This window comes from Ranitomeya imitator, chromosome 2 (genome assembly GCF_032444005.1).
Source record: "Ranitomeya imitator isolate aRanImi1 chromosome 2, aRanImi1.pri, whole genome shotgun sequence".
Classification (NCBI taxonomy): Eukaryota; Metazoa; Chordata; class Amphibia; order Anura; family Dendrobatidae; genus Ranitomeya; species Ranitomeya imitator.
The window spans coordinates 486,557,565-486,845,922 of NC_091283.1; the positions used below are offsets into that span (position 1 = coordinate 486,557,565).

Sequence of the window (288,358 nt, forward strand, 5' to 3'; positions counted from 1 at the left end):
TTATTTTCACAAGGGTAACAGGAGAAATTGGACTGCAATAGTTGTTGTCCAATTTATCCCGAGTACGCTGATGCGCTATATGTGGTGGTAAACCACTGTTTGGGCGCACGGCAGAGCTCGGAAGGGAAGGAGCGCCTTTTTGGAATGCAGACTTTGATAGAATGGTCTGTGGGCATTATGTTGCGATTGCAGAGCCCCTGATGTACCTAAACTGTAGTAACCCCCCACAAGTGACCCCATTTTGGAAACTAGACCCCCCAAGGAACTTATCTAGATGTGTGGTGAGAACTTTGAATGCCCAAGTGCTTCACAGAAGTTTAGAATGCAGCGTCGTGAAAATAAAAAATATTTTTTTTTTCACAAAAAAGATTTTGTAGCCCCCAAGTTTTTATTTTCACAAGGGTAACAAGAGAAATTGGACCCCAGAAGTTGTTGTCCAATTTATCCCGAGTACGCTGATGCCCCATATGTGGGGGTAACCCACTGTTTGGGCGCACGGCAGAGCTCAGAAGGGAGGGAGCACCATTTGACTTTTTGAGCGCAAAATTGGCTGTCGTGTTTGGAGACCCCCTGATGTACCTAAACAGTGGAAACCCCCCAATTCTAGCTCCAACCCTAACCCCAACACACCCCTAACCCTAATCCCAACCTCATCCATAATCCTAATCACTAACCCTAACCATAATCACAACCCTTACCCCAAAACAACCCTAACGTCAACCCTAACCATAACCCTAATCAAAACCCTAAATCCAACACACCCCTAATCCTAATCTCAACCCTAACCTCAAACCTAACCCTAATCCCAATACACCCCTAATCACAACCCTAACCTTAACCCTAATCCCAAACCTAACCCTAATCCCAAGCGTAACCCTAATGCCAACCCTAACCCTAATACGAACCCTAATCCAAACCCTAACCCTAATCCCAGCTCTAACCCTAACTTTAGCCCCAACCCTAGCCCTAACTTTAGCCCCAACCCTAACCCTAGCCCTAGGGCTACTTTCACACTTGCGTCGTTTGGCATTCCGTCGCAATCCGTCGTTTTGGACAAGAAACGGATCCTGCAAATGTGCCCGCAGGATGCGTTTTTTGCCCATAGACTTGTATTGCCGACGGATCGTGACGGATGGCCACACGTCGCGTCCGTCGTGCACTGGATCAGTTGTGTTTTGGCGGAGCGTCGGCACAAAAAAACGTTCAATGAAACGTTTTTTTGTACGTCGCATCCGCCATTTCTGACCGCGCATGCGTGGCCGTAACTCCGCCCCCTCCTCCCCAGGACATAGATTGGGCAGCGGATGTGTTGAAAAACTACAGCTGCTGCCCACGTTGTGCACAATTTTCACAACGTGCGTCGGTATGTCGGGCCGACGCATTGCGACGGCCCTGTACCGACGTAAGTGTGAAAGAAGCCTAACCCTAAGTTTAGCCCCAACCCTAACCCTAAATTTAGCCCCTACCCTAACCCTAAATTTAGCCCCAACCCTAGCCCTACCCCTAACCTAACCCTACCCCTAACCTAACCCTACCCCTAACCCTACCCCTAACCCTACCCCTAACCTAACCCTAACCTAACCCTAACCTAACCCTACCCCTAACCTAACCCTACCCCTAACCTAACCCTAACCTAACCCTAACCCTACCCCTAACCCTAACCCTACCCCTAATTTTAGCCCCAACTGCTGTTCTCCTGCCGGCCGGCAGATGGAGACAGATGGCGGGCGCACTGGACATGCGTCCGCCATGTTCTGCTGCCGGCGGCCAGGAGGAGCAGCAAGAGGATCCAGGGACCTAGGTGAGTATGCTAGGGTCCCCGAATCCCCCTATTTCTCTGTCCTCTGATGTGCGATCACATCAGAGGACAGAGAATTACACTTTACTTTTTTTTTTTTTTTTTTTTTTGCGGTCGCCGGTAAACAGTTAATTACCGGCGATCGCAAAACAGGGGTCGGTAATACCGACCCCGATCGTGCTCTTTGGGGTCTCGGCTACCCCCGGCAGCCGAGACCCCAAAGATTCTCCCGAGGAGCATCGGGGGAGCTAGGTGAGTATTGGGGGGTCACCTGGGACCCCTTTTCTCTGTCCTCCGATGTGCGATCACATCGGAGGACAGAGAAATTAAAAAGAGATCGCTTTTTTTTTTTTTTTTTTTTTTTGCGATCGCCGGTAAACGGTTAATTACCGGCGATCGCAAATGCGGGGTGGGTTAAAAACCCCCCGAATCATGTTCTCTGGGGTCTCGGCTACCCTCGGCAGCCGAGACACCGGAGAAAATCGGCCTCTGGGGGGCGCTATGGACTTTTTCCACAGCGCCGTTAATTAACGGCGCTGTGGTTTAAGTACCCTTAGCGGCCGCCGTTAAAAGGCGTATCGGCGGTCGCTAAGGGGTTAAGGGGCATTGATGCTACACCCTTGGCTAAAAATAAGCCCCAGTTTTGGACACAGATGACCATGCGCATGGCGCCAGCCCATCAGGAAGATTGTCGATTTCTGGTGTTGCATAATTTGCATGATGCTATCGTGCTGGGTTTTCCATGGTTGCAAGTACATAATCAGTGGCGTAGGAAGGGGGGTGCGGGGGGGGCGGTCCGCCCCGGGCGGCACAATGCGGGGGGCGGCCGGCGCTGCAGGAGGAGAAAGAAGAAGAAAAAAAAAAAAGACGCCCCTTTAAATCTTCGGGCGGTGCCGTCCGCCGCCACGACCAGGCTCCCTCCACCCCCGGGCCCCCGCCCCCCGCTCTAATACTCACCTCTCCTGGTTCCTGCGGCAGCTACAGCGTCCTCTGACTCTGCGACGTCTCAGAGCAGAGGGCGCGATGACGTCATCACTGTGCGCGCCGCTCAGCCTCTCTGTCCTGAGCGTCGCAGAGCCGGAGAGACGCTGACTGCACCGGACCTGCGCTAGGAACGGGAGAGGTGAGGATTTTACTTTTTTTTTTTTTTCTTTATGTCTGACTCTGGGGGCAATGCTGGACACACTGGGGCAATACTGGAGACCATGGGGCAGATTGCTGGACACACCGGGGCAATACTGGAGACCATGGGGCAGATTGCTGGACACACCGGGGCAATACTGGAGACCATGGGGCAGATTGCTGGACACACTGGGGCAATACTGGAGACCATGGGGCAGATTGCTGGACACACTGGGGCAATACTGGAGACCATGGGGCAGAATGCTGGACACACTGGGGCAATACTGGAGACCATGGGGCAGAATGCTGGACACACCGGGGCAATACTGGAGATCATGGGGCAGATTGCTGGACACACTGGGGCAATACTGGAGACCCTGGGGCAGATTTCTGGACACATTGAGGCAATGCTGGAGACCCTGGGGCAGACTTCTGGACGCACTAGGGCAATGCTGGAGACCATGGGGCAGATTGCTGGACGCACTGGGGCAATACTGGAGACCATGGGGCAGAATGCTGGACACACTGGGGCAATACTGGAGACCATGGGGCAGAATGCTGGACACACCGGGGCGTTACTGGAGACCATGGGGCAGATTGCTGGACACACTGGGGCAATACTGGAGACCATGGGGCAGATTGCTGGACGCACTGGGGCAATACTGGAGACCATGGGGCAGATTGCTGGACGCACTGGGGCAATACTGGAGACCATGGGGCAGATTGCTGGACGCACTGGGGCAATACTGGAGACCATGGGGCAGATTGCTGGACACACTGGGGCAATACTGGAGACCATGGGGCAGATTGCTGGACGCACTGGGGCAATACTGGAGACCATGGGGCAGAATGCTGGACACACTGGGGCAATACTGGAGACCATGGGGCAGAATGCTGGACACACCGGGGCGTTACTTGAGACCATGGGGCAGATTGCTGGACACACTGGGGCAATACTGGAGACCATGGGGCAGATTGCTGGACACACTGGGGCAATACTGAAGACCATGGGGCAGAATGCTGGACACACTGGGGCAATACTGGAGACCATGGGGCAGATTGCTGGACACACTGGGGCAATACTGGAGACCCTGGGGCAGATTTCTGGACACATTGAGGCAATGCTGGAGACCCTGGGGCAGACTTCTGGACACACTGGGGCAGATTTCTGGACATACTGGGGCAATGCTGGAGACCCTGGGGCAGATTTCTGGACACACTGGGGTAATATGCTGGACACTGGGGTAATATGCTGGACACACTGGGGGTAATATGCTGGACACACTGGGGGTAATATGCTGGACACACTGGGGCAATGCTGGACACTGGGGGTAATATGCTGGACACACTGGGGCAGACTGCTGGACACACTGGGGCAATTCTGGACACTGGGGCAGATTGCTGGACACACTGGGGGTAATATGCTGGACACACTGGGGCAGACTGCTGGACACACTGGGGCAATGCTGGACACTGGGGCAGATTTCTGGACACACTGGGGGCAGTGCTGGACATACTGGGGCAGATTTCTGGACACACTGGGGGTAATATGCTGGACACACTGGGGCAGATTGCTGGACAACATGGGGGTAATATGCTGGACACACTGGGGCAGATTGCTGGACACACTGGGGACAGGACTTGAGGCATGGGCAGAATGTAGATACGGGGCATGATTGGAGACACGGGGCAGGATTGGATCATGGGGCAGGACTAATACGATGGAGGCTGGTGGGTCAGGATGGGGTAGAATGGATACTCATGAGGGCAGGATGTGAGAACATATGGCTGGAGCCAGGAATGAGATAAACGGGGCCAGGGTGGGGAATAGTGTTACCATAGGGGCTAATTAAGGGATATTATTACTGCAGTGATGTATTTATTTTATTTTTTGAGTATACTGTTTTAAATGGGGAGGCGGTCCTGTTACTGTGCAGAGTGACACTATATCACCTTTTTTTCTTCATGTGATGTAATGTAGAAGTTGTGAAAAATTAAGTAATGTGTTCTGCAAGCGGAGCTCGAGATAACTGTGTTATTTCCTGCAGAAACGAGTCCTGGCTGGAAGGAATGATGGCGGTCTGTGTTGGATGAAAGATGAAGGACTTCACCTAGAGACGTCACTGGTGAGTCAGTGTTACCTATACACTGACACTATACACTGTATACTATATACAGCGGTCCTGTGTACAATGTCACCAATGATCACTGTATTATCTATACATTATATACAGAGTTCCTGTGTATAATACCACCAGTGATCTCTGTATTACCTGTACACAGACACTGCATACTAAGTACAGATCTCCTGTGAATACTGGCACTTATGGTGATAGTATTGTGTTTTTGTTTTTTTTATTACTGATCAGTATTGTAGTATTCAGTCACTATGTGGTGGTAATATGTGGTCTGGAAATGGTGTTGTGGTATTTGTCCCTTGTATGTAGTATTATTCGGTCACTATGTGGTCTGGTCATGGTGTGGTGGTATTAAGTCACAGGTTTGGCATGTGGGGGTGACACCATTAGGCCCAGTTTAAGTTCTACAAAACAGGAAAACCATTTTTGGTAACCTTTGTGTGTATTGAGCCGGGGGAGGGGGGGGCGCCAAACTCGGGAACAGCCCCGGGCGGCAAAAGGTCTAGCTACGCCTCTGTACATAATCCTGTTTTGGATTGGAAGTCCATGTCTGTGACCAGTTGGGGTTCTCAGGGGGTTCATAATGATGTTCCTCTGATGTCTATCGCCCCTTCTCCCTCTTCTGAAATTCCAGAGTTTTTGTCTGATTTTCAGGATGTATTCGATGAGCCCAAGTCCAGTTTCCTTCCACCACACAGGGACTGCGATTGTGCTATTGACTTGATTCCAGGCTGTAAGTTTCCTACGGGCCGACTTTTCAACCTGTCTATACCTGAAAATACCGCCATGCGGAGCTATATTAAGGAATCTTTGGAGAAAGGGCATATTCTGCCATCTTCTTCACCGTTGGGAGCGGGGTTCTTTTTTGTTGCTAAAAAAGATGGTTCTTTAAGACCCTGTATTGATTATCGCCTCTTGAATAAGATCACGATCAAGTTTCAATATCCTTTACCTTTGCTTTCCGATTTGTTTGCTAGGATTAAGGGAGCTAGTTGGTTTACTAAGATTGACCTTCGGGGGCTTATAATCTTGTTCGTATTAAGCAGGGTGATGAATGGAAAACTGCGTTTAACACGCCCGAGGGCCATTTTGAATACCTTGTGATGCCATTCGGACTCTCTAATGCTCCATCTGTTTTTCAGTCTTTCATGCATGATATCTTCCGGGATTATCTTGATAAATTCCTGATTGTATATTTGGACGATATTTTGATTTTTTCCGAGGATTGGGAGTCTCATGTGCAGCAGGTCAGGATGGTATTTCAGATCCTTCGTGACAATGCCTTGTTTGTGAAAGGGTCTAAGTGCCTTTTTGGGGTGCAGAAGGTTTCCTTTTTGGGCTTTATTTTTTCTCCCTCGTCTATAGAGATGGATCCGGTTAAGATTCAGGCCATTCATGATTGGATTCAGCCCACATCCGTGAAGAGCCTTCAGAAATTTTTGGGTTTTGCTAATTTTTATCGCTGTTTCATTGCTAATTTTTCCAGCGTGGTTAAACCCTTGACTGATTTGACGAAGAAGGGCGCTGATGTGGCGAATTGGTCCCCTGCGGCTGTCTCTGCCTTTCAGGAACTTAAGCATCGTTTTACTTCTGCTCCTGTGTTGCGTCAACCGGATGTTTCTCTTCCATTTCAGGTTGAGGTTGACGCTTCTGAGATTGGGGCAGGGGCTGTTTTGCCTCAGAGGGATCCTGTTGGTTCCTTAATGAAACCGTGTGCCTTCTTTTCCCGTAAGTTTTCGCCTGCTGAACGCAATTATGATGTCGGCAATCGGGAGTTGTTGGCTATGAAGTGGGCGTTTGAGGAGTGGCGACATTGGCTTGAGGGAGCTAAGCACCGTATTGTGGTCTTGACCGATCATAAGAATCTGATTTACCTCGAGTCTGCCAAACGGTTGAATCCTAGACAGGCTCGATGGTCCTTGTTTTTTTCTCATTTTGATTTTGTGGTCTCGTACTTTCCGGGTTCTAAGAATATTAAGGCTGATGCCCTCTCTAGGAGTTTTTTGCCTGATTCTCCTGAGGTCTTGGAACCAGTCGGTATTTTGAAGGAAGGGGTGGTCCTTTCTGCTGTTTCTCCTGATTTACGACGGGTTCTTCAGAAATTTCAGGCTGACAAACCTGATCGTTGTCCTGTGGGGAAGCTGTTTGTTCCTGACAGATGGACTAGTAGAGTGATTTCTGAGGTTCACTGTTCTGTGTTGGCTGGTCATCCTGGCATTTTTGGTACCAGAGACTTGGTTGGTAGGTCATTTTGGTGGCCTTCTTTATCGCGTGATGTGCGGTCTTTTGTGCAGTCCTGTGGGACTTGTGCGCGGACCAAGCCTTGTTGCTCCCGTGCTATTGGGTTGCTTTTGCCATTGCCGGTCCCTGAGAGGCCCTGGACGCATATTTCTATGGATTTTATTTCTGATCTTCCTGTTTCCCAGAGGATGTCGGTTATCTGGGTTGTTTGTGACCGATTCTCTAAGATGGTTCATTTGGTGCCTTTGCCTAAATTGCCTTCTTCTTCTGATTTGGTTCTGTTGTTTTTTCAGCATGTGGTCCGTTTGCATGGTATTCCTGAGAATATTGTGTCTGACAGAGGTTCCCAGTTTGTTTCTAGGTTTTGGCGGGCCTTTTGTGCTAGGCTGGGCATTGATTTGTCTTTTTCTTCTGCATTTCATCCTCAGACAAATGGCCAGACCGAGCATACTAATCAGACTTTGGAGACTTATTTGAGATGCTTTGTGTCTGCTGATCAGGATGATTGGGTGGCTTTTTTGCCATTGGCCGAGTTTGCCCTTAATAATCGGGCTAGTTCGGCTACTTTGGTTTCGCCTTTTTTTTTGTAATTTTGGTTTTCATCCTCGTTTTTCTTCTGGGCAGGTTGAGTCTTCTGACTTTCCTGGTGTGGATTCTGTGGTTGACAGGTTGCAGCAGATTTGGGCTCAGGTGGTGGACAATTTGGTGTTGTCTCAGGAGGAGGCTCAACGTTTTGCTAACCAACGTCGCTGTGTTGGTTCCTGGCTTTGGGATGGGGATCTGGTTTGATTATCTTCCCATCATGTTCCTATGAAGGTTTCTTCTCCTAAGTTTAAGCCTCGGTTTATTGGTCCTTATAGGATTTCTGAGATTATTAATCCGGTGTCTTTTCGTCTGGCGCTTCTGGCCTCTTTTCACATGTTGAGTGTCGCATGCTGCATGTTGCATGTCATCGCATGTTGAATGTCATATTTTGCATGTCGTCGCATGATGCATGTCGCATGTCGTCGCATGGTGCATGTCGCAGCATGGTGCATGCCGCCGCATGGTGCATGTCGCATGTCGTCGCATGGTGCATGTCGCAGCATGGTGCATGTCGCCGCATGGTGCATGTCGTCACAGGGTGCATGTCGCATGACGTCGCATGGTGCATGTTGTCGCATGGTGCATGTAGCATGTCGTCGCATGGTGCATGTTGTCGCATGGTGCATGTCGTTCCATGTTGCATGTAGTTGCATGGTGCATGTCATCGCATGGTGCATGTCATCGCATGGTGCATGTCGTTGCATGTTGTTGCATGTCATCGCACGTTGTCGCATGTTGCATGTCGCTACTGTCCCATCATTGGCTAATGTGTCACTCACTGTCAGTGTAGCAGGCAGAGCCCGATGGGACTTGTAGTCCCATCGGACGATGCCTGCACACACACACACACACACACATGACCACCCCACCCCCCCCCAGCAGACCCCAGCGCCGGCACGCACATACCGGGCCCGCACATACCGGCGCCGGCCTGCACATACCAGTGCCGGGCCACACATACCGGTGCCGGCCCACACATACCGGCGCTGGCCCACACATGCCGGCACGCAGACCCTCGGCGCCGGCCCGCACATACCGGCGCCGGCACACAGACCCCCGGCGTCTGCACTCCGCACAATCATCCCTGCCTAGCCCCACCCGCCCCCAGCACAGCCCCGCAGGCAGCCCCGCCCACAGCCCAGTCACTCTTGATGAGTGACTGCTGACTGTGAGGCTGGGTCACGCCTGCTTCTGACGTCATGTCAATTTCCAGAGTCTGGAAATTGATGTGACGTCGGTGGAAATAAGCGGCGGCTGCAGCCTGGGGGTCACGTGGCCCAGACTCAGCCGCCGGAATAGCGCCGCTCAAAGGTGAAAACGGCAACAAAAGGTATTTGCACAATTCATTAGGGGTACCCGGGGGGATACATTGGGGGGTTAATTGAAAGTAGTGGACAACCCCTTTAATGTCACCTTGCTATTGTAAGGTGACATTAAGCCAGGTTAATAATGGAGAGGCGTCTTATTAATCCAATAGCACGAAATGGTTAATAAAACACACACGTTATTAAAAAGTATTTTAATGAAATAAAGACACATGGTGTTTTAATATTTTATTATGCTCTAATTCACCTGAAGACCCTTGTCACCTGAAACAAAGTAAAAAAAAAACAAACAACAATATTCCATACTTTCAGTCGTTACAGTCTTGTCCCACGCTGTAAATCCATCTGAAGGGATTAGATCATTTTACACCCAGGAGCTCTGCTAATGCAGCTGTGCTCCTGACTGTAAAACTTGGTGAATGAATGGAATGCAGGGGAATGTAGTTACCTCGAGTCACGGTGATGCGCCCTCTGCTGGATGAACTCATGAACTCGAGCCTGGGAACTTTTCAGAATATTTTCCCACGCTCGAGTTCATATGAGTTCATCCAGCAGAGGGCGCATCACCGTGACTCGAGGTAACTACAGTACATTCCCCTGCATTCCATTCATTCACCAAGTTTTACAGTCAGGAGCACCGCTGCATTAGCAGAGCTCCTGGGTGTAAAATGATTTAACCCCTTCAGATGGATTTACAGCGTGGGACCACACTGTAACGACAGAAGGTATGGAATATTGTTGTTTGGTTTTTTTAACTTTGCTTCAGGTGACAAGGGTCTTCAGGTGGATTAAGAGTATAATAAAATATTAAAACACCATGTGTCTTTATTTCATTAAAATACTTTTTAATAATGTGTGTGTGTTTTATTAACCATTTCGTACTATTGGATTAATAATGGATAGGTGTCATAATTGACGCCTCTCCATTATTAACCTGGCTTAATGTCACCTTACAATAGCAAGGTGACATTAACCCTTTATTACCCCATATCCCACCGCTACACGGGAATGGGAAGAGAGAGGCTAAGTGCCAGAATAGGCGCATCTTCCATATGTGCCTTTTCTGGGGTGGCTAGGGGCAGATGTTTTTAGCCAGGGGGGGGCAATAACCATGGTCCCTCTCTAGGCTATTAATATCTGCCTTCAGTCACTGGCTTTCCCACTCTGGCGGAAAAAATTGCGCGGGAGCCCACGCCAATTTTTTCTGGGATTTAACCCTTTAATTTAATTGCTAGATACCCCAAATTTGACACAAAGACACTTCTTACATTACTAAAGAGGAATATGTAATAAAAGAAGGGATATGAGAGGGTTTACTGTATGTAAACCATGTCTCATATCCTGTCGGGTTTGTGAAGGAGATAGCAAAAGCCGGCAATTGAATTACCGGCTTTTCTGCTATCTAGCGCTGTATGAAATATAAATATGTGTCTCACTGACATATATCTAATATATAATTGCCTAGAATACTACTTCCTGCAATTTGTGCCAACTTCCGTGGCTTTGTCCGGAGCTAATGTCCTGAGCTAATGTCCGGAGCTAATGTCCGGAGATAAGTGACGTCAACAGTGTCCAGTGTCTGATTGGTTGCCGCCTGCTGCGAGCGACCAATCAGAAACGTGCCGTACTGTGACACACTCCGCCCGCCATTTTGGTGTGATTTTTGAATTTTTACCTCACAGCAAGTTTCTACTGCGTGGAGGCGGGCCCAGTGACGTTGCTCTTCAAGCTCCTGCCGAATTTCGTCAAAAAAATGATAATACCATTTACCAAAACTATATATATTTAGTTGTGAAGTGGTTCAGTGACATTTTCACACCAATTTTGAACTTTTGTTTGCTGTTTTCTCCATATACTGCCTATTATTTTTGTTCTTTCTTACTATTATTTATTAATTGTATTATTCTTACATTTGAATAAATAAAGTATATATGGATTCTAGACTCCCGATTCTTTAGAATCGGGCTGCCATCTAGTATATATATATTTAGACTGTATATGTGTTTTTAATAATTTTTGAGGCCATGGATCCATTCTATGTCCGTTTTGCAAGCCGGCGAGAAAATCTCGCCGTACGGATGCCATACGGATGCGAGGAAATCGCATCCTCGCACTGCACATGGATCACTGTTTTGTAAACATTTGTGCTATTCTCGTCCGTGTAAAACGGACCGTATTTTTATACGTTGTGTGTGTCCCCGGCCTTACGCGCTTGAGTCTGCTGCCTAGGTTCGAAGTCCTCCCAGTTGTCCACAACGATGAAGCATACTTGCTCCCAGAGCCGACGGGTGATAAATTAATCAGCATGGCTGCAGTCAGCCATGTTCCACAGCGGGTCCCGCTTGCGTATCTCTTCGATGAGGCGGTCCACATCAAGGCCCCCTTCCTCACCATCCGAGTCGGAAGCACGCTGTGAAGACTTAAAAAATAATCAAAACAAAAAAATTAAACTGATATCCACATCTAATATTAAAAAAAAAATTGTGCTTAAAATGCTCAATTTCTGCTGTCCACATTTTCATACACCTTTTATTTAAACAAATATACCCTCAACCAACTCTGTATTGCATGTTGTGTGTTCCAGTTTTACATAAACCACACTGTAAAATTTACCTTTGTGAAATGATACTACGTACAGTTTTAGGATAAATTTTTATTTGCTTTTTTTTGTTTTTTTATTTTTTTTTACATCACAAGTAGGAGCTACACTGCTCTTTATTTTAAATACAAGTACATTAAATGCAAATTTTGTTCCCCCCCAAAAAAAGGAACACAATTTCACACACACATGCCACACACACAAACACACCGCCATCACACACACACACGCAACACACCACACAGACACTCCGCAGAACTTTGTTTAAAATACATGTAAAGTTGTAAAAAAAAAAGCCTGGACACACAGACACGCAGCACACACCCACACCGCCATTATACACATGCCGCACACACACACACACCGCATTTTACATACACACGCCGCACACATGCCATACTGCTTTGTTGGAAATACATGACAGTAATTAAAAAACTAAACTCCCACGGCTGGACACACACACACACAAAAATATAAAAACACTGGCAGGAGTCACGCTGGCTGGCAGGATGCTGGCTGGCAGGCTTCTAGCTGGCTGGTAGTCCTCTGGCTGGCAGGCCTCTTGCTGGCTGGTATTCGGCTGGATGGCAGTCATCTTGCTGGCTTTTTTTTTTTTTTTTTTTTACACGTGAATATTTTTTTTTTTTTACTTTATAACATTGCCACGGGGGGGCATCATGTTATAGGGTCAGATCGCTGATCTGACACTTTGCAGAGCACTGTGTCAGATCAGCGATCTGACATGCAGGGCTGCAGGCTTACCAGCGCTTGCTCTGAGCAGGCGCTGGTAAGCCATCTCACTGCAGGACTCGGATGTAGCCCCGCGGCCGTTTTGGATCCGGTGCCTGCAGGGAGGAGATGCTTGGTACAAGGTGAGCACATCGCCTTGTACCGAGGGTCTCAGGAAAGCCCGCAGGGAGCCCCCTCCCTGCGCGATGCTTCCCTGTACCGCCGGAACGCTGCGATCATGTTTGATCGCAGTGTTCCGGGGGTTAATGTGCCAGGGGAAGTCTGACAGCTCCTGGCACATAGTGCTGGATGTCAGCTGACACTCGGCCGTGCTCCCCCCGTGAGCGCGGCCAATCGCATATGACGTACTATCCCGTCACTGGGAATTAAGGTCACCTTGACGGGATAGTACGTCATATGGGATTAATGGGTTAAACACAATTTAGCCAGTTCTACACTGTACACTTTAGTAGAAGTTAGGCTACTTTCACACTGGCGTTTTTTGCAATACGTCGCAGTGCGTCGTTTATGGCAAAAAACGCATCCTGCAAAGTTGTTTGCAGGATGCGTTTTTGCCCCATAGATTAACATTAGCGACGCATTGCCACACGTAGCAACCGTCGTGCGACGATTGCGCCGTGTTGTGGCGGACCGCCGGGAGCAAAAAACGTTAAATGTAATGTTTTTTTGCTGCCGACGGACCGCTTTTTCCGACCACGCATGCGCGTCCGGAACTCCGCCCCCACCTCCCCGCCCTTCACAATGGGGCAGCGGATGCGCCGGAGAAATGCATCCGCTGCACCCGTTGTGCGGCGCATCAAACGCTAGCGTCGGAATCTCGGCCTGACGCATTGCGACGGGCAGATTCCGACGCTAGTGTGAAGTAGCGTTATTCTAAGTTCCACAGTATAAAGGATGCCTATTGTAGATTTTATATTAAGCAGTTGTGTGATACACTGAATTTTTGTGCCCTCCATGGCCACACATAAATGTGGGCGAATGAGGAGGGCATCACATACAGTATATGTATCCTATATGGTGCACAGACAGAGGCAAATGTGGAAATGCATGGTATGCTTCTGCCTGGGAGTAAATCAACTTGTTATCTACATGTGACAGTTTTATTTATTTTCATCCTGAGCAGCAAATGTTCTTTCTATTAACCCTCATGTGGATGCTCATGTAAGCTTTACCTATGTAGCCACTTAGATTTCTCAGCAATAGGAGCACAGTACTTATGAATGCTCTACTCTAGACCTGGGTAAATATCAACCCAAGGGCCACATCAGGCCCTCTGGCTGTTCCAGTCCGGCCTGTGGACTGAGACAGCCAAAGGACTGAAACAGTGGTCCACGGGCCGCACCATGCCCTCACTCGCCCATCCGCAGCCGCCCGCTGGCACCACTATCTGCATTCTCTGAAGGCAGGCAGCGGTGAATAGTGTACATTGGTGAGGACAGGGTCACCAGTTTCATCTTTCACCAATCAGTATGTGAGACAGCAGGCATGAAAATGTAATTTCATCACGCTGCTGAGACTCGGTGCACAGGAGCAGTGAGCCAGGGGAACAGGAGGGACGTGAGTATGTGTTCGTTTTGTTTCATGTGTATGAGATATTTGAATGTATGTAGGAGTCTATGTGGGGCTCACACTGTATGTATGGAGGCTAAGTGTGGGACTCAAACTGAATATTGGAGGGGGCTCACATTGTATATAGTGAGGTTATGTGGGGCACATGCTGTATATCAGAGCGTATATGGGGAACATGCTGTATATCAGAGGCTATGTGGGGCTCATGCTGTATATATGGAGGCTATGTGGGTTTCATTGATTATATAGGAGATTTTATAGGGCTTATGCTGAGTAGCGGGAGGCTATGTGGGGGCTTGCACAGTATATAGGGAAGCTATGTGGGGGCTCATGCTGTACATAGGGAGACTGAGGGCTTGCGCTGTATACCGAGAGGCTATAGGGGGCTTGCTCAGTATATATGGAGGCTATGTGGGGGCTTTCACAGTTGTGAGGCAGTGACCGGTGTCATATGCGAGGGTCGCTATGTATCCCCCAAGATGTGCTTAGAAGCATATTAGATCCGCTGGAGTGCCCTGTGCTCACAGCAGGTTGCCTGTGAGACACAGGGAAGAATAAAAGTGAGTGTGAACTGGGTCAAGTTATTTGTCCCAGAAAATATTCAGGAAAACCCGGTATGGGCTTTTATTTTGAAACGGACTGCAGGAAGGTAGTGGGGCCCATGGCCCATGGCCATAGAATCTGGAGGAAAGAAAAAAAAAACCCTGCAAGAGAGTTTGGGTGTGTCAGTCTGGTCTGGGAGTCAGACCTAGCAGGAGGCTTATGAGGAGCTCCTTCCGTGTGGAGCAACACGGGCCAGGCAGAGCCTGAAAAGCCTGACACCCCAGTGTACACAGTGGTGTAGTACGTTCACGGCAACGGTTGTGAACTGTTGTTTTCTTCCCGGCTGCATACCGAAGGACTTGTTTGCTTTCTTTTCCGGTTTGTGAGTATGCTGTGAAATAAACAAGACTTTATTTGAACTTTATATGGGTCACTGCCTATTCACTGCACAGCAAGGACATCGCTACATCACACAGTATATATGGGAGCTATAGTGGGGCTTGCACTGTATACAGCGAGGCTATGTGAGGGCTTGCACAGTATATAGGGAGGTTATGTGTGGCTCGCACAGTATACAGGGAGGCTATGTGGGGGTTCGCGCTGAACATAGAGAGGTTACTTGGGGGCTCGCGCTATGTATAGCGAGGCTATGTGAGGGTTCGCGCTGTATAAAGCGAGGCTATATGGGGGCTCTGTATATAGGAGTCTGTGCAGGTTCACACTGTATATAGGAGTCAATATATTGGAGGCTATGTGGCTGCTCATACTGTATATTGGAGGCTCCTACTGTATATTGGATGCGATGGGTATAGCCTGCGCAGTAGCATTTATCGGAACACCGATAGACGCTATTGCACAGGTGCAGCTGGCACCATCTTTCAAAACAATTTTTTTTCCTCTAGCAAAATGGCTCTCGCGGTGCCTATGCAGTAGTTTCTGTCATGTTCTATATTACGCTACTGTGCAGGTGCGACCGGCGCCATTTTGAGGAAAATTTTTTTTTTTTCTCAGCAAATTTGTCATTAAATAAAATGGATATATGGATATTACAGATCCAGTCATACTACAGCGCACGTGCTGGCGCTGATGCCTGCATTATGAATGGAATTTTTTCCAAACAATAAGATATACAATATATAAAATAGGGAGCAGGTCACTGAGGGAACATTGAGGGATCAGTGACCTGTCATAAGCCATACATATGCATATGTAAGGAGAGCGCCACATAAAGACCCCCAGAGCACTAGAATCTCGTTAACTGAGAACAAAAAAGGATTAAACAGCCACAGGATGAATTTCATCAACCAAGGTATCATTTTAATCAGTATAACACCAACCTGACAGTTTCTGTAGGTTACTCAGCACAATCCTACTGACATGGATATCTAGTGTTGCTGATCATACTGACTGCAGCCTATAAGATGCACGTAAATTTTAGGCCGGGGTCACACTTGCCTGTGCAGTGCGAGAAACTCCCAGGAGTCTCTCGCATCAATACCCGGCACTCAGCTGCATAGAAATACATCCCAGCCTTAGAAAGATGTTATCTTGTTAACCCATTAATGCCCGGGTCATTTTCGTTTTTTGCGTTTTCGTTTTTTTCTACCCTATTTCCCTGAGCCATAACTTTTTTATGTTTGTCAATATGGCCATGTGAGGGCTTGTTTTTTTTTGTGGGACAAGTTGTACTTCTGAACAACACCATTGGTTTTAACATGTCGTATACTGGAAAACTCTGTGCTGTCAAATTGCAAAAAAGTGCAATTCCACAGTTGTTTTTTTCACTACATGCTAAAAGGGACCTAACATGATGATTCTGCAGGTCATTATGAGTTCACACCAAACATGTATAGGTTCTTTTTTTTAAATGGTGAAAAAAAAATTTAAAACTTGTTACAAAAAAAAAATCGCCATTTTCCAAGACCTACAGTGTTTCCATTTTTCGTGATTTTGGGGCTGGGTGAGGACTTATTTTTTGCGTGCCAAGTTGACGTTTTTATTGATACAATTTTGGTGTACATACGTGGCGACCCTGGGGTCCAGGCGCCACAGAGTTAATGCACCTCACCCAGAAGTGTGGTATCCCACTCTCAGGTAAGGAGGGAGCACTACCCCGGACTCTAACACATCCAACACACACCAGTTCAGTCAGGGCATCTGGGTGTACACTTAGAGAGGATGGCCTCATCCCAGTCTGGAGAGGGTAACTAGGTAGAGGGTGTTGGTGGAGTGAGTAGTTAGTGGAAGAACTAATTAGGAGGGAAAGTTAGGCAGATTGTGAGAGGAGCTGAATGGAGTAAGACGTGCAGAAAGAGGCTCCCTGTCAGAGGGAGTCTGAGAAGAGATTGTGAGAGAAGTGGAGCTGAGCAGACGCACAGGTCTGCAGCTCCTGACAGCCTGAAGAGAGAAATGAGAGGGAGAGATTGAAGGAAGCTCCCAGAAGGAGTCCTAGGGGCACGGGAAATGCAGAAGACATCCATGAGGCCCGTATCCAGACGTGGAGGGACTAGGTCAGAGCTAGGGGACCAGCCCCAACTTAGTGGAATACTTCAAGTTCAGCTAAGAAACCAGAGGCTGTGGCTTTTGCAAGAAGCACAACCACATCCACCCATACTTCGCCGAAAAGGCAGCTGTATAGAATCCAGGGAACTCAGAGAATGTCGCACGACCAGGTTCTTGGCTGCTGTCTTAGGACACTGTGGGTAAGGCACTGGGCAGGAGAAGAGGAAAGCCAGTTTAGTGAGACGGCCAGAGAAAGGCATACGAAAGGTGTCCTGGAAAGGTGCATCCCAATTTGCCTGGTGAAACGAATAGAAGCGGAGGCACAGGTAGTGAAGTTTACATTCGTTGGAACCTCGGGACCTCGGTCCGGGGGGCTCCAAAGCGGGCGTGACTACTGAGCCCCAGGCACCCTTGGCAAAACCATTTGTACAGCGTCAGAATGGAATGCCGGGGGGCAGGGGTGCTACCTTCAGTTAGACCCCAGATATGTGGCAGCTGTCCCAGCAGGACAGACTGACAACCAGGGTTAACAGATGTCGTGGAGCTGACAAAGTTGGTACTGGCATTATCCAGAGGTACGGATGGCTGAATGGCGGGACGTGACGGAACTGGCGTACACAGAACGGTCGTCGTCCAGGATAGCTGGGTGAAAGGTAGCTGATAGTCTGCGGAGACAAACAGTGTAAGCGGAGCAGTGGCAGAACACTTCAGAAGCTAAAGCACACGTTAGCCGAAACCGGAAGCTAGCAACAGAGGACACTTGTTGCTCTGCCACCCTGCCTATGGCGGAGGGGCTAGAAATAGTACTTACTAACACGCCATTGGTCAGAAGTACTTTTTGAAAAATGCGCGCTGTGTCTTTAAGAGTCCGGGAGAGCGCGCACAACCTAAACACTCTATCTGAGGACCTGCTGGCCGTGCGGCAGGAAGCAGGGGGAAGAAAGGAAGCGGGCTGCAGCAGGATGGCGCAGGGCCAGCACAGAGGGAGTCCTGCCATTACCCCGCAAAGGTCCGGGACCGGGTGTAAGAGTATCCCCCTCTTTACGCCCCATCTTTTTCAGGCCTGCATAGAATATTTCCAGTAGGAGAGGGGCCTGAATATTATTTTTAGGCTCCCATGACCTCTCCTCGAGACCAAAGCACGTCCAATCCATCAAATAATAGGTCTTACTCCTTACTTTCTTAGTGGCCAAGATACTTTCTACCTCAAAGACATCTTCCTCACTGACGGGATCAGATGTGGAACCTGGGTCCTTAATGAAGGACCTCAAAACTACTGGTTTGAGGAGGGACCAGGGCCGGCTCCAGGTTTTCATGGACCCTGGGCGAAAGAGTCCCGTGGGCCCCTTTAACACATACCACAATTCATAATGCATGGATACGGCAGAGAAATATAGGTATAGTACAATGCCAAAGATTTCACTTACTACTTACATTACATGAGTGATATCTATTGTGCATTCTACATTAGCTCAGAAACCGGACAGTATAGTCCTCTATACAGAATAATAAGCCCCATATATTGCATACAGTATAATGGCCCCATACAGTGCTCCATACAGTATAATTGGCACCGCATAGTCCTCTATACAGAATAATGAGCCCCATATATTGCTCCAAACAGAATAATGAGCCCAATATTATGCTCCATACAGAATAATGAGCCTCATATAATGCTTCATACAGTATAATGGGCACCACAGAGTGCTCCATACAGAATGAGCTTCATATATTGCTCCATACGGAATTGACCCCATATAATGCTCCATACAGTATAGTGAGCCACATATAATTCTCCATACAGTATATGATGGGCCCCATCTATTGCTCCATATACAATGGGCCTCATATAATGCTCCATACAGTATATGATCGGCCCCGTACAGTATACTGAGTCCCATATATTGCTCCATACAGAATGGGCCCCATATGATGCTCCATACAGAATGGACCCCATATAATACTCCTTACAGAATGGGTCCCATATAATGCTCCAAAAATAATTGGCCCCATAAGATGCTCCATGTATAATGGGCCCCATATAATGCTCCATATATAATTGGCCATATAAAATGCTCCATATATAATTAGTCCCATAAGATGCTTCATATATTATTGGCCCCATATACTGCTCCATATTGAATTGGCCCCATAAGATGCCCCATATTCAATTGGCCCCATATAATGCTCCCTATAGAATTGGCTTCATAAGATGCTCCCTATATTATTGGCCCCATAAGACACTCCATATAGAATTAGCCCCATATATTGTTCCAAATATTTAAAAAAAAAAAAAAAGAAATACTCACCTCTCGTTGTTTGACGCTGCTCGGCTCTGGACTCCTCAGCAGCGGCGTCTTCCTGCTCTCTGTGCTGCGACTGCTCAGTCAGAGGGCGCGCACTGGTGACGTCATCGCGCCCTCTGACCTGAACGTCACAGTCAGAGGATGGAAGACGCTGCAGCGCTGGAACCGGGAGAGGTAAGTATCGCAAGTGTCCGGGCCGGGAGCATGTGGGCTCAGGGCCCCGGCACTTGCCTGGGGGCGTCGGGTGCTGACGCCGGCCCTGGGAGGGACACATGGAAAGAGTTATATGAAGAAGAAAGAGCAGCATCCATACCAGGTGATGTCAATCCAAAAAAGTTCTTTATTCCGCCATGATAAAAGTACTTTTATCATGGCGGAATAAAGAACTTTTTTGGATTGACATCACCTGGTATGGATGCTGCTCTTTCTTCTTCATATACGTTTTTGTCCGATTGGATCCTTGGATTTTGGAGCGTGCATCCTTTGTCTGAGTGCTGATGGTTGACCTCGTTGTACATGGAAAGAGTTAGGCACATGTAAAGAAGCAGGCAATTTCAATTTGTACGAGACTGCGTTGATCTGTTTCAAGACTTCAAAAGGACCAATGAAGCGGGGACCCAGTTTGTAGGAGGGCGCCTTCAGATGGATGTACTTGGAGGAGAGCCACACCTTATCTCCGGGCCGAAAGATTGGAGCATCCAGGCGTCTCTTGTCGGCATGCCTCTTCATACGTTATGAGGCCTTCTCCAAAGCGACCTTAGTGTCGCTCAACACTTTCGAGAATTCCACTGTAAATGTGTCAGCTGCAGGAATGCCTGAAGACCCAAAGATGGGAAGAGGGATCCTGGGTTGGAGTCCAAACACAATCTGAAAGGGAGATCTTCCTGGGGATTCACTTACTTGATTGTTATACGAGAATTCCGCTCAAGGCAGAAACTTGACCCAGTCATCATGATGCGCATTGACGAAGTGACGCAGGAATCCGGTCAAGATTTGATTGATCCTCTCTACTTGTCCAGTGAATTGACGGTGGTATGCAAAAGAAAAGAAAATTCCATTTCCGCTTTCACTAATTTACAAACCGCTCTCCAAAACTTAGAGGTGAACTGGACGCCCTTGTCGGACACAATTTGGAGAGGAAACCCATGAAGACGGAAGACGTGCTGTATGAAATGGTCAGTGAACTCAGGAGCAGACGGAAGACCGGGTAATGGAATGAAGTGGGCCATCTTCGAGAAGCGATCCACCACTACCCAGAAAATGGAAGAGATGGAAAGATCCGTAATGAAGTCCATTGCGATGTGCTGCCAGGGAGCTGAAGGAATAGAAAGAGGTAATAGCTGCCCGGAGGGCAGAAGTTTAGCAGTCTTGTTGCGGGCACACGAAGGACAGGCTGCGACATATTCCAGGATATCTTTGCCCATGGTGGGCCACCAGTGGTAATGGGAGATGAGTTGCACAGTCTTTTTCTGACCAGTGTGGCCTGCCAATTTGGAAGAGTGGCCCACCGGAGGACACGACTCCTGTCCGAAGTGGGCACGAGAGTTTTTCCCGGGGGAAGCCGAGCAAGATTAACTGAGGCTATGGGCACCAACCTGGATGGCTCGATGATGTGCTGCGGTTCTTCCTCAGAATCAGGATGCAGGAACGCTCTAGAGAGTGTATCAACTTTATCATTCTTGTCAGCTGGACGAAAATGGAGGACAAAATTAAATCGGGCAAAAATCAAGGCCCAGCGGGCCTGACAGGGATTCAGCCTCTGAGTGGTTTGGAGATAAGCAAGGTTTTTATGATCAGTGAAGATGACAACCTGATGGACTGCTCCCTCGAGGAGATGTTGAGCAGAGCCAACTTGATTGCCAATAATTCTCGATCTCCCTCGGAATAGTTCCTTTCAGAAGTGGAAAAAACCTTTGAGAAAAAAACACAGGTGACCACACGCCCGGTAGATGACTTCTGGGTGAGAACCCCTCCAGCACCTATGGAGGAAGTGTCAACCTCAAGCTATATTTGCTTATCTGAGTCCGGTCGATGGAGAACAGGTGCGTAAGAGGAAGCCTGTTTTAGGCTACTTTCACACTAGCGTTTTCTGCAATCCGTCACAATGCATCGTTTTGCAGAAAAAATGCGTCCTGCAAAAGTGCTTGCAGGATGCGTTTTTTCCCCATAGACTTGTATTGACGGCGCATTTGCGACGGATTGCCACACGTCGCATCCGTCGAGCGGATGCGTCGTGCTTCTGCGGACCGTCGGGATCAAAAAACGCTACATGTAACGTTTTTTGCTCCTGACGGACCGCTTTTTCCGACCGCGCATGCGCGGCCGGAACTCCGCCCCCACCTCCCCGCACCTTACAATGGGGCAGCGGATGCGCCGGAGAAATGCATCCGCTGCCTCCATTGTGCAATGCGCTAAACGCTAGCGTCGGAATCTCTCCCCGACGCATTGCGACGGGGAGATTCCGACGCTAGTGTGAAAGAAGCCTTAGAGAAACAAAGGTTTCCTCTGACTTGGGATTCCAATCCTTGGCGTTTGCGCCTTTCCGAGTCAAAGCCAAGATGGGTGCCACTTGGGTAGAGAAGTGTGGAGTGAATAGACGTTAGTAGTTGGCGAATCCCCAGAACCGTTTTATGGCTTTCAGCCCAGATGGACAAGGCCACTTAAGGACGCTAACACCTTCTCCGGATCCATCTTCAACCCTGTGGACTAAACTTTATAACCGAGGAAAGGCAAAGAGGATTGTTCAGAGAGGCACTTTTCAAATTTGGCATAAAGTCTGTTCTCCCTAAGTCTTTGTAAAACTTGACATACTTGCCTCCGGTGTGAGTCTAAGGCTATGTGCACACGTTCAGGATTTCTTGCAGAAAATTCCTGAGAAAAAAACGGACATTTTCTGCAAGAAATCCGCAAGAAATCTGCATGCGGTTTTTGCCGCGGTTTTACCGCAGTTTTTTTTCCAGACATTTCCCAATGCATTTTGTAGTGGGAAATCCGCAAAAACCCGCAAAATTAATGAACATGCTGCGGTTTTTACCGCGATGCGTTTTTTTTTCGCGGAAAAAAACGCATCATGTGCACAAAACATGCGGAATTCATTCTAAATGATGGGATGCTTATTGTATGCATTTTTTTTGCGGTTTTATAGCGTTTTTATCGGGAAAAACGTGAAAAAAATGCAACGTGTGCACACAGCCTAAGTCTGCAGAGAAGATCATGATATCGTCCAAGTAAACAACACAAGAAGAGTGCAGATCTCTGAAAATGTCATTTACGAATTCCTGGAAAACTATGGGTGCATTACGTAGGCAAAACGGCATTACCAGGTATTCGTAGTGTCCATCCCGGATGTTAAAAGTTGTTTTCCACTTGTCTCCTTTACGTATACGAATCAGGTTGTATGCCCCTCTGAGATCCAGTTTAGTGAAAATCTTGGCCCCTCTGAGACGATCAAACAGCTCTGAAAACAGCGGTAACGGGTACCTGTTCTTTTCCGTGATCTGGTTCAGCCCCCTGTAATCAATACAGGGCCGTAGAGATCCATATTTTTTCTTCACGAAGAAGATTCCTGCCCCTGCCGACAAAGATTACTTTCTGATAAATCCTCTGGCCAGGTTCTCCTGGATGTAATCAGACATGGAATGGGTCTCTGCTTGAGAAAGAAGATAGAGTCTCCCTCGAGGAGGAGACGTTCCAGGGAGCAGATCAATCGGACAGTTATACGACCTGTGCAGAGGTAGTCTCTCTGCTTCCTTTTTCCCAAAGATATCAGCAAAAGCCTAGTAAGAGGAAGGTAGATCCGGCAGGGCAGTAGGGTGGACTGGAGGTGGAACAGGCTGAACAGGGATGATACACCGGTCTGAGCAGGAGTCTCCCCAGCGCAGAACCTCTCCTGTCTTCCTATTTAAGACTGGTTCATGCATCCGGAGCCAGGGTAGACCTAAGAGCAAGGGGTGAGACAAACCAGGCAACACATCAAGGAAGAGGGACGTTCCCCTCGAAACGCGTCGGGATTGGCCCCTACACATGTCCATTACATTCGGACAGGTGACGTCACCATCTAACCACGCCTCCCGCTCACCTCGCCACACTGACAGCACCACCATCGGCCGAGCTTACCGCTGAGGTACGGCGGCGAGTTCTCACGGGGGATTGCTACCTAAGGGGGGATGCTCCCATCGCCGAACACTGCAGGACAGTGGGCAATATTGCTATGTGTGAAGAAACCAGATTGTATCTTAATTACCCAGACAGCTACGTTTTTTGCAAACCAATAAGAACCGACTTTTCATTTGTATATTGGCTTGTGCATTTAAGTGTTTATGTCTGGTGGTTCAAGAAGACAGACTTGCAAACTGATACCATTTAACATACAGTAACTAGCTTGGTGACTTCTAAAGCATAGAAGTAAAGACTGTGCAAATAGATTGAGTGGTCAAGTAGTACTAGGTAATCTCATCACCATTGTTTGCCATATCTTGATGTTGAACTAAAGGTACCGTCACACTAAGCGACGCTGCAGCGATACCGACAACGATCCGGATCGCTGCAGCGTCGCTGTTTGGTCGCTGGAGAGCTGTCACACAGACAGCTCTCCAGCGACCAACGATCCCGAGGTCCCCGGTAACCAGGGTAAACATCGGGTAACTAAGCGCAGGGCCGCACTTAGTAACCCGATGTTTACCCTGGTTACCATCGTTAAAGTAAAAAAAACAAACGCTACATACTTACCTACCGCTGTCTGTCCCCGGCGCTTTGCTTCTCTGCTCTGGCTGTGAGCGCCGGGCAGCCGGAAAGCAGAGCGGTGACGTCACCGCTCTGCTTTCCGGCCGCTGTGCTCACAGCCAGAGCAGAGAAGCACAGCGCAGGGGACAGACAGCGGTAGGTAAGTATGTAGCGTTTGTTTTTTTTACTTTAACGATGGTAACCAGGGTAAACATCGGGTTACTAAGCGTGGCCCTGCGCTTAGTTACCCGATGTTTACCCTGGTTACCAGCAAAGACATCGCTGAATCGGTGTCACACACACCGATTCAGCGATGTCTGCGGGGAGTCCAGCGACGAAACAAAGTTCTGGACTTTCTTCCCCGACCAGCGACAGCACAGCAGGGGCCTGATCGTTGCTGCCTGTCACACTGGACGATATCGCTAGCCAGGACGCTGCAACGTCACGGATCGCTATCGATATCGTCTAGTGTGACGGTACCTTAAGGGTACCGTCACACAGTGGCATTTTGATCGCTACGACGGCACGATCCGTGACGCTCCAGCATCGTAACAATATCGCTCCAGCGTCGTAGACTGCTGTCACACTTTGCAATGTACGACGCTGGAGCGATAATTTCATGACGTATGTGCGATGTAGAAGCCGTTGGTTACTATGCGCACATCGTATACAATATCGTGCACACCTTTGTTACACCATGCGATCATGCCGCCACAGCGGGACACTAGACGACAAAAGAAAGTTTCAAACGATCTGCTACGACGTACGATTCTCAGCGGGGTCCCTGATCGCAGGAGCGTGTCCGACACAGCGAGATCGCTGGAACGTCACAAATCGTGCCGTCGTAGCGATCAAAATGCCACTGTGTGACGGTACCCTAAAGGACACTGGGTAATTCTAAAAATAGCTTACATGCCTTGGGTATAAAAAGACTGGGAGATCACATCCTGGGGGGTCTGAAGTAATACAGAGCTACCAGCCTGACATTCTGCAAACCTCACTACAGACAGAAGAACGGACTGCAGCCAATTCATCATGTCACCATCACGAGGGACACTGGTCTAGGATTCTATATGATACAACCTAGGGGTTTTCGGCTCCGGTTGGAAGGACACAGATCTGATCCAGTGACCATCTCTGCACCATGGATATGTTTGGAGAAAGACCGGGTTGGGACCCGCTGGTCGCCTGGTTCCATGGAGATGGTCCGATAAGACAGGTGGTGACTCGTGTCAACTGGCTTTGGATCTTGTATGGACTCTATGGACAGTTCTTGGTCATCTCCCTATGCTTGTCGTTACCCCTTCTCTGTGCGTTCTGTTATGATAAGATAATTCAGTACCACAATGGACATAGAGGTCAGAGCACATACAGTGACCTGACAATAACCCAAAAACATAGAACAAGCTCTGAGACGTGGGAACTCTGCTGACCGCAATCCCTAATCCTCTCCAACAACACTAGAGGCAGCCGTGGATTGCGCCTAACGCTCCCTATGCAACTCGGCACAGCCTGAGAAACTAGCTAGCCTGAAGATAGAAAATAAGCCTACGTTGCCTCAGAGAAATACCCCAAAGGAAAAGGCAGCCCCCACATATAATGACTGTGAGTTAAGATGAAAAGACAAACGTAGAGATGAAAAAGATTTAGCAAAGTGAGGCCCGACTTTCTGAACAGAGCGAGGATAGGAAAGGTAACTTTGCGGTCAACACAAAACCCTACAAAAACCACGCAAAGGGGGCAAAAAGACCCTCCGTACCGAACTAACGGCACGGAGGTACACCCTCTGCGTCCCAGAGCTTCCAGCAAGCAGGAAAAAACAAATAGACAAGCTGGACAGAAAAAACAGCAAACAAAATAGCAAAGCAGAACTTAGCTATGCAGAGCAGCAGGCCACAGGAACGATCCAGGAGGAAACAGGTCCAATACTAGAACATTGACTGGAGGCCAGGATCAAAGCACCAGGTGGAGTTAAATAGAGCAGCACCTAACGACTTCACCACATCATCTGAGGAAGGAAACTCAGAAGCCGCAGTACCACTTTCCTCCACCAACGGAAGCTCACAGAGAGAATCAGCCGAAGTACCACTTGTGACCACAGGAGGGAGCTCTGCCACAGAATTCACAACAGCGTTCATCCACAGATGGAGTAGCGACCCTGGGAGCTCTGACATCATGTCAACTGGCTCTGAACCTTGTATGGACTCTATGGACAGTTCTTGGTCATCTCCCTATGCTTGTCGCTGCCCCTTCTCTGTGCGTTCATCCACAGATGGAGTAGCGACCCTGGGAGCTCTGATATCATGTCAACTGGCTTTGGACCTTGTATGGACTCTATGGGCAGTTCTTGGTCATCTCCCTATGCTTGTCGTTACCCCTTCTCTGTGCGTTCATCCACAGATGGAGTAGCGACCCTGGGAGCTCTGACATCGTGTCATACTAGAAATACGTGGAGACGCAGTGATATTTTATATGCGCCCATGTACCCATACAATTCCAGGCATGTTGGGAATGCTCTGCTTGCTATTGTGTGCTGTGGTTCAATAAAGTATTGCCGCACTGTTTTACCTTAACCCTGTGTTGTCTGTGTAGTGTATTGCCCACTGGGAGATAGAGCGGGCGTTCAGTGGTATGAGCCGTGGTCCATGCAGTCTTGCTAAAGACAACCGAGCCAGCGGACAAGAGCACACACTGACCCCGCTTCTCCGTAATACTGGTGGCAGCAGTGGGACACTACTCAGCCCGGTGGAACTGGGGGAGCTGCAGGGGACTGGTGTTCTCACACACCATCCAGGGCTCCACAACAAGGGAGGTATACAGAAAGACCCAGCAGACCATTGATGAGGCATGCACAGCAGATTTCGGATGCCACTACATCCAACCCCACCAAATCAGCCTTGGGAAGAGGACCAGAGTGGCTATATGATCTCAACAAGAAATGGAAACTACAAGAGATGTTCCAGCTTCAACGGATTGAAAAGAATTTAATGCAGGAGCTACGAAATGTGGAGGAAGCCATGCGTGGACCCAATGGATACCAGTTGTTACTCTTCAATTACGTATGGAGTTTGTTTTTTCGTAAGGAGCATATGGAATATGCTCTAAGGAAACTGGATGATCGGAAGCCTATCATGTCTGGTTAATTAAGATGGGGAGGAATGTGAAGAAACCAGATTGTATCTTAATTACCCAGACAGCTACGTTTTTGCAAACCAATAAGGATACCGTCACACATAACGATATCGTTAACGATATCGTTGCTTTTTGTAATGTAGCAACGATATCGTTAACTAAATCGTTATGTGTGACAGCGACCAACGATCAGGCCCCTGCTGGGAGATCGTTGGTCGCTGGGGAAAGTCCAGCACTTTATTTCGTCGCTGGATCTCCCGCTGACATCGCTGAATCGGCGTGTGTGACGCCGATTCAGCGATGTCATCACTGGTAACCAGGGTAAACATCAGGTTACTAAGCGCAGGGCCGCGCTTAGTAGCCCGATGTTTACCCTGGTTACCGTTGTAAATGTAAAAAAACAAACACTACATACTTACATTCCCGGTGTCTGGTCATGTCCCTCGCCTTCAGCTTCTCGCACTGACTGGTGAGCGCCGGCTGTTATGACCTGGTGGTTAGGAGCACCCGACCTGATAGTTAAACTCATACAGGACGAGCTCTGGGATGTGGGAGCTCTGCTGACCGCAAGCCCTAATCCTATCGCACACACTAAAAATAGCCGTGGAGCGCTCCTGACGCTCCCTAGGCGCCTCGTCACAGCCTCAGAGCTAGCTAGCCCTAGAGATAGAAACTAAAACCTACCTTGCCTCAGAGAAATTCCCCAAAGGAATAGGCAGCCCCCCACATATAATGACTGTGAGTAAAGATGAAAGTCACAAACGCAGAAATGAAATAGGTTTCAGCAAAGGGAGGCCAGACTTACTAAATAGACAGAGGATAGGAAAGGAATCTTTGCGGTCAGCACAAAAACCTACAAAAGACCACGCAGAGTGTGCAAAAGGGTCCTCCGCACCGACTCACGGTGCGGGGTGCCACTCTGCATTCCAGAGCTTCCAGCTAGCAAGACAAAATCAGGATAACCAGCTGGACAAAGAAACAATGAGCAAAAATAACAATAAGGAACTTAGCTTCTGCAGGAGAAGACAGGTCACAGGCAGATCCAGGAGCGAACTGAACCAATGCTAAAACATTGACAGCTGGCATGGAGTAACGATCTGAGTAAAGTTAAATAGAGAAGCCAACCAAAGGATAAACCACGTCACCTGTGTAAGGAACCTCAGAAGCAGCAGCTTCACTCATAGCCACCAGAGGGAGCCCATAGACAGAACTCGCCGAAGTACCATTCACGACCACAGGAGGGAGTTTGACAACAGAATTCACAACAGCCGGCCAGCCGTAAAGTACAGCACAGCGGTGACCCCGCTGTGACCCCCCCCCCCCATATAGGTATACTGTCTATTCAGTGCAAGTACCCTCTAAGGGTATACTAACGGAGAACCTCAAAGTGCAAATCAACATTTTGTTACTGTTATTCTTCACATGCAGGACTGTCTATTAACCCCCACGGGCTCACTGTATTTTCTTTCCTTCAATTTATTCAAAAGTGCATCATATTAAACATTTTCCTTCATCTAACTCAATCTCAACTTTATTATTATTATTATTCTCTATTTTGGCAAAGTGCAACAATTCACATCCCCTTTAAGGATTTAATTAACTCAGCGAGGTAGTGCAAAGTACCAATATTCAAGTCAATTATCAACTCTAAATTAGCTAGAATTTTCACGATGTCATCAGGAACAGTCTCTTCAAAAACCTCTTCTTGTAAAACCAGTAGGGAGCACCCTTAAGAAGATACAAACTATTTACAAGCAGTTCAGGAATCATTCACCGTCCATGATTCTACAGTTCTTTAAGGCAACAGGAAACGTTGAAATTGTGCAAAAACAAAACACAGGATCCCTTTAACAGGGGACCCATTTTAGCAATAACCTTGGTCGGGTTCAGAACTTGGAATCCTCCTTGAACTGAGGACCCCTTTATCCTTTTTACCCCCACATTATGCACATTATGGACCAGGCCAATTTTTACAATTGTGACCACTGTCCCTTTATGAGGTTACAACTCTGGAACGCTTCAACGGATCCCGGTGATTCTAAGACTGTTTTCTTGTAACATATTGTACTTCATGATAGTGGTAAAATTTCTTCGATATAACTTGCGTTTATTTGGGAAAAAAAACGGAAATTTGGCGAAAATTTTGAAAATTTCGCAATTTTCCAACTTTGAATTTTTATTCTGTTAAACCAGAGAGATATGTGACACAATATAGTTAGTAAATAACATTTCCCACATGTCTACTTTACATCAGCACAATTTTGGAAACAAAATTTTTTTTTTCTACAAAGTTATAAGGGTTAAAATTTGACCAGCAATTTCTCATTTTTACAACACAATTTAGAAAACCATTTTTTTAGGGACCACCTCACATTTGAAGTCATTTTGAGGGGTCTATATGGCAGAAAATACCCAAAAGTGACACCATTCTTAAAACTGCACCCCTCAAGGTGCGCAAAACCATATTCAAGAAGTTGATTAACCCTTCAGGTGTTTCACAGCAGCAGAAGCAACATGGAAGGAAAAAATTAACATTTTACTTTTTAGTCACAAAAATGATCTTTCAGCAATAATTTTTTTAATTTCCCAAGGGTAAAAAGATGAAATGGACCTCAAAAGTTGTTGTCCAATTTGTGCGGAGTACGCTGATACCCCACATGTGAGGGGGAACCACTTTTTGGGCGCACGGCAGGGCTCAGAAGGAAAGGAGCGCCGTTTGACATTTTCAATCTAAAATCGGCTGGAATTGAGATCGGACACCATGTCGCGTTTGGCGAGCCCCTGATATGCCTAAACAGTGGAAAACCCCCACAAGTGACCCCATTTTGGAAACTAGACCCCCTAAGGAACTTATCTAGATGTGTCGTGAGCACTTTTATCCCCCAAGTGCTTCACGAAAGTTTATAATGCCCGGGCGTGAAAATAAAAAATCCTATTTTTTCCACAAACATGATCATTTAGTCCCCAATTGTTTATTTTCTCAAGGGTAAAAGGAGAAATTGGACCCCAAAAGTTGTTGTCCAATTTGTCCTGAGTACGCCGATACCCCATATGTGGGGGGGGGACCATTATTTGGGCGCATGGCAGGGCTCAGAAGGAAAGGAGCGCCGTTTGACGTTTTCAAGCTAAAATCGGCTGGAATTGAGATCGGACGCCATGTCGCGTTTGGCGAGCCCCTGATGTGCCTAAACAGTGGAAACCCCCCACAAATGACCCCATTTTGGAAACTAGACCCCCTAAGGAACTTATCTAGATGTGTCGTGGGCACTTTTATCCCCCAAGTGCTTCACGAAAGTTTATAATGCCCGGGCGTGAAAAAAAAAACCCTATTTTTTCCCACAAAAATGATCATTTAGTCCCCAATTGTTTATTTTCCCAAGTGTAACAGGAGAAATTGGACCCCAAAAGTTGTTGTCCAATTTGTCCTGAGTACGCTGATACCCCACATGTAGGAGAAAACTACTGTTTGGTTACACTTTGGGGCTCGGAAGGGAATTGGTGACGTTTTGAAAAGCAGACTTTGATGGAATGGTACGCGGACATCATGTTCCGTTTGCAGAGCCCCTGATGTGCCTGAACAGTAGAAATCCCCCACAAGTGACCCCATTTTGGAAACTAGACCTAATTGGGAACTTATCTAGGTGTGTGGTGAGAATTTTGAACCCCCAAGTGTTTCACTTAAATTTATAACGCCCGGGCATGAAAATAAAATATCCTATTTTTTCCTACAAAAATGATCATTTAGTCCCCAATTTTTAATTTTCCCAAGTGTAACGGAAGAAATTGGACCCCAAAAGTTGTTGTCCAATTTGTCCTGAATACGCCGATACCCCACATGTGGGAAAAAATACTGTTTGGGCACACGTCGGGGCTCGGAAGGGATGTGGTGACGTTTTGGAAAGCAGACTTTGATGGAATGGTCTGCAGGCGTCATGTTCCGTTTGCAGAGCCCCTGATGTGCCCAAACAGTAAAAAAAAAAACCCACAAGTGACATTTTGTAAACTAGACCCCCAATGAACTTACATAGATGTGCCCCCTTTTTGGAACTAATCTACTGTAAAGTAAATTAGTAGTGCATGGAGGTGTGGTACAATCTGAAACAATCCTTCATACACAGGTCAGGTTTTTCGGGGCAGGTGTCGCATTGATAAATGGTGTCCTTGCGTATTCCCCTTTTGTAACACACTCGGCACCTTTTTTGCGACTGACCTCTTTTTCCAGTTTGCGGGACCACCCCCGGGAAATGCTGACCTGGTACGATACGATCACCTTCAGTTCCGGAAGTACTGGGGCCAGCTCCTTCCCTCGTGCCAAATAACAGGGCCTTAACCACTACCTCCTGGAACTGAAGGTACGACGTATCGCTGTGGAGTGCACATCGTGACAGCAGGAAAGCGTTGAGCATTGCCATTTGTACGATGTGCACGGACAGCTTTTTGTACCACACCTTGGCCTTCCTCAAAGCACTGTACGGTTGGAGGAGTTGATCGGAGAGATCAACGCCCCCCATGTTTTTGTTGTACCCCAGTACACAGTCCGGTTTGCAGACCTGTGTAGAGGTACCTCGTACAGTGCTGAGGGCACTGCCATCACCGTGTATGGTGGTCAAGAGAAGGACATCCCTCTTGTCCTTGTACTTGACCACCAGCAGGTGGTCGCTACATTGGGCTCTGCTCTCACCTTTTCTGAGCATCTGCCCAAGTAGCGTCTTTGGGAGGCCTCTCTGATTTTTGCGGACAGTACCGCAGGCTGCGGTACCTCGCGCAGAGAGGGATTTGTAGAGTGGGATGCTGGAATAAAAGTTATCGGTGTAGAGGTGATAACCTTTATCCAGCAGTGGGTGCACCAAATCCCACACGATCTTCCCACTCACTCCCAGGACAGGAGGACACTCAGGGGGTTCAATCCTGGTGTCCTTCCCTTCGTAAACTCTAAAGCTGTGGGTGTACCCTGAGCTACTCTCACACAGCTTGTAGAGTTTGATTCCGTACCTGGCCCTCTTGCTGGGCAGGTATTGACAGAATCCAAGCCGCCCCTTAAAATGAACCAAGGACTCATCCACGCAGATGTCCCTTTTGGGCACGTACACTTCACCGAACTTTTTGTTGTAGTGTTCGATGACAGGCCGAACTTTGAACAGACGGTCAAAGTTGGGGTCATCTCGTGCGAGACACTGCATTATCGTTATAATGCAGGAATTTGTGGATGGCCTCAAAACGCGTTCGGACCATGACCATTCGGAACACTGGAGTGTTGAATAAAATATCAACACTCCAATATTGCCGAACTTCTGGCTTCTTCAGGAGCCCCATATGAAGCATCAGTGTTGTGAATTCTGTGATCAAGCTCCCTCCTGTGGTCACGAGTGGTACTGCGGCTTCTGAGTTTCCTTCCTCAGGTGATGAGGTTAAGTCGTTAGGTGCTGCTCTATTTAACTCCACCTAGTGCTTTGATCCTGGCCTCCAGTCAATGTTCTAGTATTGGTCTTGCTTCCTCCTGGATCGTTCCTGTGGCCTGTCTGCTCAGCATAAGCTAAGTTCTGCTTGTGTTACTTTTTGTTGCTATATTTTCTGTCCAGCTTGTTATTTTGGTTTTTCTTGCTTGCTGGAAGCTCTGAGACGCAGAGGGAGCACCTCCGTACCGTTAGTCAGTGCCGAGGGTCTTTTTGCCCCTCTGCGTGGTTGTTTGTAGGTTTTTGTGTTGACCGCAAAGCTATCTTTCCTATCCTCGGTCTATTCAGTAAGTCGGGCCTCACTTTGCTAAATCTATTTCATCTCTGTGTTTGTGTTTTCATCTTACTCACAGTCATTATATGTGGGGGGCTGCCTTTTCCTTTGGGGAATTTCTCTGAGGCAAGGTAGGCTTATTTTTCTGTCTTCAGGCCTAGCTGGTTTCTCAGGCTGTGCCGAGTTGCATAGGGAGCATTAGGCGCAATCCACGGCTACCTCTAGTGTGGTGTGATAGGATTAGGGATTGCGGTCAGCAGAGTTCCCACGTCTCAGAGCTCGTCCTATGTTTTTTGGTTATTGTCAGGTCACTTTGTGTGCTCTGAACTTCAAGGTCCATTGTGGTTCTGAATTCCTATTCATAACACATCAGGCCCCAAAACTGCATCATTTCAACTGCGTGTACAGGAGACCAGTTAGAATATGATGAACCGGTGTTTTGCTCCAAAAATTGACGAGCGTACAAATTAGTTTGCTCCACCATGAGGTTAACAAAATCCTCAGAGAAAAAGACTTTGAAAAAGTCTATTTCTGTGAGGCCGGTGGTGTCAAACCTGATTCCTGATTCTGCCACAAAATCAGGAATCAGTGGCTCGTAATTTTCGGGGGGCGAGGTCCATACGGGGTCCAAAGAGGGGCGCGCTGGTTCATCTTCAGGAGTGGGCCCTGCCTCATCTTCATGAATGATGGGCACTTCTTCTGTCCTGCGGCGTCTGCATGGCGGTTCCGCAGGGCCGGAGGAGGAAGATGAGGAGGGGGAAGAGGATGAGGAAGAGGATGTGGAAGAATCAGAAAAATAAAGAAAAGTGGGATCCTCTCCCTCGCTATCAGTGTCGGAGGCAAGGAAAGCATATGCCTCCTCCGCTGAATAGCGCTGTTGGGACGAACGGGACATTTTTTTTGTGAGTATGGTGCTTTTGTGTACTTTATTGGGAACTATGTGTACGTGTGGGGGGATAGTGTTTGGTGAAAACTATTCTAAAAAGAAAAAGCTAAAGGAAAAAAAAAGCAAAGGGGAGAAAAAAATACATGTGAAAGAAAAGTCTAAAACAGCAGGCCCTAGCTCTGATAAGTGAACCGCGTCACTTATCAAATTTCGGCGCCTGCTGGGTTTACGAACGGGGATGTGAAAAGGGAAGGCACAGATTAGACGCAGCGGCTGGGGGAGCGCAAGGGGATGGGGGGAAAAAAAGAAAAGGCACGGATTAGACGCAGCGGCTGGGGGAGCGCACGGGGATGGGGGAAGAAAAAAAAAGAAAAGGGAAGGCACAGATTACACGCGGCGGCTGGGGGAGCGCAAGGGGATGGGGGAAAAAAAAAAAGAAAAGGCACGGATTAGACGCAGCGGCTGGGGGAGCGCACGGGGATGGGGAAAAAAAAAGAAAAGGGAAGGCGCAGATTACACGCGGCGGCTGGGGGAGCGCAAGGGGATGGGGGGAAAAAAAAAGAAAAGGCAAGGATTAGACGCAGCGGCTGGGGGAGCGCACGGGGATGGGGAAAAAAGAAAAGGGAAGGCACAGATTACACGCGGCGGCTGGGGGAGCGCAAGGGGATGGGGGAAAAGAAAAGGGAAGGCACAGATTACTCGCGGCGGCTGGGGGAGTGCAAGGGGATGGGGGAAAAAAAAAAAGAAAAGGCACGGATTAGACGCAGCGGCTGGGGGAGCGCAAGGGGATGGGGGAAAAAAAAGAAGAAAAGGCACGGATTAGACGCAGCGGCTGGGGGAGCGCAAGGGGATGGGGGGAAAAGAAAAAAGAAAAGGCACGGATTAGACGCAGCGGCTGGGGGAGCGCACGGGGATGGGGAAAAAAAAAAGAAAAGGGAAGGCACAGATTACACGCGGTGGCTGGGGGAGCGCAAGGGGATGGGGGAAAAAAAAAAGAAAAGGCACGGATTAGACGCAGCGGCTGGGGGAGCGCACGGGGATGGGGGGAAAAAAAGAAGAAAAGGCACGGATTAGACGCAGCGGCTGGGGGAGCGCACGGGGATGGGGAAAAAAAGAAAAGGGAAGGCACAGATTACACGCGGCGGCTGGGGGAGCGCAAGGGGATGGGGAAAAAAAAAAAGAAAAGGCACGGATTAGACGCAGCGGCTGGGGGAGCGCACGGGGATGGGGAAAAAAAAAGTGAGCACGAGTGTTGATAGGTGAACTGCGTCACCAATCAACGCTCGGCGGCGCTAAGGGGGTGAAAAAAAAGCGAGCACGAGTGTTGATAGGTGAACTGCGTCACCAATCAACGCTCGGCGGCTGCTAAATTTGGGCACGGATATGGCGCAAGGAGGGGGGATGGGAGAAGGGGGGATGGGAGAAGGAGGGGATGGGAGAAGGGGGGGATGGGAGAAGGGGGGATGGGAGAAGGGGGGATGAATAGAGATCGGGCCGGGATCGGGGTATCAACACTTACGGTTTGTAGTCTCTCTTCTTTCTTTTTTCTTTAGCTAGAATTGTGGTGTCACAGGCTACTGTGGCACCACAAGTCTCAGCACAGGAGGGGATCTCGCAGCGTGACCGCTCTGAAGGAATCCTCACCAAGTGTGAGGATTCCTTCAGAGCAGTTACACAGGTCAGGGGCAGGTGAGACAGGTCACAGAGCGGTCACACCGCTGCTGTGACCTGTGATTGGTGGGATCGATGATCACATCGATCCCACCAATCAAAGAAGGCCCTGGTGACGCTGGTGTTGCTATGCACCAGCCTATGATCGGAGCTCACAGCTCCGATCATAGGCAGGTCACCAGCAGGTGACCGGCAGGTCACCGGCAGGTCACCATCAGGGCACAGCGCGGTCACACCGCTGCTGTGCCCTGTGATTGGCGCAATCGACGATCACATCGATCGCGCCAATCAGACTGGAAGGATCAGGAGCCATGGCTGGGAACACGGGGCTGCAGAGCGCGCAGGTAGGCAGGACACAGCGCCGCTGTGTCCTGCGATTGGCGCGATCGATGTGATCGTCGATCGCGCCAATCAGACTTGAATGCTCCGGAGCCATGGCAGGGGATCCGGAGCCATGGCCCGGGGCTGCAGAGCGCGCAGGTACAGGCAGGGCACAGTGCGGTAACACCGCCGCTGTGCCCTGCGATTGGCGCAATCTCGATCGCGCCAATCCTGGGGGGGTTTGGGCCCATGCCTGGCATTGCCAGGCACTGGCCTAGGATCAAGTACATCCTAGGCTGGGACCTCACTGTTTCAGCCAAATTGATTGGCTGAAACAATGAGAAAGGCTGCGATTGGCTGCTCAGAATTGAGCAGCCAATCACAGCGATCGGGAGGCCGGGGGGGAAGCGACAGGCCCTAGGATGCCGACACCATCTTCCTGCAGGTAAGATGGCGTCGGAATTTTAATGCGATCACTGCGACTTAAGTCGCAGTGTCGCATTAAAGGCCATGACGTACTATTCCGTTCTTGGGAAGTAAGGCCCACCCCACATGGACGGAAAAGTACGTCTAATGGCAGAAAGGGGTTAAAACATAACCCTAGTCGGGTTTAAAGCAGCAAAAGAATGAACAACTATTTACAGTATTTTTTCGGATTTGTATGGTTCTCTTAAAGCAGATTGCAGGGCATCAGTCCATAACGAACACTTCCTGGCCTGGGAAGGTTTGTATCCGAGTTCTCATCTGATGCTATATCAACGTCATTGGTTTGGCTCTCAGGTGGGGTCAATTCATTAGCTGCCTGAGTACGGATGTCAGCTTTAGCATTAGCCACAGCAGCAGGTTCAATGGTTGTGATTATACACACAGTAGTAGTAGTGTTGGTTTGAGGATCTGCTGGTTCAGAGACCAGAGGGGTAGTGCTGTTAGTCTTAGTTGTGGCAGCAGGTGGCGCTACTGCATGTGCACATCGTTTAACGTTCTTGGCGTACCAAGCTTGCTCACATCAGTGGCGGGTATAGGTCACATTATCCCCTGGGCGCGGTTTATGACGTTTGGTCTTGTAGGTCGGCGTTTTATGTTGGGCATTCTGCTCCTTTTCCTTCCGGTCTTTCCAGTGTAAGAGCAGGCATAGCTTATACTCCTCCCAGGTGAGGAGTCCGATATAGGCCCCTTCCACCCCATCTCTCGGAGCATGCCATCGGAAAATCACTCCTTCAGGGCTCACGTCCAACGGTATGCCCTCGGTCGCTAGGAGCGGGAATGGTGTCCCGTCAGTGGTGTGGGGAGTCGCCGGAGCTGGGACGACGGCTGGTGTTCGGTCACAGTCTGGGTGAGGAGCGGTCACTGAAGCGGGATCAGTAACTGGGGGGAGAGCGGTCGCTAGAGCAGGATCGGTCGGTGGGGCAGGGGAGTTTTCTGTACCTGCGTCTGATGTGGTTCCACCGATGCCGGTCCGCTCCGCTGATGAGGACACTGGAGTTGGCTGCTTTCCTAACCGCGATTCTTCCAGTGCGATCTTCCTGCACAGGTCCGACTTCCATTTCTTCACTGCTGTCGACTCTGCATCCGGGAGTTGGTGGCTCGGCTCCTCCGCTGGCGACTCCAGGAAGCCTACATCCTCCAGCGGCGGCATGCCCGGGTACTCCTCTGGTGGTTCGAGACAGTTCTGGGTCACTTCGTTGTTGTTCGGGTACCCGCTGGTCGCCATCCCTGATTCTGGGTCTGCAGCCGCACATGCACGCTGCTCCTCCATTTTCAGGGGGCGGACCTCCTCCTTGTTCCTGCCAATAAGAGGGCAGACCTCCTTGGCTGCTGGGCACATCTTCGTCTCGTAGCAGCAGTCAGAGGGGGCGGTCGTCACTTTTGGCGCCGCTTTGGTAGTCTCCTCCCATGTTGGCACGCCCTTCTCCTGCGCTCCTCGTGGCGTGGTAATGGCGGCGGTTTTGGCGGGAATTTTGGCGGTCTTTGGCAATACACATTTCTTTAGTAAATCACAGTTTAAGCACGATTCTGGCACAGTCTCTAGGCACACATTACCCGATTTTCAGGCTTAAGTAGATCCTGTTCATGATGCCAAAAGATTGGAGCGCCCCCGCGGGGAGTGGGGTACTCAGTATCGGGTCCTTCCGTTCTCAGGGGGATGTCACGGCGGCTGACCCGGTCCGTGGCCCATGGGACGTCCTTGTTCAAATGGGAAAGGTCTTTAAAGAGATATGTTCATGACGCCACCTGTGGTATTCGGTCAGGGTGACCAACGCTGCTTTAAGGAGTCCGCTGGGGTGATGTTATGGCAGCTAGATGGTATACATTCCCACAGGTGAAGCATGTCCCCAGGGCTTCCTAGTGTGTAGATGGTGGATGGTGTGAGGCGCAGTGAAGAACGAGGACACAAGGTTGCAGTCTCTTTACCTTTTACTGAAGGCTTCAGCATCCACAGTCCAGAGCACAGACCACAGGACAGGCAGAGTCCAGCTGGTTTGGAGGCAAATCCAGAGTCCCCTTATCCAGGTAGAAATCAGTAGCCTTCCTCTAGCGCCTTGGTGTTGTAGTACCTTACTGCTAAGCCTCTCATAAGGTCTTCACAGATGTCGTAGATGTTATGTGTGTCTCTCTCTCCCCCAGATGGATAGGACAAACCCGTATGACCAGTGGCTTGAGGCTTTTTACAGGGACTCTATCACGCCCCAGCCTCTCGTGGGTGCCACCTTGCCTCCTGGGTATGGGGTGGATCAGTAACTTGCAATTAGCTGTCCTGCCGGTCTCTGGAGCAAGGCATAAAGGACTGTTGCTCCCTCAGTGTTCCGGCTACCGGGATCCTGCGCCTCAGGAGGCAGCCTGTGTAGGGCAGAACTCCTTCTGGTATCCACTCCTTTGCTATAATAATAATAATTATAATAATAATAATAATTTTTATTTATATAGCGCCAACATATTCCGCAGCGCTTTACAAATTATAGACGGGAATTGTACAGACAATAGACATTACAGCATAACAGAAATATAGTTCAATACAGATACCAGGAGGAGTGAGGGCCCTGCTCGCAAGCTTACAAACTATGAGGAAAAGGGGAGACACGAGAGGTGGATGATAACAATTGCTTTAGTTATTTAGTTATTGCTATGACTTCTTCACCCTCTCTACAATACAGTTCTCTTGTCGTGTCCTTTCTTAGGAACTGCCGCACTCAGAGCAGGCGCAGCTCCGTGTCCCTCTGTCTCAGCCTCTGACAGGCTCCTACCCCTGCCCGGGACCAACTACCTGAGCAAAGCTCAGCCAGCAACTGCCTAACTTCCTCACCAGGCAATCAGTTTTACCTAAGTGTGAAGAGTGCCCTAATAAATAGGAGCGTAGCTCCCCCTGGTGGCCTGGAGTACGAAATGTGTTGCAAGTTTGTGATACCTGGATTCGGTTGTCTTTCCTTTGCCTCCAAACGTAACATCACTCCCCCTAGAGGAGAATGATATCACTGCAACGACCAGGACCCTGGGGCACTGCACATAACACTTTGCTAAATGTATGGTAACCACAACCTAGGAAAAGGTGTATAATACCAGGATAAGAAGAAGATCATGCAAAAATTCTTAATTTTAAAAATTATAATTTTATTGAAAAGGTACATAAAAAATTTATAAAATGACAGGAAATGTCTCATAATAGGGATACATAAATGCATAATTAGCCTATAGAAACCCAAGACTTAAAGGGAACCTGTCAGCAGGATTGTGCTGTGAGTAACCTACAAACAGTGTCAGGTTGGCACCGTTATACTGATTAAAATGATACCTTGGTTGATGAAATCCGTCTTGTGGTTGTTTGCAGTTTTCAGTTACAAAGATTTTCATACTTCTGGGTGGTCCCATGGTAGGGGGTCTTTATGTGATGCTCTGCTTGCATATTCATCTGTATGGCTTATGACAAGTCATTGATCCCTCAGTGACTTGGCCCCTATTTTACATACTGAATATAATATGGTTTGGAAAAAATTTTAAAAATTCACATTCAGCAGGCAGGCGGCGGCGCCTGCACTGTAGCATGATCACATCTATAATATCCATTTATGGTTAATATTTTATCTAGTCATATAAATTCAGAAAACAAAATTCTCAAAATGGCACCGCCTGCACAGTATCGTCTATCGGTGATCCGATAAATGCTACTTCTTTTTTTCTCCACCAAGATGGCACTGGCAACACCTGCACAGTAGCATCGGCGAACCGAGGGAAAAAAATGTTTGCCTCTACCAAAATGGCGCCAGCGGCATCTTGGTGGGGATTAAAAAAAAATTCCTCTAGTAAAATGGCGCTGATGGTAGCGCCTGCGCAGTAGCATCTATCGCGTTCTGAATTATGCAACTGTGCCAGCGCCATTTTGTGAAATAATTTTTTTTCTTCTGTAGAAAATTATATCATTTATTATAAAAATAACTAAATGCAGTGCCAGTAAGTGCATGGGTGAGTGCACTGGTGATATTCATGGACATGTGCTGGTACAAGCCGGGGACGCCAAACCGTTTGACAGGATAACTAGGGGTGGCTGCCGCCAAGAGTCAGCGGAAATCCTCCATGTTTACCAGCCTTAGGCTATGTGCACACATTGCAGATTATTTGCGGTTTTTTAGCGTTTTTGCGCTATAAAAACGCTAAACCGCAAATAATCTGCATACATCAAGCATCCCATCATTTATAATGGAATCTGCAATTTCTGTGCACATGATGTGCGTTTTTCCGCATGAAAAACGCATTGTGGAAAAATAATGAACCTGTTCATTAATTTTGCAGTTTTTTTCGCGGATTTCCCACTGTCTAATGCATTGGGAAATGTCCCGGAAAAACCGTGTCAAAACTGCGCAAAAAACGCGCAAAAAAACGCATGCAGATTTCGGAAATGTCCGGATTTCCACAGGAATTTTCTGCATGAATTCCTGAACGTGTGCACATAGCCTTAAATGTCAACATTTCCACAGCAAGCAGCCTGGAAATGTGTCCATTTAGCATTTGGGCATGTGGCTGGGAACTTTCTTAGCCTGGGGTAGGGGCAGCTGAATCCTTGGCTGGAACAAAGATGTGGAAGTCCCTGATGATGGTAAGTCAGAATGTGCAAGGATAGGTGCAGGACAGTAGGCATCTGTGCCAGTGTTTTGGACAGGGGTTTGGAAAACACCTAGCAAAATTTGCTAGCCAGCCCCTCATCATACCAATATATGATGCTGTGTATTTTTTTTTATTTGCTACGTGTGCCATTACAGGCACTGATCCATTGTAACATACCAAGGTGCAGTCTGCTCTATGGACACTTAAGTTCCAGTCATTTAAGTTGTGATCTGATCTGTGTGTGGTACTGTGTATGGCTAGGTCTGCACGTTGAGTACTCATTCAATGCATGAATGAAATAATATCTCTGAAATTTAGAGACAGACGTTTGTTAAGCAAGTTGCCAGTAGAGGGAGTAAGGGCGCCGCTGTAAGCCATTGAAATAATGTATCTTGAATATCTTGTTACAAGAAAGATTTTTCTTTGTAATATTTTGTAAGTATGCTGTAAAATCCAGCAAAAGTAATTTAATATGTCAGAATCAAGCTATAAACAGAAATAGAGGTACATCATCATAAAACTGGTTCTAATGCAATGACAACTTCGTATCAGTTAAATAGTCACACAATTAAACAACTAATATGTACAGGAAAGATATATATCTTGTTGGTTTTTTTTTGTTTTTTTTTGTCTGTGCTATGTTGTGCATAAATATGTGATTCTTCAGAATTTGTTTTAGTCTTTGCCTGATGAAGAGAACTGTGTAGTCTCGAAAGCTTGCAATTTGTTACCATCTTTTCAGTTAGCCATTAAAAGGTATCAACTACTGAGGACTCTCAATTCTAAATATTTTTCTTCACAACTAATATGTAATATTTTTATTATCCTAAGGCTACGTTCACATGTTGTGAACTAGGCGCAGCAATAATGCTGAAAACACGGTCAGAATGATGATCAGCCCAGTTTTCAAATGACTACAACTGAAAGTGCAGAGAGATTTACTGGACAAGCAGGGGGTAAGTAAAGCTCATTTTGTTATTCGTTAGATAGAGTAAGCGAATGCAATAAAAAAATAAACATGGAAAACCCCTTGAAGGTCACTGTGTGATTGCAGATTGCCAAATCTGCACACTATCATGATTCCCTAGTATTACTCATGCCTGGCAGGATGTGACTGCATGTATTCGATTTGCATACTTGCAGTCATGTGCCAACTAGACTTCTGTTCTCCTCAAAATTTTCAATGTTCAGTTCTATTGAGAGAAGCCAGCTGAGTCTAGGTATGTGTGACTGTAGACATTGATGAGAACGATCAAATCCTTTAACAAGTACCTTTTTTGTGCTGTCCTGATGTTATGAAAAATGCAGCAGATCCTGCTCTTCTATACATTCGAGAACTATTCAGCATGCTGCTGTCTGGAGAGATGCAGTGCATGTCCGTCTCCACGGGTGAGCCGCGGACGTCTATGTACGTATAATGGGCATGGGATTTCTTGAAATCCCATCCACTATGCTATAACAACTGGACGCTGCACAAGTATGCATCATCCAACCCGCAGCGTTTACTATGCACATACCCTAAGGGATAACTTCTCTGCTTTTGGAGACTGACATGCCAGTGTAAGGAAACTTATAGGCAATGCAATGCTCCTCTGGAAATTTAAATATTGCAAATTGAGATTCTGGTTTTGCTTTTATCCTACGTTATATGGCAAGTCTCGTTAAAGAGTCAATATTGACTTTTAGGCTTGCTACTTCAAATAGGTGGGACTAACGTTCAAGTCCTCTCTGAAGAGACAATTTGAATATTTAATTTTCCAGAGGAGCATTGCATGACTTATAAGTCTCCTTACAATGGCATGTCAGGCATGTCACTCTCCACAAGGAGAGATGTTACCCCATCAACCTGCCAGATGTAAGTCAAATGGATACACTTTTGGCCTAATTTTATCCTTTGTAAGTTATTATTATTATTTATTTATTTAGCACCGTTGATTCCATGGTGCTGTACATGAGAAGGGGTTACATACAAATGACAGATATCACTTACAGTAAACAAACTAACAATGACAGACTGGTACAGAGGGAAGAGCACCCTGGCCTTGCGGACTTACATACGATACAAGTCTTTGGAATCTATGCTGTACAGCCCTAATTTCACCAGTAATCTGGCGTAAAACACTTTGATAAGTTGCTACATTTTTGCACAACTTGAGGTTGTGCAAAAAGTTTGTAACTTTGGCGTTTTCATGCCAGTTTTGCCCAGTTTAGCAAAAATGTGCAGAACACCTCAGCTTATCCACTCTAATTCATGGCTAGTTGTGGCGTACATTACAGAATAAGATTTATCTCGAAGTGTAAGCCATTTTTCAGACGCACTTGAGTCATTAAGAGGCACCTGACTCCAACACATCCCCTCATTAAGACCTGTGTTGATCACTCTGGTCTTGATGAATTGGGGCCTATAAGTCCACATCCTTTTTGGTTTAGACAGACATCTAGTATAAAGGTGAAAATATCTATGTTATAATTTCTATAAGTGAGAGTGACAAACCTGTCATCTCAACCACAGAGATCTCTAGTGATGGGGCATGTATTTACTTGCTCTGTCATAGTTCTGGATGTCTGAGTAATGCATGTTAGCACAAGTTATACCATAAAGACACGATACATTTTCCATGTTCATGTTACTATTACCTACAGCAAAAGGAAGTGTCAAGAAAGTATTTGTTTTCTTCTTGGAATATTCCATTTTATTTGGCAATTTTCCCTACAAATATACAGTTATATGAAAAAGTTTGGGCACCCCTATTAATCTTAAGCTTAATGTTTTATAAAAATTGTTTTTTTTGCAACAGCTATTTCAGTTTCATATATCTACTAACTGTTGGACACAGTAATGTTTCTGCCTTGAAATGAGGTTTATTGTACTAACAGAAAATTTTTTTTGAATGCAGATTGCACATTTTCTGTTAGTACAATAAACCTCAATTCAAGGCAGAAACATTACTGTGTCCAACAGTTATTAGATATATGAAACTGAAATACCTGTTGCAAAAAAAAAAAACAATTTTTATAAAGCATTAAGCTTAAGATTAATAGGGGTGCCCAAACTTTTTCATATAACTGTATAAATGTGAAGTTTAACATCACACGTTTTTCATGTGTTAGCCTAGGTGCACTTTGAGTCTGTGCAGTTAGTCTACAGCAGTGTTTAACAAACTTCCTCATAGCCCCCAACAGATCATGTTTTCAGGATTTCCAGTATTGTGCGGGTGAGAGAACTAGTGGCATTTACTGATGCCTTGATAGTAATTCCATCACCTGTGCAATATTAAGGGAATCCTGAAAGCATGATGTCTTGGGGGTCCTGAGGACTGGAGTTTTGGGAACACTGACCTACTGCATACATTGGAGCTTTAGCCAACATATAGTGTAACGTTGCCATTCAGTAGATAAAGGCCAAATGTGTGTTCTTTCGGCCTCCCCTTTCAGGTATTCAGCTGTGTACTTTTTGTTTAACCATATAAGAAAGCGCAGCAGACTATGCTTTTTTATATGGAGGGATGCTGCAAAGATACCTATATCATGCAGTATATGTTTTTTTTTGTTTTTTATTTACAGAGGGGCCTAATGGTGGACAGAAGCCATGATATATCCTGATTATGGTCACAACTGATTGCATACCACCTGAGTATATGCGCATGACAGTGAGCACAAACGTAATTTGTACCTAGCCTTACACATGATCACAAGAAAAAGTGGTGCTGGCGATAATAAAACTTTGAGTCTCTTTGGCTTCTGTTGACTCCATCTCTGAAAAAATCTGTGCAGTACTATTATAAACTAAAGTGATGCAAACCTTTTCTGATACCATTTTTCCATTTCCTAATAATGTGCCACTTGTAGTGACACTAGTTTAAAGGGAACCTGTCACCCCCAAAATATACTACGTGAGCTGGGCAATATACTATGTGGACTGGGCAATATACTACGTGGCTGGGCAATATACTACATGACTGGGCAATATACTACGTGACTGGGCAATATACTACGTGGCTGGGCAGTATACTACGTAACTGGGCAATATACTACGTGACTGGGCAATATACTACGTGGCTGGGCAATATACTACGTGACTGGGCAATATACTACGTGGCTGGGCAATATACTATGTGACTGGGCAATATACTACGTGGCTGGGCAATATACTACGTGGCTGGGCAATATACTACGTGGCTGGGCAATATACTACGTGGCTGGGCAATATACTACGTGGCTGGGCAATATACTACGTGGCTGGGCAATATGGTGGGGGATAGATGGAAGTAGTGAATGGGCTACACACACACAAACCTAAAATGACTTTGATTAGGGAACATGATAGGCCGCTCTGAACAAATGTGTTTTGAGGGAGCGCCTAACACTGTGCAAATTGTGGATGGTCCTAATATCTTGGGGTAGACTGGCAAAGAGCAGACACGCCTGAATGCCGATTAGCTAGATGGACAACCCTGGCTGCTGCATTAAGGATAGACTGGAGAGGGGAAAGTCACGTGAGGGGGAGGCCAATTAAAGGGAACCTGTCACCCCCAAAATCAAAGGTGAGCTAAACCCACCAGCATCAGGGGCTTATCTACAGCATTTTGGAATGCAGTAGATAAGCCCCCGATGTAACCTGAAAGATGAGAAAAATAGGTTAGATTATACTCACCCAGAGGCGGTCCCGGTCCGGTTCTGGTCCGATGGGTGTCGCGGTCCAGTTCGAGGTCTCCCATCTGCGCTATGCACTCTCCCATGCTATTAGCACCGCCAGCTTTCCTTCAGCATTGGAGAAGCATTGAGACCACCCAGCTCCAGAGCAGCGCTTGCAAGCAATATAGCAAATAGCTTGCAAGTGCAGAGATGGCTGGTAACCTAGGCACCGAGCAATAAATGATAGAATAACAAAATGCCTCCAATATTGAGAACAGTGAGAATTTTTTATAAGAGGTGAATTACAAAGTTGTTTGTTTTTGCAAGCAATTAGCAGTTTTAGCTATATACCAAGATGAGAATCCTTTTTACAATGCTCTATATATCTCTGCTTCAGAACCATACACTGACTAAACCTTCTATTATTCGCCTATTTTTTAGGGTGCACTATTGTATTGTGACCTGTGATCAGTCTTGGCAGGTCTATGCTCAGGAGCTAAGGCACATGGTGGACTGAAGGTTGGAGGCACACACCTTGCTCTGTTTTAGTACTAAATGTGACAGACCTGGTGCAGCATGATAGGAAATAGTCCAAAAGTGAGTAGGCTCTATTAAAGAATAATATTGTGAATAAAACAACTGTGCAGGGCAGGTAATAAATATCTAATCCTGTGGGACCTGCTGCCTACTCCCCCATGAGATTTGAAAGCCCCAAGTGCCACTTTCAACTTTATCCGCATCTTCGGGGTGAATATGAAGTTAGAAGCTGCAGCAGAGCTCAGCAGCTATCAACACTGTGCCCTGCACTTTATCATTGTAGCCTACCACATACTACTTTAGGCCTGCAGAATGTGAAAATGCTTCTCTAGTACTGTAAGTGAAGTTACAGCAATGCACCTGTCTGCATTGTCCTGTGGATGAGTCGGGCCACAGCAGGGGCAGGCACTGACAGCTTGGGGCTCCAGTGCAAGAAATGTGTCTGGGCCCCCTCCTTTTATGGTGGCAAAGATATATATATATATATATATATATATATATATATATATATATGTATATATATGTGTATATATATATATATGTATATATATATGTATATAGATATATATCTAGATATATATATATATATATATATATATATATAGATATATATATAGATATATATATATAGTATATGAGATAAAGCTACCTGAGTGTGTTGGGGGACACTAGCTTGGCAGTGGGATTGAAGCACCCAGGTACGTTTGCTCACAAAAACAGTCTATCCGGTTTATTAAACCTCATAAACTGTGTAATGACCAGAGGTCCGAATAAGATCCAGTGAGTCACAAACCAAGACCAAGGCAGAAATCTTCAACAGTAGTTTACTCAAAGGCAAAATAAGTAAGGTAATAAGAGGAATACTCAGGCAGATGCACCCCAAAGATACACTAATTCAGCAGCAGCTGAAATCACTGTGCCACTCCAAGGTCTCCTGAGAACTGTATACTCCAACAGGCTAGTAATCAATTTACCTCACAGAACAACTCAATACAAGAACAAACGTAAATTGAATGTAGTGTTATCAAGAGGAGCCCCTGGAATGACACACTGAGTATAACTTACACACATCTACTATGCGATACACCTCTAAAGTAACGATTAAACACTCTGCAAAGGGATACCCGGGTATCTATGACTATGGTACCGTAACCTAAGATGAGGCCTCTCTCAGGCAGGATTCCACACAGGCTGCAGCCAGTCCAAGTCTTCAGCGCCAATAAATTACAGCACGCTTCTCCGTCTTGTCGGCCGATGCCGAGCCCAAACGCCGGGGACTTAGTTTAGTGGACTAAAGAAGTTGTCTCTTCTCCTGTAGTTCCTAGAAATGTTCTTACAACAATCCGTCCGTCTTTATATATCAGCAGTCTGTCCAAACTTGTTTCTCAACTCAATGCACAGGGACTCCACAGACTCTCAAGTACGTACTGGGCTTTCAGTAAAGTCTCAGTCTTCCAAAATAAAAGGTTAAGTGTTTCCAGAAAAACGTTAGCAACAAAAACAAGTCTCTCACATAGTTGATTCTTCTCGAAGCTTGTCTCCAACACACTGGCAGCAAATTCACACAGTCTCTTTCTATAACACTGCTGCTTCCTTCTCCTTCCCGCCTTTTCTTCTCTGCTCTCTCTTCCTTATCTCACAGTTTACACAACCGACACCAGACCCCACCCACCAGCACACATAGTCTCCGGGGGCCTGGCAGTGTCTGTCCTTTGCTGCAGCAGGCAAAAACCACAGGGTCCTAGTGCCCTCTCAGTGGGACTACAGTTCACCCTCTTACATGCCACCCCACTAGAGGTTGGCGTCCTCGACATACCTTCCCACTCAAATTCATCCTGAGCATATCGCTGAGGCGGTATTCCAGCCGTAGATCGTGTAGTTCTCCTGAGTCCTACATCAACAGGTGCAACCCTAGAGGGAGCTAAAGTCACATCCGAGGTCGTGTTAGCGGGCGCAAGTGGAGTTGTCTCCTTCTGCGGTTCGATGTCCCGTGATACAGCGTCAGGACCAAGCAGTCGATCTGATGCGCTCTCCTCAACATTCTTATCACACAAGACCAGATTGGTCAGAGGGGGCAAATAAGCAGGCGCAGGAACAAGCACACCATCAAACTCAAGATCATTCAGAGTTCCCGCCCCTTGGGACACGGCCTCTGGCTCTGGGGGAATAGGCGCCGAATCTTCAAACCAGCACCGTTGTAGCATGTTACGGTACAAATTATGGGTTGGCCCCCCTGTCCCCACCGGCTCGACCTCGTACACTGGAATCTCAGGATTCACCTGTTTTTTTTATCAGATACGGTATCGCCTCCCATCGGTCACTCAGCTTTCCTGACCATCGTTTTGTCCTCACCAACACTCTGTCTCCAGGGGAGAACAACTCTGTTTGTACGGGTCGCGTGTCCCTATGGACCACCTGGCGAAGGCGGTCGCCCACCACCTGATGCACCACCCTCAACCGCCGCCGATGCTCTCGTACCCACTCGGATGCAGTCCAAAGGGGGGCGGAGGAGGGATCCGGCATGTTCAAATCCTCAATGTCCCGGCCAGGTCTACCAAACATCAACATGTGGGGTGAGTAACCAGTAGTACTGTGCATCCTGTTATTGTAAGCCCACATCAATTCGGGGAGATACTCAGGCCAGCGTGTCTGTTGCTGACCCTCTAGGGACCTCAACATTTGCAACAAGGTCCGATTAAAGCGCTCACACGCCCCGTTACCCTGAGGGTGGTAAGGCGTTGTTCTCGACTGCTCGATACCATAGAGCTGGTGCAACTCCCTCATCAGCGTCCCCTGAAAGCAGGCCCCTTGATCTGAATGTACTCTCTGCGGACACCCGAACACTTGGAAGAAATGTCGACACACGGCCTCAGCCGCTGACTTGGCCGTCTGATCTCTTGTCGGCACCGCTACAGCATACTTGGTAAAGTGATCTGTCATCACCAGGCAATAGGAGTACCCTGACGTAGAGTACCCTATCAAAACGTAGTCAATCATGAGTAGCTCCAGTGGAGCTGAAGTCTTAATAAACTGTGTGGGAGCCCGCTGTTCAGGGCTTTTGTTGAGCCCACAAATTCGGCATTGCCGACACGCGTCGGCCACCATCCCTCCCAACTCAGGGCAATAGAGGACTCGCTGCAACCACTGAAGTGTCTTTTCACTTCCAAAATGGGCCCCCTTCTCATGCGCCTCACGAGCGACCACGGGACCCATCCCCACATGAATTATCAGTTGGTACCGATGCTGCAGCTCAGATGGCAGGTACACCTTACGATACAAAAGACCTTGTTCCACACACAATTTATCCCATTGTTGAAGGAGTTTCATTCCTTCCATGGACAACTGAGCCTTGTCCTCTGCACTGGGCCAGACCTTGTTTTGTACCCAACGACGCACAAGTGCAATGTCCGGACACTCATCCTGGACTTTTGTCCAATCTGAGGGTGTTTTACCCAGGACACAGGGCATTCCGGTGGCCACCCCACTTGAGTGTACCACACTTTGGAAGATAGGTATCTGCCCTAAAGCTGGAGTTTCAGTGTCCTCAAGTTGTTCGTCAACATCTTCCCCTGATGACCCAAGGGGCACTCTTGACAATGCATCTGCATTGCCGTTTTCTCGACCAGAGCGAAATTTAATGCGGTAATTGAACTTGGCCAGTCTGGCGACCCACCGCTGCTCCAACGCTCCCAGTTTTGCATTCTCTAAGTGAGCTAGGGGGTTGTTATCTGTCATGACTAGCACCTCAGCCCCTGTTAGATACCGGCGAAACGTTCTGTCATTGCCCACACCAGGGCCAGTAATTCCAGTCGGAATGAGCTGTAATTGGCCGGATTTCGCTCGGAGTCTCTTAAAGACCTGCTGCCATAAGAAATCACTCGCTCTTGGCCGTCCTGCACCTGTGCTAGTACTGCCCCCAACCCATGAAGACTACCATCGGTATACGACAAAAAAGGGGTGTCAAACCGGGCGTATGCCAGCAATGGGGCACTCGTGAGGGCGGTTTTCACTTCATCAAATGCCTTTTCCTGTAGGGGCCCCCATGGAATGGGGCGGTTTCGAGGACCCAGCGCGGTCCCTCTCAAAAGTTCGTTCAAGGGACCCACCACTTGTGAGAATTTAGGCACAAACCGCCGATAGTATCCTGCTAGGCCCAGGAAGGCCCGCACTTCTCGCAGGTCACAGGGAGGTGGCCACTCTTGTACCGCCTTAATCTTACTGGCTATAGGTAGTACCCCGTCCGGGGTCACCAGGTGTCCCAAATACTCAATCTGGTTCCGTAACAATTGACATTTTTTTGGCTTTATTTTCAGGCCGTAGCTCCTGAGCCGCCGGAGAACTTGAAGCAGCTTCTCCAGATGATCTTCAAATGAGGTTCCGAACACCACAATGTCGTCTAGATATATCAGGACTGATTCAAAATTTAGATCGCCTAAGCAATGTTCCATCAGGCGTTGGAAGGTTCCCGGGGCGGTAGCGAGGCCAAAGGGCATCCGGTTGAACTCAAAGAGCCCCATTGGTAAGACAAACGCCGTCTTGGCCCGATCTTTTTCAGCCATTGGGACCTGCCAGTACCCACTTGCCAAATCCAACGTTGAGAAATACTTGGCCCGACCCAGGGCCGACAGGGATTCTTCAATACGGGGTAAAGGATATGTGTCCCGTATGGTGTGGGCATTCAATTTTCGATAGTCCACACAAAATCGGAGTGTTCCATCCTTCTTGCGGACCAAGACTACAGGGGCCGCCCAGGGACTCCGGCTCTCTCGGATCACTTGGTTGTCCAGCATACTGGCCACCATGCTCTTCACCTCTTGATAGAGTGCCGGAGGGATTTGACGATATCTTTCTCTAATGGGTGGAGTATCCCCCGTGGGAATCTGATGCTCAATCGTCTGGGTACACCCGAAGTCCTCTCCATGTCGGGAAAAGGTCTCTTGATGCTCCCACAAAACTCTCTCCAACTGCTCCAATTGCACTGGGGTCAGCTTCTCCCGTTCCACCCCCATCTGCTCCATGATCACACGACCATTCCATTCCTCAGTAGGAGGTTCAGTCCAGCCTACCTCGACCGCAAATGTCCAGGATGACTGTTGATCTGGTCGCAGTTCGAATCCTGCATTTTCCGGCACCTTCTCTGCACAAACAGTTCAGCCAGTATGGTCCCAGCGGGAATTGTAACAGCCTCATCTAAAACATTGATGCATCGGACCGGCACCCGTCCATTCTTCACAATCGCCAAAGACCGGGCCACATGTACTTTGGCAAATGAGGAACTCTCTTGGGCGGGCTCAAGTAGCACTTCAAGCCCATTTAATCTCTCTGCAGCTCCCAGCGGCAGCATTAAGAGTTCCTCTTGTCTGGGTCCCAGCAGGATCGGGGCCCGCGATGGCACTCGGACCCGGCCCACCCGGCCACCTGGGACCACACTTTTCAGCAAGTCGCAACTCAGCACTAGACGGTGTAAAATTCTCTGTGTGGGTCGGTGTCTTGTCGCCCGGGCCCAGTATCGGGGTCCTTCACTGGCATACATCTGGTGATTCAAGTCTCGCAGCACGTTCATTCCGAGCGTCACCTCCATTCCTCTTCTAGGGGGGTGATCCACCAGTACTACCCCTTTCTGCCCCAGCTCTTGACCAAACATTTTTAACTGCATCCACACGATCCCTTTGACTAACAGTTGACCATCATTTGCGGCGGTAAGTCGTATTACTCGGCCATCCTCTGGCATCACTAGTCGACTGAAGTATCTCTCATATACTTCTAGAGGCATTATAGTACATTCGGATCCCGTGTCAACCAAGCACCTCATCTTCCGCCCTTCAAACTCCGCTTCCATCACTGGACTACATGCAAACAAATATTGCTCATCCCGTCGAGGGCTTTGTGCGGGTGGGGCCGCTGCTGCTTGCCCTCTCATGGCAGCGGCCGGAAGTTTAAAGCCGGCGACGGGGTTTCTGGGGCTGCAAGCGTCCGGCAGTAACGAGAGATGTGTCCCTGGTGCCCACACTTCCAGCAGGTAATTGTTCCTCGTGGACGAGGGTTTGACTCATTCTGATAGGGCGACCTGGCCATCTGTGGGGTCACCGTTCCAGGGGGTGGGGCAGAAGGCCCCCGTGAGGGGGTATAGGCGGGACCAACTGTCAGTTGAGACAATTTCAGCTTCAACTCCTTTACCTCAGCACGCAAAGCTTGTACCACGCTTACCAGCCCCTCTCCCCCTGACCCCGATGACCCACCTTCCTCCAGCTGGGCACTGTTCACTGATCCCTCGGGCACATGGGCAGATTTCTCTTCCCTTTCCACTGCAGCTCGGTAAATCTGCCAGAAAGATAATTCTGGTGCAGCCCGGGCCATTTCCAACAGTTTGTCCCGGAGAAGTCTATTGACTAACCCGGTGACGAATTGATCCCGGAGCAAGCGATCTACCTCCCGGAACGCCCCCATGGCCCCCGGGTCTAGTCGCTGCATCTCATTCAACGTCTCTTGCAAGATATTAGAGTACTGCATCAGGGACTCACACTCTCTTTGGGGACGATTAAAGAATAGGGACCGAAGCTGGGCCACACGCGCTCGGCCCCCCAAACTCCCCTCTAACAGTTCCAAAATCTTTTCTAACGTATCCCTCTCTGATTCTGGGCGCACCATCACCATACGCCTAATATCACCCTCCAGTGCATTTAATGCCAGCTCAGCGCATAACGCGGGGGTCAAATTACACATGCGCAGAATACTCCGGACCCTCTCAGCCCAATCTTGCAACGCCATATTGCGCCCATCGTATTTCGGCATGTGCTGAAGTAAAGCTCCTACAGGCACATATCCTCCCGGAGTCGCCGTGGCTGCCCGGGGAACCTCAACCCCCGAGGAGGATGCGGATACAGCGGGGTCGTTTCTACCCTCGCCTTCGTCCATGACAAACACTGGATCCTGCCGACTACGCCAAAAATGTAATGACCAGAGGTCCGAATAAGATCCAGTGAGTCACAAACCAAGACCAGGGCAGAAATCTCCAACAGTAGTTTACTCAAAGGCAAAATAAGTAAGGTAATAAGAGGAATACTCAGGCAGATGCACCCCAAAGATACACTAATTCAGCAGCAGCTGAAATCACTGTGCCACTCCAAGGTCTCCTGAGAACTGTATACTCCAACAGGCTAGTAATCAATTTACCTCACAGAACAACTCAATACAAGAACAAGCGTAAATTGAATGTAGTGTTATCAAGAGGAGCCCCTGGAATGACACACTGAGTATAACTTACACACATCTACTATGCGATACACCTCTAAAGTAACGATTAAACACTCTGCAAAGGGATACCCGGGTATCTATGACTATGGTACCGTAACCTAACCACACAGGCTGCAGCCAGTCCAAGTCTTCAGCGCCAATAAATTACAGCACGCTTCTCCATCTTGTCGGCCGATGCCGAGCCCAAACGCCGGGGACTTAGTTTAGTGGACTAAAGAAGTTGTCTCTTCTCCTGTAGTTCCTAGAAATGTTCTTACAACAATCCGTCCGTCTTTATATATCAGCAGTCTGTCCAAACTTGTTTCTCAACTCAATGCACAGGGACTCCACAGACTCTCAAGTACGTAGTGGGCTTTCAGTAAAGTCTCAGTCTTCCAAAATAAAAGGTTAACTGTTTCCAGAAAAATGTTAGCAACAAAAACAAGTCTCTCACATAGTTGATTCTTCTCGAAGCTTGTCTCCAACACACTGGCAGCAAATTCACACAGTCTCTTTCTATAACACTGCTGCTTCCTTCTCCTTCCCGACTTTTCTTCTCTGCTCTCTGTTCCTTATCTCACAGTTTACACAACCGACACCAGACCCCACCCACCAGCACACATAGTCTCCGGGGGCCTGGCAGTGTCTGTCCTTTGCTGCAGCAGGCAAAAACCACAGGGTCCTAGTGCCCTCTCAGTGGGACTACAGTTCACCCTCTTACAACTGCACCACGAACAGTTCATTATTTACATCAACGGAACATCATAAGCACAGACAGTCTGTTCCAATGGCAGATACTTCTCTGCCCGTAACCCCCTTTATCTGGAGTTACCTTACTGGAGCTCCTGCTCCACACACTGACTCCTGTCAGTCCTGGTTCCCAGGGAAGCTGCCGAACTGGGATCACCATCCTTGTGACAGGGCACTTCAGAAAGTCCAGACCCGCAGACGGAACTGTAGCTTCTCCAACACAGTAGCCATCACAGGCTCTGCCTATACGGCCTTTCCGTGCGGTATTCAGGAAGTCCAGTCCCAGGCACTTCCAACACACAGGCCTTCAGTCCATAGCCTCACCATGTGCTTCCAGGAATCCAGTCCACTCCAGGACATTCCAACACACAGGCCATTCACAGGACTTCACACTCTGACCATTCAGGTCCATACACTCAACATGTGACCCAAACCCTGGTCACATTATGTACCTGTAACCACCCCCATAGGTGTGTGTGTGGTTAGCCAGTCGCACCCAGCTCTCCGACTAACCCTGCAAGCCTCCCTTTTAACTATACAAATACTTGTGGGACTACAGGTCCCAGAACAACAACACTACAGGCTTAAAGCGCAGACTTCCTCTGCGAGACATACAGTACCTGCCATTTACAATCATGCCGGACACTGTTTCATTATCACCATTACCAATACACACATACATACAGTGGGTATGGAAAGCATTCAGACCCATTTAAATTTTTCACTCTTTGTTTCATTGCAGCCAGTTGGTAAATTCAAAAAAGTTATGAGACGACAATAGACTTTTTGGTGATAATTCTAAACGGTATGTGTGGAGAAAACCAGGCACTGCTCATCACCTGTAAAAATACAATTCAAATAGTGCAACATGGTGGTGGCAGCATCATGCCAAGGGGGTGTTTTTCAACTGCAGGGACAGGACAACTGGTCGTCATTGAAGGAAACATGAATGCGGCCAAACACAGAGTTATCCTAGATGAAACACTCTTCCAGAGTGCTCTGGACCTCAGACTTGGCTGAAGGTTCACCTTCCAACAAGACAATGACCCTAAGCACACAGCTAAAATAACAGGGTAATATACTACGTAACTGGGCAATATACTACGTGGCTCTGTGCTGTATACTATGTCACTGGGCAATATACTACGTGGCTGCGCAATATACTACGTCACTAGGCAATATGCTACGTAACTGGGCAATATACTACGTAACTGGGCAATATACTACGTGACTGGGCAATATACTACGTAGCTGGGCAATATACTTCGTGTTTGGGCAATATACTACGTCACTGGGCAGTATACTAAGTGGCTGTGCAATATACTACGTGGACATGCATATTCTAGAATACCGATGCATTAGAATCGGGCCACTATCTAGTCTTACATAATCTCCTTTATCGTGTAAATTGCCGTCACTCATTACACAATGCCCTTGTTAAGCAAAATAACAAGAACACGCCATGTAAGAGACAACACAATACATAACAGCGGAGGAAGCGATATAATAAGGGACAGCACAATATATAACTAGACAGGATGGTACGTAGTAAGGGACAATGTTATATATAATAAAAGAGAAAACTGTAACTAAGGACGGCATTATACTTAATAAGTGAGTACACTATATACTAAGGGACTGTGCTATACATAATAAATGAGCACAATCAGGGTAGGACTGGGGTGTCTGGGACCCACAAGGGTAATGGACTCTAGGGGCCACCCTACAGCTATATGCAAATATCTGTAAGCCGTTATCCCTGTTAAAGTGGAGCATCGACTATCAAACGCAGGAGGCACCTGCACATCCACTGTGCACCACCATAACTAGGATGTACAATTTTGATAATTTACATTAAAGGGTTCTTTGGTTAAAACAAGTTGTCTCAGATCCATGGGCTCTACAGGATAGGTGATTGCTTAGGTCCGACCATTACAAACTGCACCGATCGGAAGAATGGGGAAGTTTTATCCCTGATGGGATACTTATCCCCATTTTAAAATTAAGCGGCAGGTGGGATGTCTGACCACAGCTCCATCCATTCTCTTTGGGGCTTCCAGAAAAAAACAAGTGCAGTTCTTGCAGCCACAGAGTGAATGAATGGATCAAGTCGAGCATGCCGCTCCAGTCTAATGGGGATACTCCACATTCTGCCGATTTGGTCCAAGCAATCAGACCCCCACCAATCAATACATTATCACTTATCCTGTGGAGAGGTGATTCCTTTTTTTCACAGGAGAACTCCTGTAAGTACATCTGTTCCACTGTGTTCCAAATATTTAATCTCTAATAGAAATAAAGAATCTTCTCATAATTAATTTTAGAGAGAACAAATGACCTCCATACTCAATACAAGCCACTAAACCAATAATACCACATACAAGGAAGAAATACCACCACATCATGACCAGACCACATGGTGACTGAATAATAATAAATACAAGGAACAAACACGTACACCATGAACAGACCACATAGTGTGATCAAATACCACATATTACCAGCATATAGTGACCAAATAATACCACATACAAGGAGAAATGCTACCACACCATAACTAGGCTACATATTCCACCTCATAGTGAACAAATAATACCATTTACAAGGGAGAAATACCGCCACACTGTTACCAGACCATAAAGTACCACCACATAGTCACCAAATACTACAATACTGATCATGAATAAAAACCACAATACTAACAACACTGTTATTACCACCAGTGAAATAATACACAAGAACTCTTTATATAGTGTCAGTGTACAGTTAATACAGTGATCATCGGTGACATTATACACAGGAGCTCTGTATGTAGTGTCAGTGTACAGGTAATACAGTGAACACCAGTGACATTATACATAGGAGCTCTGTGTATAGTGTACAGGCAATACAGTGATTACCAGGGACATTTTACACAGGGCTCTGTACATACTGTCAGTGTATAGTTAACCCTTTCATGACCCAGCCTATTTTGACCTTAAAGACCTGGCCGTTTTTTGTAATTCTGACCAGTGTCCCTTTATGAGGTAATAACTCAGGAACGCTTCAACGAATCCTAGCGGTTCTGACATTGTTTTTTCGTGATATATTGGGCTTCATGTTAGTGGTAAATTTAGGTTGATAATTTTTGTGTTTATTTGTGAAAAAAAATGGAAATTTGGCTAAAATTTTGAAAATGTTGCCATTTTCAAATTTTGAATTTTTATTCTGTTAAACGAGAGAGTTATGTGACACAAAATAGTTAATAAATAACATTACCCACATGTCTACTTTACATCAGCACAATTTTGGAACCAAAATTCTTTTTTCCTAGGAAGTTATAAGGGTTAAAATTTGACCAGCGATTTCTCATTTTTACAGCATAATTTCCAAAACCATTTTTTTTAGGGACCACCTCACATTTGAAGTCAGTTTGAAGGGTCTATATGGCTGAAAATACCCAAAAGTGACACCATTCTAAAAACTGCACCCCTCAAGGTGCACAAAACCACATTCAAGAAGTTTATTAACCCTTCAGGTGCTTCACAGCAGCAGAAGCAACATGGAAGGAAAAAATGAACATTTAACTTTTTAGTCACAAAAATGATGTTTTAGCAACAATTTTTTTATTTTCCCAAGGGTAAAAAGAGAAACTGGACACCAAAAGTTATTGTACAATTTGTCCTGAGTACACCGATACCCCATATGTGGAGGGGACCACTATTTGGGCGCACGACAGGGCTTGGAAGGGAAGGAGCGACATTTGACTTTTTCAATGAAAAATTGGCTCCAATCTTTAGCGGACACCATGTCGCGTTTGGAGAGCCCCTGTGTGCCTAAACATTGGAGCTCCCCCACAAGTGACCCCATTTTGGAAACTAGACCCCCCCCAAGGAGCTTATCTAGATGCACAGTGAGCACGTTGAACCCCCAGGTGCTTCACAAATTGATCCGTAAAAATGAAAAAGTACTTTTTTTTCACAAAAAATTTTTTAGCCTCAATTTTTTCATTTTCACATGGGTAACAGGATAAAATCGATCCTAAAATGTGTTGGGCAATTTCTCCTGAGTACACCGATACCTCATATGTGGTCACAAACCACTGTTTGTGCACACGGTAGGGCTCAGAAGGGAAGGAGCGCCATTTGACTTTTTGAATGAAAAATTAGCTCCAGTCGTTAGCTGACACCATGTCGCGTTTGGAGAGCCCCTGTGTGCCTAAACATTGGAACTTCCCCACATGTGACCCCATTTTGGAAACTAGACCTCCCAAGGAACTAAACTAGATGTGTGGTGACCACTTTAAACCCTCAAGTGCTTCACAGAAGTTTATAACGCAGAGCCGTGAAAATAAATATTTTCACAAGAGTAACAGGAGAAATTGGACCCGAAAAGTTGTTGTCCATTTTGTCCTGAGTACGCTGATACCCCATATGTGGGGGGGAACCACTGTTTGGGCAAACATCGGGGCTCGGAAGGGAATTAGTGACTTTTGAAATGCAGACTTTGATGGAATGGTCTGAGGGCGTCACATTGCGTTTGCAGAGCCCCTGATGTGTCTAAACAGTAGAAACCCCCACAAGCGACCCCTCTTTGGAAACTAGACCCCCAAGGAACTTATCTAGATATGTGGTGAGCACTTTGAACCCCCAAGTGCTTCACAGAAGTTTACAACGCAGAGCCGTGAAAATAAAAAATCATTTTTCTTTCCTCAAAAATTATGTTTTAGCAAGCAATTTTTTATTTTCACAAGGGTAACTGTTATGATCAGGTGACCTTGGAGCAGCATGAAAACTTTCACTGGAGTAGGTGGTAACTATACTGACAGCAAACCCTGATCTTATCACCGCAACTAGAAGTAGCCGTGGGGTGTGCCTAACAAAACCTAGACACCTCGACACAGCCGGAGGACTAAATACCCCTATAGATGGAAATAGGAATTTCTACCTTGCCTCAGAGCAGAACCCCAAAGGATAGGCAGCCCCCCACAAATATTGACTGTGAGTAGTAGAGGAAAAGACACACGTAGGCAGAAAACAGGATTTAGCAAATGAGGCACACACTAGCTAAATAGGAAAGGATAGGACTGGATACTAAGCGGTCAGTATTAAAAATCCTTCCAAAATTATCCACAGCAGAAAATACAAAAACTCCACCATCTAACTAAAGATGTGGAGCGTATATCTGCATCTCCAGAGAATCCAACAAGACCGAGAAAACACTGACACAGTCTAAGCTGGACAAGAGAAAAACAAATGAATAGCACAGAATATAAGCACACTGCATGTGTGCCACAGAAACAAAAACCAGACACTTATCTTTGCTGAATTGACAGCTGAGCAGGAGAAGCCAGAAAGTGATCCAACACTTTAGAAGAAACATTGACAACTGGCAAGGACTAATGAATCCTGCACACCTAAATATCCCAGTCAGAACTGCAATCAGCAGATACACCTGGCCAGGACTGTGACTCTGAGACAACTGCATTCCCACCTACAACCACTGGAGCGAACCCAAGAGCAGAATTCACAACAGGTAACAGGAGAAATTGGACCCCAATAATTGTTGCCTAGCTTGTCCTGAGTATGCTGGTACCCCATATGTGGGGGTAAACCACTGTTTGGGCGCATGTCGGGGCTCGGAAGGGAGGGAGCACCATTTTACTTTTTGAATGCAAGATTGACTGGAATCAATGGTGGCGCCATGTTGCATTTGGAGACCCCTGATGTGCTGTAACAGTGGAAACCCCTCAATTCTAACTCCAACAACAACCCCAACACACCCCCAAGCCTAATCCCAACTCTAGCCATAACCCTAATCATAACCCTAATCCCAACACACCCCTAACCACAACCCTAACCCCAACACACCCCTAACCCTAATCCCATCCCTAATTTTAACCCTAATCCCAACCCTAACCCCAACACACCCCTAACCATAACCCTAACCACAGCCTAATCTTAACCCTATTTCCAGCCCTAGCCCTAATTCCAACTCTAACCCCAAGGCTATGTGCCCACGTTGCGGATTCGTGTGAGATTTTTCCGCACCATTTTTGAAAAATCCGCAGGTAAAAGGCACTGCATTTTACCTGCGCATTTACCGCGGATTTCCAGTGTTTTTTTGTGCGGATTTCACCTGTGGATTCCTATTGAGTAACAGGTGTAAAATGCTGCGGAATCCGCACAAAGAATTGACATGCTGTGGAAAATACAACACAGTGTTTCCGCGCGGTATTTTCCACACCATGGGCACAGCGGATTTGGTTTTCCATAGGTTTACATGGTACTGTAAACCTGATGGAAAACTGCTACGAATCCGCAGCGGCTAATCCGCGTCTCCGGGTCCATCACTCAATGACGGCACATCCCTAGCGTACACCCATTGTGGGCGTGTGCTATTGATGCGTCCGACATTGCTGTCAATGGCGGCCGTAACGGACTATGTTACACCGCGTTTATGCCGTGGTGTAACATAGTCCGTCTAACGGACTGCTTAGACGCAGTGTGAACTATCCCTAACCCTAGTGGGGCAAAGAAAAAAAAATTTTCTTTATTTTATTTTTGTCCCTACCTATGGGGGTGATAAAGGGGGTTTATTTATTATTTTTTTTATTTTGATCACTGTGATAGAACCTATCACAGCGATCAAAATGTACTTGTAACGAATCTGCCAGCCGGCAGATTCCTCGGGCGCACTGCGCATGCGCCCGCCATTTTCCAAGATGGCAGCGCCCATGCAGCAGCTGGATGGACTTCGGGAGGGACACGGGAGGTTGGTAAGTATGATGTGGGGGGAGCGGACAGGAGGACGGAGGGGAGCGGAGGACAGGAAATGACAGGACAGAGGACGGAGGGAAGCAGATCGGTGGGGGGGGTCAAATCACGATCTCCAGCCATGGCTGATGCTATTGCAGCATCGGCCATGGCTGGATTGTAATATTTCACCAATTTTCATTGGTGAAATATTACTATCGCTCTGATTGAAAGTGAAAGTGAAACATCACTTTCAACAGCCAATCATAGTGATCGTAGCCACGGGGGGACTAAAGTACAACTCCTCCTGTCCCTGCAGGCCGGGTGAAATTACAGTTAACCCTTTCACCCGGCCTGCAGGAGCCCAATCCGGCCATGACGCATATGCTGTGTCACAGGTCGGATTGGCACAGGTTTTCATGACGCATACGGTGCGTCAAAGGTCGTGAAGGGGTTAATACAGTGATCACCAGTGACATTATACACAGTGTATATAGTGTATAGTGTACAGGTAATACAGTGATTACCAGTGACATTATACACAAGAGCTCTATACATAGTGTCACTGTACAGGTAGTACAGTGATCACCAGTGACATACACAGGAGCTCTGTATATAGTGTACAGGTAAAGTGACCACCAGTGACATTATACACAGGAACTTCATGTACAGTATATAGTGTCTAGTGTGTGTGTACATGTAATACACTGACTCACCAGTTACGTCTGTAGTTGAAGTCCTTCATCTTCACTTTTCTTCTCCATCCAGCACAGACCGCCATCACTTCTTCCAACCAGGACTTGTCTCTGCAAAAAATAACACACAGTCATCAATAGCTTACCACGTCTAGAGCTCATTCCCCTCTTTTTCCCTGACTTCTACACTACATCAAATGAAGGAAAAAAGCGACGTAGTGACACCCCCGGAATAGTATCAGGACCCCCCTTTTGTTCCCTCATGGAAAACCGTTTCCTAAGAAGTAAATTATATTACAGTTGTAATAATGTCTCTAGTTGGACTCTAAAGAAATGATGAAAAACTGCAGACACGTGAAAAATATATTTTGTCAAGAAGAGATTCCCAACATTTAAGTAAATATTCTACATTTTTAATGAAACACAATTTTAAAATAATTTAAAACAGGGGGAAGGAAAAGGGGAATGTGACCTCCAAGAAATGGAGAAAAACTGCCATCAGCCAATTGCAAACCTGAAAATGAATGGATGTAAGGACTAAAAAGTCAGAGAAAAAGTGGTGGGGGGGGAGCTGGATTGAGAGGCGAGCCTATATATTAGCTAGTAGGTAATCTATTATGCTGGTTGTATACCAAGTAGGCCTTTGAAAGGCTCTGCTGGATGTACCACAACTAAATATTTGTAGTCACAAAAAAATCCTATATATCTGCCGTGTATCTCATACCTTCCCTTACAGATAAATGGTGGCACAAATGTATAGGCGTGAAGTTGGTACATTTTTACTTCCACAGAGATGGTAGTACTAGTCAGGATGGCGTGTGTGTTTCCCTTTTAAAATGGCCGTCAACCTAGCAGAGGCCAGCGGCTGAATGTGTACGCTCGTCGCATGCGGCGCATGACGCTGATGTCAAACGCCGGTGACGACAGGCACACACTCATGAGTGTTGATCGGGAGGTGCGCCGCGGCGGTTCAGGTAATGAACGTTGCGGGCGCGTGACCCTGCCCCTGCAAAAACTCTGTCTGAGATTTTAAAGGGCCCATTCCCCTAAAAACCGCAATTTTTTTCTTCTCCTTCCCACCACCATCTCCCTGGACCACTACAATGGCCCACTGGAGATTTCCCTGATACCCCAGTATGCCAGTCCGGCCCTGAGTACACGATATACTAAGAGACTATGCAATAAATAAGTTAGTGCACTATGTACTAAGGAACTGTGCTATCCATAATAAGTGAATACACTATGTACTAAGAGACTGTGCTATACATACTGTACATTCCTGTATCTGTTTGCAATATCGGTGTGCTGCGAGCTTTAACAGACACAGTGAGCACGTCCTATTCTGATCCTCAAAATTGCATCAGAACAGGACATTCTCTGACCCTCACGGATCTTATGCTCAAAGCCGTGATTTTCACGGATGTGTGAATGGACCTATAAAACTCTACAACTCCGTGTGCTGTCTGATAACAAAAAAAAATCTGGCAGCACCTTGACATTTCACACAAATGTGAGAATGTGGCCTAAGGGCTTTTACAGGTAACATTATCACTCCTCGTCACACAGATAAAGAATAATTTTTACCGTATTTTCCAGCGCATAAGACGACTTTTTGACCCCTAAAAATTGTCCCAAAAGTCGGGGGTCGTCTTATACGCCGGGTACGGCGTGTGCAGGGCGCGATCCTGGATGTCGGCGTGTGGTTCCCAGGGTCTGGAGGAGAGGAGACTCTCCTTCAGGCCCTGGGATCCATATTCATGTAAAAAATAAAGAATAAAAATAAAAAACATGGATATACTCACCCTTGGACGGCCCCTGGCTCACAGCGCTGCTAGCGTCTGCCTCCGTTCCTAAGAATGCAGAGAGTGAAGGACCTTTGATGACGTCGCGGTCAGGTGACCGGTCACATGACCGCTCATGTGACCGCGACGTCATCGAAGGTCCTTCACTCTCTGCATTCTTAGGAACGGAGGCAGACGCTAGCAGCGCTGTGAGCCAGGGGCCGTCCGAGGGTGAGTATATCCATGTTTTTTATTTTTATTCTTTATTTTTTACATGAATATGGATCCCAGGGCCTGAAGGAGAGTCTCCTCTCCTCCAGACCCTGGGAACCACACGCCGTATAAGATGACTGGGCGCATAAGATGACTCCCCTCTTATACGGCGGTCATATCCCAAATTCCATATTTTATATGGAAAAGTTGGGGGTCGTCTCATACGCCCAGTCGTCTTATACACCAGAAAATACGGTATATCTATTGACTGCTGACATCTCATCTGATTAGACTAGTTTTCTTCTGTTTCTTCTCCATCTGATCAAATGCTCATTTCAACATCTCCCAACCACGACTCGTTTTGTTACGATGATTGTCGCAGCCCTAAAAATAGCAAGGTCACATACATTGTATACATACAGTGGGTAGGGAAAGTATTCAGACCCCTTTAAATTTTTGACTCTTTGTTTCATTGCAGCCATTTGGTAAATTCAAAAAGTTCTTTTTTTCTCTCATTAATGTATACTCTGCACCCATTCTTGACTGAAAAAAAAAACAGAAATGCAGAAACTTTTGCATATATATTAACCCCTTAGTGACGGAGCCAAATTTTTGAAATCTGACCAGTGTCACTTTATGTTGTAATAACTCTACAACGCTTCAACAAATCCCAGTGATTTTGAGATTGTTTTTTCGTGACACATTATACTTTCTGATAATGGTAAATTTAGGTCAATATGTTTTGTGTTTATTTATAAAAAATATAAAAAATTTGAGAAAAATGTTAAAAAATTTGCAATTTTCAAACTTTGAATGATTATCCCTTTAATCCAGATAGTCATACCACAGCAAACCATTAATAAATAACATTTCCCACATGTCTGCTTTACATCAGCACCATTTGTAAAATGTTATTTTATTTTGTTAGCATTTTAGGAGGATTAAAAATGTAGCAGCAATTTTTCATTTTTTCAAGGAAATTTACTAAATTTATTTTTTTAGGGACCTATCCATGTTTGAAGTGACTTTAAGGGTCTCATATATTGGGAAACCCCCAAACGTGATACAATTTTAAAAACAGCACCTCCTGACATATTGAAAACTGCAGTCAGGTAGTTTATTAACTCTTCAGGTGCTTTACAGGAATTAATGCAAAGTGGCATAACTGAAATGAAAATGTGCATCTTTACCACCTAAATGCCTCTAACTTCTGAACAGATTACTACAGCCATCAGACTCTAAAGGCCCCTTCACACTTAGCGACGCTGCAGCGATACCGACAACGATCCGGATCGCTGCAGCGTCGCTGTTTGGTCGCTGGAGAGCTGTCACACAGACCGTTCTCCAGCGACCAACGATGCCGGTAAGCAGGGTAAACATCGGGTAACTAAGCGCAGGGCCGCGCTTAGTAACCCGATGTTTACCCTGGTTACCATCCTAAAAGTAAAAAAAACAAACAGTACATACTTACCTACCGCCGTCTGTCCTCCAGCGCTGTGCTCTGCACTCCTCCTGTACTGGCTGTAAGCGGCCCTGCGCTTAGTTACCCGATGTTTACCCTGGTTACCAGTGAAGACATCGCTGGATCGGTGTCACACACGCCGATCCAGCGATGTCAGCAGGGAGTCCAGCGACAAAATAAAGTTCTGGACTTTCTTCAGCGACCAACGATCTCCCAGCAGGGGCCTGATCGTTGGTCGCTGTCACACATAGCGATTTTATTAACGATATCGTTGCTACGTCACAAAAAGCAACGATATCGTTAACAATATCGTTATGTGTGAAGGTACCTTAAGGCTGTGACTTGGTCGTGAATTGCCATGGCAAACATCAGGACGACAAAATCAAGATCTGAGGGCACCAATTTGGTTAAATAGGAAGCCCCCACACTCTGTTAACCATTTATAATGATGTAGTCACTATTGACAGCAGCATCTAAGGTCTTAAACAGAGTTGGATGGTGCAAACACTGATCGTGGCTGATGCAGCAAGTTGTCAGCTATAGTGGACAGCCGACAGCTGCGGGATTGTCACCTGTATGGGGAGGCTATTCTCTTATATCTCAGGTCAGTTAAAAGAAGTATTGGCTGTCATTAAGGGGTTAAAAAAAACTGAAATATCAGATGGTCATAAGTATTCAGACCCTTTGCTCAGACACTCATATTTAAGGCATATGCTGTCCATTTCCTTGTGATCCTCTGTAACGAATGGAAGCGGAAACACAGGTGGTGAAGTTCACATTCGTTTTTATTGATATTTTTGTGGAAGTTCGGGACCACGGTCCAGGGGGCTCCGAAGGGGGAGTGACTGCGTGAGCCCCAGGCACCCGTGGTAAGTCTCCTCAAACAGGGTTGGAATGGAATGCCTGGGGGACACGTGTGCTACCTCCATTTTGACCCCAGACACGTGGCAGCTGTCCCAGCGGGACAGATGGACAAGCAGGGTTAACGGATGTCATGGAGCTGACACAGGTTGTACTGGCGTTGTCCAGAGGTATGGATAGCTGAATGGCGGGACATGACAAAACTGGCGTAGACAGAACGGTCGTCATCCAGGATAGCTAGGTAACAGGTAGCTGATAGTCTGCGGAGACAAACAGTAAGCAGAGCACTGGCAGAACACTTCAGAAATGGGAAGCTAGCAACAGAGGACACTTGTTGCTCTGGCTCCCTCCCTATGGGGGAGAGGCTAGAAATAATAATTGCAAAGAAGCCCATGGTCAGAAGTACTTTTTGAAAAATGCATGCTGTCTCTTTAAGAGATCGGGAGCACAGGCACGCGCGACCTAAGCACTCTACCCGAGGACCTGCTGGCCGTGTGCCAGGAAGCAGGAGGAAGAGAGGAAGCAGAGGCTGCAGCAGGACGGCGTGGGGCCCGGCACAGAGTGGGAGTACCCAGGAAGGTACAGGACCAAAACCGGGTGTAACATCCTCCTTGAAATGGTTCTACTCCTTCATTGGAGTCCAGCTGTGTTTAATTAAACTGATAGGACTTGATTTGGAAAGGCACACAGCTGTCTGTATAAGACCTCACAGCTCACAGTGCATGTCAGACCAAATGAGAATCATGAGGTTAAAGGAACTGACCCAGGAGTTCACAGATAAAATTGTGGCACGGCACAGATCTGGCCAAGGTTACAAAAGAATTTTTGCAGTATTCAAGGTAAGAACACAGTGGCCTCCATAATCCTTAACCCCTGCCAATTTTTACAATTCTGACCACTGTCCCTTTATGAGGTTATAACTCTGGAACGCTTGCATGCATCCCGGTGATTCTGACATTGTTTTCTCGCGACATATTGTATTTCATGTTAGTGGTAAAATTTACTTGACATTACTTGCGTTTATTTGTGAAAAAAAATGGAAATTTGGTGCAAATTTAGAAAATTTCCCAATTTTCCAACTTTGAATTTTCATGCCCTTAAATCACAGAGATATGTCACACAAAATACTTAATAAGTAACATTTCCCACATGTCTACTTTCCATCAGCACAATTATGGAGCCAAAATTTTTTTTTGTTAGGCAATTATAAGGGTTAAAAGTTGACCAGCAATTTCTCATTTTACAACACCAGTTTTTTTAGAGACCACATCACATTTGAAGTCACTTTAAGGGGTCTATATGATAGAAAATACCCAAGTGTGACACCATTCTAAAAATTACACCCCTCAAGGTGCTTAAAACCACTTTCAAGAAGTTTATTAACCCTTCAGGTGTTTCACAGGAATTTTTGGAATGTTTAAAAAAAAAAAAAACAACATTTAACGTTTTTTCAGAAAAAGTTTATTTCAGATCCAATTTGTTTTATTTTACCAAGGGTAACATGAGAAATTGGACCACAAAAGTTGTTGTACAATTTGTTCTGAGTACGCCGATACTCCATATGTGGGGGTAAACCACTGTTTGGGCGCATGGCAGAGCTCGGAAGGAAAAGAGCGCCATTTGACTTTTCAATGCATAATTAGCTGGAATTGAGATAGGACGCTATGTCGCGTTTGGAGAGTCCCTGATGTGCCTAAACAGTGGAAACCCCCCCAAAAGTGACACCATTTTGGAAAGTAGACCCCCTAAAAAACTTATCTAGATGTGTGGTGAGCACTTTGAACCCCCAAGTGTTTCACTAAAGTTTATAACGTAGAGCCGAGAAAAGAAAAAATCCTTTTTTTCCCCACAAAAATGATTTTTTAGCCCCCAGTATTGTATTTTTCCAAGGGTAACAGGAGAAATTGAACCCCAAAAGTTGTTGTCCAATTTGTCTTGAGTATGCTAATACCCCATAATTGGGAGAAAACTACTGTTTAGGGGCATGGCAGAGCTCGGAAGGGAAGAAGTGGCGTTTTGGAATGCAGATCGAATGGTCTGCAAGCATCACGTTGCATTTGCAGAGCCCCTAATATACCTAAACAGTAGAAACCCCACACAAGTGACCCCATATTGGAAACTAGACCCCCAAGGAACTTATCTAGATGTGTTGTGATAACGTTGAACCCCCAAGTGTTTCACTACAGTTTATAACGCAGAGCCATGAAAATAAAAAATCTTTTTTTCCACAAAAATGAATTTTTAGCCCCCAGTTTTGTATTTTCCCAAGGGTAACAGGAGACATTGGACATTAAAAGTTTTTGTCCAATTTGTCCTGAGTATGCTGATACCCCATATGTGGGGGTGAACCACTGTTTGGGCGCACGGCAGAGCTCGGAAGGGAAGGAGCACGTTTTACTTTTTCAACGCAGAATTGTGTGGATTGAGATTGGATGTCATGTTGCGTTTACAGAGCCCCTGGTTTGCCTAAACAGTGGAAACCTCCAAATTCTAACTCCAACACTAACCCCAACACACCCCTAACCCTAATCCCAACCCTAACTACACCCCTAACGTAATCCAACTCTAGCCCCAACCCTAATTTACCCCCAATCCTAACCCTAACTTTAGCCCCAACTCTAACGGGAAGATAGGGAAAAATAATAAAATAAAAAAAGTATTTATTTCTAACTAAGGCTGTGATAAAGGGGGGTTGGATTTACTATTTATATCGGGTTTTTATGTTTGGCAGCTGTCACACACTAAAAAACGCTTTTTATTGCAAAAAATATTTTTTGTGTTAACATATTCTGAGAGCTATAATTTTTCCATATTTTGGTCTACAGAGTCATGTGAGGTCTTGTTTTTTGTGGGATGAGTTGACGTTTTTAATGGTACCATTTTCAGGCACATGACATTTTTTGATCGCTTTTTATTCCGATTTTTGTTAGGCAGAATGAACAAAAACCAGCAATTCGTGAATTTCTTTTGGGACGGGCGTTTATACCGTTCTGCGTTTGGTAAAATTGATAAAGCAGTTTTATTCTTCGGGTCAGTACGATTACAACGATACCTCATTTATATAATTTTTTTATGTTTTGGTGCTTTTATACAATAAAAACTTTTATAGAAAAAATAATTATTTTTGCATCGCTTTATTCTGAGGGCTACTATAACATTTTTATTTTTTTGTTGATGACACTGTATGGCAGCTCATTTTTTGCGGGACAAGATGTACCATGTTTATTTATATCCGTCTTTTTTTTTATCCCGTGTTATTCCACTTTTTATTCAGCTCTATGATGATAAAGCATTGTTTTTTGCCTCTTATTTTTTTTTCTTACAGTGTTCACTGAAAGGGTTAACTAGTGGGACACTTTTATAGTTCGGGTCGTTATGGACGCAGCGATACTAAATATGTGTACTTTTATTTTTTTTATTTACATAAAGAAATGTATTTATTGGAACAATATTTTTTTTTCTTTATACATGTAAATATTATATCGCTGATCTGACACTTTGCACAGCAAAAATCACCCTGTTGCAGTACTATGCATACAGGCTTGCCATTCGTGATGAGTTCAATCCCCTTGTAAATGCTGGGAAGTTGACGCAACAATTTATCGTTGACAGGTACATCAAAATTGAATCCGACAGGATCGAATATATAAAACAAAATCAAAAGGCATTACGCGTCGACAGTTATGCCTGTGTTATGGATCACATCCGTAATGCTGCATTACACCAAGGGCTAAAAGCTGGGACACCAGTAATTTTACCGTCCACTTTTATTGGAAGCCCAAGAGCTATGCAGCAAAATTACCAAGACGCCATGACAATTGTCTGAAAATTCGGAAAGCCAGATCTTTTTGTTACGATAACCTGTAACCCAAACTGGAAAGAAATTACTGAAAACTTAGAACCATGGCAAATGCCAGAGTTAAGACCAGATTTGGTTGCACGAGTATTTAAAATCAAACTCCAAGCCGTGCTTAACGAGATTTTGAAAAAACACATTTTTGGCCATGTAGTTGCCTATGTGCATGTAATAGAATTTCAAAAGCGTGGACTACCACACGCTCACATGCTTTTAATCCTCGGAGAGGAAGATAAACCGAGGGACAAAGAAATATTTGATGAATTGGTCTCTGCTGAAATCCCAAATGAGACCTGTGATGAGGGAACAGCCGCCATCTTGGAACAGGCATGCTATCAGATTGGCGTGACTCCATTTTGTCTCCTGGACACAGGAGTGCTCCTGGCCCCCACCTTTGCTAATGAATAGAGTTCCTATTAGTATGCTAACGGTCTGAGCTCAGTGTAAACTGTAGACGGTAGTTCAAAGCCCCATGAGGAAACCACGCCACCAGGGGGCTTGGAAATGCTTGGGGGCTTAATTAAAACACGCATGCCAAGTGGCCACTGGATACACATCTATTATGGCAGCCCAGCCAAACCGTCTCCAACATGGAATTGTGAATTATGGACGCATCGTCCGAGGTACAGGCTCATAAAAAATATTCTCCTTACCCTAAAGAAATTGTGCATCCAACAGTGTGACTCCCGTGACGGTGGAAGGTCTGAAACCCGAGATATAGGGATCAGCCTCCCACAGGGACCGAATGGGTCCAGGTTTGATCCCAGTACGACCGGCAGAACAAACCACAGGCGCTGGTACTGCCCGTGTGCTGATCCGATCATCCTGAGAGAAGTTATCCCATTTATTAGATATTGGAATAAATCTTGCAGGGAGACAGAGGGGGTGGAGATTGCTAAGCCCACCCAGCTGCAGGCAGGGGGGCTCAGCCAGGTATAAGAAGAAGCTGAGGTCACTGGGAGGCTCTCACTCCACAGAAGAAGATGATGATGATGACATCTTAAGGAACAGGGTATGCCAGCCAGAGGGGAGCAAGCACATGCTTTCTGGGGGCTGCCCGGCAACTAAGATTTGGACCTGCGGAATGCTGCGCGCCCCCAGCTTCCCCAAGCGACCTTCGACCTGGTAAATTGACCTCCAGCTTTATACCTTTAAGCCTTGTATTATTGTTGTTATATTGTACTCTGACTAATTCTTGATATATTTTTTGACTGTATATTTCTTGTAATTATCTAGTGCGCCCTTAAGGCAATTAAATCATAAATTAATTTTGGGCTGATCCTTTTACTCTGATTGCGAATCTTAGAATACCCAGGGTGGGTAACAGGGCAGTCTCCCCGGCGGCCATTTGCTCTAGGTGCAGTTCCTTTACTGACCTGAGAGACAAAGGGGGCGCCGGAGAGCTGGACCTGTGTAGTGACGTCACGGATTGGTGACGTGGGAGGAAGGGGTAATCCTTCACAGTGGTGGCAGCGTACGTGGGATCAGAGTAATAGTGTGCGTGGGACCCCTACTCCCAGACACTAAAGACTACCAGTGGTAACTTTCACTGCTGGGGTCTTAAGGTCAGCCCAGCACTAGACGGTCAGAGTGTAGATATAATAAGTTGTGTGCAAGGTCAGGGGTACAGCTGTGTCAGTAACCAGAGGTTCCAAAGATGGCGGAGGGCACCAGGAGTGCAGTGAGGGCGCAGGCCAGTGCTATGGCTTATGAGGAGGTGGTGGTGGACGGTACTGTTCCAGGCGAGGGGGAGCTCAGCCCAGACTCCCCAAGGAGCCAGCCACCCGTGCTTAGTCCGGCAAGGGACTACCCACCACCTACCCGCCCCAGCCTGTCCACATCAGCGGCCCTTGTTGCAGCGGCAGTGGCACGTCTCGAGGCGGGTAATGAAGACGCCTATGTGAGACTCATGGCAGCTGCAGAGAAAGCAGCGGAGGCCGAGCGTGCAGAACGCCGTGAAGCAGAGGAGCGGGAGAGGGCAGAACGCCGTGAGGCAGAGGAGCGAGAGCGGGCAGAACGCCGTGAGGCGGCAGAGCGAGCAGAGAGAGCGGCAGAGCGAGAGCGCGCAGAACGCCGAGAGGCGGCAGAGCGGGCAGCGGAGCAAGCAGCGGCAGAGAGAGCAGCGGAGCGCCAGCACCGTCTGGAGATGGCTCAACACGGGCTCCCGCTGGACGCCCCAGCACCACCAGAGTCCAGGGCTTCCAAAGTCCGGGCCGAGGACTTCCCTCTGCTTGAGAAGGATGGAGACCTGGATTCCTTCTTGCTGGCCTTTGAAAGGACCTGCCTTCAACACCATCTGGCCCCGGATCAGTGGGCAAGATACCTGACCCCCCGTTTGAGGGGTAAGTCCCTGGAAGTTTTGGGGGACTTACCTGCCGGGGCGGAGCAGGACTACAGCAGCATCAAGCGGGCCCTGATCCAGCACTACAACCTCACCCCAGAGTCTTACCGCAAGATGTTCCGGAGCCTGCAGCGGGGCCCAAAGGACACCTGGACCGACCACATGCGGGCATTGCTGAGAGCTGCAGAGCACTGGACCTCGGGTCTAGCGCTCACCACCCGCCAGGAGGTCCAGGAACTGTTCGTCATGGAGCAGTTCTTGTGGAACTGCCCAGAGGACCTCCAGCAGTTCCTCCGTGACCGGAAACCGAAGGGGGCTTCTGCTACAGCCGCCCTGGCAGATGAGTATGCCAATAACAGGGCGCCTGAGCCGAAGAAGCCTGCCAGCAGCACCTGGAGAGGGGGTAAGCCCAATCCTGCCCCTGTTTCCCCAGCCCCCAGAGTGCAAGGGGTGTACCCCTCTGCTGCCCTCCCCAGGCCAGGCGCAGAACCCAGACGTTGTCATCACTGCAACCAGCTGGGACACTTCAAGACCGCATGTCCCCAGCGTCTTAAGGCCCCATCCCTGTCCCCGAAACCGTCCACTGTTTTATGTGTGGGAGGGGGTGGTGGGAGGTCCCTGGACAATTACCAACCCGTCACTATCGGCCGCTCCGCGGTCATGGGACTGCGGGACACAGGCACTGAACGAACCCTGGTACGTCCTGAGGTGGTGTCCCCTCAAGACTTGGTACCGGGGAAAACCCTTTCCGTCTCCGGAATTGGAGGCGTGGAGCCGGCGCTGCCTGTCGCCAAGGTGTTTTTGGACTGGGGTGCCGGGAGGGGAATGCGGGAGGTGGGAGTAACGTCAAATATTCCTGCTAATGTATTACTTGGGACCGATTTGGGGCGGCTAGTGTCTCAGTATGTGGCCACTGAACCCCCAAGTTCGGCTCCCCAAGAATGTCATGACTCTACTGTGAATGTTGATGTGTTGAATGTGCCTCCAACAGTGGGGGAGGGAGTGAAACCTGAGGGTACTCCATACACTGACACCACACACACGGGGCTCACGGGGAGGACAGGTGAGGAGACTGTAGGGGAGAGCTCAGAGGTGGAGGGAGGGGCTGCTATGGGCAGTGTAGGGCCCCTAAGTGAATCCAGCCTGCTGAGTCTAGGACCCCTGCAGGAAGAGGAACAGACCATGGGGGGAGGAGGCGTCCCGGGAGAGGAGCCACCAGGTAAGACCCCAGGGCAGGAGTTCCCCACCCCCGGGATGTCAGGAGGGCAGGAAAGTCTGCCTGACCCGGCGACTTGGTCAGGGGCCGGGGGGAAGCAGGTGCTACCCATGGGCACAGCGGTCGTGGCCGCTGTCACCCGGAGTGGGAGCGCCGGAGCCCAAGGAGCCTTGCAGAGGTCCGACGGCTTCCCCCTCTCTGACCAAGTGGCTGAAGAGTCAGACAGCGGCCAGGAGACAGATCCCGGGGAGCTGACAGCGGATGTGGCGGTGTCGTCCATTCTCGCCACATCGAGTCAGGGATTTCAGGCAGTGTTGGAAGCCGACGCTAGCCTGAAAGCTCTCAGGGAGCAGGCGGCACAGCCTCCTGGGGAGTCAGACCGCGAGCGGGTGGTCTGGAACCAGGGACGGCTGTACCGGGTATCGGTCCAGCAGGGTTCACCGGAGGCGTGGCCCAGGGACCGACAGTTAGTGGTACCCTATCCGTTCAGGGCGGAATTGTTGCGGATAGCCCACGAGATTCCCATGGCCGGACACCTAGGGATCGCTAAGACCAGGGCCAGGCTAGCGCAGCATTTCTACTGGCCTGGAATGAGGACCGAGGTAATTGCCTACTGCCGTTCGTGTGACACCTGCCAGAGGGTGGGGAAGGCGGGGCGGCGCCCCAAAGCCCCACTGGTGACTCTGCCCATCATTGAAGAGCCTTTCTCGAGGGTGGCTGTGGATCTCATTGGACCTCTGTCCACTCCCAGTCGCTCCGGGAAATGCTTCATATTAACGGTAGTGGACTATGCCACTCGGTACCCGGAGGCGGTCGCTTTGTCATCCATTCGGGCTGACAAAGTGGCCACTGCCTTACTGGAGATCTTCTCCAGAGTGGGGTTTCCCCAGGAAATGCTCACCGACCGAGGGACCCAGTTCATGTCCCAGCTGATGGAGTCTCTCTGTAAGCAGATCCAGGTGCAACATCTGGTAGCCAGCCCGTATCACCCACAGACCAATGGCCTGTGTGAGCGGTTCAACGGCACCTTAAAGCAGATGCTTAAGATGTTGGTCGACTCCCACGGGAGAGATTGGGAGCGGTATCTCCCACACCTTCTATTTGCCTACCGGGAGGTTCCTCAGGCCTCAACGGGGTTCTCCCCCTTTGAGCTCCTGTATGGGCGACGTGTACGGGGGCCCCTTGCTCTAGTGAAGGAAGCGTGGGAAGGAGATTTGGCCACCCCTGGAGTGTCGGCCATTGAGTATGTTGTGCGCTTCCGGGACAGAATGACGGCCTTGACGCGGCCGGTGCATGACAATATGGCCCAGGCCCAAGCTGACCAGAAGCGGTGGTACGACCAGAATGCTTGTGAGAGGACCTACCAGGTGGGTCAAAAGGTGTGGGTACTGGTCCCCGTCCCACAAAACAAGCTTCAGGCAGCCTGGGAGGGTCCATACCTCGTGCACCAGCAGCTCAACGCCGTCACCTATCTGGTCACCCTGGACCACGCCCGTGGAAGGAGGAAGGCCTTCCACGTGAACATGATGAAAGCACATCATGAGCGGGAGGCTTGTGCCCACCCAGTGTGCAACCTCCCGGAGGAAGGGGAGGTAGAAACCCTCCTGGATCTGCTTACCCAAGTCAAGGCGGGTGGATCCATCGAGGATGTGGAGGTTGGCCACCAGCTTTCGGAGGACCAACGTTCCCAGCTGGGGGTCACCCTACACCCCTTTCGGGAGCTGTTTAGCAGCCTGCCCGGAAGGACTGAGGCAGCCGTCCACGATGTGGACACCGGCAATCACCCCCCGATCCGGTGTTCAGCATATCGGGTCTCTCTCGAGGTGCAGCAGCACATGCGCCAAGAGATAGACGAGATGCTGAAGCTGGGGGTGATCCAAGCATCCAACAGCGCGTGGGCTTCGCCGGTAGTCCTCGTCCCTAAAAAGGACCGGACTACGCGGTTCTGCGTGGACTACCGGGGGCTCAACGCTGTGACGGTCACCGATGCGTACCCAATGCCGCGCATCGATGACCTGCTCGATCAGCTGGCCGGGGCCAAGTACCTGACCATCATGGATCTGAGCAGGGGATATTGGCAGATTCCCCTGACCCCTAAGGCACGGGAACGCTCTGCCTTTATCACCCCATTTGGACTGTACGAGTCCACGGTGATGCCCTTCGGCATGAAGAATGCCCCTGCCACTTTTCAGCGGATGGTCAACACGCTGCTCAAGGGACTGGAAGGGTATGCGACTGCGTACCTGGATGACATTGCCATCTTCAGTCCCACCTGGGAAGATCACCTACAGCACCTGGCGCAGGTGTTGAGGAGGATCCAGAGGGCAGGGTTGACCATTAAGCCGGAAAAGTGCCAGCTGGGTATGAGTGAGGTCCAGTACCTGGGACACCGGGTAGGTGGGGGAGCTCTGAAGCCAGAGCCCGGGAAGGTGGATGCCATCACCTCCTGGCCCTCCCCCAGGACCAAGAAGCAGGTGATGTCCTTCTTGGGGACGGCCGGGTACTATAGGAGGTTTGTTCCACACTATAGCACCCTGGCCAAGCCCCTGACGGACCTCACCAAGAAGAAGCTGCCCGTCGCAGTCGACTGGACAGTCGCCTGCGAGACAGCTTTCCAGGCGCTCAAAACCGCCTTGTCTAGCTCTCCTGTACTACAGGCAGCCGACTTCACGCGGCCGTTCGTAGTACAGACCGACACCAGTGACTTTGGCCTCGGTGCTGTGCTCAGCCAGGTCGACACTACGGGACATGAACACCCCGTTTTGTACCTGAGCCGGAAGCTCCTGCCGAGGGAAGTGGCCTATTCCACGATGGAGAAGGAATGTCTGGCAATTGTATGGGCCCTGCAACGTCTGCAGCCATACTTGTACGGACGCCACTTCACCGTGGAAACAGACCACAACCCCCTCAGCTGGTTACACTCGGTCTCTGGGACGAATGGGAGGTTGCTACGCTGGAGCCTGGCTCTCCAGCAGTATCACTTCAGCATCCGCCACAGAAGTGGCAGAGACCATGGTAATGCTGATGGGTTGTCCCGGCAAGGAGAAGGTGTGGAAGGGCGCATGGGGGAACACAGGAATGTGATGCCCCCTAGCGCCCTCTAAAGCAGGGAGGTGTGATGAGGGAACAGCCGCCATCTTGGAACAGGCATGCTATCAGATTGGCGTGACTCCATTTTGTCTCCTGGACACAGGAGTGCTCCTGGCCCCCCACCTTTGCTAATGAATAGAGTTCCTATTAGTATGCTAACGGGCTGAGCTCAGTGTAAACTGTAGACGGTAGTTCAAAGCCCCATGAGGAAACCACGCCACCAGGGGGCTTGGAAATGCTTGGGGGCTTAATTAAAACACGCATGCCAAGTGGCCACTGGATACACATCTATTATGGCAGCCCAGCCAAACCGTCTCCAACATGGAATTGTGAATTATGGACGCATCGTCCGAGGTACAGGCTCATAAAAAATATTCTCCTTACCCTAAAGAAATTGTGCATCCAACAGTGTGACTCCCGTGACGGTGGAAGGTCTGAAACCCGAGATATAGGGATCAGCCTCCCACAGGGACCGAATGGGTCCAGGTTTGATCCCAGTACGACCGGCAGAACAAACCACAGGCGCTGGTACTGCCCGTGTGCTGATCCGATCATCCTGAGAGAAGTTATCCCATTTATTAGATATTGGAATAAATCTTGCAGGGAGACAGAGGGGGTGGAGATTGCTAAGCCCACCCAGCTGCAGGCAGGGGGGGCTCAGCCAGGTATAAGAAGAAGCTGAGGTCACTGGGAGGCTCTCACTCCACAGAAGAAGATGATGATGATGACATCTTAAGGAACAGGGTATGCCAGCCAGAGGGGAGCAAGCACATGCTTTCTGGGGGCTGCCCGGCAACTAAGATTTGGACCTGCGGAATGCTGCGCGCCCCCAGCTTCCCCAAGCGACCTTCGACCTGGTAAATTGACCTCCAGCTTTATACCTTTAAGCCTTGTATTATTGTTGTTATATTGTACTCCGACTAATTCTTGATATATTTTTTGACTGTATATTTCTTGTAATTATCTAGTGCGCCCTTAAGGCAATTAAATCATAAATTAATTTTGGGCTGATCCTTTTACTCTGATTGCGAATCTTAGAATACCCAGGGTGGGTAACAGGGCAGTCTCCCCGGCGGCCATTTGCTCTAGGTGCAGTTCCTTTACTGACCTGAGAGACAAAGGGGGCGCCGGAGAGCTGGACCTGTGTAGTGACGTCACGGATTGGTGACGTGGGAGGAAGGGGTAATCCTTCACAAGACCGCAAATCCAAAACTGCATGTGAGAAGCACATGATTCATGGCCCATGTGGCAAAGATCAACCTGGTGCTATGTGTATGACAGATGGTCAATATGCAAAAAAACCCCAAAGGAATTTAATACACAGACAAACCCCAATGTTGATGATTACCCACAGTACCGTCGACACAATACTGGGAAAACCAGACGAGGAACGCGAGAAATCGACAATAGATGGGTAGTTCCATACAACCCCTATTTATTACTCAAGTACAATTGCCATATCAATGTTGAGATTTGTACTTCAATAAAAAGTGTTAAATATCTTTTCAAATATGTATACAAAGGACATGACTGTGCCAATATCAAGTTTGATATTAAACTGGAATGAACTAGTCATGTACCTAGATTCTCGGTATATAAGCGCCCCTGAGGGCATGTGGAGAATCAGAAAAAATAAAATCCATGATGCTTCACATACCATTAAAAGGCTTGCTGTTCACCTTGAAAACATGCAGCAAGTGTTTTTCAAAGATGGTAATGTGGATATGGTTATTTCGAACTCAAAAGCCTCTACTCTGCAGGCTTATTTTGAGCTAAACAGAGTTGACGCTTCCGCCCATCAGTATTTGTACAGTGAAATCCCTGAACACTATGTCTGGGATAGAAAAGCTGTACTAGAAGGATGGAAAAAACGACGGGCTCAATTTGGGAAAACAATTGCCTGAATGTATACAGTCTCTTTAACAGATGGTGAGCTATATTACCTAAGACTCCTTTTACTTCACATAAGAGGAGCAAAGTCTTATGCTGACTTAAGGACTGTCAATGGAGTTGTACACGCTGTGGATAATTTGTTTCAAGACATGCAGTACAGACCAAAAGTTTGGACACACCTCATTTCAAGATTTTTCTGTATTTTCATGACTATGAAAATTGTACATTCACACTGAAGGCATCAAAACTATAAATTAACACATGTGGAATTATATACTTAGCAAAAAAGTGTGAATCAACTGAAATTATGTCTTCTATTCTAGGTTCTTCAAAGTAGCCACCTTTTGCTTTGATGACTGCTTTGCACACTCTTGGCATTCTCTTGACGAGCTTCAAGAGGTAGTCACCGGGAATGGTCTTCCAACAATCTTGAAGGAGTTCCCAGAGATGCTTAGCACTTCTGACCCTTTTGCCTTCACTCTGTGGTCCAGCTCACCTCAAACCATCTCACCAGCACCCCATCACTCTCCTTCTTGGTCAAATAGCCCTTACACAGCCTGGAGGTGTGTTTGGGGTCATTGTCCTGTTGAAAAATAAATGATGGTCCAACTAAACGCAAACCGGATGGAATAGCATGCCGCTGCAAGATGCTGTGGTAGCTGTTATAATCTGGTGGCCTAGGAGCAGCATGAGACGGACTCTGGAGAAGGTGGTCCCTGTACTGACCGCAAACCCTGAACCTAGCAGCGCAACTAGAAGTAGCCGTGGGGGGTACCTAACACTCCCTAGACCCCTCGGCACAGCCTAAGATCTAACTACCCCTAAAGACAGAAACAGGAAACCTATCTTGCCTCAGAGAAAATCCCCAAAGGATAGATAGCCCCCCACAAATATTGACTGTGAGAGGAGAGGGAAATAACATACGCAGATATGAAATCAGATTTTAGCATAGGAGGCCATACTCGCTAAAAAGAAAGAATAGAACAGAGTACTATGCGGTCAGTATAAAAACACTAGAAAATATCCACCACAGAAAATACGGATCACCACATCTGACTAAAGACATGGGGGGTATATCTGCATCTCCAGAGAAATAGCTAGGCTGCAAAAAATCCTTCACAGACTAAGCTGGACAAGACAAAAACATGAAAATGCACAGAACTATAAGGTCCACCGCAGGTGGACAGCAAAAACAAAGCCAGGACTTATCTTTGTAGAAAAGCACAGCAAACTGGAGAGACCAGCAGGGAAGTGAATCCTTCCAGAACAATGGACAACTGGCACAGATTAAAGGATCCTGCAAAGCTATATACCCCAGTCAGTTTTGCAATTAGTAGATACACCTGTCCACTCCTGCTGTCCAGGCACAACTGCATTACCCTCTACAACCACCGGAGGGAGCCCAAAAGCTGAATTCACAACAGTACCACCCCCTTGAGGAGGGGTCACCGAACCCTCACCAGAGCCCCCAGGCCGATCAGGATGAGCCCGATGAAAGGCACGAACCAAATCAATGGCATGGACATCAGAGGCAGAAACCCAAGAATTATCCTCCTGGCCATAACCCTTCCACTTGACAAGGTACTGAAGCTTCCGCCTCGAAAAACGGGAATCCAAAATCTTCTCAACAACATATTCCAACTCCCCATCGACCAATACAGGGGGAGGAGGATCAACAGAGGGAACAACGGGCTCCACATATTTCCGCAACAAAGATCTATGGAAGACATTATGAATAGCAAAAGAGTCCGGAAGCGCCAGGCGAAAGGACACCGGATTAATAATCTCAGAAATCCTATAAGGACCAATAAATCGAGGCTTAAACTTAGGGGAAGAAACCTTCATAGGAACATGACGGGAAGATAACCAAACCAGATCACCAACCCGAAGCCGGGAACCAACACACCGACGACGGTTAGCAAAACGCTGAGCCTCCTCCTGAGACAGCACCAAATTGTCCACCACATAAGCCCAAATCTGCTGCAACCTGTCGACCACAGAATCCACACCAGGAAGGTCAGAAGGCTCAACCTGCCCAGAAGAAAAACGAGGTTGAAAACCAAAATTACAAAAAAAAGGCGAAACCAAAGTAGCCGAACTAGCCCGATTATTAAGGGCAAACTCGGCCAATGGCAAAAAAGCCACCCAATCATCCTGATCAGCAGACACAAAGCATCTCAAATAGGTCTCCAAGGTCTGATTAGTACGCTCAGTCTGGCCATTTGTCTGAGGATGAAAGGCAGAGGAAAAAGACAAATCAATGCCCAGCTTGGCACAAAAGGCCCGCCAAAACCTAGAAACAAACTGGGAACCTCTGTCGGACACAATATTCTCCGGAATACCATGCAAACGTACCACATGCTGAAAAAACAACGGAAGCAAATCAGAAGAAGGCAATTTAGGCAAAGGCACCAAATGAACCATCTTAGAAAATCGGTCACAGACAACTCAGATAACCGACATTCTTTGGGAAACAGGAAGATCGGAAATAAAATCCATAGAAATATGCGTCCAAGGTCTCTCAGGGGCCGGCAATGGCAAAAGCAACCCACTAGCGCGGGAATAGCAAGGCTTAGCCCGCGCACAAATCCCACAGGACTGCACAAAAGAACGCACATCCCGTGACAAAGAAGGCCACCAAAAGGACCTACTAACCAAATCTCTGGTACCAAAAATCCCAGGATGGCCAGCCAACACAGAACAATGAACCTCAGAAATCACTTTACTAGTCCATCTATCAGGAACAGTTTCCCCACAGGACAGCAGTCAGGCTTATCAGCCTGAAATTCCTGAAGAACCCGTCGCAAATCAGGGGAGATGGCAGAAAGAATCACCCCTTCCTTCAAAATGCCGACCGGCTCAAGAACCCCAGGGGAATCAGGAAAAAAACTCTTAGAGAGGGCATCCGCCTGAACATTCTTAGTACCAGGAATGTACGAGACCACAAAATCAAAACGGGAAAAAAACAGGGACCATCGAGCCTGTCTAGGATTCAGCCGTTTTGCAGACTCGAGGTAAATCAGATTCTTATGATCGGTCAGGACCACAATACGGTGCTTGGCCCCCTCAAGTTAATGTCGCCACTCCTCAAATGCCCACTTCATAGCCAACAACTCCCGATTGCCGACATCATAATTGCGTTCCGCAGGCGAAAACTTCCGAGAAAAGAAGGCACACGGTTTCATCAAGGAACCATCAGAATTCCTCAGACAAAACGGCCCCTGCCCCAATCTCAGACGCGTTAACCTCAACCTGAAATGGAAGAGAAACATCTGGCTGACGCAACACAGGGGCAGAAGTAAATCGGCGTTTAAGCTCCTGAAAGGCAGAAACAGCCGCGGAGGACCAATTCGTCACATCAGCGCCTTTCTTGGTCAAATCGGTTAGAGGTTTAACCACACTGGAGAAGTTGGCAATGAAACGACGATAAAAATTAGCAAAGCCCAAGAATTTCTGAAGGCTCTTCACAGATGTGGGCTGAATCCAATCATGAATGGCCTGAACCTTAACCGGATCCATTTCTATAGATGAGGGAGAAAAAATGAAACCCAAAAAAGAAACCTTCTGCACTCCAAAGAGGCACTTTGACCCCTTCACAAATAAAGCATTATTACGGAGGATCTGAAATACCATCCTGATCTGTTTCACATGAGACTCCCAATCATTGGAAAAAATCAAAATATCATCCAAATATACAACCATGAATTTATCAAGATAACTCCGAAAGATATCATGCATGAAGGACTGGAACACAGATGGGGCATTAGAGAGTCCGAATGGCATCACAAGGTATTCAAAATGGCCTTCGGGCGTATTAAATGCAGTTTTCCATTCGTCACCCTGCTTGATACGAATAAGATTATATGCCCCTCGAAGGTCAATCTTAGTAAACCAGCTAGACCCCTTAATCCTAGCAAACAAATCAGTAAGCAAAGGCAAGGGGTATTGAAATTTAACCGTGATCTTATTCAAGAGGCGATAATCAATACAGGGTCTCAAGGAGCCATCCTTCTTGGCAACAAAAAAGAACCCCGCTCCCAACGGTGAAGAAGATGGCCGAATATGCCCTTTCTCCAAAGACTCCTTAATATAGCTCCGCATGGCGGTATGTTCAGGCACAGACAGGTTGAAAAGTCGGCCCTTAGGGAACTTACAACCTGGAATCAAGTCAATAGCACAATCACAGTCCCTATGCGGTGGAAGGGAACTGGATTTGGGCTCATCAAATACATCCTGGAAGTCAGACAAGAACTCAGGAACTTCAGAAGAGGGGGAAGAGGAAATTGACATCAAAGGAACCTGATCATGAACCCCCTGACAACCCCAACTAGTCACAGACATGGATTTCCAATCTAATACCGGATTATGTAGCTGCAACCATGGAAAACCCAGCACAATATCATCATGCAAATTATGCAACACACGACAATCTTCCTGATGGGCTGGCGCCATGCGCATGGTCAGCTGTGTCCAAAACTGAGGTTTATTTTTAGCCAACGGTGTAGCATTAATGCCCCTCAAAGGAATAGGGTTCTGCAAAGGCTGCAAGGGAAAACCACAACGTCTGGGAAATTCTAAGTCCATTAAGTTCAGAGCATACATTTCAAAAACCTGACCTGCACATCCAAACATAGACTAAGTGTGAACAGGTGCTGAACCTAGAGTCGCCAACTCGTATATAGTTAAATAAATAAGGCAGCACACTGCAGCGCTAGAACATACAAACTTGAAATACGAAATTTGAACTGCATTACTGCACTAGAAATATGAAAAATGAGAGCGTTTAGCGCATAAAAATGGCCAATTTTATGTGTACCTGGTAGCCACTTTACTGCATCTCTCTTATACCAGGTCCTACGCTTGCCCTACCTCGCTGAGAATAAACGTCTCCATCTGAATGGGTACATGTGAAACCTCTTCCTAGACTAAAATTCTCTCTCTCTATGGAGGGGTATTGGACCTGCTGTAATTAAAACATTATTTATTTAACATTAAGTTCAGAGCGGCGCCTGAATCCACAAATGCCATAACAGAAAATGATGATAATGAGCAGATCAAGGTCACAGATAACAGAAATTTAGGTTGTATAGTGTTATGATCTGGTGGTTTAGGAACAACATGAGACAAGCTCTGAAGGAGGTGGTATCTGTACTGACCGCAAACCCTGAATCTAGCAGCGCAACTAAAAATAGCTGTGGGGGGTACCTGACGCTCCCTAGACCCCTCGGCACAGCCTAAGACCTAACTTCTCCTAAAGATGGAAACAGGAAACCTATCTTGCCTCAGTGAAAATCCCCAAAGGAAAGATAGCCCCACACAAATATTGACGGTGAGAGGAGGGGAAAATAACATACGCAGAAATGAAATCATATTTTAGCATAGGAGGCCAGTCTAGCTTGATAGATAGGACAGGAAAGGATACTGTGCAGTCAGTATAAAAACTACAAAACAATCCACACAGAGTTTACAAAATCTCCACACCTGACTAAAGGTGTGGAGGGTAAATCTGCTTCCCAGAGCTTCCAGCTAACAGAAATAATCCATACTGACAAGCTGTACAAATATAGAATGCACAGAACGATAAGTCCACAACATGTGGACTGAAATGAGCAAAGCCAGAACTTATCTTTGCAGAACTGGTCAGGAAACCAGGAGAATCCAAGCAGAGATGTGAATCCAGCCAGGAAACATTTGGAAGTGGCACAGGCTGAAGAAAGAGCCAGACCTAAATAGCGGAGCAGAAGAGACGATAAGTGGAGGCAGCTGATGACAGCTAACTCCAAGGAGCAGCCATACCACTAGAAACCACAAGAGGGAGCCCAAGAGCAGAACTCACAAAAGTGTCACTTACAACCACCGGAGGGAGCCCAAGAGCGGAATTCACAACAGTATAGTACTGATGGCAACAGAACCAGCGATTCTCTTAGTACGCTTAGGGCAATCAGAAATAACATGAGCAGAATCGCCGCAGTAAAAACACAACCTATTCTGACTCCTGAATGTTTGACGTTTAGCTCTAGACAAAATCCTATCACACTGCATAGGCTCAGGGCTCCGCTCAGAGGACAACGCCACAGTGTGCACAACTCTGCGCTCGCGCAAGCGCCGATCAATCTGAATGGCCAGAGACATAGAATCACTCAGACCAGCAGGCGTGGGGAACCCCACCATAACATCTTTAACCCCTTTCTGCCATTAGACGTACTATTGCGTCCATGTGGGGTGGGCTTTACTTCCCAAGGACGCAATAGTACGTCATATGCGATCGGCAGCGCTCACGGGGGGAGCGCCGCCGATCGCGGCCGGGTGTCAGCTGTTTATCGCAGCTGACATCCGGCACTATGTGCCAGGAGCGGTCACGGACCGCCCCCGGCACATTAACCCCCGGCACACCGCGATCAAAGATGATCGCGATGTGCCGGCGGTGCAGGGAAGCACCGCGCAGGGAGGGGGCTCCCTGCGGGCTTCCCTGAGCCCCCCGCAGCAACGCGATGTGATCGCGTTGCTGCGAGGGTCTCACCTCCCTCCCTGCTCCCTCCAGCCCCGGATCCAAGATGGCCGCGGATCCGGGTCCTGCAGGGAGGGAGGTGGCTTCACAGAGCCTGCTCAGAGCAGGCACTGTGAAGGCTGCAGCGCTGCATGTCAGATCAGTGATCTGACAGAGTGCTGTGCAAACTGTCAGATCACTGATCTGTGATGTCCCCCCCTGGGACAAAGTAAAAAAGTAAAAAAAAAAATTTCAAATGTGTAAAAAAAAATTAAAAAAAATATTCCAAAATAATGAAAAAAAAAATAAAAATATTATTCCCATAAATACATTTCTTTATCTAAATAAAAAAAACAAAACAATAAAAGTACACATATTTAGTATCGCCGCGTCCGTAACGGCCCGACCTATAAAACTGGCCCACTAGTTAACCCCTTCAGTAAACACCGTAAGAAAAAAAAAAACGAGGCAAAAAACAACGCTTTATTATCATACCGCCGAACAAAAAGTGGAATAACACGCGATCAAAAAGACAGATATAACTAACCATGGTACCGCTGAAAACGTCATCTTGTCCCGCAAAAAACGAGCCGCCATACAGCATCATCAGCAAAAAAATAAAAAAGTTATAGTCCTGAGAATAAAGCGATGCAAAAATAATTATTTTTTCTATAAAATAGTTTTTATCGTATAAAAGCGCCAAAACATAAAAAAATGATATAAATGAGGTGTCGCTGTAATCGTACTGACCCGAAGAATAAAACTGCTTCATCAATTTTACCAAACGCGGAACGGTATAAACGCCTCCCCCAAAAGAAATTCATGAATAGCTGGTTTTTGGTCATTCTGCCTCTCAAAAATCGGAATAAAAAGCGATCAAAAAATGTCACGTGCCCGAAAATGTTACCAATAAAAACATCAACTCGTCCCGCAAAAAACAAGACCTCACATGACTCTGTGGACCAAAATATAGAAAAATTATAGCTCTCAAAATGTGGTAACGCAAAAAATATTTTTTGCAATAAAAAGCGTCTTTCAGTGTGTGACGGCTGCCAATCATAAAAATCCGCTAAAAAACCCGCTATAAAAGTAAATCAAACCCCCCTTCATCACCCCCTTAGTTAGGGAAAAATTAAAAAAATGTATTTATTTCCATTTTCCCATTAGGGCTAGGGTTAGAGTTAGGGTTAGAGTTAGGGCTAGGGTTAGGGCTAGGGTTAGGGCTAGGGTTAGGGCTAGGGTTAGGGCTAGGGTTAGGGTTAGGGCTAAGGTTAGGGCTAGGGTTAGGGTTAGGGTTAGGGCTAGGGTTAGGGTTAGGGCTAGGGCTAGGGTTAGGGCTAGGGTTAGGATTAGGGTTAGGGCTAGGGCTACAGTTTGGGTTGGGGCTAAAGTTACAGTTAGGGTTTAGATTACATTTACGGTTGGGAATAGGGTTGGGATTAGGGTTAGGGGTGTGTCAGGGTTAGAGGTGTGGTTAGGGTTACTGTTGGGATTAGGGTTAGGGATGTGTTTGGATTAGGGTTTCAGTTATAATTGGGGGGTTTCCACTGTTTAGGCACATCAGTGGCTCTCCAAACGCGACATGGCGTCCGATCTCAATTCCAGCCAATTCTGCGTTGAAAAAGTAAAACAGTGCTTCTTCCCTTCCGAGCTCTCCCGTGTGCCCAAACAGGGGTTTACCCCAACATATGGGGTATCAGCGTACTCAGGACAAATAGGACAACAACTTTTGGGGTCCAATTTCTCCTGCTACCCTTGGGAAAATACAAAACTCGGGGCTAAAACATATTTTTTGTGGGAAAAAAAAAGATTTTTTATTTTCACGGCTCTGCGTTATAAACTGTAGTGAAACACTTGGGGGTTCAAAGTTCTCACAACACATCTAGATTAGTTCCCTGGGGGGTCTAGTTTCCAATATGGGGTCACTTGTGGGGGGTTTCTACTGTTTAGGTACATTAGGGGTTCTGCAAACGCAATGTGACGTCTGCAGACCATTCCATCTAAGTCTGCATTCCAAATGGCGCTCCTTCCCTTCCGAGCTCTGCCATGCGCTCAAACGTTGGTTTCCCCCAACATACGGGGTATCGGCGTACTCAGGACAAATTGGACAACAACTTTTGGGGTCGAATTTCTCCTCTTACCCTCGGGAAAATACAAAACTGGGGGCTAAAAAATAATTTTGGGGGGAAAGATTTTTTTTTTTTAATTTTCACGGCTCTGCGTTACAAACTGTAGTGAAACACTTGGGGGTTCAAAGCTATCACAACACATCTAGGTGAGTTCCTTAGGGGGTCTAGTTTCCAAAATGGTGTCACTTGTGGGAGGTTTCTACTGTTTAGGTACATTAGGGGCTCTGCAAATGCAATGTGACACCTGCAGACCATTCCATCTAAGTCCTCATTCCAAATGGAGCTCCTTCCCTTCCGAGCCCTCCCATGCGCCCAAACAGTGGTTCCCCCCCACATATGGGGTATCAGCGCACTCAGGACAAATTGGACAACAAATTGTGGGGTCGAATTTCTCCTGTTACCCTTGGGAAAATACAAAACTGGGGGCTAAAAAATAATTTTTGTGGGAAAAAATTTTTGTTTTATTTTTACGGCTCTCCATTATAAACTTCTGTGAAGCCCTTGGTGGGTCAAAGCGCTCAGCACACATCTAGATAAGTTCCTAAGGGGGTCTACTTTCCAAAATGGTGTCACTTGTGGGGGGTTTCTACTGTTTAGGTACATTAGGGGCTCTGCAAACGCAATGTGACACCTGCAGACCATTCCATCTAAGTCTGCATTCAAATGGCACTCTTTCCCTTCTGAGCCCTCCCATGTGCCCAAACAGTGGTTCCCCCCACATATGGTGTATCATCGCACTCAGGACAAATTGGGCAACAAATTTTGGGGTCCAATTTCTCCTGTTACCCTCAGGAAAATACAAAACTGGGGGCTAAAAAAATAATTTTTGTGGGAAAAAAATTTTGTTTTATTTTTACGGCTCTGCATTATAAACTTCTGTGAAGCACTTGGTGGGTCAAAGTGCTCACCACACCTCTAGATAAGTTCCTTAGGGGGTCTACTTTCCAAAATGGTGTCATTTGTGGGGGGTTTCAATGTTTAGGCACATCAGTGGCTCTTCAAACGCAACATGGCGTCCCATCTCAATTCCTGTCAATTTTGCTTTGAAAAGTCAAACGGCGCTCCTTCCCTTCCGAGCTCTCCCATCCACCCAAACAGTGGTTTACCCCCACATATGGGGTATCAGCGTACTCAGGACAAATTGTACAACAACTTTTGGGGTCCAATTTCTTCTCTTACCCTTGGGAAAATAAAAAATTGGGGGCAAAAAGATAATTTTTGTGAAAAAATATGATTTTTTATTTTTACGGTTCTACATTATAAACTTCTGTGAAGCACTTGGTGGGTCAAAGTGCTCACCACACCTCTAGATAAGTTCCTTAGGGGGTCTACTTTCCAAAATGGTGTCACTTGTGGGGGGTTTCAATGTTTAGCCACATCAGGGGCTCTCCAAACGAAACATGGCGTCCCATCTCAATTCCAGTCAATTTTGCATTGAAAAGTCAAATGGCACTCCTTCGCTTCCGAGCTCTGCCATGCGCCCAAACAGTGGTTTACCCCCACATGTGGGGTATTGGCATACTCAGGACAAATTGTACAACAATGTTTGGGGTCCATTTTCTCCTGTTACCCTTGGTAAAATAAAACAAATTGGAGCTGAATTAAATTTTTTGTGAAAAAAAGTTAAATGTTCATTTTTATTTAAACATTCAAAAAATTCCTGTGAAGCACCAGAAGGGTTAATAAACTTCTTGAATATGGTTTTGAGCACCTTGAGGGGTGTAGTTTTTAGAATGGTGTCACACTTGGGTATTTTCTATCATATAGACCCCTCAAAATGACTTCAAATGAGATGTGGTCCCTAAAATAAAATGGTGTTGTAGAAATGAGAAATTGCTGGTCAACTTTTAACCCTTATAACTCCCTAACAAAAAAAAATTTTGGTTCCAAAATTGTGCTGATGTAAAGTAGACATGTGGGAAATGTTACTTATTAAGTATTTTGTGTGACATATCTCTGTGATTTAATTGCATAAAAATTCAAATTTGGAAAATTGCGAAATTTTCATAATTTTCGCCAAATTTCCGTTTTTTTCACAAATAAACGCAGGTACTATCAAATAATTTTTACCATTGTCATGAAGTACAATATGTCTCGAGAAAACAATGTCAGAATCACCAGGATCCATTGAAGCGTTCCAGAGTTATAACCTCATAAAAGGACAGTGGTCAGAATTGTAAAAATTGGCCCGGTCATTAACGTGCAAACCACCCTTGGGGGTAAAGGGGTTAACGGATTCAGAAAGACCCTTTCTGAAAATTGCCGCCAAGGCATCCTCATTCCATTTAGTCAGTACAGACCATTTTCTAATTTCTGGCAATACAATTCTGCCGCTTCTTGACCTTGACACAGGGCTAACAAGATTTTCTCAGCCTGATCCACAGAATTAGGCTCATCATACAACAACCCCAATGCCTGAAAGAACGAATCAACATTAAGCAAAGCAGGATTGCCAGATTCCAGGGAAAATGCCCAATCCTGTGGGTCACCATGCAGCAGAGATATGATGATTTTAACCTGCTGAATAGGATCACCAGAAGACCGGGGTCTTAATGCAAAAAAGCAGTTTACAGTTATTTTTGAAACTCAAAAATTTGGATCTGTCACCAAAGAATAAATCAGGAGTGGGAATCTTAGGTTCTAAGGCAGGAGTTTGAACAATGAAATCTGAAATACCCTGTACCCTAGCAGCAATCTGATCTACACGAGTAGCTAATTCCTGAACATTCATGCTACCGTAGCACAAGACTCTTCAGCCACCCAGAGCTAAAGAGGGAGGAGAAGACAAAGTAGACTGAAGAAAAAAAAAATGGCTCAAGACCTTTCTTCCCTTCTTCTGAGATGCATTTAACTCATTATGGGCCAGTTGTACTGTTATAATCTGGTGGCCTAGGAGCAGCTTGAGACGGACTCTGGAGAAGGTGGTCCCTGTACTGACCGCAAACCCTGAACCTAGCAGCGCAACTAGAAGTAGCCGTGGGGGGTACCTAACACTCCCTAGACCCCTCGGCACAGCCTAAGATCTAACTACCCCTAAAGACAGAAACAGGAAACCTATCTTGCCTCAGAGAAAATCCCCAAAGGATAGATAGCCCCCCACAAATATTGACTGTGAGAGGAGAGGGAAATAACATACACAGATATGAAATCAGATTTTAGCATAGGAGGCCATACTAAAAAGAAAGAATAGAACAGAGTACTATGCGGTCAGTATAAAAACACTAGAAAATATCCACCGCAGAAAATACGGATCACCACATCTGACTAAAGACATGGGGGGTATATCTGCATCTCCAGAGAAATAGCTAGGCTGCAAAAATCCTTCACAGACTAAGCTGGACAAGACAAAAACATGAAAATGCACAGAACTATAAGGTCCACCGCAGGTGGACAGCAAAAACAAAGCCAGGACTTATCTTTGTAGAAAAGCACAGCAAACTGGAGAGACCAGCAGGGAAGTGAATCCTTCCAGAACAATGGACAACTGGCACAGACTAAAGGATCCTGCAAAGCTATATACCCCAGTCAGTTTTGCAATTAGTAGATACACCTGTCCACTCCTGCAGTTCAGGCACAACTGCATTACCCTCTACAACCACTGGAGGGAGCCGAAAAACTGAATTCACAACAGGTAGCCATGCTGGTTCAGTATGCCTTCAATTTTGAATAAATCCCCAACAGTGTCACCAGCAAAGCACTCCAACACAATCACACCTCCTCCTCCATGCTTCACGGTGAGAACCAGGCATGTAGAGTCCATCCGTTCACCTTTTCTGCGTCGCACAAAGACATGGTGGTTGGAACCAAAGATCTCAAATTTGGACTCATCAGACCAAAGCACAGATTTCCACTGGTCTAATGTCCCTTCCTTGTGTTCTTTAGCCCAAGCAAATCTCTTCTGCTTGTTGCCTGTCCTTAGCAGTGGTTTTCTAGCAGCTATTTTACCATGAAGGCCTGCTGCACAAAGTGTCCTCTTAACAGTTGTTGTAGAGATGTGTCTGCTGCTAGAACTCTGTGTGGCATTGACCTAGTCTCTAATCTGAACTGCGGTTAACCTGCGATTTCTGATGCTGATGACTCGGATAAACGTATACTCAGAAGCAGAGGTGACTCTTGGTCTTCCTTTACTGGGGCAGTCCTCATGTGAGCCAGTTTCTTTGTAGCGCTTGATAAGACATAATTTCAGTTGTTTCACATTTTTTGTTCAGTATATAATTCCACATGTGTTAATTCATAGTTTTGATGCCTTCAGTGTGAATGTACAATTTTCATAGTCATGAAAATACAGAAAAATCTTTAAATGAGAAGGTGTGTCCAAACTTTTGGTCTGTACTGTATGTGGAAAAAAAAGACCATTTGGTGGAAAAGTTTTCAAAAACGGTGGTGACTAGTTGGGGTTGTCAGGGGGTTCATAATGATGCTCCTTTGATGTCAATCTCCTCTTCTTCACCTTCTGAGATTCCAGAGTTTTTGTCTGATTTTCAGGATGTATTCGATGAGCCCAAGTCCAGTTTCCTTCCACCGCACAGGGACTGCGATTGTGCTATTGACTTGATTCCAGGCTGTAAGTTTCCTAAGGGTCGACTTTTTAATCTATCTGTGCCTGAACATACCACCATGCGGAGCTATATTAAGGAGTCTTTGGAGAAAGGGCATATTCGGCCATCTTCTTCACCATTGGGAGCGGGGTTCTTTTTTGTTGCTAAAAAAGATGGTTCCTTGAGACCCTGTATAGATTATCGCCTCTTGAATAAAATCACGGTCAAGTTTCAATACCCTTTACCTTTGCTTTGATTTGTTTGCTAGGATTAAGGGAGCTAGTTGGTTTACCAAGATTGACCTTCGAGGGGCATATAATCTTGTTCGTATTAAGCAGGGTGATGAATGGAAAACTGCGTTTAACACGCCCGAAGGCCATTTTGAATACCTTGTGATGCCATTCGAACTCTCTAATGCTCCGTTTTTCAGTCCTTCATGCATGATATCTTCCGGACTTATCTTGATAAATTCTTGATTGTATATTTGGATGATATTTTGATTTTTTCCGATGATTGGGAGTCTCATGTGCAACAGGTCAGGATGGTATTTCAGATCCTTCGTGACAATGCCCTGTTTGTGAAAGGGTCTAAGTGTCTCTTTGGGGTGCAGAAAGTCTCTTTTTTGGGGCTTCATTTTTTCTCCTTCGTCTATAGAGATGGATTCGGTTAAGGTTCAGGCCATTCATGATTGAATTCAGCCCACATCCGTGAAGAGCCTTCAGAAATTTTGGGGTTTTGCAAATTTTTATCGGCGTTTCATTGCTAATTTTTCCAGCGTGGTTAAACCCTTGACCGATTTGACGAAGAAAGGCGCTGATGTGGCGAATTGGTCCTCTGCGGTGGTCTCTGCCTTTCAGGAGCTTAAACGCCGATTTACTTCTGCTCCAGTGTTGCGCCAACCGGATGTTTCTCTTCCGTTTCAGGTTGAGGTTGACGCTTCTGAGATTGGGGCAGGGGCCGTTTTGTCTCAGAGGGATCCTGTTGGTTCCTTAATGAAACCGTGTGCTTCTTTTCCCGTAAGTTTTCGCCTGCTGAACGCAATTATGATGTCGACAATCGGGAGTTGTTGGCTATGAAGTGGGCGTTTGAGGAGTGGCGACATTGGCTTGAGGGAGCTAAGCACCGTATTGTGGTCTTGACCGATCATAAGAATTTGATTTACCTCAAGTCTGCTAAACGGCTGAATCCTAGACAGGCTCGATGGTCCTTGTTTTTTTCCCGTTTTGATTTCGTGGTCTCGTACCTTCCGGGTTCTAAGAATATTAAGGCTGATGCCCTCTCTAGGAGTTTTTTGCCTGATTCTCCTGAGGTCTTAGAGCCGGTCGGTATTCTGAAAGAGGGGGTGGTCCTTTCTGCCATTTCCCCTGATTTACGACGGGTTCTTCAGGAATTTCAGGCTGACAAACCTGACCGCTGTCCTGTGGGGAAACTGTTTGTTCCTGACAGATGGACTAGTAGAGTGATTTCTGAGGTTCACTGTTCCGTGTTGGCTGGTCATCCTGGCATTTTTGGTACCAGAGATTTGGTTGGTAGGTCCTTTTGGTGGCCTTCATTGTCACGTTATGTGCGTTCTTTTGTGCAGTCCTGTGGGACTTGTGCGCGGGCCAAGCCTTGTTGTTCCCATGCTAGTGGGTTGCTTTTGCCATTGCCAGTCCCTGAGAGGCCCTGGACGCATATTTCGATGGATTTTATTTCTGATCTTCCGGTCTCCCAGAAGATGTCTGTTATCTGGGTTGTTTGTGACCGGTTCTCTAAGATGGTTCATTTGGTGCCCTTACCTAAATTGCCTTCCTCTTCAGATTTGGTTCCATTGTTCTTTTAGCATGTGGTTCGTTTGCATGGTATTCCGGAGAATATTGTGTCCGACAGAGGTTCCCAGTTTGTTTCTAGGTTTTGGCGGGCCTTTTGTGCTAGGCTGGGAATTGATTTGTCTTTTTCTTCTGCATTTCATCCTCAGACAAATGGCCAGACCGAGCGAACTAATCAGACCTTGGAGACGTATTTGAGATGCTTTGTGTCTGCTGATCAGGATGATTGGGTGGCCTTCTTGCCATTGGCCGAGTTTGCCCTTAATAATCGGGCTAGTTCGGCTACTTTGGTTTCGCCTTTTTTTTGTAATTTTGGTTTTCATCCTCGTTTTTCTTCTGGGCAGGTTGAGCCTTCTGTCCTGGTGTGGATTCTGTGGTGGACAGGTTGCAGCAGATTTGGGCTCATGTGGTGGATAAGTTGGTGTTGTCTCAAGAGGAGGCTCAACGTTTTGCTAATCGTCGTCGGTGTGTTGGTTCCCGGCTTCGGGATGGGGATCTGGTCTGGTTGTCTTCCCGTCATGTTCCTATGAAGGTTTCTTCTCCTAAGTTTAAGCCTCGGTTTATTGGTCCTTATAGGATTTCTGAGATTATTAATCCGGTGTCTTTTCGACTGGCGCTTCCGGCCTCTTTTGCTATCCATAATGTCTTCCATAGATCTTTGTTGCGGAAATATGTGGAGCCCGTTGTTCCCTCTGTTGATCCTCCTCCCCCTGTGTTGGTTGATGGGGAGTTGGAATATGTTGTTGAGAAGATTTTGGATTCCCGTTTTTCGAGGCGGAAGCTTCAGTACCTGGTCAAATGGAAGGGTTATGGCCAGGAGGATAATTCTTGGGTTTTTGCCTCTGATGTCCATGCGGCTGATTTGGTCCGTGCCTTTCATCTGGCTCGTCCTGGGGGTCCTGGTGAGGGTTCAGTGACCCCTCCTCAAGGAAGGGGTACTGTTGTGAATTCTGCTCTTGGGTTCCCTCCAGTGGTTGTAGGTGGGAATGCAGTTGTCTCTGACTCGCAGTCCTGGCCAGGTGTATCGGATGATTACAATTCTGACTGGGATATTTAGGGGTGCAGGATCCTTTAGCCCTTGCCAGTTGTCAATGTTCCTTGTGAAGTGTTGGATCACTTTCTGGCTTCTCCTGCTTGCTGCCAAATTCAGCAAAGATAAGTGTTTGTTTTTTGTATCTGTGGCACACTGCTGTGTGCTTGTTTCAGTTTTATTCCTGCTCTGATTGTAGGATTCACTGGAGTTGCAGATTTACTCTCCTACCTCTTTTAGTTGGATGTAGGAAGTTTTTTTGTATATTCTGCTATGGATGTATTTGAAGGGTTTTAATACTGACCGCACAGAACTCTGTCCTATCTAGCTAGAGTGGCCTCCTGTGCTAAATCCTGTTTTTCTGCCTGTGTATGTTTTTACCTCTCCGACTCACCGCCAATATTTGTGGGGGGCTGTCTGTCCTTTGGGGATTTTCTCTGAGGCAAGATAGTATTCCTATTTCCATCTTTAGGGGTATTTAGTCCTCCGGCTGTGACGAGGTGTCTAGGTGTATTAGGTACACTCCACGGCTATTTCTAGTTGCGGTGTTAAGGTCAGGACTGCGGTCAGTATTGTGGCCACCTTCTCCAGTGAAAGTTCTCATGCAGCTCCAAGGTCACCGCATCATAACATGCCGCACTGTGAAGAGTTTTGTGCGTGAGAACAAGTACTTTGAATTGTATCCTATAGTAAATTGGCAGCCAGTGTAACAACTGGCGAAGAGCGGTCGCGTCCAAGTAATGATTAGCCAGATGGACGACCCTGGCTTCTGCATTAAGGATGGACTGGAGAGGGGAAAGTCGAGTAAGGGGGAGGCCAATTAATAGAGCGTTACAGTAGTCCAGGCGGGAGTGGATCAGGGCGAAAGTGAGGGTTTTTGTTGTTTCCATGGTGAGAAAAGGGCGGATTCTAGAGATGTTCTTTAGGTGTAAGCGGCACGAGCGGGCAAGAGATTGTATATGGGAGGTGAAGGATAGATCGGAGTCGAACATAACACCCAGACAGCGCGCCTGCTGCCAGGGTGTTATTATGGTGCCACCAACGGAGAGGGAAATGTCAGATTTAGGGAGATTAGTAGATGGCGGGAGCAGAAGAAGTTCAATTTTGGAGAGGTTGAGTTTCAGATAGAGAGCGGACATGATGTTGGAGACTGCGGACAGACAGTCAGTGGCGTTCTGTAGTACAGCGGGGGTAAGGTCAGGGGATGACGTGTATAGTTGTGTGTCATCAGCATAAAGATGGTACTGAAAGCCAAATCTGCTGGTCTGTCAAATTGGGGCTGTGTAGAGGGAGAAGAGAAGGGGGCCAAGGACTGAGCCCTGAGGTACCCCGACAGTGAGAGGAAGAGGAGATGAAGTGTAGCCAGAGAACAGAACACTGAAGGCGCGGTCAGAAAGATAGGAAGAGAACCAGGAGAGAGCAGTGTCCTTAACCCCTTCATGACCTTGGGATTTTTCGTTTTTCCGTGTTCGTTTTTCACTCCCCTCCTTCCCAAAGCCATAACTTTTTTATTTTTCCGTCAATTTGGCCATGTGATGGCTTATTTTTTGCGGGACAAGTTGTACTTTTGAACGACATCATTGGTTTTAGCATGTCGTGTACTAGAAAACGGGAAAAAAATTCTAAGTGCGGTGAAATTGCAAAAAATGTGCAATCCCACACTTGTTTTTTGTTTGGCTTTTTTGCTAGGTTCACTAAATGCTAAAACTCACCTGACAAAAAATTACGCCATTTTCCGATACTCGTAGCGTCTCCATTTTTCATGATCTGGGGTCGGTTGAGGGCTTATTTTTTGCGTGCCGAGATGTCGTTTTTAATGATAGCATTTTGGTGCAGATACGTTCTTTTCATCGCCCGTTATTGCATTTTAATGCAATGTCGCGGTGACCAAAAAAACGTAATTCTGGCGTTTCAAATTTTTTTCTCGCTACGCTGTTTAGCGATCAGGTTAATGCTTTTTTTTAATTGATAGATCGGGCGATTCTGAGCGTGGCGATACCAAATATGTGTAGATTTGATTTTTTTTTAATTGATTTATTTTGATTGGGGCGAAAGGGGGGTGATTTAAACTTTAATATTTTTTTCACATTTTTTTTTACTTTTATTTTTTACTTTTGCAATGCTTCAATCGCCTCCATGGGAGGCTAGAACCAGGCACAGCACGATCGCCTCTGCTACATAGCAGCGATCTGCTGTTCGCTGCTATGTAGCAGAATTGCAGGTGTGCTGTGAGCACCGACCACAGGGTGGCGCTCACAGCTACCGGCGATCAGTAACCATAGAGGTCTCAAGGACCTCTATGGTTACAATGGAGAAGCATCGCCGACCTCCGATCATGTGACGGGGGTCGGCGATGACGTCATTTCCGGCCGCCCGGCCGGATGTGGTAGTTAAATGCCGCTGTGTGCGTTTGACAGCGGCATTTAACTAGTTAATAGGCGCGGGCAGATCGCGATTCTGCTCGCGCCTATCACGGGCACATGTCAGCTGTTCAAAACAGCTGACATGTCCCGGCTTTGGTGCGGGCTCACCGCCGGAGCCTGCATCAAAGTGGGGCTTCTGACCTCGGACGTACTATCCCGTCCGAGGTCAGAAAGGGGTTAATGCCTAGTGACTGGAGCCTAGAGAGTAGGAGAGGGTGGTCAACGGTGTTGAAAGCTGCAGAAAGGTCGAGAAGAATGAGCAAGGAGTGGTCACCGTTACGTTTTGCTGTCAGAAGGTCATTGGTCACTTTGATGAGTGCCGTTTCTGTCGAATGTAGAGGGCGGAAACCGGACTGTGAAGGGTCTAGAAGGGAGTGAGTGGAGAGGTAACGGATAAGGCGGGAGTAGATCAGGCACTCCAAGAGTTTAGAGATGAAGGGGAGATTGGAGACTGGTCTGTAGTTGTTTGTGCAGGATGGGTCGAGAGCGGGTTTCTTTAGTAATGGAGTAATGATAGAGTGTTTGAAGGAGGAGGGGAAAATGCCAGAGGAGAGGGAGAGATTAATATTGTAGTTAGGTGAGTTGTGATGACTGGAGAGAGACACTGGAGAAGGTGTGAGGGAATGGGGTTGGTGGTGCATGTAGTCGGATGAGAAGAGGGGAGGAGCCTGTAGACTTCTTCTGTGATGGGATCGAATGTGGAGAGTGAGCCAGGGGAAATGCAGGGACTTATGGGAGTCACTAAACTTGGTGATTGGGAGTGGATTTCCTGACGGATATTGTCTATTTTCTCTATAAATTGGGAGGCCAGGTCATCAGTACAAAGGTCTGTGACAGGGGCTTGTGCTTTTGGCCTAAGGAGGGAGTGAAAGATGTCAAAAAGTTTCTTGAGGTTGTTGGATAGTGAGGAGATCAGGGTGGTGAAGTAGGTCTGTTTGGCGAGGTGAGAGGAAAATTATAGGTCCTTAACATAAATTTGAAGTGTATGAAGTCTTCTGGTGTGCTTCTTTTCCTCCATAAGCGTTCAGCACACCTAGAGCATCACTGGAGAAATCGGGTTTGTGATGCCAGGGCTGTTTCACTTTGTGTTTGGAGGTTCTGAGGGTGAGGGGAGCTACTTGGTCAAGGGTGCTTCTAAGAGTGTCATTGAAGTGATATACAGCCAGATCAGGAGAGGAAAAAGAATAGATTGGGGACAATGATGAGTGTAGGGAGTCTGAAAGTGTATGAGGGTTAATGGCATGTATATTTCTGAATGTATGGTAGGTAGGAGTGTGCTGGGGTGGGCGAGGATTTGTGAGTGAAGGAGAGAATGTTATGGTCAGAGAGGGGAAGCAGTGAGTTATCTAGGTAGGAGATTGAGCAGAGGCGGGTGAAGACCAGGTCCAGAGTGTTACCATCTTTGTGTGTTTCAGAGGTTGAAAGCTGTGAGAGGCTGAGAGAAGTGGTTAGTGATAGAAGCAAGTCTCCCAGGATAAGGGTTGGTAGTTCTGAGGACATGAAGTGCGGCAGCCAGGCAGAGAAATGGTCCAGGAAGTGGGTGGGTGACCCTGGGGGCCGGTATATGACCGCTACTCTGAGGGAGAGGGGACGAAAGAGCCTGATGGTGTGGACCTCAATAGAAGGGAATGAGAGTGATGGAACTGAGGGGATGACCTGGAAGGTGCATTGTGGGGAGAGAAGTATGCCGACTCCACCACCATGTCTGTTTGTGGGTCTCGAGGAATGTGAGAATTGTAAGCCACCATGGGAAATGGCAGCAGGAGAGACAGTGTCAGAATCCTGAATCCAGGTTTCCGTGAGGGCCAACAGATTCAGAGAGTTTTTCAGAAAGTAATTGTGTAGGAAAGGAAGCTTGTTGCATACAGACCGTGGATTCCAAAGGGCACAATTAAAAGAAGGAGATGAAGGAGTGCAATTAATATTAGTAAGATTATTAAGGTTTCGATGTGAGGTAGGGTAGGGGTTGAGGTTGGTGGATGGTGGACAAGGGTTGGGGGAGATGTCCCCTGAAATCAGTAGGAGTAAGAAGATAAAAAGCAAGTAGTTTTTGGAAATGTATGAAGTTTTTTGTGCATAGTGTTTGGGCAAGATGGACTGAGGTTTTTCAGAAAAGTGAGAAGTGCATGGGAGCTGTACATCGGAGAGGGAAGGAGAGAGGAGCTGATGTATACGCGTCGTGATGGAGGGGGGATTGGGCGGTGAAAGTGGATTGCAAGGGAATACAAGAGGATAGGAATATAGCACATGGATAGATGGGAGTGCAGAGTGTGGGTTACCTGACTCCTGCCCTGACTAACTGCCATGGAATAACTGCTTTATCACGACGCTTAGCTTCGTGACGCTTTGCTTCTGGGACGCTTGTGTGCACCCCCACATCCTCATGAACTAAAGCTGAAATCAGGAGCTGTAATTAAGCTCCTGATTAATCTTAACAGAAAGCGTGGCCTTTGTAATGGCTCAAGGCTTTATGTGAAAAGCTTAAAAGCAAACGTTATTCATGCCTTTGACCCTTTGTTTTCCATTTAAAGCAGACAGTTCTTATTCCAAGAATTGACCTGATTTCCAAAGATAAAAACTTGCCAATCCAGATGCGACAGCGTCAGTTTCCTGTCATGTTGGCTTTTGCATTGACCATCAATAAATCTCAGGGACAGTCCTTGGATATTGTAGGAATTTATTTGCCTCTCCCAGTGTTTTCACAGGAACAGTGATAATGTGGCTTTCTCCAGGAGAATGAAAAGCCAACAAATAAGGGTCCAAATTTTTGAGACACAGAAGCAAGGTAAACTTATTCCTAACGTTGACAAATTGTTTACAAAGAAGTCTTTTATTAAGCTTTTTAACAATTGTAAAAGTAAAAAAATGTTGTACACAAAAGCGGGACTAACCCCTAAGGACCAAACATTGGGCATGGGCAGGGCCTTGGGGGAAGATCCGAACTGCGCTCAACCATGTGAAATAGCTTACTCTCAGGAACATTGAGGAATAGCACTATCGGATAGCTCTACCCATTCATTTCCTTTAGGAATAGGGCTATGGGAAAGCGCTACTCGTTCACTTTCTTCATGGATAGTGCTATTGGATAGGTCTACCTGAACAGTATTTACAGAGCCACTCCATATAGCCCCGCCCACTCTGCATAGCCTCACACCACACGCAATGCCCCGTCTACACGGTCTACGTCTACGTTGTCTAAGTTGCTCTTGTGAGGCATGACATCAAGGGAAAGGGATTACACTGCTGTGATCATAACAAGATGTTGCTGTGTAAGGGGAAGAGAGGAGTGAGGTGAAAATGAGAGGAGTAAGGGGAAAATAGTGCAGTGAGGGGAAAATATTGGAGTGAGGGGAAATGAGAGGTGTGAGTGTAAAATGAAAATGAGAGGTGTGGGGAAAATCACAGGTGTGAGGTCAAACTGACAGGTGTGAGGGGGGAAATAGCTTACTCTCAGGAACATTGAGGAATAGCACTATCGGATAGCTCTACCCGTTCATTTCCTTTAGGAATAGGGCTATGGGAAAGCGCTACCCGTTCACTTTCTTCATGGATAGTGCTATTGGATAGGTCTACCTGAACAGTATTAACTACAGAGCTTTTTCATACACAAGGTAGGAGTGGCAGGAGAGGTATACCAGGTATTTATGTTTGCTATTAGTCTGCACATACACCAGTCTGGTGCGTGGGCACACGCCATTGCGTGGTTCGTAATCACCATGCATGCCCAAAGGGTGCGCAATCACTCGTGTATATATATATATAAAGCAAAGTGTGTGTATGTGTATATCAAGCCATGGCCACTCCATATAGCCCCGCCCACTCCGCATAGCCTCACTCCACACGCAATGCCCCGTCTACACGGTCTACGTTGTTAGCGCACATGGGCGGAGACACATTCACCTCGAAAGCCACCCTGCAAGACTCACCGGCTGCTACGTCCCAGCCGCTGTGAGCTACAATCAGGGCCGCCGCCTTCATAGTATCAGTGCAAGGCAGGCACAGGCCACATCTAGCTCCATGATGTCTAGAATGGAGTTGCTCTTGTGAGGCATGATGTCAAGGGAAAGGGATTACACTGCGGTGATCATAACAGGATGTTGCTGTGTAAGGGGAAGAGAGGAGTGAGGTGAAAATGAGAGGAGTAAGGGGAAAATAGTGCAGTGAGGGGAAAATATTGGAGTGAGGGGAAATGAGAGGTGTGGGGAAAATCACATGTGTGAGGTCGAAAATGAGAGATGTGATGGAAAAATAAGAGAAGTAAGGTGCTGCTGCAATATCAGGCTGTGTATAGAGAAGAGTGAGGCGGTGCAGGTGGAGGTTGTGTATAAGGCCACATTCACACGTTCAGTATTTTACCTTCGTATTTATAAGCCAAAACAATGAGTGGGAGAAAAATACAGAAGTGGTGACGTGAGTTAAGAATACTGACTAAATAACGTGTGATCGAGGTCTAAAGGAGAAAAGTGTGGTGCTGCGGAAGAAGTAGGCTGTGTATACGATAAGCTTTATTGCAATTAGTGCAATTTCTCTCGGGATCAAGTGTTTCCATTTGTATATGGAATAGGAGTGTGAGGTGCTGCCGGAGGAGGAGACTATAAAGGAGAAAAGTTGTGCTGCAGAAAAATGCTGTGTATAAAGGAGGAGCGTGAGGTGCAAGAGGAGGCTGTCTAAAAAGAAGGTGCAGGAGGAATAGGCCCTTTAACTGTCAACATTAAAAGTCGTATCGGCAGTCCTTAAGGGGATAATATTGTGTTAAAAAAAACTTTTGCTTCAACAAAATTGTGCTGGTTGTGTTGATGTACCAGTGCAGGAGCGGTGCTATGTTCAACAGCAACAATTTATTTTTCTTGTGCGCGTTCCCACACTGGTGCTCGGAAACACAGTGGGCTGCGCATGTTCAGATTGAGAGCATTGCTTACCAATAGATGCTGTTGCGCATGCGCCAGCACCGTTTAGTTGAAGCAACATTTTTATTTTTTGAAGACCACAATATTAAATGCGCAGTCGCATTATTTAAAATAGGAAGCACATCACTGAAAGTTCAGCCCAGAATGATCATGATGAGGCCAGAGCACCACAAAAGATAGCAGCACGCCCCGGAGCACCAGCATCTCATAAACTTCAAACAGAGATTTAAAAAAGAAACATAAGACGGATTTCTCCCACCCAGGTATCATTTTAATCGGTGTAAGAGCGCCAACCTAACAATGCCTGTAGTTTACTTAGCAAAATCCTGATGACTGGTTTAGACAGCTACAACTAATGCCAGTCTAAATTAGTCCTTCTTTAAAATTTCTAACTCAGTGGTATTGCACTCCCACAAGGTTGAAATTTTCTTTCTCTAAGAGAAAAGCTGTATTACGCCTCAATAAGCAAGACTTACTGAAAGGGAGACAAGACTTACAGAAATGGAAGAAAGATAGGCAACAGCTGCTTTATCAAGGTCCACGGAAACGTCTCAGCAGAGAGAAGCAAGACTTGCAGACATGAGAACAATAGCTGCTTCCTCAAGGGCCATCAAAACATCTCAGCAGAGAGAAGCAAGACTTACAGACATGAGAATCGAAGTATCCATTTTGACAGGATGTGCCAAAGGAGAGGACCAGAGGCGTAGCTAGGGTTTTGGTCCAGGGGGGACGAAGCATCTGAGTGGGCCCCTAACCAAGTAACCTTGATTACAACTCGATGATGCCCCCTAATAGTGGAGGAGAACCTCAGCAAATGACCGCGCTGTTATTGAAGATAATCTCTATATAACGACCAACATGGATATTACCGCCATATGGTCAGTGGTGGATACCAGCCCTACAGAGCATATAAGAGATCACAGCACGGTTATAGATAATTACTTACCATTGACGTTCTTTATGATAGAATCGTCACTTTTCCCGTCTTTTCCATATGGCCCAAACCGACATGACAACTTCTTTCAGCTACATGTCGTCTGCAGAGAAAACAACAAAGACACGTTTCACTTCTCACATTCCAGCCATCACATCTATTCCCAACCTGCACAAACCCCTCATCCTGCTGATACCCCAATACTGAGCCCCTGCTGCCATATGTGTCCCTATTACTACACCTGATACCCCAATACTGAGCCGCTGCTGGCTTATGTGTCCCTATTACTGCACCTGATACTCCGATACTGAGCCGCTGCTGCCATATGTGTCCCTATTACTGCACCTGATACCCTAATACTGAGCCGCTGCTGCCGTATGTGTCCCTATTACTGCACCTGATACCCCAATACTGAGCCGCTGCTGCCGTATGTGTCCCTATTACTGCACCTGATACCTCAATACTGAGCCGCTGCTGCCGTATGTGTCCCTATTACTGCACCTGATACCCCAATACTGAGCCGCTGCTGCCGTATGTGACCCTATTACTGCCCCTGATACCACAATACTGAGCTGCTGCTGCAGTATGTGTCCCTATTACTGCCTCTGATACCTCAATACTGAGCCGCTGCTGCCGTATGTGTCCCTATTACTGCACCTGATACCCCAATACTGAGCCGCTGCTGCCGTATGTGACCCCATTACTGCACCTGATACCCCGATACTGAGCCACTGCTGCCATATGTGACCCTATTACTGCACCTACTCTGTGGTTCTCTGTACCCTCTAAATTCTAAAGCACCCCTCTATAATATAGTAATCCCGGATGCAAGTGCCTTAGAAAACAGAGCCCACATTTTGCCCCTAGAAAGTAATAATGCCCTCTGTGTGCCCCTTTGATAGTCACAGTAACCTGAGTTACCCTATTACAATAAGTGCCCACTTTACATTTAATAATGTCCTGAGTCTCCCCCCCGTACAGCTCCCCTATACACAGTATAATACCCCCTAACTGTAAAGTACCACCCACACAGTATACTTACCCCTTAGTAGCCTTCAAACTGTTTGATGGCTCCAACACTGTAATCCCCACACTGTATGATGGCCCCATAAATAACTGCCATATAATATAATGTGCCAGATATTCCTCAATATAGCACAAGGCAGCACCCCTATAGGCAGACCTTGTAGTTTAAAGCACCCCCCATAGGCAGACCCTGTAGAATAAGGCAGCACCCCCCCCATAGGCAGATCCTGTAGAATAAGGCAGCACCCCCCCCATAGGCAGATCCTGTAGAATAAGGCAGCACCCCCCATAGGCAGATCCTGCAGAATAAGGCAGCACTCCCCCCATAGGCAGATCCTGTATATAAGACAGCACTCCCCCCATAGGCAGATCCTGTGGAATAAGGCAGCACTCCCCCCTATAGGCAGATCCTGTATATAAGGCAGCACTCCCCAATAGGCAGATCCGGTAGAATAAGGCAGCACTCCCCCTATAGGCCGATCCTGTATATAAGGCAGCACTCCCCCATAGGCAGATCCTGTATATAAGGCAGCACTCCCTCCCCTATAGGCAGATCCTGTATATAAGACAGCACTCCCTCCCCTATAGGCTGATCCTGTAAGTAAGGCAGCACGCACTCCCTCCCCTATAGGCAGATCCTGTATATAAGGCAGCACTCCCTCCCCTATAGGCAGATCCTGTATATAAGGCAGCACTCCCTCCCCTATAGGCCGATCCTGTATATAAGGCAGCACTCCCCCCATAGACAGATCCTGTAGAATAAGGCAGAACTCCCCCCTATAGGCAGATCCTGTATATAAGGCAGCACTCCCTCCTATAGGCAGATCCTGTATATAAGGCAGCACTCCCTCCCCTATAGGCAGATCCTGTATATAAGCAGCACTCCCTCCCCTATAGGCTGATCCTGTATATAAGGCAGCACTCCCTCCCCTATAGGCTGATCCTGTATATAAGGCAGCACTCCCTCCCCTATAGGCTGATCCTGTACAGTCATGGCCAAATGTATTGACACCCCTGCAATTCTGTCAGATAATACTCATTTTCTTCCTGAAAATGATTGCAAACACAAATTCTTTGGTATTATTATCTTCATTTAATTTGTCTTAAATGAAAAAACACAAAAAGAATTGTCCTAAAGCCAAATTGGATATAATTCCACACCAAACATAAAAAGGGGGTGGACAAAAGTATTGGCACTGTTGGAAAAATCATGTGATGCTTCTCTACTTTGTGTAATTAACAGCACCTGTAACTTACCTGTGGCACCTAACAGGTGTTGGCAATAACTAAATCACACTTGCAGCCAGTTGAAACGGATTAAAGTTGACTCAACCTCTGTCCTGTGTCCTTGTGTGTACCATATTGAGCATGGAGAAAAGAAAGAAGACCAAAGAACTGTCTGAGGACTTGAGAAACCAAATTGTGAGGAAGCATGAGCAATCTCAAGGCTACAAGTCCATCTCCAAAGACCTGAATGTTCCTGTGTCTACCATGCGCAGTGTCATCAAGAAGTTTAAAGCCCATGGCACTGTGGCTAACCTCCCTAGATGTGGACGGAAAAGAAAAATTGACAAGAGATTTCAACGCAAGATTGTGCGGATGTTGGATAAAGAACCTCGACTAACATCCAAACAAGTACAAGCTGCCCTGCAGTCCGAGGGTACAAGAGTGTCAACCCATACTATCCGTCGGCGTTTGAATGAAAAGGGACTGTATGGTAGGAGACCCAGGAAGACCCCACTTCTTACCCCGAGACATAAAAAAGCAAGGCTGGAGTTTGCCAAAACTTACCTGAAAAAGCCTAGAACGTTTTGGAAGAATGTTCTTTGGTCAGATGAGACAAAAGTAGAGCTTTTTGGGCAAAGGCATTAACAAAGAGTTTACAGGAGAAAAAAAGAGGCATTCAAAGAAAAGAACACGGTCCCTACAGTTAAATATGGCGGAGGTTCCCTGACATTTAGGGGTTGCTTTGCTGCCTCTGGCACTGGACTGCTTGACCGTGTGCATGGGCATTATGAAGTCTGAAGACTACCAACAAATTTTGCAGCATAATGTAGGGCCCAGAGTGAGAAAGCTGGGTCTCCCTCAGAGGTCAGGGGTCTTCCAGCAGGACAATGACCCAAAACATACTTCAAAAAGCACTAGAAAATGGTTTGAGAGAAAGCACTGGAGACTTCTAAGGTGGCCAGCAATGAGTCCAGACCTGAATCCCATAAAACACCTGCGGAGAGATCTAAAAATGGCAGTTTGGAGAAGGCACCCTTCAAATATCAGGGACCTGGAGCAGTTTGTCAAAGAAGAATGGTCTAAAATTCCAGCAGAGCATTGTAAGAAACTCATTGATGGTTACCGGAAGCGGTTAGTCGCAGTTATTTTGGCTAAAGGTTGTGCAACCAAGTATTAGACTGAGGGTGCCAATACTTTTGTCTGGCCCATTTTTTGAAGTTTTGTGTGAAATGATCAATGTTTTGCTTTTTGCTTCATTCTCTTCTGTGTTTTTTCATTTAAGACAAATTAAATGAAGATAATACCAAAGAATTTATGTTTGCAATCATTTTCAGGAAGAAAATGAGTATTATCTGACAGAATTGCAGGGGTGTCAATACTTTTGGCCATGACTGTATATAAGGCAGCACTCCCTCCCCTATAGGCTGATCCTGTATATAAGGCAGCACTCCCTCCCCTATAGGCAGATACTGTAGAATAAGGCAGTCCCCATAAAAACACAGTAAATAAATACTCACCTCTCTTAGGGTACGTTCACATTTGCGGTTTGCGCCGCAGCGTCTCCGCCGCAACAAAACGCATGCGTCGTGCGACCCTATCTTTAATCATGGCGCCGCATGTGCATGCGTTGTGTTGCGTTTTGTTGCGTTTTACGCCACATGCGGCGTTAGGGCGCACCTGTCTGGGCGCGGCAAACGCAACATGTTGCATTTTTCGGGCGGCGCCGACCTTTTAAAAAACGCATGCGTCGTGCGACCCTATCTTTAATATTGGCGCCGCATGTGCATGCGTTTTGCTGCGTTTTTGTTTGCGTTGTGCGTTGCGGCAACGACGCTGCGGCGCACAACGCAAATGTGAACTTAGACTAACTCCTTGTTCCAGCGGTGCTTCCTGCTCCCGCTCATCTGACAGCGGCGCTGGGCGGTGATGTCATTGCGCCCGCTGTCAGACGGTGTGGGGGATGATGGGAGGAGCGCAGCGCTCCTTCCCTCATCACTGCGGTGAGCTGTATCGGCTAGATGCCGATACAGCTCACCATGCGATGACGGGCGGGGGGCCCACTGCTGGCACCAGGCACCCCGCCTGCTCAGAGGCCCCATAGCGGCAGAGCAGGGAGATCGATTCTCCCTGCTCTTCCACAGAATTTAATTGCATCGGCGCGTAGCTCCCGGTGGACCCCCACAGAGCGCGGGGCCCGGAGTAATTGCCCCCTCGGTAGCTACGCTACTGGAGAGGACATTTTCATTCCAAGAATTCCACTCATTCCATCCGATTTGCCTTTTGATTTTAAGCGCCTCCAGTTTCCAGTTTAACTGGCATTTGTAATGTCCATTAATAAGGCTCAGGGACAGTCTTTGAAAGTAGTAGGGATCGATTTGCAATCTCCATGCTTTTCTCATGGTCAACTTTATGTGGCCTGTTCAAGAGTTGGAACTGTCTAAAATCTGTTCAACTTTGCATTGGAAAGAAAAACCAAAAATGTTGTTTATCAAAAGGCTCTTGAATGAGTTAAAAATAAAATACTATGAATACTTGGGTAATCATTTAGTTAATTTGTGTTGCAAATCTGTAGTCTTGAATATATGACGTGAAATGTTTTTATGTGCAATATAATCATTATTTGTTATAACTAACCACAGTAAGTTGCTATGCCCGGGCAACGCCGAGCTCTTCAGCTATTTGTGCATATTTATCCAATATGGTGAAGATCCTAGATCAGGGACTGCACCACTCTGATAGAGTCTCGTGTTTGACTTTGTACAGACTGACTCCTTTGTTGCACCTGTGTTCTGACATTTAAATCAGAATGAGGACAAAGATGATATTAGCAATGTGCATGCTGTCCTATGTCTAGCTGTTAACGCATGACTGTAGGGCCCCTTCAAAACTTGGCCTATTTAGGCCTTTAGGACTGCAGGAATTTTTCTTGTTTTTGCTTGTGTTTTTGTAGAGTTATACGAGGGATAGAATGTTGGTCCATTGCAAAGGAAAATCCATGTATAGTTTTGAAATGATGGTAGTCCACTATCTTCATTTCTGTGTATGGCCGGTTGATTCTACTAATACCTGAGTCAATGATACAATATATAGCTGAGCAAAAATATATATTCACCCAAAGACATCCCAGTAATAGGTGAACGGAGGCAAATCGTGTCCTTATAAGGATAAACAAAAACTTGACTTTAATGCATGCAGTTCTAAAACTTCTTCAGCTTAGCAATCCTATAACATTATTTTTTGTAAACTTATTGCCTTATATTTGACCTAAAATAGATAAAAATTCCAGAATCTAGAAAACAGCACATGTCGTTAATTAACCCCTCACCTCGCCTCACTTGTTGGTGTAAGTTTGTAAGCCCCTCCCCACTGTCATAGATGCAAAAAATGGATCTGTGGTTTCTCACTGCAGACACTATAATTGGGTGGATAATGTTACTTTGAGCTTATACTCATTTGTGAGAAAAACGGACAAGTGCAATCCTAGAAAAATCGGATTGCATTCTGACCAATGTTATTCAATGAGTTACATCTCATCTGCGATTTTTTTTTCTCAGCTGAAATCGGACTGAGAAAAAAAAATCGCAGCATCTAGGACTAGAGTCGCCAATGCAAGTCAATGGATGCGAGAAAAAATATAAAAAATAATAATAAAAAAAAAAATTTGCACACCACTCGCACCATGCGAGTGCTGTCCGGTTTTTACGCATCGGTGTCCTTTGAAAAGCCGGTAATTCATGTGCTGCATACATTAAAATCACACTGACAGGTTAGAATAGAATAGATAGAAATATACACAGAGTACATCTACTATATAATTGTCTAAAAGTCACTTCCGTCTGTCTGTCACGGATATTCATTGGTCGCAGCCTTTGTCTGTCATGGAAATCCAAGCCGCTGATTGGTCGCGGAAAAACAGCCACGACTAATCAGCGACGGGCACAGTCCAGAAGAAAATGGCCGCTCTTTACTCCCCGCAGTCAGTGCCCGACGCCCGCATACTCCCCTCTGGTCACCGCTCACACAGGATTAATGCCAGCGGTAACGGACTGCGTTATGTCGCGGGTAATGCACTCCGTTACCGCCACTATTAACCCTGTGTGTCCCCAACTTTTTACTATTGATGCTGCCTATGCGGCATCAATAGTAAAAAAATGTAGTGTTAAAAATAACTAACCCCATAAGCCCCGAGGGTGGTTTGCACGTTAATGACCGGGCCAATTTTTACAATTCTGACCACTGTCCCTTTATGAGGTTATAACTCTGGAATGCTTGAACGGATCCCAGTGATTCTGACATTGTTTTCTTGTGACATATTGTACTTCATGATAGTGGTAAAATTTCTTTTATATTACCTGCGTTTATTTGTGGAAAAAATGGAAATTTGGCGAAAATTTTGAAAATTTCACAATTTTCCAACTTTGAATTTGTATGCCCTTAAATCACAGAGATATGTCACACAAAATAATTAATAAGTAACATTTCTCACATGTCTACTTTACATCAGCACAATTTTGGAACCAAATTTTTTTTTTGTTAGGGAGTTATAAGGGTTAAAAGTTGACCAGCAATTTCTCTTTTTTACAACACCAATATTTTTTAGGGACCACATCACATTTGAAGTCATTTTGAGGGGTCTATATGATAGAAAATACCCAAGTGTGACACCATTCTAAAAACTGCACCCCTCAAGGTGCTCAAAACCACATTCAAGAAGTTTATTAACCCTTCAGGTGTTTTACAGGAATTTTTGGGATGTTTAAATAAAAATGAACATTTAACTTTTTTTCACAAAAAATTTACTTCAGCTCCAATTTGTTTTATTTTACCAAGGGTAACAGGAGAAAATGGACCACAAAAGTTGTTGTACAATTTGTCCTGAATACGCTGATACCCCATATGTGGGTGTAAACCACTGTTTGGGCGCATGGCAAAGCTCGGAAGGGAAGATGGAACGCCATGTTGCGTTTGGAGAGCCCCTGATGTGCCTAAACATTGAAACCCCGCACAAGTGACACCATTTTGGAAAGTAGACCCCTTAAGGAACTTATCTAGATGTGTGGTGAGCACTTTGGCCCAACAAGTGCTTCACAGAAGTTTATAATGCAGAGCCGTAAAAATAAAAAATCATATTTTTTCACAAAAATGATCTTTTCGCCCCCAATTTTTTATTTTCCCAAGGGTAAGAGAAGAAATTGGACACCAAAAGTTGTTGTCTAATTTGTCCTGAGTACGCTGATACCCGATATGTGGGGGTAAACTACTGTTTGGGCGCATGGCAGAGCTCGGAAGGGAAGGAGCGCCGTTTGACTTTTCAATGCAAAATTGACTGGACATGTCGCGTTTGTAGAGCCCCTGATGTGCCTAAACATTAAAAAAAACCACAAGTGACACCATTTTGGAAATTAGACCCCCTAAGGAACTTATCTAGATGTGTTTTGAGAGCTTTGAACCCCCAAGTGTTTCACTACAGTTTATAACGCAGAGCCGTGAAAATAACAATTCTTTTTTTTCTTTAACAAAAATGATTTTTTTAGCCCCCAGTTTTGTATTTTCACAAGGGTAACAGAATAAACTGGATCCCAAAAGTTGTTGTCCAATTTGTCCTGACTATGCTGATCCCCATATGTGGGGGGGGGGGGGGAAGCATTGTTTGGGTGCATGGCAGAGCTCGGAAGGGAAGGAGCGCCATTTGGAATGCAGACTTAGATGGATTGGTCTGCAGGCGTCACGTTGCATTTGCAGAGCCCCTGATGTACCCAAACAGTAGAAACACCCCACAAGTGACCCCATATTGGAAACTAGACCTCCCAAGGATCTTATCTAGATGTGGTGAGAACTTTGAACCCCCAAGTGTTTCACTACAGTTTACAACGCAGAGCCGTGAAAATAAAAAATATTTTTTTTCCCACAAAAATGATTTTTAGCCCCCCAAATTTTTATTTTCCCAAGGGTAACAAGAGAACTTGGACCCCAAAAATTGTTGTCCAATTTGTCCCGAGTACGCTGATAACCCATATGTTGGGGTAAACCCCTGTTTGGGCGCACGCGAGAGCTCGGAAGGGAAGTAGTACTGTTTTACTTTTTCAATGCAGAATTGGCTTGAATTGAGATCGGATGCCATGTCGTGTTTGGAGAGCCCCTGATGTGCCTAAACAATGGAAACCCCCAACTCTAACTGAAACCCTAACCCAAACACACCCCTAACCCTAATCCCAACAGTAACCCTAACCACACCCCTAACCCTGACACACCCCTAACTCTAATCCAAACCCTAATCCCAACCGTAAATGTAATCCAAACCCTAACTTTAGCCCCAACCCTAACTTTAGCCCCAACCCTAACCCTAACTTTAGCCCCAACCCTAACTTTAGCCCCAACGGAAAAAATGGAAATAAATACATTTTTATTTTATTTTATTATTTTTCCCTAACTAAGTGGGTGATGAAGGATGGTTTGATTTACTTTAATAGCGGATTTTTATGATTGGCAGCTGTCACACACTAAAAGACGCTTTTTATAGCAAAAAAGTTTTTGCGTCTCCACATTTTGAGACCTATAATTTTTCCATATTTTGCTCCACAGAGTCATGTGAGGTCTTGTTTTTTGCGGGACGAGTTGTTTTTATTGGTCACATTTTCGGGCACGTGACAGTTTTTGATCGCTTTTTATTCCGATTTTTGTGAGGCAGAATGACCGAAAACCAGCTATTCATGAATTTCTTTTGGGGGAGGCGTTTATGCCGTTCCGCATTTGGTAAAATGGATAAAGCAGTTTTATTCTTCGGGTCAGTATGATTACAGCGATACCTCATATCATTTTTTTATGTTTTGGCGCTTTTATACGATAAAAACTATTTTATAGAAAAAATAATTATTTTGGCATCGCTTTATTCTCAGGACTATAACTTTTTTATTTTTTTGCTGATGATGCTGTATAGCGGCTCGTTTTTTGTGGGACAAGATGACGTTTTCAGCGGTACCATGGTTATTTATATCCATCCGTCTTTTTGATCGCGTGTTATTCCACTTTTTCTTCGGCGGCATGATAATAAAGCGTTGTTTTTTGCCACGTTTTTTTTTTCTTACGGTGTTTACTGAAGGGGTTAACTAGTGGGACAGTTTTATAGGTGGGGTCGTTACGGACACGGCGATACTAAATATGTGTACTTTTATTGTTTTTTTTTTTATTTAAAGAAATGTATTTATGGGAATATTTTTTTTTTCTTTATTTAGGATTTTTTTTCTATTTTTTATTTTGCACATGTGCAAATTTTTTTTTTTACTTTTCTACTTTGCCCCAGGGAGGGACATCATAGATCGTTGATCTGACAGTTTGCACAGCACTCTGTCAGATCAACGATCTGACTTGCAGTGCTGCAGGCTTACCAAGCACAGGCACTTGGTAAGCCACCTCCCTCCCTGCAGGACCCGGATGCCGCGGCCATTTTGGATCCGGGCCTTGCTGCAGGGAGGAAGGTAGGAGACCCTCGCAGCAACGCGATCACATCGCGTTGTTGCCGGGGTATCTGGGAAGCCCGCAGGGAGCCCCCTCCCTGCGCGATGCTTCCCTGTACCGCCGCCACACCGCGATCATGTTTGATCACGGTGTGTCGGGGGTTAATGTGCCGGGAGCGGTCCGTGACCACTCCTGGCGCATAGTGCCGGATGTCAGCTGCGATAGGTAGCTAACACCTGGCCGCGATCGGCCGCGCTCCCCCGTGAGCGTGGCCGATCACATATAACGTACTATCCCGTCACTGGGAATTAAATCCCAGGGCACCTTGACTGGATAGTACGTCATATGGGATTAAGGGGTTAAAAAAACTGCTATACTCACCCTCCGTAGTCGGCCGCGCCGCTCGCGCCTGTCGCCATCTTCCGTTCCCAGCGATGCATTGCGAAATTACCCAGAAGACTTAGCGGTCTCGCGAGACCGATAAGTCATCTGGGTAATTTCGCAATGCATCCTGGGAACGGAAGATGGCGGCAGCCGCGCGTTTATCGCCTGAGCGTTTATCGCCTGAGCTTCGGTGGATCCCAGGGGTGAGTATATAACTATTTTTTATTTTAATTATTTTTTTTAACAGGGATATGGTGCCCACACTGCTGTATACTACATGGGCTGTGTTATTACTATGTGGGCTGTGTGATATACTCCGCAGGCTGTGCTAGATATTACGTGGCCACTGTTATATACTGTGTGGGCAGTGTTATATACTACGTGACTGGACAATATACTACGTGACTGGGCAATATACTACGTGGCTCTGAGCTGTATACTACGTGGCTCTGCTGTATACTACATGGCTCTGTGCTGTATACTATGTCGCTGGGCAATATAATACGTGGCTCTGTGCTGTATACTATGTCGCTGGGCAATATACTACGTGACTGGGCAATATACTACATGACTGGACAATATACTACGTGACTGGGCAATATACTATGTAGCTGGGTAATATGGCATCTGGGTAATATTGCAATGCATCCTGGGAACGGAAGATGGCGGCAGCCGCGTGCCTATCGCCGGAGCTTCGGTGGATCCCAGGGGTGAGTATATAACTATTTTTTATGTTAATTATTTTTTTAACAGGGATATGGTGCCCACACTGCTGTATACTACGTGGGCTGTGTTAGATACCGCGTGGCTCTGTGCTGTATACTAGGCAGTGTTATTACTATGTGGGCTGTGTGATATACTCCGTGGGCTGTGCTAGATATTACGTGGCCACTGTTATATACTGTGTGGGCAGTGTTATATACTACGTGACTGGGCAATATACTACGTGGCTCTGTGCTGTATACTACGTGGCTCTGCTGTATACTACATGGCTCTGTGCTGTATACTACGTGGCTGGGTAATATACTACGTGGCTTTGTGCTGTATACTACGTCGCTGGGCAATATACTACATGACTGGGCAATATACTACGTGACTGGACAATATACTATGTGACTGGGCAATATACTATGTAGCTGGGCAATATACTACGTGGCTGGGCAATATACTATGTGTCTGTGCTGTATACTACGTGGCTCTGTGCTGTATACTACGTCACTGTGCAATATACTACGTAGCTGGGCAATATACTACGTGACTGGCCAATATACTATGTGGCTGGGCAATATACTACGTGACTGGGCAATATTTCTTTTTAAATCAGATATTTTTTATTAAACCATAAATATTGCACATAAACAATAAAAGGGATACTTTGTTATCAGCAATATACCAGTGTACAATACTTTTTTTTTTTTTTTTAAAGAAAACATATTTAGTCCCAAACCAAACTCCCACTCCCCTTCCCCCCCCTCTAGAGACCTGTCAAGAGTCGACCCCCCCTACTTTGTCATATATAAAAGTACAAGAAAAGGAAGATGACTTGTCAATAATCCTCCCAATGGGGCAAAAAGTCTTTTAGATCACATTGATTCAAGCCACGGGTTCCACAACCTGTCAAAGAGGTCCGTCTTGTTCCTCCTAACGTAGATTCTCCTCTCCAAAGCAATAATATGGTCCACTTGCTTCATAAAGTCTCTCCTTGTTGGTGGTTCTTCTCTAATCAAGAATTTGGCAATCAACTTTCGCGCGATAAACAACAGTCTGGCAATAACCATTTTATACAACTTATCAGTTATAATCTCCTCAACATAGCCCAAAACACATACCAAGGGATCACGCGGCACAGTGCAACCATATGCCAGTCCCACTTTATTCAGCACCACCACCCAGAAGGAGGACAACCTGGGGCACTGCCACAGCATATGAAGGATGCCCGCCTAGGACTGCGAGCATCTGGGGCATTCTGAACTAGATCTCAATCCGGCTTTGAATAACATATCCAGAGTTCTATATGCCCTATGAATAACAAATAATTGTGACAGCCTCCCAGGCTCGCTCATTGATATTTTGGGCACATAGTCCAGTACTGATTCCCAATGATCATTATCAATTGCCCCCAGGTCAGCCTCCCATTTCGCCCTTGCTCTAATAGGGTGTTCCTCCAAGAAAGAGAACAAAAGGAATTCATATATTCCCGAAATCACCCCCTTCGTGCCACCCCCTACAAGGATAAAATCTAGCATAAGGTCCACCTGGATTTCAACGGGTCCTCTCCTACACTGTGCCCGGTGCGCATGTGAAAGACGGCGGTATTGAAACAACTCAGAGTCCGGTAGTAAAAACTCCTCCTGCAATGCCTCAAAGTCTCTAATTCTGCCCTGATGTAGAATCTGGCCCATCCGAGAGATGCCTGCCTCCCTCCAATTATGAAATCCCTCCATCTGTCTAAACTCCTGTAGGACACAGTTATTCCAAATGGGTGAGAATCTAGTGAGTGCGTGCACACCCCTAATCCCCTTAACTTTGTCCCAAACCTTATGGATGAGCCTGATAGTACAAAATTTAGAGCCCTTCTCTCGGAAATGTCCCCCCTCCAGACCCTCACTCAACACCTTCGTCCCAATCAGTGATCTCAGGCTGCAAGGTGCCCGCGTCCCACCTAACACATCTCCCCATCCCTTGAAATGCTGGCACTGTGAAGCCAAAAAGTACAACCACGGATTAGGCAGTGCCACCCCTCCCTCCGTCTTTGGTCTCTGTAGAGTTTCCTGTTTAAATCTGGGGCTCTTTCCACCCCAAATCAGCTCCCCAAACAAAGATTTAATCCTCCGAAACCTATTCTGCGATATCCATATAGGGGAGTTGTGCACCACATAAAGTAGCTGCGGCATCACAATCATCTTTATCAAGTTTATCCTGCCGATTACTGATAAATGTAACTTCCTCCACGCCTGGACCTTAGTACGTATCCTACGCAGAAGAGGTGCCAAATTCAGTTCCTCAAAACTAGTCAAAGGGAGAGCGATCTGAATCCCCAGGTATTTAAATTTATCAACTAGCTTCAACCTTGTAGAAGAAACCCCCCCACCACCGTCCCCACTATCCCCATCTATCAACATCATATTCGATTTGTCCCAATTGATCATTAGGCCCGAGTAACTCCCAAATTCCTCAATAATGGCTTCCGTCTTAACCAGGGTTTCCTCAGAATCCTCCAAGAATAGCAGAATATCATCAGCGTACAACGCTACTTTTTCCTCTGCCTCCCCGTACATAAAACCCCTCACCTCCCGGGAACCTCTGATCTTCGCAGCAAGGGGTTCCACCGCCAACGCAAAGAGCAGCGGGGACAAAGGGCAGCCCTGTCTAGTACCTCTAGACAATGAAAAGGTCTCAGAGAGAGCATCATTCACTCTAATTTTGGCTACCGGAGAAGAGTACAACAGCCGCACCCATGAAATAAATTTAGGTCCAAACCCCATTCGTTCCAGTACTGACCACAAATAGCTCCACTCCACGCAATCAAAAGCCTTATGGGCGTCTAAGGATACCACAACCCGTCTTCCGACATTGTCAGAAGGGATTTGCAAATTTAAAAATAACCTTCTCAGATTGAGTGCCGTTGATTTGTTGGGCATAAAGCCTGACTGATCCGGGTGAACCAGTCTATCAGTCACCCTGGATAACCTATTTGCCAGAGCTTTTGCCAGAATCTTGATATCGGCCGTCAAAAGTGAGATTGGTCTATAGGATTCTGGTAGTTGTGGGTCCTTATCGGCCTTAGGTATAACGACCACAATAGCCTCTCTCATTGATAAAGGTAGCTCCCCTCTTTCCAGTGAACTATTATACACCTCCGACAGTTTGGCCAACAATGTTTCTTTCAGTACCTTGTACACCTCGGCTGGAATACCGTCCGCCCCCGGAGCCTTACCCCCAGCGACCCCCGCCAAAGCAGCCCCCAATTCTTCCTCCCCAATCGGCTCCTCCAACAACTCACATTCTTCTCTGCTCAACCTAGGCAGGTCAATCCCCTCCAAGTAACCCGTCATGTCCTTAGCCCCCCTCTCCACACTAGAAGTATATAGTTTATCGTAGAATTTCCTAAACACTTCCAGAATCTGCTCCCCCCGAGTAGCCAATGTTCCATCCTCCCTCTTAATGGAGTAGACGTGCGAGGAATCCCTTTGTGCGGACGCCACTACCGAAAGTAAATGCCCCACCTTTTCCCCCTCCGAATAGAAAGATGCTCTTTGAAAAGCCCGCAATCTCTCCTCCTTTCTCAGATACAATTGATTGACCTCCTGTTGAGCCTTCCTCATCCGACTCTGAGACTCCTTAGTGCAATGGGCCCCCAATGCCGCCTCAGCTGCCTTCAGTTCCTCCAGGACAGCTTGATCCTGTGTTCTAGTCCTAGTCTTGTGTCGTGAAATGTCCCGAAACAAAATACCCCTCAAATACGCCTTCATAGTGTCCCATACTACATGGCATTCCGCACTACCCTCATTAATCTTAAAGAACTCCTCTATCTCTGCCCCCACACTTTCCATGTCCAGGAGTTGTAGCCAGGAGGGGTGAACCTTCCATCCCATCTTCCGTGACCCAACCTGTTCTGATAGCTTTAATGAGACCCGCACCGGACTATGATCTGATAAAATCCTGGGATTATATTCCACCCCATTTAGTAATTCGTTCATCCCATCATTACCCAAGGCGACGTCGATTCGAGACATAGAACCGTACGTGGTCGAGTAGCAAGAATAAGAATATGTGCTAGTATTGCGAACCCGCCATTAGTCAATCCAGCCTATTTCTCTAAGATAGTTCCCGAAAGGAGTGCGGAGCGTGATTACTCTTATCCCAATGGTCGTCAGCAATGTTGTTCACATCTCCCACCACCAGAAAGGGAACCCCGACCCACCCTCTCATATGCTCCAAAATCTCTTGAATTTTCTTGCCAGAATACGGCGGGGGTATATATAGTGAAACTATGCAAATCAAACGGTTAAAAATTTTACACACTAAAAAAAACATACTGACCATCCTTATCAATTTTTACTTCAATTTCCTCAAATGGAGTACTTGTATGGATCAAAACAGACACCCCCCTTGCATAATTAGAGAACGTCGAGTGATACGCCCTGCGCACCCATTTTTTCTGTAACATATCAACTTTTTCCTCAACTAAATGAGATTCTTGCAGGCATATCACCGAGGGCCTCTGTTTCAATAGGTACTGGAATATTGCCGCTCGCTTAGTGGCATCCGCTAGCCCCCTAACATTCCAACTTATAATATTAACATTCCCTCCCATTTCCTTAAAGAAAGATATAAGATGAGAATCACCTCTCCCAGGTCTCCACCAATGCCCTCCCCCCCCCCCCTTCCCACCCCCCACCCCAACAACTAAACCAACCTTCCCCATCTGGAATTCAAAATAACTCAGATACTCCGAACTTTCTTTCTCTATATGAGAATTGAGGGCACTTGATATACCCTAGAGCTAGGTCCTTTACCGTCCATCTCTCCCCCTCCCACCGCGACCAATATGAACTATTCATTGCGCCGCCGAACACAATACTGTAACCGTTAGGTGTAATTAGACCAACTTCAACAGTAACATTCAAACAGAAGCCCTCCCCCAAAGAGAGGCAGAACCAGTAGAGTTATAGATCTTCAGAATCAGTCTCAACGGTTCCGATCAGTGCCAATTTTCTTGGCGTTGGTGTCCAGCCATTGCGTCGCCTCCTCCGGATTTTGAAAAAATTGAACACGATCAATCGCCACCACCCTGAGCTTGGCTGGGTAGAGCATTGAGTATTTTAGGTCCAGTTCACGGAGCCGTCGCTTGACTTCACCAAACTTCATTCTAAGTTTCTGCACCGATGCCGAGTAATCCGGATAAATGGAGATCCGATTTCCGCTTATGCTCAGGCCATCACTCAGCCTAGCCTTCCTCAGTAGAGTTTCCCGATCCCGGTAGTCCAAAATTTTTGCCAATATAGCTCGAGGGGCAGAGCCAGGCGGCAGAGGACGAGTGGGGACCCGATGAGCCCTCTCCACCGAGAAATGGTTGGTAAGGTCTGCTCCTCCCACCGAGTTCTTAAGCCATGCCTCAATATATTCAGTGGGGTTGTTTCCCTCCACCTTCTCCGGCACCCCGATTATTCTTAAATTGTTTCTCCGGGATTGATTTTCCAAATCATCTGTCTTAAATTCTAACTCTGCGATTCGTTGAATATATTTCTTTTATCTTTATAACAGTTCGTTTGTCTGGTCCTCCACACTGGCCACACGCTCCTCCACCGCCTCCACTCTTTTTTCCACTTTGCGCATAGCAGAGTTAAGGGACTTCATTTCAACTGTGAGATCATCCACCCTTAGGTTCAGCACGGCCAAAGCAGATTTGCAGTGTATAACGACAGAGAAATTGTCCTGCAGTGTTGGTTCCCCCATACTTGGCTGCTGCACTTCATTAGAATCATTGGTCTGCACAGGGCTATCAGCAGGTGTCACATTTTCTGCACTGTGCACTCCCTGCGCCCTCCCTGGGGAACGTTGCACCTCCACTTCACTGGCACTAACTTCCCCTCCACCTTTCTGCCTCATCAGGGCTTCCACCTCATCAAGTCCTTCTGGACCCAACAGCAGGGCTCCCCCCTCCTCCGTACGGGCAAATCGCTCCAGCCGGGCTATTACCTCCAGCCTCCGGCGGTATGAAGCGCTGGCTCTGGCCGCCTCCTCCTCAGCCACGGCACCATCTTGGATTTTCTCGCCGGCTGCGGGCGCCGACTGCTTGCGGCGCGGCATCTCCGCTCCTCACCGCTCGTTATCAGCGGTGCTTTCTCCCCCTCGCCGGGGACTTGCGGGGCCTCTCTGGCCGGTTTTCGGCGTTCGGCGGCGCCTTCAAGGGTCAGTTTTCAGAGCGGTGCGGGGAGAGAGATCAGCCGCACGTCCGCTCACATTCCTCGCTAGGCCACGCCCCCGTGACTGGGCAATATACTACGTGACTGGGCAATATACTATGTGACTGGGCAATATACTACGTAGCTGGGCAATATACTACGTGACTGGGCAATATACTTCGTGACTAGGCAATATACTACGTGACTGGGCAATATACTATGTCGCTATGCAATATACTATGTAGCTGGGCAATATACTACGTGATTGGCCAATATACTACGTGACTGGGCAATATACTACGTGGCTGGGCAATATACTACGTGGCTGGGCAATATACTACGTGGCTGGGCAATATACTACGTGGCTGGGCAATATACTACGTGATTGGCCAATATACTATGTGGCTGGGCAATATACTATGTGGCTGGGCAATATACTATGTGGCTGGGCAATATACTATGTGGCTGGGCAATATACTTTGTGGCTGGGCAATATACTATGTGGCTGGGCAATATACTACGTGGCTGGGCAATATACTACGTGGCTGGGCAATATACTACGTGACTGGGCAATATACTATGTGGCTGGGCAATATACTACGTGACAGGGCAATATACTGTGTGGGCTGTGCAATATACTACGTGGACATGCATATTCTAGAATACCCGATGCGTTAGAATCGGGCCACCATCTAGTCTAATTCTGTCTGTTTGTCTGTAACTGAAATCCCGCGTCGCTGATTGGTCGCCACATAGTTCAGTCACGTTTACGGAACAAGTTCTGTTAGTCACAGTGCCACATTGTTCAGTCAGGTTTACTGAACAAGTTCTATATATGTGTGTATTCATTGCATTATTCTTAAATCTTCATAAATAAACATAAATATTCAAGAATCCCCGATGCGTTAGAATCGGGCCACCATCTATTTATATATCTATGTCTATAATATAACGCTGGGAGCGTCACTCTGTCCCACCACTTTATAGACTGCGCAAACGCCTGCGCAGTCTGGACCCCACAGAGTGACGCAACCCAGAGGAGATCGCGGTATGCGTAAGCACTGAACGCATACTGCTATCTCCGACGGAGAAGCAGGGACGTGCCAGGAGGGTGAGTATGCTATACTCACCTGTCCCCTTTGCACCACTGCGCGCCACCGTCTTCCGCATTCTGTGCCTGTGACGTTCAGGTCCGAGGGCGTGATGACGCGATAAGTGCATGCCGGCGCCGCCCTCTGACTGAACAGTCACAGCCAGAGCACCCGGAAGAAGGATCGTCGCGCTGCGGTGGAACGGGGGACAGGTGAATATAGCAAGTGCCGGGGGCCTGAGCCAGCGGCGATACCGGCACCTGACCCCCATAGCGCGCCGGTTTCCCCGCCGGCTGAGGCCCCCGGCGCCCATCGATGATAGGTGAGTATGTTTTTTATATATATATATATATATATATATATATATATATATATATATATATATATATATATATTGCAGCAGCATACGGGGCATATAATACTATGGAGCATCTTATGGGGGCCATCAACCTTTATGGAGCAGCATAAGGGGCATATACTATGGAGCATCTTATGGGAGCCATCAACCTTTATGGAGCAGCGTACACGGCATATGGATGGGAGCAGCACATTACAGAATGGGGGCGCAGGATGGGACCACATGACAGAACGGCGGCTCAGGATGGGAGCAGCACATGGCAGAATGGGGGAGCAGGATGGGAGGAGCACATGACAGGATTGGGGTGCAGGATGGTAGCACCACATGACAGGATTGGGGTGCAGGATGGGAGCACATGACAGGATGAGGGCTCAGGAAGAGAGTAGCACATGACAAGATGGAGGCGCACAAAACAAGATGGGGGCTGCACATGACAAGATTAGGGCACAGGATGGAAGCACCACATACCAGCATGGAGACCATATACCAATATAAATGCTCGGCACCCGGGCGTAGAACGGGTTCAATAGCTAGCATATACAGTACAGACCAAAAGTTTGGACACACCTTCTCATTTAAAGATTTTTCTGTATTTTCATGACTATGAAAATTGTAAATTCACACCAAAGGCATCAAAACTATGAATTAACACATGTGGAATTATATACTTAACAAAAAAGTGTGAAGCAACTGAAAATGTCTTATATTCTAGGTTCTTCAAAGTAGCCACCTTCAGAGAAGGTGCGTCCAAACGTTTGGTCTGCACTATATATATATATATATATATATATATATATATTGTAGCGATTTCACTCACTCAGCTGCGACGGCTGACACTCAGGAGACGTGTTCCTTTAAAGTTCACTGGGTTTATTGCTTCATAAACCATGGGGCATAACAACAGAAAGCAAAATAGCCTTTGGTTCAGGCAAAGGAAAACAAGTGTCCAGTTCATCCGGCTCAGTCCTGAAGCCGAACACACTCAGGAGGGTTTCACCTCCACACATATCTCCTGTGTAAAGGATTAGCCAGTCTTATATAGGACTAACCACACCCAGTAATCTATCACATGATTAGCCATGTGGTCTGACATCACCACAGGTCCTGAAACACAAACATATGGTTATATAAAACAACGCAATATTCCGGGCTACATTACAGCAACAAGGCACTTATGTGGCACATACCTCCCATCGACTACACACCCTTTAGCCATGCTACATACCTCCCCCCTCTGCCTAAAGCCGTGGGGCTTGGCACTTTCTCCCACTAAACAAGGGATTCTTGATAGGGCATCCGCATTACCGTGCAGCTTTCCGGCCCGATGTTCCACATGGAAACTGAAGTCCTGCAGGGATAAGAACCAACGGGTGACCCTAGCATTTCTACCCTTCGTTTCCCTCATCCACCTAAGTGGGGCATGGTCGGATATCAGTCTAAATTTACGTCCTAGCAGATAGTACCGTAATGTGTCCACTGCCCATTTTATGGCCAAGCACTCCTTCTCAACGACTGAGTAGTTCTTTTCAGATGAGGACAGCTTCCTACTCAGATAGAGAACAGGATGCTCCTCCCCATGTAGTTCTTGGGAAAGGACTGCTCCCACCCCAACATCTGAGGCATCTGTCTGAAGAATAAACTCTTTCTTGAAGTTTGGGGCCATCAGAACGGGTTGCTTACACAAAGCGTTTTTCATTTCTTGGAAGGCTGACTCTGTTTCTTCGGACCACTTAACCATTACTGGTTTTGTCCCTTTTAGCAGGTCAGTCAGAGGCGCAGCCATCGTGGCGAAGTTTGGGATGAACCTCCTGTAATATCCCACGATTCCCAGGAAGGCTTTAACTTGCTTCTTGGAAACTGGTTTTGGCCACGTTTGAATTGCCTCCACTTTACTGATTTGGGGTTTTATTTCTCCGTGACCCACTATGTATCCAAGGTACTTAGCTTCTTCTTTACCCAAGGCACACTTCTTTGGGTTTATAGTAAATCCGGCCTCTCTTATAGCATCCAACACCGCTTGGACTTTCTCCAGATGACTCTCCCAGTCCGGGCTAAAGATGACGATATCATCTAGGTACGCAGCAGCGTAGGCCTTATGGGGTGCAAGAACTCTATCCATAGCCCTCTGGAAGGTCGCCGGAGCTCCCTGTAGGCCAAACGGCATCCGGGCATACTGGAAGCATCCATCAGGTGTCGAAAAGGCTGTCTTCTCCTTGGCTTCCTGCGCCATGGGGATCTGCCAATACCCCTTTGTCAGATCCAAGGTGGATATATATCTGGCGTGCCCAAGCCTTTCGATGAGCTCATCAATACGGGGCATGGGATAAGCGTCGAACTTGGAGACCTCATTCAACTTCCGATAGTCGTTGCAAAACCTCCACTCTCCATCAGGTTTTGGGACCAGGACAATTGGGCTTGACCAACCGCTCTTGGATTCCTCAATGACTCCAAGCCTCAACATACGCTCCACTTCCTTGGAGATAACTTCTCGACGAGCCTCAGGAATACGATAAGGTTTCACATTCACCCGCACATGGGGCTCTGTTAGGACCTCGTGCTCTATGACCTTCGTGTATCCTGGCAATTCTGAAAACAGGTCCCTGTTTTTCTGGAGTAACTCCCGGCACTGCTGCTTCTGGGTTTTCGATAGCGTCTCTGCTATAGTAACCGCTCCAACCTCACCTTCTGGGTTGCTTAACAATGACGGAGTAACTGTCGGCTCTCTATCTTGCCATGGCTTGATGAGGTTGACATGGTAAACTTGGAATGGTTTCCGTCTTCCTGGTTGGTGAATTTTATAATTTACCTCACCAAGTTTCTCGACAACCTCATATGGCCCTTGCCATTTGGCCAAGAACTTGCTTTCCACCGTTGGAACTAACACCAGAACTCGGTCTCCCGAATTGAACTGCCTCACTCTTGCAGACCGGTTGTAGACCCTGGCTTGAGCTTCTTGTGCTTGGAGAAGGTGTTCTTTCACGATAGGCATCACCTTCGCAATCCTCTGCTGCATCAGGGCCACATGCTCAATGACGCTTCTGTGGGGCGTGACTTCGGCTTCCCAGGTTTCCTTGGCTATATCCAGGAGTCCTCGTGGATGTCGGCCATATAGAAGCTCAAACGGTGAGAACCCTGTGGAGGCCTGTGGAACTTCACGAATGGAAAACATCAGATAGGGTAAGAGACAATCCCAGTCTCTACCGTCTTTCTCTATAGCTCTTCTCAGCATGCTCTTTAGAGTCTTGTTAAACCTCTCAACAAGACCATCTGACTGGGGATGGTACACCGAGGTCCTCAACTGGGAGATCTTCAGGGCTTTGCATAACTCCCTCATCACCTTGCTCATGAAAGGTGTACCCTGGTCAGTCAGGATCTCCTTTGGCAGACCTGTCCGGGAAAAGACATGGACCAACTCGCGGGCTATGCTCTTTGAGGAAGAATTCCTCAAGGGAATTGCCTCAGGATAGCGTGTGGCATAGTCCAGGATGACTAATATATACTGATGGCCCCGAGCTGATTTAACTAAGGGACCGACCAAGTCCATGGCAATTCTCTCGAACGGTACCTCAATAATGGGCAGTGGCACAAGGGGGTTCCGGAAATGAGGAGTAGGAGCAGTTAGCTGACATGTAGGGCAGGACCTGCAATAGTTCACTATTTCCCGGTGACACCCAGGCCAATAGAACCTCTGCACAACCCGTTCCTGCGTTTTTTCCACCCCTAGGTGTCCACCCAAGATGTGTGAATGGGCCATGTCCAACACTTTCCGTCTATACGGACCCGGCACTATCAACTGCTCTACCAACTCCTCCCTTATTTTCGTGACCCGGTACAACAATTCCCCCCTCAACAGAAAATGGGGAAATCTTTTGTCTGCCCCCGGCTCCTGTACCACCCCGTCAATAACTGTAACATTATTAAAGGCTTCCCTCAGAGTGGGGTCCCTATGTTGGGCAGTCCCAAAATTTTCACCGGTAACCTCTAACTCCAGAATGTCAGATGTAGGGGATACTTCCTCCTCATCCCCAACCAGAACACAAAAAGGAAAGCTGTCTGCCTCTGGGTGTGGCGATACCGTTCCAGGGTTCACTGGTTCCCTGCCAGGGAGCTCAGAACCCTTTCCCCACAAATCCCAAAACAAACAGAAATCCCGGCCAATAATTATAGGGTGCAACAAGTCCTGAACTACGCCGACTATGTGGGATTCAGTGCCACATGCCGTTTCAATGTCCACCCTGGCCATAGGGTAGTCCTTTGCATCACCATGTATGCACCGCACTCCGACCTTCTTTCCTGGGAGCAGATGAAGAGGAAAAGTGGCCCTCACCAGGGTCACTAGGCTCCCCGAGTCTAACAGTGCCGTTACTGCTCGACCGTTCACCTTTACGGGACACGCTTGAGGTCCCTCGTTGGATGGAGAGTTCACACTACAGACTGGATACGCATAGTATGAACAACGGCGTCCCATGCTGCAGTCCATATGCTCAGTGGCTTGGGAACAACGGGCAGCTATATGTCCTGGCTTGTGGCACCTCCAACAAATAACATCACCCGTGGGGACCTTGGGCACCACCTCCCCCGCCCTTTGTGACCTTGGACGCACCACCCCTTTTTGGGACTCAGCTGCCCTCTGGGACCCCCAGTACGGCATGGGCTGCCTCCCGAAGGAGCCTTCCAACCCTTGGTATCTCTCAACCAGTCCGATCAGCTCGTCGGCATTCTGGGGATCACCCTGGGCAACCCAAGACTGTATAGGCCTCGGGAGGGAATGGACAAACCGATCCATCATCACCCGTTCTACCATCTGTGCAGGCGCAGAGGTCTCTGGCTGCAGCCATTTCTGGACCAGGTGCAACAGATCAAACATTTGGGAACGAGGTGGTTTGTCCCGGTGATAGCCCCAGGAGTGAACTCGCTGTGCCCTGACAGTCAGTGTCACCCCCAGACGTGCGAGAATCTCGGCTTTCAATTTGTGATACTCTTTGGCATCCTGCAAGGTCAAATCATAGTACGCCTTCTGGGGTTCTCCCGTCAGGTATGGCGCAAGTACCTCTGCCCACTGCTCTGGCGGAAGTTTTTCCCTCTCAGCGACCCTCTCAAACACCGTCAGGAAGGCCTCAACATCATCCCCGGGAGTCATTTTCTGCAATGCACGTCTTACCGTCTTCCGGACGTGGGTGTCATCAGCCAAACCTGGGGTTGGGGCGCTCGCCTTGCCCTGGATGGCGGTTGCCAGAAGCTGCATCTGCTGCTGATGCTCCTGCTGGCTCTGTTGTAACTGCTGCCGTTGCTCCTGCTGGCTTTGCTGCATCTGCTGCCGTTGCTCCTGCTGGCTCTGTTGTATCTGCTGCTGGCTCTGTTGTATCTGCTGCATCAACAGCCCGTTGGTCTCTTGCTGCCTTTGCTCCTGCTGGACCAAGTGTTTCAGCAGGTCCTCCATTTTCTCCGGCAATGCTTGCTGGCTTGCAACAGCCTTGACCCAGGACATTCAAAAATAAACTCACGTCTTGTCTCCGCTGGGAACGCTGCTCGCAGGTCTCCACCAATTGTAGCGATTTCACTCACTCAGCTGCGACGGCTGACACTCAGGAGACGTGTTCCTTTAAAATTCACTGGGTTTATTGCATCATAAACCATGGGGCATAACAACAGAAAGCAAAATAGCCTTTGGTTCAGGCAAAGGAAAACAAGTGTCCAGTTCATCCGGCTCAGTCCTGAAGCCGAACACACTCAGGAGGGTTTAACCTCCACACATATCTCCTGTGTAAAGGATTAGCCAGTCTTATATAGGACTAACCACACCCAGTAATCTATCACATGATTAGCCATGTGGTCTGACATCACCACAGGTCCTGAAACACAAACATATGGTTATATAAAACAACGCAATATTCCGGGCTACATTACAGCAACAAGGCACTTATGTGGCACATACCTCCCATCGACTACACACCCTTTAGCCATGCTACAATATATATATATATATACACACACACATACACACTGCTCATAAAAAATAAAGGAACACTTAATTAAACAACCAACAGAATATAACTCCACGTAAATCAAACTTCTGTGAACTGTCCACTTAGGCCATGTTCACACGTTGCAGATTTTACCAAGGATCCGCGGTGTTTTTGACTCTGCAGATCTGCAGCAGTTTCCCATGCGGTTTACAGTACCATGTAAACCTATGAAAAACCCAATCCACTGTGCACATGCTGCGGAAAAAAGCACCCAAAAACGGAGCGTTGTTTTTTCCGCAGCATGTCAATTCTTTGTGCGGATCTGCAGTGTTTCTACACTCATTGACTTGCATTGAGTCGGGCACATCCGCAGCAAAACCGCAGATGTAAAAAAGATCTATGGTTTAGCTGCGGGGGGGATACGCTGCAGATCGGGAGGAGGGAAGTGTGGGCAGAGACTGTGCGTTTCGGTGTGTGCGGGCGGGGTTTGAGGGGCTGTCGGGGGTCTGTGCAGGGCTGTCAGGGGTCTGCTGGGGCTGTCGGGGATCTGTGCGTGCGCCCGCGTGCCTGTGTGTGTGTGCAGGCATCGTCCGATGGGACTACAAGTCCCATCGGGCTATGCCTGCTATAGTGGCAGTGATTAACACATTAGCCAATGATGGGACAGTAGTAGTCCCATCATCCGGCTAATGTGTTGAATGAAAAAAAAAAAGTACATACAACATATAACATATAACAGAACATACAACATACATACAACATATAACAGAACATACAACCTTCCATACAACACATAAAAGTACATACAACATATAACTGTACATACAACATATAACAGTAGATACAACACAACAGTACATACAACTTATAACTGTACATACAACATATAACAGTACATACAACAGTACATGCAACATATAACTGTACATACAACATATAACAGTACATACAACATACAACACATAACCGTACATACAACATATAACTGTACATACAACATATAACAGAACATATAACAGTGCATACAACATAACAGTACATACAACATACAATAGTACATACAACATACAACAGTACATACAACATAACAGTACATACAAGATATAACCGTACATACAACAGTACATCAACAGTACATACAGCATACAACAGTACATACAGCATACAACAGTACATACAACATACAACAGTACATACAACATATAACAGTATGTACACACATAACAGTACATACAACAGTACATACAACATAACAGTGCATACAACATATAACAGTACATACAACATACAACAGTACATACAACATAACAGTACTCCAACATATTACAGTACATACAACATACAACAGTACATACAACATAACAGTGCATACAACATAATAGTACATACAACATGCAACAGTACATACAGCATAACAGTACATACAACATATAACAGTACTACAGCATGTAACAGTACTACTACAACATACAGTACATACAACATACAATACATACATACAGTACATTCATACATTGCATATAATACATACATATAGACATACAGTACATACAACATAGAGTACATACACACCATCACCTTGTCACCTTGATCCCTGAAGCCATTGTCACCTGTAAAAATTATTAAAATGATAAACAAACAATATACGCCCTGATCCGAAGATATCCAATTAATATGAGTGTCCCACGACGATCTCTCTCCCGTGGAGAGCAGCCACATCAGCTGATGCGACCGCTCTCCAGGGGCTCCAGGAATACAATGACGTAAGGTATCCTTCCGCAATGTATTCCTCCGCCCCGTGAGAAATAGTCCCTAGTCTCACTTGTGGCACTGCTGTGTGGGAAAATTCCCACTCAACATTGCCATAAAGTGAGACCCTGAACTCAGGTAACCTCTCAGTGATGCACTGCAGGAGCCATTGTCTCCTGTCAGTGTGTCACTGAAGGTCTGTAGAGCAGTGACATCACCCGATGTCACTGTTCTATAGGGGAGATCGTCGTGGGACACTGGTTATTAATTGGACTACGGCGGAAAGTGAGTATACGGTTTATTATTTTTAATTTTTTGCAGGCGATAGAGTTTGGTAAGCATGGTTAAATTAAGAATATTAAAATATTTTTTTCTGGCTGTGTCTATTTTTTTTAACCCTTTCACTACTGTAGGATTAGTAATGGATAGGCGTCTTATTGACGCCTCTCCATTATTAACCGAGCTTAATGTCACCTTACAATAGCAAGGTAACATTATCCCCTTATTACCCCATATCCCACCGCTACAGGGGAGTGGGAAGAGAAGGGCTAAGTGCCGGAATTGGCGCATCTCACAGATGCGCCATTTCTGGGGAAGCTGCGGGCTGGTATTTGTAGCGGGGGGGGGGGGGGCAAATATCCATGGCCCCTCTCTAGGCTATGAATATCAGCCCGCAGCTGTCTGCGTAGCCTTTCTGGCTATAAAATATAGGGCGACACCACATCGGTTTTTTTTTGGGGGGGTTCGCCCTATTTTAATAGCCAGTAAAGGCTACGCAGACAGCTGTGGGCTGATAGTCATAGCCTGGGGGGGGCCATGGGTATTAACCCCTTCAAATATTGGCCCCCGGCCGTCGGCTTTCCCCCTCTGGCGCAGAAAATTGCGCGGGAGCTCACGCCATTTTTTTCCATTTTGTTGTTGTTTTTTTTAATTAAACGTTCATTAATAAACATCGGCCTTGCTATTATATATCTATCTGGCTACTTTCACACATCAGGTTTTTGCCATCAGGCACAATCCGGTGAGTTTTGAAAACAACGGATACGTTTTTTTTTCCTCCGGATACGTTTTTTTCTCATAGATTTGTATTAGCGCCGGATTGCGCCTGATGGCCAAACGTTTCATCCATTTTTTGCCGGATCCTTCAGAAAAGCTGTTTCCGGAGGACGGAGAAAACATACAGAAGAACGTTTTTTCTGTCCGGCGAAAAAACGCACCGACGGATCCGGCGAAAAACGTATGAAACTGAGATGTGAAATGATGAATCCGGCCTCTGAATCCAGTTTATCATGCATGTTTCCATTCAAATCATGCACATTTTCCATTCTCTCTCTCTCTCAAAAAAAACCGGATCAGTTGCATCAGTTTTTCACTATTTGCAACGGATCCGTTTTTTCAAAAATTCGCCGGATCCTGCCTGACGGAAACAAACTGATGTGTGAAAGTAGCCTAACTATCCATATATCCATCTACATCTATCTATATATCTATCTCATTCCTTTTATCTATCTATCCCATATCTATCTATCTGTCTATCTATGTGTGTAATGGAGTGTGGGTTGGACAAATGTAAAAAAGGAGGATGGACAAGACATGACATCACCAATCTTTTTTTTTTGTTCAATAATACATCTTTATTTAGCCATCAAAAACGCACCTGCGTTTTCTTCCAAGAGTTGCGGATTTAGTGCAGAAAAATCCGCAGGTAAATCTGCAACACTGTTGACAATCAATTTCACATGCTGTTGTGTAAATGGAATAGACAGATGGAAATTATTGGCAATTAATTTAACAATAAAGGAGTGGTTCTGCAGGTGGGGACCACAGACCACATCTCAGTACCAATGCTTTCTGGCTGATGTTTTGGTTACTTTATGAATGTTGGTTGTGCTTTCACCTTTGTGGTAGCATGAGACGGACTCTACAACTCCTTTATTGAGTGTGTCTTGATAATTGCAAATAATTTCCATCTGTTGTCTATTCCATTTGCACAGCAGCATGTGAAACTGATTGTCAAACAGTGTTGCTTCCTAAGTGGACAGTTAGATTTCACAGAAGTTTGATTTACTTGGAGTTATATTCTGTTGTTTAGCCTTCGTCCGGCTGAGTAGGTACAATTGTAACTATTCCGTTTTAAAATTGCAATAACTTTTTTTTTTTGAAAAGCCGTAGAGGGCTGAAATTTCGTGACATCTCTGCAGTTTTGGTCCAGAATATATTGGCCAAATTTCAATAAAATATATATGAAGGTACAATTGTACCTCTGCAGCCTGTTAATGTTGTAAAATTATGCAGCCTGACTAAGGTTAAAGGGACACTGTCACCTGAATTTGGAGGGAACAATCTTCAGCCATAGGGGCGGGGTTTTCGGGTGTTTGATTCACCCTTTCCTTACCCGCTGGCTGCATGCTGGCTGCAATATTGGATTGAAGTTCATTCTCTGCCCTCCGTAGTACATGCCTGCACAAGGCAAACTACTATGGAGGACAGAGAATGAACTTCAGTCCAATATTGCAGCCAGCATGCAGCCAGCGGGTAAGGAAAGGGTGAATCAAACACCCGAAAACCCCGCCCCTATGGCTGAAGATTGTTCCCTGCAAATTCAGGGGAAAGTGTCCCTTAAGTGTTCCCTTTATTATTTTGAGCAGTGTGTGTGTGTGTATATATATATATATATATATATATATATATATATATATACACATATACACACAGTTAGGTCCATATATATTTGGACAGAGACAATATTTTTCTAATTTTGGTTATAGACACTACCACAATGAATTCTAAACGGCTGGTGGGAGCTGCCCCATATGGTAACATTGGTCCGAGTGCAATGCGATTTTTTATCGCATTGCACTCAGCCGTATTACAGTCTAGTGTGACCCCGGCCTAATTAAGAATGACATAATGAAAGGATTGCCCACACCTGTCCATGAAATAGCCTTGGAGTCAATTGTCCAATTACTTTTGGTCCCTTTAAAAACAGGACGGCACATGTTAAGGAGCTGAAACTCCTAAACCCTTCATCCAATTTTAATGTGGATACCCTCAAATGAAAGCTTAAAGTCTGAACTTCAACTGCGGAAGGTAGAGATGTGTGCACTACTTATGAATGGAGCCCAGATAGGTTCCCACACCATGTGAAACTTAGAAAGAAAGAACCTGGCACTCAACTTAATGCTCGTGAGAATAGTTTTAATCGTAGTATCAAAACGTTTCGGTCCTATGTCAGGAACTTCATCAGTTACGTACTAGTCGTGATTTTTTTTGAAATGGTGACACTGATGTCAGAGAAAAGGTACAGCATGGTCTGCGTTTGATGTTGCGCAGTTAATAGGATGGCACAAAAGTGGACTCGTTTAGCTGGTGTGTGCTGTAGTCCAGACGCGGTGTCCCCCACGGGGGACACCGCGTCTGGACTACAGCACACACCAGCTACGTCATCATCTCATGAGACCGCTCTTTAGTAATGTGTTTACTAAGTCTCGAGAAAAACCCTTCGCCTTTAGTAATGACCTCTCAAATTCCACGCTGCTAGATGTAAATTGGCAACTCGTGGATGGAGAATTGGGCCCTGGGAGAGGAGAGCTGGTATTTCTGGGAGAATCCAAGGCTGGGAAATGGACATCTTCCTCAGCCACGGAAACCATGACCTTCTTGGCCAGAACGGGGCTACCATGATTACCCAGGCCCTGTCTTCCCGTATCTTCCTCAGAACTATCGGAATTAAGTTTAGAGGGGGAAACTAGAAGAGCGTTTAAGGAACAGAATCGATGTAGCTTCCTGTTTTCCTTGTTTGCAAAATGTTCTATGTCTGGGCACCTCCATAATTGTACAATCTGGTTGAAGATGGTCTGATTCAATGTCCAATCTCCCTGTCCGAGTTTGTTGCGGCTTAGGTAGTCGGCCACGACATTGAGCTTTCCTTTTATGTGAAGAGCCGTAAGAGATAGTAGATGATTTTCTGCCATCTGAAAAATACGATCCGCAACATCCATTAATGAACCTGACCGAGTACCTTCTTGATAGTTAATATAGGCTACGGTCACCTGGTTATCTGAGAAAACCCTGACATGTCTACCCTGTAAGGGAGTAAGGAAATTATTCAAAGCGCGTTCCACCGCTAATAATTCTTTTATGTTGGATGATGAGTTCTGCTCAGCTTGAGACCACAGTCCCTGGACCCAACTATTTTCCATGTGCGCTCCCCATCCCCCGGGACTAGCATCTGTAGTTACTATTCGGGACACATTGTTTGTCCAGGGAACACCCCTACGTAAATTTGGTACGTGTGTCCACCAATGTAAAGATTGTATAGATTCAGTGGATAGTGAAAATATACTGTCAAGATGTCCTGTCAGGTGACGGGTGTTACAAAATACGTCCCACTGTAGTGTTCTGGTGTGATATTGAGCCCAGAGAACCGCCGGGATACATTATGTGAGTGTTCCTAACAGTGACATTGCTCTTCTTACAGAGACTGATGGATTTTTAATCACTTTAGTTACCAGTTGTTGGATCCTATCCAGTTTTGTATCTGAAAGACGACATTCCTGCCCGCTAGAATCTATGACATGATCTAGAAACTCCTGTACTTTAGCGGGCTGTAAACGGTATTTTTTAAGATTAATGATCCACCCCAATTTCTGCAATACTGATGTCACCTTCCTTAATTGGTCGGTGCAATGTGATTCAGAATGTCCCACGATTAATAAGTCATCTAAGTAGGGAATTATTAAAATGTCCTGTTTGTGCAGGTGTGCCATGACCTCTACCATTATGTTTGTGAATACACGGGGTACGACCACGACTCCAAAGGGAAGAGCTTGGTATTGAAAATGCTCTACCGTATCATTAATTGAAACTGGCACTCTAAGAAATTGTTGATGTTCTGTATGTATTGGGACATGATAATAGGCGTCTTTTAAATCTAAGACAACCATGAAGCAATTGTTAAACATAATTTTTATTGCCACCTTTACAGATTCCATTTTGAAGGAGGGAACCAGTAGAAACTTATTTAGGCCCTTTAAATTAATGATAGTATGGAAGGATCCATCAGGTTTTTTAATCAAAAAGAGGGGGGAATAAAACCCCTTATCTCTCTGTACTGCGGGCACCTTAATCAGCACTCCTTTTTGTTGAAGTTCCTGGACTTCTGACTCTAGTGCCAACTGTTCTGTAGAAGAAGAGCGGATGGGTGTTAGACAAAACCTGTTTTGAGGAATCTTTTGGAACTCGAACCTTAGACCAGTTGCAATAATACTGAGGACCCACGGGCTATTGGGAATTTTCAACCAGGCAGGGTAGAAGGCTGAAAGTCTGCCTCCCACCTGGTCCAGTAGTCATTGAGGCTTTTTATAGTCCCGAGAGGTGTTAAACATATATCCTCTACCTCTTTTCCTGTTACTGTCATATCTGGATCCTTCTCTGTTTGATCTTCTGCAGTTGAACCATCCTCTATTGTAGTCTAGTTCAAGAAAAGCACATCCAGCCCATGAATGGCAGCGCTTCCCAGGACTCACATTCAAAGATGATATTTCATATTTTTTTATTTCATAACTTAAAATAGAAGAGATACAATGCGTTTCGGATACAGTATATATCCTTCTTCAGGTATCATAAAAACACAGTACAAATCCTACTAGTATAAAATTCAATTACACTTATATATAGTATCAAACCTCTTATCCCAGTCTCAGAAACTTGATTTGGGGTGTGGACCAAGTTCAGGAAAACACCCACTGATTGATATATATATCAAAGAAAAAAAAACACATGAAAAAAAATATTAAATAAAAAAAATAAAATAAATAAAAAATAAAAATAAAATATCCTTTAAACTCTCTCTATGATATACCGCATAGAATTGTAGAACAGGACGGCACTAGAGCGATACCACTTGCAGAAGCCAGGAAAAAAAAAAAATGTGTAGGATCCAGAGCGCTAGGCGTCACGCATGCTAGGGGGTATTGGTGCTCAGCATACTAAATGAAAACCAATAGTTCTTATATAATAATCTTTATAATAATAATAATCTTTATTTTTATATAGCGCTAACATATTCCGCAGCGCTTTACAGTTTGCACACATTATCATCACTGTCCCTGATGGGGCTCACAATCTAAATTCCCTATCAGTATGTCTTTGGAATGTGGGAGGAAACCGGAGTACCCGGAGGAAACCCACGCAAACACGGAGAGAACATACAAACTCTTTGCAGATGTTGTCCTTGGTGGGATTAGAACCCAGGACTCCAGCGCTGCAAGGCTGCAGTGCTAACCACTGAGCCACCGTGCTGCCCTATATACACATAGGAAAGAAAATATGCGGCACTCACCCCAATTCAGCAGTGGAAAGCGTGAATTTTAATGGAAAACATAAACAGATAAAAATCCGTTACAACATCAGGTAAGCAGGAGGGTGCGGTGTTGGAGCTTGGACCAGAGATCAGCCATAGTGGTAAAAAAATCATCACAAAATCCCACTTCAAAAAAGTGGATTCAAATGGCTTTTTAGATTTCAATAGTGCACATTACAAGAAGTGGAAGGTTAATATACCCCACAGCCAATTTTATCGCATCAGAAAGAATTGTACAAGAGAATCTGATTATGTAGCTCAGTCTAAAATTTTAAAAAGAAAATTCAAGGAAAAAAGATACCCGAAAAATTTGATAAATGGTGCATATAGGGACAACAAAATAAAAACACAGGAGGAATGTTTAAAAGGAAAAACCAGGAAGGGGGATACTTTGACTACTGGTAAGGAAAAAAGTGATGATCGCTGGAAATTGAATTTTGCGACAACATTCAATAGGGGCAATAAAATCATAAGAACTGTGCTTTCTAAATATTGGTACATCTTGAAGCGTGACCCTGTCTTGGGAAAACATCTCCCTGATAAACCAGGGATTACATATAGAAGGGGGAAAACTTTGAAAAATTTGGTGGCCCCCAGTAAATTAAAAAAACAGTTGGATCCAAAAAGAAAAAACATTTATAAAAATAAGGATAAAACTTTATGTCGAGTTCTTCAAGGCACCGGAGTTTTTAAATGTAACTCCAAAAAATGTTGTACCTGTGGGATCCTAGATCATGGGGCTAAAACTATTAAATGCAATAATACTGGTGATGTCTTTGAAATCTCACAAAGACTCACCTGTAGTAGTGATCATGTTGTATATGTCATCACATGCAGTTGTGGTTTGCAGTATGTGGGACGCACTGTACAGACACTGCGGTCCCGCATTAATGGCCACAGAAATAGAGCAAAAAATGGCTTTTTAAAACATAGTCTCTCAAGGCATCTACTACTTAAACATAATAACATTTTTAACATAAAAGTAACTCCAGTGGAGCAGATACCCTCTGGAGTTGCAAACAGGAATGCTCTTTTAAACAGGAAAGAAACGTTTTGGATATATCGTTTGGGAACATTATTTCCAAATGGATTGAATGATATCATAGAGAGAGTTTAAAGGATATTTTATTTTTATTTTTTATTTTTTTTATTTAATATTTTTTTTCATGTGTTTTTTTTTTCTTTGATATATATATATATATATATATATATATATTTTTTTTTTTTTTTTTTGCTCTCTTTCTTGCATTAATGTTAACAAGGCTGTATCAATCAGTGGGTGTTTTCCTGAACTTGGTCCACACCCCAAATCAAGTTTCTGAGACTGGGATAAGAGGTTTGATACTATATATAAGTGTAATTGAATTTTATACTAGTAGGATTTGTACTGTGTTTTTATGATACCTGAAGAAGGATATATACTGTATCCGAAACGCGTTGTATCTCTTCTATTTTAAGTTATGAAATAAAAAAATATGAAATATCATCTTTGAATGTGAGTCCTGGGAAGCGCTGCCATTCATGGGCTGGATGTGCTTTTCTTGAACTACTCATCCTGTGTGAGCCTTACTCTGGCTCTCTCACTTGGATCCACCCGAGGCAAGCTGCAAGCCCTGTATATTGAAAAGTATTTCAGAGGGAATTTGGAGGATACACGATCTAAAGCCATTTTAGTCTTTTATCAGGTGAGTGCATAAAATTGTCCACCCTTTAAAGACTATAATATTGTGTTTACGCACTTAGGGCGCCGCGATTTGTCTTTTCTTCTCTCCCAAACATGTTTTTTTTGTCTATTGTAGTCTAGGAAGGGGAATAGATTTTTATTATCACCTGCTTTTTCTAACAGTTCATCAAGCACCGGCCCAAACAAGTGTGCCCCCTCACAGGGAATGGCACAGTTTTGATCTGGCCTGCAAATCTCCTGGCCAACACTTTATCCATAAAACCCTGCGGGCCGCTGAAGATCTAGCTGCCAATTTTACAGAATCTGTCGAGGCGTCTGAAAGAAAAGCTGCTGCCTCCTGAATTATAGGAAGGGAGGATAAGATCTCATTTCTAGGGACTTTGTTGTTGAGTTGATCTTCCAGGCGGTCAAGCCACACTATTAGTGACCGTGCTGTACAAGTAGCCGCAATTGCCGGTCTCAGAGATCCTGCCGCCAATTCCCAAGCACCTTTAAGAAAAACATCAGCCTTTCTGTCTAATGGATCTTTTAGATTGCCTAAATCCTGAAATGGTAGCAAGGTCTTTTTACACGCCTTGGCTACTGCCGTGTCTAGTTTCGGGGCTTTATCCCATGAGGATGATAATTCTTCCTCGAATGGATACCTCCTCTTAAACGCTGGTGGGAGCGATCCTTTCCTCTCAGGTTTCTTCCATTCCCACGTAATTAATGTGTTTTATTTTATCAATCACCGGGAAAGATCTACGGGATTTTTTATCTAAACATTATGTCCTGCATGGACCACTCTGACTGACTGAAGATGGAGAGGAATCTGAGCTTAGTTCATCCGAGTCTGAACCAAAATCCGAAACTGGGGTTCTAATTTTTTTCCACTTTTAAAATCTGTCTTTTGGGATATGGACTTAATAGAACCCCTGATTTCTTGTCTAACTATATCCCTTAAGGTAGACGTAAGGCCTCCTCCTCTATTAAACGTTGTATACAAGGTTTGCACAACATTTTATCATGACCATCTGGGAGCGGTTCCACACACTCACCACACTACCTGTGTTTGGCCTTGGTGGAACATTTTCTCCCCTAATAAGGAGAGCGGGAACATAAAGAGGAACAGAAGATCACTAAGTGAACTTTCATGTAGATCACTTACCCAGATGCGTAGTGAATGGTACCGTAGGTAATGGGGGGTCCTTCCTAGCCGGTGATGCTTTACGGCCTGAGGACTTGCTCAACTTTTGAACACTCTTAACACCACCAACGCGACTACTGCCACTAGATTGACGCTGGGAGATAGCATGGGTCTCTTCTAAGGCCTGAGGCTGCTGCCGCTTCTCAAGCTGCGGTGCTTCTTGCACCGGCAACTCCATTTGAAAATGGGTCTGAGACACCCAGCAGCCGCCATATCCCTTTTGAATATGCCCCCAATGGTACCGTCCTCGGATGGGGGTCAGCAGGATCTCCATGTGACCTGCCCGGCAACATCCTGATGATTGGCCTCCCCCTCCCAAGGCTGCTCCCCCGGCCGACAATAGGGCCTCCCCAGGCCCCGCCACACCTCCATTCTCACTGGCAATCATCAGGGAGACACCTCTAGCCGGCACGGCTCTACCGCGCATGCCCGGCCGCGTCATCGGACTGCGCCACTGATCGCGTCATCAGGCTGCGCCGCTGGCCTCCCAGGGAACGCCTCTTCCGGTTGCGACCACGGTCAGTCCATGCACAACTGAACATGCCGGCCGCCACCTGGATTAAAGCGCTCATCACAGTAGGACACGACAAGACCCGGAAGGCCCCGCCAGACACGGCCCCAGGAGCAGGCACCACATACTTACCAGGTACCTGCGGCGACGGGTCACTAAGAAGCAAGCTGTTCTGAAGGCTGCTTCTCCCTGCTGACACCTGACACAAGCAGTCCCCCTGCTGTGTGGTGCTTGCAGCATCCTGGATAGTCCGAGGTAGGGGACCCCCGCTATCTGAATCGGACCACCAGGACTGGGTAGTCATCTTTTCTTCGAAGTTCTTCATAAGGTCTGTCTGAAGAGGTTCGCCTGTCAGGGACAGGAAACCAACTGATGCGGGAGAAAGGTGCCGCCCTTGTCTGTAGGTTTCCTGTCCCTGAAGGGCGGATCCCCTCTCTCTCGTGGTGCTGTCATGGTGACTGAATAAAGCTAAATTTTGGGGTTACAAAACTTTTTGTGGGAAAAATATGATTTTTTTGTATTAAATTCACGGCTCAACATTATAAACTTCTGCGATGCACTTGGGATTTCAAGGTGCTCAACACCTATCTAGATAAGTTCCCTGATGGCTATAGTTTCCAAAATGGTGTCACTTGTGAGGGGTTTCAACTGCTTAGGCACATCAGGGGCTCTCCAAATGCAACATGACGTCTGGTAAATATTCTGGCAAATTTTGCATTAAAAAAGTCAAAGGCGCTCCTTCCCTTCCAAGCCCTGCCGTGCATCCTAACAGTAGTTTTCTTCCACATATTGGGTATCTGCATACTCAGGACAATATGCACAATGAATTGTACTGTGAAATTTCTCCTGTTACCCTTATGAAAATGCAAAATTTAGAGCTAAAAAACATTTGTGGGAAAAATTTGATTTTTTTTTTTAATTTTTCCAGCTCAATGTTTTAAACTTCTGTGAAGCTCCTGTGGGTTTCAAAGTGCTCACCACACATCTTGATAAGTTCCCTGAGGGGTCTAGTTTTTAAAATTGGGTCACTTGTGAGTGGTTTCCACTGTTTACGCACATCAGGGGCTCTCTGAACACGAGATGGCGTCCGCTAATTATGCCAACAAATTTTATGCTCAAAGTCAAATGGCGCTTCTTCCCTTTTGATCCCTGCCGTGCGCCCAAACAGTGGTTTTCCTCCACATATGGGGTATTGACATGCTCAGGAGAAATTGTGCAACAAATTGTATGGTCCATTTTCTACACTTACCCTCGTGAAAGTAAAAAAAAAAATTGGTTCTAAAGAAAAAAATTTGTGAAAAAACTTACCGCTGGAAGCCAGTGGTTGCAGCTGACAAGGTGCCGCTCTATTAAAGAAATAAATATTCACTGCCAGCGCACTGAATATTCATTTCTCTTTAGCTTCGCTCACAACACTTAGCTGCAGCCGCTGGCTCCTGACTCCTGTGACCCACTGCTCCCCCTCCCCGGCCGTCTTCTGGGACAATGACTCGAATATAAGCCAAGGGGGCGTTTTCAGCACAAAGAAATGTGTTGAAAAACTCAGCTTATACTCGAGTATATACGGTTAATGTTTATTTTTTTACCTTCCATGTTCCATTAATTCCTGTGAAGCATCTGAACAGTTAATAAACTTATTGAATGTGGTTTTTGAGCACCTTAAGGGGTGCAGTTTTTAGAATGGTGTCACTTTGGGCTATTTTCTGTCATACAGGCCCCTCAAGGTCCCTTCAAATATGAGGTGGTCCCTGAAAAAAATGGTTGTGTACATCTTGCTGTAAAAATGAGAAATCGCTGGTCAACTTTAACCCTTATAACTTCCTAACAAAAACTATGACCTGATGAGATTAAAATAGAACTCAATGGCCACAATCAAAGATATGTGTGGAGAGGAATGGGCACAGAATTTCAGGGAAAGAAAATTGGGGTGGATCAATCATGCTTTGCAACTGTGTTGCAGCCAATGGCACGGGGAACATTTAATGGGTAGGGGGAAGAGTAGATTCAATGATGAAATTTCAACAAATTCTTGATGCAAACATAACACCATCTGTAAAAAAGCTTAAGTTGAAAAGAGGATGGATTCTACAATTGGATAATGATTCTAAACACACTTCAACATCTACAATAGACTATCTCAAAAGGTACAAGTTGTAGGTTTTATAATGGCCCTCATAGTCGCCTGATCTGAACATCACTGTAAATCTGTGGCTCGCCCTCAAAATAGCAGTGCATGCAAGACGACCCAGGAATCTTCCCTGAACAGGAAGAATTTTCCAAGGAAGAATGGATGAAAATCCCCCAAAGAATTGAAAGGCTCTCATCTGGCTACAAAAAGCAGTTACCGTATATACTCGAGTATAAGCCGACCCGAGTATAAGCCGACCCCCCTAATTTTGCCACAAAAAACTGGGAAAACTTATTGACTCGAGTATAAGCCTAGGGTGGAAATGCAGCAACTACCGGTGAATTTCAAAAATAAAAATAGATCATTATTTCCCCATAGCTGTGCCATATAGTGCTCTACACCATTCATATTTCCCCATAGCTGTGCCCCATATAGTGCTCTGCACCGTTCACTGTGCCCCCTAGCTGTGCCATATACAGTGCTCTGCACCGTTCACTGTGCCCCATAGCTGTGCCATATACAGTGCTCTGCACCGTTCACTGTGCCCCATAGCTGTGCCATATACGGTGCTCTGCACCGTTCATTGTGCCCCCTAGCTGTGCCATATACGGTGCTCTGCACCGTTCACTGTGCCCCCTAGCTGTGCCTTATACGGTGCTCCGCACCGTTCACTGTGCCCCCTAGCTGTGCCATATAGTGCTCTGCACCGTTCATTGTGCCCCCTAGCTGTGCCTTATACGGTGCTCTGCACCGTTCATTGTGCCCCCTAGCTGTGCCTTATACGGTGCTCTGCACCGTTCATTGTGCCCCCTAGCTGTGCCTTATACGGTGCTCTGCACCGTTCACTGTGCCCCCTAGCTGTGCCTTATACGGTGCTCTGCACCGTTCATTGTGCCCCCTAGCTGTGCCTTATACGGTGCTCTGCACCGTTCACTGTGCCCCCTAGCTGTGCCATATACGGTGCTCTGCACCGTTCACTGTGCCCCCTAGCTGTGCCTTATACGGTGCTCTGCACCGTTCATTGTGCCCCCTAGCTGTGCCTTATACGGTGCTCTGCACCGTTCATTGTGCCCCCTAGCTGTGCCTTATACGGTGCTCTGCACCGTTCATTGTGCCCCCTAGCTGTGCCTTATACGGTGCTCTGCACCGTTCATTGTGCCCCCTAGCTGTGCCTTATACGGTGCTCTGCACCGTTCATTGTGCCCCCTAGCTGTGCCTTATACGGTGCTCTGCACCGTTCATTGTGCCCCCTAGCTGTGCCTTATACGGTGCTCTGCACCGTTCACTGTGCCCCATAGATGCTCCACATTAATCTGTGCTGCCGCTGCTACTGCTGCAATAAAAAAAAAAAAACACATACTCACCTCCCTTGATTGCAGCTCCCGGCGTCTCGTTCCGGCGCCTCCATCTTCCCGGCGTCTCTGCTCTGACTGATCAGGCAGAGGGCGCCGCGCACACTATATGCGTCATCGCGCCCTCTGCCTGATCAGTCAGAGAGCGCAGACGCCGGGAAGATGGAGGCGCCGGCCGGGAAGATGGATCGGCGCCCGGCGGCTGGAACGAGGACAGGTGAATATAACATACTCACCTAGTCCTGGCGATCCTCGCGCTGTCCCCTCCTGTCTTCGGCGCTGCAGCTTCTTTCTCTATCAGCGGTCACCGGCACCGCTGATTAGAGAAATGAATAAGCGGCTCCGCCCCTATGGGAGGTGGAGCCGCTTATTCATTTCTGTAATGAGCGGTCCCACGTGACCGCTGAAGAGAGGAAGAAGCTGCAGCACAGAAGACCGTGGGACGGCAGGGACAGCGCGAGGATCGCTGGGACTAGGTAAGTATGCCTCAGCGCCCTCAGCCCCTCACCTGCCGACCCCACCGCTACCGTGACTCGAGTATAAGCCGAGGGGGGCACTTTCAGCCCTAAAATTTGGGCTGAAAATCTCGGCTTATACTCGAGTATATACGGTACTTGCTGTGATACTTTCAAAAAGGGGTGCTACTAGGTACTAACCATGCTGGGTGCCCAAACTTTTGCATTGGCCAATTTTCCTTTTTGTAATTACGGTATTAAAATGTAAAAGTTGAAAATATTTTTTCTTTTTGCCTAAAATACAAAGGAAATGTGTCATCTTTAACTTTAGCCCTTTTAGAGATCATTTCATCTTGAACTTGCTTAACTATTCAAATAACAGTAATTTTGCTCAGGGGTGCCCAAACTTTTACATGCCACTGTATAATACGCAGCGCTAAAGTTACACTAACACAGATATGATTGCATGTTTCTTTTCAGCCATTTTTTGTATAAAATATTCATGATATTTTCTTGACTTCAGGCCCAATTTGTGATTGTTATAGACTGTCGGGATCACACTCAGTCGGAGCAGCCTTTGGAAGTGGGGAATCACCAGAAAATAATACACAAGACACGTCTTGTATAGTGTATCACTGGGAAGTCTCTGAAGCACGCCTGCCTTCAACGGTGCTATCCCTTCTTTATATAGTAGGTTTAGTGGTTATACAAGTTTTGCATGTTTAAACAAAGAGACAAAACAGGAAAGAAAGAAAAGAAAAGAAAACAGTTTAGTGGGCGGCAGTTTCACAACAAACAGTACAAAGGCAATTCCACAGACAAGAAAAACAGGATTTCATACTATAGCTAAAATGTCCTTGAATGGACAGGTCAATATTTATCACAAATTCTTTTTTTTATTTTTGTTCATTGAGGTAATCATTTTTGTTCTGCTCTTCACAATCCCCCCTTTGACATATTCCATTCAAAACCTTGTCGATCATTTTAGTCATTCTTTTTGTGATATTACAAAAAAAAAAAAACTTTATATTCTCGCATCCATTACACAAAATTTATTTGTGCATACCGAGATACCCTTGAGTACAACCTTGAATAATACATATATAATTACAATAACCATAACTGTATGTATTAGGCTTTGCATAATCCCGGTAACCCACCCACCGATCCCTCTGAACCAATTGGCCGGGTTAAGAAAAGAAAAGGTATCTGACCACCAGCTATCCTTATTTTGGTCATTGTCTTTGTCATACTGATCCCTGAGTCGTTGTACGTCTTTTAATTTAAATCTCATACTCATAGTACTATTCGGGTCTATATAATGACAGCAGGTGGGTCCGATGATTTGACACATACCCCCTTGTGAGGCAGTTAGGTAATCCAATACCAGGGTATGTTGGTTAGTGACTATTATAAGCTGATTCTGTACAGCTATACTAGTATTTAATATGTCCAATATATCCCAAATCTGATCATCTAGATAATCCGTGGCTCTAACTAATTTATCCCACATCTGTGTTAACATAGGATAAATAAAAATGGTACTAGCAATTTTGTTGGGAATTCCCATTTGTACTATATGCGGCCTCCCCGAGGGACGTGGTGAGTTATCTGCAGCTCTTTTATACAGTGTGTGCTTGGGCACGGCTTGCATATTCACTTGTTTATTTGAAATTATGAAAGTAGCCGGGGTTAGGCGTCCTAATGTACAAGTACCCTTTATACCTACGGGAAGCCATTTATATGCTCCTTCTCCGCATATCCAAAATGTACCCTCAGGCAGATCCCACAAAGCTGAGTGCTGCAATACCAATCTGTGAGCCAAATCCACAAAACTAGATACATTCTGAAGCATACACCAAGAGGGTTTTTGTCCCAAGGGGCTACAGTACCCGGCTGCGGGATTCCCACATACATGCATTCCGTTGACATACTCATTGGATTCATTACAAACCAGGTTCCCTGACTTACTTGTACAACTGTCTGCATCACCTTGGGGGAACAACTCAGAATGTTCCCATTTTCTATTATGTATGTATCTTTCCAATACTGTAGGTTTGAAAGCATCAGAGGAAGGGGTGGTTGTACTGAAACTGAGCTGTAGATTTTCAGTGGGGACCTGTCCTAAATCAGTTAATCCAGTCTTATTCCTAGGTACCCATTTTCCTCCCTTGAATGCTAAATATTGTAAGTTGTCTATTTTTCCTGTAAGATTGCCCTGCCACCAAGGAAATTCTACCCATCCCACAATTGGTATGGCGATTGTAGTATTCCATAGTCTAGTATTGCCAGGTTGGTTGTTGGCCAGGTTGTCTGAACAATTAGGCCAAGCGAATATTTCTTCAGCTGACACGGGAACTGCTAGAAAAGGTATACTTGTGGCTGATACTGGTGAATGGGTACAGATCCAACAATCCAGGGGTTGCGTATTATTTAACAAGTCATGCACTAATTTTCTATGATGTTGTACGAATCTATTGTTCAAAGGGGCTAGAGAATTCAGTCTTTCCCATGCCTCCGTTGAGGTTAACATTATTAACATCAATATCATGAGTCTTATACTGCTTTTTTGCAATGGCTTGCATGTATCCATGATGCCTTTCCTTCAAGCTTGACTGCTGTTGGAGTTGTTAACAGGACTTGGAAAGGTCCGTCAAATCTCGGTTCCAGAGTCTTTCTGGTGTGTCTTTTCACGTAGACTTGATCACCAGGTTCCAACTTGTGGCCTCCTTCGAGATTTTCTGGATCTGAAAGGGAAGCAAAAACTTGCGAATGCACTTTAGTTAAACGTTTTTGTAATTCTTGTACATAAGCAGTTAAAGTCTCAGTATTCAACATCAGTTGTTGTGGAAAATAACAACCCAAATTTGCTGCTCTACCAAAAAGAATCTCATGTGGTGACAGCTTAGCCTTCCCCCTTGGGGTGTTTCGGATGGAATACAGGGCAAGTGGTAGACACTCGGTCCAAGGCTTTCCTGTTTCTGCCATGGCCTTCTGGATTTTTAATTTTATTGTCCCATTTAATCTTTCCACTTTACCTGAACTCCGTGGATGATATGGAGTGTGAAACTGGTTTTCTACTCCCAACATTTTCATAACATTCTGGAATATTATGGGAATATCCCATCACCATGTGGTTTTTAATTGCATCTCATCACACTTGGTCCCGGTCAACCCATATGTAGGCTTTGCTGAACAGAGGTGTCCACATTCACCCAGGCATACAGACATTGGCCTTCGGTAAGTGTTCACATTTGAACAGGGAGATCAGGGACCCATCAGTTTTATGAGACCACCTTGACGATTGGTTGATGGGCTCACACTATTTGATTATATCAAATTCTGTGCAAAGCGTCTCTTAAATATTTTCCTAATGTTCAAAAGCCATTTTGCTATTCATATTTCATATATTTCATATTAGACATGCTTTTGCACGATAGAGTGCAACCTTTTTTGTATATTTATGTATGGAGGTAGCTGCTCCTGGTATGCACCTATTCACACTAGTTTGGATGTGCGAGTCTTTTTTTCTGTCATTTCTATGTTAGCTGACTGACTGCGCACTCCTCCCATCACCATGTGGTTTTTAATTGCATCTCATCACACTTGGTCCCGGTCAACCCATATGTAGGCTTTGCTGAACAGAGGTGTCCACATTCACCCAGGCATACAGACATTGGCCTTCGGTAAGTGTTCACATTTGAACAGGGAGATCAGGGACCCATCAGTTTTATGAGACCACCTTGACGATTGGTTGATGGGCTCACACTATTTGATTATATCAAATTCTGTGCAAAGCGTCTCTTAAATATTTTCCTAATGTTCAAAAGCCATTTTGCTATTCATATTTCATATATTTCATATTAGACATGCTTTTGCACGATAGAGTGCAACCTTTTTTGTATATTTATGTATGGAGGTAGCTGCTCCTGGTATGCACCTATTCACACTAGTTTGGATGTGCGAGTCTTTTTTTCTGTCATTTCTATGTTAGCTGACTGACTGCGCACTCCTCCCATCACCATGTGGTTTTTAATTGCATCTCATCACACTTGGTCCCGGTCAACCCATATGTAGGCTTTGCTGAACAGAGGTGTCCACATTCACCCAGGCATACAGACATTGGCCTTCGGTAAGTGTTCACATTTGAACAGGGAGATCAGGGACCCATCAGTTTTATGAGACCACCTTGACGATTGGTTGATGGGCTCACACTATTTGATTATATCAAATTCTGTGCAAAGCGTCTCTTAAATATTTTCCTAATGTTCAAAAGCCATTTTGCTATTCATATTTCATATATTTCATATTAGACATGCTTTTGCACGATAGAGTGCAACCTTTTTTGTATATTTATGTATGGAGGTAGCTGCTCCTGGTATGCACCTATTCACACTAGTTTGGATGTGCGAGTCTTTTTTTCTGTCATTTCTATGTTAGCTGACTGACTGCGCACTCCTCCCATCACCATGTGGTTTTTAATTGCATCTCATCACACTTGGTCCCGGTCAACCCATATGTAGGCTTTGCTGAACAGAGGTGTCCACATTCACCCAGGCATACAGACATTGGCCTTCGGTAAGTGTTCACATTTGAACAGGGAGATCAGGGACCCATCAGTTTTATGAGACCACCTTGACGATTGGTTGATGGGCTCACACTATTTGATTATATCAAATTCTGTGCAAAGCGTCTCTTAAATATTTTCCTAATGTTCAAAAGCCATTTTGCTATTCATATTTCATATATTTCATATTAGACATGCTTTTGCACGATAGAGTGCAACCTTTTTTGTATATTTATGTATGGAGGTAGCTGCTCCTGGTATGCACCTATTCACACTAGTTTGGATGTGCGAGTCTTTTTTTCTGTCATTTCTATGTTAGCTGACTGACTGCGCACTCCTCCCATCACCATGTGGTTTTTAATTGCATCTCATCACACTTGGTCCCGGTCAACCCATATGTAGGCTTTGCTGAACAGAGGTGTCCACATTCACCCAGGCATACAGACATTGGCCTTCGGTAAGTGTTCACATTTGAACAGGGAGATCAGGGACCCATCAGTTTTATGAGACCACCTTGACGATTGGTTGATGGGCTCACACTATTTGATTATATCAAATTCTGTGCAAAGCGTCTCTTAAATATTTTCCTAATGTTCAAAAGCCATTTTGCTATTCATATTTCATATATTTCATATTAGACATGCTTTTGCACGATAGAGTGCAACTTTTTTTGTATATTTATGTATGGAGGTAGCTGCTCCTGGTATGCACCTATTCACACTAGTTTGGATGTGCGAGTCTTTTTTTCTGTCAATTCTGGAATATTTCCCCAGTAAAATGGGTACCCCTATCTGACTCGATCACCTCAGGCATGCCGTAACGGGGTATCAGTTCATGTGCTATTTTAATGGCAGTAGTTTTTGCTGAGGCTTTACGAACTGGATAAGCCTCTGGCCACCCTGAGAACATGTCCACACACACAAGCACATATTCGTATCCATTGTACCTAGGAAGTTGGATGTAGTCGATCTGGAGTCTTTGAAAGGGATACAGTGGTCTTACATGATGCTTGGTTGGGGTTTTAATGGCCTGACCTGGATTGTGTGCCAGGCATATAGCGCATGCAGCACACATGTTCCGAGCAAAATTACCAAAGCCTGGAGCCAACCACCTTTCTTTTACCTTGAGCGTCATACCATTTGCCGACACATGCGTGGGTAGGTGGAGGTCACTTGCCACTGCGGGGTACCAGGCTCTGGGTAAACACAACAAAGTTCCTTTTTTCCATAATCCTTGCTGATCTTCTGCCCCTTTTTTCTGCCACTGCCCTCGTTCTTCGTCGTCTACCTGTTTCTGAGCTTCCTTCAATCTTTCCTCATCATCTTCAGAGCTATCTAGTGTGTGGGCATGATGTAAGGGTTTACGTGCTGCCTGTTTTGCTGCCTTATCGGCTTTATCGTTACCCCTGGCTTCCTCGGTGTCGAGTCTCACATGTGCAGCTACCTTTATCACCGCTATTTCTTTAGTTTCTTGTGCTGCCTCCAGAATCTGTCTAATGAGGGAGGCATGTTTAACAGGTTGGCCTGAAGCAGTCATATAACCTCTGGCTCTCCATATTACGCCAAAATCGAAAATAATGCCATGTGCATATCTAGAATCAGTGTATATGTTTGCTGTCTGATCTTTGGCTATTTTTAGAGCTTCAACTAATGCCGTAAGTTCTGCTTCTTGTGCAGACTGATTAGCAGGGAGAGGTTCTGCTTTCAGCACTTCATGCTGAGTTACTACCGCATAACCTGTATGAAATTGTCCATTCATATCTGCATATCTACTGCCATCTATGAAAAGTTCAAATGTAGCATTACAGAGTGGCTTGTCACGTACATTACATAAGCCCTGAGTCTCTTGTTCCATTAATTGTACACAATCATGCATTGACTTTGATGGGTCAAAGGAGTTGGAGAGTGCAGTTTCAAAGGAGTTGGAGAGTGCAGTTTCCTCAGGTATGGTACCCCCCTCAGACTCTAAAGGGAGCAAAGACGCGAGATTAAGAGTCTGAATCCTGGCAAAGGAAATGTTGGGCGGCAGTAGTAGGGAACATTGGAGACGGAGGTGTCTGGCCATTGAAATATGTTTAGGTTGGACCTGGTTAAGAATGCCATGTACATCATGAGTGGTCTGAACTAGAAGTGGGTGATCAAGAACAATCTCAGAAGCTTTATCTAATAACAGTGAAATTGCGGCTACTACTCTTACACAAGAAGGTGCGGCTCTAGCTACAGGGTCCAGATGAGCTGATATGTATGCCACAGGTCTCTGTTTGTTTCCATGTTTTTGTGTGAGCACCCCTGTAGCATGTGAGGATATCTCAGCTGCCATCAATTGAAAAGGTTTAGTGTAGTCTGGGAGTCCCAAAGCCGGAGCTGATACCAGTGCTGTTTTCAAAGAGGAAAATGACTGTTTAGCCTCTTCACTGAGTGAATATGGTGTGTTGGCAATACAGTCATATAAAGGCTGCATGAGTTGACTTGCATGTATGATCCACTGTCTACAGTGTGAAACAATACCTAGGAAAGCACGCAGCTGTTTGTGATTCCTGGGTTCAAGCATGTTACGTATGGCTTCCGTACGTTGAGGTGTGAGGTGTCTGATGCCCTGTGATATGCAGTGACCTAAAAACACGACTGTTTGTTGACAAGCCTGGAGTTTCTGTCTATTTACTTTACAGCCTTCTTGCGCTAGGAAAATTAAGAAATTAACAGTTGAGGTAACTGCCGTCTGCTCATCAGGGCAACAAATAAGTAAGTCATCTACATACTGTAGAATGACTACTCCTGGTTCTGGGATGAAATTTTTTAGCACGGTCTGCATTGCTTCAGAGTACAAAGTTGGTGAGTGTACCATACCTTGTGGCAATCTTGTCCATGCTAATTGTTTACCCTTGAATGTAAAGGCAAACAAATGCCAACAGTTCTTATGTAGTGGCACAGAAAAAAATGCGTTTGATAAGTCAATTACCGTAAAATCTGCAGCAGTGCTGGGAATTTGAGACAGTAAGGTATGAGGATTCGGTACCACAGGGGTGACCGGTGCCAAAACCTTATTGATTTCCCGTAAGTCGTGCACCATGCGATATTTCACCATAGTTTCTTTGGAGGACACTTTCTTTTTAACAGGATATAAGGGTGTATTGGCGGGTGACCTGATTTCTACCAAAACACCTTGTAACACATAATCCTGAATTTGTTGAGAAATCGCCTGTTCTTGCTGGGCGCTGATGGGGTATTGCCTAAGCTGAGGTAATATGGTTCCCGGGGCAGTTTCTAACAGTATAGGAGCTACTGATAAAAATCCTACATCAGTGTCTCCTTTTGCCCATAGGCTGTCAGGAACCCGAGACAAGTCAATTTTTGCTTGTTGAGTGTAAATTTCGGGAAAATCCTCCATTGCCTGTATTCTAACATATGGTTCCAGAGTTTCTGCATCTTCAGGGATGGTCAGCATAACTGTGCCATCTTCTCTAAAATGGATGTTTGCATGCATTTTACTTAAGACATCAGTACCCAACAAGCAGGTAGGTGCACCTTTAGCAAATAAAAATTTGGATACAAAAGTTTTAGGGCCAAAGCTCACATTTAAAGGTTTTGTAAAGGGCAACGCCTGAATTTTACCATCATACCCTTCTGCATATGTAACCTTTGAGGATATATTGTCAGGATATGGTAAAAAGTCCTGATTTAAAATGGAGGATGTTGCTCCCGTATCTATCAGAAAAGGTACATTTTTACCCTCAACTTCAACTTGTATTATTGGTCTTCTAGAAGGAAGAGAGACCTGCATAACTTTCAGTCATTCTGAGCTGTCTGTTTGATCAGGCACTGGGTTATTTATCCTATTTTTGGGTACAAAGGTTCCTGAATCTATATCTGCTTTTCTCTTCCTACATTCCCTTTGGAAATGTCCTGGCTTCTTACAGTAATGACAAGTAAACTTTTGATTAGCAGAGCCAGTATTAGCCTGTGCAATTCTTACTGGCTTAGAATTTTCTCTTAAGTCCATTTCTATCCCTACAGCTTTCTGTCTAGCCAGGTGTGGGTCTTCCAAGGTTCTCCAATCAGGGGTTGCGGCCTTAAGCTTTTCCTTCACTTTTGGAGACAATCCATCTATAAAGGTTTTTGTAACTAACCTCATCATTCCTGGAGCGGTTAGATCCATGCCTTCATCTCTGAAATTATTTTCTACACTTAGATAATATTCGTCTACTGATTGTCCAGATTTCTGAGCCACCACTCCCGTTGTTCCTCTCTGCCTCTGTCTCTCCCTCATGAAAACCATTAAGTGATCTACAAATTGTGTACCTGATTCTATCGTTTGTAAGGCACCATCTCCTGCTTGGGGCCTATGTACCTGTAGATTTGCTAATAGCTCCTGGAAGAGTCCAGGAGTCATTTTCATTCTACATAATTCTTCTCCATCTGCCCAAACTCCAGCGTGAGTCTGCATAATTTGCTGTATATATTGTGCAAATCTAACTGGACACTGGGTGGGATCTGGTGCGTTATGCAAGAGAGACATGCCTTCAGCGGGGGACCAAGGGAAATATTGTCGAGTTTGGTGATATCTAGTTCCCATTACTCCGTCAGCACCAGGTTCCCTAAAGGGTCTTGGTACTACCCTAACAGGGGCAAGTACAGCGCCATGTCTAGGTGTTCCACAGGCTAGGCAATCATTTCTCCAGTCTGGATTTTGTTGTCCACAGTGCGGACATACCCATCCTCCTGGTCCGGCTAAACTTTGAGGTGGTGTTTGGAGAAAAGATGGGGCATGTGGGTTAAGGTATGGGGGTGGGGTATTTTTAGATTCCACATTTTGTTTTTCTCCACAGCCTGTGGGTCTAATACACCACTTTTTACTCTGTTGATTATATGTCCATCCCTCATTTTCTGCTACCCTAGAGACATCAATCAATGCTTGGATCTGATCTATCCATTTCTTGTCTCTGATTATGCCTTTTTTCCTTTCCTGAATTCCTTCCCATAGTTTTCTACTAAAAGCTTCTGCCCTAGTAACTCCAAACTTACTAAAAATCTTTTTCAGCCCCTTAGTGGCATCTTCACCACTTCTCTCCTTTATGATAGTATAGATATCTAATTCTTCTGGTTCCGACTTTGTTTGCTTATTCCCCATTTTCTTATCCTGAGCTTTCTTGCCCTAGGTGGCGTTTGGGTATGAGAATACCTCGTTACCTTCTTCCTAAGGAGCTAGGATGTCTTTTTCTTGCCCTAGGTGGCGTTTGGGTATGAGAATACCTCGTTACCTTCTTCCTAAGGAGCTAGGATGTTTAAACTGTGTTGATGTAAGAAAATCCTGATTCCTACACCTATAGCAAACAACACAAATGCAACCAGACAGAAAAAGAAAAAGAACATACAACGTATCTTGTCCCAGGCTAATTTATCTGTCCTGGGCTCATACTATCACATACAACGTATTCTTGTCCCAGGCTAATTTATCTGTCCTGGGCTCATACTATCATACACTTATCCGTCACCAGGTTTTTGTCAAAGACAGGATCAGAGATTGAACATAGGCGCGGAGGTCTCCCCGAAAGGACGCAACCACGTTGCCCAGTGGGACAGTCACTTCTTCTGTTTCAACTCCCTGGGCGGCTTATAGGGCTATTCCCAACTTCCACACACCTTCTATTCACATTCACTCTCATTCAATGCCGTACTCCGTGAGGTGATCAATTCCTAAATAGTTCAAGAACCCGAGCTATAGGTATCCTCCTCTACTAGAACTACCCGCTAAAGAACACGACACAGAAAATCTTACGGACAGTGCAGGGCAGATATAAGAGATCTAACAGTGTCTCTTACCTGGCCAGGTTTTTGTTCATCTGCCGTCCATTATCCCAGATTCTCTTTTCGTTCGTATTCTGCCGGTGTTCTTGAAGGAATACACAGACCTCGGGTCCCTGTTCAGGCGCCAGGAAATGTCGGGATCACACTCAGTCGGAGCAGCCTTTGGAAGTGGGGAATCACCAGAAAATAATACACAAGACACGTCTTGTATAGTGTATCACTGGGAAGTCTCTGAAGCACGCCTGCCTTCAACGGTGCTATCCCTTCTTTATATAGTAGGTTTAGTGGTTATACAAGTTTTGCATGTTTAAACAAAGAGACAAAACAGGAAAGAAAGAAAAGAAAAGAAAACAGTTTAGTGGGCGGCAGTTTCACAACAAACAGTACAAAGGCAATTCCACAGACAAGAAAAACAGGATTTCATACTATAGCTAAAATGTCCTTGAATGGACAGGTCAATATTTATCACAAATTCTTTTTTTTATTTTTGTTCATTGAGGTAATCATTTTTGTTCTGCTCTTCACATAGACAAAACATTCATTATAACTCACAGATGGTGCACATCAGTAGAGAGCCATTTACAGTATATACAATGACATTTTACTTCTTATCACTAACCATCAATGTTATGTTCACATCTTTTTGGTTTTTGAGACTAGCCCAATCTGCCCTCCGCCTTCATTTCTGTACAGCGTTTAAATACTGGGATTCATTAAATATGTAACCCCCATATGCTGCCTAGTCTACAAGACTACACTGTAGTATTGGGATCTTCAAGCAATTGTGCTTGGTATTACACGTACAATAAAATAAATATATTAATGCCATTATCAGGTTAATACATAGTGGATGCTTTCCTGAAACGGAAAGTACTTGCAAGCAGCATAATACAAAGAATAGCAGGTTTACCCAGAATCCTTTGCAGTAGGCGGAGCTATGCAAATCATCTCTTTCCACCCCAGTCTAATCCACAGCGCTTGGAATCGCCAAGTGTGCAATGCTGCGGATTAGTTTCTAAATTTACACAGCCAACCAATTCCTACCTGTGGACACGTGTTTCGGGCTTTAGGCCCTCATCAGTACAGGGCTGGAATTGGTTGGCTGTATGGAGTGGGGCTCGGTGAGCAAGCGATACATACATGCTAGCCACCTTAGGGAGAGACCCAAGTTGGGCTAAATGTAGCGGGACGAAAGAGACCGAAAAGCCCTCTACTTAAAGGAAATACATAGTGGATGCTTTCCTGAAACGGAAAGTACTTGCAAGCAGCATAATACAAAGAACCCCAGAACCCCAGTTTACCCAGAATCCTTTGCAGTAGGCGGAGCTATGCAAATCCTCTCTTTCCACCCCAGTCTAATCCACAGCGCTTGGAATCGCCAAGCGTGCAATGCTGCGGATTAGTTTCTAAATTTACACAGCCAACCAATTCCTACCTGTGGACACGTGTTTCGGGCTTTAGGCCCTCATCAGCACAGGGCTGGAATTGGTTGGCTGTATGGAGTGGGGCTCGGTGAGCAAGCGATACATACATGCTAGCCACCTTAGGGACAGACCCAAGTTGGGCTAAATGTAGCGGGACGAAAGAGACCGAAAAGCCCTCTACTTAAAGGAAATACATAGTGGATGCTTTCCTGAAACGGAAAGTACTTGCAAGCAGCATAATACAAAGAATAGCAGGTTTACCCAGAATCCTTTGCAGTAGGCGGAGCTATGCAAATCATCTCTTTCCACCCCAGTCTAATCCACAGCGCTTGGAATCGCCAAGCGTGCAATGCTGCGGATTAGTTTCTAAATTTACACAGCCAACCAATTCCTACCTGTGGACACGTGTTTCGGGCTTTAGGCCCTCATCAGCACAGGGCTGGAATTGGTTGGCTGTATGGAGTGGGGCTCGGTGAGCAAGCGATACATACATGCTAGCCACCTTAGGGAGAGACCCAAGTTGGGCTAAATGTAGCGGGACGAAAGAGACCGAAAAGCCCTCTACTTAAAGGAAATACATAGTGGATGTACAGGTAGGAATTGGTTGGCTGTGTAAATTTAGAAACTAATCCGATGTTTTGTATGATAGCACTCGGCCCAATGTTATACTATGGGGCAGTGGAGATCTGTGACTTGGCATGAGAAAACAATCACAGCGTGCTTCTTTTGGTAGCAAGACTCGGCTCAGTCAGATTATTAATTTGTATGAAACATCGGACTGCACGCGGATGTCACCAGAATCCAGTCCAATATACGCCAATACAGGCAATGGAGAAATTACTTTCTCTGTCTTCTCTGCTCCTGTGCACTCCGATTCTCTCCTGCTAAAGGATCGGAAGCACAATGCACTGACACTCTGATCATGCTCACACCAGAGTTGGAGTGTTATTTGCATATCTCATCTGCTGCTATACTCTAGTGTTGTTCCACCTTACGGTAATTTGTATTTTAATAATTTAAACCTTGGCTCTGGTTTTTTTTTGGGTCCAGTAGTTGGTCCTATCAGTGATTCACAGGTTTTTTTTCTATAAAGCATGCATAGAGACTGTCAGGACTGGACACTGGACCAAAAATACTAGAAAGATTAAAACACAGGTTATACTGAGTGTTTTCTCACAAAACTTTATACCAATCTACTCCACTCCCCCTGCCTATAATATGGTGCCTGCAGATTCAACTAAATTTTCATGGTGACAGGTTCCTTTTAATGGTGAAAGTACAAATATTAAAAACAATAGGGTAGTGGAGATTTGCTGAGGTCGGTGTTTCATATGTGCTAATTTCATATACTTCAAATTTTAAAGAAGCAGTCCCAGCAACGTTTTTATCCTCTTAAAATAATTGTTCTTTTTTCCATTAGGTCTATGACATCACATGATTAAAAACAGACTAGCTAAATCCTTCTAAACTCTATGTAGAAACAGGAGGACACTTTTTTCTACATGAATCATCATTAAAACTACCAGTCTACATCACTGCAAAGTGTAATGAGTGGGGGAAGCAAAGGAGTTGAAGAGGAGGTTAAGCTGGGCTGCTGGAGACTTTGCATGTGATGTGGTATTATAGTTCTAATGATGACTCCTACAGAGAAAAGATACTTCCTGTTTCTATATACAATTTAGAATAATTCAGCTAGTTAGTTTTCAATCATGTAATGTCAGAGACCTAATGGAACAGAGAAAAATTAACTAGGTATAAAGGCAAAATGAGCAATTGTAAGTACACAGTGCTATATAATATGATGATTTCATTATATTAACCCCTTAATCCCATATGACGTACTATCCCGTCAAGGTGATCTGGGACTTAATTCCAAGGGACGTGATAGTACGTCATAGCGATCGGCCGCGCTCATGGGGGGAGCGCGACCGAGTGTCAGCTGACTATCGCAGCTGACATCTGGCACTATGTGCCAGGAGCCGTCAAGGACTGCCCCGGCACATTAACCCCCGGCACACTGCGATCAAACATGATCGCAGCATTCCGGGGGCATAGGGAAGCATCGCGCATGGAGGGGGCTCCCTGCGTGCTTCTCTGAGACCCTCGGTACAAGGCGATGTGCTCACTTTGTACCGAGCGCCTCCTCCCTGCAGGCCTCGGATCCAAAATGGCCGCGGGGCTGCATCCGGGTCCTGCAGGGAGGTGGCTTACCAAGCGCCTGCTCAGAGCAAGCGCTGGTAAGCCAGGAGCAGTGCACGTCAGATCGCTGATCTGACATAGTGCATTGCAAAGTGTCAGATCAGCGATCTGACCTTATAACATGATGCCCCCCCCCCCCCCCCCCTCCCCGGGGCAATGTTATAAAGTTAAAAAAAAAATTTTTAGATGTGTAAAAAAAATAAATTCCTAAATAGAGAAAAATAAATAAATATTGTTCCCATAAATACATTCCTTTATCTAAATAAAAATAAAAAAGGAAAAACAACAAAAGTACACATATTTAGTATCGCCGCGTCCGTATCAACCCGACCTATAAAACTGTCCCACTAGTTAACCCCTTCAGTGTACACTGTAAAAAAAAAAAAGAGGCAAAAAACAAATGCTTTATTATCATACTGCCAAACAAAACATAGAATAACACGCGATTAAAAAGACAGATATAAATAACCACGGTACCGCTGAAAACGTCTTCTTGTCCCACAAAAAACGAGCAGCCAGACAGCGTCATCAGCGAAAAAATAAAAAAAAGTTATAGTCCTCAGAATAAAGCGATGCAAAATAATTATTTCTTCTATAAAATAGTTTTTATCGGATAAAAGCGCCAAAACATAAAAAAATGATATAAATGAGGTATCGCTGTAATCGTACTGACCCGAAGAATAAAACTGCTTTATCAATTTTACCAAACGCGGAACGGTATAAACGCCCCCCAAAAAAGAAATTCATGAATAGCTGGTTTTTGGTCATACTGCCTCACAAAAATCAGGATAAAAAGCAATCAAAAAATGTCACATGCCCGAAAATGTTACCAATAAAACCTTCAACTCGTCCTGCAAAAAACAAGACCTCACATGACTCTGTGGACCAAAATATGGAAAAATTATAGCTCTCAAAATGTGGTAACGCAAAAAAATATTTTTTGCAATAAAAAGCGTGTTTTAGTGTGTGACAGCTGCCAATCATAAAAATCCGCTAAAAAACCAGCTATAAAAGTAAATCAAACCCCACTTCATCACCCTCTTAGTTAGGGACAAATAATAAAATTTAAAAAAATGTGTTTATTTCCATTTTCCCATTAGGGTTAGGGTTAGGGTTGGGGCTAAGGTTAGGGCTAGGGTTAGGGCTAGGATTACATTTAGGTTGGGATTAGGGTTAGGGGTGTCAGGGTTAGGGGTGTGGTTAGGGTTATGGTTGGGATTAGGGTTAGGGGTGTGTTGGCGTTAGGGGTGTGGTTGGGGTTAGGGGTGTGGTTGGGATTAGGGGTGTGTTTGGGTTAGGGTTTCAGTTACAATTGGGGGTTTCCACTGTTTAGGCACATCAGGGCTCTCCAAACGCGACATGGCGTCCGATCTCAAATCCAGCCAATTCTGCGTTGAAGAAGTAAAACAGTGCTCCTTCCCTTCCGAGCTCTCCCGTGCGCCCAAACAGGGGTTTACCCCAACATATGGGGTATCAGCGTACTCAGGACAAATTGGACAACAACATCTGCGGTCCAATTTCTCTTGTTACCCTTGGGAAAATACAAATTTGGGGGGCTAAAAGACCATTTTTGTGGGAAAAAAATGATTTGTTATTTTCACCGCTCTGCGTTTTAAACTATAGTGAAATACTTGGGGGTTCAAAGTTCTCACAACACATCTAGATAAGTTCCTTGGGGGGGTCTAGTTTCTAATATGGGGTGTGAGATTGCACTCATTAACGGGTAGGGAATTACTTGCTTGGCACAGGATTGAAGCACACGGGAACGAATTTTCAACACAAATCAGTGCATACGGTTTATTTTCAAGTCATAAACCGCGCCGTAAGCCAGGTGACAAATCACCGGCTTACATATAGTCCATTACACACTGTATCATTGGCTTGCATTATCCCTTTGCAGTAACTAAACACGCTGGTCCTCTTCTGACCAGTTGCCGTGGGTTACCACACAGTTCATAGAAACAATTAGCACCAACAGACTATGGTACCTTCTGAGAGCTCCTGCCCCACCTGCTGACTCCTTGTCAGTCCTCTCTCTTGGGAATGCTGCCTCACGGGGATCTCCAACTTGCCTGATCAGCACACATTAGACAGTCCAGACCCACCGAAGGACTGTAGCTTCCCCACACAGTAGCTGGCACTGGCTCTGCAGATCCCAGTCCTCACTTCGTGCTGTTCAGGGATCCGGTCCTACTCCCAGGACCTCCCAACACCCAGGTTACTCAGGATCACACAGGTAGCCTGTCCGGGTACTATTCAGGACGTCCGTTCCCTGCTGGGACCGTCCAATACCCGGGCCACCAGTAGCAAAGTCCCACCACGTGCTCTTCAGGGCTAGCACGCCCAACACAGAGGTTTCTATCAGGACCTTGCACCTGTACCATACAGGTCTACACACTCAGACCACATGTGACCCACACCCTGGTCGCATTATCTAGGTGTAACCACTCCCCTGTGTGGGTGTGTGGTTAGTATGTCCTGCCCATCTCCCATAACTAGCCCTGCCAACCTCCCATTATAAACATACAAAATACTTCTGGGACCTATAGTCCCACAACACCACATCGATTCAGGCTGGCAGCACAGAGTCTCCTCCTCTGCGGCACACATATCGGCCATTCACCACAATGCCAGACTTTATCACATCATCACATCCATGCATGCAACTGCCATGCACTCTCACAGCCTCAATACGCCTCCGTGCGTATAATTGGGAGACCATGCAGCGCCCCCTACCTGTTACAGGGGTCACTGCATTACAGGGGTCACTTATGGGGGGTTTCTACTGTTTAGGTACATCAGGGGCTCTGCAAATGCAATGTGACGCCTGCAGACCAATCCATCTAAGTCTGCATTCCAAATGGCGCTCCTTCCCTTCCGAGCTCTGCCATGCGCCCAAACGGTGGTTACCCCCCACATATGAAGTATCAGCATACTCAGGACAAATTGGACAACAACTTTTGGGGTCCATTTTCTCTTGTTACCCTTGGGAAAATACAAAACTGGAGGCTAAAAAATAATTTTTGTGGAAAAAGAAAGAATTTTTATTTTCACGGCTCTGCGTTATAACCTGTAGTGAAACACTTGGGGCTCCAAAGCTCTCACAACACATCTACGATGTCTAAGATGTCTAAGATCGTTAGGGGGTTTATTTTCAAAAATGGTGTATTATTGTTTATATATTACTACTATTGAAGCAAGTAAAAAAAAAAGTTTTAAACATATTAAAAAAGTGAAAAATATATATAAAAGTTCAAATCACCCCTCTTTCGCCCCATTCACAATAAAACAATAAAAAAATATACATACACATATTTGGTATCGCCATGTTCAGAATCGTCCTTTCTAGCAATATAAAAAAATAATTAATCAAATTGGTAAACGGCGTAGCGAGAAAAAAAATCAAAACACCAGAATTACGTTTTTTGTTCGCTGCAACATTGCAATAACAGGCGATCAAAAGATTGCATACACACCAAAATGGTATCAGTTTAAACGTCAGATTGGTACACAAAAAATAAGCCTTTACCCGGCCCCAGATCCTGAAAAATTGAGACGCTACGGGTCTCGGAAAATGGCAACTTTTTTTTTTTTTTTTACAAACTTTGGAATTTTTTTTTACCACTTAGATAAAAAATAACCTAGGCATGTTTGCTGTCTATGAACTCGTAATGACCCGAAGAATCATAATGGCAGGTCAGTTTTAGCATCTAGTGAACCTAGTAAAAAAGGCAAACAAAAAACAAGTGTGGGTTTGCACTTTTTTTGCAATTTAATTGCACTTGGAATTTTTTTCCTATTTTCTATTTCACGACATGGTAAAACCAATGGTGTCGTTCAAATGTACATCTCGTCCCGCAGAAAACAAGCCCTCACATGGCCATATTGACCAAAAAATAAAAATGTATGACTGAGAAGAAAGAGAGCAAAAAATGAAAAGGCAAGACCAAAAATACCCCTGGTCGTTAAGGGGTTAATGATATGCGTGTGCTCCGGAGCGGCCTTGGGTGGGGGGAATCTTCATATGATGCTCTGATTAGGTATTCATCTGTTTGGCTTCTGCCCCTTATTTTACATAATGAATATTATATATTTAAAATCACCATCAGCAGGCAGGTAGCGGCGCCAGCGCTGCAGCATAATGCATGTATAATGTGCATTTAATTCTTTTATTTGATGCTATAAATAAATTTGTTAAAAAATCTGTGTCAAAATGGTTCCGGCCGCACCTGCGCAGTAGCAGCTAGCTGCGATCCGATAGGTGTTACTGTGCAGGCATCGGCGGCGCTATCTTGCTAGAAAAAAAATTGCCTCCTCCAATTTGACACCACCTGCGCAGTATCATCCATCAGATCGCCGATAGATGCTACTGCGCAGGCGCTGGCTGCGCCATCTGGCTCGATTAAAAAAAATTGTCCGGACTAAGATGGTGCCGTTCATGCCTGCACAGCAGCATCTATCGGCGATCCAATAGATGCTATGGCGCTGGCGGCACCATCTTGGACGAAGCCATTTTGTTTTTTTCTCTAGCAGAATGGATACTTTTAAATAGGCATATGCAACAAACATATTCTCTGGTAATTTTATTGATTGGTTCCTGTTAGAATAGTATTATTCCATACTTCTGTAATGATGTTAGAGGCTAAATGTATCATTTATACCATGTTTAAAACGTTTTATACTTTCTATTCTTTTTGCATTTAAAAATCACATCCGCTAAGTTTGTTGGCCCCTCGATTAATATCCCCCCCTCCCCCCCCCCCATTATGTTTTGTGACTCTCCATACTTTCCCTTCCCCTCCTCCTTCTGCTTTTCTTTCTCTGCCAGCTCAGCTCTGGTTACTCCTTTCTGCTTGGAGTGAAATCAGAGGAATATTTTGGCTGGTCTGACTAGGCTGAACCGATCCAGAACAGGAAGAGGAGACGATAGCGTTTATTACCAATCCAATGCAGTGCAGTACCAATAACCCTTTAATAGCAGTGCATTTATCTATATACTCACTATAGTTTTAGTTTGGAAAATACAGCAATTTAGGTGCATGAAGACCATCCATAGACAAACAATATGGATTTCGGGGAATTGCATATGTGGTCTTCATCCAGAAAATAAATACTGTTAATGTGGTTATACATATTAGGGTATGTGCACACATTTAGTATTTTCAGCTAATTATTCTGTGCAAGAGCTAGAGTATCGGCAATAAAAATGTTGTGTGAAATAAGTGTGTTTTTTACGCATTTTTTACCCTAGTCTTTGATACCTTTCTATGGGCTTTTTTCCCGTTTCACGTTCATTTAAATGGGTGGAAAACACTGGAAGAATTCACATGCTGCAGATGAATCTTAATGAATTTGGCACATTTTTCAGGTTACCTGTCCACCAGAAACAGAAATCAATTTAAACACCACTCCAGCATTTTTATATATATTTCACATGTAAGAAAAGATGAGGGCACTCACCAGTGTTCACAAAATTCAAACCTTTATTGGTAACATCTCCAGATAAAATTCATGGCTGGGGGCGAAGGAGCCGAAGCTCGTGTGTGCCCTCATCTTTTCTTACATGTGAAATGTGCAGATGGACGTCTTTTTTCAAAGGAGCACCTAAGGTCGAGATCCTATGGCTGTGTAGACCACTGTTGAGCACCAAGATACCCTGGTAGCAGTCTGGAAAGAACCTCTATATTAGAAACTGTGCCACTCCGCTTTTTGTTTTTTTAGTTGATTTTTATATATATAGTTTCCTGCCCCTAGTATTATACTTACCAGCCGCTGTCTTCATCTTTTACCGGTGCTGCTCCAGTCGGTCGTCTGTAGATTGTGGCTTGCCGGATCACTCCACTGTTTGCTGGACGAAACAGAATTTGCAAATTGCATTAATAGCGCCAATCTAGAGCTGAAATAAAAAAAACGCCAGAGTGGTATTTTAAGCTATGAGCTAGAGTGTGACAATAGTCGCTATTCACGGATAGACAGCGAGGCAGAAAAATTTCACTTTCCGGGGTCACTACCAAGAGAGCACATAGATAACCAAAGGAAAAGACAAAGGCATAAGTCCGGTCACGGTCCAAGGATCAAAATACCTGGAGATGCAGATCAAGCAAACGGATTAGACAAAGGGGTAGTCAGAACATGGTCCAAAGGGTCAGGCATCAGAACTCAGAACAGAATGAGGCACACACTGACCAGGAAGCACAAGCTACATCTGGCAGGTATCAGGGGCATACAGCTCAGTTAAAGAGCTTAGGCAGTCTTCAGAACACCTCCCAGTCACAGATTCAAAAACCGAGATTCAAAGCACCGACAACTCAGCACGCCCATCACAAGATTGGACAGCCGAGCTGTTAACAACTCTGCATGTCCGAGTTTCCATAGGACATAGGAGGAATCGTGATATAGAGTAATAATCTAATAATCTTTTATTTTTATATAGCGTTAACATATTCCGCAGCACTTTACACACATTATCATCACTGTGCCCAATGGGGCTCACAATCTAAATTCCCTATCAGTATGTCTTTGGAATGTGGGAGGAAACCAGAGTACCCGGAGGAAACCCACACAAACACGGGGAGAACATACAAACTCTTTGCAGATGTTGTCCTTGGTAGGATTTGAATCCAGGACTCCAGCGCTGCAAGGCTGCAGTGCTAACCACTGCGCCACCGTGCTGCCCGATTGAGTACATTTCTGATATAATTTAATCCACCTTCTGGCATAAATTATAGTGTATCTGAGGGTCTATCTTGGCTGTGCCCTCCAGCTAAAGCTTGCCCACTTCTAGAAAATGTCCCAAATCTATTTTTTGGACCTCGAGGACACCGTTCTCTCCTGGTTCTCCTTCTACCTCTCTGACCACTCCTTCACTATATCTTTTGCCGGCTCCTCTTCCTCTCATTTCCCCCTTACTGTTGGGGTTCCTCAAGGATCAGTCCTAGGCACCCTCCTCTTATCCTTGTATAGTGCCCCTATTGGACAAACAATCAGTAGATTTGGTTTCCAGTACCATCTCTATGCTGATGACACCCAATCATACACCTCTACTCTTGACATTACGCCTTCATTATTACAAAACACCAGTGATTGTCTTTTAGCTGTCTCCAACATCATGTCTTCCCTCTATCAGAAACAACCTGAATGGTTTGTCGTGCACTTAAAATCTTACATGACTAAACTGGAAAAGTAGATTTGTCTTGTGGGACTCTAGAAAGCTCAATACAAAATAATGCAGTTCTAAAATGGGAAGTAGTTCGTTTGTATCTACTGCATCAACTAAACATTAAAGGGATGTGCATATAGGGTTAAGTTGTCCAGAAAATAAATTATATCATAGTAAGAGAGACAGTGAATGGGGCAACTTCTGTTATGATGAAAGTAAGAATGTGCAGAATTTGTGAGTCTCTGAAAACCACAGAACTGCTCCTACCTGCCCTGAGCAAACCAGCACCCCTCCAAGAGAGTCAGTCATCCCATGAGTCACTGTAAATGTGGATTGGTGAGTATTCCTCACTGTGGACAATGAACAAACATTTCATCCAACTAGGTTTTATGACCAGTTGTAACCTCACAACCCAAATGGACTGACCTTTTAGGCCATTAAAAAGCATTGTCAGTAGGTCAAGCCTTGAGCAGTGAATATGCTCTTTATACAACTCATTTTCCAGCTGTATTGATCCTTTTACTAATAGGGCATATCTGGTATTAGGTAACCTGGTTACCATTATCACATCTTAGAGCTATTTTCCTAAATAGCTAAAAGGAAAATGAAATAGGCCAGCAAATATGCTTGTATAAAGATTGGAAAACAATTCCATGAAACTGATAATGCTGTTAGATTTGGCCGCCTTGTAATAAAAAAGTCATGAATCTGTTTCTACATTACAAGGGTGGGGGATCTACAGGCCTGTGTGCAGTCAACTGCAGATTGTTAGATTTCTATGCAGCAGATTTACCAGCCCCCACAAGGGAACATTTTTCACTTGATAGATGAGGTGCTTTTGCTCTGGAACTCTGGAAAACATACAAAGAGTTATGTGTTCAAGACTTAAGGCAGAATTTAGGAGGCGGGAGAGAAGCCTGGCACATGTTACTGCTCTATGCATATAACACATGTGAAATTTCCTTGCTCTGAACCTATGTCTGAGTCTCTAAGTAGGAAAACATTTATATGCAATTAAGATACCGGTAGATATGAGAGGAAGAGAGAGAGAAAAATATGAAGTAAGAGATAGTAATATGAAAGTAAAGAGACAGACAATGTGCACACGTTGCAGATTAGGCGTAGGAATTTCTGGTGCGGATTCTGAATCTCTTGGCAGAAAACACTGGTGTGGATTTGTTGCGTTTTTTTGTGTGGATTTTGTGCGAAATCCGCAACGTGTGCACATACCGTAAGTGTATGTATGTGTGTGTGTATATACACTGCTCAAAAAAATAAAGAGAACACTAAAATCCCACATTTATTATTATTATTATTATTATTTATATAGCACCATTAATTCCACGGTGCTGTCCTTGAGAAAGCGGTTACGTACAGAGATATAGATATTGCTTACAGTTAACAAATTTACAATGACAGACTGGTACAGAGGGGAGAGGACCCTGTCCTTGCGGACTTAGATTCTACGGGATAATGGGGAAGAGACAGAAGGTCGGGGGTGCGGCAGCTTTGGTGGTGGTGAGGCGGCAGCTCTGGTGGTGAGGCAGCAGCTCTGGTGGTGGTGACGCGGTAGCTCGGGTGGTGGTGAGACGACAGCATGGTTATGGCAGGCTGTAGGCTTTCCTAAAGAGATGGATTTTCAGGTTCCGTCTGAAGGATCCGAGGGTGGTGAATAATCGGATGTGTTGAGGCGTGGAATTCCAGAGGATGGGGGATATTCGGGAGAAATCTTGGAGGCGGTTGTGTGAGGAACGAATAAGTGTGGTGGAGAGTAGCAGGTCTTGGGAGGATAGAAACTTAAGTGAGGGAAGATATTGGGAGATTAGTTCAGAGATATAGGGAGGAGACAGGTTATGGATGGCTTTGTAGATCAGTGTTAGTAGTTTGAACTGGATTCGTTGGTGAATTGGGAGCCAGTGGAGGGATTTGCAGAGGGGAGAAATGGGAGTAGCGAGGAGAGAGATGGATTAGCCGAGCAACAGAGTTGAGGACAGACTGGAGCCGTGCAAGAGAGTTAGCGGGGAGGTCACAAAGGAGGGTGTTGCAGTAATCGAGGCGGGACATCCTAGATATCACTGAATGAAATATTCCAGTTGTAAATCTTTATTCATTACATAGTGGAATGTGTTGAGAACAATTAAGCCTAAAAATTATCAATGTAAATCATAAAATAATATCCCACCGAGGTCCGGAGTTGGAATGATTCTCAAAATCAAAGTGGAAAATTAAGTTACAGGCTGATCCAACTTCAGTGTAAATGCCTCATAACAAGGAAATGATGCTCAGTAGGGTTGAGCGACCTTGACCTTTTTAGAGTCGAGTCGTGTTTCGCGAAACCCGACTATCTTAGAAGTCGAGTCGAGTGGAATCGGCCGATTATGGCGAAAAGTCGGGTATCGCCCGAAACACGAAACCCAATGCAAGTCAATGGGGGAGCATAGTCGGCAGTGAGTGGAGGCCAGGAAAACACCTACACTGCCCATTTTAATGGCAAAAACATCCATTCTTGTTACAGAAGCTTGTCAATCGTAATTTAGCTTATAATAATTGGAAGGCATTTGAAATTGGGGGTCATTTGGCTAAAGTTGTGGGGGGTAGGGCTGGTTCAAGTAATTAGTGGGCCCAGTAAATCTGGACCACGTCACGGCAGTGGAGCAGGGAGAGGTAAGTATTTCAACTTTGCAAGTGCTGTGATCCTGAGCAAGCAGGGGGGCCCACTCGTTGGCATTGGCACTGGCACAGGGCCCCTCAAAGTACAGCGGTGTGTTTGCACGGCGGGGGCGCCTCCCACCGGCAGCAACACTTTTGCGTACTATGAGAGGCCCTGTGCCAGTGACGTCGCCAACTAGTATTCCTCCCCCCACCTGATGAAGGAACCTGCACTTTCATCTGCACCTTCCTCTTTGTCCCCATGTAAGGTGGTATGGTATGCGGGAAGAGGAACCTGACTTTCAGCAGGGTCACAATCTTGCTGTGTAGCGTGCACGGGGAATTTTGCGTTATGGGTCAGTGTACCAGCAGACTCATCTATCACTGGCTGGGCAATGGGCAGGATGAGGAGGAAACACAGATATAGGCCCAAAGAATAAAGTTGGCTAAATGCAGTTCAAAATTGGTAACACAGGACTAACCAGGGGGCATTGCAGTGGAGGACAACTGGAATGAGAGGCTGACACAGAGAGTAGGCCCAAATCAGTAAGTAGTCGAAATGCAGTTCAAAATTGGCAACCGTAGTAAACAGGCGGCACAGCTTTGTTCAGTGGAGGAGAACAGCAAGGAGTGGCAGACACCGATAGTAGGCCCCAACCCAACTACTAGGCCAAATGCAGTCTAACATTAACAACTACTTAACGAGAGCCTGAAAATGGAATTTCAGGACAGGAAACCAGGAGAACAGCAAGGAGTGGCAGACACCGATAGTAGGCCCCAAACCAACTAGTACGCCAAATGCAGTTGTTCCATTTAACCACAATTTAATGAGAGCCTGAAGATAGAAGTTCAGGAAAGGCAACCTGGAGAACACCTTGGAGTGTAACACACCATCTCTCTACACCCCATACCCAATTTGTAGGCCTAATGCAGTGTAGTTTTCTACAACTACTAAACGAGAGTCGGAAGACCGAAGCAATGTGGACGAAACCTGGGGAACACCTTGGAGTGTAACACACCGTCTCTCTACACCCCATACCCAATTTGTAGGCCTAATGCAGTGTAGTTTTCTACAACTACTAAACGAGAGTCGGAAGACCGAAGCAATGTGGACGAAACCTGGGGAACACCTTGGAGTGGAACACACCATCTCTCTACACCCCATACCCAATTTGTAGGCCTAATGCAGTGTAGTTTCCAACAACTACTAAACGAGAGCATGAAGATCGAAGCAATGGAGAGGAAACCTGGGGAACACCTTGGAGTGGAACACACCATCTCTCTACACCCCATACCCAATTTGTAGGCCTAATGCAGCGTAGTTTCCAACAACTACTAAACGAGAGCCAGAAGATCGAAGCTCAGGAAAGGCAACCTGGAGAACACCTTGGAGTGGAACACACCATCTCTCTACACCCCATACCCAATTTGTAGGCCTAATGCAGCATAGTTTCCAACAACTACTAAACGAGAGCATGAAGATCGAAGCAATGGAGAGGAAACCTGGGGAACACCTTGGAGTGTAACACACCATCTCTCTACACCCCATACCCAATTTGTAGGCCTAATGCAGTGTAGTTTCCAACAACTACTAAACGAGAGCCGGAAGATCGAAGCTCAGGAAAGGCAACCTGGAGAACACCTTGGAGTGGAACACACCATCTCTCTACACCCCATACCCAATTTGTAGGCCTAATGCAGTGTAGTTTCCAACAACTACTAAACGAGAGCATTAAGATCGAAGCAATGGCGAGGAAACCTGGGGCACACCTTGGGGAGGCAGACACCGTTAGTAGGCCCTACCAAAGTTGTACCCCCAATGCAGTTTTAAAATTCCTAGAGGCTGAAAACAAGACTATTGACGCTCAGCTTTTTTCAAAGGAACACAGCTGAATTGAGTGGCGCAGACAGACACAGGTAGTAGGACTTAAACCAAAAATGTGGCTCACTGCAGCTTAAAAAAGTTACAGGGGTACACAAGCAGCAGTGCTCTGGGCAGTGGAGGACAATTTCAATAGTGGACCGCAGACAGACTTTGTACGCCTACTATTAAAAAAAGGATGCTCTATGCAATTAAAAATAGGTTCCAGGGGTCCACGGGCAGCAGTGGTGTGGTCAGTGGACGAGTATTGGAAGGAGGGACCGCAGACAGGCGTAGTAGGCCTAACATAACAAAATTAGGCTGTAGACACTGTAAAATTGGTTACAGGGGTACACGGGCAGCAGTGGTGTGGTCAGCGGAGGAAAATTGGAATTAGGGACTGCAGACAGACTTTGTAGGCTGTCCCCTGTGGACCATGCATCCAACACATTAACCCAGTGCGCCGTAATGGACACGTAACTTTTTGAGGACATGCCTACTGGTCCATGCGTCTCTTGTCAGGTGCACCTTTCTACTGTTTGATTGCCTGAGTGCTATGACAATGCAGACTTTTTCATGCCGCTGGAGGGCTGGAATGGCTTTTCTCGCAAAAGAAATGTCGACTGGGTAGCTTGAACCGTTGCACAGCGTAGTTCATCTGGGCTTTCTAAATATAAAACAAAGAAAAAAAGGAGGCTACATGCACTTTCAGCTGGGTTCCAGGGGTACACGGCCAGCATTGGTCTGGTCAGTGGAGAACTATTGGAAGGAAGGACCGCAGACAGGCTTCGAAGGCCTAACATAATAACAGATGGCTGTAGGCAATTTTAAATTGGTTCCAGGGGTACACGGGCAGCAGTGGTGTGGTCAGTGGAGGCCTAGTGGAAGGAGTGACCGCAGACAGGCATCGAAGGCCTAACATAATACCAGATGGCTGTAGGCAATTTTAAATTGGTTCCAGGGGTACACGGGCAGCAGTGGTGTGGTCAGTGGAGGCCTAGTGGAAGGAGTGACCGCAGACAGGCATCGAAGGCCTAACATAATAACACATGGCTGTAGGCAATTTTAAATTGGTTCCAGGGGAACACGGGCAGCAGTGGCCTGGTCAGTGTAGTAGTAGTAGAAAGAACGGACCGCAGACAGGCATCGAAGGCCTAAAATAAAAAAATTGGGCTGGCTGTAGGCAATTTTAAATTGGTTCCAGGGGTACACGGGCAGCAGTGATGTGGTCAGTGGAGGCCTAGTGGAAGGAGTGACCGCAAACAGGCATCGAAGGCCTAACATAATAACAGATGGCTGTAGGCAATTTTAAATTGGTTCCAGGGGAACACGGGCAGCAGTGGCCTGGTCAGTGTAGTAGTAGTAGTAGTAGAAAGAACGGACCGCAGACAGGCTTCGAAGGCCTAACATAATAAAATTGGGCTGGCTGTCGGCAATTTTAAATTGGTTCCAGGGGTACACGGGCAGCAGTGGTGTGGTCAGTGGAGGCCTAGTGGAAGGAGGGACCGCAGACAGGCTTCGAAGGCTTAACATAACAAAAATGTCAATACAATGGTATTGTCAGTGCCAGGCATTGAAGGATGTCAAGCGCATAGACTAAACATTGGTGGAGCTGTGAGAGATAATTTTGTAAGTGGTAGAGCACTGTTTGAGCTGGGGGGGGGGGGAACTGTCTTGTGGCCGGCGGTACAGGCCCAGGGCCCCTCATATTACAACGGTGTGTCTGACGTTGGGTGCGCACCACCACCGCCAGAGACACTTTATTGTACTATGAGGGACCCAGTGGCAGTGCCGTCGACCAAAAGCGGGCACACCCACCTCTTCAGACAAACAGCACTCTCACTGGTGCTGGCGCCAAGTGGCGATACCACGGCCCCGTGTGGGGAGTTTGGCCATTTAGTGAGGTGTAAACATGTCGTATGCTGGACAATCAGGTGCAGAAAATTACGAGATTGGAAAAGTCATTCAGAATAGTCCACAGGCAAGACCTTTTCATAGGAAAGCTAGGTGTCAGCCGGGCAAGGTGGGGCAAAAGATTTCGAAATCCAGTTGTGGTTCATTTTAATGAAGGTTAGATCATCTACATTTTGGGTAGCCAGACAAGTCCTTTTTTCTGTTAGTATTGAACCTGCAGCACTGAATACTCTTTCTGATAGGACACTAGCTGCCGGGCAAGCAAGCTCCTGCAATGCATATTCTGCCAATTCTGGCCAGGTGTCTAATTTGGATGCCCAGTAATCAAATGGGAATGACGGTTGAGGGAGAACGTCGATAAGGGATGAAAAATAGTTTGTAACCATACTGGAAAAATGTTGTCTCCTGTCACTTTGAATTGATGCTGCAGTACCTGTCCTGTCTGCGGTCATAGCAAAATCACTCCACAACCTGGTCAGAAAACCCCTCTGGCCAACGCCACTTCTGATTTCTGCCCCTCTAACACCTCTGGTCTGCTGGCCCCTGCAGCTCGTGTGAGAACGATCACGGGCGCTGTGTGCAGGGAATGCCAGAAGCAAACGGTCAACAAGAGTTGATTGTTTGGTTGCTAATATTATTTCCAAGTTGTCATGTGGCATTATATTTTGCAATTTGCCTTTATAGCGAGGATCAAGGAGGCAGGCCAACCAGTAATCGTCATCGTTCATCATTTTAGTAATGCGTGTGTCCCTTTTGAGGATACGTAAGGCATAATCCGCCATGTGGGCCAAAGTTCCAGTTCTCAAATCTGCGGTTGTGCTTGGCTGAGGGGCAGTTTCAGGCAAATCCACGTCACTTGTGTCCCTCCAAAAACCAGAACCCGGCCTTGCCGCGCCAACAATTTCCAGTGGCCCCGGAAAAGCTTCCTCATTAAAAATATAATCATCCCCATCATCCTCCTCGTCCTCCACCTCCTCTTCGCCCGCTACCTCGTCCTGTACACTGCCCTGGCCAGACAATGGCTGACTGTCATCAAGGCTTTCCTCTTCCTCAGCTGCAGACGCCTGATCCTTTATGTGCGTCAAACTTTGCATCAGCAGACGCATTAGGGGGATGCTCATGCTTATTATGGCGTTGTCTGCACTAACCAGCCGTGTGCATTCCTCAAAACACTGAAGGACTTGACACATGTCTTGAATCTTCAACCACTGCACACCTGACAACTCCATGTCTGCCATCCTACTGCCTGCCCGTGTATGTGTATCCTCCCACAAAAACATAACAGCCCGCCTCTGTTCGCACAGTCTCTGAAGCATGTGCAGTGTTGAGTTCCACCTTGTTGCAACGTCTATGATTAGGCGATGCTGGGGAAGGTTCAAACAACGCTGATAGGTCTGCATACGGCTGGAGTGTACGGGCGAACGGCGGATATGTGAGCAAAGTCCACGCACTTTGAGGAGCAGGTCGGATAACCCCAGATAACTTTTCAGGAAGCACTGCACCACCAGGTTTAAGGTGTGAGCCAGGCAAGGAATGTGTTTCAGTTGGGAAAGGGAGATGGCAGCCATGAAATTCCTTCCGTTATCACTCACTACCTTGCCTGCCTCAAGATCTACAGTGCCCAGCCACGACTGCGTTTCTTTCTGCAAGAACTCGGACAGAACTTCCGCGGTGTGTCTGTTGTCGCCCAAACACTTCATAGCCAATACAGCCTGCTGACGTTTGCCAGTAGCTGCCCCATAATGGGAGACCTGGTGTGCAACAGTGGCAGCTGCGGATGGAGTGGTTGTGCGACTGCGGTCTGTGGACGAGCTCTCGCTTCTGCAGGAGGACGAGGAGGAGGGGGTGCGAACGGCTACAGCCAACTGTTTCCTAGACCGTGGGCTAGGCAGAACTGTCCCAAACTTGCTGTCCCCTGTGGACCCTGCATCCACAACATTCACCCAGTGTGCCGTGATGGACACGTAACGTCCCTGGCCATGCCTACTGGTCCATGCATCTGTTGTCAGGTGCACCTTTGTGCTCACAGATTGCCTGAGTGCATGGACGATGCGCTCTTTAACATGCTGGTGGAGGGCTGGGATGGCTTTTCTGGAAAAAAAGTGTCGACTGGGTAGCTCGTAGCGTGGTACAGCGTAGTCCATCAGGGCTTTGAAAGCTTCGCTTTCAACTAACCGGTAGGGCATCATCTCTAACGAGATTAGTCTAGCTATGTGGGCATTCAAACCCTGTGTACGCGGATGCGAGGCTAAGTACTTCCTTTTTCTAACCATAGTCTCATGTAGGGTGAGCTGGACTGGAGAGCTGGAGATCGTGGAACTAGCCGGGGTGTCGGTGGACATGGCAGACTGAGAGACGGTGGGAGATGGTATTGTTGCCTCCGGTGCCCTAGATGCAGTGTTTCCTACTACGAAACTGGTGATTCCCTGACCCTGACTGCTTTGGCCTGGCAAAGAAACCTGCACAAATACTGCAGGTGGTGCGGAAAATGGTGGCCCTACACTGCCGGAAGGGATGTTGCGTTGATGACTAGCTTCATTGGCCGAGGGTGCTACAACCTTAAGGGACGTTTGGTAGTTAGTCCAAGCTTGCAAATGCATGGTGGTTAAATGTTTATGCATGCAACTTGTATTGAGACTTTTCAGATTCTGCCCTCTGCTTAAGGTAGTTGAACATTTTTGACAGATGACTTTGCGCTGATCAATTGGATGTTGTTTAAAAAAATGCCAGACTGCACTCTTTCTAGCATCGGATACCTTTTCAGGCATTGCAGACTGAGCTTTAACCGGATGGCCACGCTGTCCTCCAACAGGTTTTGGCTTTGCCACGCGTTTTGGGCAAGATACGGGCCCGGCAGATGGAACCTGTTGCGATGTTGATGCCTGCTGCGGCCCCTCCTCCTCCGCTTCAGAACTGCTGCCGCCTGCACCCTGTTCCCCCAATGGCTGCCAATCGGGGTCAAGAACTGGGTCATCTATTACCTCTTCTTGTAGCTCGTGTGCAACTTCGTCTGTGTCACCGTGTCGGTCGGTGGTATAGCGTTCGTGATGGGGCAACATAGTCTCATCAGGGTCTGATTCTTGATCATTACCCTGCGAGGGCAATGTTGTGGTCTGAGTCAAAGGACCAGCATAGTAGTCTGGCTGTGGCTGTGCATCAGTGCACTCCATGTCAGATTCAACTTGTAATGGGCATGGACTGTTAACTGCTTCACTTTCTAAGCCAGGGACGGTATGTGTAAAGAGCTCCATGGAGTAACCCGTTGTGTCGCCTGCTGCATTCTTCTCTGTTGTTGTTTTTGCTGAAGAGGACAAGGAAGCGACTTGTCCCTGACCGTGAACATCCACTAACGACGCGCTGCTTTTACATTTACCAGTTTCACGAGAGGAGGCAAAAGAGCTAGAGGCTGAGTCGGCAAGATAAGCCAAAACTTGCTCTTGCTGCTCCGGCTTTAAAAGTGGTTTTCCTACTCCCAGAAAAGGGAGCGTTCGAGGCCTTGTGTAGCCAGACGACGAACCTGGCTCCACAGCTCCAGACTTAGGTGCAATATTTTTTTTCCCCTGACCACCTGATGCTCCACCACTACCACTACCCTCATTACCAGCTGACAATGAACGCCCCCGGCCACGACCTCTTCCACCAGACTTCCTCATTGTTTTAAAAACGTAACCAAACTAACGGTATTTGTTGCTGTCACACAACTTACACGGTGAGCTATAACTTCAGTATGATTTAGCTACCCCTTTACAGGTGGGTGAGACCACAACGAAAATCAGGCACAATGTTGCACACTCTGTTTTTGGTGGCACCAAATGAGAGAGATCCCACACACGCAGGACTGTCACTGAAGCACAAATGTTAATATTAATCTCCCACTGTTTTTTTTTATTTATTTTTTTTTTTTTCAGGGAGACTTTAGAAACAAAATAAAATAAAATGATTTTTTCAGGAAGAATTTAGAAACCAAATAACATAAAATGATTTTTCCAATGACAATTTAGAAACCAAATAAAAAAAAAAAAAAAAAAAAAAAAAAAGGCTTTCTATGACCCACTGAGTGAGAGATGCCACACACAGGAGTCAGGAGTGGCACACAAGCCCAGAGGCCAATATTGTTCTCCCAATGATTGATGTAGTGATTTTTTCAGGTAGATTTTGGAACCCAAATCAAGCTAAAAAAATAATAGGCTTTCTATGGCCCACAATTGGAGAGAGAGAGAGAGAGATGGCACACCCAGGAGTCAAGACTGGCACACAAGCAGAAAGGGCAATATTAATCTCCCACTGATTTGATTTTTTTTTTTTTTTCAGGGAGACTTTAGAAGAAAAAAAAAATAATTTTTTCAGGAAGAATTTAGAAACCAAATAAAATAAAATGATTTTTTCAGGGAGAATTTAGAAAACAAATAAAACAAAAAATAGGCTTTCTATGGCCCACTGAGTGAGAGATGACGCACACAGGAGTCAGGAGTGGCACACAAGCCCAGAGGCCAATATTAATCTCCCACTTTTTTTTTTTTTCAGGGAAAATTTATAAACCCAATAAAAAAAATTATAAATAGGCTTTCTATGGCCCACTATCTGAGAGAGAGAGATGGCACGCTTAGGACTGGCACACAAGCCCAAAGGCCAATATTAATCTCCCTTTTTTTTTTCAGGGAGAATTTATAAAACAAAAAAAATAAAAAATAAATAGGCTTTCTATGGCCCACTATTTATGAGAGAGATGGCACGCTTAGGACTGGCACACAAGCCCAAAGGCCAATATTAATCTCCCACTGATTGATTATTCTGGATTATCTCAATGAGAATAACTGTTTAACTCCATATCAGCATGGGTTTATGAGAAATCGCTCCTGTCAAACCAATCTAATCAGTTTTTATGAAGAGGTAAGCTATAGACTGGACCACGGTGAGTCATTGGACGTGGTATATCTCGATTTTTCCAAAGCGTTTGATACCGTGCCGCACAAGAGGTTGGTACACAAAATGAGAATGCTTGGTCTGGGGGAAAATGTGTGTAAATGGGTTAGTAACTGGCTTAGTGATAGAAAGCAGAGGGTGGTTATAAATGGTATAGTCTCTAACTGGGTCGAAGTGACCAGTGGGGTACCGCAGGGGTCAGTATTGGGACCTGTTCTCTTCAACATATTCATTAATGATCTGGTAGAAGGTTTACACAGTAAAATATCGATATTTGCAGATGATACAAAACTATGTAAAGCAGTTAATACAAGAGAAGATAGTATTCTGCTACAGATGGATCTGGATAAGTTGGAAACTTGGGCTGAAAGGTGGCAGATGAGGTTTAACAATGATAAATGTAAGGTTATACACATGGGAAGAGGGAATCAATATCACCATTACACACTGAACGGGAAACCACTGGGTAAATCTGACAGGGAGAAGGACTTGGGGATCCTAGTTAATGATAAACTTACCTGGAGCAGCCAGTGCCAGGCAGCAGCTGCCAAGGCAAACAGGATCATGGGGTGCATTAAAAGAGGTCTGGATACACATGATGAGAGCATTATACTGCCTCTGTACAAATCCCTAGTTAGACCGCACATGGAGTACTGTGTCCAGTTTTGGGCACCGGTGCTCAGGAAGGATATAATGGAACTAGAGAGAGTACAAAGGAGGGCAACAAAATTAATAAAGGGGATGGGAGAACTACAATACCCAGATAGATTAGCGAAATTAGGATTATTTAGTCTAGAAAAAAGACGACTGAGGGGCGATCTAATAACCATGTATAAGTATATAAGGGGACAATACAAATATCTCGCTGAGGATCTGTTTATACCAAGGAAGGTGACGGGCACAAGGGGGCATTCTTTGCGTCTGGAGGAGAGAAGGTTTTTCCACCAACATAGAAGAGGATTCTTTACTGTTAGGGCAGTGAGAATCTGGAATTGCTTGCCTGAGGAGGTGGTGATGGCGAACTCAGTCGAGGGGTTCAAGAGAGGCCTGGATGTCTTCCTGGAGCAGAACAATATTGTATCATACAATTATTAGGTTCTGTAGAAGGACGTAGATCTGGGTATTTATTATGATGGAATATAGGCTGAACTGGATGGACAAATGTCTTTTTTCGGCCTTACTAACTATGTTACTATGTAAAAGTATAATGTTACAGGGTATATACACTAGATTCCTTGATAGGGCGTTGATCCAGGGAACTAGTCTGATTGCCGTATGTGGAGTCGGGGAGGAATTTTTTTCCCCAATGTGGAGCTTACTCTTTGCCACATTGGTTTTTTTTGCCTTCCTCTGGATCAACATGTTAGGGCATGTTAGGTTAGGCTATGGGTTGAACTAGATGGACTTATAGTCTTCCTTCGACCTTAATAACTATGTAACTATGTAACTGATTGATTTATTGATTTTTTCAGGTAGAATTTAGAACCCAAATAAAGCAAAAAAAAAAAAAATGGGTTTCTATGGCCCACTGAGTGAGTGATGATGCACACAGGAGTCAGGAGTGGCACACAAGCCCTGAGGCCAATATTTTTCTCCCACTGATTGATGTAGTGATTTTTTCAGGTAGATTTTGGAACCCAAATCAAGCAAAAAAATAAACAGGCTTTCTATGGCCCACTGACTGAGAGATGGCACACACAGGAGTCAGGAGTGGCACACAAGCCCTGAGGCCAATATTTTTCTCCCACTGATTGATGTAGTGATTTTTTTCAGGTAGATTTTAGAACCCAATTCAAGCAAAAAAATAAATAGGCTTTCTATGGCCCACTGAGTGAGAGATGGCACAGACAGGGATGGCACTCTAGCAGAAATGCCAATCTTAATCTCCCACAAAAAAAAAAAAAAAGGAACTGTCCTTCAATTACTATCTCCCTGCAGTAATCTCAGCCAGGTATGGCAGGCAGCAATAAGGAGTGGACTGATGCACAAATTAAATAGAAAGTGTGGACAAACAAACAAGATAGCTGTGCAAAAAGGAAGGAACAAGAGGATTTGTGCTTTGAAAAAAGCAGTTGGTTTACACAGCGGCGTACACACAGCAATGCAGCTATCAGGGAGCCTTCTAGGGCAGCCCAATGAGCTACAGCGCTGAGGAAAAAAAAAAATGTAGCTTCCACTGTCCCTGCACACCGAAGGTGGTGTTGGACAGTGCAAATCGCTACAGCACAAGCGGTTTGGTGGTTAATGGACCCTGCCTAACGCTATCCCTGCTTCTGACGAAGCGGCAGCAACCTCTCCCTAAGCTCAGATCAGCAGCAGTAACATGGCGGTCGGCGGGAACGCCCCTTTATAGCCCCTGTGACGCCGCAGACAGCAAGCCAATCACTGCAATGCCCTTCTCTAAGATGGTGGGGACCAGGACCTATGTCATCACGCTGCCCACACTCTGCGTTCACCTTCATTGGCTGAGAAATGTCGCTTTTCGCGTCATTGAAACGCGACTTTGGCGCGAAAGTCGCGTACCGCATGGCCGACCCCACACAGGGGTCGGATCGGGTTTCATGAAACCCGACTTTGCCAAAAGTCGGCGACTTTTGAAAATGAACGACACGTTTCGCTCAACCCTAATGCTCAGTAGTGTGTGTGGCCTCCACGTGCCTGTATGACCTCCCTACAACGCCTGGGCATGCTCCTGATGAGGCCGCGGATGGTCTCCTGAGGGACCTCCTCCCAGACCTGGACTAAAGCATCCGCCAACTCCTGGACAGTCTGTGGTGCAACATGACGTTGGTGGATGGTGCGAGACATGATGTCCCAGATGTGTTCAATCGGATTCAGGTCTGGGGAATGGGCGGGCCAGTCCATAGCTTCAATGCCTTCATCTTGCAAGAACTGCTGACATACTCCAGCCACATGAGGGCTGGCATTGTCCTGCATTAGGGGGGAACCCAGGGCCAATCACACCAGCATATGTTCTCACAAGGGGTCTGAGGATCTCATCTCGATACCTAATGACAGTCGGGCTACCTCTTGCGAGCATATGGAGGGCTGTGCGGCCCTCCAAAGAAATGCCACCCCACACCATTGACCCACTGCCAAACCGGTCATGCTGAAGGATGTTGCAGACAGCAGATTGCTCTCCACGGCTTCTCCAGACTCTGTCACGTCTGTCACATGTGCTCAGTGTGAACTTGCTTTCATCTGTGAAGAGCACAGGGCACCAGTGGCGAATTTGCCAATTCTTCTGTTCTATGGCAAATGCCAAGTATCCTGCTCGGTGTTGGGCTGTGAGGACAACCCCCATCTGTGGATGTCGGGCACTCAGACCATCCTCATGGAGTCAGTTTCTAACCGTTTGTGAAGGCTCATGCACTTTTGTAACCTGCTGGAGGTCATTTTGCAGGGCTCCGGCAGTGCCTCTCCTGTTCCTCCTTGCACAAAGTCTGAGGTAGCGGTCCTGCTGCTGGGTTGTTGCCCTTCTACGGCCCCCTCCACGTCTCCTGGTGTACTGGCCTGTCTCCTGGTAGCGCGTCGAGCCTCTGGACGCTACGCTGACAGACACAGCAAACCTTCTTGCCACAGCTCGCATTGATGTCCCATCTTGGATGAACTGCACTACCTGAGCCACTTGTGTGGTTTGTAGAGTCCGTCTCATGCTACCACGAGTGTGAAAGTACAACCAACATTCAAAAGTGAATTTCAGTCTCTCGATGTACAAAACTGATAGACACATACCCCAAGGGACTTGCAGCTGTAATTGCAGCAAAAGGTGGTGCTACAAAGTATTAAGTTAAAGGGGCCGAATAATATTGCACTCCCCACTTTTCAGTTTTTGAAATTCCACAAAGATTTAAAATAACCAATAAATTTCGTTCAACTTCACAATTGTGTTCCGCTTGTTGGAAAAATATTTAGAATTGAGAGTCCTCAGTGGTTGATACCTTTTAATGGCTAACTGAAAAGATGGTAACAAATTGCAAGCTTTCGAGACTACACAGGTCTCTTCATCAGGCAAAGACTAAAACAAATTCTGAAGAGTCACATATTTATGCACAACATAGTATAGGAAAAAAAAAAAAGAGGGGAAAAAAAAACATGGATAAGCCAGGTGACATGAAGCAGAATTACCATGGGTGATAATCAGTTACGTCCATAAATATTAGGCCAATTCTTAGATAAGGATTGTTTTATTGTCCTGTAATTAGGGTCTCTGTTGTGATGACCCTTCATGGTCTGAGGGGCAAGTTCCTTAGTTGATGTAAAAAGACATAAATCCATGTGACACATTCATTTCTGAATTAAGAGTGTCAAAGGTCGTCATCAGTTTATATTCCCAGACTCTCTTGTCTTTCTGCGATTTGAAGTTTCCTTTCAATACAAGTAATTTCATGTCCATAATGTTATGATTTGGGAGACAGAAATGTATTGCCACCGGTAGATCCATTCTTTTTTCTCTTATTGTATGGCGATGGGAGTTCATCCTTGTTCTCAGTTTCTGCCCTGTCTCCCCCACATACAGACCCCCAGTTCCGCTTGTTGTTCATTTTTCCCAAAAATTAACATTAGGTATCTTTCTGTTTGAAGCATGATATGTGAGAAAAGGTTGAAAAGTTCCAGGGGGCCGAATACTTTTGCAAGGCACTGTATATGTATATATATATATGTGTATATATATATATATATATATATATATATATATATATATATATATATATATATATATATATATATATATATATAGTGAAAAAATTGGAACAGCATCAAATTACTACCTTACAAGGCATGCAGAGCTCTCCCGACCAAATGGTCAAAAAGTAATAAGCTCAAAAAAAAAGGAAAAGCAGCACAAAATAATTGAAAAAAAGTGGACTTTAATGCCTGAACGGCGTGGCAACGTTTCGGATGTGTAAGGCTATGTTCACACCTTGCGTCGGGTCCCTGCGGGTTCTCCCGCAGCGGATTTGATAAATCTGCAGGGCAAAACAACTGCGGTTCTCCCTGCAGATTTATCGCGGTTTGTTCCGCGTTTTCCGCTGCGGGTTTCCGCCTATACTATTGATGCTGCATATGCAGCAATATGCAGCATCAATAGTAATGTTAAAAATAATAAAAATTGGTTATACTCACCCTCTGATGTCCGGATCTCCTGGGCGCTGCACCCGGCGGTCCGGTTCCTAAGATGCTGTGGGAGAAGGACCCTTCGTGACGTCACGGTCATGTGACCGCGACGTCACCGCAGGTCCTGGTCGCACAGCAACTCTGACCGGACGGCCGCGTGCAGCGCCCAGGAGCTCCGGACATCAGAGGGTGAGTATAACCAGATTTTTTATTTTTTAACCCCAAATATGGTTCCCAGGGCCTGGAGGAGAGTCTCCTCTCCTCCACCCCGGGTACCACCCGCACATTATCCGCTTACTTCCCGCAACGTGGGCACAGCCCCATGCGGGAAGTAAGCGGTTCAATGTATTCCTATGGGTGCAGAATCGCAGCGATTCTGCACAAAGAAGTGACATGCTGCGGGTTGTAAACCGCTGCGTTCCCGCGCGGTTTTTCCCGCAGCATGTGCACAGCGGTTTGCGGTTTCCATAGGGTTTACATGTTACTGTAAACGCTATGGAAACTGCTGCGGACCCGCAGCATCAAAATCGCGGCGGTTCCGCGGTAAAAACCGCTAAGTGTGAATATAGCCTTATCCTTTGTCAAGCAATGAATACAAGAGTGAGACCACATTTTATATCCAACACATACATATCTCATTAGAAAATCATTAAATATAATAAAGTCAATAGTATTAAACAGTGTTATTGTGCATCATCAGTGTAACAGTGTAATTGTGCAAGTTACTCAGCCCATCAAACCACAGCTATTGACGGGTATTATGAATAACATACTGCGTGAAAATAATTAAAAATAGCTTAATGGCCAATTGTTATTAAAAACAAATCAGGTGTCCTTACTAACGATATTATAATCCAAGTACACTTACATACACAGCTCAGTAATGGCAGCCATGATCACGGCGTTCCCAAGTGTCTACTGCACATGTCCGTGACATCACAGTCAGGGACCCACAATGCTCTGCCCTGCAGCTGCTCAGAGCCTTCCGAGGACCATGGCGCCATGTTAGCTAGGGGCGGCTTTGCCCACACGGAGGACGGAACCACATAACTATTGCAATAGCAATATAAAAAATACAGTAGCGATCCTAGTAACCCCGAACTCTGCATTACTCAGGAATTACTGTACAGAATATGAAAAACATAAAAAATAAAGAATATATAATATATAAAATATATATATAAAAAAAAAATTATGTACATAATTAAACTGCTCCATACACGGTCATATGTATAAGAATAGTCTTCTCTACTCGGGAACATACTCGATGTGCCGCTGTATTTAAAGGGACCCAGACAAAAGTCTGTAATACGTCACCAAGGTCCAGGAAGCCCCCCTTATTAAAGTGGGGCATCCTGACCCTGAGTAAGGAAACGGAGACCTTTGGGGGCGGGTACCCCCCGCGTTTCTCCAAACCCCTACAGTATGACACACATGACCCAATCTTTGGCTACATCTTCAACATCCCTAGAGAAACATAAAAAAAACAAATGACCAAAGCAGGGGAGTTTCCTATGTTTATAAATTCAAGCTTTTATTCTGTGTAATTATATATCCCAAAAAAATATATATATATACAGTATGTACATTATATATATATATAGAGAGAGAGAAGAAGAGCCGTCTATTCCTTTGCGCGTACAGTAAAATCACACTGACGGGTTATAATAGAATAGATACTGTATATACACATATACATTATATATACACACTGTATATATATATGTATATATATATATACATACGCACATTATATAGATAGAAAAAAAGCCGGTAATATATGTCGGGTTTTGTAAATTCACTGCAGGAGCCGACAGGATAGAAGAGATGGATTACATACAGTAGAAACAAATAGAATAGGTAGATATATAGATGTCAGTGATAAATACAATTAGTAGAGTGTGTGTGCAAATTACTGTACATGTAATTAATAAAAGATTATTTTGCAGGGAAAAAATGGTGTAACCAGCAGAAGGAAAGCCAGTGACTGGAGGCAGATGTTTATAGCCTGGGAAGGGGGTAATACACATGGATCTTCCCAGGCTATTAATATCAGCTCACAACTGTATACTTAACCTTTACTCGCTATTAAAATGGGGACCCCCAAAAAAATAACCAGCAAAGCTAGGCAGACAGCTTAAGGCTGATATTAATAGCCTAGGAAGGGGCCATGGATATTGCACCACCAGCTAAAAACATCAACACTCAGCTGCCCCAGAAAAGGCGCATCTCTAAGATGTGCCAATTTCACACTTAGCTTCGCTCTTCCCACTTGCCCTGTAGCAGTGGCAAGTGGGGTAATAGTTGTGGGGTTGATGTCACCTTTGTATTGTAAGTATTGTAATGCCAGTTCATTTTCCCACACTCCAGAGTTCAATGCAGGTCAGGCTGTGAGGCATCGCAGCTTCAGTGAGGGCACCGCTAGTCAATGATGCTGCGCTGGCAGCATCTCCTTATTCACCAGTGGTTTTCAGCCGGAGCTGTCACATCTTGGCCCCAAGACCTGTATATGCCCCAGATATGGATTATGACGTTGGACACAGAGATGGACAGGTATTGCTACATTGTTGCTTTATTATCTTATGTTTGTTACAGGAGACCGAGGGTGTCACAGGAATTAGGAGTACAATAAAGATGGGAAACTGTGTTGTGTTTGATTTCATTAAAATACTTTATTCTTTCTGTGCCTTTATTTAACCCCTTAACTATTGGATTAATAATGGATAGATGTCTGATTAACACCTCTCCATTACTAAGTCATGGGCTTGATGTCACCTTACAATACAAAGGAGACATCAACCCCACAACTATTACCCCGCTTGCCACTGCTACAGGGCAAGTGGGAAGAGCAAGGCTAAGTGCCGGAATTGGCGCATCCTAGAGATGCGCCTTTTCTTGGGCAGCTGAGTGCTGATGTTTTTAGCTGGGGGGGGGGCAATATCCATGGCCCCTTCCTAGGCTTTTAATATCAGCTCGCGACTGTCTGCATAGCCTTTGCTGTCATTTTTTGGGGGGTCCCCCATTTTAATAGCCAGTAAAGGCTAAGTATACAGTTGTGAGCTGATATTAATAGCCTGGGAAGCTCCATGGGTATTACCCCCTTCCCAGGCTATAAACATCTGCCCCCAGTCACTGGCTTTGCCTCTGCTGGTTGTGAAAATTGTGCAGGAGCCCACGCCATTTTTTCCCATTAAATAATCTTTTATTAATTAACTACATGTCCAGTAATTTGCACACACACTGTACTAATTGTATTTGTCACTGCCATCTTTATATCTACCTATCCTATATGTATTTACTGTGTGTAATCTATTTCTTCTATCCTGTTGGCCCCTGCCGTGATTTTACGGAAGCCGGCAGATGAATTACCGACTTTTCTTCTATCTGTCTTTCTGATTTTCAACTTTGGAGCTTTGGACATCACCTTTACAGGTTTTATTGCACCCGTTTTTTTTGGTAGTGCTGCCAAATTTTCTTTAATTTTATATCTACTATATAATTGTCTAAGGGTCACTTCTGTCTGTCTGTCATGGATATTCATTGGTCGCGCCCTCTGTCTGTCATGGAAATCCAAGTCGCTGATTGGTCGTGGCAAAACCACCATGACCATTGCCACAACCAATCTGCGATGGGCACAGTCCGGCGGCAACATGGCCGCTCCTTCCTCCCCGCAGTCAGCGCCCGCTCCATACTCCCCTCCAGTCAGCGCTCACACAGGGTTAATGGCAGCACTAATGGACCGCATTATGCCACGGTGTAACGCACTCCATTACCGCTGCTATTAACCCTGTGTGACCAACTTTTTTACTATTGATGCTGCCTATGCAGCATCAATAGTAATAAGATCTAATGTTAAAAATAATAAAAAAATAAAAAATCATCATATACTCACTTTCCGGCGCCTTTCCCGCTCCTCACAACGCTCCAGTGACTGGTCCATGCATTGCGATCTCATGAGATAATAACGTATCGGTCTCGCGAGACCGCTACGTCATCATCTTGCGAGACCGCAATGCCCTCTTGAGGAGCGTCGGTAAACGCTTCCTGGATGCAGGGGAAAACGGAAGGTGAGTATATAACTATTTTTTATTTTAATTCTTTTTTTTAACAGGGATATGATGCCCACATTGCTATATACTACGTGGGCTGTGCAATATACTACGCGGGCTGGGCAACATACTATGCGGGCTGTGCAATATACTACACGCGCTGGGCAATATACTACGCGGGCTGTGCAATAGACGGCAGTATACTACATGTCTGTGCTGTATACCAGGTGGCTCTGTGCTGTATACTACGTCGCTGTGCAATATATTACGTGGCTGGGCAATATACCACGTGGCTGGCCAATATACTACGTGGCTGGGCAATATACTACGTGACTGGGCAATATACTACATGGCTGGGCAATATACTACATGGCTGGGCAATATACTACGTGACTGGAAATATACTACGTGGCTGGCCAATATACTACGTGGCTGGGCAATATACTACGTGGCTGGGCAATATACTACGTGGCTGGACAATATACTACGTGGCTGGGCAATATACTACGTGACTGGGCAATATACTACGTGGCTGGGTATTATACTATGTGGCTGCGCAATATAGTACGTGACTGGGCAATAAAGTACGTGCCTGGGCAATATACTACGTGGCTGGGCAATATACTACGTGGCTGGGCAATATACTGTGTGGCTGGGCAATATACTACGTGACTAGGCAATATACTACGTGGTTGGGCAATATACTACGTGGCTGGACAATATACTACGTGGACATGCATATTCTAGAATACCCGATACGTTAGAATCGGGTCACCATCTAGTGTGTGTATATATATATATATATATATATATATATATATATATATATATATATATATATATATATATATATATACATTTTATATGTGTATATACAGTATCTATTCCATTCTAACCTGTCAGTGTAATTTTACTGTACACTGTCCAAAAATGACGTGGGTGCCCCGTATACTAACCAGCAAGGGCTATGCAGACAGCTGAGGGCTGATATTAAAAGCCTAGGAAGGGGCCATTGATATTGCCCCACCAGGCTAAAAACATCAGCACTCAGCTGCCCAAGAAAAGGCGCATCTATAGGATGCGCCAATTCCGGCACTTGGTCTTGCTCCTCCCACTTGCCCTGTAGCAGTGGCAAGCGGGGTAGTAGCTGTGCGGTTGATGTCGGTTGTATTGTAAGGTGACATCAAGCCCATGACTTAGTAATGGAGAGATGTAAAAAAAAAAAATATATAATATGTCTTGCCTAGATCTGTGGTACTTCCATACTTTATGCACATCAAAAATATAGAACAGGAAGCCATATGCCATAAAATAATGAAAATTTTATTAGTGCAATATTATAAAAAAAAATAGAATAAAAAATAAATAATTCACAAGCGGACAACAATATACAAATAAACAACCAAAAAATGGTACAGAATAGTGAATTCGAATAACCACCTATAAGAATAGAGCTACTATCAAATAAAAAGTAGAAAGCACATGTTCAAAAACCTAAATTATGGGGTAAATACCTCCAAAATAGGTATACCATATGCCGTATAATAGTCAACATGACAGGCTCATCAGCAGCACTGTGAGCATCCTTATATGTATCCCATCATCAGTCAACATAATGATGACCACCTGTGTGTAATTAAAGTGCTAGTGCTATGAAAAAAGTCTTCAACTGAAGCCTATTAACAACACTTTTTTTCATAGCACTAGCACTTTAATTACACACAGCTGGTCATCATTATGTTGACTGATGATGGGATACATATAAGGATGCTCACAGTGTTGCTGATGAGCCTGTCATGTTGACTTTTATACGGCATATGGTAACCGCAACCACCGTGGGTGGGGCCATGGAAAGAAAGGTCACGTGAAGGGGCGCACTCGGAAAGTGTGGTGACTAAAGGTCTGGTGACACAGACAGACTGTGACTTAAGGGTCAAAGCTCAAGGCCTACATGTTGACCGCTGGGGGTGGAGAAAACTGGATGTTATGATATACGACGTGCAAAACCGACTGAGATGGTTCTCCCGACTAGTAGGGCAAGGCAACATGCATGACCTGTCTCGAGACCCCAGGTGTATGACAGGTGTTCAACCCCACAAGTTTGGACGAGGGGGTGTGTGATGCAGTGACCCCAGCTGCAGCTAGGGGCCATTGTGTGTGCCCCTCAGGATATGCATGGAGGCGTATCTGTGGTTATAATGGTGATAATGAAACAGTGACCGGCCGGATTGTAAATGGCCGGTATGTGTCGCAGAGGGAGTCTACATTGTAAGCCTGAACTAATGTTGTTCTGGGACCTGTAGTCCCAGAAGTGTTTGTATAATTGTGAAGGGAGGCTTACTGGGCTAGTTTGAGAGCTGGGCGGGTCGAACTAGCCACACACACCTCCCATCTATGGGAGTGGTTACAACTACATAATGTGACCATGAAAACACAAAAAAGCACAGTAAAACCAAATACACTCTGTTACAAAAAAATCACAGTGGACAGCAAGTGCTGGTAAAAAGATGGAAAAAAACGGTATTTGGTTGATACGTTTTTTGCAAAAAATGTATATTAACCCCTTTCTGACATTAGACGTACTATCCCGTCAAGGTGGGGTAGGCCCCTATGACCACCGACGGGATAGTACGTCATGCGCGATCGGCCGCGCTCACGGGGTGAGCGTGGCCAATCGCGGCCGGGTGTCAGCTGCCTATCACAGCTGACATCCGGCACTATGTGCCAGGAGCGGTCACGGACCGCTCCCGGCATATTAACCCCCGACACACCACGATCAAACATGATCGGGATGTGCCGGCAATACAGGGAAGCATCGCGCAGGGAGGGGGCTCCCTGCGGGCTTCCCTGAGCCCCCCGCAGCAACGCAATGTGATCGCGTTGCTGCGAGGGTCTCCCTACCTCCCTCCCTGTAGCAGGCCCGGATCCAAGATGGCCACGGCATCCGCGTCCTGCAGGGAGGGAGGTGGCTTCACAGAGCCTGCTCAGAGCAGGCACTGTGAAGCCTGCAGTGCTCTGAGACAGATCGGTGATCTGACAGAGTGCTGTGCAAACTGTCAGATCACCGATCTGTGATGTCCCCCCCTGGAACAAAGTAAAAAAGTTAAAAAATTTTTTTTCCAAATGTGTAAAAAAAAAAAAAAATATTCCTAAATAATGAAAAAAAAAATATTATTCCCATAAATACATTTCTTTATCTAAATAAAAAAAAAAACAATAAAAGTACACACATTTAGTATCGCCGCGTCCGTAACGACCCACCTATAAAACTGGCCCACTAGTTAACCCCTTCAGTAAACACCGTAAGAAAAAAAAAAAAAACGAGGCAAAAAACAACGCTTTATTATCATACCACCGAACAAAAAGTGGAATAACACGCGATCAAAAAGACAAATATCAATAAACATGGTACCGCTGAAAACGTCATCTTGTCCTGCAAAAAACGAGCTGCCATACAGCATCATCAACAAAAAAATAAAAAAGTTATAGTCCTGAGAATAAAGCGATGCAAAAATAATTATTTTTTCTATAAAATAGTTTTTATCGTATAAAAGCACCAAAACATAAAAAAATTATATAAATGAGGTGTCTCTGTAATCGTACTGACCCGAAGAATAAAACTGCTTTATCAATTTTACCAAACGCGGAACGGTATAAATGCCTCCCCCAAAAGAAATTCATGGATAGCTGTTTTTTGGTCATTCTGCCTCACAAACATCGGAATAAAAAGCGATCAAAAAATGTCATGTGCCCCAAAATGTTACCAATAAAAACGTCAACTCGTCCCACAAAAAACAAGACCTCACATGACTCTGTGGCCCAAAATATGGAAAAATTATAGCTCTCAAAATGTGGTAACGCAAAAAAATATTTTTTGCAATAAAAAGCGTCTTTCAGTGTGTGACGGCTGCCAATCATAAAAATCCGCTAAAAAACCAGCTATAAAAGTAAATCAAACCCCCCTTCATCACCCCCTTAGTTAGGGAAAAATTTAAAAAATGTATTTGTGATGAGGGAACAGCCGCCATCTTGGAACAGGCATGCTATCAGATTGGCGTGACTCCATTTTGTCTCCTGGACACAGGAGTGCTCCTGGACCCCCACCTTTGCTAATGAATAGAGTTCCTATTAGTATGCTAACGGGCTGAGCTCAGGGTAAACTGTAGACGGTAGTTCAAAGCCCCATGAGGAAACCACGCCACCAGGGGGCTTGGAAATGCTTGGGGGCTTAATTAAAACACGCATGCCAAGTGGCCACTGGATACACATCTATTATGGCAGCCCAGCCAAACCGTCTCCAACATGGAATTGTGAATTATGGACGCATCGTCCGAGGTACAGGCTCATAAAAAATATTCTCCTTACCCTAAAGAAATGGTGCATCTAATAGTGCGATTCCCGTGGCGGTGGGAGGTCTGAAACCCGAGATATAGGGATCAGCCTCCCACAGGGACCGAATGGGTCCAGGTTTGATCCCAGTACGACCGGCAGAACAAACCACAGGCGCTGGTACTGCCCGTGTGCTGATCCGATCATCCTGAGAGAAGTTATCCCATTTATTAGATATTGGAATAAATCTTGCAGGGAGACAGAGGGGGTGGAGATTGCTAAGCCCACCCAGCTGCAGGCAGGGGGGCTCAGCCAGGTACAAGAAGACGCTGAGGTCACTGGGAGGGTCTCACTCCACAGAAGAAGATGATGATGATGACATCTTAAGGAACAGGGTATGCCAGCCAGAGGGGGGCAAGCACATGCTTTCTGGGGGCTGCCCGGCAACTAAGTTTTTGGACCTGCGGAAGGCTATGCCCCCCGGCTTCCACAAGCGACCTTCGACCTGGTAAATTGACCTCCAGCTTTATACCTTTAAGCCTTGTATTATTGTTGTTATATTGTACTCTGACTGTAACTCTTGATATATTGTGATTGTATATTTCTTGTAATTATCTAGTGCGCCCTTAAGGCAATTAAATCATAAATTAATTTTGGGCTGATCCTTTTACTCTGATTGCGAATCTTAGAATACCCAGGGTGGGTAACAGGGCAGTCTCCCCGGCGGCCATTTGCTCTAGGTGCAGTCCCTTTACTGGCCTGAGAGACAAAGGGGGCGCCGGAGAGCTGTGCCTGTGTAGTGACGTCACGGATTGGTGACGTGGTAGGAAGGGGTAATCCTTCACAGTGGTGGCAGCGTACGTGGGATCAGAGTAATAGTGTGCGTGGGACCCCTACTCCCAGACACTAAAGACTACCAGTGGTAACTTTCACTGCTGGGGTCTTAAGGTCAGCCCAGCACTAGACGGTCAGAGTGTAGATATAATAAGTTGTGTGCAAGGTCAGGGGTACAGCTGTGTCAGTAACCAGAGGTTTCAAAGATGGCGGAGGGCACCAGGAGTGCAGTGAGGGCGCAGGCCAGTGCTATGGCTTATGAGGAGGTGGTGGTGGACGGTACTGTTCCAGGCGAGGGGGAGCTCAGCCCAGACTCCCCAAGGAGCCAGCCACCCGTGCTTAGTCCGGCAAGGGACTACCCACCACCTACCCGCCCCAGCCTGTCCACATCAGCGGCCCTTGTTGCAGCGGCAGTAGCACGTCTCGAGGCGGGTAATGAAGACGCCTATATGAGACTCATGGCAGCTGCAGAGAAAGCAGCGGAGGCCGAGCGTGCAGAACGCCGTGAGGCAGCAGAGCGGGCAGAGAGAGCTGCTGAGCGGGCAGCGGCAGAGAGAGCAGCGGAGCGCCAGCACCGACTGGAGATGGCTCAACGCGGGCTCCCGCTGGACGCCCCAGCACCGCCAGAGTCCAGGGTTTCCAAAGTCCGGGCCGAGGACTTCCCTCTGCTTGAGAAGGATGGAGACCTGGATTCCTTCTTGCTGGCCTTTGAAAGGACCTGCCTTCAACACCATCTGGCCCCGGATCAGTGGGCAAGATACCTGACCCCCCGTTTGAGGGGTAAGTCCCTGGAAGTTTTGGGGGACTTACCTGCCGGGGCGGAGCAGGACTACAGCAGCATCAAGCGGGCGCTGATCCAGCACTACAACCTCACCCCAGAGTCCTACCGCAAGAAGTTCCGGAGCCTGCAGCGGGGCCCAAAGGACACCTGGACCGACCACATGCGGGCGTTGCTGAGAGCTGCAGAGCACTGGACCTCGGGTCTAGCGCTCACCACCCGCCAGGAGGTCCAGGAACTGTTCGTCATGGAGCAGTTCTTGTGGAACTGCCCAGAGGACCTCCAGCAGTTCCTCCGTGACCGGAAACCGAAGGGGGCTTCTGCTACAGCCGCCCTGGCAGATGAGTATGCCAATAACAGGGCGCCTGAGCCGAAGAAGCCTGCCAGCAGCACCTGGAGAGGGGGTAAGCCCAATCCTGCCCCTGTTTCCCCAGCCCCCAGAGTGCAAGGGGTGTACCCCCCTGCTGCCCTCTCCAGGCCAGGCGCAGAACCCAGACGTTGTCATCACTGCAACCAGCTGGGGCACTTCAAGACAGCATGTCCCCAGCGTCTTAAGGCCCCATCCATGTCCCCGAAACCGTCCACTGTTTTATGTGTGGGAGGGGGTGGTGGGAGGTCCCTGGACAATTACCAACCCGTCACTATCGGCCGCTCAGCGGTCATGGGACTGCGGGACACAGGCGCTGAACGAACCCTAGTACGTCCTGAGGTGGTGTCCCCTCAAGACTTGGTACCGGGGAAAACCCTTTCCGTCTCCGGAATTGGAGGCGTGGAACCGGCGCTGCCTGTCGCAAAGGTGTTTTTGGACTGGGGCGCCGGGAGGGGAATGCGGGAGGTGGGAGTAACGTCAAATATTCCTGCTAATGTATTACTTGGGACCGATTTGGGGCGGCTAGTGTCTCAGTATGTGGCCACTGAACCCCCAAGTTCGGCTCCCCAAGAATGTCATGACTCTACTGTGAATGTTGATGTGTTGAATGTGCCTCCAACAGTGGGGGAGGGAGTGAAACCTGAGGGTACTCCATACACTGACACCACACACACGGGGCTCACGGGGAGGACAGGTGAGGAGACTGTAGGGGAGAGCTCAGAGGTGGAGGGAGGGGCTGCTACGGGCAGTGTAGGGCCCCTAAGTGAATCCAGCCTGCTGAGTCTAGGGCCCCTGCAGGAAGAGGAACAGGCCATGGGGGGAGGAGGCGTCCCGGGAGAGGAGCCACCAGGTAAGACCCCAGGGCAGGAGTTCCCCACCCCCGGGATGTCAGGAGGGCAGGAAAGTCTGCCTGACCCGGCGACTTGGTCAGGGGCCGGGGGGAAGCAGGTGCTACCCATGGGCACAGCGGTCGTGGCCGCTGTCACCCGGAGTGGGAGCGCCGGAGCCCAAGGAGCCTTGCAGAGGTCCGACGGCTTCCCCCTCTCTGACCAAGTGGCTGCCGAGTCAGACAGCGGCCAGGAGACAGATCCCGGGGAGCTGACAGCGGATGTGGCGGTGTCGTCCATTCTCGCCACATCGAGTCAGGGATTTCAGGCAGCGTTGGAAGCCGACGCTAGCCTGAAAGCTCTCAAGGAGCAGGCGGCACAGCCTCCTGGGGAGTCAGACCGCGAGCGGGTGGTCTGGGACCAGGGACGGCTGTACCGGGTATCGGTCCAGCAGGGTTCACCGGAGGCGTGGCCCAGGGACCGACAGTTAGTGGTACCCTATCCATTCAGGGCGGAATTGTTGCGGATAGCCCACGAGATTCCCATGGCCGGACACCTAGGGATCGCTAAGACCAGGGCCAGGCTAGCGCAGCATTTCTACTGGCCTGGAATGAGGACCGAGGTAATTGCCTACTGCCGTTCGTGTGACACCTGCCAGAGGGTGGGGAAGGCGGGGCGGCGCCCCAAAGCCCCACTGGTGACTCTGCCCATCATTGAAGAGCCTTTCTCGAGGGTGGCTGTGGATCTCATTGGACCTCTGTCCACTCCCAGTCGCTCCGGGAAATGCTTCATATTAACGGTAGTGGACTATGCCACTCGGTACCCGGAGGCGGTCGCTTTGTCATCCATTCGGGCTGACAAAGTGGCCACTGCCTTACTGGAGATCTTCTCCAGAGTGGGGTTTCCCCAGGAAATGCTCACCGACCGAGGGACCCAGTTCATGTCCCAGCTGATGGAGTCTCTCTGTAAGCAGATCCAGGTGCAACATCTGGTAGCCAGCCCGTATCACCCACAGACCAATGGCCTGTGTGAGCGGTTCAACGGCACCTTAAAACAGATCCTTAAGATGTTGGTCGACTCCCACGGGAGAGATTGGGAGCAGTATCTCCCACACCTTCTATTTGCCTACCGGGAGGTTCCACAGGCCTCAACGGGGTTCTCCCCCTTTGAGCTCCTGTATGGGCGACGTGTACGGGGGCCCCTTGCTCTGGTGAAGGAAGCGTGGGAAGGAGATTTGGCCACCCCTGGAGTGTCGGCCATTGAGTATGTTGTGCGCTTCCGGGACAGAATGACGGCCTTGACGCAGCTGGTGCATGACAATATGGCCCAGGCCCAAGCTGACCAGAAGCGGTGGTACGACCAGAATGCTTGTGAGAGGACCTACCAGGTGGGTCAAAAGGTGTGGGTACTGGTCCCCGTCCCACAAAACAAGCTTCAGGCAGCCTGGGAGGGTCCATACCTCGTGCACCAGCAGCTCAACGCCGTCACCTATCTGGTCACCCTGGACCACGCCCGTGGAAGGAGGAAGGCCTTCCACGTGAACATGATGAAAGCACATCATGAGCGGGAGGCTTGTGCCCACCCAGTGTGCAACCTCCCGGAGGAAGGGGAGGTAGAAACCCTCCTGGATCTGCTTACCCAAGTCAAGGCGGGTGGATCCATCGAGGATGTGGAGGTTGGCCACCAGCTTTCGGAGGACCAACGTTCCCAGCTGGGGGTCACCCTACACCCCTTTCGGGAGCTGTTTAGCAGCCTGCCCGGAAGGACTGAGGCAGCCGTCCACGATGTGGACACCGGCAATCACCCCCCGATCCGGCGTTCAGCATATCGGGTCTCTCTCGAGGTGCAGCAGCACATGCGCCAAGAGATAGACGAGATGCTGAAGCTGGGGGTGATCCAAGCGTCCAACAGCGCGTGGGCTTCGCCGGTAGTCCTCGTCCCTAAAAAGGACCGGACTACGTGGTTCTGCGTGGACTACCGGGGGCTCAACGCTGTGACGGTCACCGATGCGTACCCAATGCCGCGCATCGATGACCTGCTCGATCAGCTGGCCGGGGCCAAGTACCTGACCATCATGGATCTGAGCAGGGGATATTGGCAGATTCCCCTGACCCCTAAGGCACGGGAACGCTCTGCCTTTATCACCCCATTTGGACTGTACGAGTCCACGGTGATGCCCTTCGGCATGAAGAATGCCCCTGCCACTTTTCAGCGGATGGTCAACACGCTGCTCAAGGGTCTGGAAGGGTATGCGACTGCGTACCTGGATGACATTGCCATCTTCAGTCCCACCTGGGAAGATCACCTACAGCACCTGGCGCAGGTGTTGGGGAGGATCCAGAGGGCAGGGTTGACCATTAAGCCGGAAAAGTGTCAGCTGGGTATGAGTGAGGTCCAGTACCTGGGACACCGGGTAGGTGGGGGAGCTCTGAAGCCAGAGCCCGGGAAGGTGGATGCCATCACCTCCTGGCCCTCCCCCAGGACCAAGAAGCAGGTGATGTCCTTCTTGGGGACGGCCGGGTACTATAGGAGGTTTGTTCCACACTATAGCACCCTGGCCAAGCCCCTGACGGACCTCACCAAGAAGAAGCTGCCCGTCGCAGTCGACTGGACAGTCGCCTGCGAGACAGCTTTCCAGGCGCTCAAAACCGCCTTGTCTAGCTCTCCTGTACTACAGGCAGCCGACTTCACGCGGCCATTCGTAGTACAGACCGACGCCAGTGACTTTGGCCTCGGTGCTGTGCTCAGCCAGGTCGACACTACGGGACATGAACACCCCGTTTTGTACCTGAGCCGGAAGCTCCTGCCGAGGGAAGTGGCCTATTCCACGATGGAGAAGGAATGTCTGGCAATTGTATGGGCCCTGCAACGTCTGCAGCCATACTTGTACGGACGCCACTTCACCGTGGAAACAGACCACAACCCCCTCAGCTGGTTACACTCGGTCTCTGGGGCGAATGGGAGGTTGCTACGCTGGAGCCTGGCTCTCCAGCAGTATCACTTCAGCATCCGCCACAGAAGTGGCAGAGACCATGGTAATGCTGATGGGTTGTCCCGGCAAGGAGAAGGTGTGGAAGGGCGCATGGGGGAACACAGGAATGTGATGCCCCCTAGCGCCCTCTAAAGCAGGGAGGTGTGATGAGGGAACAGCCGCCATCTTGGAACAGGCATGCTATCAGATTGGCGTGACTCCATTTTGTCTCCTGGACACAGGAGTGCTCCTGGACCCCCACCTTTGCTAATGAATAGAGTTCCTATTAGTATGCTAACGGGCTGAGCTCAGGGTAAACTGTAGACGGTAGTTCAAAGCCCCATGAGGAAACCACGCCACCAGGGGGCTTGGAAATGCTTGGGGGCTTAATTAAAACACGCATGCCAAGTGGCCACTGGATACACATCTATTATGGCAGCCCAGCCAAACCGTCTCCAACATGGAATTGTGAATTATGGACGCATCGTCCGAGGTACAGGCTCATAAAAAATATTCTCCTTACCCTAAAGAAATGGTGCATCTAATAGTGCGATTCCCGTGGCGGTGGGAGGTCTGAAACCCGAGATATAGGGATCAGCCTCCCACAGGGACCGAATGGGTCCAGGTTTGATCCCAGTACGACCGGCAGAACAAACCACAGGCGCTGGTACTGCCCGTGTGCTGATCCGATCATCCTGAGAGAAGTTATCCCATTTATTAGATATTGGAATAAATCTTGCAGGGAGACAGAGGGGGTGGAGATTGCTAAGCCCACCCAGCTGCAGGCAGGGGGGCTCAGCCAGGTACAAGAAGACGCTGAGGTCACTGGGAGGGTCTCACTCCACAGAAGAAGATGATGATGATGACATCTTAAGGAACAGGGTATGCCAGCCAGAGGGGGGCAAGCACATGCTTTCTGGGGGCTGCCCGGCAACTAAGTTTTTGGACCTGCGGAAGGCTATGCCCCCCGGCTTCCACAAGCGACCTTCGACCTGGTAAATTGACCTCCAGCTTTATACCTTTAAGCCTTGTATTATTGTTGTTATATTGTACTCTGACTGTAACTCTTGATATATTGTGATTGTATATTTCTTGTAATTATCTAGTGCGCCCTTAAGGCAATTAAATCATAAATTAATTTTGGGCTGATCCTTTTACTCTGATTGCGAATCTTAGAATACCCAGGGTGGGTAACAGGGCAGTCTCCCCGGCGGCCATTTGCTCTAGGTGCAGTCCCTTTACTGGCCTGAGAGACAAAGGGGGCGCCGGAGAGCTGTGCCTGTGTAGTGACGTCACGGATTGGTGACGTGGTAGGAAGGGGTAATCCTTCACAGTATTTATTTCCATTTTCCCATTAGGGCTAGGGTTAGGGCAAGGGTTAGGGCTAGGGTTGGGGTTAGGGTTAGGGTTAGGGCTAGGGTTAGGGCTAGGGTTAGGGTTAGGGTTGGGGCTACAGTTAGGGTTGGGGCTAAAGTTAGGGTTAGTGTTGGGGCTAAAGTTACGGTTAGGGCTTAGATTACATTTACAGTTGGGAATAGGGTTGGGATTAGGGTTAGGGGTGTGTCAGGGCTAGAAGTGTGGTTAGGGTTACTGTTGGGATTAGGGTTAAGGGTGTGTTAGGGGTGTGTTTGGATTAGGGTTTCAGGTATAATTGGGGGGTTTCCACTGTTTAGGCACATCAGGGGCTCTCCAAACGCGACATGGCGTCCGATCTCAATTCCAGCCAATTCTGCATTGAAAAAGTAAAACAGTGCTCCTTCCCTTCCGAGCTCTCCCGTGTGCCCAAACAGGGGTTTACCCCAACATATGGGGTATCAGCGTACTCAGGACAAATAGAACAACAACTTTTGCGGTCCAATTTCTCCTGTTACCGTTGGGAAAATACAAAACTGGGGGCTAAAAAATAATTTTTGTGGGAAAAAAAAAGATGTTTTATTTTCACGGCTCTGCGTTATAAACTGTAGTGAAACACTTGGGGGTTCAAAGCTCTCACAACACATCTAGATGAGTTCCTTAGGGGGTCTAGTTTCCAAAATGGTGTCACTTGTGGGGGGTTTCTACTGTTTAGGTACATTAGGGGCTCTGCAAACGCAATGTGACACCTGCAGACCATTCCATCTAAGTCTGTATTCCAAATGGAGCTCCTTCCCTTCCGAGCCCTCCCATGCGCCCAAACAGTGGTTCCCCCCCCACATATGGGGTATCGGCGCACTCAGGACAAATTGGACAACACATTTTGGGGTCCAATTTATCATGTTACCCTAGGGAAAATACAAAACTGGGGGCTAAAAAATAATTTTTGTGGGAAACAATTTTTGTTTTATTTTTACGGCTCTGCATTATAAACTTCTGTGAAGCCCTTGGTGGGTCAAAGTGCTCACCACACCTCTAGATAAGTTACTTAGGGGGTCTACTTTTTAAAATGGTGTCACTTGTGGGGGGTTTCAATGTTTAGGCACATTAGTGGCTCTCCAAACGCAACATGGCGTCCCATCTCAATCCTGTAAATTTTGTATTGAAAAGTCAAACGGCGCTCCTTCCCTTCCGAGCTCTCCCATGCGCCCAAACAGTGGTTTACCCCCACATACGGGGTATCAGCGTACTCAGGACAAATTGTACAACAACTTTTGCGGTCCAATTTCTTCTCTTACTCTTGGGAAAATAAAAAATTGGGGGCGAAAAGAATTTTTGTGAAAAAATATGATTTTTTATTTTTACGGTTCTGCATTATAAACTTCTGTGAAGCACTTGGTGGGTCAAAGTAACATAGTAACATAGTTAGTAAGGCCGAAAAAAGACATTTGTCCATCCAGTTCAGCCTATATTCCATCATAATAAATACCCAGATCTACGTCCTTCTACAGAACCTAATAATTGTATGATACAATATTGTTCTGCTCCAGGAAGACATCCAGGCCTCTCTTGAACCCCTCGACTGAGTTCGCCATCACCACCTCCTCAGGCAAGCAATTCCAGATTCTCACTGCCCTAACAGTAAAGAATCCTCTTCTATGTTGGTGGAAAAACCTTCTCTCCTCCAGACGCAAAGAATGCCCCCTTGTGCCCGTCACCTTCCTTGGTATAAACAGATCCTCAGCGAGATATTTGTATTGTCCCCTTATATACTTATACATGGTTATTAGATCGCCCCTCAGTCGTCTTTTTTCTAGACTAAATAATCCTAATTTCGCTAATCTATCTGGGTATTGTAGTTCTCCCATCCCCTTTATTAATTTTGTTGCCCTCCTTTGTACTCTCTCTAGTTCCATTATATCCTTCCTGAGCACCGGTGCCCAAAACTGGACACAGTACTCCATGTGCGGTCTAACTAGGGATTTGTACAGAGGCAGTATAATGCTCTCATCATGTGTATCCAGACCTCTTTTAATGCACCCCATGATCCTGTTTGCCTTGGCAGCTGCTGCCTGGCACTGGCTGCTCCAGGTAAGTTTATCATTAACTAGGATCCCCAAGTCCTTCTCCCTGTCAGATTTACCCAGTGGTTTCCCGTTCAGTGTGTAATGGTGATATTGATTCCCTCTTCCCATGTGTATAACCTTACATTTATCATTGTTAAACCTCATCTGCCACCTTTCAGCCCAAGTTTCCAACTTATCCAGATCCATCTGTAGCAGAATACTATCTTCTCTTGTATTAACTGCTTTACATAGTTTTGTATCATCTGCAAATATCGATATTTTACTGTGTAAACCTTCTACCAGATCATTAATGAATATGTTGAAGAGAACAGGTCCCAATACTGACCCCTGCGGTACCCCACTGGTCACAGCGACCCAGTTAGAGACTATACCATTTATAACCACCCTCTGCTTTCTATCACTAAGCCAGTTACTAACCCATTTACACACATTTTCCCCCAGACCAAGCATTCTCATTTTGTGTACCAACCTCTTGTGCGGCACGGTATCAAACGCTTTTGAAAAATCGAGATATACCACGTCCAATGACTCACCGTGGTCCAGTCTATAGCTTACCTCTTCATAAAAACTGATTAGATTGGTTTGACAGGAGCGATTTCTCATAAACCCATGCTGATATGGAGTTAAACAGTTATTCTCATTGAGATAATCCAGAATAACATCCCTCAGAAACCCTTCAAATATTTTACCAACAATAGAGGTTAGACTTACTGGCCTATAATTTCCAGGTTCACTTTTAGAGCCCTTTTTGAATATTGGCACCACATTTGCTATGCGCCAGTCCTGCGGAACAGACCCTGTCGCTATAGAGTCACTAAAAATAAGAAATAATGGTTTATCTATTACATTACTTAGTTCTCTTAGTACTCGTGGGTGTATGCCATCCGGACCCGGAGATTTATCTATTTTAATCTTATTTAGCCGGTTTCGCACCTCTTCTTGGGTTAGATTGGTGACCCTTAATATAGGGTTTTCATTGTTTCTTGGGATTTCACCTAGCATTTCATTTTCCACCGTGAATACCGTGGAGAAGAAGGTGTTTAATATGTTAGCTTTTTCCTCGTCATCTACAACCATTCTTTCCTCACTATTTTTTAAGGGGCCTACATTTTCAGTTTTTATTCTTTTACTATTGATATAGTTGAAGAACAGTTTGGGATTAGTTTTACTCTCCTTAGCAATGTGCTTCTCTGTTTCCTTTTTGGCAGCTTTAATTAGTTTTTTAGATAAAGTATTTTTCTCCCTATAGTTTTTTAGAGCTTCAATGGTGCCATCCTGCTTTAGTAGTGCAAATGCTTTCTTTTTACTGTTAATTGCCTGTCTTACTTCTTTGTTTAGCCATATTGGGTTTTTCCTATTTCTAGTCCTTTTATTCCCACAAGGTATAAACCGCTTACACTGCCTATTTAGGATGTTCTTAAACATTTCCCATTTATTATCTGTATTCTCATTTCTGAGGATATTGTCCCAGTCTACCAGATTAAGGGCATCTCTAAGCTGGTCAAACTTTGCCTTCCTAAAGTTCAATGTTTTTGTGACTCCCTGACAAGTCCCCCTAGTGAAAGACAGGTGAAACTGCACAATATTGTGGTCGCTATTTCCTAAATGCCCAACCACCTGCAGATTTGTTATTCTGTCAGGTCTATTAGATAGTATTAGGTCTAAAAGTGCTGCTCCTCTGGTTGGATTCTGCACCAATTGTGAAAGATAATTTTTCTTGGTTATTAGCAGAAACCTGTTGCCTTTATGGGTTTCACAGGTTTCTGTTTCCCAGTTAATATCCGGGTAGTTAAAGTCCCCCATAACCAGGACCTCTTTATGGGTTGCAGCTTCATCTATCTGCTTTAGAAGTAGACTTTCCATGCTTTCTGTTATATTTGGGGGTTTGTAACAGACCCCAATGAGAATTTTGTTACCATTTTTCCCTCCATGAATTTCAACCCATATGGACTCGACATCCTCATTCCCTTCGCTAATATCCTCCCTTAAAGTGGACTTTAGACAAGACTTTACATAGAGACAAACCCCTCCTCCTCTCCGATTTTTACGATCCTTTCTAAACAGACTGTAACCCTGTAAGTTAACTGCCCAGTCATAGCTTTCATCTAACCATGTCTCGGTTATTCCCACTATGTCAAAGTTACCTGTAGATATTTCTGCTTCTAGTTCTTCCATCTTGTTTGTCAGGCTTCTGGCGTTTGCGAGCATGCAGTTTAGAGGATTTTGTTTTGTTCCAATCTCCTCACTGTGGATTGTTTTAGAAATGTTCTTACCTCCCTTCTGAGTATGTTTTCCTGGGTCGTCTTTGTTCGAGCCTAATGTTTTTCTTCCCGTCCCCTCTTCTTCTAGTTTAACGCCCTCCTGATGAGTGTAGCGAGTCTTCTGGCGAATGTGTGTTTCCCAGGTTTGTTGAGGTGTAGTCCGTCTCTGGCGAGGAGTCCATCATACCAGTAATTCACACCGTGGTCCAGGAATCCAAATCCTTGTTGTCTGCACCATCGTCTTAGCCAGTTGTTTGCATCAAGGATCCTGTTCCATCTCCTGGTGCCATGCCCGTCTACTGGAAGGATAGAAGAAAAAACTACCTGTGCATCCAGTTCCTTTACTTTCTTCCCCAACTCTTCAAAGTCCTTGCAGATTGTCGGTAGGTCCTTCCTTGCCGTGTCATTGGTGCCAACATGTATCAGAAGAAATGGGTGGACGTCCTTGGAGCTGAAGAGCTTTGGTATCCTATCGGTCACATCCTTGATCATCGCACCTGGAAGGCAGCATACTTCTCTTGCAGTTATGTCCGGTCTGCAGATGGCTGCTTCGGTGCCTCTCAGTAGTGAGTCTCCCACCACCACCACTCTTCGTTGCTTCTTGGCTGTACTTTTTGCTGTCACTTGTTGCTGTGTGCCCTTTTCTTTTTTGCTTGCTGGTATTGCTTCATTCTTAGGTGTGCCATCTTCATCCTCTACAAAGATTTGATATCGGTTCTTCAGTTGTGTGGTTGGTGATTTCTCCATGGTCTTCTTGCTTCTTTTGGTCACATGCTTCCACTCATCTGCTTTTGGAGGTTCTCTGACACTTTTTGCACCTTCTGTGACCAGTAGAGATGCTTCTGTTCTGTCTAGAAAGTCTTCATTCTCTTTGATGAGTTTCAAAGTTGCTATTCTTTCTTCCAGACCCCGCACCTTTTCTTCTAAAAGGGCCACTAGTCTACACTTCTGACAGGTGAAATTGGATTCTTCTTCTGGTCGATCTGTGAACATGTAGCACATGCTGCAGCTCACCATGTAGGTTGTCACATCTGCCATGTTGCTCCTAGATCCTGCTGACTTGCTGTGTGTTTTCCTTCTTGTGTAATCTACTCAGCCAAGCTCTCTTGCAATAATGTCCTACAGGCAAAAATTCGGTTTGGTGATTCTTTCCAAGCAGCTGGTCCCGGCTGTACCCAACGATCTTCTAGCTTAGGGAGACTTCACTTCTCCCAGAAGGCACCTGGAATATGCAAATTAGCCTCCTGAATCTTGAATCCCTGGTTTGGTGATGCTTTCGAAGCAGCTGGTCCCGGCTGTACCCAACGATCTTCTAGCTTAGGGAGACTTCGCTTCTCCTAGAAGGCACCTGGAATATGCAAATTAGCCTCCTGAAGCTTGAATCCCTGGTTTGGTGATGCTTTCGAAGCAGCTGGTCCCGGCTGTACCCAACGATCTTCTAGCTTAGGGAGACTTCGCTTCTCCCAGAAGGCACCTGGAATATGCAAATTAGCCTCCTGAAGCTTGAATCCCTGGTTTAGTGCTCACCATACCTCTAGATAAGTTACTTAGGGGGTCTACTTTCCAAAATGATGTCACTTGTGGGGGGTTTCAATGTTTAGGCACATCAGGGGCTCTCCAAATGCAACATGGTGTCCCATCTCGATCCCAGTCAATTTTGCATTGAAAAGTCAAATGGCGCTCCTTCGCTTCCGAGCTCTGTCATGCGGCCAAACAGTGGTTTACCCCCACATATCGGGTATCGGTGTACTCAGGACAAATTGTACAACAACTTTTGGGGTCCATTTTCTCCTGTTACCCTTGGTAAAATAAAAGAAATTGGAGCTGAAGTAAATTTTTTGTGAAAAAAAGTTAAATGTTCATTTTTATTTAACCATTCCAAAAATTCCTTTAAAGCACCAGAAGGGTTAATAAACTTCTTGAATATGGTTTTGAGCACCTTGAGGGGTGCAGTTTTTAGAATGGTGTCACACTTGGGTATTTTCTATCATATAGACCCCTCAAAATGACTTCAAATGAGATGTGGTCCATAAAAAAAAATGGTGTTGTAAAAATGAGAAATTGCTGGTCAACTTTTAACCCTTATAACGCCCTAACAAAAAAAATTTCGGTTCCAAAATTGTGCTGATGTAAAGTAGACATGTGAGAAATGTTACTTATTAAGTATTTTGTGTGACATATCTCTGTGATTTAATTGCATAAAAATTCAAAGTTGGAAAATTGCGAAATTTTCATAATTTTCGCCAAATTTCCGTTTTTTTTTTTCACAAATAAACGCAAGTACTATCAAAGAATTTTTACCACTATCATGAAGTACAATATGTCACGAGAAAACAATGTCAGAATCACTGGGATCCGTTGAAGCGTTCCAGAGTTATAACCTCATAAAGGGACAGTGGTCAGAATTGTAAAAATTGGCCTGGTCATTAACGTGCAAACCACCCTTGGGGGTGAAGGGGTTAAGCCGCTCTACCAAACGTCAAGGTATACCCATATCAGAGCAGTCCTAGCTAATGTATGTAATCCCTATCTGATGTATTTAAAACTTGGTCATATGTACAATACCTGTATGAGCAGGACTCAGAAAAGGAATGTCCATGTGAACACGCTGGACAGAACGGGTCCTGTGCGCACAGCTCAAAAAAAGAGGGGTGGAGGCCTACCCAGTCTTGTGGACACAAGAAAACAATTATGTAAAACCAGAACACATGAGCTGCGCGCACAGTGAACAAGCCCGTAGAGACATGTTCACACCACGAAGAGACTTGAAAACACAAAAAAGCACAGTAAAACCAAAAACACACTGTTGCAAAAAATTCACAGTGGACAGCAAGTACAGGTAAAAAGATGGAAAAAACAGGGTACCGTATATACTCGAGTATAAGCCGAGATTTTCAACCCATTTTTTTGGGCTGAAAGTCCCCCTCTCGGCTTATACTCAAGTCATACCTGGGGGCCGGCAGGGGAGGGGGAGCGGGGGGCTGTCTAGTTATACTTACCTACTCCTGGCGTGGTCCCTGCAGTCCCTGCTTCTCCCGGAGCTGCACCTTCTTCCTGTACTGAGTGGTCACATGGTACCGCTCATTACGGCAATGAATATGCGGCTCCACCTCCCATAGGGGTGGAGCCACATACTCATTGCTGTAAATGAGCGGTAACTGTGACTGCTCAATACAGGAAGAAGATGCAGCGCCGGGAGAAGCAGGGACCGCGCCGGGAGCAGGTAAGTATACGGGGAGGGGAGCGCTGCGCGATATTTACCTGCTCCTTGCTCTGGTGCGGCTCCGTCTGCAGCGTCCTCTAGCAGTGACGCTTAGGTTAGAGGGCGCGGTGACGTAGTCAGTGCGCGCCCTCTGCTGAGCGTCAGTGCTGGAGACGGAGCCGCACGAGGAGCAGGTAAATATTGAAAGCGCCGGCGTCCTGAGCGAAGAGAGGTATGTGATTTTTTTTTTTTATTGCAGCAGCAGCATTATATATGGAGCATCTATGGGGCCATAATCAACGGTGCAGGGCAATATACATGGGGCACAGCTTTCTATGGAGCATCTATAGGGCAATAATGAACGGTGCAGAGCATTCTATATGGCACAGATTTCTATGGAGCATCTATGGGGCCTTAATGAAGGGTGCAGAGCATTATATGTGGGGCACAGCTTTATGTGGAGCATCTATGGGGCCATAATGAACGGTGCAGAGATTTCTATATGGCACAGCTTTATGTGGAGCATCTATGGGGCTATAATGAACGATGCAGAGCATTCTATATGGCACAGCTTTCTATGGAGTATCTATGGGGCCATAATGAATGGTGCAGAGCATTATAGGTGGCACAGCTTTCTATGGAGTATCTATGGGGCCATAATGAACGGTGCAGAGCATTATATGTGTGGCACAGCTTTCTATGGAGCATCTATGGGGCCATAATGAACAGTGCAGAGCATTATATATGGGGCACAGCTTTATATGGAGCATCTATGGGGCCATAATGAACAGTGCAGAGCATTATATATGGGGCACAGCTTTATATGGAGCATCTATGGGGCCATAATGAACGGTATGGAGCATCTATTTTTATTTTTGAAATTCACCGGTAGCTGCTGCATTTCCCACCCTAGGCTTATACTCGAGTCAATAAGTTTTCCCAGTTTTTTGTGGCAAAATTAGGGGGGTCAGCTTATACTCGAGTATATACATACATAGTTACATAGTAACATAGTTAGTAGGGCCGAAAAAGACATTTGTCCATCCAGTTCAGCCTATATTCCATCATAATAAATCCCCAGATCTACGTCCTTCTACAGAACCTAATAATTGTATGTTACAATATTGTTCTGCTCCAGGAAGACATCCAGGCCTCTCTTGAACCCCTCGACTGAGTTCGCCATCACCACCTCCTCAGGCAAGCAATTCCAGATTCTCACTGCCCTAACAGTAAAGAATCCTCTTCTATGTTGGTGGAAAAACCTTCTCTCTTCCAGACGCAAAGAATGCCCCCTTGTGCCCGTCACCTTCCTTGGTATAAACAGATCCTCAGCGAGATATTTGTATTGTCCCCTTATATACTTATACATGGTTATTAGATCGCCCCTCAGTCGTCTTTTTTCTAGACTAAATAATCCTAATTTCGCTAATCTATCTGGGTATTGTAGTTCTCCCATCCCCTTTATTAATTTTGTTGCCCTCCTTTGTCCTCTCTCTAGTTCCATTATATCCTTCCTGAGCACCGGTGCCCAAAACTGGACACAGTACTCCATGTGCGGTCTAACTAGGGATTTGTACAGAGGCAGTATAATGCTCTCATCATGTGTATCCAGACCTCTTTTAATGCACCCCATGATCCTGTTTGCCTTGGCAGCTACTGCCTGGCACTGGCTGCTCCAGGTAAGTTTATCATTAACTAGGATCCCCAAGTCCTTCTCCCTGTCAGATTTACCCAGTGGTTTCCCGTTCAGTGTGTAATGGTGATATTGATTCCTTCTTCCCATGTGTATAACCTTACATTTATCATTGTTAAACCTCATCTGCCACCTTTCAGCCCAAGTTTCCAACTTATCCAGATCCATCTGTAGCAGAATACTATCTTCTCTTGTATTAACTGCTTTACATAGTTTTGTATCATCTGCAAATATCGATATTTTACTGTTTAAACCTTCTACCAGATCATTAATTAATATGTTGAAGAGAACAGGTCCCAATACCGACCCCTGCGGTACCCCACTGGTCACAGCGACCCAGTTAGAGACTATACCATTTATAACCACCCTCTGCTTTCTATCACTAAGCCAGTTACTAACCCATTTACACACATTTTCCCCCAGACCAAGCATTCTTATTTTGTGTACCAACCTCTTGTGCGGCACGGTATCAAACGCTTTGGAAAAATCGAGATATACCACGTCCAATGACTCACCGTGGTCCAGCCTATAAAAAGTAGTCACCTGTAGGAAGTGCGTTCTTTACACGTAAAGCCAGGCCATGGAGATGCCGGGGATTGAACCCGGGGCCTCACACATGCAAAGCGTCCGCTCTACCACTGAGCTACATCCCCGTTATCCACTGGTTTATACGTTTTTTGCAAAAAATGTATATTAAGCCGCTCTACCAAACGTCAAGGTATACCCATATCAGAGCACTCCTAGCTAATGTATGTAATCCCTATCTGATGTATTTAAAACCTGGTCATATGTACAATACCTGTATGAGCAGGATTCAGAAAAGTAATGTCCATGTGGACACACTGGACAGAATGGTTCCTGTGCGCACAGCTCAAAAAGGAGGGGTGGAGGCCTCCTCAGTCTTGTGGACACAAGAAAACAATTATGTAAAACCAGAACACATGAGCTGCGCGCACAGTGAACAAGCTCGTAGAGACATGTTCACACCACCAAGAGACTTGAAAACACAAAAAAGCACAGTAAAACCAAAAACACTCTGTTGCAAAAAAATCACAGTGGACAGCAAGTGCTGGTAAAAAGATGGAAAAACAGGGTATTTGGTTGTTACGTTTTTTGCAAAAAATGTATATTAAGCCGCTCTACCAAACGTCAAGGTATACCCATATCAGAGCAGTCCTAGCTAATGTATTTAATGCCTATCTGATGTATTTAAAACCTGGACATATGTACAATACCTGTATGAGCAGGATTCAGAAAAGGAATGTCCATGTGGACACGCTGGACAGAACGGCTCCTGTGCGCACAGCTCAAAAAAAGAGGGGTGGAGGCCTCCCCAGTCTTGTGGACACGATCGCCATTCCATCCACGGCTGTTGCAGGCACATGTCAGATGTATAAATCAGCTGCCATATGCCCGGAAAGAGGGATTCCAACATGTGCGTACTATTACGCCACATGTCAGAAAGGGGTTAAGGGCATGAAAATTTAAAGTTTAAAAATTTTTTTTAGTTTTTTTTAGTGTAAGATATAGTAAATCTATCAGTCTGTGGGAGGCAGAGCCCCCAACCTGACCAATCTTTTTAGCTAAGGGAAGCGCAAATCAGCAAAAGTTCTAGACATCTGTGCAAATTTGATGTGCCATAATTTGCAACTTTTTTGCACTTTGAACGTGAGCCCACAATTAGTATTTATCCAGCACATCATTATCTTTTTATGAAAAATTTTGATATTTTATATCTACTGTGCCTTTCCATTGTAGCCAAAAAATATTCTAATTTGGAGCCACCTTGTTTTCCTCCAGCCTATTAACATAAATGTACCTCAAGAATGTGTCTGTGGGAGTGTAAGGGTACGTGTCCATGTTCAGGATGGCCGGCGGTTTTGATGGAGCGGCAAACTCGCTCCACTCCCTTCTGGAGACGTGATAATGCCGGATGTGTTCATTGCACACATCCGGAATCATCGCACCCCACACATAGGGTCCTGTGTTTTACCTTGCGGCGGCGCAGCATCGCCGCAAGGTAAACGGACATGCTGCGATCTAAAAAGACGCGCCGCATGTCCGGAATCGCAGGGCCGCCGGATGCGTGTTACCACGCATAGTGGAGATGGGATTTCATTAAATCCCCTCCACTATGCTGTAACATCTGGACCCTGCGTGTGTGACGCTGTGTCTCTATGCAGCGTCAAACATGCAGCTTTTCCTGAATGTGGAAACATACCCTAAGGATTACTGAGTCCTGACTTTCCTTTTGCCTGTTGGCCCTGATCCAAGATGGAGTCTTGGATCTTGCCCTGTCATGGAACTTTCCTGTCTGTCCTGATTATTTAAGTCTGGGTCATCTGTTCTCCTGTGCTTGAGTATTTTGTGCTGCTGGCTCCTGTTGTGCTGCCTGTTTGCTGGTGAACTCCCTGCTTCTGCTGGTCTGTACTTGGTGGTCTGCCTCACCCCATTCAGCTGCCTCTCGCCCCTGGAACTACTGCGACAGGCAGCACACCAGTGGAAGGATCTCCCTTGTTGGCAAAACTTTTCCCAGTGTTGTGCCTCTTTGCGCAACCACACCAGGTGAGCAACATTCAAGTTGTACTTTTATCTCCAAGAAAGAGTTACTCATCTACAATGCTTAGATAGCGCTCTCCCTCTTTTTCCTCTTGTCCTCTCTTTCCCAGGACTTCATTCACACAACTCACCATCTGCGAATTATTGGACTCCCACTAACAAGTACTGTGCGCACGAGTAATCAAGTTTTGTTGGAATTTCTCATTGAAGTCCTGTGTGCATTCGCACTAATAACCTTATTGGACTTTCTCATTGAAGTCCTGTGTGCATTCGCAGTAATAACCTTATTGGACTTCCTCGTTTAAGTGTCTTGTTCGCTTCCATGTCATTTCCTTGCTGGACTGGTTCATATTAGGGGTCACACCCCGCTATTCAGTTTGCTGTGATTTACTATATTGTGCTGAGCACCTCGTTACTATTGGAGGAATATCTGTATTATGTTCTGTTCGCAATCCTGTTTGCTATTATTTACTATATAGAGCTGAGGACCTCCTTACAAGTGAAGAAATATCTGTGTTAGTTCTGTTTACATTTCTGTTTTGATTAAATACATCTTTTGCCACAACTTTGTTTCCAGACTGACTTTATCCCACACTATCAGATTCCGTAGTACCCATATAATTATTACAGGGGGAGAGGGAAAAGGTGAAGCTTGACACGCTGAGACATATCATAAACCGTTGCAAATGAATATACAGTAGCTGGTGGGTGCCATATCTGTTGGTGATTTCAGCCGAACTGAGGAAGAAGGAGGGGTATTTCCAGCACGTCCATCCAGTTTAAATAAAATTTATTTTTATTGGAACATTGTAAAAACCAATCGTAAAATTGAGAGAGAGACTCTCTGCCTGACGCGTTTCTAGCGCACCTACTCACCCTTAGTCATAGGAGATAGGGGAGACACGAAAGGTGGATGGTAACAATTGCTTTCATTGTTCTGACCAGCCATAATGTAAGAAATTGGGTGTGCATGTAATGCTGCATGAACCGGTTATCAGCCAGAATACGAAAAAGTACAGACACAGAGGGCTATTAAATGGATAAAGTGTGTGAGAACATGATACGAGGAACCTGGTTATGGTGAAAATGTTGAATGGGCAACACAGGAATAGTTAAATAAATGTATTGAGGTGGTAGGCCAGTCTGAAAAAATGTGTTTTTAGGGCACGCTTAAAACTGTGGGTATTGGGGATGAATCTAATTATCCTGGGTAGTGCATTCCAAAGATTTGGCGCAGCACATGAGAAGTATTAGAGACGGGAGTGGGAGGTTCTGAATATTGAGGATGTTAACCTCAGGTCATTTCAGAACGAAGGGCACGGGTAGGGTGATAGACTGAGACGAGGGAGGAGATGTAGGGTGGTGCTGAACCGTGGAATGCCTTGTGGGTGAGAATGATAAGTTTATATTGAATACTGGAGTGGACGGGTAACCAGAGTAATGACTGGCACAAGGTAGAGACATCGGTGTAAGTGTTGGTGAGGAATATGATCCTAGCTGCAGCATTCAAGACAGATTTGAAAGGAGAGAGTTTGGTAAGAGGGAGACCGATTAATAGAGAGTTACAATAGTCCAGACAACAATAAGAGCAACAGTAAGAGTTTCTGCAGAGTCGCAAGTAAGAAAAGGTTGAATTCTAGAGATATTTTATAGGTGCAGACAACAAGAGCGAGCCAGTGATTGGATGTAGGGGGTAAATGAACGCTCTGAATCAAGTATGACCCCAAGACAGCGGGCATGTTGCTGGGGAGTAATGGCAGAACCACACATGGAAATGGCAATGTCTGGCATAGGAAGGTTAGTAGAGGGAGGAAACACAAGGAGTTCAGTTTTTGACATGTTCAATTTCAGATAGAGGTAGGACATGATGTTGGGGAAAGCGGTAAGACAATCACTGGTGTTTTGTAATAATGCAAGCGTGATGTCTAGCTTAGAGGTGCATAATTGGGTGTCATCAGCATAGAGATGGTACTGGAAACCAAATCTACTGATTGTATATCCAATAGCGGCAGTATACAAGGATAAGAGGAGGGGGCCTAGGACTGATCCTTGAGGAATCCCATCAGTAAGGGGAAGGTGAGAGGAGGAGGAGCCAGCAAAAGATACTGTGAAGGAGCAGTCAGAGAGGTAGGAGGAGATACAGGAGAGAACGGTGTTCTTGAGGCCCATGGAGCGTAGCATAGTGAGGAGCTGATGATCCACAGTGTTGAATACTGCTGAGAGATCCAGGAGAATTAGCAGGGAGCAATGACCATTAGACTTAGCTTTTGGCACATCATTAGAGACTTTAGTGGGGGCAGTTTCAGTAGCGTGTAAAGAGTGGAAACTGGATTGAAGAGGGTCGATGTCACTGAGTGACCCGACCCAACGGGTGATCGGTCAACAGACGGTACAACTCACAAACAACGGGATGGAAAAGGTGAGAGGAAGGCCCTACCCATAGGGAATGGGTGATGATCACCACATGAGCTCAAACCTGAGCCTGTCCATGCATTCCCCTAACACCCTATGTGGGTCTTTCCCCCCGCCGCCGTCAGGATACCTCATCCTTAGTAGTCACCTATTACTGCCCTGGCTAGTGCCCTGGCCAGCAAGGAGCACTAGCCTCACCTCTGCAGATAATACACACAAGGGAAAGTGACAAACACCAAAAGGGACAAGGTAACCAAAACACACTTAGCTTATGAACACCGCTGCTAAGCTCCACACCGCAGATAACAACAGCAACTGGACTCCAATCACCAGATGTGGCTGACACCACATAGCTGCTCCTACTTGGCTGGTCTGCAGAAAGAAACTATCACCAACAGTCAGCTGATGCATCAGGTGACCTTTTAAAGGAAGGTGGGAGTGGTCACCACCTGCATCATCTGACCCAGCAGCACTGCAGTAACAACAGATTACCAGCAGGAAAAAACTGACATTAACCCTCTATAGTCAAAAAGGAAAAAAATTTAAACTGAGTGGAACCAGAGCTGCCACAAATCCAAAAATGGATCGTTACAGTCGAGAAGAGCGTTATCTGAGAGATAGCGGATTAGTGGGGAGTGGACTAAGCATTCCAGGAGTTTGGAGATGAAAGGAAGAATAGAGACATCGGGTGCTCAGGCCTCCCGAGCAATACATCCATTACTTGCCAGAATTCCATAGAAACAAAAAGGAAGGCAGCACACCATTAGTATTCCAAGTGATAATGGATTTATTCAGATCCTCATGGCGTGGCGATGTATTGTCTCAACTGAGCCTTTCTGAAGCCAGAGGAAAGATTAAAACATCTCTTCTGTTTTCTGTCTTAATAGCACTTGAGAAAGCTAGACAGACAGAAAGATAGATTATATGAGATAGACAGACAGATTATATGGGATAGATAGATAGATAGATAGATAGATAGATAGATAGATAGATAGATAGATAGATAGATAGATAGATAGATAGATAGATAGATAGATACCGTATATACTCGAGTATAAGCCTAGGGTGGGAAATGCAGCAGCTACTGGTAAATTTCAAAAATAAAAATAGATACCAATAAAAGTAAAATTAATTGAGACATCAGTAAGTTAAGTGTTTTTGAATATCCATATTTAATCAGGAGCCCAATATAATGCTCCATACAGTTTATGATGGGCTCCATATTAAAATATGCCCCATATAATGCTGCACAAATGTTGATTATGACCCCATAAGATGCTCCATACAGACATTTGCCCCATATAATGCTCAACAAATGTGGATTATGGCCCCATAAGATGCTCCATACAGATATTTGCCCCATATAATGCTGCACATGGCCCCATAAGATGCTCCATACAGATATTTGCCCCATATAATGCTGTACATGGCCCCATAAGATGCACCATACAGATAACTGCCCCATATAATGCTGCACATGGCCACATAAGATGCTCCATACAGATATTTGCCCCATATAATGCTGCACAAATGTTGATTATGACTCCATAAAATGCTCCATGTAGATATTTGCCCCATATAATGCTGCACATGGCCCCATACAGATGCCCCATACAGATATTTGCCCCATATCATGCTGCACATGGCCACATAAGATGCCCCATACAGATATTTGCCCCCATATCATGCTGCACATGGCCCCATACAGATGCCCGATACAGATATTTGCCCCCATATCATGCTGCACATGGCCACATAAGATGCCCCATACAGATATTTGCCCCATATAATGCTGCACATGGCCACATAAGATGCCCCATACAGATATTTGCCCCATATAATGCTGCACATGGCCACATAAGATGCCACATACAGATATTTGCCCCAATATCATGCTGCACATGGCCACATAAGATGCCCCATACAGATATTTGCCCCCATATAATGCTGCACATGGCCACATAAGATGCCCCATACAGATATTTGCCCCATATAATGCTGCACATGGCCACATAAGATGCCACATACAGATATTTGCCCCAATATCATGCTGCACATGGCCACATAAGATGCCCCATACAGATATTTGCCCCCATATCATGCTGCACATGGCCACATAAGATGCCCCATACAGATATTTGCCCCATATAATGCTGCACATGGCCACATAAGATGCTTCATACAGATATTTGCCCCCATATAATGCTGCACATGGCCACATAAGATGCCCCATACAGATATTTGCCCCCATGTAATGCTGCTCATGGCCCTATATCATGCTGCACATGGCCACATAAGATGCCCCATACAGATATTTGCCCCCATATCATGCTGCACATGGCCACATAAGATGCCCCATACAGATATTTGCCCCCATATAATGCTGCACATGCCCACATAAGATGCTCCATACAGATATTTGCCCCATATGCTGTTGCTGCGATTAAAAAAATAAAAAAAATTACGGGTCAGGAACCCCGGAGTTCTGCTGCCCTATTGCCCGCACTGATCAGAAACAAAACCTCAGATACAGATACCATTGCCATAAAAGACAGCCCCGTCTGGATCACACAGGACTAGTGGGGTAACTACCCTGAGATACTTCCTCAGATATGAAAAACCAAAGAACATGAAGTATAGTAACTCAAAGAATTTTTTACGTATTAAAATTTTATGTTTATTAGTGCAAATAAGCAACACTAAAATTTGTTTGGGGCGCGTGTTGTGAACCATGGAAAAGGAAAAGGGTAAGATGAGGAGATGGGACTAGTTCTCATATATTGTGACTACTCTGGGGTTGGTGAACGATAGGGTATTTACCCTTCACTTGATATTACGTTCTCACGTAGCTGCTTGGGGATTTATTTAGCTTTGAGCATTTTACCTTACCCTAGTGGCAGCTATTATTGTTACCTCTTATTACTAGGTCCTTACACTACCTTCCTTCTATACCCATGGTGCAACACTGTTTTTATTGCACCCATTTCTCTATATTCAAATGTCTGTTATATGTATATGTTTTGACTATATATCTGGATTTTTGTCTCTAAACAAATTTTAGTGTTGCTTATTTGCACTAATAAACATAAAATTTTAATACGTAAAAAATTATTTGACTTACTATACTTCATGTTCTTTGGTTTTCCTATTGCCCGCACTGCCCGGTGAACGTTCCTGAGGGGTCCCGGCTCCGGCGGACGCTGCAGCGCTCCCACACAGATACGCTATTGCTACCCACCGGCTGGAGCGAGGAGCCAGAGAGGGATTGCCGCTCTGACCGCGCAGCAGAAGAGGAGGAGACAGAAGCACCGACGCCGTGGTCGGCGCTACAGACCCGAGTGCACCCCAGGAAGGTCCAGGTGAGTGAGAGAGTGATGGCGGAGCGGGAGGGAGGCTGCCTGTAACTGCAGCAGTGGCCATCTTGATCCCAGAGAGCCAGGAAGACGGGCAGCTCGCAGCCCTGGGCGCCGGTATAGCTCCCCCGCTCCCCTCCTCCTGTGTCCCCGCACATTTCATTTACCTGCTGCGGCCCTACCCATCTGCTGAGGAGGACCTGGACTTATCTCCGGCGGAGCAGTGGGACCTCTGGCGTGCTCTCCTTCTCTGGGGACTCTTTTTGGCGCCAAACGCCACCATCTTGCCGCCCAGCAGACCCTGAGGCAGTAACCTACCCCCTGCTAGGACTTAACAGCACCGGTACTGCGCGGCACTTGGGAGGCATCAGGCCACATCTCTGCACCGGGTGGAGGTCGGATTGGGGGAGGGAGACCTGACGATGGGGGTCAAGATAGGTTGATGTAGCTGCTCCTGCCTCACATGCCCCCCTCCGCGACCACTTATAACCTTATAAGGTCCACTTGTATATATGGGCAAGCCCAAAAAGCGTACCGGACAGTCTCTGGATAATAAAGCGCTCACAGAAGATATGGATTGCTTCCTTACTACAAAAAATCCACAACGCAATACCAGATCCATGTCTTCCAAAATCCCTGGGGAATGCTCCTCTTCTCAGGACTCCTTAGCCTCACACGGCTCGCCTGACAGAGCAACGGATGATGGGGACGATACTCCTGAGTTCTCAGATGACTTAATTATCCACAACATTGGTAAATTTATCAGAACTCTCCCCACTAAAAATGATCTGGAGACATTCGCTCGCAGAATTGAAAACTCTTATAAGAAGGAACTGCAGGTTCTAAAATTAGAATTAACCTCTAGGGTGGAGGATGTGGAGAAATCCCAGGAACTCATCTTGCAGGAACTACAAACCCATAGAGAGGTGATTACAAGCCAAGCTATGAGATTGGACATGATAACTGGGCTGGAAGATCTGGAGAACCATAACAGACGAAACAACATCAGAATCCGTGGCCTCCCGGAATCCGTGAGCCCTTCCGAGCTGGACATGACGGTTCAAAAACTATTCCTTGAGATCTTAAATGACAAGAGGGAGGGCTCTATAGAATTTGATCGGATCAACAGAGCACTTGGGCCTAAACCATCATCAGAACTAAGGCCTAGAGATGTCATCTGCAGAATACACTATTATAAAGTTAAAGAATCCATTATGATCGCAGCCAGACAAAGGGGTACCATTACTTTTCGCGGAACCCAGATCCTAATACTCTCGGACCTGTCTAGACGGACTTTGCAGCTGAGAAGGGCCCTGAGACCCCTTTTATCTCTTCTAAAGGAAAAAGACATCCCTTACAAGTGGGGATTCCCATTCCAGCTAATAGTTTTCAAGGGAGGGAAAACAGCAACTTTTCGCAATCTGCGTGACTTGGCCACCTTCTTGGGAACCTTTGAACTACCTTTAACGGATCTCCCGGATTGGCCGAGATCCCCCCAGCTCCCAGACATCCCACCGAGATGGTTGAAGGCTCAGCATGCCAAACAGCACAAGAAAAATGGCTCCACTTCTTCCCAGACCTGGGGGGTTCTCTTAGTCTCCCTTCTGTTCCTAGAGTACAACAACCTGCATATATACTCCCCGATGGGTTTCCTTAACCCTTGATCCGGTATACGTCGGGTTTGCCCGTGTTTAACAATATGGGCAATTTACAACCAAGTGGACTGCATGACTTGTGTTTTGTTAAAGATTAGGAGGTCTAATTACCCCCGCTACAGTTTGCATGTTTAGTTAGATCTTAAAGTTAATTTTAGTGGGGTAAGACGTTGGATAATTTTGACAGACCTTAACCAATGTTTTCTTTGTTGGTCATTACTTGCTTAGGCCGCGGGGGTGGCGGACCTCACCTTCGGCTGTTTTTTACCCCAAATGATGTGTCTGGTGGATTCTCGTTACACCATCGCATCACGATTTCCGCTTAAAGATGTACATATACTATGCACAACATTTTTCATTTTTTTTCTTCTAAATCTGTTTGTTTTCTGTCCTTTTCCCGTCTCTTTCCTGTCCCTTTCCCAATCCCTCTATCTATTCCCAACTCTGGAATTGCATATGACAATCCAAGGAATCCGGTGTCCGTTCTCAAATAATCAATCACTCAAACAACGCCTTGATTATGGCTGGAGTTAAATTTTGTTCCCTTAATGCCAAGGGGTTAAACATTCCAGAAAAAAGAAAGCAGATCTTTTACTCCAATCATAAGCAACGTGTCCAGGTCCTGCTACTTCAGGAGACGCACTTTAAATCTGGTGTGACCCCTGAGTGCACATCTTTTTATTACACGAAGTGGTACCATAGCACAAACCCTCACGCCAAGTCCAGGGGTGTCTCGGTGGGTTTTCATAAGTCCTTCCTCCCAGAGGTCCTTGACTCGGTGATTGATATAGAGGGGAGATTTATCTTCTTGAAGTTGGCTTGAAGATCTCGTGAACTAATTTTGGCGAATGTCTATTTCCCTAACCAGGACCAGCAGAAATTTGGCTATTCGTGCAAAAAGCTTCTGGAGAAGTTTGCGGGTGATTCGCCGATCATTCTTGGAGGTGACTTTAACCTTCCGATGAATCCTCTGGTCGACGTGGGAGGCCCTAAAGAGTGTCCTGAGGGGTGTCCTCATCTCACAGGGTGCCCGCCTTAAGAGGATTCGCATTGCAGAGATAGCTGACCTCTCCTCCCAGATTTCTATACTCGAGACACAGCATAAACAGGATCTCTCCCCGCTCACCCTGTCCAATCTATCTACAGCTAGGCAAAAGCTACTCACAATACTAGATCAGAAATCCCGCTGCCTCAGGGAGAAAACTAGTGGCTGTTTCTACCATCTAAGTAACAAAAGTGGCAAATTTCTGGCGAGGGCTCTACACCCACGGGGTCTGCAAACATTTATACCTTCCATAAGAAATGCCAAGGGCAAACTTGCCCATTGTACACGGGATATACTATCCAGCTTCTACGACTATTATAATTCCCTATATAACATAAAGAGTCACTACAAGGATCTCCCGGCCCACTCACTTCATAACAAAATCAAAACCTATATATAACTAACCAAGTTGCCCGCTGTTTCAGAGGAGATATTGGCGAGTCTGGAGGAGGACTTCTCTTTGGAGGAGGTTACCTCTGTTGGACCTGAAGTTGGGTAAGAGTCCTGGCCCCGATGGTTACACGGCGGGATTCTACAAACAGTTCACGGATCTGTTGGGCGCTCCATTCCTAGCAGCGTGTAATTTTGTGGCATCGGGGGGATCCTTCCCTCCACAAGCCCTAGCAGCCCACATAACGGTTATCCCGAAGCCAGAGAAAGATCCCTCGCTCTGTAGCAGTTATCACCCTATCTCGCTCATCAATATTGATGTTAAAATATATGCCAAAATGATCGCTAAAAGAATGGGAGGTCTCTTGCCCCACCTGATTAATCAGGACCAGATGGGTTTTGTTCCAGGGAGGGAGGCAAGGGACAACACCATAAGGGCTATCTCCCTGATAGACAGAGCTATCAGGACGGGGGATCCCATGTGTATATTTTCAGTCGACGCCGAAAAGGCTTTTGACAGGGTGGGGTGCGGGTTCCTGCACCAAACCTTGGAGGGTATCGGATTAGGAACGAGAGCTCTGAGGAGCATTATGGCCCTCTATGAATCGCCCTCTGCACAGATTAAAGTCAATGGCTCTTTGTCAGATCCCTTACTTATTCGAAACGGCACGATACAGGGGTGCCCTCTCTCCCCCTTTCTTTATGTACTGACTATGGAACACTTGGCTAACACGATCCGTAACAACCCATCTATAAAAGGGGTGAAGATCCTCTCAGAAGAGCACAAGCTGGCACTTTTTGCTGACGACGTGCTCATGTTTATTACCTCCCCCATAACCACTTTGCCCAATATCCTATCGGAACGGAATCGCCTTGGTCAACGGAGTAATTTCAAAATTAACTCTCATAAATACGAAATATTAAATATATCTTTACCACCGTCTCTTGCCTCCCAGTTACACTCTTTCCCATTTAAATGGCGTGCGGATTCACTTAGATACCTAGGCATAAACCTAACTTCGAAAACGTCACAGCTATACGAGGCCAATTATAAAATAGCCCTTCGTAGAGCAGAGCTTGACCTGGAGAGATGGAATAAATTGCATTTATTCTGGCTTGGGAGGATTAACACTATAAAGGAGCACCGGATGTCTACATCTGATCCTGCGGCTTCCTTCTTGAGGTGGGAAAACGATTTGCATAAACCACTAACAATAGAGGACAGGGATAAGAGTCTGCTCTTCACGTTCCGATCTTCATTATGTGCAGACTTTCAAGAGAGGAGTTATAAACTGTTGAATCGCTGGTATATATGTCCAGACAGTGTTCACGTTATGTTTCCCTCTACCCCAGACACATGTTGGAGATGTTAGCAGGAGAAGGGTTCGTATGCTCATATCTGGTAGTTCTGCCCACCCATTAGGGGTTCTTGGAGGCTGTTTTTGCTCTGTTCAACAGACTGCCCATTCATAGGGTCCGTCCTGCGATGGAGGTGGCTTTGCTGTCTATTTGTGATCTCTCTATAGCCAAATACAAGAAAAGCCTTCTTAGACATTTTTTGACAACTGCACGCAATCTAATACCTCGTTATTGGAAACAATCAAACTCCCCGTCAAAATCTGAATTTGTGGCGGAGCTGAACCACCTCTTTCGTATGGAGCAGTTGGTTGGTCAGGATACCGGAACCTCGGATAAAGTTTTGAGAGTCTGGACCCCCTGGTTGTTGTTCAGGGAAACTGAGGAGCTTAACCCCTTCATGGCCCAGCCTATTTTGACCTTAATGACCTGGCCGTTTTTTGCAATTCTGACCAGTGTCCCTTTATGAGGTAATAGCTCAAGTACGCTTCAACGGATCCTAGCGGTTCTGAGATTGTTTTTTCGTGACATATTGGGCTTCATGTTAGTGGTAAATTTAGGTCAATAAATTCTGCGTTTATTTGTGATAAAAACGGAAATTTTCACATTTTGAATTTTTATTCTGTTAAACCAGAGAGTTATGTGACACAAAATAGTTAATAAATAACATTACCCACATGTCTACTTTACATCAGCACAATTTTGGAAACAAAATTTTTTTTTGCTAGGAAGTTATAAGGGTTAAAATTTGACCAGCGATTTCTCATTTTTACAACGAAATTTACAAAACCATTTTTTTAGGGAGCACCTCACATTTGAAGTCAGTTTGAGGGGTCTATATGGCTGAAAATGCCCAAAAGTGACACCATTCTAAAAACTGCACCCCTCAAGGTGCACAAAACCACATTCAAGAAGTTTATTAACCCTTCAGGTGCTTCACAGTAGCAGAAGCAACATGGAAGGAAAAAATGAACATTTAACTATTAAGTCACAAAAATGATCTTTTAGCAACAATTTTTTTATTTTCCCAATGGTAAAAGGAGAAACTGAACCATGAAAGTTGTTGTCCAATTTGTCCTGAGTACGCTGATACCTCATATGTGGGGGTAAACCACTGTTTGGGTGCACGGCAGGGCTTGGAAGGGAAGGAGCGCCATTTGACTTTTTGAATGAAGAATTGACTCCACTCTTTAGCGGACACCATGTCGCGTTTGAAGAGCCCCCGTGTGCCTAAAAATTAGAGCTCCCCCAAAAGTGACCCCATTTTGGAAACTGGACCCCCCAAGGAACTTATCTAGATGCCTAGTGAGCACTTTAAACCCTCAGGTGCTTCACAAATTGATCCGTAAAAATGAAAAAGTACTTCTTTTTGCCTCAATTTTTTCATTTTCACATGAGCAATAGGATAAAATGGATCATAAAATTTGTTGGGCAATTTCTCCCGAGTACGCCAATACCTCACATGTGGGGTTAAACCACTGTTTGGGCACACAGCAGGGCTCGGAAGGGAAGGCGCGCCATTTGACTTTTTGAATGGAAAATTAGCTCCAATTGTTAGCGGACACCATGTCGCGTTTGGAGAGCCCCTGTGTGCCTAAACATTGGAGCTCCCCCACAAGTGACCCCATTTTGGAAACTAGACCCCCCAAGGAACTTATCTAGATGCATATTGAGCATTTTAAACCCCCAGGTGCTTCACAGAAGTTTATAACGCAGAGCCATGAAAATAAAAAATAATTTTTCTTTCCTCAAAAATTATTTTTTAGCCTGGAATTTCCTATTTTACCAAGGGTATTAGGAGAAATTGGACCCCAAATGTTGTTGTCCAGTTTGTCCTGAGTACGCTAATACCCCATATGTGGGGGTAAACCACTGTTTGGGCGCACGGGAGGGCTCGGAAGGGAAGGCATGCCATTTGGCTTTTTAAATGGAAAATTAGCTCCAATCATTAGCGGACACCATGTCGCGTTTGGAGAGCCCCTGTGTGTCTAAACATTGCAGATCCCCCACAAATGACCCCATTTTGGAAACTAGACCCCCAAAGGAACTAACCTAGATGTATGGTGAGCACTTTGAACCCCCAAGTGCTTCACAGAAGTTTATAACGCAGAACCATGAAAAAAAAAAAAATTCTTTTCTCAAAAATGATTTTTTAGCCCGCAATTTTTTATTTTTCCAAGGGTAACAGGAGAAATTTGACCCCAAAAGTTGTTGTCCAGTTTCTCCTGAGTACGCGGATACCCCATATGTGGGGGTAAACCACTGTTTGGGCACACGTCGGGGTTTGGAAGGGAAGTAGTGATGTTTTGAAATGCAGACTTTGATGGAATGCTCTGCGGGCGTCACATTGCGTTTGCAGAGCCCCTGATGTGCCTAAACAGTAGAAACTCCTCACAAGTGACCCCATTTTGGAAACTAGACCCCCCAAGGAACTTATCTAGATGTGTGGTGAGCACTTTGAACCCCCAGTGTTTGGGCACACGTCGGGGCTCGGAAGTGAGGGAGCACCATTTCACTTTTTGAATACAAGATTGGCTGGAATCAATGGTGGCGCCATGTTGCGTTTGGAGACCCCTGATGTGCCTAAACAGTGGAAACCCCTCAATTCTACCTCCAACACTAACCCCAACACACCCCTAACCCTAATCCCAACTGTAGCCATAACCCTAATCACAACCCTAACCACAACCCTAATTCCAACCCTAACCCTAAGGCTATGTGCCCACGTTGCGGATTCGTGTGAGATTTTTCTGCACCATTTTTGAAAAATCCGTGGGTAAAAGGCACTGCGTTTTACCTGCGGATTTACCGCGGATCTCCAGTGTTTTTTGTGCTGATTTCACCTGCGGATTCCTATTGAGGAAGAGGTGTAAAACACTGCGGAATCCGCACAAAGAATTGACATGCTGCGGAAAATACAACGCAGCGTTTCCGCGCTGTATTTTCCGCACTATGGGCACAGCGGATTTGGTTTTCCATAGGTTTACTTGGTACTGTAAACCTGATGGATCTCTGCTGCGAATCCGGAGCGGCCAATCCGCTGCGGATCCGCAGCCAAATCCGCACCGTGTGCACATAGCCTAATTCTAAAGGTATGTGTACACACTAAGTTTACAGTTCAATGTAAACCTATGGGAAACAAAAATCGCTGTACACATGCTGCGGAAAAACTGCAAGGAAACGCAGGGGTTTACATTCCGCAGCATGTCACTTCTTTCTGCAGATTCCGCAGCGGTTTTACAACTGCTCCAATAGTAAACCGCAGTTGTAAAACCGCAGTGAAATGCGCAGAAAAACCGTGGTTAATCCGCGATAAATCGGTGGTTTAGCACTGCGAATTTATCAAATCCACTGCAGAAAAATCCGCAGAGGACCAGAATACGTGTGCACATACCGAAACCCTAACCCTAATCCCAACCTTAGTGGAAGAAAAAAAAAATTTCTTTATTTTATTATTGTCCCTACCTATGGGGGTGACAAAGGTAGGGGGGGGTCATTTAGTATTTTTTTTATTTTGATCACTATGAGGTTTTATCACAGTGATGAAAATGCACATTGGAACGAATCTGCCGGCCGACAGATTCGGCGCCATTTTGGAAGATGGTGGCGCCCAGGAAAGAAGACGGACGGACCCCGTGAGGCTCGGTAAGTATGATTGGGTGGGGGGGAGCACGGGGAGGTGGATCGGAGCATGGGGGGTGGATCGGAAAACGGGGGGTGGATTGGAGCATGGGGGAGTGGATTGGAGCACAGGGGGGTGGATCGCAGTGCGGGGGGTGGATCGGAGTGCGGGGGGGTTGATCAAAGTGCAGGGGGGTGGATCGGAGTGCAGGGGGGGTGGATCGGAGCACGGGGGTGGGATTGGAGCACGGGGGGAGCGGACAGGAGGATGGGGGAGCGGACCACAGATCGGAGGGCTGGGGGGGGCGATCGGTGGGGTGGGGCACATCAGTGTTTCCAGCCATGGCTGATGATATTGCAGCATCGGCCATGGCTGGATTGTAATATTTCACCAGTTTTTTAGGTGAAATATTACAAATCGCTCTGATTGGCAGTTTCACTTTCAACAGCCAATCAGAGCGATCATAGCCACGGGGGGATGAAGCCACCCCCCCTGGGCTGTACTACCACTCCCCCTGTCCCTGCAGATCGGGTGAAATTGGAGTTAACCCTTTCCCCCGATCTGCAGGGACGCGATCTTTCTGTGACACAGCATATGGGTTAATGTCTGGCTTGGCTGACCTATTAGGGTGCTATCGGGTTTTTGTATATATGTTCATTTTAGGTAGTGGAACACACTTAAATTCTAACTAGCAACTGAGTTGGACGAGACACCGGAGACCTTGTCCTCTTTCCCCACCCCATCTTCTCTTTCCTTCCCTCTCTTTCCTCTAACTTTCTACTTCTTCTATTAATTATGTTGGTTTAATTCATACCAAAGTAAAAAAAAAAAAAAAAAATATATATATATATATATTGTAAGGATTTCACTCACTCAGCTGCGACGGCTGACACTCAGGAGACGTGTTCCTTTAAAGTTCACTGGGTTTATTGCTTCATAAACCATGTGGCAAATAACAGAAAGCAAAATGGGCCTTTGGTTCAGGCAAAGAAAAGCAAGTGTCCAGTTCATCTGGCTCAGTCCTGAAGCCGTAACACACACTCAGGAGGGTTTCACCTCCCCACATATCTGCTGTGTAAAGGATTAGCCAGTCTTATAAAGAGCTAACCCCACCCAGTAACCCATCACATGATTAGCCATGTGGTCTGACATTACCACAGGTCCTGAAACACATATACAAGATTATGTGCAAGACAGGAATACTCCGGGCTACATTACAGCGACCAGGCACTTATGTGGCACATACCTCCAACCAACTACTACAAACCCTTTAGCCATGCTACATACCTCCCCCCTCTGCCTAAAGCCGTGGGGCTTGGCACTTTCCCCCACTAAACAAGGGATTCTCGATAGGGCATCCGCATTACCGTGCAGCTTTCCGGCCCTATGTTCCACATGGAAACTGAAGTCCTGCAGGGCTAAGAACCAACGGGTGACTCTAGCATTTCTTCCTTTCGTTTCTCTCATCCACCTAAGCGGGGCATGGTCAGATACCAGTCTAAATTTACGTCCCAGCAGATAGTACCGCAATGTGTCCACTGCCCATTTTATGGCCAAGCACTCCTTCTAGTAGTTCTTTTCAGATGAGGACAGCTTCCTACTCAGATAGAGAACAGGATGCTCCTCCCCATGTAGTTCTTGGGAAAGGACTGCTCCCACCCCAACATCTGAGGCATCTGTCTGAAGAATAAACTCTTTCTTGAAGTTTGGGGCCATCAGAACGGGTTGCTTACACAAAGCGTTTTTCATTTCTTGGAAGGCTGACTCTGTTTCTTCGGACCACTTAACCATTACTGATTTTGTCCCTTTTAGCAGGTCAGTCAGAGGCGCAGCCATCGTGGCGAAGTTTGGGATGAACCTCCTGTAATATCCCACGATTCCCAGGAAGGCTTTAACTTGTTTCTTGGAAACTGGTTTTGGCCATGTTTGGATTGCCTCCACTTTATTGATTTGGGGTTTTATTTCTCCATGACCCACTATGTATCCCAGGTACTTAGCTTCTTCTTTACCCAAGGCGCACTTCTTCGGGTTTATAGTAAATCCGGCCTCTCTTATAGCATCCAACACCGCTTGGACTTTCTCCAGATGACTCTCCCAGTCCGGGCTAAAGATGACGATATCATCTAGGTACGCAGCAGCGTAGGCCTTATGGGGTGCAAGGACTCTATCCATAGCCCTCTGGAAGGTCGCCGGAGCTCCCTGTTGGCCAAACGGCATCCGGGCATATTGGAAGCATCCATCAGGTGTCGAAAAGGCCGTCTTCTCCTTGGCTTCCTGTGCCATGGGGATCTGCCAATACCCCTTTGTCAAATCCAAGGTGGATATATATCTGGCGTGCCCAAGCCTTTCGATGAGCTCATCAATACGGGGCATGGGATAAGCGTCGAACTTGGAGACTTCATTCAACTTCCGATAGTCGTTGCAAAACCTCCACTCTCCATCAGGTTTTGGGACCAGGACAATTGGGCTCGACCAACCGCTCTTGGATTCCTCAATGACCCCAAGCCTCAACATACGCTCCACTTCCTTGGAGATAACTTCTCGACGAGCCTCAGGAATACGATAAGGTTTCACATTCACCCGCACATGTGGCTCTGTTAGGACCTCGTGCTCTATGACCTTCGTGTATCCTGGCAATTCTGAAAACAGGTCCCTGTTTTTCTGGAGTAACTCCCGGCACTGCTGTTTCTGGGTCTTTGATAGCGTCTCTGCTATAGTAACCGCTCCAACCTCACCTTCTGGGTTGCTTAACAATGATGGAGTTGCTGTCGGCTCTCTATCTTGCCATGGCTTGATGAGGTTGACATGGTAAACTTGGAATGGTTTCCGTCTTCCTGGTTGGTGAATTTTATAATTTACCTCACCAAGTTTCTCGACAACCTCATATGGCCCTTGCCATTTGGCCAAGAACTTGCTTTCCACCGTTGGAACTAACACAAGAACTCGGTCTCCCGGATTGAACTGCCTCACTCTTGCAGACCGGTTGTAGACCCTGGCTTGAGCTTCTTGTGCTTGGAGAAGGTGTTCTTTCACGATAGGCATCACCTTTGCAATCCTCTGCTGCATCAGGGCCACATGCTCAATGACGCTTCTGTGGGGTGTGACTTCGGCCTCCCAGGTTTCCTTGGCTATATCCAGGAGTCCTCGTGGATGTCGGCCATATAGAAGCTCAAACGGTGAGAACCCTGTGGAGGCCTGTGGAACTTCACGAATGGAAAACATCAGATAGGATAAGAGACAATCCCAGTCTCTACCGTCTTTCTCTATAGCTTTTCTCAGCATGCTCTTTAGTGTCTTGTTAAACCTCTCAACAAGGCCATCTGACTGGGGATGGTACACCGAGGTCCTCAACTGGGAGATCTTCAGGGCTTTGCATAACTCCCTCATCACCTTGCTCATGAAAGGTGTACCCTGGTCAGTCAGGATCTCCTTTGGCAGACCTGTCCGGGAAAAGACATGGACCAACTCGCGGGCTATGCTTTTTGAGGAAGAATTTCTCAAGGGAATTGCCTCAGGATAGCGTGTGGCATAGTCCAGGATGACTAATATATACTGATGGCCCCGAGCTGATTTAACTAAGGGACCGACCAAGTCCATGGCAATTCTCTCGAACGGTACCTCAATAATGGGCAGTGGCACAAGGGGGTTCCGGAAATGAGGAGTAGGAGCAGTTAGCTGACATGTAGGGCAGGACCTGCAATAGTTCACTATTTCCCGGTGACACCCAGGCCAATAGAACCTCTGCACAACCCGTTCCTGCGTTTTTTCCACCCCCAGGTGTCCACCCAAGATGTGTGAATGGGCCATGTCCAACACTTTCCGTCTATACGGACCCGGCACTATCAACTTCTCTACCAACTCCTCCCGTATTTTCGTGACACGGTACAACAACTCCCCCCTCAACAGAAAATGGGGAAATCTTGTGTCTGCCCCCGGCTCCTGTACCACCCCGTCAATAACTGTGACATTATTAAAGGCTTCCCTCAGAGTGGGGTCCCTATGTTGGGCAGTCCCAAAATTTTCACCGGTAACTTCTAACTCCAGAATGTCAGATGTAGGGGATACTTCCTCCTCATCCCCAACCAGAACACAAAAAGGAAAACTGTCTGCCTCTGGGTGTGGCGATACCCTTCCAGGGTTCACTGGTTCCCTGCCAGGGAGCTCAGAACCATTTCCCCACAAATCCCAAAACAAACAGAAATCCCGGCCAATAATTATAGGGTGCAACAAGTCCTGAACCACGCCGACTATGTTGGACTCAGTGCCACATGCCGTTTCAATGTCCACCCTGGCCATAGGGTAGTCCTTTGCATCACCATGTATGCACCGCACTCCGACCTTCTTTCCTGGGAGCAGGTGGAGAGGAAAAGTGGCCCTCACCAGGGTCACTAGGCTCCCCGAGTCTAACAGTGCCGTTACTGCTCGACCGTTCACCTTTACGGGACACGCTTGAGGTCCCTCGTTAGATGGAGAGTTCACGCTACAGGCTGGATACGCATAGTATGAACAACGGTGTCCCATGCTGCAGTCCATCTGCTCAGTGGTTTGGGAACAACGGGCAGCTATATGTCCTGGCTTGTGGCACCTCCAACAAATAATATCACCCGTGGGGACCTTGGGCACCACCTCCCCCGCCCTTTGTGACCTTGGACGCACCACCCCTTTTTGGGACTCAGCTGCCTTCTGGGACCCCCAGTACGGCATGGGCTGCCTCCCGAAGGAGCCTTCCAACCCTTGGTATCTCTCAACCAGTCCGATCAGCTCGTCGGCATTCTGGGGATCACCCTGGGCAACCCAAGACTGTATAGGCCTCGGGAGGGAATGGACAAACCGATCCATCATCACCCGTTCTACCATCTGTGCAGGCGCAGAGGATTCTGGCTGCAGCCATTTCTGGACCAGGTGCAACAGATCAAACATTTGGGAACGAGGTGGTTTGTCCCGGTGATAGCCCCAGGAGTGAACTCGCTGTGCCCTGACAGTCAGTGTCACCCCCAAACGTGCGAGAATCTCGGCTTTCAATTTGTGATACTCTTTGGCATCCTGCAAGGTCAAATCATACAGAGAGGATGTGGAAACCACAAAAGAAACGACCAACAAGGGTAGCTATAATAAAAATAAAAACAAACTCTTTATTAAATACATATCTGTACAACATATTTAGGACATAAATAGAACAGAGATACAGAAACGGAAGATGTAACAATACAGGTACACTACTATAGGAAACAAAAACGTGCGGGCTAGGCCCTGACTCCCTAATAAAAAAGATCTTTGTAGTGGGAGATGACACCAAAAGAACGGATTGGCTATAGATAGTAGGAAGCTCTCTACATATACTTTAGTACTATGCCCCAGAAGTAGTGGTCATAAGATGTACCTAAATCTCTAGAGTGCCAATATAATAACAGTTACCAACTATATAAAGTAGGGCACAGAGAACTAAAAGATCACCAAGACATCCCCAGTGTCCACTAAAACCGGGCATGTAGAGTGTAGGTATAACCAAGTAACTCATCAACCAATGCCATATCCGAACGCACTAAACCCAGCCCCAGGAACAGTACCAGGGAGGTGCCAATGCACCCATATGGAGCAAAATCCAAAGCGTGAACCAAACACTATTACCTGGTCCTGGGCGGTAAGCAGGTGTGCAGCAGGAGAGAAGCCGGCACGTCTACCCGACGCGCGTTTCGGAGCTGATGCTCCTTCGTCAGGGGTGCGTGTCAAAATGCCACAGTGTCGGGGTTTAAATGTGTGCCCGCCAGCCTCTGCAGCGGCGTCAACCGGAAATGACGCAGGCGTTGCCGGGACAACACCACTCGCCGCGGCGGCGACGTCATGCGAGGGCGCCGCCACAACCATGACAACCGCCCAAGCATAGAGACGCCGCAAGCCGCGGGGAGCAGCGACACCCGGCACGCATGCGTACAGGAGACGCCACCGCAGATACAAGATGCTGACCTGGCTGAAGGGGGCCGATGTGCAGAATGGGTAAATGGATAATCATAATCCGCAAACGAGTTGAAACAACCAATCTACATATACTAAATGCCCAGACAGCCCTCCTAATGAAAAAATAAATAAATTGGAGTGCTATAACTTAGCCTCCAAACACCATATACCCACCGGCACTAGATCTAACCATATAGTGGCCTTAGTATGAAATCAATACCCATAGGTGGAACAACGAAACATGAAATAAACACAGTAGCACACAAAGAATGCAACATGTATACATAGTATATGAAAAAAACTTAAGACATAGAGAAGATATATAGATATATATAAATACAACAGTCTATATGGAACTAAATCCGTGTCCACCAACAAGCTGTAAATACTGGTGATTGAATAAGATGCTGTTTCTTGCGAATGCAATACTTCAGGGGCATCACCTGATGTACAACTGGTAACTTGAGTCCATACGACAACGCTGACAAATCCACAGATCAATGAACATAAATCTAAAATATAAAAACAAAGTTAAAAACAACATATAGATGCACCTGATCGTATACACCCCCATGTCCTCTAAATGCCGGTCGCGGTCACAGAAATGACGCAAAGCTCAGGTTTTCATTGAGCCCGTGGGGATGGACGCTATTAAGCGTCCATATCCACCGCGTCTCGAGTTGTGCCAGGCGTTGTGCGATGTTCCCACCCCTAATATTTGTTTCAATTAAATCAATACCTTTCACCAGTAAACCACTACTGTCACAATTGTGATGTTGTTGAAAATGACGTGCTATTGTTTTTAGTTGCTGAATGTCTGTTTCAAAGGCAGCTGCCTCAATCCCCCGAACGTGCTCTCTTACCCTGATTTTTAATTGACGTGTAGTTAACCCCACGTAAATCAAGGGGCATGGGCAGGATGCATAATATATGACGTTCTTGGACGTGCATGTTATACGTTTCTTAATGTCGAACGTCTTGAATCCTGTCGAATCAGTAAATGAGTCTGCCCTTAGAATATTTTTGCAGGCCACACACTTGCCGCAAGTACGACAGCCACCTCTCGATCTATTAGTTGGATCATTTAAAAAGGTCCTGGGAGGTTCACTTATATAGTGGCTGCGTACCAAGTGGTCTCGTAGGTTCTTAGCTCTACGATATGCAATAGAGGGTCGGTTGGGCACCAATTTGGCTAACGTAGGGTCAGTCATAAGGATAGGCCATGCACGTTCAAGAACCGTGCGTATCGCACCTGCCCGTGAATTAAAGTTTGTAACAAACCTAATGGTACCAGATGTATCACCTCTTTCTTGCCTCTTATATAGAAGTGTGTCTCTATTGCTGTGTTTGGCACGTAAATAGGCCCTCTTTATCGCACGATTACTGTACCCTCTTTCCCTAAAGCGGGATTTAAGGATCTCCGCCTGGGCTTCAAATTCAGTATTTGTGGAACAAATACGGCGTATCCGCAAAAATTGTCCGATAGGGACTGCTCTAACCATATGTTCCGGGTGAGAGGAGGAGGCATGAAGAAGCATGTTAGTGGCCATAGGTTTTCTGTACACTGTTGTTTGGACCGTATCTGTCCTGTCCTTCGTCAGCCTAACATCAAGGAATTCGACACTAGAGTCACTGGCTGTAAATGTTAGTTTGATATTCCTATCATTAATATTCAAGGCACCCACAAACTCGGAGAAAGTCTCCTGGTCACCCTGCCAGACTACAAGGATGTCATCTATGTAGCGCGTCCAAAGAAGGACGCGCTCCATAGATAGCAGGCTGTCTGACCGTAGGAGGTCCCTCTCCCACAACCCCAGGAACAGGTTAGCATAGGAGGGCGCGAAGGCCGCTCCCATGGCTGTTCCCTGGAGTTGCAGGAAGAAGGACCCCCTAAACGTAAAGAAATTGTGGGTGAGTGTAAATCTCAGGATGTCCAGGAGAAAACCCCGGAAATCCGGGGAACAATTTGACGTGGACAGGAAGAAATCTGTCGCTGCCAATCCATCATTGTGCCTAATGCTCGTGTACAGTGCCTCCACGTCCATTGTACCCATTATTGTGTCCACACCCAGCTTAAGATCATCAACCCTTCTCAAGAGCTCAATGCCTCAGTACCGCCCGGTCGTCCGATAGTATCAGGGCGAGGTAATTACCTTGAGTCAATTAATAAATGGATAGACTCGGTTCTACAACCATTGGTAGAGGAGCTTCCATCTCATCTTAAAGATACTAATCAGCTCTTGAGAAGGGTTGATGATCTTAAGCTGGGTGTGGACACAATAATGGGTACAATGGACGTGGAGGCACTGTACACGAGCATTAGGCACAATGATGGATTGGCAGCGACAGATTTCTTCCTGTCCACGTCAAATTGTTCCCCGGATTTCCGGGGTTTTCTCCTGGACATCCTGAGATTTACACTCACCCACAATTTCTTTACGTTTAGGGGGTCCTTCTTCCTGCAACTCCAGGGAACAGCCATGGGAGCGGCCTTCGCGCCCTCCTATGCTAACCTGTTCCTGGGGTTGTGGGAGAGGGACCTCCTACGGTCAGACAGCCTGCTATCTATGGAGCGCGTCCTTCTTTGGACGCGCTACATAGATGACATCCTTGTAGTCTGGCAGGGTGACCAGGAGACTTTCTCCGAGTTTGTGGGTGCCTTGAATATTAATGATAGGAATATCAAACTAACATTAACAGCCAGTGACTCTAGTGTCGAATTCCTTGATGTTAGGCTGACGAAGGACAGGACAGATACGGTCCAAACAACAGTGTACAGAAAACCTATGGCCACTAACATGCTTCTTCATGCCTCCTCCTCTCACCCGGAACATATGGTTAGAGCAGTCCCTATCGGACAATTTTTGCGGATACGCCGTATTTGTTCCACGAATACTGAATTTGAAGCCCAGGCGGAGATCCTTAAATCCCGCTTTAGGGAAAGAGGGTACAGTAATCGTGCGATAAAGAAGGCCTATTTACGTGCCAAACACAGCAATAGAGACACACTTCTATATAAGAGGCAAGAAAGAGGTGATACATCTGGTACCATTAGGTTTGTTACAAACTTTAATTCACGGGCAGGTGCGATACGCACGGTTCTTGAACGTGCATGGCCTATCCTTATGACTGACCCTACGTTAGCCAAATTGGTGCCCAACCGACCCTCTATTGCATATCGTAGAGCTAAGAACCTACGAGACCACTTGGTACGCAGCCACTATATAAGTGAACCTCCCAGGACCTTTTTAAATGATCCAACTAATAGATCGAGAGGTGGCTGTCGTACTTGCGGCAAGTGTGTGGCCTGCAAAAATATTCTAAGGGCAGACTCATTTACTGATTCGACAGGATTCAAGACGTTCGACATTAAGAAACGTATAACATGCACGTCCAAGAACGTCATATATTATGCATCCTGCCCATGCCCCTTGATTTACGTGGGGTTAACTACACGTCAATTAAAAATCAGGGTAAGAGAGCACGTTCGGGGGATTGAGGCAGCTGCCTTTGAAACAGACATTCAGCAACTAAAAACAATACCACGTCATTTTCAACAACATCACAATTGTGACAGTAGTGGTTTACTGGTGAAAGGTATTGATTTAATTGAAACAAATATTAGGGGTGGGAACATCGCACAACGCCTGGCACAACTCGAGACGCGGTGGATATGGACGCTTAATAGCGTCCATCCCCACGGGCTCAATGAAAACCTGAGCTTTGCGTCATTTCTGTGACCGCGACCGGCATTTAGAGGACATGGGGGTGTATACGATCAGGTGCATCTATATGTTGTTTTTAACTTTGTTTTTATATTTTAGATTTATGTTCATTGATCTGTGGATTTGTCAGCGTTGTCGTATGGACTCAAGTTACCAGTTGTACATCAGGTGATGCCCCTGAAGTATTGCATTCGCAAGAAACAGCATCTTATTCAATCACCAGTATTTACAGCTTGTTGGTGGACACGGATTTAGTTCCATATAGACTGTTGTATTTATATATATCTATATATCTTCTCTATGTCTTAAGTTTTTTTCATATACTATGTATACATGTTGCATTCTTTGTGTGCTACTGTGTTTATTTCATGTTTCGTTGTTCCACCTATGGGTATTGATTTCATACTAAGGCCACTATATGGTTAGATCTAGTGCCGGTGGGTATATGGTGTTTGGAGGCTAAGTTATAGCACTCCAATTTATTTATTTTTTCATTAGGAGGGCTGTCTGGGCATTTAGTATAAGTAGATTGGTTGTTTCAACTCGTTTGCGGATTATGATTATCCATTTACCCATTCTGCACATCGGCCCCCTTCAGCCAGGTCAGCATCTTGTATCTGCGGTGGCGTCTCCTGTACGCATGCGTGCCGGGTGTCGCTGCTCCCCGCGGCTTGCGGCGTCTCTATGCTCGGGCGGTTGTCATGGTTGTGGCGGCGCCCTCGCATGACGTCGCCGCCGCGGCGAGTGGTGTTGTCCCGGCAACGCCTGCGTCATTTCCGGTTGACGCCGCTGCAGAGGCTGGCGGGCACACATTTAAACCCCGACACTGTGGCATTTTGACACGCACCCCTGACGAAGGAGCATCGGCTCCGAAACGCGCGTCGGGTAGACGTGCCGGCTTCTCTCCTGCTGCACACCTGCTTACCGCCCAGGACCAGGTAATAGTGTTTGGTTCACGCTTTGGATTTTGCTCCATATGGGTGCATTGGCACCTCCCTGGTACTGTTCCTGGGGCTGGGTTTAGTGCGTTCGGATATGGCATTGGTTGATGAGTTACTTGGTTATACCTACACTCTACATGCCCGGTTTTAGTGGACACTGGGGATGTCTTGGTGATCTTTTAGTTCTCTGTGCCCTACTTTATATAGTTGGTAACTGTTATTATATTGGCACTCTAGAGATTTAGGTACATCTTATGACCACTACTTCTGGGGCATAGTACTAAAGTATATGTAGAGAGCTTCCTACTATCTATAGCCAATCCGTTCTTTTGGTGTCATCTCCCACTACAAAGATCTTTTTTATTAGGGAGTCAGGGCCTAGCCCGCACGTTTTTGTTTCCTATAGTAGTGTACCTGTATTGTTACATCTTCCGTTTCTGTATCTCTGTTCTATTTATGTCCTAAATATGTTGTACAGATATGTATTTAATAAAGAGTTTGTTTTTATTTTTATTATAGCTACCCTTGTTGGTCGTTTCTTTTGTGGTTTCCACATCCTCTCTGTATTATACAGTTACGACTGGTACGGTTATTAGTCCGAAAAGTGAGCAACAGTGAGTGTTTACAGTAGTTTACTCACGCGATGTTGCTCCCTAGTACCACCATTTGGATATTATAAGGTCAAATCATAGTACGCCTTCTGGGGTTCTCCCGTCAGGTATGGCGCAAGTACCTCTGCCCACTGCTCTGGCGGAAGTTTTTCCCTCTCAGCGACTCTCTCAAATACCGTCAGGAAGGCCTCAACATCATCCCCGGGAGTCATTTTCTGCAATGCGCATCTTACCGTCTTCCGGACGTGGGTGTCATCAGCCAAACCTGGGGTTGGGGCGCTCGCCTTGCCCTGGATGGCGGTTGCCAGAAGCTGCATCTGCTGCTGATGCTCCTGCTGGCTCTGCTGCATCTGCTGCCGTTGCTCCTGCTGACTCTGCCGTTGCTCCTGCTGGCTCTGTTGTATCTGCTGCATCAACAGCCTGTTGGTCTCTTGCTGCCTTTTCTCCTGCTGTGACTGCATCTGGACCAAGTGTTTCAGCAGGTCCTCCATTTTCTCCGGCAATGCTTGCTGGCTTGCAACAGCCTTGACCCAGGACATTCAAAAATAAACTCACGTCTCCGCTGGGAACGCTGCTCGCACGTCTACCACCAATTGTAAGGATTTCACTCACTCAGCTGCGACGGCTGACACTCAGGAGACGTGTTCCTTTAAAGTTCACTGGGTTTATTGCTTCATAAACCATGTGGCAAATAACAGAAAGCAAAATGGGCCTTTGGTTCAGGCAAAGAAAAGCAAGTGTCCAGTTCATCCGGCTCAGTCCTGAAGCCGTAACACACTCAGGAGGGTTTCACCTCCCCACATATCTGCTGTGTAAAGGATTAGCCAGTCTTATAAAGAGCTAACCCCACCCAGTAACCCATCACATGATTAGCCATGTGGTCTGACATTACCACAGGTCCTGAAACACATATACAAGATTATGTGCAAGACAGGAATACTCCGGGCTACATTACAGCAACCAGGCACTTATGTGGCACATACCTCCCATCGACTACAAACCCTTTAGCCATGCTACAATATATATATATAAAATAAATAAATAAAAAAATTACATATTCACCTCTGAGGCCCCCTGCACTTGCTATACTCACCTTTCCCGTTCCACCGCTGACCACCGCTGTGTCTTCCCATCCTCTGCGCCGACGCTCAGGAAGAGGGCGTCGCACACTAATCGCGTCACTGCACCCTCTGACCTGAGCGTCACTGCGGAAGACACAGCGGCGCCGACGGTGGAACGAGGAGCAGGTGAGTATCGCGCACTGCCCCCGTAATACTTACCTGCTCCTGGCACCGTCGCTGCACGTCTGTTCCCCGGCGCCACATTTTCTTCCTGTAGTGAGCGGTCACCGTTACCGCTCATTACAGTAATGAATATGCGGCTCCAGCTCTATGGGAGGTGAAGCCGCATATTCATTACTGTAATGAGTGGTACCATGTGACCGCTCACTACAGGAAGAAGCTGCAGTGCTGGAAGAAGCAGGGATGTGCAGGGGCCGCGCCAGGAGTAGGTGAGTATAATTAGACAGCCCCCGCTCCCCCTCCCCTGCTGACCCCTGGGTATGACTCGAGTATAAGCCGAGAGGGGGACTTTCAGCCCAAAAAAGTGGGCTGAAAATCTCGGCTTATACTCGAGTATATACGGTAGATAGATTATTGTCAGGTTGTCAAAGATGTGACTTGTAGCTTCAGTGCACTAGGGGCTTCCAATTACCAATTTACAGTAAATGCGTCTTACTGCGTGGCACTAGGCCAGGAGGTGTCACTGCAGGCGCTTTAAACACAAAATATGATTGCTGTGATAATTTTATCTGATATGGTTTTGTTTTTTGTTTTCTTTAAAACTCCTCCAGGAAATAAAAGAACACGGAATAGCCTATTTTAACCTTGTCTCAGAGTGCTTTAGAACTTTGCTGAATTTTTAGCAGAAAACAAAGGTATTTGTCACTGATAGTAATAATACAAACAATCAATCTACTTCCGTGCCATACTTTATCACGGATACCATTGTGTGTATAGCATTGCCTACTAAGAAGCACTGTTGTTTCCAGTCTCATAAACCCAATGCATTAAACTTTTGTTTTTGCTAGCAAGGTAACATCTAACCATACAGTTAAGCAACAGTCATTGCATGAGGAATGTAGCATTACCTGCCAATAAAATTAATATGAATGAACATCCCATCAGAATTTGCAGTTGTTATACATTGATGGACTACTTCTGTTAGTATCTCACTACTATCTCACTACTTTGACTTGTAGAAGTGGATTGTGAGCTGTGGGATCCTCCTCAGTGAAACCTATGATACCCAATATGGCAAATTGAAAGTGATATTATTCATTAGGGTAGTGCTGGGTGCCCATTCATTCCTAAGCTTGTGAGGTGTCAGAAGACTGTCCACTTTCACTACAATTTATCATTCCCTGTACACCAGAAAATAGTTCTAAAAAAAAGTCACAAGTTTTTGTGTAAGCCAAAATTTCTCCAAAGTTCATAACTTTTTTTTAAATTTTGTGTTGTCCTTGCCCCTTTTCTTAAAAGTGAGTGGGACTTAGTATGAAGGGGGCAGGACCAAACACATTGAGACAGATTTACTACAACTAGACTGGTGTGAATTATATTAGAAATCTGTGTCGACTACTGCTACCTCCTACTCTCTGGCCTCCCCTCTGGCACCTCTCCAATCCATCCTACACTCTGCTGCCCGACTAATCCACCTGTCTCCCCGCTATTCCCCAGCCTCTCCTCTCTGCCAAGCCCTTCACTGGCTTCCTATTGTCCAGAGGCTCCAGTTCAAAACCCTAACTATGACATACAAAGCCATACACAACCTGTCTCCTCCATACATCTGTGTCTCCCGATACTTACCTACATGCAACCTTCGATCCTCTGAAGATCTCCTTCTCTACTCCCCTCTTATCTCTTCTTCCTACAACCACATTCAAGACTTCTCCGGTGCCTTCCCCATACTCTGGAACTCTCTACACCAACACATCAGACTCTCGCCTACCACGGAAACCTTCAAAAAGAATCTGAAGACCCACCTCTTCCGACAAGCCTACAGCCTGCAGTGATTCTTAGTCTGCTGAACCACCGCACCACCAGCTCTACCCTCTCTTAGTCTATCTTCACCAATCCCCTGTAGACTGTGAGCCCTCACCGGCAGGGTCCTCTCTCCTTCTGTACTTGTGTATTCCTTGTTTTGCTCATGTCTATTGTACTGGTCTATATTTGCCCCTTTTACGTGTAAAGCGCCATGGAATAAATGGCGCTATAAAAATGTATAATAATAATAATAATAATAATAACTCATTGCTAGTGAGGATATAATTTTTTGGCGAAAAAGAAAGCACAGCAAAATTATGAAGACACTCCATGTTTTGTTCAATACAGGGGTATGAACCACCAGTTTTGATGACTTTCAGCCTACTAGTAATGTATTCATTACAAGCAAAAGAGAATGGAGGGCACTATCAACCAGTATCAGTAGAAACAAGGGGGATCTACCTGGAGCATGTATAACATTAAACACTGACGGAAACAAAAAGAAACATGCTATACGACAGGGACCACCACTGATATATAACAAAGGTAAATTTTATTTATAGAAGTCAACCAAACACTACACCGCAAATATAAAAACATTTGAAACCAAAACACATTTCATACTGTAGATCCCAAGATGGGATCTGCCCCATGGACATGGCAGCACCAAAAATACATCAATAAAGTGCACATTGTGCTAGATAATAAATAAATAGTTTGCAAATAATCTAAACAGTGGCATGAATTTCCTGATAAACGTATACGTGCACTTTATAAATATGAGCACTTTATTGATGTATTTTTGGTGCTGCCATGTCCAGGGGGCAGATCCCATCTTGGAAACTATGAAATGTATTTTGGTTTTAAATATTTTTATATTTACGGTGTAGTGTTTGGTTGACTTCTATAAATAAAATTTACCTTTGTTATATATCAGTGGTGGTCCCTGTCGTATAGCATCTTAATGTATTCATTACGTTACACTGCATTATGGAAAGAGGTCCAAAACATTTGTATTATAAGAACTATTGTTTGTTATGATTTATGATAAGTCCTATCTGTGACATACGGGATGTTACTGTGATGGAATAAGGGTAGCCACAGGGCTGTGGAGTCCGTAAGCCAAACCTCTGGCTCCTCAATTTCCCCAACTCCAACTCCACAGCACTGGTCACTACTGAGCATGGACATAAAATGCAGCACAGATTCATCACAACTAAAAGACGAGATCCTTAGATCAGGAACAGAACAGACATTTATAGGACACTTCATAACTTTACCAAATTATTATGAAAACATTTACAGCACATCCTGCATTGTACTACTGTACCCAATTTATTATATATTTTAGAAGTCGTCCATTTTATACCGACACCAACACCAACAAATTGAACACAGACTCCACAACTCCGGTTATTCATTGTCTTCCAGTTAATATAATACAAAAATGTTTTTGTTGTTTTTTTTTAATAAACATTAGTTTGTGGAGGTTTACCCTATAGGCTGACAAGTTTGTACATCTTACAACCATTTCAAAGTCTAAAACGCGGTGTTAGTTTTAACTTTAAGCTTCTTTGTCTTCTGTATCAGTTCTAACACAGCTATTAATCTATAGTAATTATTAGTTTACATAAAATCACGGCATCGGTTTTTATTATGAAGCCAAAAATAACTTTTTAGTTCTTTTAAATTTGATCAGATATACCATATATCATTAAAATACAGCAAAAAATTCTAAAAAATTCTGCTTTCCCTTTTTAGCCTCTCTGCTTGGCCTGTCTCGGAGGTCATAGTTGGTTAAGGGGGGTAATATAGATGGAGTTGGCCCATCTAATTTGGACCCCCCACAACCCCCCTGGCTTCCTGAAAGCTATCCAGAGGCTGAGAGCCTAACAGAAAGCAGGTGTCCTAAATTAGCTGGGGGATGGGAGAGAGGGGGCTTTGTGGAGGTAGGAAATTTGAGGAAAGCTATGGTTAACTCTTGTTTAACTTGGTACGGTCTTGTAAATACATTTGCATCTAGGTTAATAAATAATAATGCGGCAAAGGATGCACAAGGACTAGGTGTATGACTGTCTGGTGCATAGTAAGACTATGAATAGCAAAAGACTTACACTAGAAATATGAAGATACCAGGTGTGTCAGTGCAGAGGACATCTGTTTGTTAGAAGTGCAGCACAAGATTAATCATTGGATTATTATGTATCTGCATTAAAAATGTAAAACCTACATTGATAAACACATAAATTGTAGCTAATGCCACACATTAGGGGCCATTTATAGTAGATGAAGATAGGGAAAACAATTGCTTATTTCTCGATTATTGTCTGGTCTAAGCAGGCCAGCAGTCACCCCCAAAAAAATATTTGTTGGGTGAAATGATTTTTAAGATTGCTGCAAAGAACAACAATATTTTGTATGAGCAGATTGATCGTTCTGAATGCACGGTGATGTCGGCCTGTCAAAATGTAGCTGGTCAGCTGCCGTTTAACCTCAATGCGCAGCTTTCTAGTATTGTCAGAGAAACATGATGATTTAGTCTGGACAGACAACAGTATAATGTGTATAGAGACCTCTGGACTCTCAACTCGCATATGATGTCAGGGAAAGAAGGATTGGGCTTGTGGGATTTCAATCCTTTTGTTTCTGTGAGACATAAGCCAGAGATCCCTGCACTTAGGATATGTGGACATGGAGTATTTTTCAGATAGTGAAAAACAACAAATTTTCCAGTAGAAACAACTTCAAGAAACAATCCTAAACAATTTTTAAGATCTTTTTTTAAGCTTTTGGAAGAACTTTTTACATGATGCAGTTTTTTTTTTCTTTCTAGCTTTTTGATTTTTCAGCGCCTAGAAGTGACGTGGAGTTTTTTTTTCCCACTAAGCGTTGAAAACCTAAAAATCTCAATATGCTGAACATATGAACTAAAAAAATGGTTTTACGATACAAATAAGTAAAAAATAGGTAGAGTCTTTTGATTGATTTTTTTTCAGACAGTTTTGGAGCTGACCCGATTAAAAAAAAAAAAACTCCTCAAAAGACTCTGTGTGCAGAGATACAATTATAACACAAATTGAAAACATCCATTCTTAGCTGAGCCAAGTATGGGGGAGTCAGGAGCAGGGACGGTTTTAGAAAAAGAGGGGCCCTGGGCAAAAGTTTAAAATAGGGCCCCTAATGCTAACATATTGCTCCATCAGACGGAAACATTTTGGTTGTATTTACATGTGCTGAGTTCAGACCGCTAAACGAGCATGATCAATATTGAAGTAGGGCAACACTGTGGCTCAGTGGTTAGCACTACAGCCTTACAGCACTGGGTTCCTTGGTTCAAATCCAACCAAGGACAACATCTGCAAGGAGTTTGTGTTTTCTACCCGTGCTTACATGGGTTTGCTCCCACACTCCAAAGACATACTGATAGGGAATTTAGATTATGAGCCCCAATGGTAACAGTGTCAATAATGTCTGTAAAGAGCTGTGAAATGGCACTATATACAGTGGGTACGGAAAGTATTCATACCCCTTTAAATTTTTCACTTTTTGTGTCATTGCAGCCATTTGATAAATTTAAAAAAAATCATTTTTTCTCATTAGTGTACACTCTGCACCCCAGCCTGCACCTTGCCTGAAAAAAACAGAAATGTAGTAATTTTTTGCAAATGTATTAAAAAAGAAAAACTGAAATATCACATGGTCATTAAGTATTCAGACCCTGTGCTCAGTATTGAGTAGAAGCACCCTTTTGAGCTAGTAAATTCATAAGTCTTCTTGGAAATGATGCAAGTTTTTCACACCTGGATTTGGGGATCCTCTGCCATTCATCCTTGCAGATCCTCCCTAGTTCCGTTAGGTTGGATGGTGAATGTTGGTGGACAGCCATGTTCAGGTCTCTCCAGATATGCTCAATTGGGTTTAGGTCAGGGCCCTGGCGGAGCCAGTCAAGAATGGTCACAGAGTTGACCTGAAGCCGCTCGTTTGTTATTTTAGCTGTGTGCTTAGGGTCATTGTCTTGTTGGAAGGTGAACATTCGGCCAAGTCTGAGGTCCAGAGCACTCTGTAAGAGTTTTTCATCCAGGATATCTCTGTATGTGGCCGCCTTCATATTTCCTTCAATAACAACCAGTCATTCTGTCCCTTCAGCTGAAAAACACCCCCATAGCAAGATGCTGCCACCACCATGTTTCACTATTGGGATTGTATTGGGCAGGTGAGGAGCAGTGCCTGGTGTTCTCCACACATACCGCTTAGAATTATCACCAAAAAGGTGTATCTTCGTCTCATCAGACCAGAGAATCTTATTTCTCATAGTCTGTTAGTCCATCATGTGTTTTTTTGCAAACTCTATGCGGGCTTTCATATGTCTTGCACTAAGAATACATTTTAAAAAAAAGACCGTCACATCCAAACATAGACTAAGTGTGAACAGGTGCTGAACCTAGAGTCGCCAACTCGTATAAAGTCAAGTAAATAAGGCAGCACACTGCAGCGCCAAAACATGCAAACATGAGACACGAAAATTGAACTGCATTACTGCCATTTTTATGCGTTAAACGCTCTCATTTTTCAGATTTCTAGTGCAGTAATGCAGTTCAATTTTCGTGTCTCATGTTTGCATGTTTTGCCGCTGCAGTGTAGAAGTTTACATATATTATTTAAAAAGACACATACAGTATGCATGTTTTTCTCAATATCTAACATAAAATCAGAATACACCTTTCCCCTTTTAGGTCAGTTAGGATTACCATAATTATTAATATTTGCCAAATGCCAGAATAATGAATGAGAATGTTTTAAGGCATTTGTATTATTGCAAATTCTAATTACAAACATTTCATTAGTATTTGGTATTATTGCCCTTAAATTGATTGACTTGGGTCAAACGTTTGGGATATCCTTCCACAAGCTTCTCACAATAGTTGGTCAGAATTTGGGCCCATTCCTCCTGACAAAACTGGTGTAGCTAATCCAGGTTTTTAGGTCACCTTGCTCGCACCTGCCTTATCAGTTTTGCCCATAAATTTTCAATTGGATTGAAATCAGGGCTTTGTGATGGCAACTCCAAAACATTGACTTTGTTATCCTAAAGCCACTTTGTTACCATTTTGGCAGTATGCTTCGGGTCATTGTCCATTTGGAAGACCTATTTCCGCCCAAGCTTTAATTTTCTAGCTGATGTCTTGAGATGTTACTTTAGCATTGCCACATAATCTTCTTTTCTCATGATGCCATCTATTTTATGAAGTGTACCAGGCACTCCTGCAGCAAAACAACCCCACAACATGATGCTGCCACCCCCTGTGTTTCACAGTTGGGATGGTGTTCTTGCGCCTCCAAGCGTCTCACTTTTTCCTCTAAACGTAACAATGGTCCTTATGTCCAAAAAGTTAAATTTTAGTTTCATCAGACCACAGGACATGTCTCTAAAAATTAAAGGGAATCTGTCACCCCATTTTTCGCCTATAAGCTAAGGCCACCGCCATCAGGCGTACTTTATCTGCCCTGTTGAGGGCAGTGCTAAGTACTGCAGTCCGCAGGCTCCTAGAAAGGTCAGAGAGGCACTGCAGTACTATGCCCTGCCCTCAATAGAGCAGATAAAGTACGCCAGCACAGGAGCCGCGACAGGAAGCAAAGAAGAGGACGTCATCGTATGAAGATGGTAGGCGCTGGACCCGGGCCGCGACCCCCATCGGACCGGACCACATCGGGACCACCCCTGGGTGAATATAATCTATCTTCTTTTTCTTATCTTTCAGGTTACATCGGGGGCTTATCTACAGCATTATAGAATTCTGTAAAAAAGCCCCTGATGGCGGTGGCCTTAGCTTATAGGCGAAAAATGGGGTGACAGATTCCCTTTAACCCCTTCATGACCCAGCCTATTTTGCCCTTAATGACCTGGCCATTTTTTGCATTTCTGACCAGTGTTCCTTTATGAGGTAATAACTCAGGAATGCTTCAACGGATCCTAGCGATTCTGAGATTTTTTTTTCGTGACATACTGGACTTCATGTTAGTGGTAAATTTAGGTCGATAATTTTTGCGTTTATTTGTGAAAAAAATGGAAAATTGTAAAAATGTCGCAATTTTCACATTTTGATTTTTTATTCTGTTAAACCAGAGAGTTATGTGACACAAAATAGTTAATAAATAACATTACCCACATGTCTACTTTACATCAGCACAATTTTGGAAACAACATTTTTTTTGCTAAGAAGTTATAAGGGTTAAAATTTGACCGGCAATTTCTCATTTTTACAAGAAAATGTACAAAACCCGTTTTTTTGGGGACCACCTCACATTTGAAGTGAGTTTGAGGAGTCTATATGGCTGATAATACCCAAAAGTGACACCATTCTAAAAACTGCACCCCTCAAGGTGCTCAAAACCACATTCAAGAAGTTTATTAACCCTTCAGGTGCTTCACAGCAGCAGAAGCAACATGGAAGGAAAAAATGAACATTTAACATTTTAGTCACAAAAATGATCTTTTGGCAACATTTTTTTATTTTCCCAAGGGTAAAAAGAGAAATTGGACCCCAAAAGTTATTGTACAATTTGTTCTGAGTACGCCGATACCCCATATGTGGTGGAGAACCACTGTTTGGGCGCACGACAGGGCTCGGAAGGGAAGGAGCGCCATTTGACTTCTTGAATGAAAAATTGGCTCCAATCTTTAGCGGACACATGTTGCGTTTGGAGAGCCCCTCTGTGCCTAAAGATTGGAGCTCCCCCACAAGTGACCCCATTTTGGAAACTAGACCCCCCAAGGAACTTATCTAGATGCATAGTATGCACTTTGAAACCCCAGGTGCTTCACAAATTGATCTGCAAAAATTAAAAAGTACTTTTTTTTCACAAAAATTTCTTTTAGCCTCAATTTTTTCAATTTCTCATGGACAACAGGATAAAATGGATCCTAAAATTTGTTGGGCAATTTATCCTGAGTACAGCAATACCTCACATGTGGGGGTAAACCACTGTTTGGGCACACAGAGAGGCTCTGAAGGGAACTTAACGCCATTTAACTTAACGCCATTTACGGACACAGGGCCGTATTTGCCACTAGGCACTTGAGGGCAGGTGCCTAGGGCGGCAGGATGAGGGGGCGCATTTGAGCAAGGTTTTTTTTTTTCCTTTTTTTTATAAAGTCCGGGGTCAAGCGCCCGCCCTCCCTCCCGCCCCATCCCTGAAGACTTCATACTCACCCTCCTCCAGCGGTGCCTGCTGCAACTCCATCTCAGCGCCGGAGATGGACGCATATTCATCACCTTAATGAGCGGTACCATGTGACCGCTCATACAGGAAGGAAGACGCTGCAGAGATGCAGTTCTGTGCCACGCAGTGAGAGAAAGGTGAGTATGACAGGTGAGGAGGATGGGGAACCTTGCACACAGGGTGGGAGGATGGCGGGAGCCGTGCACACAGGGTGGGAGGATGGGAGAGCCATGCACACAGGGTGGGAGGATGGGGGAGCCATGCACACAAGGTGGGAGGGTGGGGGAGCCATGCCTACAGGGTGGGAGGGTGGGGGAGCCATGCACACAGGGTGGGAGGGTGGGGGAGCCATGCACACAGGGTGGGAGGGTGGGGAAGCCATGCACACAGGGTGGGAGGGTGGGGAAGCCATGCACACAGGGTGGGAGGGTGGGGAAGCCATGCACACAGGGTGGGAGGGTGGGGAAGCCATGCACACAGAGTGGGAGGGTGGGGGAGCCGAGCCATGCATACAGGGTGGGGGAGCCATGCATGCAGGATGGGAGAATGGGGGAGCCATGCATACAGGGTGGGAGGATGGGGGAGCGGAGCCATGCATACCGGGTGGGGGAGCCATGCATACAGGATGGGAGGATGGGGGAGCCATGCATATAGGATGGGAGGATGGGGGAGCCATGCATACAGGGTGGGAGGATGGGGGAGCCATGCATACAGGATGGGAGGATGGGAGAGCCATGCATACAGGATGGGAGAATGGGGGAGCCGTGCACACAGGATGGGAGGATGGGGGAGCCGTGCACACAGGGTGCGAGGGTGGGGGAGCCATGCATACAGGGTGGGAGGATGGGGGAGCCATGCATACAGGGTGGGGGAGCCATGCATGCAGGATGGGAGAATGGGGGAGCCATGCACACAGGGTGGGAGGATGGGGGAGCCATGCATACAGGATGGAGGAACCATGAATACAAGATGGTAGGATGGGGGAGCCATGCATACAGGGTGGGAGGATGGGGGAGCCATGCATACAGGGTGGGAGGATGGGGAGCCATGCATACAGGATGGAGGAACCATGCATACAAGATGGCAGGATAGGGGGAGCCATGCATACAGGGTGGGAGGATGGAGAGCCATGCATACAGGGTGGGAGTATGGGGGAGCCATGCATACAGGATGGGGGAACCATGCATACAGGGTGGTAGGATGGGGGAGCCGAGCCATGCATACAAGATGGGAGGATGGGGGAGCCGAGCCATGCATACAAGATGGGAGGATGGGGGAGCCGAGCCATGCATACAAGATGGGAGGATGGGGGAGCCGAGACATGCATACAAGATGGGAGGATGGGGGAGCCGAGCCATGCATACAAGATGGGAGGATGGGGGAGCCGAGCCATGCATACAAGATGGGAGGATGAGGGAGCCTAGCCATGCATACAAGATGGGGGAACCGAGCTATGCATACAGGATGGGAGGATGGGGGACATGTATGTGGAAACAGTATTGGGGAATGGGGGGCATGTATGAGAAAACAGTATGGGGGAATGGGGGGCATATATGAGGAAACAATATGGGGGGATGGGTGCAGACAGTATGGAGAGTGAACAAGGAAATGTGTGTGGACACAGTATGAGTAGCGATGTGAAAAATGGATGTGGACAGAGTACGGGGAGTGAGGGTGATGGGATGTGTGCAGACAAAGTATGGGGAGTCAGGTGAGCAGGCAGTATAGAAAGTGAGGGGGTAAATATATGAGGAGACAAGATGGTGAACAGGGGGATGTGAGAGGAGACAGTATGAGGAGAGAGGGGAATAGTGTGAGGAGACAGTATGGGGGCAGAAAAGTGAGTGGGCACAGAATAGAAACTGAGTAGTGGGGGTGTAGCATGGAGGGACAGTGTAAGGGCACAGCCAGGAGGGGACAGTATACCAAGGAGGGGGAGTGTGATGAGAGAGTGCAGTATAAATACTGAGCCCTATAGGGGGACACAGTGTGAGAGGACAATGTGAAGAGGGGGGCCGGTATGGAAAGGAGAGGTCAGTGTGAAGAGTATGTACCATAAGAGGGACAGTCTGGGGGTCATATTTTGTGCAGACAATATAGTGAGGGGCAATTTTTTTTATTCAGGAGCATTGTAATGACACTTGTATCTTTAAGGGCGTCATGTGGAGATTTTCTGCAAAAGAGCGGAGAAGATGTAAGTCTGCAGAGACGGCTGTGGATGAGAAAACTCATCATGGGATCTGGACAATATGAAGAAAAGAAGAACGGCTCCAGAGGCAACGTCATCTATAAGGTACCTTGATATACATGTTATTTGTGATACTGACTAATTCTCATGTTTTTATTTATGTTAGGAGCATTAAAGGGGATGTCCAGGTTTGTGATGAGTCTGCAGTAATTCCTTGTGACTGCACACTTCTTAATTCTCACAGTGCTCACTGCACGCTGTCAGGATTCTCTCGTGCTGGGGATTTACATTAATGCGGTCACATGCTGACTAGACATATGTGGCCTCCGTCAATGAAAATGAACTGAGCGAGGCCAGGCACGTCTAGTCAGAATGAGGTCAGAAGTATACAAATCACATACTTGTGCTGACATGACTGTCCACCGGCAAGGGAGAATCCTAAAAGTATGCAGTGCATTCGTTGTGAGAATTCAGAAGCCTGCGATGTCAGGATTCAGCTCTGCAGGTTCCAGTAGTCGTCACATGGACACTTCACTCATATGCGACTTTCATACTTATGGTCCTGGAACAACAAGCTTCTCTTCTGCTTCTCTGTTTTTCACTGAACATTGACAGCATTAGGGAGAGGAGCTCGTGGGTACATGACTAAGTGTGGAAATCGCATATGTCCTGTGGGGTTAGGGCACCAAAATGAATTCTTGCCCCTGGTGCCAGAAACCCTAGATACACTTCTGCCGGTATGCCACTGCGAGCGGTGATTACCGGGTACGGTGGAGGCATGTCTGTGCACAGGCAGTGAGGCAGGGACTGAGGGTGTGCACAGAGAGAATGGAGATCCGGAGACTGCTCGTCCCAGTCTACGCTGTAGCCTGGAGCCTTATTATCATAGGAATATGTCACTTAATAAATTGTTTTCCTAAAGCTTTATAGTGCAGTTTTAGGTCAGAGAGGGATGGTTAGGGATGAGCTAGGAAGGTGCAGGGACAAGTAATGATGGCTACTTGCGGACATGTGCGGCACTTGCGGTTTTGCACTTGTGGTGATACAAAGAACACTGCTAGCAGTGTTTTTTTCCATTGCTGCAAGTACCGCATTTGCCAGATCGCGGCAAAACCGCTAGTGCCGCACATGTCCGCAAGTCCCATAGGGAATGATTGAGGCCGAACGCAGTGTTGCCATAAGTGATCCTTTACGTGGCAGATGCGGAAAAACTGCCGATCTGCTGCAAAAGGCTACTTTCACATCAGAGATTTATGGCAAAGTCACTGCCGATGGTGTCATATTCACCAAAGGGGGAGAGAGCACTAAATGTGCCTAGGGCAGCAAAAACTCTAAATACGGCCCTGAGCGGACACCATGTCGCGTTACACCATGTCGCGTTTGGAGAGCCCTTGTTTGCCTAAACATTGGAGCTCCCCCACAAGTGACACCATTTTGGAAACTAGATCCCCCAAACAACCTATCTAGATGCATAGTGAGCACTTTGAATCCCCAGGTGCTTCACAAATTGATCCGTAAAAATGAAAAAGTACTTTTGTTTTCACAAAAAAATTATTTTAGCCTCAGTTTTTTAATTTTCACATGGGTAACAGGATAAAATGGATCCTAAAATTTGTTGGGCAATTTCTCCTGAGTACACCGATACATCACATGTGGGGGTAAACCACTGTTTGGGCACACGGCAGGGCTTGGAAGGGAAGGAGTGCCATTTGACTTTTTGAATGAAAAATTAGCTCCAATCGTTAGTGGACACCATGTCTCGTTTGGAGAGCCCCGTGTGCCTAAACATTGGAGCTCCCCCACATGTGACCCCATTTTGGAAACCAGACCCCCCAAGGAGCTAATCTAGATGTGTGGAGAGCACTTTGAACCCCCAAGTGCTTCACAGAGCCGTGAAAATAAATCATTTTTCTTTCCTCAAAAATTATTTTTTAGCCTACAATTTTTTTATTTTCACAAGGGTAACAGGAGAAATTGGACCCCAAAAGTTGTCCAGTTTGTCCTGAATACGCTGATACCCCATATGTGGGGGGGGGGGGGGAACCACTGTTTGAGCACACGTCGGGCCTCGGAAGGGACGTAGTGACGTTTTGGAATGCAGACTTTGGTGGAATGGTCTGCGGGCGTCATGTTACGTTTGCAGAGCCCCTGATGTGCCTAAACAGTAGAAACCCCCCACAAGTGACCCCATTTTGGAAACTAGAACCCCCAAGGAACTTATCTAGATGTGTGGTGAGCACTTTGAACCCCCAAGTACTTCACAGAAGTTTATAACGCAGAGCCATGAAAATAAAAAATCATTTTTTTCCCACAAAAATAATTTTTTAGCCCCCATTTTTTTTATTTTCTCAAGGGTAATAGGAGAAATTAGACCCCAAAGTTGTTGTGCAATTTTTCCTGAGTACGCTTATGCCCCATATGTTTGGGTAAACCACTGTTTGGGCGCACGTCGGGGCTCGGAAGGGAGGGAGCACCATTTGACTTTTTGAACGCAAGATTGGCTGGAATCAATGGTGGCGCCATGTTGCGTTTGGAGACCCCTGATGTGCCTAAACAGTGGAAACCCCTCAATTCTAACTCCAACACACACCCCTAATCCCAACTCTAGCCATAACCCTAATCACAACCGTAATCCCAATGCCCCCCTAACCACAACCCTAGCCCCAACACACGCCTAACCCTAATCCCAACCCTAAACATAACCCTAACCACAAGCCTAACCCTAACACCAACACACCCCTAACCCTAATCTTAACCCTATTTCCAACGCTAACCCTAATTCCAACCCTAACTCTAATTCCAACCCTAACGCTATGTGCCCCCGTTGCGGATTCGTGTGACGATTTTTCCGCACCGTTTTTTAAAAATCTGCAGGTAAAAGGCACTGTGTTTTACCTGCGGACTTACCGTGGATTTCCAGTGTTTTTTGTGCGGATTTCACCTGCGGGTTCCTATTGAGGAACAGGTGTAAAATGCTGTGGAATCCACACAAAGAATTGACATGCTGCGGAAAATACAACTCAGTGTTTCCGTGCGGTATTTTCCGCACCATGGGCACAGCGGATTTGGTTTTCCATAGGTTTACATGGTACTGTAAAACTGTGGAAAACTGCTACGAATCCGTAGCGGCCAATCCGCTGCGGATCCATAGCCAAATCCGCACCGTGTGCATATAGCCTAATTCTAACCCTAATTCTAACCCTAACCCTAATTGCAACCCTAATTCTAACCGTAACCCTCCACACCCTGGGAACCATAAAATTGTTAAAAAAAAAAGAATTAAAATAAAAAATAATGATATTCTCACCTTTCGGCATCCTCGGCAGTCTTCCCGCTCCTCGCGATGCTCCCGTTCCCAGTAATGCATTGCGAGAATGACCTGTGAAGACGTAGCGGTCTCGCAAGATCGCTACGTCATCTGGGGTCATTGCCGCTAGGCATTATTGGGAACGGATTCATCGCGAGGAGCGGGAAGACTGCCGGGGACACCGGAAGGTGAGAATATCACGATTTTTTATTTTTTTAGTTATTTTTAACATTAGATCTTTTTACTATTGATGCTGCATAGGCAGCATCAATAGTAAAAAGTTGGTCACACTTGTCAAACACAATGTTTGACAATTGTGACCAACCTGTCAATCAGTTTTCCAAGTGATGCTACAGATCGCTTGGAAAACGCTAGCATTCTGCAAGCGAATTACGCTTGTAAAACGCTAGTGTTTAGCGGGAAAAGTTTTTCCCGTGGCAGGGAGTTCCGGAATTGCCGCAAAAATTTCCGCAGCAATTCCGGACTTGTGCACATAGCCTTAATCTGTTTAGACGTTTTTCTGGGCTCTTTTGTTACCATTCGTATTATCCGTCTCTTTGATTTGTCATCAATTTTCCTCTTGCGGCCACATCCAGGGAGGTTGGCTACAATCCAATGGATCTTAAATTTCTGTGCAACAGTAGTCACAGGAACATCAAGCTGCTTGGAGATGGTCTTATAATTTTTACCTTTTAACATGTTTGTCTATATTTTTCTTTCTAATATCCTGAGACAACTCTTTCCTTCGCTTCCTCTGGTCCATGTTGAGTGTGATACACACCATGTCACCAAACAGCACAGTGAGTATCTGTAGCCGTATATACAGGCCCACTCACTGATCCCAAGATTGTAGACACCTCTGATGCTAGTTAGTGGACACACCTTGATTTAACATGTCCCTTTTGTCACATTATTTTCAGGGGTACCATAATTTCTGTCCAGGCCTGTTTCATGACTTTTATTTAAAAAAAATTAAGTGGAAGTATGGTTGAAAAGCAATGTCTGACTTTCATTAGTTCATTTTCATAGATCTTTTAGTTATTATTGCTTTTGTCAGATTCAAGTTATTACTGTTACCATTGTGGGTTTTTCTGTCATTAATCGAGGAGTACCAACAATTTTGACCATGTGTGTAACATATCGGAGAAGAGAGAAATAGGGTTGCCCGAACCCACCTGATTCCTCTGCTATCCCCGGGCCCTTCTGATCTGTCCCCCGGCCTTCCGTGTCGTCTTCCTGGAATAAAATGGCAGGCACAGGTGCACAGTGCCCACCGGGATCTGCCGGCAGGTACCCGGCGACAATAGGGAATTTTTCCTATTTCTTCCCTTTAATCACTGTGATAGACCCTATCACAGTGATCAAAGTAAAAAAAAAAAAAAAAACTGTAAATCAAATCTGGGGCTCAAGTCCTTTTTGGAAGTGCATTGAACAGCAAGGTGGATTGCAGCTGAGGGGAAAAAGAAAAAAAATAAATCTTTAAATCTTCAGCTTAACGAGTGTGAACGAGCTGAGTGTGACCTGAGCGTAAGTGTGAACGGCTGTAAGTGTGACTTGTGATTCAGTGACTTTGGATTCAGGGAGTTTCCAAGGGAGGAATTACTGAATTGCTGTCTGTATTTTATTAATACTTTGCATTTGTTTTTTTTGTTTCTTTTTATTTAACGGTTCTGTCTGGTGCAATCCCCATTAGGAAATGTGCTGAACTATTGTTAATGCCATCCAGTGCACATCTTGCCACATGTATGCAGTCCTTGATCAGCCGGTTGAGGGTGCATACTGCTGTGCGAGATGTGAGCACGTTGTGCATTTGGAAGCCCAGATTCTAGATCTAAATGTGCAGCTGGCAACACTGAGATCCATTGATAACATGGAAAGGAGTCTTCTGCTCACTGAGCAGACGCTCAATGGGATAGATGAGGCGGGGGATGGTAGGATGGAGCTGCAGGACAGTGAAGTAGCAAGCTGGGTGACAGGTAGAAGGCCGGGTAGAGGGAAGAGTGCCAGGGAGGCTAGTCCTGATTTGGCACAGCCCAATAAGTTTGCTAAGTTGGCAGATGAGGGGGCTGCCAGTACAGGGGTAGCACTGCTGCAGCAAGGCATGTCCTCTGAAAGCCGGAGGAGTGACTGCTCCAGTAAAGAGGGAAATAGGAGAGCAGGGCAGGCCAGACAGGTGCTGGTAGTGGGGGACTCAATTATTAGGGGAACAGATAAGGCAATCTGTCACAAAGACAGGGATCGTCGAACGGTGTGCTGCCTACCTGGCGCTTGAGTCCGACACATCGCTGATCGGGTGGACAGATTACTGGGAGGGGCTGGTGAGGACCCAGCGGTCATGGTGCACATTGGCACAAATGACAAAGTTAGAGGTAGGTGGAAGGTCCTTAAAGATGATTTCAGGGAATTAGGCTGCAAGCTGAAAGCAAGGACCTCCAACGTAGTATTTTCCGAAATACTACCTGAACCACGTGCCACGCCAGGGAGGCAACGGGAGATTAGGGAGGTTAATAAGTGGCTTCAGAATTGGTGTAGGAAGGAGGGGTTTTGGTTCCTGCAGAACTGGGCCGACTTCTCAGTTGGCTACAGGCTCTACGCTAGGGACGGGCTGCACCTCAACGGGGAGGGTGCAGCTGTGTTGGGGGAGAAAATGGCTAGAAGGTTGGAGGAGTGTTTAACCCCTTCCTGACCTTTGACGCCACGTAGGCATGATGAAAGTCGGTGCCAATCCAACCTGTGACGTCTGTGTGGCGTCATGGAGGGATCGCGTCCCTGCAGATCGGGTGAAAGGGTTAACTCCAATTTCACCCGATCTGCAGGGACAGGGGGAGTGGTACTTCAGCCCAGGGAGGGTGGCTTCACCCCCCCATGGCTACGATCGCTCTGATTGGCTGTTGAAAGTGCAACAGCCAATCAGAGCAATTTGTAATATTTCACCTGTGAAAAGTGGTGAAATATTACAATCCAGCCATGGCCGATGCTGTAATATCATCGGCCATGGCTGGAAACACTGATCTGCCCCACCGCCACCGATCTCCTCCCCAGTCCTCCGTTCTGTGGTCCGCTCCCCTCCATCCTCCTGTCCGCTCCCCCATCCTCCTGTCCGCTTCCTCGTACTCCGATCCCACCCGCCTGTGCTCCAATCCAACCCCCCTGTACTCCGATCCACCCCCCTGTGCTCCGATCCCCCCGTGCTCCGATCCACCCCCCGTGCTCCGATCCCACCCCCCGTGCTCCAATCTAACCCCCGTGCTCCGATCCACTCCCCATGCTCCGATCCACCCCCCTGTGCTCCGATCCACCCTCCGTGCTCCGATCCACCCTCCGTGCTCCGATCCAACCCCCCTGTGCTCCGATCCACCCCGTGCTCCGATACACTTCCCCCCGTGCTCTGATCCACCCCGCCGTGCTCCGATCCACCCCCCGCTCTCCCCCCACCTCATCATACTTACCGAGCCTCATAGTGTCTGTCCGTCTTCTCCATGGGCGCCACCATCTTCCAAAATGGTGGGCGCATGCGCAGTGCGCCCGCCGAATCTGTCAGGGGGCAGATTCGTTCCAGGTACATTTTGATCACTGTGATAAAACCTATCACAGTGATCAAAATAAAAAAAAATAGTAAATTAACCCCCCCCCTTTATCACCCCCATAGGTAGGGACAATAATAAAATAAAGAAAAAATATATATATTTTTCCACTAGGGTTAAGGTTAGAACTAGGGCTAGGGTTAGGGCTAGGGTTAGGGCTAGGGTAAGGCTATGTGCACACGTATTTTGGTCCTCTGCGGATTTTCCCACAGCGGATTTGATAAATCCGCAGTGCAAAACCGCTGCGGATTTATCGCAGTTTTTCTGCGGATTTCACTGCGGTTTTACAATTGCGGTTTTCTATTGGAGCAGTTGTAAAACCGCGGCAGAATCTGCAGACAGAAGTGACATGCTGCGGAATATAAACCGCTGCGTTTCCACACAGTTTTTTCCGCAGCATGTGCGCAGCATTTTTTGTTTCCCATAGGTTTACATTGAACTGTAAACTCATGGGAAACTGCTGCGGACCCGCAGCTGCGGAAACGCTGTGGATCCGCAGCGTTTTCCGCAGCGTGTGCACATACCCTTAGAATTAGGCTATGTGCACATGGTGCGGATTTGGCTGCAAATCCGCAGCGGATTGGCCGCTGCGGATTCGTAGAAGTTTTTCATCAGGTTTACAGTTCCATGTAAAGCTATGGAAAACCAAATCCGCTGTGCCCATGGTGCGGAAAATACCACGCGGAAACGCTACGTTGTATTTTCCGCAGCATGTTAATTCTTTGTGCGGATTCCGCAGCGTTTTACACCTGTTCCTCAATAGAAATCCACAGGTGAAATCCGCACAAAAAACACTGGAAATTCGCGGTAAATCCGCAGGTAAAACGCAGTGCCTTTTACCTGCGGATTTTTCAAAAATGGTGTAGAAAAAATCTCACACAAATCCGCAACATGGGCACATAGCCTTAGGGTTAGGGTTGGAATTAGAGTTAGGGTTGGAATTAGGGCTAGGGTTGGAATTAGGGCTAGGGTTGGAAATAGGGTTAAGGTTAGGCTTGTGGTTAGGGTTATGGTTAGGGGTGTGTTGGGGTTAGGGTTGTGGTTAGGGTTGTGATTAGGGTTGGGATTAGGGTTAGGGGTGTGTTGGGGTTAGGTGTGTGTTGGGGTTAGGGTTGTGATTAGGGTTATGGCTGGAGTTGGGATTAAGGTTAGGGGTGTGTTGGGGTTATGGTTGGAGTTAGAATTGAGGGGTTTCCACTGTTTAGGCACATACATCAGGCGTCACCAAACGCAACATGGCGCCACCATTGATTCCAGCCAATCTTGCGTTCAAAAAGTCAAATGGTGCTCCCTCCCTTCCGAGCCCCGACGTGCACCCAAACGGTGGTTTACCCCCACATATGAGGTACCAGCATACTCAGCACAAACTGGGCAACAACTATTGGGGTCCAATTTCTCCTGCTACCTTTGTAAAAATAAAAAACTGCTTGCTAAAACATCATTTTTGAGGAAAGAAAAATGATTTATTTTCACGGCTCTGCGTTGTAAACTTCTGTGAAGCACTTGGGGGTTCAAAGTGCTCACCACATATCTAGATAAGTTCCTTTGGGGGTTAAGTTTCCAAAATAGGGTCACTTGTGGGGGGTTTCTACTGTTTAGGCACATCAGGGACTCTGCAAATGCAACGTGACGCCTGCAGAACATTCCACAAAGTCTGCATTTCAAAACGTCACTACTTCCCTTCCGAACCCCGACCTGTGCCCAAACAGTGGTTTACCCCCACATATGGGGTAGCAGCATACTCAGGACAAACTGGACAACAACTTTTGGGGTCTAATTTCTCCTGTTACTCTTGTGAAAATAAAAAATTGCGGGCTAAAAAATAATTTTTGAGGAAAGAAAAATTATTTTTTATTTTCACGGCTCCGCGTTATAAACTTCTGTGAAGCACTTGGGGGTTTAAAGTGGTCACCGCACATCTAGATTAGTTTCATGGAAGGTCTAGTTTCCAAAATGGGGTCACCTGTGGTGGAGCTCAAATGTTTAGGCACACAGTGGCTCTCCAAATGCGACATGGTGTCCGCTAACGATTGGAGCAAATTTTTCATTCAAAAAGTCAAATGGCGCTCCTTCCCTTCCAAGCCTTGCCGTGTGCCCAAACAGTGGTTTAACCCCACATGTGAGGTATCGGTGTACTTAGGAGAAATTGCCCAATAAATTTTAGGATCCATTTTATACTGTTGCCCATGTGGAAATGAACAAATTGAGGCTAAAATAAATTTTTTGTGAAAAAAAAGTACTTTTTCATTTTTACGGATCAATTTGTGAAGCACCTGGGGGTTCAAAGTGCTCACTATGCATCTAGATAAGTTCTTTGGGGGTCTAGTTTCCAAAATGGGGTCACATGTTGGGGAACTCTAATGTTTAGGCACACAGGGGCTCTCTAAATGCGACATGGTGTCCGCTAACGATTGGAGGTAATTTTTCATTCAAAAAGTCAAATGGCGCTCTTTCCCTTCCGAGCCCTGCCGTGTGCCCAAACAGTGGTTTACCTCCACATGTGAGGTATCAATGTACTCAGGAGAAATTGCCCAATAAATTTTAGGATCCATCTTATCGTGTTGCCCATGTGGAAATTAACAAATTGAGGCTAAAAGAATTTTTTTGTGAAAAAAAAGTACTTTTTCATTTTTACGGATCAATTTGTGAAGCACCTGGGGGTTCAAAGTGTTCACTATGCATCTAGATAAGTTCCTTGGGGGGGTCTAGTTTCCAAACTATGGTCACATGTGGGGGAGCTCCAATGTTTAGGCACACAGGGGCTCTTCAAATGCGACATGGTGTTTTTTAACGATTGGAGCAAATTTTTCATTCAAAAGTCAAATGGCGCTCCTTCCCTTCCGAGCCTTGCCGTGTGCACAAACAGTGGTTTGTGACCACATATGAGGTATCGGTGTACTCAGGAGAACTTGCCCAACACATTTTAGGATCCATTTTATACTGTTGCCCATGTGGAAATGAATAAATTAAGGCTAAAATAAATTTTATGTGAATGTGGTTTTGAGCAACTTGAGGGGTGCAGTTTTTAGAATGGTGTCACTTTTAGGTATTTTCAGCCATATAGACCCCTCAAACTGATTTCAAATGTGAGGTAGTGCCTAAAAAAATTGGTTTTGTAAATTTTGTTGTAAAAATGAGAAATCACTGGTCAAATTTTAACCCTTATAACTTCCTAGCAAAAAAATATTTATTTCGAAAATTGTGCTGATGTAAAGTAGACATGTGGGTAATGTTATTTATTAACTATTTTGTGTCACATAACTCTCTGGTTTAACAGAATAAAAATTCAAAATTTGAAAATTACGAAATTTTTAAAATTTTCGCCAAATTTCCATTTTTTCCACAAATAAAAGCAAAAATTATCGACCTAAATTTACCACTAACATGAAGCCCAATATGTCACAAAAAAACAATTTCAGAACCACCAGGATCCGTTGAAGCGTTCCCGAGTTATTACCTCATAAAGGGACACTGGTCAGAATTGCAAAAAACGGCCAGGGCATTAAGGTCAAAATATGCTGGGTCATAAAGGGGTTAAACTAGGGATTGGGGGGGAGGGTATTCATTTTATAGGAGGGGAAGATAGTGCAGATAGAGACCTGGGCACAAATAAGGAAGATGGGGGTGGCGGTGGCATGGGGGGTGGGGTTAGAACAGTTAATAATTTAAGAAAGAATAGAGGTACAGAGAGGAACATCAAGTGCATGTATACTAATGTCAGAAGCCTTGCCAACAAAATGGACGAATTAGAATTAATGTTGTTGGAGCATAATTATGACATGGTGGGGATATCTGAAACGTGGCTGGATGAGAGCCATGACTGGGCTGTTAACTTGCAGGGTTATAGTCTGTTCAGAAATGACCGAATGGATAGGCGAGGGGGAGGGGTGTGTCTATATGTAAAATCGTCCTTAAAACCCATCCGGCGTGATAATATAGGTGAATCTAATGAAAATGTAGAGTCCCTGTGGGTGGAGATAAGGGAAGGGGGAAAAAATAATAAATTACTGATAGGGGTTTGTTATAAATCTCCAAAAATAATGGAAGCAATGGAGAATATCCTCGTAAAGCAAATAGATGAAGCTACGACTCAAGGGGAAGTCATTATTATGGGGGACTTCAACTACCCTGAAATAGATTGGGGAACGGAAATCTGCAGTTCCAGCAAAGGTAATCGGTTTTTGACAACTATGAGAGACAATTACCTTTCACAACTGGTTCAGGACCCAACAAGAAGGGGGGCACTGCTAGACCTAATATTAACCAACAGGCCAGACCGCATATCAAATATAAGGGTTGGGGGTCACTTGGGGAATAGTGATCACAAAATAATAAGTTTTCATGTATCCTTTAATAAGATGTGTAGTAGAGGGGTTACAAGGACACTAAACTTCAAGAGGGCAAATTTCCAACGTATGAGAGAGGATCTTGGTGCAATTAACTGGGACGATATCCTGAGACATAAAAATACCCAAAGAAAATAGGAGACATTTATTAGCATCCTGGATAGGACCTGTGCACAGTATATACTGTACGAGAATAAACATACTAGGTATAGGAGGAAACCAATATGGCTAAATAGAGCTGTAAGGGGTGCAATAAGTGACAAAAAAAAAGCATTTAGAGAATTAAAGGAAGTAGGTAGTGATGAGGCATTAAATAAATACAAAACATTAAATAAATTCTGTAAAAAGCAAATCAAGGCAGCAAAGATTGAGACAGAGAGACTCATTGCCAGAGAGAGTAAAAATAATCCCAAAATATTCTTTAACTGCGTAAATAGTAAGAAACTAAAAAATGATAGTGTTGGCCCCCTTAAAAATAGTCTGGGTGAAATGGTGGATGAGGATGAGGAAAAAGCCAGTATGCTAAATGACTTTTTTTCATCAGTATTTACACCAGAAAATCCCATGGCAGACAAAATGACTAGTGATAAAAATTCCTCATTAAATGTCACCTTAAACCAGCAGGAAGTACGTCGGCGTCTAAAAATCACTAAAATTGACAAATCTCCGGGCCTGGATGGGATACACCCCCGAGTACTGCAGGAACTAAGTACAGTCATTGATAGACCATTATTTTTAATCTTTAAAGACTCCATAATAACAGGGTCTGTACCACAGGACTAGCGTATAGCAAATGTGGTGCCAATATTCAAAAAGGGGACAAAAACTGAACTCGGTAATTATAGGCCAGTAAGCTTAACCTCTACTGTGGGTAAAATCCTGGAGGGCATTCTAAGGGATGCTATACTGGAGTATCTGAAGAGGAATAACCTCATGACCCAGTATCAGCATGGGTTTACTAGGGACCGTTCATGTCAGACTAATCTGATCAGCTTCTATGAAGAGGTAAGTTCCGGACTGGACCAAGGGAACCCAGTGGACGTATTGTATATGGACTTTTCAAAAGCTTTTGATACGGTGCCACACAAAAGGTTGATACATAAAATGAGAACAATGGGGATAGGGGAAAATATGTGTAAGTGGGTTAAGAGCTAGCTCAGGGATAGGAAACAAAGGGTGATTATTAATGGAGCACACTTGGACTGGGTCGCGGTTAGCAGTGGGATACCACAGGGGTCAGTTTTGGGCCCTCTTCTTTTTAACATATTTACTAATGACCTTGTAGGGGGCATTCAGAGCAGAATTTCAATATTTGCAGATGACACTAAACTCTGCAGGGTAATCAATACAGAGGAGGACATTTTATATTACAGGATGATTTATGTAAACTAGAAGCTTGGGCTTATAAATGGCAAATGAGCTTTAATGGGGATAAATGTAAGGTCATGCACTTGGGTAGAAGTAATAAGATGTATAACTATGCGCTTAATTCTAAAACTCTGGGCAAAACCGTCAATGAAAAAGACCTGGGTGTATGGGTGGATGACAAACTCATGTTCAGTGACCAGTGTCAGGCAGCTGCTACAAAGGCAAATAAAATAATGGGATGCATTAAAAGAGGCATAGATGCACATGAGGAGAACATAATTTTACCTCTATACAAGTCAGTAGTTCGACCACACTTAGAATACTGTGCACAGTTCTGGTCTCCGGTGTATAAGAAAGACATAGCTGAACTACAGCGGGTGCAGAGAAGAGCGACCAAGCTTATTAGAGGACTGGGGGGTCTGCAGTATCAAGATAGGTTATTACACTTGGGGCTATTTAGTTTGGAAAAACGAAGACTAAGGGGTGATCTTATTTTAATGTATAAATATGAGGGGACAGTACAAATACCTTTCTGATGATCTTTTTCATCATAGACCTGAGACAGGAACAAAGGGGCATCCTCTACGTCTGGAGGAAAGAAGGTTTAAGCATAATAACAGATGCGGGTTCTTTACTGTAAGAGGAGTGAGACTATGGAACTCTCTGCCGTATGATGTTGTAATGAGTGGAGTGATTCATTACTTAAATTTAAGAGGGGACTGGATGCCTTTCTTGAAAAGTATAATGTTGCAGGGTAAATATACTAGATTCCTTGATAGGGCGTTGATAATGTTTGACAAGTGTGGCCAACTTTTTACTATTGATGCTGCCTATGCAGCATCAATACAAAAAAGATCTAATGTTAAAAATAATAAAAATTAAAAAATCATGATATTCTCACCTTCCGGCATCCCTCGCAGCCTTCCCGCTCCTCGTGATGCTCCCGTTCACAATAATGCCTAGCAGCAATGACCACAGATGACGTAGCAGTCTTGCGAGACCGCTACGTCATCATAGGTCATTGCTTCAAAGCATTATTGGGAACGCGAGCATCACGAGGAGCGGGAAGACTGCCAAGGACGCCGGAAGGTGAGAATATCACGATTTTTTATTTTAATTCTATTTTTTTTAACAATTATATGGTTCTCAGGGCCTGGAGGAGAGTCTCCTCTCCTCCACCCAGGCTACCAACCGCACATGATCCTCTTTCTTCCCGCATGGTGGGCATAGCCACATGCAGAAAGTAAGCGGATCAATGCATTCCTATGTGTGCGGAATCCCCGCGATTCCTCACAAAGAATGAACATGCTGCGTTTTTTTCCGGAATGCGATTCGGCTGCGGAAAAAAAATGCAAAATGTGCACAAAAATTGCGGATTGCATTCTAATAATAGGATGCTTAATGTATGCGGGTTTTTTCACGGTTTTATCGCGTTTTTATAACGAAAAACTGCGAAAAATCATGAACGTGTGCACACAGCCTTCTAATGGTGTCAATTTTGGGTACTTTCTGTCATATAGACCACTCAACGTCATTTCAAATGTGATGTGGTCCCTAAAAAAAATGGTTTTGTAAGTTTTGTTAGAAAAATGAGAAATTGCAGCTCAACGTTTAACCCTTATAACTTCCTAACAAAAAAATATGTTTCAAAAATTGTGCTGATGTAAAGTAGACATGTGGGAAATGTTATTCATGAACTGTTTTGTTTGACATAACTCTGATTTAAGGGCACAAAAATTAAAATTTCAAAATTTTCAAAATTTTTCCCATATTTCCATTTTTTTCCCATAAATAAACCAAGTCATATCAAATAAATTTTACCACTATCATGAAGTACAATATGTCACAAAAAAAAACAATCTCAGAATCAGTGGAAGCATTCCATAGTTATTACTATACTAGATGGTGGCCCGATTCTAACGTATCGGGTATTCTAGAATATGTAAGTAGTATATAGCACAGGCTACGTACTATATTGCACATCAACATAGTATATAACAGAGCTACGTAGTATGTAACACAGCGTACGTAGTATATAGCAGAGCTAGGTAGTATATAACATAGCCACGTAGTGTATTGCACAGCTACGTAGTGTATTGCACAGGCACGTAGTATATTGGTCAGCCACGTAGCATATAGCAGAGCCATGTAGTATATAACACGTCGTATATCGTAGTATATTGCACTGCCATGTAGAATATATCAGAGCCACGTAGTATATTGCACAGTCGACGTAGTATATAACAGAACCGACACAGCCACATAGTATATTGCACAGCTACGTAGTATATAGCACAGAGCACGTAGTATATTGCACAGCCAGGTAGTATATTGGACAGTCACGTTGTATATTGCCCAGCTACATCGTATATAGCATAGAGATGTAGTATGTAACAGAGCCCACGCAGTATGTAAGCAATGTGTGCACTATATGCGTGGTTAAAAAATAAACATATACTCACCTTCCGAAGACCCCTTGAAGTCCTTGCGCCTGTGTGCGGTGCACGCGGCAGCTTACGGTCCCAGGGTTGGTATGAGCGCAGGACCTGTGATGACGTCGCAGTCACATAACCGTGACGTCATGGCAGGTCCTTCTCGCATAGCATCCTTGGCACCAGAACCTGCCGCTTGCACTGCCGAGGACAGCAGGCGACATCGGATGGTGAAAATCACTTTTTTTTTAAATTATTATTATTATTTGTAACATTAGATCGTTTTACTATTGATGCTGCATACGCAGCATCAATAGTAAAAAGTTGGTCGCACAGGGTTAATAGCAGCGTTAACGGAGTGCATTACACCGCGGTCCGTTAACTCTGGCATGAACCCTGTGTGAGCGCTGACTGCAGGGCAGTAAAGCAGCGGCCATTTCGCTGCCAGACTATGGCCGTCGCTGATTGGTCATAGACATTTTGCCACAACCAATCAGCAACTTGGATTTCCATGACAGAGGCCGCGACCAATGAATATCCGTGACAGACAGAAAGACAGACAGAAAGAAAGACAGACAGAAAGGCAGACAGACAGACTCAAGTGATCCTTAGACAATTATATAGTAGATAAAGTGATACTGGTCAGAATTGTAAAATTTCGCTTGATCAAGGTCAAAAGGTCAAAATTGGCTTGGTCACTAAGGGGTTAAATTAAAAAAAATCTCTGTAAGTATTTTACAGAGGTTTGCACTTTATGTAATTTACTTATTTTCTATCTACAATATCTGACATTCCGATGTCCTAATGTATTGACTGACTGTTGACTATTATGGTATAACTGGAAAACTGCCTCTCAGTGTTATCCTGTTTTATCTTACTGTCTTTTTTGTTATGTCTGAAAATAAAAGCTGTTGTGAACATTGGTACAGTATGAATCTTTGATTACTGATACTAATGCAAATTAAGCCACACATACATATGTGCACACGTTGAGGATTTCCTGCGGATCCGCAGCGTTTTTTTTACCGTGCAGAAACGCTGCAGATCCGCAAGTGATTTACAGTACAATGTAAATTAGTGAAAAAAAAAATGCTGTGCGGAAACGCTGCGGATTAAAAGAAGTCACTTTTGTGCAGATCTGCAGCGTTTTTGTACCCATTCCATTGTAGAAATCTGCAGGGGTAAAAACGCAAGAAATTCGCACAAAATCCGCAATAAATCTGCACAAAATCCGCATAAAAAAACCATCAAATCCGCACCTGCGTTTTCTGCCAAGAGATGCAGAATCTGCACAAAAAATTCCAGAGGCTAATCCGCAATGTGTGCACATAGCCTAAATTTCTACAGAAAATGCACTACCAACAGGCTTGGGATGGCTCACCAAGGAGCCGGTGCATTCCTCAGTAGGCATCCAAATAGACAGGTAGGTCTCTTCTCATCAACCCATCTGTGCCCTTCATAGGCCTAGCTCCTCATTAACCCCTTTACCCCCAAGGGTGGTTTGCACGTTATGGACCGGGTCAATTTTTACAATTCTGACCACTGTCCCTTTATGAGGTTATAACTCTGGAACGCTTCAACGGATCCCGGTGATTCTGACATTGTTTTCTCGTGACATATTGTACTTCATGATAGTGGTAAAATTTCTTTGATATTACCTGCGTTTATTTGTGAAAAAAACGGAAATTTGGCGAAAATTTTGAAAATTTCGCAATTTTCCAACTTTGAATTTTTATGCAATTAAATCACAGAGATATGTCACACAAAATACTTAATAAGTAACATTTCCCACATGTCTACTTTACATCAGCACAATTTTGGAACCAAAAATTTTTTTTTGTTAGGGAGTTATAAGGGTTAAAAGTTGACCAGCAATTTCTCATTTTTACAACACCATTTTATTTTAGGGACCACATCTCATTTGAAGTCATTTTGAGGGGTCTATATGATAGAAAATACCCAAGTGTGACACCATTCTAAAAACTGCACCCCTCAAGGTTCTCAAAACCACATTCAAGAAGTTTATTAACCCTTCAGGTGCTTCACAGGAATTTTTGGAATGTTTAAATAAAAATTAACATTTAACTTTTTTTCACAAAAAATTTACTTCAGCTCCAATTTGTTTTATTTTGCCAAGGGTAACAGGAGAAAATAGACCCCAAAAGTTGTACAATTTGTCCTGAGTACGCTGATACCCCATATGTGGGGGTTAACCACAGTTTGTGCGCATGGCAGAGCTCGGAAGGGAAGGAGCGCCATTTGACTTTTCAATGCAAAGTTGACTGGAATTGAGATGGGACGCCATGTTGCGTTTGGAGAGCCACTGATGTGCCTAAACATTGAAACCCCCCACAAGTGACACCATTTTGGAAAGTAGACCCCCTAAGGAACTTATCTAGAGGTGTGGTGAGCACTTTGACCCACCAAGTGCTTCACAGAAGTTTATAATGCAGAACCGTAAAAATAAAAAATCATTTTTTTTTCACAAAAATTATCTTTTCGCCCCCAATTTTTTATTTTCCCAATGGTAAGAGAAGAAATTGGACCACAAAAGTTGTGGCACAATTTGTCCTGAGTACTCTGATACCCCATATGTGGGGGTAAACCATTGTTTGGGCGCATGGGAGAGCTCGGAAGGGAAGGAGCGCCGTTTGACCTTTCAATGCAAAATTGACAGGAATTGAGATTGGACACCATGTTGCGTTTGGAGAGCCACTGATGTACCTAAACATTGAAACCCCCCACAAGTGACACCATTTTGAAAAGTAGACCCCCTAAGGAACTTATCTAGATGTGTGGTGAGCACTTTGACCCAATAAGAGCTTCACAGAAGTTTATAATGCAGAGCCGTAAAAATAAAACAAAATTTTTTTCCCACAAAAATAATTTTTTAGCCCCCAGTTTTGTATTTTCCTGAGGGTAACAGGAGAAATTGGACCCCAAAAGTTGTTGTGCAATTTGTCCTGAGTGCGCTGATACCCTATATGTGGGGGAGAACCAGCGTTTGGGCGCATGGGAGGGCTCGGAAGGGAAGGAGAGCCATTTGGAATACAGACTTAGATGGAATGGTCTGCAGGCGTCACATTGTGTTTGCAGAGCCCCTAATGTACCTAAACAGTAGAAACCCCCCACAAGTGACCCCATATTGGAAACTAGACCCCCCAAGGAACTTATTTAGATGTGTTGTGAGAACTTTGAGCCCCCAAGTATTTCACTACAGTTTATAACGCAGAGCCGTGAAAATAAAATAAAAAATTTCCCCTCAAAATTATTTTTTAGCCCCCAGTTTTGTATTTTCTCGAGGGTAAAAGGAGAAATTGGACCCCAAAAGTTGTTGTCCAATTTGTCCTGAGTGCGTTGATACCCCATATGTGGGGTGAACCAGCGTTTGGGCGCATGGGAGGGCTCGGAAGGGAAGGAGCGCCATTTGGAATGCAGACTTAAATGGAATGGTCTGCAGGCGTCACATTGCGTTTGCAGAGCCCCTAATATACCTAAACAGTAGAAACCCCCACAAGTGACCCCATGTTGGAAACTAGACCCCCCCACGAACTTATCTAGATGTGTTGTGAGAACTTTGAGCCCCCAAGTGTTTCACTACAGTTTATAACGCAGAGCCGTGAAAATAAAAAATCTCTTTTTTTCCCACAAAAATTATTTTTTAGCCCCCAGTTTTGTATTTTCCCAAGGGTAACAGGAGAAATTGGACCCCAAAAGTTGTTGTCCAATTTGTCCTGAGTACGCTGATACCCCATATGTTGGGGTAAACTCCTGTTTGGGCACACGGGAGAGCTCGGAAGGGAAGGAGCACTGTTTTACTTTTTCAATGCAGAATTGGATGGAATTGAGATCGGTCGCCATGTCGCGTTTGGAGATCCCCCTGATGTGCCTAAATAGTGGAAACCCCCCAATTATAACTGAAACCCTAATCCAAACACACCCCTAACCCTAATCCCAACGGTAACCCTAACCACACCTCTAACCCAGACACACCCCTAATCCTAATCCCAATCGCAAATGTAATCCAAACCCTAACCCTAACTTTAGCCCCAACCCTAACTGTAGCCTTAACCCTAACCCTAGCCCTTACCCTAGCCCTAACCCTAGCCCCAACCCTAACCCTAACCCTAGCCCTAGCCCTAACCCTAACCCTAACCCTAGTCCCAACCCTAACCCTAGCCCTAACCCTAACCCTAGCCCTAACCCTAGCCCTAACCCTAGCCCTAGCCCTAACCCTAACCCTAGCCCTAACCCTAGCCCTAACCCTAGCCCTAATCCTAGCCCTAACCCTAGCCCTAGCCCTAACCCTAGCCCTAGCCCTAGCCCTAACCCTAGCCCTAACCCTAGCCCTAACCCTAGCCCTAACCCTAGCCCTAGCCCTAACCCTAACCCTAGCCCTAGCCCTAACCCTAACCCTAGCCCTAACCCTAATGGGAAAATGGAAATAAATACATTTTTTTCATTTACTTTTATAGCGGGTTTTTTAGCGGATTTTTATGATTGGCAGCCGTCACACACTGAAAGACGCTTTTTATTGCAAAAAATATTTTTTGCCTTACCACATTTTGAGAGCTATAATTTTTCCATATTTGAGTCCACAGAGTCATGTGAGGTCTTGTTTTTTGCGGGACGAGTTGACGTTTTTATTGGTAACATTTTCGGGCACGTGACATTTTTTGATCGCTTTTTATTCCGATTTTTGTGAGGCAGAATGACCAAAAACCAGCTATTCATGAATTTCTTTTGGGGGAGGCGTTTATACCGTTCCGCGTTTGGTAAAATTGATAAAGCAGTTTTAATCTTCGGTTCAGTACGATTACAGCGACACCTCATTTATATCATTTTTTTATGTTTTGGCGCTTTTATACGATAAAAACTATTTTATAGAAAAAAATAATTATTTTTGCATCGCTTTATTCTGAGGACTATAACTTTTTTATTTTTTTGCTGTTGTCGCTGTATGGTGGCTCGTTTTTTGCGGGACAAGATGACGCTTTCAGCGGTACCATGGTTATTTATATCCGTCTTTTTGATCGCGTGTTATTCCACTTTATGTTTGGCGGTATGATAATAAAGCGTTGTTTTTTGCCTCGTTTTTTTTTTTTTTTTCTTACGGTGTTTACTGAAGGGGTTAACTAGTGGGCCAGTTTTATAGGTCGGGTTGTTACGGACGCGGAGATACTAAATATGTGTACTTTTATTGTTTTGTTTTTTTTATTTAGATAAAGAAATGTATTTATGGGAATAATATATATATTTTTTTTTCATTATTTAGGATTTTTTTTTTTTTTTTTTTTTTACACACTTGGAAATTTTTTTTTTTACTTTTTTACTTTGCCCCAGGGGGGGACAATACAGATCGGTGATCTGCCAGTTTGCACAGCACTCTGACAGATCACCGATCTGTCTGAGAGCAGTGCAGCGTTACCAAGTGCCTGCTCTGAGCAGGCACTTGGTAAGCCACCTCCCTCCCTGCAGGACCCGGATCCGCGGCCATTTTGGATCCGGGACTTACTGCAGGGAGGGAGGTAGGAGACCCCCGGAGCAACGCGATCACATCGCGTTGCTGCGGGGGTCTCAGGGAAGCCCGCAGGGAGCCCCCTCCCTGCTCGGTACTTCCCTGCACCGCCGGCACATCGCGATCATCTTTGATCGCGGTGTGCCGGGGGTTAATGTGCCGGGGGCGGTCCGTGACCGCTCCTGGCACATAGTGCCGGATGTCAGCTGCGATAAGCAGCTGACACCCGGCCGCGATCGGCGGCGCTCCCCCCGTGAGCGCGGCCGATCGCGCTGGACGTAATATTCCGTCCTTGGGAATTAAGGCCCACCCCACATGGACGGAATATTACGTCCAATGGCAGAAAGGGGTTAAAGGTAAGCTATCACCAAAAAATGACCTTTTGTTTAATGTGAAAATTTGTGTCATATGAAAAAAAAAAATCATTGCCAAAGTTTAAATAAAAATATATATACAGTACAGAGCAAAGTTTGGACACACCTTCTCATTTAAAGATTTTTCTGTATTTTGACTATGAAAATTGTAAATTCACACTGAAGGCATCAAAACTATGAATTAACACATGTGGAATTATATACCGTATATACTCGAGTATAAGCCGATCCGAGTATAAGCTGACCCCCCTAATTTTGCCACAAAAAACTGGGAAAACTTATTGACTCGAGTATAAGCCTAGGGTAGGAAATGCAGCAGCTACCGGTGAATTTAAAAAATAAAAATAGATACCAATAAAAGTAAAATTATATATATAATGCTCTGCACCGTTCATTATTGCCCCATAGATGTGCCATAGAAATCTGTGCTCCATATAGAATGCTCTGCACCGTTCATTATTGCCCCATAGATGTGCAATAGATAGCTGTGCCCCATATACAATGCTCTGCACCGTTCATTATTGCCCCATAGATGTGCCATAGAAAGCTGTGCCCCATGTAGAATGCTCTGCACCGTTCATTATTGCCCCATAGATGTGCCATAGAAAGCTGTGCCCCATATTGTTATGATCCGGTGACCTTGGAGCAGCATGAAAACTTTCACTGGAGTAGGTGGTAACTATACTGACCGCAAATCCTGATCTTAACACCGCAACTAGAAGTAGCCGTGGGGTGTACCTAACAAGCCCTAGACACCTCGTCACAGCCGGAGGACTAAATACCCCTAAAGATGGAAATAGGAATTCTACCTTGCCTCAGAGCAGAACCCCAAAGGATAGGCAGCCCCCCACAAATATTGGCTGTGAGTAGGAGAGGAAAGACACACACAGTCAGAAAACAGGGTTTAGCACAAGAGGCCACTCTAGCTAAAATAGGAAAGGATAGGACAGAGTTCTGTGCGGTCAGTATTAAAACCCTTCCAAAAATATCCACAGCAGATTATACAAAAAATTCCTCCATCTAACTAAAGACGTGGAACGTATATCTGCAACTCCAGAGACTCCTACACACAGAGCAGGAATACAATCAAAAAAACAAGCACACGGCTTGTGTGCCATAGAAAAAGAAACAGACACTTATCTTTGCTGAATTGGCAGCTAAGCAGGAGAAGCCAGACAGAGGTCCAACACTTCCCAAGAAACATTGACAACTGGAAAGGACTAATGAGTCCTGCAAACCTAAATACCCCAGTCAGAATTGCAATCAGCAGATACACCTGTCCAAGACTGCAGCCCAGGGACAACTGCATTACCACCTACAACCACCGGAGGGAGCCCAAAAGCAGAATTCACAACAGTACCCCCCCCCCTTGAGGAGGGGTCACCGAACCCTCACCAGAGCCCCCAGGCCGATCAGGATGAGCCAGATGAAAGGCACGAACCAAATCAGCGGCATGGACATCAGAGGCAAAAACCCAAGAATTATCCTCCTGGCCATAACCCTTCCATTTGACAAGGTACTGAAGCTTCCGCCTCGAAAAACGGGAATCCAAAATCTTCTCAACAACATATTCCAATTCCCCATCAACCAACACAGGGGCCGGAGGATCAACAGAGGGAACAACGGGCTCCACATATTTCCGCAATAAAGATCTATGGAAGACATTATGGATCGCAAAAGAGGCCGGAAGCGCCAGTCGAAAAGACACCGGATTAATTATCTCAGAAATCCTATAAGGACCAATAAACCGAGGCTTAAACTTAGGAGAAGAAACCTTCATAGGAACATGACGGGAAGACAACCAGACCAGATCCCCAACCCGAAGCCGGGAACCAACACACCGACGACGGTTAGCAAAACGTTGAGCCTCCTCCTGAGACAACACCAAATTGTCCACCACATGAGCCCAAATCTGCTGCAACCTGTCAACCACAGAATCCACACCAGGACAGTCAGAAGGCTCAACCTGCCCAGAAGAAAAACGAGGATGAAAACCAAAATTACAAAAGAAAGGCGAAACCAAAGTAGCCGAACTAGCCCGATTATTAAAGGGAACCTGTCACCTGAATTTGGCGGGACTGGTTTTGGGTCATATGGGCGGAGTTTTCGGGTGTTTGATTCACCCTTTCCTTACCCTCTGGCTGCATGCTGGCTGCAATATTGGATTGAAGTTCATTCTCTGTCCTCCATAGTACACGCCTGTACAAGGCAAGATTGCTTTGCGCAGGCGTGTACTATGGAGGACAGAGAATGAACTTCAATCCAATATTGCAGCCAGCATGCAGCCAGCGGGTAAGGAAAGGGTGAATCAAACACCCAAAAACTCCGCCCATATGACCCAAAACCAGTCCCGCCAAATTCAGGTGACAGAGTCCCTTTAAGGGCAAACTCGGCCAATGGCAAGAAAGCCATGCAATCATCCTGATCAGCAGACACAAAGCATTTCAAATAAGTCTCCAAAGTCTGATTAGTTCGCTCGGTCTGACCATTTGTCTGAGGATGAAACGCAGAAGAAAAAGACAAATCAATGCCCAGCCTAGCACAAAAGGCCCGCCAAAACCTAGAAACAAACTGGGAACCTCTGTCGGACACAATATTCTCCGGAATACCATGCAAACGGACCACATGCTGAAAAAACAACGGAACCAAATCCGAAGAGGAAGGCAATTTAGGCAAAGGCACCAAATGAACCATCTTAGAGAACCGATCACAAACAACCCAGATAACCGACATCCTCTGGGAAACCGGAAGATCAGAAATAAAATCCATATAAATATGCGTCCAGGGCCTCTCAGGGACCGGCAATGGCAAAAGCAACCCACTAGCACGGGAACAACAAGGCTTGGCCCGCGCACAAGTCCCACAGGACTGCACAAAAGAACGCACATCACGCGACAAAGAAGGCCACCAAAAGGACCTACCAACCAAGTCTCTGGTACCAAAAATGCCAGGATGACCAGCCAACACGGAACAGTGAACCCCCTGACAACCCCATCTAGTCACAGACATGGACTTCCAATCCAACACAGGATTATGTACCTGCAACCACGGAAAACCCAGCACGATAGCATCATGCAAATTATGCAACACCAGAAATCGACAATCTTCCTGATGGGCTGGCGCCATGCGCATGGTCACCTGTGTCCAAAACTGGGGTTTATTTTTAGCCAAGGGTGTAGCATCAATGCCCCTTAAAGGAATAGGGTTCTGCAAAGGCTGCAAGGGAAAACCACAACGCCTGGCAAATTCTAAGTCCATTAAGTTCAAGGCGGCGCCTGAATCCACAAACGCCATGACAGAAAATGATGACAATGAGCAGATCAAGGACACAGATAACATAAATTTAGGTTGTACAGTACTGATGGTAAATGAACTAGCGTTCCTCTTTGTCCGCTTAGGACAGACTGAAATGACATGAGAAGCATCGTCACAATAATAACACAACCCATTCTGACGTCTGAATCCTTGTCGTTCCGTTCTAGACAGAATCCTATCACACTGCATTGGCTCAGGAATCTGATCTGAGGACAACGCCACAGCGCGCACAGTTCTGCGCTTCCGCAAGCGCCGGTCAATCTGAATGGCCAGAGACATAGAATCACTCAAACCGGAAGGCGTGGGAAACCCCACCATAACATCTTTAACAGATACAGAAAGACCCTTTCTGAAAATTGCCGCCAAAGCATCATTATTCCATTTAGTCAACACAGACCATTTTCTGAATTTCTGACAATACAATTCTGCCGCCTCTTGACCCTGAGACAGGGCCAACAAGGTCTTCTCAGCTTGATCCACAGAATTAGGTTCATCATATAATAATCCTAAAGCCTGAAAAAAAGAGTCTACATTAAGCAAAGCCGGATTCCCAGGTTCCAGGGAAAATGCCCAATCCTGCGGGTCGCCACGCAGCAGGGAGATGACGATTTTAACCTGCTGAATGGAATCACCAGAGGATCGAGGTCTCAGAGCAAAAAATAGTTTACAGTTGTTTTTAAAACTCAAAAATTTGGACCAGTCACCAAAAAAACAAATCATGAGTAGGAATCTTCAGCTCTAAAACAGGAGTTTGAACAATATAATCAGAAATACCCTGTACCCTAGCAGCAAGCTGGTCTACACGAGAAACTAATTCCTGAACATCCATGCTTGCACAAGGCTCCTCAGCCACCCAGAGATAAAGAGGGAAGAGAAGATAAAGCAGACTGAAGAAAAAAAATGGCTCAATACCTTTCTTCCCTTCTTCTGAGATGCATTTAACTCATTATGGGCCAGTTGTACTGTTATGATCCGGTGACCTTGGAGCAGCATGAAAACTTTTACTGGAGTAGGTGGTAACTATACTGACCGCAAATCCTGATCTTAACACCGTAACTAGAAGTAACCGTGGGGTGTACCTAACAAGCCCTAGACACCTCGTCACAGCCGGAGGACTAAATACCCCTAAAGATGGAAATAGGAATTCTACCTTGCCTCAGAGCAGAACCCCAAAGGATAGGCAGCCCCCCACAAATATTGGCTGGGAGTAGGAGAGGAAAGACACACAGTCAGAAAACAGGGTTTAGCACAAGAGGCCACTCTAGCTAAAATAGGAAAGGATAGGACAGAGTTCTGTGCGGTCAGTATTAAAACCCTTCCAAAAATATCCACAGCAGATTATACAAAAAAATTCCTCCATCTAACTAAAGACGTGGAACGTATATCTGAAACTCCAGAGACTCCTACACACAGAGCAGGAATACAATAAAAAAAACAAGCACACAGCTTGTGTGCCATAGGAAAGGAAACAGACACTTATCTTTGCTGAATTGGCAGCTAAGCAGGAGAAGCCAGACAGAGGTCCAACACTTCCCAAGAAACATTGACAACTGGCAAGGACTAATGAGTCCTGCAAACCTAAATACCCCAGTCAGAATTGCAATCAGCAGATACACCTGTCCAAGACTGCAGCCCAGGAACAACTGCATTACCACCTACAACCACCGGAGGGAGCCCAAAAGCAGAATTCACAACACATATAGATTGCTCTGCACCATTCATTATTGCCCCATAGATGTGGCATAGAAAGCTGTGCCCCATATAGATTGCTCTGCACCGTTCATTATTGCCCCATAGATGTGCCATAGAAAGCTGTGCCCCATATAGATTGTTCTGCACCGTTCATTATTGCCCCATAGATGTGCCATAGAAAGCTGTGTCATTGCTGCTGCTGCAATAAAAAAAAATGACATACTCACCTCTTGCTGCCTGCAGCTCCTCAGCGTCCCGTCTCGGCGTCTCTCCGCACTGACTGATCAGGGAGAGGGCGGAACGCACACTAGTATGTCATCACGCCCTCTGACCTGAACAGTCAGAGCCAGAGGTAGGGAAGACTGAGCGGCGCCCGGCGTGTGGAACGCGGACAGGTGAATATGTAATACTTACCTGCTCCCGGCATCCCTGGCTCCTTCTCCTGGACAGCTGGTCTCCGGGTGCCGCACCCTCTTCCTCTATCAGCGGTTACCATTACCACTCATTAGAGAAATGAATATGCGGCTCCATCCCTATGGGAGTGGAGTCCATATTCATTACTTTAATGAGCGGTCCCACGTGACCGCTGAACAGGGGAAGAGCTGCGGCACCCGAACACCGTGGGACTGCAAGGACAGCGCCAGGAGCCCCGGAAGCAGGTAAGTATGTCTCAGACTTCTCTCCCCCTCACCCGCCGACCCTGCTGCCGACCGTGACTCGAGTATAAGCCGAGAGGGGCACTTTCAGCCCAAAAATTTGGGCTGAAAATCTCGGCTTATACCCGAGTATATACAGTTCTTAACAAAAAAATGTGCAACAACTGAAAATATGTCTTATATTCTAGGTTCTTCAAAGTAGCCACCTTTTGCTTTGATGACTGCTTTGCACACTCTTGGCATTCTCTTGATGAGCTTCAAGAGGTAGTCACTGGAAATGGTTTTCACTTCACAGGCGTGCCCTGTCAGGTTTAATAAGTGGGATTTCTTGCCTTATAAATGGGGTTGGGACCATCAGTTGTGTTGTGCAGAAGTCTGGTGGATACACAGCTGATAGTCCTACTGAATAGACTGTTAGAATTTGTATTATGGCAAGACAAAAGCAGCTAAGTAAAGAAAAACGAGTGGCCATCATTACTATAAGAAATGAAGGTCAGTCAGTCTGAAAAATTGGGAAAACTTTGAAAGTGTCCCCAACTGCAGTTGCAAAAACCATCAAGCACTACAAAGAAACTGGCTCACATGAGGACCGCCCCAGGAAAGGAAGACCAAGAGTCACCTCTGCTTCTGAGGATAAGTTTATCCGAGTCACCAGCCTCAGAAATCGCAGGTTAACAGCAGCTCAGATTAGAGACCAGGTCAATGCCACACAGAGTTCTAGCAGAAGACACATCTCTACAACAACTGTTAAGAGGAGACTTTGTGCAGCAGGCCTTCATGGTAAAATAGCTGCTAGGAAACCACTGCTAAGGACAGGCAACAAGCAGAAGAGACTTGTTTAGGCTAAAGAACACAAGGAATGGACATTAGACCTGTGGAAATCTGTGCTTTGGTCTGATGAGTCCAAATTTGAGATCTTTGGTTCCAACCACCATGTCTTTGTGCGATGCAGAATAGGTGAACGGATGGACTCTACATGCCTGGTTCCCACCGTGAAGCATGGAGGAGAAGGTGTGATGGTGTGGGGGTGCTATGCTGGTGACAAAGGGGATTTATTCAAAATTGAAGGCATACTGAACCAGCATGGCTACCACAGCATCTTGTAGCAGCATGCTATTCCATCCGATTTGCGTTTAGTTGGACCATCATTTATTTTTCAACAGGACAATGACCCCAAATACACCTCGAGGCTGTGTAAGGGCTATTTGACCAAGAAGGAGAGTGATGGGGTGCTACGCCAGATGACCTGGCCTCCACTGTCACCAGACCTGAACCCAATCGAGATGGTTTGGGGTGAGCTGGACCGCAGAGTGAAGGCAAAAGGGCCAACAAGTGCCAAGCATCTCTGGAAACTCCTTCAAGATTGTTGGAAGACCATATTCGGTCACTACCTCGTGAAGCTCATCAAGAGAATGCCAAGAGTGTGCAAAGCAGTCATCAAAGCAAAAGGTGGCTACTTTGAAGAACCTAGACTATAAGACATATTTTCAGTTGTTTCACACTTTTTTGTTAAGTCATATGTGTTAATTCATATTTTTGATGCCTTCAGTGTGAATGTACAATTTTCATAGTCATTAAACTACAGAAAAATCTTTAAATGAGAAGGTGTGTCCAAACTTTTGATCTGTACTGTATTAAAAAACAAAATTAATCTTACAATTTTCACACATTTTTAGAAGTGTGTGTATACATGTATGAATATGTTTTACGCCTCTTTCACACATCAGTGTCTCCGGTACGTGTGGTGACAGTTTTCACACGAACCGGTGACAATGACACATGTAGACCCATTGAAATGAATGGGTCTGTGCACATATCTTTGTTTTCTCATGGACCATGTGTCCGTGTGCTCCACACGTCGACATGTCCATTTTTGTGCATCTGCACGGATCACACGGACCCATACAAGTCAATAGGTCCGTTTAAACACGTACTGCACAAGGATGGCATCCATGTGCTATCCGTGTGCGTTTTTAAATTCATAGGGTTAAAATTAAAACAAATTGTTTCAATATATGGACACACCGACAGTACACGGATGATACACACGGATAGCACACGGATGTTTCAAATGGACACATGGACTCTGATATCTCCGATACCGTTTTTTATCAGGACGTGTGAAACCGTATTATGTGCGTAAAAGTGTACATGAGTGTGTAGAAGCAAACCTACGTGTGGAGAAGTACTTTTGTTAGAATGTATAGATGTTTAGAAGAATGTGTGTAATAAAATACCATGTAAAAGTATGTGTGTAGGGGTTCACTCACATTTGCTTATAAATAAGACAAGTGCAATCCCAACCAATGTTATTCAGTGAGGCAGTGCAGATCTGCACATATTTTCTCAGCTGTATTCGGCATGAGAAAAAAAATCACAGCATGCTGCAATTTCACTCCAAAATTGGATGGGTGTGAGGGAAAAAAATAGGTATTAGTCATACCGGTAATTATGTTTCCAGGAGTCCATACTGACAGCACCCTGGAAGGCGTCCTTCTCCTCCTTGCAGGGACAGGAAACACACCAGAGTTCAAATATCGGGCTCCACCCACCTATCCTCAGTGTTGTAACAAGAACCAAAACAATGAATAATGCAAATAAAACATTTTAATGACATAATCATATTACAAACAGTATATAGGCACCAATCTGAATATACCTGAGTTTATTTCATACATGGGGGGGAACTACCGGTGCTGTCAGTATGGACTCCTGGAAACATAATTACCGGTATGACTAATACCTATTTTCCAGGACGTCCCTCCTGACAGCACCCTGGAGAATACCAAAGGACCTCCTCAGGGTGGGATTACCGCTTGGAGGACCTTCCTCCCAAAAGCCGTTTGCTGACCAGATGTTACATCTAGCTTATAATGTTTACAAAAAGTGTCAGCCTTGGCCCATGTTGCGGCCTTACAGATCTGTTCTACAGAAGCTCCTGCACGCTCCGCCCAAGAGGCAGAAACCCCACGGGTAGAATGGGCTTTAAAGCCTACAGGAGGAGACATACCTTCTGACTGATAAGCATCTGAGATCACATTTGTGATCCAACGATCAATTGAGGCCTTAGAGGCCTTCTTACCCTAAGGGTACCGTCACACAGTGGCACTTTGATCGCTAGGACGGCACGATGCGTGACGTTCCAGCGATATCGTTACGATCTTGCAGTGTCTGACATGCTACTGCGATCAGGGACCCCGCTGAGAATCGTACGTCGTAGCAGATAGTCTGAAACTTTATTTCGTCGCTGGATCGTCTGCTGACATCGCTGGATCGGCGTGTGTGATGCCGATTCAGCGATGTCTTCACTGGTAACCAGGGTAAACATCGGGTTACTAAGCGCAGGGCCGCGCATAGTAACCCGATGTTTACCCTGGTTACCAGCGTAAACGTAAAAGAAACAAACATTACATACTTACCTTCAGCTGTCTGTCCCAGGCGCTGTGCTTCTCTGCACTCCTCCTGCATCCTGTGTCAGCGCCGGCCAGCCGGAAAGCACAGCGGTGACGCCACCGCTCTGCTTTCCGGCTGACCGGCGCTGACAGTGCAGAGGAAAGCAGAGCGCCGGAGGACAGACATGGAATGTAAGTATGTAATGTTTGTTTTTTTTACGTTTACGCTGGTAACCAGGGTAAACATCTCCAGCGACCAAACAGCGACGCTGCAGCGATCGACATCGTTGTCGTATCGCTGCAGCATCGTTTCAGTGTGACGGTACCCTTATTCTTTCCTCCGAACAAAATAAAAAGGTTCGGATCTGTACGCCAAGAGTCTGTAGCTTTTAGATAATCCAAAACCCCCTGTCTAACATCCAGAGAATGTAGGGCCCTTTCCTTCTCGTTAGCAGGGTTGTTACAAAATGAAGGGAGTATAATTTCCTGATTTCTATTTTTAATAGAGGCTACCTTCGGAATAAAGGCTGGATCCAATTTCAGAATTATGCAGTCTTCCCTAATCTGTAGATAAGGATCTCTGATACATAGAGCCTGAATCTCTCCAACCCTCTTGGCCGTAGTGATCGCCACTAAGAAAGCCGTCTTACGAGTGAGAATAGAAATAGGCATGTTATCCCTTAAAGCATATACACCCTTACAAAGTGCCCTAAGAACCAAATTAAGGTCCCAAGAAGGGGAAAGCTGTCTAATGGAGGGATGCATTCTCTGAGTGGCCCCAATAAACCTTATTATCCATGGGTGAGATGCCAAAGGATAGTCCAGGAATGAGCTTAGCGCGGACACCTGGACTTTTAATGTGCTGGGACGAAGACCCAAATCAAACCCTTTCTGTAGAAAGTCTAAGATACCAGGGATGTCCGGAGAGCCTGACATGACTTCAGACCTGCCACCTTCAAGACAAAAACGTTTCCAGATTTTTTGGTAAATGGCTGAGGTAACAGGTTTCCTACTACCTTGGATAGTAGATATGACCTGGTCTGATAGGCCTTTTGACCTCAGGATGTCCCTTTCAGGATCCAGGCTGAAAGATGGAGTTTGCTTGGGTCTGGATGATATACTGGACCCTGGTGAATGACTCTTCCCCTGATGGGCAATTCGACTGGATTGTCGATTGCTAACGTCCCCAGCACTGGGAACCAGCTCCTTCTTGGCCAAAGCGGTACTATTAGGATGACGGTTGCCTGGTCTTCCTTGATCTTTCGAAGCACAGCTGGAATTAATGACAGAGGAGGAAAGGCATATGACAGAGGTTGATCCCATTGTTGACTCAGAGCATCTACCCCTTCTGGTAGATCCAAGGGGTTCAGTGAGAAGAATCTTGGGGTCTTCGCATTCCTCCTGTTTGCAAATAGGTCGATGTTGGGAGTTCCCCATCTGTGACATAACCCTCAGAAGATGCTCTTCTCCAATTCCCACTCTGACGGACACAAGTTCTGTCTGCTTAAGTAATCCGCTATCACGTTCTGGGATCCTTCTAGATGGATAGCCGTTATGGATAGTACAGTTTCTTCTGCCCATCTGAAGATCATCTCTGCTAGATCCTGCAGTCGTTGATATCTTGGTCCCCTTTGATGGTTCAGGAATGAGACTGTTGTTACGTTGTCGGAGAAGATTCTTACGTGGCGATCTGAGAGCATGAGCTGACTGTGTCTCAATGCTTGCCATACGGCGTAGAGTTCTCTGAAGTTGGATGATCTGTTTCTTATGCTTTCTGGCCACTTGCCTTGCAAGATTCTGCCTTGTAGATGAGCTCCCCAGCCCCATGCACTGGCGTCCGTAGTAATAACTACGTAAGGGGAGGTGATCCACAGAACTCCCACCTTTAGGTTCTCCGACCGTGTCCACCAGAAGAGAGATCTTCGTGTTAAACCCGACAGCCTCAGTGGAGGCTCATGGTATACAGGCCGTCATTAGGCCTAAAACCTTCATGGCCATCCTTATGGTAACTCGATGATCCAATAGATACTGGATTTGAGTCTGAATTATCCTTCTCTTGACTTCGGGAAGTGAAGATATTCTGCATCTGGAGTCCAGGCGCACACCCAGGAAGGTTTTCCTTTGTTTTGGTAGAAGACCGGATTTCTGCCAGTTTAGTATCCATCCAAGATGCTCCATCAGCACGATAGTCCGCTCTCTGTGATCTTCCAGGAGTTCTACAGAGTCTGCCACGAGAAGGAAATTGTCCAGGTACGGAATTATTATGATGCCCTGCTTCCTTAGGAAGGCCACCATCTCTGATACAAGTTTGGTAAAAATACGAGGAGCAGAAGCCAGACCGAAGGGAAGGCCCTGAAATTGATGGTGGCAGGTCCGGGATGGCAGGACTACTGCAAACCTCAGTAGGTTCTGAGATAGAGGATGTATTGGGACCTGGTAGTAGGCCCTCTTTAGGTCGATAGTACACATGACCGCGTTTTGAATTATCAGCGGAATTGCTGAACGAATGGATTCCATGCGGAACCTTTTGTATTTCACCCAGTGATTCAAAGGCTTTAAGTTTATTATTGTGCGGGAGTCGCCCGAAGCCGTGTGATAGTGAATAGGGAAGAGTAGTGACCTTTCCCCAACTCTGACTGAGGGACAGGAATTATTACCTCTGTCCTGAGCATGTCTTGTAAGTCCTTTAGTATAGCCGAATCTGCCAAGACTATTGTAGGCGTAATGTACCTTTCTGGGGGAGGAGAGTAAAGTTCTATGCTGTAACCTTCGGAAACAGTACTGAGAACCCACTGATTTTGAGTAATCTGAGCCCAATTTCCTGCGAACCTCCGAAGCCTCCCCCTGAGGCTCCCCCCCTCTGTTCCTATTACCCTGTCCACGGGAGCCTCTGTAGGATTCTCTGCTGGACCAACCCTGACTTTTAGGATCGAACTGCTTTCTGGAGAAGAAACCTCTCCGAAAGGGCTGGGAACGTTTAGGTCCCTCCGGAAATCCTTTCTTTTTATCAGAGGCTGACTCAAGGATAGAATCCAAAGCAGGTCCAAACACCCTCTGTCCCGAAAATGGAATAGAGCAGAGTTTGGATTTAGATGCATTGTCACCTGACCATGACCTTAGCCACACTGTCCTCCTAGCCGCGTTAGATAGAGAACTTTTACGGGCTGAAAATCTAACAGATTCGGCTCTCATATCTGATAAGTAAGCCATTGCGGATTTTATTATAGGAAGAGACTGCAAAATATCTGATCTGGGGGTCTTATTGGATAACTGCTCTTCCAACTGCCCCATCCATAGATCTGGCCACCGAAGTGGCCGCTATGTTAGTTCCAATCAGGGCTGCGGAAGCTTCCCAAGCCCTTTTAAGAAGGATGTCAGCCTTCCTATCCATAGGATCACGAAGACTAGAGGAGTCTTCGAAGGGTATAGCAGTCTTTTTTGTGACTTTCGCAATGGGAACATCAATCTTAGGGGTCTCTTCCCATAGTTTAACTTCCTCGGGATCGAATGGCAGGCGACTTTTAAAGTCACGAGATAACACTAGTCTGCGTTCAGCTTCCTTCCATTCCTCAAGGATCATAGCCTTGATGTGATCACTAATGGGAAATACAGTCGGGTTTCGTGCCACCAGTCGCCCGAACATCAAGTCCTGTCTGGACTGTGGCTTAGCAGTATCTTCAATCTGCATCGTGTTCCAAACCGCCTGGACAAGTTCATCTGTCTCTTCAGAATGGAAGAGATACTTCCTGGCACGGTCCTGGTTTTCTACGGGAATGTCTCCCTCCTCCTCTGATGGCGAGTCCCTGCCGGACTGCTCATCAGAAGAATACTCTGGCTCCCCATAAGCTTCCTCCTTCCTGGCACGCTTGCGGCCAGCTATGGGACTGGCAGACCGAGAATGCGAAAAGCTGGAGATAGAAGCCTGCACCTCTTCCCGTATAAGGGATCTCATCTCGGAAAACAGCGACGACTGCTCGTCCTTCATGACTTTAGACGTGCAGGTGGCACAGAGGGTCTTGCCATGGGAGTCTGGTAGTTTAGTATGGCATACAGGACATCTGTTGCTCTTCACCGTGACCTTCCCCGACTTTTTAGCAGTGACCGGGGGAGCAGCGGGGTTTCCCTTATCCTAAACAACATAAGATAGGGAGTAATAGGCTAGAGGGAGCAAGGGATCTCATGGGAAAAGGAGTGTACTGCCCTGGGCAGACTTACCCCCTCCTCGTCGTTTCTTTCTTCCATAGCCGGACTTGGAGCAGACGATATGACCCCCTTTGCAGGTGCTGGACGCTAGTACCGTAGCGACCGCTCTGTCGGCGTTCTCCTGGTGGAGCGTCTGCTCTCCACGCTCATAGAACGCCACCGGAAGTGCCGTTTCGCCGGCTCTCACGCGACTGGAAGTGACGCGGCTCCCCAGACCCGGAAGTACCAGCCGCTGCAGCGTCTCCCTGACTGCACGCTCTGCCGGATCGATGTCGGCCTGGATCGCCGCCGCGTCCTGAACCGAGAGCCCCCCTCCGGGAGGAGCGGTTCAATCCCGGAGCCTCGTCCCCAGGGTAGAGGGACTCCCCACTGGGGAGTTTCGACCCTGAGCTACTTGACAGGGGGAAGGATTGGATGCCCGCCCGATCCCCCTGAGCTCGGTAAGCTTGCTGCTTCTCTACGTGTGTCCCTCCATGCAGGGACAGGAAAAACACTGAGGATAGGTGCGTGGAACCGGATATTTGAACTCTCGTGTGTTTCCTGTCCCTGCAAGGAGGAGAAGGACGTCCTCCAGGGTGCTGTCAGGAGGGACGTCCTGGAAAAATTGCATGCTATACCATCGGTATAACATTTGATATTTACGGATGCATTACAATTCTGTAGTATAGGAAGCTTTAAATGGCCCAGTAAAAGATTAGCTAGTAAGTAAAAAAATAGATTGCATACTGACAGCACACGGATGACAAGTGAGAAAAGATCGTCCCACTCTCCTGAATGAGAATGGGACCTATTTTTTTTATACCCTAGTGTGAGCGTACCCTAAAAATGTGTATGCTTCTGTAAAGAAACTTTTCTGTGTGTAAGCATTGCCTGCATGTTTGCCTGAGTTTGTTTATGTCTGTGTGTAAAAATAAGCATGTTGTGGCAGTTCACTCACATGGCTGCACAGAGAGGTAGAAAAAAATGGGAACACCGCCTCTTTAAGTGCTTGTTGGTTTATTGTCAAGCATCATAAACCAACCCATGTGAACAAAAACTCAGCCTTTCTGGCTAACACAGGAACAAAACAATAAAAGGAAAACAATAATGCTGCAACACAGTCCGTATTGTGCTGGCGGCACTCCGCTCTGGAGCCAGTGACTCTGTCACATATTTCCCCCCTCTGCCCAAAGCTGGGGGTTTTGGCACCTTCACTCGCTAGGCAGGGGAGTCTCGACAGGGCATCTGCATTCCTGTGCAACATTCCTGGCCTATGTTTGACGTGAAAGGTGAACTCTTGGAGGCACAAGAACCATCTTGTCACCTGAGCATTCTTTCCCCTTCTTTTCCCTCAACCACCTCAGGGGGGCATGGTCAGACACCAGCTTAAACCTACGGCCCAGCAGGTAGTACCTCAGGGTATCCACGACCCATTTTATAGCCAAGCACTCTTTTTCGACGATGGCATAGTTTCTTTCACACGAAGAGAGCTTCCTGCTCAGATACATGATGGGATGCTCCTCTCCATTCACCTCCTGAGACATCGTAGCTCCCAAGCCGACGTCTGACGCGTCTGTCTGGACAATGAACTCCTTGATGAAGTTAGAACTGGATTCCTACATAGAGCCTGCTTCAGCTCCTGGAATGCCAACTCAGTCTCTTCAGACAACTTCACTAACGTCGACCTCGTGGCTTGAAGGAGGTCCGTCAATGGCGCAGCAATCATGGCGAACTTTGGGATAAACCGCCGGTAGTAACCCAAAATTCCAAGAAATGCTCTCACTTGCTTTTTGGATATTGGTTGCGGTCATTTCTGGATTGTCTCAATCTTGTTTATCTGGGGCTTGATCTCTCCCCTCCCAACGACATAGCCTAGTTATTAGGCTTCTTCTTTTCCTACGTCACATTTCTTTGGATTGATGGTGAAACCCACAATTCTCAACGCATCTAGAACAGCCTGTACCTTTGGTAGATGACTACCCCAGTCCGGGCTGAAGACCACAATGTCATCCAGGTAGGCGGCATACTTCTTATGCGGAGCCAGCACTCGATCCATAGCCCTCTGGAAGGTTGCTGGGGCCCCTTGTAGACCAAAAGGCATCCTGGTGTACTGGAAACACCTATCCGGCATTGAGATAGCTGTCTTCTTCTTAGCACTCTGGGACATGGGGATCTACCAATAGCCCTTCGTCAGGTCGAGGATGGTAATGTACCTCGCGGTCCCCAGTCTCTCAATGAGTTCATCCACCCAGGGCATCGTATAGTCTTCTGATCTGGAGACCCCGTTCAGTTTGCGGTAACCGTTGCAGAACCGCCACTCTCAGTCGGGCTTTGGCATGAGAACTATTGGACTCGACCATCCGCTTTTCAACTCCTCAATCACCCCAAGGTCCAACATCCTCTTCACATCATTGGTTATTACCTCCTGACGCGCTTCGGGAATTCGATATGGCCTGAGGTTCACCCTTACATGAGGCTCCTTCAACACATCATGCTCTGCCACCTGCGTACGCCCAGGCAACTCGGAAAAACGGTCAGGGTTCTGCTGCAACAGTTCCCGACACTGTTGTCTCTGGGCTGGTGTAAGAGTTTCTGCAACCGTGACGTCCACTGTAGCTTTTCGACTGGCACTTAGGCAAGGGGTTTCCAGCGATTCCCGTTCTCGCCATTGCTTGATCAAGTTCACTGGCAAATGTAAGGACCCTGGACGTGGGTTGCCAGCTTATGTATTGTGGCCCCAATATTAACCAATACCTTACATACATTGATATGGGTTTTTTTGCACTTCATCTTGCAGGATGCAGTTGGACCAAGATGGCTCTGTAAACTGTGGCCTCTGTTCACACAGCATGCATTTTGCAGCACTGGGCAGCCCGCCTGCATGTGTATTACTAATTGGTTGTTAGCCAGATGCTCTGCATTGCCTGTGTGAATAACGCCACATACAGGCTTTTATCTTTTTGTGCACTAAAATACCAAGCAGCCAACACTGGACTGAAAGTGGTTGTTTCATCGGCATTGTTGCACCTCTGTTTCTGCCATCATTAATCAGGTCCGCTGCACCCTGCCAGTGCATTTATTTTGGAGGCCTGAGCAGGTGGTCATCTCTGCTTTTTTTCTCTGTGACTTTGATCAAGTTCATGTGGTATATTTGGTGCGGCTTCCTTCGGTCTGGCTGGTGTACCTTGTAATTCACTTCACTCAGCTTCTCCACTACCTCATATAGGCCTTGCCTCTTGACTAGGAACTTGCTCTCTACAGTGGGGATAAGCATGAGCACACGGTCACCGGGCTGGAACTGCCTCACTCTTGCTGACCGGTTGTACAACCTTGCCTGGGCTTCCTGCACCTGCAGAAGATGCTCCTTCACGATTGGCATCCTCTCCTGTAATTGGGCAACATGCTCTATGACACTCCGGTATGGTGTGACCTCAGCTTCCCTGGTTTCTTTGACAAAGTCCAAGGAGCCCTCTCGGATGCCGACCATACAGGAGCTCGAACAGTGAGAAGCCAGTAGAGGCTTGTGGCATTTCCCTGATTGAGAATACCAGGAACGGAAGCAAATAGTTCCAATCTCAGCCATCCTTTTCAATTACCTTCTTGAGCATTGCCTTCAAGTTCTTATTGAAGCACTTTACTAGGCCGTCTGTCCACGGATGGTATACTGAGGTTCGCAGTTGGCCAATCTGAAGGACCTTACACAATTCCCTCATCACCTTGCTCATGAACGGGGTCCCTTGGTCAGTCAAGATCTCCTTCGGCAGATCCATCCATGCAAAAATATTAACAAGTTCTCTGGCTATACATTTAGCCGCGAGGCGTTTCTGAGGGGCATGGCTTCGGGGTACCGGGTCGCATAGTCCATGACCAGTAAAATATAGTTACATAGTTATTAAGGTTGAAGAAAGACTATAAGTCCATCTAGTTCAACCCATAGCCTAACCTAACATGCCCTAATATTGGTGAGCTTGTGCAGATTTAACTAGAGACCACACTAGATCCATGGCATTCCTCTCAAATGGGACATCTATCACCAGCAACGGAACTAGGGGACTTCGGAAATGAGTAAAGGGAGCGGTTATCTGGCAGGTTGGGCAGGATCTACAATAGTTTAAGATCTCTCTGTAACAACCCGGCCAATAAAACCTCTGCGTTATTCGCTCCTGTGTTTTCTCAACCCCCCATATGTCCCCCAAAACATGTGACTGGGCCATGTCTAACACCCTCCGCAGGTAGGGACCTGGAACCAAAAGCTGCTCCACTATTTGGCCTCCCCTCAGTGTGGTTACCCGATATAGTAACTCGTCATTCATGGCGAAATGTGGGAACCTGGTGTTAGCCCCCAGCTCTTGAGCAACCCCATCCATTACAGATACATTTTCAAATGCATTTTTTAAGGTAACATCCCGCATCAAAATTTTCCCCCAAAAAACCCAGATCAGGAACCTCAGTCTCACTGATCTCATCCACATCCCCCACCATGACACATAAGGGGAACTCCTCCACCTCAAGCTGGGACTGGCCTCTGTCTGAGTCATTTATCATCGCAGCCTTCCCCCACAAATCCTAACACAGCCTGAAGTCCTGGCCGATTATCACAGGGTGTAGCAAGTTTTTCACAACCCCGACTTCATGGGATTCAGTTCCACAGTGAGTTTTATACAGACACTGGCAACGGGGTAATCCTTGGCATCGCCGTGGATACAGCAAATGCCCACATGCTTCCCTGGAATCAGCTGGTGGGGAAGTGTAGACCTTATAAGGGTCACCAAACTCCCCGAGTCCAATAGTTCTGATACCAGCGCCCCGTTTACGGTCACAGGACATGACTGAGGCCCATCTCCAGGCTGATGGGCCACACTGCTAGCGGGGTAAGCGAAATATGATCAGCGCTGGCCTAGACAGCAGTCCATCTGGACAAAGGACAGCGACATGTCCAGGACCATGGCACCGCTAACAGATCAATTCCTTACCAGCAGTCTTTTGCACTCCGTCAACAGGACCTTGGGACCTTGAACATCCCTCAGTGGTGGCTCTACCCCTCTTTTGGGACACAGGCTCCCGCTGGGTACCCCAGTATGGGGATGCACCACTCCCCAGCTTCTTTAAGGACCTCTTGACCACCTGGTATCTTTCTACTATGCCGACCAGGTCATCCACATTCCAAGGATCCCCCTTAGCCACCCGTGTCTGTACCGACCTAGGAAGGGAATGGATAAACCTGTCCATTACAACTCACTCCACCATCTGGGCTGGGGTGGAGGACTCCGGCTATTACCATTTCCGCACCAGGTGGAATAAGTCGAACATCTGGGAACGAGGTGGCTTATCACTGCAATACGCCCAATGATGAACCCTTTGGGCCCGGACAGACATCATCACCCCTGAGCGAGCGAGTATCTCAGTTTTCAGTTTCACATATTCCCGGGCATCTTGCAAGGCCAGGTCGTATTAAGCCTTCTGGGGCTTGCCGGGTGGATAGGGGGCCAGCACCTCCGCCAACTGGTCTGGTGGCCGTCTCTCTCACTCTGCCAACCGCTCAAAACCACCCGGGGTAATTTTATGCATAGCTCATCTTACCGACTTGCGCGTCTTCACCTAGACTTCGGGGAAGGCCGGAAACCCAGGCCAGAACAGCCTTTGCAAGCAACTTGATCTGCTCCTGCTGCTGTCTGAATTGGTCCTGATGCTGCTGCTGCTGCAGTTGCGGGATAAGCAACTTACTCATCTCCTGGTGGGCTAGCTGTTGTTGCTTCTGCACGCTCCACCAGATGCTTGATGAGGTTCTCCATTTTGACAGACGCCATCCGCTGGCTTGTGGCCTCCTTTACCCAGGACATGCGGTTTTGACCACGACCGCTACTGCTGTTCCTGGAACGATGCCTGCATTAGAAACGCCACTTGTGGCAGTTCACTCACATGGCAGCACAGAGAGGTAGAAAAAATGGTAACACCGTCTCTTTAAGTCCTTGTTGGTTTATTGTCAAGCAGTATAAACCAACCCATGGGTACAAAAACTCAGCCTTTCTCGCTAACACAGGAACAAAACAATAAAAGGAAAACAATAATGCTTCAACACAGTCCATATTGCTCTGGAGCAGCACAGGTTCAGTGTTGGCTTGATGAGCCACCATGCTTCTGGAGACTCTTCTCTCCAGGCTAGCCAAACGCAGACTGCCTGTATAGCTCGGTTATTTAAACTTAAGCCTATGTTTTCCCATCATGTGATTAATCACGTGATCATGACCTCAAGCAAGTCATGGCAGGTTTGCCAGGGAAGATAAAGTGGGCCTTCTCCCATCCACTCTATGAAGGTCCACATAAAACCAGCCCTTTTATGCAACTTAACCCTCACAACACGTAGTGTACTTGAGAAAAATGCTCAGGTTTCATATCACTGACTCGGTTAAGCGCAGTGACACATATCTCCCTTCTATTACCCTGCCAGTGACTGTGTCACAATGTCAATTTGTGAGCAGTTGTCTATATGCCTGGACAAGGGGGATCCTGAAACTTTATATTTAACACCAAAGTCTCGTGGATACTTTGCCACAGGATGAATACCCATTAGATTTTTTACTGCAGATTTTCTTACGGAAAATCCACACCGTATAAAAGTACCAATGTAGTGGAAGTGATTTCACAAAATCTCATGCACATGCTGCAGAAAAAAATGTATAGTGTAAGTGACAGATGCTGCAGATTACAAATAAGGCAGGAGTCACACAAGCAAAATTCCTCTGATGTTCATCCTGAAAAGTTGGACGAGTGTCATGCCACTCTGTATGCCATGCGAGTGTGCGATTTTCCATATGACATGCGTATGCAATCTGTATGCAATGCGTTTTGTAACTTAAAGCTAGCTTACAAAACTAATAAAGCAATCTTATATAAAGATATAGATATATACTGTAGGTTATAGAAAGATATTTGATAGATAGATGGATAGATAGATAGATGTCCTATGGATATATAATTTCACAAGCCCCTACATATAATAAACTTGCACCCTTTAGTGCCTTTTATTTGGCAATAAAGGGTTTCAGTCTGGTTTAAACTATTACATAAATAAATAATAAAAAAAACAACGTGTGTTCACCCCTATTTTTATAACCAGCAAAGGTAAAACAAACAGCTATGAGCTGATATTGTCAGGCTCTGAAGGTCTATGGTTATTGTGCTCTTCACAGCTATAAATATCAGCCCACAGCCGTCCAAACAGAGGCGCATCACATTAGATGTGCTAATTCTGTGGCTTTGCCCGGCTCTTCCCGATTGTCCTGGTGCTGTTTTAAGGGGCACAGGGCAGGAGTCATGGGCGAGGAGCTGCTTTTCTCCCACGCCTAGACCCCTACTAACAAATAGTGTCCTGTCTGTCATGTAGTTTGAATGTAGTGTATAACACTCACTTTTTCGCTTGAAGTCTCCGCTGGTTCCGTGATCCCGGATCCGTATGCCGCTACACATTAACAACAGACTGTATTTATTTTTAACAGTCCAACTTTACTTAACATCAGATGTCTCATGGTAGTTACAGTACAGCACATTTCTGCTCTGTCAGTTTTCCCAACCTGAGATCTCCCTTTCATTCCAGGCTCTGAGAAGCTCTTCCCAGCTCCTCAATTCCCATGCTTTCTGACCCACTTCTCTAAATCTGTTTCCCATCCAATTCCCCTTTCTGGGAGGTAAAAGGACAGTCTCATCCATACCTATTTTGGGTCGTTGGTCTTGAATATCCTGTGACAGCCACTGAAATTAGTGGCGGCCATCCGCATGCTGTTCCTCAAAAAGTCCTGTGCTTTTCCGTACTATTGGGCCCACTGACCTAATCTGCCTTTCTTCTGATCTGTCACTATCTTATCTTCAACTCTATCTAATCTATATCTCTTGCAACACCAGGAACTATCTTAAGGTACCGTTACACTAAACGACTTACCAACGATCACGACCAGCGATACGATCTGGCCGTGATCGTTGGTAAGTCGTTGTTTGGTCGCTGGGGAGCTGTCACACAGACAGCGCTCTCCAGCGACCAATGATCAGGGGAACGACTTCGGCATCGTTGAAACTGTCTTCAACGATGCCGAAGTCCCCGGGTAACCAGGGTAAACATCGGGTTACTAAGTGCAGGGCCGCGCTTAGTAACCCGATACTTACCCTGGTTACCATTGTAAAAGTAAAAAAAAAAAACAGTACATACTCACATTCCGATGTCTGTCACGTCCCCCGCCGTCAGCTTCCCGCACTGACTGTGACAGCGACTACCGTAAAGCAGAGCACAGCGGTGACGTTACCGCTGTGCTCTGCTTTACGGCCCGCGCTGACAGTCAGTGCAGGGAAGCTGATGGCGGGGGACGTGACAGACATCGGAATGTGAGTATGTACTGTTTTTTTTTTAACTTTTACTATGGTAACCAGGGTAAATATCGGGTTACTAAGCGCAGCCCTGCGCTTAGTAACCCGATATGTACCCTGGTTACAAGTGAACACATCGCTGGATCGGCGTCACACACGCCGATCCAGCGATGACAGCGGGTGATCAGCGACCAAAAAAGGTTGCTGTAACACATAACGAGATTGTTAGCGGGATCGTTGCTACGTCACAAAAAGCGTGACGTTGCAACGATATCGTTAACGAAATCGTGATGTGTGAAGGTACCTTTACTCTTTTACTGTGCTTAACTACTTCCTGAACTACAGTGCCCTACACTGTACTTCCCAATTACCAACAATCCTTATTACTCTATTTTACCATTATATCTATGCCCGAATTCCTTAACCTAATACTTTCCCTATGCTTAACACATTAATACACTACTATAAAGATACATTTAAGTAATAAACATGAATCATCGACATTAAACTATCTAAGCATTCCATAACATTATTCACATTGCTATAAAAGCATGCCCATTTTATTAGGAGGGGACAAAGAACATATTTGTCCCTGACATACTCTTACACTTTGGCAAGTGGAATAATTGTAGTTGGGGTTGATGTCAGCTGTGATTTGTCAAAAATCTCAACTGGCATCAAGCCCTGGTGTTAGTAATGGAGAGGTGTCTATCAAACACTTCCTCTACGAGCCCAGTAATGAAAAATAAAAACACACACAAAATATGTCATTGGAAAATACACTCCCCCACACTTTCCCTGGTTCTTCAATTTATTAAAATTAAAAAGCCATGTAGGTCCGACGTAGTCCACCGAATCCGTCGTACTACACTAATGGATACCTGAAAAACATAAAAAGAGAAAATATGGTCCCGGTGACTGTAAATAGCAGTAAGTAATGTTACTGCGATTCACTGACGT

General features: G+C 46.0%; 2 long non-coding RNA genes across 2 annotated transcripts; one reads left to right on the forward strand and one right to left on the reverse strand.

The window, feature by feature from the left end:
- Positions 1-14,868: 14,868 nt before the first annotated feature.
- LOC138667509 (uncharacterized) lies at positions 14,869-162,623 on the reverse strand. Its single transcript, XR_011318798.1, has 5 exons — positions 162,506-162,623; positions 162,189-162,270; positions 159,732-159,767; positions 61,637-61,726; positions 14,869-15,061 (listed from the first exon to the last, which is right to left on the reverse strand). It is a non-coding gene; the product is annotated as an uncharacterized lncRNA (long non-coding RNA).
- A 44,583-nt stretch (positions 162,624-207,206) lies between these two features.
- On the forward strand, positions 207,207-207,924 carry LOC138667510 (uncharacterized). The gene is made up of 2 exons (XR_011318799.1): positions 207,207-207,365; positions 207,470-207,924. It is a non-coding gene; the product is annotated as an uncharacterized lncRNA (long non-coding RNA).
- Positions 207,925-288,358: the final 80,434 nt, after the last annotated feature.